At 38.2% G+C, this 288,358-nt stretch overlaps 8 protein-coding genes and 1 non-coding gene across 19 annotated transcripts in view; 4 read left to right on the forward strand and 5 right to left on the reverse strand.

Annotated features, from left to right (window-relative positions):
• Window positions 1-30,604: 30,604 nt before the first annotated feature.
• On the reverse strand, window positions 30,605-34,340 carry lrrc69 (leucine rich repeat containing 69). Its single transcript, XM_055220157.2, has 8 exons — window positions 33,984-34,340; window positions 33,673-33,799; window positions 33,526-33,598; window positions 32,523-32,718; window positions 32,355-32,426; window positions 32,075-32,176; window positions 31,489-31,665; window positions 30,605-31,272 (listed from the first exon to the last, which is right to left on the reverse strand). The coding sequence occupies exons 1-8, from the start codon at window positions 34,155-34,157 to the stop codon at window positions 31,165-31,167; spliced, it is 1,029 nt and encodes a 342-aa protein (XP_055076132.2). The 5' UTR covers window positions 34,158-34,340; the 3' UTR covers window positions 30,605-31,164.
• A 453-nt stretch (window positions 34,341-34,793) lies between these two features.
• otud6b (OTU deubiquitinase 6B) lies at window positions 34,794-37,805 on the reverse strand. Its single transcript, XM_073858226.1, has 7 exons — window positions 37,528-37,805; window positions 37,250-37,392; window positions 35,968-36,069; window positions 35,462-35,778; window positions 35,184-35,241; window positions 34,987-35,093; window positions 34,794-34,902 (listed from the first exon to the last, which is right to left on the reverse strand). Exons 1-7 carry the CDS (start codon window positions 37,595-37,597, stop codon window positions 34,818-34,820), a joined length of 882 nt encoding a protein of 293 aa, XP_073714327.1. The 5' UTR covers window positions 37,598-37,805; the 3' UTR covers window positions 34,794-34,817.
• A 251-nt stretch (window positions 37,806-38,056) lies between these two features.
• Window positions 38,057-56,706, forward strand: pex1 (peroxisomal biogenesis factor 1). 3 transcript variants are annotated; one of them, XM_055220155.2, is made up of 24 exons: window positions 38,057-38,292; window positions 38,403-38,546; window positions 38,626-38,709; window positions 38,958-39,072; window positions 39,152-39,846; window positions 43,529-43,648; window positions 46,277-46,400; window positions 46,491-46,591; window positions 46,680-46,774; window positions 46,893-47,025; window positions 49,929-50,025; window positions 50,119-50,289; window positions 50,367-50,521; window positions 50,598-51,017; window positions 51,224-51,358; window positions 51,436-51,500; window positions 54,139-54,281; window positions 54,363-54,466; window positions 54,559-54,735; window positions 54,831-55,037; window positions 55,155-55,349; window positions 56,021-56,151; window positions 56,308-56,409; window positions 56,475-56,706. In XM_055220155.2, exons 1-23 carry the CDS (start codon window positions 38,185-38,187, stop codon window positions 56,390-56,392), a joined length of 3,804 nt encoding a protein of 1,267 aa, XP_055076130.2. In that variant the 5' UTR covers window positions 38,057-38,184; the 3' UTR covers window positions 56,393-56,409; window positions 56,475-56,706. The 3 variants fall into 3 exon arrangements, with proteins under 3 accessions (XP_055076130.2, XP_055076131.2, XP_055076129.2); XM_055220156.2 differs by having other exon boundaries at window positions 50,598-50,784; window positions 50,857-51,017; window positions 56,308-56,706; XM_055220154.2 differs by having other exon boundaries at window positions 56,308-56,706.
• Window positions 56,707-61,031: 4,325 nt separating this feature from the next.
• Window positions 61,032-61,105, forward strand: trnai-aau (transfer RNA isoleucine (anticodon AAU)). Its single transcript has one exon. It is a non-coding gene; the product is annotated as a tRNA-Ile (tRNA).
• A 3,055-nt stretch (window positions 61,106-64,160) lies between these two features.
• On the reverse strand, window positions 64,161-187,293 carry elmo1 (engulfment and cell motility 1 (ced-12 homolog, C. elegans)). 6 transcript variants are annotated; one of them, XM_055219512.2, is made up of 23 exons: window positions 187,137-187,293; window positions 140,467-140,598; window positions 135,445-135,485; window positions 135,251-135,323; window positions 135,084-135,134; window positions 133,703-133,872; window positions 128,536-128,571; window positions 123,737-123,836; window positions 123,514-123,665; window positions 123,155-123,233; window positions 120,092-120,133; window positions 119,866-119,916; window positions 119,422-119,544; window positions 119,212-119,340; window positions 113,273-113,377; window positions 109,081-109,189; window positions 95,611-95,747; window positions 76,858-77,021; window positions 76,250-76,362; window positions 68,997-69,104; window positions 68,829-68,911; window positions 65,461-65,538; window positions 64,161-65,376 (listed from the first exon to the last, which is right to left on the reverse strand). In XM_055219512.2, exons 2-23 carry the CDS (start codon window positions 140,542-140,544, stop codon window positions 65,176-65,178), a joined length of 2,223 nt encoding a protein of 740 aa, XP_055075487.2. In that variant the 5' UTR covers window positions 140,545-140,598; window positions 187,137-187,293; the 3' UTR covers window positions 64,161-65,175. The 6 variants fall into 6 exon arrangements, with proteins under 6 accessions (XP_055075487.2, XP_055075488.2, XP_055075489.2 ...); XM_055219513.2 differs by lacking the exon at window positions 187,137-187,293 and adding an exon at window positions 153,112-153,313; XM_055219514.2 differs by lacking the exon at window positions 128,536-128,571.
• A 4,223-nt stretch (window positions 187,294-191,516) lies between these two features.
• Window positions 191,517-200,591, reverse strand: rp9 (RP9 pre-mRNA splicing factor). Its single transcript, XM_055220533.2, has 6 exons — window positions 200,303-200,591; window positions 200,145-200,175; window positions 199,866-199,995; window positions 199,355-199,446; window positions 194,669-194,730; window positions 191,517-192,589 (listed from the first exon to the last, which is right to left on the reverse strand). The coding sequence occupies exons 1-6, from the start codon at window positions 200,449-200,451 to the stop codon at window positions 192,403-192,405; spliced, it is 651 nt and encodes a 216-aa protein (XP_055076508.1). The 5' UTR covers window positions 200,452-200,591; the 3' UTR covers window positions 191,517-192,402.
• Window positions 200,592-201,547: 956 nt separating this feature from the next.
• rmp24 (ribonuclease MRP subunit p24) lies at window positions 201,548-223,607 on the reverse strand. 3 transcript variants are annotated; one of them, XM_055220349.2, is made up of 6 exons: window positions 223,487-223,607; window positions 223,298-223,394; window positions 219,207-219,226; window positions 218,634-218,827; window positions 202,427-202,611; window positions 201,548-202,343 (listed from the first exon to the last, which is right to left on the reverse strand). In XM_055220349.2, the coding sequence occupies exons 1-6, from the start codon at window positions 223,590-223,592 to the stop codon at window positions 202,196-202,198; spliced, it is 750 nt and encodes a 249-aa protein (XP_055076324.2). In that variant the 5' UTR covers window positions 223,593-223,607; the 3' UTR covers window positions 201,548-202,195. The 3 variants fall into 3 exon arrangements, with proteins under 3 accessions (XP_055076324.2, XP_073714328.1, XP_073714329.1); XM_073858227.1 differs by having other exon boundaries at window positions 202,427-202,608; window positions 218,625-218,827; XM_073858228.1 differs by having other exon boundaries at window positions 202,427-202,608; window positions 218,625-218,827; window positions 223,530-223,548.
• Window positions 223,608-251,189: 27,582 nt separating this feature from the next.
• poc1bl (POC1 centriolar protein homolog B (Chlamydomonas), like) lies at window positions 251,190-284,636 on the forward strand. Of its 2 annotated transcripts, none has more exons than XM_055219857.2 (11): window positions 251,190-251,525; window positions 261,123-261,556; window positions 266,835-267,004; window positions 269,300-269,489; window positions 270,358-270,543; window positions 270,894-271,011; window positions 271,624-271,800; window positions 273,270-273,401; window positions 273,517-273,627; window positions 282,921-283,073; window positions 283,162-284,636. In XM_055219857.2, the coding sequence occupies exons 2-11, from the start codon at window positions 261,180-261,182 to the stop codon at window positions 283,288-283,290; spliced, it is 1,743 nt and encodes a 580-aa protein (XP_055075832.2). In that variant the 5' UTR covers window positions 251,190-251,525; window positions 261,123-261,179; the 3' UTR covers window positions 283,291-284,636. The 2 variants fall into 2 exon arrangements, with proteins under 2 accessions (XP_055075832.2, XP_055075831.2); XM_055219856.2 differs by having other exon boundaries at window positions 251,191-251,525; window positions 261,120-261,556.
• A 3,184-nt stretch (window positions 284,637-287,820) lies between these two features.
• Window positions 287,821-288,358, forward strand: part of galnt12 (UDP-N-acetyl-alpha-D-galactosamine:polypeptide N-acetylgalactosaminyltransferase 12) — a 19,524-nt gene continuing 18,986 nt past the window's right edge. The window contains exon 1 of the mRNA XM_055220250.2: window positions 287,821-288,358. This exon is cut by the window's right edge and continues 502 nt beyond it. The gene's annotated coding sequence lies outside the window, so the exon portion shown is untranslated.

A 288,358-nucleotide genomic window follows, 5' to 3' on the forward strand; every position in this document is an offset into this window, starting at 1 on the left:
AAAAATATGCTCTTTTAAACCACAACTTTTTGTCTGGGTCCGGTCCAGCGCGACCTAACGTAAATGTGTGGTGACGTAGGGAGGTCACGTGTTACATATATAAAACCCACATTTGCGGACCATTTTAAACAATAAACTGACACAAAGACATTCATTAATATCATTCGATAACCAACAACGTGGGAACGGTCCTCTTTCTCAACACTTGTAAACACTGGGGCGGAGTTTCGCGTTCGTCCTCTGTGACCTCTTGACGTCATGACGTATTGCGTGGGGTCGCGCTATCGCATCACGACCGGATTTAGACGAGAAGTTGTGGTGTAAAAGAGCATATTTTTTTATTTTTCTTGTCAAAAATGACAATCGTTTCGCTAGATAAGACCCTTATGCCTCGTTTGGGATCGTTTATAGTCCTTTGAAACTCAGTTGAAAAAAACTGTTAAGTGTTGAGTTAAGTATTAAATGTTGGGGTCTATTAAAGTCCATTAAAATTAGAAAAATCCTGAAATGTTTTCCTCAAAAAAATTTCTTCTCGACTGAACAAAGAAAGACATCAACATTTTGGATGACATGGTGGTGAGTAAATTATCTGGATTTTTCTTTTAAGAAAATGGAATATTCCTTTAATTTAAAAACATTTTGTACTGACACATCTTAACATAAATCAGCCCCATTGTTTTTTCTCAAGATGCATACCTGTATCGTTTTTTGTAAGGTATGTTTGTAACAACTACTTAAATCTCTTAACATAACTAAGGCTTATTCCTGAATTAATCTAAACCCTGTCCGGGAAAACTGGTCCCTAAGAATGAAATCTCGGTGCTTGTAAACATTGCAGACTTATTTCTTATATGAATACTTGAGTCAACAAAAGAAATGTGTCCAGAACCTGAACTATACTCTTGTTACACAGACACGTTATTAAAGGCTGAGTAAATCATGATGTGGTATGTATGTATACCCGAAAAAGCTTTAAGAGAAATTAAGTTTTAAAAAGCCATTTGTAAGGCCTTGTACACCCAACATAAGTGGCCTTGAATATTGAGAAGTAAATGCTCTCTCTGAAGGGAAGCTATTAGCGCTCAAGGTCTATATTTAAAGTGTCACTTAATTCCTGTGTCCCCCATTTTACATTTGACCTAATGTTGAAATGTTAATACGTCCAATATTAAGCCCACTTTCTCCCGTAACGTGTCGGCAGCATTGACAAGGAAACACATTCAGCGCCGCAATTACCTCCGTCCTAGCCGAAAGCCTTTATAAATGCGCCGTTTAGATGCCGTCCCCCATGCATGCCACCAAAATTAACCCTTTGATCCGGTAATCGCTCAGCTGTGAAAAGCCTTGTGTGAGAACGACGAAACTCTTCGGACCAAAAGACGTTTTCCTCCTTATCTCCGTTTATTACCATTTAAGAGATCATAAAGCTAAGGATGAGTTGAAACACTGTGATGTTCCCACCGTCATCCGGCTTCCTTTCTTCTGGAACGTTCTTTATCAAGTGGCAAGAATTGACAGACCCTCAATTAAGCAAGGTCTGGAGAACTGTTCCTCGCCGATAACAATACAAATGGATTCTCTCAAACAGAGAAAAACAGCTGTCTCTATTATTTGAATGCTTCACCTTTCCCCGCTCCATTAATTGGGTCTTTGATCACAGGCAGAGGTGCGGAGTGCCTGATAAGGAAAAGGTTATTAGTAAAGTAGCCCGGAGGACCGAGTCTCGTTCTAGCGCGGGCTGTGGGAGATGAGATAAACCCGTAATGCCCGTGTGTGCATGTGCTCGCGAGCGATAGGGACGCCGTCTGCCCCGGAACGTTCGGCAAGGAGAAGAGCAATGAGACGATAGCTAATGCAGGATATAAATTCGGCTTCCAGGGATGGAAAGTAGGATTAAAGTCCATAAAGAGTTTGCCTTTAAATGGTTTACATTTTTTGCCTCTAAATCAAACTGTGTCAGAGAATTTCACCGTGCTTTTTTCAACCCGACACGAGGCGAGGAATATTACTGCGGGCTTACAGTGGCAGAGGAGAAAATAACATTTTGCCTTTGAGAGTTAAGCGAGAGCGTCTCTTTAATACCCGGCGAGCTAAATTCAAGGATTTACGTCTGATTCAATCTGAGCCTGTTTATATTCCCACATCCGTGGAGCGATTCGAAACACCTCGTTGAGGAATCTTCAGGAAAAACTCGCTTCTTTTTTTACTCCAGCCACAGAGGAATACAACTGGGGGGTACGAGAATATATTAGGGCTGTTATGGTGGGACTAAAGTGACTCCACGGTGAAAACATTTTTGATTAAATTACAGAACACAAGGTTATCTTTCTCCAGCACATGCTTCACTGCCCCGGGCCTGGATAATCTGTTAATACCATTCAAGCAAAATGACATTATTAAGCAAGTGGAGTAGTGCGTCTCCGCCCGGTCCTGAATGATGCATGCAGACGACCCTCCATCACCCTTGACAGTGTGGGCAGTGATGTGAAGAGAGTAATATATATCGTGCACGAGAGAGAGAGAGAGGCTCGCAGTGACAAAAATATTACTTAAATGTCAGATAATGGTTCAATGCCATCCATTATATCTAAGTAAGAATATTTCAAATATAGAGGAAATGGTACATACATTGTATGAATGTATCATCCAGATTTCTTGTGTTCTTATAGATGTTTTTCCACCGTCAGAGCATCGCTGTGCATGCTGATAATACTTTAGGTGGAGCCACGCTGATGAAAACCACTCTCATGCCCCTTGAACACTGAAGTGATGCCGGTTTGTGTCAGAAAAGTGCCGACTTGCGCACCTCCATCAGCCCAGAGCTGCAGGTCTTCCCCAGCTGAGATGAGTGATGGCTAATGAAAGTAGAGACCGAACCGGAGCGACTGCTACCCACTGTGTGTTTAAAGCCTGATTGATGCTTTTCGTGATTCTCCAGCCTCATCTTCACATGAACAGCTTGCTCTAAACACACAGGGCAGCGCTTGCTGACTTCAATGCAAACTTTGTGTTTACGAGAACCTGCTCAGGGCACCGTAAAACTTTAGGAGGCATATGGAGCTCGCACCTTTCAAGCCACTACAGGATGTGCTCTGCATATTTTCAGTTGATTTTGCTTGATACTCACATAGATCGTCTTATGAACTTCATGTAATTTAATTTAAAGGGGACATTTCACAAGACTTTAAGATGTCAAATAAACCTTTGGTGTCCCCAGAGTACGTATGTGAAGTTTTAGTTAAAAATATCATATAGATAATATATTATAACATGTTAAAATTGCCACTTTGTAGGTGTGAGCAAAAATGTGCTGTTTTTGGGTGTGTCCTTTTAAATGCAAATGAGCTGATCTCCGCACAAAATTGCAGTTTTGTGGTTGGATAGTGCAGATTAAGGGGCGGTATTATACCCTTCTGACATCACAAGGGGTGCTAAATTTCAATGACCTATTTTTCACATGCTTGCAGAGAATGATTTACTAAAACTAAGTTACTGGGTTGATCTTTTTTTACATTTTCTATGTTGATACAAGCACTGGGGACCCATTTATAGCAATTAAACATGAAAAAGTCAGATTTTCATCATATGTCCCTTTTAATGGGTAGTCTGGGCTAGGCTAGTTTTCACATCAGTTGGCACTCCAGAGATTATTTCATAGGGTGGCTCTGTTTATAAAAGTTAGTTTCTGCATTGGGGCATGCACTGAAGATATTTGTTATTGCTCAAAAATATAAAAAAATGTATCTGTTTGTGACAACATGCCCCAATAGTAAGGCATGTTATTACACTATGCTGCCACATTTGGGTTTTATTCAGGTCCAAGTACTCACAAGGGACACAAGTTTAAATGTAAAAAACAATGTTTTATTTAGACAACAGAAATGGTAATGTATGCTAATGTAAAGTAGCTTTAAAAAAAGTGTTTGAAACCCACATATAGTACTAGAGTTGGGTCCAAGTCCACCTTTGTCGAGTACAAGTCAAGACCAAGTCCCTAAACTCCAAGTCCAAGTCCGAGTCCAAAAGCGTCCGAGTTGGACTCAAGTCCGAGTTCTTAAAGGCCGAGTCCAAGTCGAGTCCGCCCGAGTCCAGAAAGTAATTAAATTGAAAAAAAGATAAAAAATTTGTATTGTAAATTGTTACTTTCTATCAATACTTTAACTTTTCAATCCATTAAACCAATGGCAATATAAAAATGTAATAAAAATACCTCTATTGCATCTTGTCATTGAACATTTTTATTTTATGTCAACTAGTTTATCAAAAATTATTTTAAAGAAAAGAAAGGGATATAGAGGTATCTTTATTTTACCAGATGTCTTGCAAATAAATTCTCTATGATTTTTGTAAGCAAAACAAATTATTGCTGACTTTGAGGACATTGTATGCGTATGATGCGACTAGCTGCTGCCTGCAAGTGTGTTGCAGTAAAATAACAGGAGGGGAGACAGTGAGACATTAATTAATTTCTCATCTCAAGTTTATGCTGATTTTATTGTTACACGTGACACGGACTCGACTGTACTCGGGATATTTTCCGAGTCCAAAATGTCCAAGTCCGTGTCAAGTCCGAGTACAAATTCACCCGAGTGCGTGACAAGTCCGAGTTCATTCAAAATTGGACTTGAGTCCGAGTCCAAGTTCGAGTACCCCAACCCTATATAGTACAACACTTAAACCCCATTCACACAGCATTTTGGTCACAGAAAACTTCCATAAAATTGGCAGAGAGGCTTCTGTGTGAACACAAGCATGTCCCTTAAATGTTCTGGGATCGCTCCCATAGGGAGGACCTAATAACATAAAATTCACGTAAAGCATTCTGTGTGAACAAGATGCAGGAACACCGTGTCATCGCAACTGAAGTTATGGTTCCACTTTTTGACACAGGGATTTAAACGCAGATCAACATTCACGGCGAGAAATGTCAACAAACTGGACTGAAGGAGAGATCAGGGAGCTTGTCACTATCTGCGCTGAAGCTGGGATCATTCACCAGCATGACAGAACAGCACATCACATGCTCCTTATGATCTTGTCATAAACTAAAGCACGGGTTTCTCGAAAAAGAAATCACGGAAAATTAGCAAACTTTGGATGCTGTGGAAAAAACCTACCAAGTGCAGGGGTATTTTACGAGCCTTTACCGTATGTGTGTAAATGCACGCAGACTTCCGAAAATTTCTGGCAGTTTGAATAACCCAAAAATCGAACGATCCCAGACACATCCCGGACGCGTTTTCAGTTTATTTTCCGTAATTTCTGTGTGAAAAGGGCTTTGGAGAAAACACACATTTGTGTTAATGAGCTTTAATTCAAAATTGTATCACTCTAAAAACAAACGGTGCTAAATAGCACTAAAATTGGTTCTTGGCTCGTAATCATAGAGGAACCATTTTAAGTGCCATATAGCACCAAGTACCTGTGTAGCACCGGTGTAGAACCATATTCAGTGTTCCCACACCTTAGTTAACTTAAAATGTAAGGACCTTTCAAGGACTTTCCAGGTTCAATACCCTGAAATTCAAGGACTTAATGTGGGGACACATTTCAAGTTAGAGCAAGGTTACATCGTGTTAGCTTTTAAGATACATTGTTACAGTTCCCTTTTGAGGGAACTCGCGCTGCGTCCCTGCGGTGACACTTTGGGGACACCTCCAGGGGTAAGTGCATCTGAATGTGTATATCAAATTCAACCAATGGTGAGGCTTAACGACAAAGACAGGGTGACACAGGAGCCAGGAAGTATATTGCTATCTGAAATATTGCAAAAGAAAGCATTACAAGGACGCAGGAAGTATGGCAAGGGAGACGCAGCGTCTCGTTCCCTTCTCAGGGAACAACAGTTACACACGTAACCAGAGACGTTTTCATGTGTCAAACACAACTATGCAAAAAATCATTTTGGTATGAATCAACATTCGCATACAGAAGATATAAGCATTTAAAGCGAACAGTTCAGCACGTGTGCTTAAAAAGTTTAGAATTTTTTATGATATTATCCTACACTACACAAGGAATAATATGGATTTTATTGGAACTTCTTGCATAAAATAGATTCAAGCATTTTCAATAGGTGCTATAGCACTAAAACTAGTTCCTCTATGATTACAAGCCAAGAACCACTTTTATAAAACTAGCCCTGTTTCAACCTACCAGGATTGCTTGGTATCAATCAGTTTAAATCATCACAGGTCCAATAAGATCCAGGGAATGTTTAGTAAATCCACCAGGGTTTTGGCACCGGAGGCACGTGTGTGAATATACTGAGTGGGACTGTGTGCCATCCATCATTCTGTTAATATAGTCACCAAAGAGGATTTCTCATGTGAGATATCACACCAACACAAACCAGGCTGCTTTCATCAAAATATTGCAGGCAGCTGATACATTTTTGTAATCTGTTTTGTAAACTGTTTTGCGAAATACTGCTAAACAGATCTCAGCGGTGCGGTTTCAGAATAAACAGAGATGCCAACCACTGTTTACTCCAGCCACTTATTATGTTGATAAACGGTTTCAAATAAATGAGACTTTCTGTATTCCAAGAAGAGACAGCATGGTGAAGCAGCTGGGTCAGGTGTTCCCTGACATGTGTCCTCTTGTTAGACTCAGATTTGTATTTTGTGATGGCTGATGAAAGTATTTATTATTCCTATGATTTAGTTTGATTATGATTTGATGTTTTTTCTTCAATAAAATGAATAGGCGACATGACACAAAAAATTATGTCAATCAACATATATTTTATGTTACTTTAACTTAAAGGATTAGTCAATTTTCTTTAAAAAAATCCAGATAATTTTCTCACCACCATGTCATCCAAAATGTTGATGTCTTTCTTTGTTCAGTCGAGAAGAAATTATGTTTTTTGAGGAAAACATTCCAGGATTTTTCTCATTGTAATGGACTTTAATAGACCCCAACAAGTAACAGTTTTATTGCAGTTTAATATTGCAGTTTCAAAGAACTCTAAATGATCCCAAACGAGGCATAAGGGTTTAATCTAGCGAAACGATTGTCATTTTTGACAAGAAAAATAAAAATATGCACTTAAAAATCACAACTTCTTGTCTATCTCAGATCCTGTGACGCGCCAGCGCTACCTCACGTGATTGCGTAATGCCGTGAAAAGGTCACATGTTACATATATGAAACGCACATTTGCTGACCATTTTAAACAATAAACTGACACAAAGACATTAAGTAGTATCATTCCACATAAAACAACGTCGGAACGGTCCTCTTTCTCCACACTTGTAAACACTGGGGCGTAGTTTCGATACGTCATCCATGACCTCTTGACATGATGACGTATTGCGTGAGGTCGCACTGGCGAGAAGACATAGACGAGAAGTTGTGGTTTAAAAGTGCATATTTTTTATTTTTCTTGTCAAAAATGACAATCGTTTCACTAGATGGGACCCTTGTGCCTCGTTTGAGATCGTTTGGAGTCCTTTGAAACTGCAATTTTGAACTGCATTGGGGCTGTTGAGTGTTGGGGTCCATTGGAGTCCATTGGGATGGGAAAAATCCTGGAATGTTTTCCTCAAAAAACATGGTTTCTTCTCGACTGAACAAAAAAAAAGACATCAACGTTTTGGACGAGATGATGGTGAGTAAATTATCTGGATTTTTTTTAAGAAAATGGACTAATCCTTTAACTTGTTTTTAAACAACTTATTGTTAACAAATTTAAAATAGTAGGTTGAAATGACTTGCAAAACATTTTTTTGCAGTGTGTTTAAAATAGAGTTGGTTATGAATTTAAAAAATATAGTATTAAGGTTAATGTTTTTATTTATGTTTTTTTTATATTGAAACAGCTGTATCCAGTAGCCTTTACTTAAAATTACTTTCCTTTACAATCAGTTTGCCTATATGGGATCAATGAATGAAATCCATGTTGGATTTTTGGAAATGTGCTGGAGATGACCTGCAGTACAGCAATTTATTGCTTACACCATATGTGTAGTATATTTATCAAGCACAGATATACATACAGTGAATCTGTTGCTCTTATATCTTGGATCCTAATTAAAGCTTTCTGCAGTTGTTTCTCTCTCTTTCTCTCTCTCTCTCTCTCTCTCTCTCTCTCTCTCTCTTCAGAAATTCAGTGTGGTGAAGCTGGTGATGTGCCTTTCATTCTACCAAATAAACAACCAGACAGAGGTCATAAATCAATAAGGCTACGTCTGGTTTCCCCACCGCTGCCGTCTCTCCACCAAACATTAATGAAGGAAGGGGGCTGTATAAAAAACAGAGCAAAAGCGAGCTAAAAGAGAAATGGAGAAAAAGAAAGAGAAGGATTGGAGGTGAATAAGTGCAGCTGACGACCAGAGAAGTGACGGGACACACCTGAGCTCCTGCCTATGATTTATAGTGCTGGAGAGACAAGCCGGTGTTAAGTACCTGAGTTCCTGCGCAATTTATAGCTCCTGCCGCTCTCTCCCCCCATCCCCGTATCTGTTGTCCCCCCACCGCGGTCTTCCCCAGCTGTTCCACACCTGGACGTGGGCCCGGGAGAGAAACGAGCCATCCATCTCTCACAGGCCACAGAGGGAGAAGTGGGTGAGCGAGAGTGCCCAGCAGGTGCTCTGTGGAGCTCGGATGGAGGGAAGGTTTTGAAAACACGCAGCATTAAATGTTGCTCGGGTCTCTGTACGAAATGTGGCACATCTCTTTATCAGCCCCCAAAATCATATTTCATCATCGCCATAGCCGAAATTCCAATGCGGTCTCTAAAACGAATAAAGCGCCTCTTTTTGATGAGGTGTGATAAAAGTGGCCCCTACTGGAATGGCAATTCGTGTGGATGGCCGATGTCACCGAATGTAAGATTGATTTTTCAGTAAATTAAATTTTTTATAGCATTGAGACTTAAAGAGGCACCTTATGTTCGTGTGGGGATACCACCCAAGCCTCTTGGATGATTTGGAATCATGCGTCTGAAAAACATTAATTCCAGCTACGGGGATGAGAGCAGAGGAGCAAGACATGTCGAGATTGGCATAGCATCGGTCCTTTCACACCCTCCCTGATCAATCTCACATCAGAGATGACATCTGTAACCCCTAGTGAGACAGATCCTTTCTAACATGATATGCTTCATTCCTCACCTGCTCACAGAGAGAGATGGATGATCTCATTTAATAAAAACTCAGAGGATTCGTTAGATTTTTATATTCTCTTCAGGAGATGTGAGTGGTGCTTGACTGTGTGGTTGCCAGTGAGTGGATTTAAGTGTATTGCTGTTTGGTAGCTAAAGTCTTCTGAGAAGTTGGGTTGGTGGTTGCTAGGTGTTATCTTAATTTTGGTACCTAGATATGACTCGGGTAAGTTTACACAACAACAATTGTAGTAAAATTGGAAAATGTTTTGAGAATTTCAACGTATTGGCTAAGGGTGTCACGATTTCGATTTTAAATCGAAATCGGTCGAAATTAAGTCACTACCGCGAACTTCGAATTAAAAAATGGAATCGCTGATGCTGCCACACCCCCATATCACACCCGGTTGCCTTGCCAGTCGAATAGAGGATTTGAAGAATCGTGACACCCCTAGTATTGGCTAATTCGTATTAATTCATACGAAGTGAATCGTACAAAAACATACGATTGTCATAAAAAGCAATAATGAAACCTCACCCCTAATTCCAACGTCACAGGGACAAAAGCAAATCGTATAAAAATGTACAAATGTGGTTGTATGATAAATATGATTTATCCACCTCATAAAATATGTAAAAAACAATTGCCATAAGATAGCGTTCTGTCAACGCTTTAAAGTTGCAATGAAATTGAAATGAAAAACTATATATATATTTTTTAATTTTGTGGTATTATTAACAAATGACTTATCTGTGAGCTTCATTATTTTTAAAAAAACTTAGTGTGTGCTCATAATCTTTAATCAAAAATGCAAATCTCCTCCTCTCCTCAAAACGATAGGTGTGTTCGACATCGGCTGTGGCTGGATGTAACCGATCGGCGAGATTAGCCGCGTGCAGGCGGGGAGGAGCTGAAAACGGAGACGTGAGGTCGGACGCGCTGTGGTTCCCGTAGTTTGCTGCATTTACGTCAGGCATGGCTGACCACGTGCCGTTTGCTTGCTTTGTCGCATTAAACATGATTTGTAAGATGTAAACTACATAAAAAGTGAATTATGCTGTTTTGAATGTCCGTGTATGAGCATGAGTGGAACTGAAGAGGCTTACAGCATCTGTTTTTACAAGAATAAAGTTCAACATAAGCATATATTATTTAAATACCAATGTTGTGGGGTCTACATTTTTTTATCCATTTTATTTTGATGAAGATGACACAATATAACATCGCGACTACATGAAAAGAGCTTTAACTGTTATAAAAATACAGATTTGTGAGCATTTGTGGAACTGAGGGCGTGAAAATACACACGAAACACACGTGATTGTTGTCATGTGGTGAATCCGACCAATGGTGAAACAGCTGTGTCGTCATTACAGCCCGTGCAGCTCCTCTTCGGGAACTGCGCTGGCTAACTCAGGTGGCTGATCTCGAACCGCTCTCGCGGTACTTAAAAACCATATGACACAATCACGTGCCTGCAGCGCCAGCTTAAGTCGGACAGAAATACTAACCGGAATGCACTGCTTCAAGTCAGCCGCCGATCGGTCTGCGCAGCGCCGCATGAAGTCGAACACACCTGATCTCTCTTCACTTCCGGTCATATGGTATGGCAGGTGGGCGGGGTCCGGGAGAAGATCACAGCAATTAGCAATTAGCAACACAACCCAACTTCAAACGATCCAATCAGATCTCGATGGACAAATTCAAATCCAGCCCTGCCTTATTTCATTTCAGAAGCCATTTCTTTCGGATATACGTCACCACGGGGAAAATAAGGCAATCGCTACTTCCATTTCATGGCGACTTTAACAAATTTCTGTTTTTGTGATTGACACTGAAACGATAATGGTGTTGTTTTCAAAAACGTGCACTTTGAAACTCAATTTCAACTGTTTGCATTTTCAGTACCGCTAAACGCCATTGTCATGTAAACAGGAAAAATGTATTAAAGGTTTACTGTTTTGGTTGAAATCGTTGTTGAGTAAACGTAGCCTCAGTGTAGCCCATCACCCCTTTATTGTCCACTATGTGTTGTAATTTCACTAATTCAATGTAATCACTTCATAAATATCAACCTCATGATTTAAAGGAAAACCCCACCATTTTTCAATATTTCACTATGTTCTTACCTCAACTTAAGACGAATAAATACATACCCATCTTTTTTCAATGCGTGCACTTCATTTTTAAAAGAATCCACCAAACACTTTCATGTTTTCCTTATTTAAAGACTGTTACAAGAGTAGTTACATGAGTAAGTGGGTCATTCTATGAAAATGGTGGGTTTCCTGTCCCAGCCCCAACCACCAGGAAAAACACTTAAAATTGTCAGATAATGACACAAAATATGTTTTTTGTTTTGATTGAAGTGTTTTATTATTAATAAAACATATGTAAGACAGTTATATTGCAAACCATTTTTTATATATATTGTAGAACACAGTCAGTACCATGAAATTGGCTTGTCCCTCAGGTCAGGAGTCGTGGTTTAGTGACATATTTTGAGTTAAAAAATATATTATTCTCCTCCTTTAAATGTCAAAATACAAAGGTAAGTAGTACAGTTATTTAGTAGACTACTTAAAAAAACTAAAATATCAACTAAATATTATAAATAATTTACAGGGAATACCTGTCCCCCAATTTCATGTCACTGGTGTTACAATTTATAAAAAACACCACTTTGACCACTTTGAAAAAAATCAACATCCTTGCCAACTTCTTCCTGGGTCAAACATTCATTGTAGGCATGGTTGTTTTGAAAAGCACATAGTGAGTGTGCACTCTCTCCTCATCTTTTAGCAATTTGATAAATAATTTGAATGATAATTTCATGCGAGGACTTAAGATGTGTCAGTTTATAGTAAGGGGAAAGGAAATTTTATTAATATAATTTTTCAAATTGCATGATTAAGTGATTTATTTACAATTTAAGAAGTGTGGTTTGAGCTACTGTGGCCACAATCTTAGATATGCCATTGTGTCTGCAGATTTGTCACTGGTGTTATCGTCACTGGTGTTACTGTTGCTGCTTTCATAAGCAAGCATTTTAAGGATATCATCATTCAATTTTGATCACTCAACCTCAATTATTTCTAATGTTACAACAACAAACACAATGGTAGAAATAGAAAAAGGTCACACAATAGAACTTTACACATGCCTGTTTAAAGTAAATTATTACTAATCAAGACAATTTCTTAATATTACATTTACTTTTTCTGTCATTGATTATGTATGCAAATAAAATAGTCAAAAGTGTCAGGGTCCCGAATGTTATTAAGTGTATTTTGTCTTGTTTCTGGTGCCGGGATCCTGACACCCCCGTATCCGTGTTCTGCGTCTGTGTGGAGAGTCATGTGGTCTGTGTTTATGTTTTGTGTACCGCATGCTCTCCTGTCTTTAGTCTTGACCCTGCCCCCTTGTTTCCTTGTTAACTCTTGATTAGTTAATTCCCTCCACCTGTTTGTCATTGTTCCCTAGTTTAGTTTTCCCTATTTAAAGCCCTTGTGTTTGCTGTCCTGTGCCGGTTCATTGTGTATCGTATGATACCGTCTCATGTGTGCTTTGTCTGTCTTGTCATGATTATTTTCTAGTTATTGTCATTGTTTGCCCCCTCGAGGGTATTTATGGTTTAATAAACGTCTTTAAGTTATGAGCTGTCTGCGATTGGGTTCTATCCACCTCCACACCCTGACAAAAATACATTCTGGGAAGCCTGAATTGTCATCTAAAATATAGGTAACATCAGGGACAAAAAAGCAACACAAGCTTTTTTAATGTAATGTAGCCCATTTTTTATGTAATGTAGTAAAAATATAAAAATACATTAAGCTGTCATTTAAGTTGATTTATAATGTTAAGAGGTTAAATGCAGAGTCCACGATGTTTGAAAGCCAATGTTGATATTTGAAATCACCCAAACAAACACGCCTCTACCCCAATAGAATCTGGACCTTCTGTTGATAGACCCGCCCCACACATATGCAACCCGGCATTTGATTGGCTATAAGTGTGTTTTGGTAGTCGGCCCGTCTCCTTTTCCAACGCGTTTTTCAAACATCGTGGACTCCGCCTTTAACTATTATCTGACTGTAAGTTTTGGTATAAAAAGAATTCCATTTTTAAAAAGTTGTCTGTTCAAAAAGCCACCATTTTCATAGAATGACCCAAGTATGGTGGCACAAAATAAAATGTGGCGATTTTTTTTAAGCGGATAAAAAATGAGAACTATATTGTATGGCGAAAGAGCACTTAGTTGGCAGCACTTTGACCTTGGCACGCAGTCTCAAACTTCCGTCAATATTCAAACTTCCATCAATATTACTGCGCCCGAGGTCGAAGTGCTGCAAACTAAGTGCTCTTCCACCACACAATATAGTTCTCATTTTTTATCCACTTAAAAAATCACATTTTATTTTGTGCCACCATATTTACTTGTGTAACTACTCATCATGTAACAGTCTTTAAATAGGGAAAACATGGAAGTGTTTGATCCTAAGGAATAAATAGGGCTAGGCTAAATGCTAACACATTCACAACACGCTGTACAAAGATTAAGTGAATGCATTGAAGATAGGTATGTATTAATTAGTCTAAGTTGAGGTAAGAACATGCTGAAAAACTGGTGTTTTCCTTTAAGTTTTCATTAATGTATATAACTTTATAAGATTAGCTCTCAATATATCATCTTTACTACCTTATCAATACGAGCCAAATCTAATCCAGAAAATGCAGATGGCCAAGCGAATCAATCAACTTTGCCAGCGCGGCTTGAGCAGAGCATAACAGATCGGTAAGGTAAAGATGCTAAAACATTAAAATCATGTCTGCATTTGTGATCGTAGAAACGACAAACAATAAGTGTTACTCTGCACTGCACAAAATGGTTTATTCAGTAGTAAATTCTTTAAATATGAAACATAGACTACTACAGGCCCAGGAAGTAAACTGCCTGTTTGTTGTTGTCCTAGAAAAGAGATTTAAGTTGGAAACGATAACTCGCCTCATTAGCTACGTTTACATGGACACATTTTGCCTCCATCGGATTAAAATCCTTCTGATTAATAAATCTTATCATAGCGTTTACATGAACACTTAATAATGTGATCGGATTGATGTGCGTGTTTATATGACACAAGATTTACATCAGATTTGATCATTTGACATGCGCACATTGCACAAATATAGTTTCACGCTGTTTCAAGATTTGCTTTGTGCCTCACTGATTATAAAGCAGCAGCAAAAACACCCACTCACGTGTGCCCAAAAAGCGTATTTTACCTCACGCGGTGCTGCAGGGACCGTTCGCGAGAGCGAGTCCAAACACACGCGTTTGTGGATCAGAGAATAAATCATGGACTGACCGGACAACGCTGTCTTGTATCACTTTATGGGAATTGGAAGGATAATAGGAACAAGATTAACAAGACAATCACTTCTTTTGACTTCCTTCAACAAAACAAACTCAAGTTATTTGCGTCACATGTCATTATGGCAATTCTACGTCATTGCACGTGTGCATATGCTCCACACTCCCGTCCTGTAGGTGGCGGAAATGCGCCTTTCAGTGGGTTTGCCAACCGGCATTAAAAAAAAAGAAAAGATGGCACATGCGCAGAGCATCCCAGTTTCAGTTATCCATCCGATCAAGTGTATACATGTCATTTTGAGCGGATTACAAACGGTATAAACCTCCCCTAACAAGCGGATTAGATTTTTAATCAGATTGGCACTTTTTAGTCCGATTGAGGTGTTTACATGGAGCATTTTTATTCAGATTGATCATTTAAACGGATTACAAATGTCCATGTAAACGCAGCTATTGTTTGCTTTGGGATTTATACTTTTTGCATATCGTTAACGTGTACTAATACACACTTACACACCAAAGGAAATGTAAAATGGTGAATCGGAAAATTGGTGCTCTTTAAAGTTCCACTGTGTAGGTTTTTAGCAGCATTTAGCGGTTAGGTTCTAAATTGCAACAAACGGCTCAGTCCATTCGAAATGGATAGAGAAGCTACTGTAGCCCCCACAGGACAAACACATCATCGTCTGGGAGAATGTAGTGAAAAACAAGCTCTATAGAGCAGTTTGTCGGTTTAGGGCTACTGTAGAAACATGACGGCAACTTTCACGTATGGAGACCCGATGTGTATGTATGATAAAAACAGCTCATTCTAAGGTAATAAAAACAATACAGTTCATTATATAAGGTCTTTATACACCACTGATAATATAGTTATGTACATTATATTGCATTTCTGTCAAGAGATTCTTCTAAAAGTTACACATTGTATGTATTGAAAAACGAAATCATCAAATTTGATGAGCATGTAACGTAAGATATAACGTTGCGGCAAATACATATGTACATGTAAACAGTGTTGCTTACTAATGCAGCTTTATTCAACATTTACCTAATGAATATAAGATAAATGTCTGACACAACAGTCCATGTAAATAAGACTATACGCCAACTAAACTTATCACCCCTAGGGCCGGTTGTAACTGCACCCTCAATGACATGCTTGCCTTTATCATGCAGATTTACTTCCCTTCTATAATATCTTCAATATATTTTGTTTTTCATTCCCTGAGCTTCCTCCAGCAGCCGGCACTATAGCTGGATTCAGCCAGAGGAGCACAACTCATCCCCACACTACATCCCAACCATTCATCTGTAATGAGTGATCTAAAACAAATGTTTGATCAAGCTGTTCCACTGTATTATTCAGCTCTGCAAAAGACCTGACACGTTTGACATAACGCATTTGCCTCTTTAATTATATAGATCCAGAAAAATATTTACAGATGGTCTTTCTCTGAATCAGAGAGAGTGATTTATACGGATTATGATGAGGAGGTTCATGTCTCCTTGACTGGATTTGTCTGTTACACTAATCGTTTGGATGACAGATCTTTTATGTATCAACTCAGACGTTTCTATACTAGAACTGCTTAGGAACTCATTGATGTCAAGGAGAAATAACTTAGATATTAAAGAGATTTTTCTTTCTTTTGGACCAAACAAGAATGTTGGTGAGCAGACCCAGTAAATAGCAGAATAAAGACTCATTTACACACATTTTACATTATGATCTTCACCAGATGCTTTTATCCAAAGCGACTTACAAATATTAGGAAAACAATAAAGCGAGGTTTTTTAGATAGAACAGCAACATCTGGGATTTAACAGTGTTGAAAAATCTGGTATTTTCGTTACGCTGCCAGTTCTTAACCAGACAGGCTAAATGGCCCGTCCCATGGGTCAACCTGCTGTTTCACAGTCTTCATTGTCTCATTGTAGAAGTGTTCCTTGCATTAACAGAGCAGAAGCATTAATGGTTGGGTTGAGAGGGTTGACTTAAGCCAGGTGCTTCAATTAGGCTGGCTGGGTTCCAGCTCATGCGGCTGCAGCGCCGCCCGTCACCAGCCATCCCAGTGCTTTACCCATTCACACACAGCTGCTGGAACGGACTCAACCTCCCCATATGCTGCATTAGAAGAACTGCGTAAGGTTTAATGGTACCGAATAAGATTTAGTAATGCATATTCCCTTATCACTTTAAATTTCATATAGCACGTGGTGTGAAAAAAAATGATAGTATGATAGATAGTGTGTGACCTTACAGTTTTGTAGTAATGATAGAGAATATGCATTCCTGTGTGATATTGGACTGTGTGTAAGCTTGTTTTTTACAGTATGTGCACACATACTGCATGAGCCAGACATCTGGCTATGTGATAGGGCAAGTGTAACATATGACAGGGCTGTGACTGATGCTGTGGTAGAGAGAGAGAGAGAGATTAATGAATACATCGGACAAATTCCTCAAGGACGTTGCTCCTGTCCCTTCATATGAAACAGATGTTGAGCCAGTGGAGGTAGAGCGCCGCAGGCACGGCATGTTCCAGAAAAATCCCATGTACAGATGCCTCCACCTGGGTCGGGCTGGTGTCAGCTGCCTCTCATACTGAGCATGTTCCCAAGGCCATGTGAGCCACTATAGAGTAATGGAAAAAGCAGCACCAAATCTGCCAATGGTTACTTAAAATCGCTGTAGAGTCAGATATTAAATGTGTTTGTGCAGTTTGTGACACCACCGAAAAAATTTGATATTAAACACCCAGACAATTTTGAAAGATAAAAACACCAAATAGGTAAAGTTGGCAAAATCTTGGGAAAACATTCACATTCCAAGCGACTTGTGTTGCTTGTCTCTTTTAAAGAGGTCGTTAAGGTACATTCACATTATAAGCGACAGCAGTAGTAGCAGAGTGACGCGATCTCATTGATTTCAATGGAAGTTCAGTGGCATCCAGCGACTAGTGACCGCTGACAGCTGGATGGGCGTGTCCAGATGCGCAACAAAGTTAAGAAATGTTTAACTTTATGCAAATTGTGAGCGACATTCGGGAGAGACTACCAATGAGAATGAAAGCAGGGGAGTTCACGTCATCCGTCTCTCGCCAGTTACTCGACTGGACGGTACTTATTTGTCTATGACAACCAGATTTAGAAACACCTCTTTTGAAAGAGACGAGCGAAACACAGTGACAAAGTCGCTTATAATGTGAATGTACCTTTAGGAGGCGTTTCTAAATCTTGTTGTCGTAAACAAATGAGTAACGTCCACTCCAGTAACTGACGTGAGACGGATGACGTGAACTTCACTGCTTCGATCTCATTGGTAGTTGCTCATCATTTGCATAAAGTTAAACTTTTCTCAACTTTTTTTAGCGCGACTGGACCAACCCCATCCAGTCGCCAACCGTCACTGTCGCTCGTGTTGCTGGAAGTCGCCAAGCTTTTATTGAAATCAATAAGATTGGGTCGCTCTGCTACTGCTAGTCGCTGCTAATGTGAATGAGTCTTAAATCTGCTCTCAAACGCTGGGGGAATGCCTGCTGTCGGTGCTGAAACCACGCCCACTCGTGGGAAAGCTGCAATCTCTCTCAACTTTCTCTACAACTTGAATATACCTTAAGGTACATTCACAATATAAGCAACTTTATCGCTGTGTGTCGCTCGTCTCTTTCAAAAGAAGCGTTTCTATATCTGGTTGTCATAAACAAATGAGTAACGTCCACTCCAGTAACTGACAAGAGGCGAATGACGTGAACTCCACTGCTTCGTTTTCATTGGTAGTCGCTCATAATTTGCATAAAGTTAAACACTTCTCAACTTTATCACACGACTGGACACACCCCATTGTCCAGTCGCCAACGGTCACTGTTGCTCGTGTCGCCGGAAGTCGCCAAGCTATCATTAAAGGGGACATATCATGAAAATCAGACTTTTTCCATGTTTAAGTGCTATAATTGCGTCCCCAGCGCTTCTATCAACCTAGAAAATCTGAAAATGATAAATAAACCCAGTAACTTAGTTTTGGTAAACCACTCTCTGCAAGCATGTGAAAAAATAGGTCACAGAAATTTGGCTCCTATTGTGATGTCAGAATAGGATAATACTGCCCCCTTTATCTGCACTATCCAACCACAGCACAACCATTTAGTGCAGAGAGAAAATGAGAGAGAGAAAATAATTCACATCACAATTGAGTTTTAATTGCAACAAACCACCATCATTGTGATCAGTGTTTGCACTTCATCCTATCATTTGCATTTTAAAGGACACACCCAAAACGGCACACTTTTGCTCAGGCCTAGAAAGTAGCAATTTTAACATGCTATAATAAATTATCTGTGTGGTATTTTGAGCTAGAACTTCAATTATGCACTCTGAGGACACCAAAGATTTAGTTTACATCTTAAAAAAATCTCATAATATGTCCCCTTTAAAATCAATGAGATCGCGTCGCTCTGCTAATGCTAGTCGCTGCTAGTCTAAATGCAGCTTTATTCAGTCCACCAGCATGCTGATTTCAAAACGAGGCTGTGAGGGATGGACTTCCAAAGCGTGCGCTTTAAACATGTTTTTTGTATCAGGATGCTGTTCATCCAGCCATCAAAACATAGAAAAGACATCATTTTACAAATTTCCACAGGACAAAGAACCTCAGAAAATATGAATTGTTAAAATGAGAAGAGACATGACCTACTTTTGAAATAAGAGCAGTGCAATGTGTACATAATATCTGTTTTGTTATAAGCCTGTTGGCTAATCGCTAAATTCTTATGTTGTTTTTTGGCACATTCATTGGGTTTCCATCACCCTTATTTTATGCACATTTAAAAGTATTGCATGAAAAAACTAGTGATGGAAACGCCAAATTTCGATTAAAAATCCCTTAACCTCCTTGTTGTTTGCACCATTGAAACATGGACAAATACACTGCTTCATGTTCAAAGAAAAATATTTGGTTATTATATTTATTGGTTCTTCCAAACCCCAAATAGCTGGAAGAAACAATTTGTAACTAAATGCAGTCCTGTCTCCATTTTCTAAGGGTGCCAATTCCTCCATCATTCGCTGGAACAACTTGATAGAAACGCACCTAACTCGCATATTTGTTTTTCTTTTTTGGCGAATTTCAAAAAGATTCGCTTCACATTTGGATGGAAACCCAGCTATTGATCAACAAAGCAGGATTCATTTCTAAGTAAATAACATTTGTACACAATTAATTTTGGAGGTTCATATGGTGTTTTACCTCTAACAATACTTGCACAATGAACTATCACATAAATAGCTTTTAATCAAGTCAATCACGCGTTATTAAGTTAATTAAAAACATAACGTAGAAAATACATGGGACACACTCCAACTAGAGATGCAAACTTAGTTGTTGTCATAAAATCTTGTATTGTTGCACTATACTGTTTTAAACGAAAGTAAACATGCTTACAATATAAGAAATTAGCGATTAGCTAACAGGCTAATATTCGCAACAGATATTATGTGCACAATTCGCTATTCTCATCTCAAATTAGTTCATATGTCCCTTCTTATTTTAACAATCCATGTTTTCTGAGGTTCTTTGTCCTGTGAAAAATTGTTTAACAATGTATTTACTGTGTTTTGATGGCTGTGTACCACATGTGCGTACAGAAATCAGCTTACTTTAGCACCTTTTTGCGGTTAAATTGTTTTAAATCACTTGAATGTTACCATTTGCAAGCCTTAGTACATGACTGTGTCATGATACAAAAAAATAGAATAGACCATAGCCTGTAAAAAATATGGACGTAGTGTCCGTGACGTCACCCATTCGTTTGTGAAGAGCATATTTGAAGCGTAAAGTAGGCGGGGCCTGCCTTTGTCATCTTGGCCGCGCATCACCGCGCATCACTCACGCATAACCGAAAATGGGTAAAGAGGTGGGACATGGGTGAAGCTGAGGTGGCTGGTTGCTGAAACCACACCCGCTTAGCTCGACTCTTAGTGACAGCAGTGACAGTTCATGTGTCACTCAAGTGGCCACGCCCTTAATTATGCAGAACTTTAAGGCTTAATATAATTTAAACGGATGAGTTAATAAAAAATTCACCCCCTCATAGTTGTCATGAAGGGTAAAATTAGCTATATAGACCAAAAACACGTTTTGTTCCATGCTGTAAACATATTATTTTCTACTGTAAAGTTGGACATTTTAACATTGAGGTCTATGGGATTGACTCCCTTTTGGAGCCTGCCTCTAGTGGCCAGACAATGAATTGCAGTTTAAATTACTTCCGTGTTGGCTTCATCAGAGAGATCGGAAGGTTGCCCCACGGTTTAGACCCTCTGGACGTCCATCCCTCGTCTTGATTTGAAATCAACATGGCGGGGGACTGAATAAGGTGTATAGATGCTCGTGATTGTGTCAGGGGCGGGGCCATGCATGGTGGCTCAAGTGCGTCATCGAGCCACTGTTTTAGGTCCGTATACTGTGATTATTGAAAAAACTGAACATTTCATATTTATATGAGTAAGATGGATCGTAAGTACACAGTTGATAACAAACAACCTCATACCTTGTACATAATTGAATGACCTTTTTCTTTTCATCCAAAGGTGCATCACAAGATTCAGCAAGATTGTTTGCTTCAGTGCATCCACTAAAGTTCATCTCAAACTACGAAACTTGTAAGCCAACTTTGAGGAAAACAAAGCCTGCGGAAAAGTACGAAAAGCCCAGGTAATTCCCAGTGGTCATTATTGTGACAACAGAAACTCAAAGAACATGAAACAAGATTAAAGCTTTTTTGTTCTTTGAAGTTTTTCCATCTTTGTTTTCTTGCTCTTAACAACATGAGGTGTTTTCACACTTGAAAAACCGAATGACCCAAAACTGCCACAGAGAAAAGCCCTTTCTGTGCCGCTGTTTGCACTTCGGTAATAAGCAGAGGACCAATGATATACAGAGCCATCTTCACCTCAAAGCCTCCATCCAACACTTATTCTCATTTGTTTTGAGCTGAGAGACAGAAAAACAAAGGCTTACATGTCATCAACATTCTCTGCAGGGCTTGGATGCCTTTGAATGCCCTGTGCTTATTTTCTTTGCTTTCTTTTGATTTTTAATGGAAGAAAATATACCAAATATACCAGAAAGTGATGCTGAATAACATGAAAAATCGATAGCTATGGGTTTTGAGCATTAACGTTTGGCTGGGATCCAGTTATTGAAAAAAACAAATTAAATTAAATGCTGCAACGCCTGATACTCTGACCATCAATTAAAATCATTTTGCTTAAAATAAAAATCTTACAGTGCTCCAGATTAATCATATTTTTCTGGTTACATTCGGGAACATCTCTAGACTTTCTTAGGGATTTTGTTTAATGTATGGTATTCTCATATGCCAAGATGCTTTTTAAAGGCTCCACTTCAATGCTTTTAAATTCTGTGCACTATAATGTCATAGCCGTGGTACTGGGCCGTTTTTACCAGAGAGACACAGTGCCCCCTACTGGCATGCAGTCTGACGGTGACGGATTGATTGTGCAACCATCATGTTGACAATGTGCTGGTGCCATGCCAGCAGCTCAATAGGAGATCCCTCATTCAGCAGAAGATGCGAGACAATAGATTTTCCTGATTGGAGAGAGCTCTTCTTTGCCTGACAGTTGTTCACTGCGTGGTATTGAGTAGCTGTTTTTCTCCTCACAAGCAGGCCAATACACCAATCAATGATGCTAATTTTAATACTTGAACTCAGAAGACAGCAGGTCTGGGTGGATTGCTGAAATCGACCCACACACCAGTCACATTTAGAGATGGGGGCTAGAAATTCGACTAATCAGAGGAATGAAAGGCAACTTGATTCGAATACTAAAGATAAGGTTGACGTAAAAACATTGTGATAACGGTGGAAATGTCGATTTGGATTAAAGCATATGCCAAATACATAAAAATGTTAAACATTGATGAGCACTTATGCAAACGCCATGCCAAAATTAGATAATGATATTAACTTTATTCCTTGATACTTCATATTAACCCGATAATGATAATTAAATTATATTAACGTTCTCACATGTATTATATTTTCAAGAAATACCTTGTCTTAAAATCTGCCAAATCCTTGCCCCAGGCAGAATCTAACAGTCCTCTATAAGTGCACAGAGGATGAATTGGATGAACGATGTTGCGTGAATTACATTCAAACTTGTGTCCCTTCTGAGAACGTGGACCTGAATACAACCCAAATGTTGCAGTCACATGGATCACAGCGCCCCCTAATATGTGGTTCAGTTTATTCATTTTTACATTCTAACATTAAACGCCATGTTGAAAACTATAATAGGGCATTAAAAAGCACTAGCCTACCGCAAAACGTTTCCACAACGAGTTTTCATTTTGAACATGTGAACCAGCTGAAATGGACAAGGAGATCAGTGAGTACATAACGGCTATCGTAGTTGCAACACGCATTTGGAAAAGCGAGGCGCTAGAGAGGACTATTCGTTTGAATGCAAAATACAATTTCACCACCAGAAAATCCTACTTACTGTCCCTTTAAAGGGGACATTTCACAACTTTCGCAACTTTTTTAAGATGTCAAATAAATCATTGGTGTCCTCAGGGTACGTATGTAAAGTTTTAAATCAAAATATCATATAGATAATTTATTATAGCAAGTTTAAATTGCCACTCTTTATAGGCCGTGGTTGGACAGTGCAGTTTAAGGGGCGGTATTATTATAATAAGATCCCCTTCTGACATCACAGGGGGAGCCAAATTTCAATGACCTATTTTTGCACATGATTGCAGAGAATGGTTTACTTAAAGTTACTGGGTTGATCTTTTTCACACTTTATAGGTTGATACAAGCACTGGGGACCCAATTATTGCACTTAAACATGGAAAAAGTCAGATATTCATGATATGTCCCCTTTAAAGGTGTGGTAAATCGGGCATTTTATTGTTTTATACTCTTGTCTGAGGTCTACTTATGAAGTTCGCATGGCGTTTACACGTCACATACACATAAGATTGCTGCACAATTCTGTCCAGATCCAATATTACAGCATTGCCTTTTAATTGCAGTCTCTCTGCAAATCCAGCGTCGACCTGCAGTGACTATGTTCATCCATAACCAGGCACTGCACAATATTTTGCAGTCTTCAACTGCATGTTTGTTGATTAGACGCTATTCGGTTTGCTCGAACTAGCAGGCAGGGCTACCGAAGTAGAACTTATGTCGCTATTCGGCGCAGTAATATTGATGGAAGTTTGAGCGAGAGGGGGAATAGTCAGGAGTGATGATGTTACTGCGCGCCGAGGTGAAAGTGCTGCAAACTAAGTGCTCTTCTGCAATACAATATAGTTCTGTTTTTATCCACTTAAAAAATCGCCACACTTTATTTTGTGCCACCATACTTACTCGTGTAACTACTCATGTAACAGTCTTTAAATAGAGAAAACATGGAAGTGTTTGGTGGCTTCTAAATGTATCCCTGTTTGGATCCTAAGGAATGAATTGGGCTAGGCTAAATGCTAACACATTCACGACACGCTGTACAAAGATTAAGTGCACGCATTGAAAAAAGAACGGTAAGTATTAATTTGTATAAGTTGAGGTAAGAACATAGTAAAATATTGAAAAACTGTGGCGTTTTCCTTTAATTCACAGCTACTTTAATCATATGCAATAGTTCGAGTTGCATCTATAGTTATTTTGCAACTGGTTGATTTTTTTTTTGCTAGAAAAGCTTGTATGCACTTTGATACTGTAGTTTCGCAGCAAAACAATGAATTTTTTTAAATACCAAAAAAAAAGACTAAAGTAACATTTGTGTAAATAAGGCATTTCAATTACTAACCTTTTTATTGCAATTAAAGTGAAATTACTGAACTTAAACATACTGTAAGAGCCTGATAAAATGCTTATGTATACATGTCAGACGCACTTCAAGGGTTTTGCATCTAAACTCCTCAATTATGCCTACAACTTGTACATTTTTACAACAGCCAAATGCTTTAAACGAGTACAGACAAAGCCATGTCTACTTAGACACAGAGAGATATTAACTGTTTAATACATTAATGTAATTATATCAAGTTCCATATGATCTGACATGTATATAATATATAAAATATTAATTGCATAACCCTGCAATTAAGAAAGACCCTCGGCAACACTAAAGAACGTTCAGCATAAACATAGACCCGTGAGAGATGAACAGGGTTGCCTCGGGCAAAAGCACAATCAAAGCAATCTCATTTCATCTACACAAGTGTTGGAGATTATAAAAGCAATATGGTGCGATGAAACCTTGTTTAGCTGATCTCAAAGTCCAGGGTGACAATAAATCCCTCCGAGTGGTGTCTTATAAACAATTCATGCGAGTGAGAAATAATGATAGAATTAGGAAATACCAGCTGCTTATAAACATGCTGTAAATAAGGAATGCATTGTGCAACCTAGTATTGCAAAAAAATTTAAGTGGGTAAAACAGTGCATTGTTTATAAGAAGCATAATTTGACAGTAACGTCAAACTAAACTGCATCAAACAGATCCCGTAAGTGACTGTACTATATGATCAAAGGAGAACGTAATAAACTCTGGCTTTCCAATTGATCATCCTGAGTGAATTTGCCAACATTACTCTTTGCATTTCAAGCCTAGTAAATTACAATTTATGCACACCTACTTTATCTTCCTTAACGTTTCCCATGAGGCAGCCAAGAGATACTTTCACTATATTCCATTTCTGTAATTATATCAATGTAGACTTCCTAATTAACATATGGCATACATGTTGAAATTGTACAGCTCTCAATACTCCTTAATGTCTCCCACTGTGTGATATTTTCCTCAAAGACAGATATTCCTCATTGCTATTAATGTCAATCAAACGCACAATCACTATTCAGGCGGCACAAATGGACGCCAATAGCAGATCGGGCGGGCGCAGCAGACGTACTTTGACATTCTCATGCCGTTGATCTATGAAAACAACATCTAGTGTTTGTGTGCCTGTTTGTGTGAAATGAGGTTAGCAAAACAACAGCAAGGCTGGACTCTATTTTAACAAAGTGATCTGACAGAGGAAAGACACTTACATCTACACATCCACAAACGTGTGCACGCTAACACCAGACAGGGCCCGAGGCGGTCCTGCTGCTCCAGGACCCCAACATCTGCTCGCTGGAATAATGCATGTTTCATCTGATGTTTAAAACGGAGTAGTGATCGGCCTGTAACGAAAAGGCCACAGATCATGTGGTGAACTCTGGTCTGCTGGCCTCGAGCATTCACAAAGATGCTGAAGACTGGTGCACCATTTGTTTCCAGTACACTGAATAATGGCTGCCAATGGGCTCTGCCACTGTTAAGACGCACAAAGAAATACAGCTGACAATGCACATACAATAAAATGAACATGATAATGCTTTAAAGGCACAATATGGAGTATATTAACAATAACAAAGGTGAAGCTTAATGACGCTACGAAAGAGAGTCGAAATGATGGGTGGTTTTCGCCATTTAAAGACGTATGGAATTCACAAATCATGTTCATAGGTGAGGTAATAAATTGATGTTTTTTTTTACCTGAACGTTTGATGACATTATTTTATACCATGGTAATGAATTAGCTGCAAGGCAGAACAGCTGCGTGTTAGATGCTGTATGACTGCCACTTCCACATTTGTCCACTCGTGTTGCCATAGTTTCTACAACCAAAAACTGAGGATAGTGCGAATATTAAGTCACTAAAAGGGAACCAATTACAAGGGAGACAAGGGACTAAGCTAAATTTTAGCCCCATTGACGTTTTGTTTTGTGAAACCATACTTAAGGGCCGTTCACATTATAACGATAACTATAACTATAAAAAATATAGTTTTGAAAATCGTCTTATATTTTAGGCAAAAGCGGAGTTCACACCATAACTATAATGATATAGATACAACGAACGATATCATTGGCATCACTTTCTGAGCGATTTTTTTCCACACCTGATGAACGATAAACCATTGACGACCATCAAATCTATTTGAACTTCAAGTCCACGCACACTTCAAATAACAGTGGAAAAGCTCGATGCGGAGGTCTATAACATAAAATTACCTCAGGTTTCTAGCGCTGATGCAGTTTCTGTACTAAGTAATGCTTTTTTCCTACCACACCAAAAGGTATTAACTTTTTAGATTACACAAACTAGATTCGCTGTTTAGACTTACGCGGAACGGAGCGTGTTGAGGACATCTGCTGGTTAACCCACTGTGTAAGTGCAACAAGAACAGCATATTTACATATTCAGTGACATGTAAACAATTGCAAAAGTTTTTATTACAAGAAATATCCAAGAAAAGTTAATGTCATTAAAGGTAAGTATTTGCGCGAGTGCCCCGCACATGAGCGAATTAGCATAAAGTTATTGTTATAATGTGGACGCTAATATAGTTATCGTTATAGTTAACGTTACAGTTATCGCTATAATGTGAACGACCCCTAATCTCGTGTAACTACTCATGTAACAGTCTTTAAATATGGAAAACATGGAAGTGTTTGGTGGCTTCTAAATTCATCCCTGTTTGGATCCTAAGGAAAGAATGGGGCTAGGCTAAATGCTAACACATTTACAACGCGCTGTACAAAGATTAAGTGTAGGTATGATAGGTAAAAGATGGGTATGTATTAATTTGTCTAAGTTAAGGTAAGAACATTGTAAAATATAAAAAAACGGTGGTATTTTCCTTTAACAATTAAATGGTAAAAAACTTGGCTTGCTGCCCTTGTGCATCGCATCAAGACGAACGCACAAACGCTGGTTTATGGTTTGCGAACGTGCGTGAAGCGCGGGACTGTGACAAATGCTTTGCCAAAACAATCATGGAAAAGACAAACAAACCTCTCGACTTCCTTTCAAGGCACCAATACATTTTAAAGGCAGTAAATTTCATATTACAGTATTCACTTTTAATTCAGGGAGCAAATGTTGCTGTGGAGTTTATAGGCTAATCAATAGTAAATCTGCATTAAATGCTCACACTAATTGTTCTATAATTGTTGTGTGCCCTATTATCATTCATATATGCAACCAAAGAGCTTACTTATAGAGTACAACATTGTTATTATAAGAACATAAAATTACCACATTGATGTATTTACCTTTAAATGTACAAAGTGACTGAATTTGTTCAGTCTGATGGTTTACTTTTTGGCATGTAGTAAATGATGACAAAATGTTTAATTAAAATATTAGCATATTCCTAATTTTACAAATTAACAAAAAGGGTGATTCATCTGAAAAAAATATGTAAGTACAGCTTCTTAACATTTAGATACAGCAGCTGAAGCTGAATAGGCGTACTACAGTTCTAAATTTTAACGTGGTCATTATGGTGGTAACGTAACTAATATTTTCCAAGGTGGCACTTTGGTGTAAAATGTTTGAGAACCACTGCAATATAATATACATAACTATATTATCAGTGGTGTGTAAAGACCTTGCATAATGAACTGTATTACCGTTACCTTATGCTACGTACACACCAAGCGCGGGGCATCGCGTTACTCGCTCTAGATTACTCGCGCGATTTAACTTCGTGTCATAAATATTTTCAATTTGGGCGAAGACACGTTTGAGGCTAATAGCGCATGTTATCGCGGCAACGCGCCACCCATATTGTGTCATTCGCAAAGCCCCACGCGAGTCTGCGTCTGATCGCGTCTTTGCATTGACTTTGTATGTAATCTACTCGCGCAAATCGTTGAACTCGCATCTGGTGTGACCCCACAGTTAGAATGAGCCGTTTTATCTACATACGCTGGTCTCATTCGTTCCTGATGTGTTTGTCTTATGGCAGCTACCGTAGCTTCTCATAGATCTTGGTTGCATTTCGCAATCTCACAGCTAGATGCCGCTAAAACACGCTTTACACCTTTAATATACTGTACAAACTGTAGACTGTGGTACAAACTGACAAACACTTCACTGCTTTATATCATTTACTAAGATAGTAATAAAACAGTACAGTTCAAAGTGTAACACAATACAGAAGGCATAAGTATGAAAACAACATTCAATTCAAATCTATAAATACAATACAACACAATATAGAAGTATCTTTTTTTACACTGTACTATTTAAAAATGTACTCCTATGTGTCATAAAGGTTTTAAAGCCTATGTTTTTTTTACAATGCAAACCAATTTCAAATCAGGATTGTTTAAAGAAAGTCAGAGTAACAAGAGCTCTTCTTTTCATGTGATTGAGCGAGGTTAATAGGTCTTAAAGGGATAGTTCACCCAAAAAATTGAAATTGTGTTATTATTTACTTACCTTGATGATGTTATAAATCTGCATTATTTTCTCTCTTCTTTTCAACACAAAAGAAAATATTTTGATAAATGATGGTAAGCACACAGTTGATGGTACTCATTGACTTCTACAGTATATTCATATGGATGTCAATGGATGCCGTCAGGTTTATTTAACATGAGGGTGAGTAAAAGATGTATTAATGCCATTTTTTTACACTACATTATCTTTCACAATTGCTACCACAATCACTTAATATTTTTATATTTATGCTCCTGATTCTTATAGCAGCTTTATATATTTTCTTAAAATAATATTTTTATTACAAGATTTTATTGTTAAGCACCAATACACCAAGAAAAAAATTCCCTATAAATGTAGACCTATGGTACTTGTCAATAAAGTTTGATTCTGATTAGACATTGAAGCTGCATAATAACGGCTGAGCTCGACTGAGAGTTGTATAATAAATGACTGAATCTCGCTCTTTTTCACTGGACATTCACACAGTCACCATTAGTTTCCTAAGTGCACTTTTCCTCGCACTTCTAAATTGATTGAAACAAAATGTCACAATTATGCCCTGTAGCTCAAGCTTTAATTATTCACCAATTAGCGTTTTCTCTACCCCCTTCTTTTTTCTAAACTGATTTTTCATTCAGTTTGCAGAGATGTATGGTTCCCCTGCTGTTAACCAGTCCAAAGTCATTAGTTTCTGGCTTTGCAATTAAACCTGCTGCATTATTCATCAGGCCCAACTTGGTAGACTCTGCTCGGAGCTCAGGAGGACTGCATGAGAAATTAATTTGGAGAGATGAAGTTTCCTCTTAGGTTAGAACAGATGCCATTGGTCCAAACAGAGGCTGGGTATGGAATGCATTTATTGTGGTGAATTACGTTGGCAAATAAAGGCAGACTATATAGAAAGATGATTAATAGAGAGAAAAATGCAAATGAAAAGCGTATCGAAAGTGCGCGTCGCCTGTGGCAGAGTGTTGCACACTGCATTAAAATGATTTATAAAATTACCTCGCAGTGAAATGTAATGTATAACCCTAACAACTCATATTGTTCACTTTATTAAAATAAACAGTTTCATTTCATTAATGCTACAATAAGCATTTCATGTAAATTAATGGTAAAGACACAGGAGTCTGATAAATAGCGAAGCTGTAATAGCATCTCATTCAGATCTAGAAGAATATTCACATATACTATTGTGAGATTTATATGACTTATGTATAAAGAAAAGGCAGTGATCAAATATTGCCCTCTGCTGGCATATTGCAGAAACATCAAATATTAATTCTTTCTAATAAACTGAGATATAAAAGAATAATAATTAGTAGTCATTGCAAAGAACAAAAAAAAAACTATTGTGATCCTGGACGACAACACTGATCATAAGGGTCAAATTTTTGAAAATGAGCTGAATAAATAAGCTTTCCATTGATGTATAGTTGTTAGGATAGGGACACAACTATTTAAAAATATGAAATCTGGGGTGCAAAAAAAACTAAATAATGAGAAAATTGCCTTTATAGTTGTCCAAATGAAATCCTTAGCAACACATATTACTAATGAGAAATATTTATATATTTACGGTATTTGGGTCAGTGACAAAAACAAGTTTGGCAAGATGATAATTTCAAAATGCACATAGTGTATTTATGTTGATTTTATGCAATGAAAAATTACATTTGCACCATTTTTATAAAAGTTAAGGCTGAATGGACCTGAAAATGTCAAATGGTGTAACCGCCAATTGCGTCAAAGAATGAGAAATATAAAATATTTTATTCACCTTGATGGCATATAAGCGTAATCATAAAAGGAATTCATCACAGGAAAATACAATTTATAAGTTATTACTAAATGTAAATTTTGATGTGATTTTGTAATATTTGTCCTGACAGCTCTGTTTTCTAATTAATCTTTGACAAATGATGTAAAAATGTATGTAAAAAAAACATATTACACTAAACTAGATGATTATATTTTATTCCACATTTTTATGTATACATTTATATTTTCATTTAAAAAAATATTAGTTACACCAATTTACACTGCCCGGTTACACCACATTGACATTTTTGCAATTATACCCCAAATACTTTCAAAATGAAATAAAACCAGAAATTTTAGAAAGAAAATGTATGCAAATAATCTGCAAATTTATTTTGAAATTTTAACCCTTTTAAATTTAATTGAACCATATACGGACACAAAAAATTAACTCATTTAATTTTTTGACCCATTTACAAAATATCTTCATTAATAATGATATTTACTTAATATTTTTGGCATTTAAAAAATCTATCATTTTGACCCATGTGTATTTTTGGCTACTGCTGACTAGTTTTGTGGTCCAGGGTCACATTTGTTAGTTACATCTGCACAAGCCCGTAGTATCTGTGATCATTTCTGTTGAAGCAGTCATAGGAACACAGTAAAACTCTCACTGGTATAAACTCTGAGCTTTTCATGCCCATATGCTGCAAAAAAGACAAAAGAAAAGATGTCAGATTACCATAATATATTGATGTTGTTGTCCTTATTTCAACTTGAAGGTTTTTTGTAATATGACCCCATAGTGAATACCAAATAGCTATAATACAAGCATACACTATTGTACGCAATACATGTTACAGAGAACATTACATTTTGATTTGATGTGAATTTGCTGTCAGATATGCAGAATGAACGAATACCTTAAGATTTATAAACTGCACACACTCCAGCCAGGTAGTGAGGAAAGGCATGGAGCACACGGCGCATTGTCCCCAGTGAGACAGCAAGTCCTGCAGCTCTGGGTAAAATGGTAAAGCCCTAGAGAGCATTGAAAATTTGTTTGTGCTGTCCCTGAGAATCATCCTGGCGGAGAGTTCCTATGCGTTAACACAAAAGTATGGCTTCAGGTAAAACAGTTAAAAATTCCAAAATCTATCATATTGTAAGAGAAAATATTAATATTTCAGGCTCTCACTAATAACAACATCCTGTATACTCAGTGTGGTAGTGCAGGGTTTACACAGGTATACAGAGTATACCCACTTCTTTAGTAGATGGCATGGGGTACACCCACTTTTAAATTCGAAAAAATTAAATATTACTTTTATAATGTTCTGTATGCAGAGAAGTCAAGCAGCAGTATAAGTGACAATACTATCTTATTTTGGAGTGAACTAAATATGCAGGACTAGTCTTATATGTCACTGTTTATAACACAGTTTATACCTAAGATTTGTGGAGGACAGCTGCATCAAATGTACAAAAGGGGTAAAAATGTTGTGTTACCTTTAATGAAAGAATTTCTTTCTCTTGAATGGACTCCATCGGTTTAAATGAAACTAAATTGTTTCCTTCACAGAACAATTCTTCCAATGTGAGAAACTGGAACTATTACATTAACAGGAATGAAATAACGTTTGGTTTAAACTATACAAATGTAAAAAGAAAATATACAAATATATTATGAATTTATCATATAAAATATTTTGCATTACCAAAATTATTTTTACAATTTAAAGAATATTTAATTCAGCAGCTGTAATAGCTAACAATTCATCCAACTTACACCCACTGGAAACACAGATAAATGATTTCCAGCAACATCTAAGGTCTTCAGATTTCTCCAACTAAGAATCCCCTAAGTGAAAAATAAACAGATTTATTTATATGTTTACATATCTTCTGTATGTCTGTCATTACTTTTGTAAAGTTTGATGACTGTCGTCTCTCTTACCTCTGGAAGTTCAGTCAGGTTGTTTCGGGCCAAGTACAACTTCCTTAGTTGTGATAAACTGTACAACTGCTGTGGTATCCGAGTCAGTTTATTATTAGTAAAATTAACCTCTGTCAGACTTTTTATCAGACCCAATTCAGCTGGAATCTGCTCCAAATGATTGTCTGTGATACTCATGCTTTCTAGTCTACCAAGCCTGTAAAGAAATCTAACTTTTAAGTAGTGCTGGGCAAAGATTAATCACGATTAATCGCATACAAAATAAAAGTGATTTTTTTTTTTGCATAAATATGTGTGCTGTGTGTAATTATTATGTATATATAAATACAAACACATTCATATAAACAAAAAAATAATATATAAAAAATAAAAATGTACGTGTCTGTTTAAATATACATAATTATTACACACAGCACAGACACATCTATTATGCAAAAATGCACTTTTATTTTGTATGCGATTAATCGCAATTAATCTTTGCCCAGCACTACTTTTAAGTAATGATAGATAGTCTGATGTCTATGTACGACTAATCGCATACAAAATAAAAGTGATTTTTTTTGCATAATATATGAGTGTGTGCTGTGTGTAATTATTATGTATATATAAATAGACACACTTTCATGTATGTGTTTAAGAAACATTTACATGCGTATATATATATATATATATATATATATATATATATATATATATATATATATATATATATATATATATATATATTTAATTATATTTGTATTTATTCTATATTATATATAAACAAAAAATGGATATATAAATAAAAATGTTCTGAAATGTATATATGTACGTGTCTGTGTTTAAATATACATAATTATTACACACATCACAGACACATCTATTATGCAAAAACGCACTTTTATTTTGTATGCGATCAATCGCGATTAATCTTTGCACAGCACTACTTTTAAGTAATGATAGATAGTCTGATGTTGCAAATGCAATGTGTTTCTTTGACTCGTTAAAAAAAAGTAAAACTCACCTATGAATTTCTGGAGGAATGACTTTTATTCTATTGTGGTTTAGATTGAGAAGCACAAGGTTTGGGAGCCCTTCTGTAAATAAATAATACACTAACTTAGTTCAGTTGAATAAAGAAAACAGTAAACCTGAATATGAAATTTCTTACCCAGAATCTGTGGTTGCAAATGCTTAATTTTGTTCCCATATAAATAAAGTTTTTTCAGATGACAGAGATGTGCTAACACAGATGGCACCTCATCAAAAACATTATTGCCCAGATTGAGTTCTGTCAACTTAAAACACTTACACTGTAAATCCATATGAAATACATACAACAACAAATAACAATACATAAATGTTATACATTTGCAGTATTACTTTTATTTGAAATAAAAAGTTTTTTTATTAAAATTATACCTAACAATATACCTCCATATTTGAAAAGAAAAACGATACGATAGATGAAACGTTGGTTACCTGTTCTAAACACTGCAGTTCATATGGCAAATCCGACAGATAATTATTATTTAACTTCAGTGTTGTAATCCATGTTAACTTTGCATAATCCTTCGTCAGATAAGTAATTTTTCTGGAGCTCAAACTGAGCGATTTCGCCTTTGTCTTTAATGCTCGGACTAAATCGCTCGCCATTTAACTTTTGCAACTCTAGGTGTGAACGACTTCTTGCGGCGCTGCGCTGAGTGATCAGCATATGACGTGAACGTACCGCGAGAGTGATTCGAAAGCTGTCCTGTCCGATTGCTCTCGCGGTACTTGGGTGTCATAGGCCGCTCGGTCTGCGCAGCTCCGGTAAAGAACAGTTTTCTCCACGTTGCCATGGAGATTTCACACAAAGCCTCATGCTCTCGATTGAAGTCAATGGCGCCGACTGGCGGACCAACATAAATTTTACTTTATCAGCTGTAGGAAGGACACAACTCTGACACTGATCATAACACTATGTATTTATGCTTTTCTTTGATAAAAATCCACCTTTATTCAATATGCAATACAGTCGGCATTTTTAATTTTACATGATCCAGCACTTTACATAGCATATTATTTAGCTGATATCAGTTTTCCATCAATAACACGATGCACAGATAAATCATGAAGAACACTGCAAACATGGACGTTAACATAAAGCTTGTCCACTGCAACCAAAGCCACTGCCTTTGTATTTTTTTTTAAGAGTATCCCGAAAGAGCAAGCCCAATAGTTGCTCCAAGCAAAACTGAATAAAATTTTAGGTCCATTTCTACAGACTAACAACAATGCACAGATGCGTATATTAATATATGTTTTATTTGATCAGCTCTCCTCCTCGTTAGATAAATCTTTAAGGGGCTCCACAGAGTTATAGTGCTCACCGAGTCCATACGCATGCCGCATATAACTAAAAGAGACAGGGAGAAAAAAATTAGGGACAGCAATACAAAATATATTCATCTTCATTATATGAAAGACAGCAGGTATTTACATGAGTGTAATTGGTGGCCTGTCATATTCTTCACCAATAATTATAGAAAGAGACTCTGCCTGGATGACTTCAATTGGCAACTGGAGGACCTGTGAAAGGGCTTTTAACTGTAATGGAGGAAATAAAAACAGGTATTACATTTTCACCTTTAAAAATATCAATATGACATATTTGTTTTTTTAGCTATACATTCTTACCTCTAACTGTCCACCCCAAGCCGCTGTGTCTGCAACATCATTGCAGTATTTCTCAAACTCATCTAAATAAAGATATAATTAACAAATAAGTATAAATTAAATAGACCAATTAAAGTTTGGACGCACATAAATTAAGTTTCTTGTGATCTTAAAATCTTTTGGATAAAAGCTTACAGCTGTTAATAGTGGAGCGAATATCTCTTCATACTTAAATGCTTTGAATTAGTTTTAGCAAACAAATTGTGTCGACCAAAGAAATGTTAATCCAGACCGGACTTTCATCTGCAGTGTACATGTCTCCCGTATTGGGGTCAGTAAGAAAAGGTAGAAAGTCATCTGCGTGGCTCCTCATGTACTGAGCTGTTCGAGCCCGAAGCTCTTTGAGGCCAAGAGCACAGCCTCGCACCATCAGCTGGTCCTCTACAGCACGGTACATGCAGTGTCCATCAGAGGAGATCTCTTTGATCTGCAGGTGTCTCTCTGCTAGCTTGTCTTTCAGCTTTAGATTCTCCAGATGACGAGAGCCTGTGAGGTTCTCCACCTCTGCCTCAGCGATCCGAGTCTCTCGCTCCTTCTCAAGGGCAGCTCTTTTGTCCTAAAAACAAGAAATGCACTTATATGATCAAGAACCCAGTGCGTCCTATCAAAACAATGCATATTTTATACCTGATGGATATCACTGCATGTGTTTGTTTAATAACAAAATCAAATGTTTTGTCAAATATGTTCTGTGGACATTTTTTTTGACCCTACGATTCTTAGGGCAAGGGTCACTTCAACTTACCCGTCTCTTTTGCGCTTTAGATGTCCGCGTTTGCTTGCCATCTGTTTCTTCCTCATTATTTGCCAAATTTACAGAATCCAATGCATTTGAAACCTCTTCCACCTTTACAAAATAGAGGAAATCAATTACTGAGCTGCAAAACTGTTCAATACTATCGTAAATATACTTTATTGTTTAAAGTCTGTGTAAAGTTATTTCAGAGAATTGTTTTTAAACACATTATAAATGTTAAAAATGTATTGCTGAAACACCGTTTCCACATAGCTGTTTTCAAAATTTGGGCGGGGCTAAAACGGTGGCTCGATGACGCACCAGAGCCACCGAGCACAGAGACAGAGCGCAGTTATGCAAATGTTTTCTGGTGTAGGTTTGGCCAGTTTGTTATTATTGCAGTTTGTGGAGCCTGGGCTGTCTACAGAAATCGTTTTTTTTTACAGTTTGATCAGCGGACAGGAAGCAAGCAGATAGTGAGGAGATGTTTGCTGTAGGTAACAAAAAATGTTTTATGGTCTAAAATGCGCAAATTCGCTTAGAGCACCTTTAAACTTAAAAACAGAATAATACATAAAAGCTGCTGTGTGACAAGGTGTACAGCTAACAAGCCAAAAAACCCATAAATACGTTTTAATAAGCTGTCGATCTCAAAAAACGAGCGCCTAAAGACACAAAAGTGGAAGCAGGCAACTTTTCATAGTACTCATATTAGTAGAACTGCGCCCACTAGTCGGCGATCCTCTTTTTTCTCCTTAAAGGCTGGGTTTTACGGCTCGACAGCATATAAAAACGTATTTCTGGTATTTTTAGCTTGTTCGCTGTACATATTGTCACACAGCAGCTTTTAGGCATTATTCTGTTTTTTGTTATAAGCCAGAAATGACAAGGAGGCAGCCTCTCGCAATACAAAGTCAATGGCGTGGTTTTCAGGTTATGACACGCTGCGCTCTGTCTCTATGGCCCTGTCCCTAACACAATCATGAGCATCTTGTAGTGGTATTTAAAAGTTGATAGAGAGGGCAGCTTTCCCGCGAGTGGGCGTGGTTTCAGCGCCGACAGCGGACACGCCCCCGTCTGAGAGCAAAGAATTCTGCCTGTTTTTCCAAGATTTTGACAACTTATTTTATTTATTTGGATTCCAATTTGGCTTGGTCACATTTTTCTGTGTTGTCACTTGTCACAAACTGAAAACACATTTAATATCGGACTATAAATTGTAAAAAGACATTTATAGCAATTTATTATCTAACAATTCCATCAAACATAAGTTAGCTGTCATTTCACCTACCGAGGAAGAGATGTTTAGTTGTCTAAGCTCATTCTCGTGTTTTTGACTAAGCTCGGCCTCTAATTTGGCAATGTCCTCAGTCAGTTGTTTCCTTCTCTTCTTGTCATTTTTGGGGACAGCATTTTTCATACTCTGTATCTTTGCTAAGAAACAAACAAAGACAACTATATTGTAATAGGATTGTATATATTTTGTCTTACTTACTAACACATAAAATGTCATACTGTATAATGCATCCCATGTTGTTTTGAAGTTCAACAGAGTGATGTTGCCTTTACCTTGCAGGTCTTTCTTTTCCTTGCGATGCTGCTTGGCTAACAGCTCTTCTGTTGTCTCCGCTGTCTCCATGTTAAAATAAACCAAATATTTACAGCGGTAAAATGTTTGATAAATTCGACCTAAACATTACGTGCATTATTGTTTTGCCATCGGTTTCAAATGCCGAGCAAACACTGAATTGTATATTCAGTTCATTGAAATGAACAGTCATTCAGTTGAACTGATCTGAGGAGAACCGCATGCATTCCGAAAACTCTCGCGAGAAACGTAGCTTTTCAAAATAAAAGTCATAAACGCCTTTTCGATGGCTTGATTTAATTATTTGTAATTCTAGAATTTCTGTAATGAATCTGTTACAACTATGTAAACACCGAATTACCGAAATATGGTGTGTTTATGCTGTGTTTATCTGTTCTATTTAATGTTTTATTTAATCGTTGCGACCTTTATTATATATATATCATAAGACATCACTAATCGAGACTAGGTGTTTGCTCGGACAGCGCTTAGATGCTTAGAACAATATATTATCTACTTATGTCTGAGTAGCAGCTCGTATGTACAGTTTAACGTTAACTGTCTCTGTAAAACGACACATTAATTCAAATAAGAGATAATCTTTTTGAAGAAGCGAGGTTTCTGCAGCCTCGCATGCAATGTTGGGGGGTCAGGGAATACAACCTGTCACGGTGGTCTTCAACAACTCCAAAAACTGCTTTCTTCACCTGACAGCAAACTTCGCCATTCATCTCGGTCTCCATGAGGTGTGCGGCAGCTAGCAGATCTATTTTATATGCATGTCAAAACTCCACACTGTATTTTATGTTTATCTTTTGTAAGTTTTACTAATCTAACACTAATTCGCTGTTGACAGAAACAGATCTTGGAGCTGTCATGGGGCGTTTCTGCACTTGTGTTCCTTAGCTGGATCAGATCCAGACAGTCTTCAGGTCAAGAGGATAGAGTTGAGATCAGCAGACAGCTGGGAGAAAAGCTTGGACTCAAAGAGGGAGAACAGGTTAATATTATTGGTTAAGACATGTTAGTGTTACTGATAAGAGTGAACTGATGAAGAAGATGGATATGATGTATTTTAGGGCTTCTTGCGGCCATGTCATCAGGTGCAGTCAGTGCAGCAGGTGTTTGTAGAGCCTCTGTCCACAGATGACTGGGAGATACTGGTGAGCATATGACAGCAAGAAATTCATTTTTATTGTTTTGAAATGTTTAGTTTGCTGACCATGCTAAGTGCAATAATTAGGCCAAAATGTAAATTAACGGATTGATTTAAAGTTACAGAAGCATAATGCACTTGTATAGGCAATACTTGGGCTGGGCAGTATATAAAATATTAGATAATATCAAGACATTTGATAATAATTATACAGTAATAAAAGGTTTGTGCTAATACCATAAATGCTATTTTCAGGAGCTCCACAGCATGGCTCTGGAACAGCAACTCTTGGATCAAATTCGAGTGGTCTACAATGGCGGTGTGTTCCCTGTATGGGTGGATCAACACACTGTCATCTACATAAGGATAGGTGAGTGCCCCAAGTTTTATCATACAGGAGATATTGTATAAACAGCTTACTTTAATGTCAGTTTGCTTTTGTTTTTCAGCATCCCTATCTCCATCTGTTCCATATGGCCGACTGGAGCAGTTCACCGAGCTTGTTGTCTCCCCAAAACTTCGTCTAGGAGGAGAACAGCTCCTTCAAACTTATGCCATGGAAACAAACCAGCATTTACAAAGACAGCAGAATGCTGACCTCACATATACCTCCGCTTTGTCCTCCAACATCCAACATGAAACCTTCAGAGATCCACTAGAGAGTCCGAATGAGGGTCAACGGAGTGGTATAGCCGACCTGAAAAGCCTGATCGGATATTTGTTTACAGGACAACGCAAGCCTGCCACAGAGAATCTTGCAGTTCCCACCATTCCCACTTTACTGAAAGATTGTTTTCTCAGAACATGTGGAACCCCTCCTAAATCTATCAACCACCATGGTTCTTGTTATGGAGATGTACATATACTACCATGGAACCTGCAAGAGCAAGAAAACTGGAGTCCAGGGCAGTTTGCTTTAACATACGGGAAACTTTCAATCATTCTTTCTCCTAAAGAAATCAGGGAGAGAGTCAAGCAGGCCATGGAGAAGAAGAAAATCAAAGACGGACCTCACAAAGAAAAAGACTCAGAGGAGAGTAAGGAAAACAGTGTTGTGGTCAGGATGCTCTGTCACAATATAGAGAAGCTGCAGGAAGATCAGAAATTTGACAGAAGTGAAGAAATTTACTCTGGGAAAGTTTGGGTAAGTTATTCTATTGTCCATGTTGTCTGTTACTATTATTTTACTATTATATATACCACGGGGCTGAAGAATGCTTTATTCTGATTGGTTGAGAAATGGTCCACGGGCATGCATTAGTTTTCGATAAACGCACAGCTGACCTGTCACATTTCCTAAGATAACCATCAGAGGAATGTTTGTGGTAACCGTGGTATAAGATGAATAATTGACTCTGGTCCTTTAAATTATTTGACAATTACCACCTTAGGTGTGCATTATTTTCAAATAATTAAATGGCCCATCATCAATTATTCCTAACTTAAAGGGACACTCCAATTTTTTTGAAAATATTCTCATTTTCGAGCTCCTCAAGAGTTTAAATATTTGAATTTTGCCATTTTGGAATCCATTCAGCTGATCTCACCAGCAGCCGAATATAGTCCCCTTAGTAACTTTCAATAGCAGGGGACTATTTTCGGGCACTGTGTAATATCATTGCGCCTCCTGCAGCCATGTTACGGCAGCAAAGTCCTTGGTTATTAGGCCAGAATGAGAGTATAGTTCCTAGCCATATCTGCCTAGAGAATCGCAACTTTTAATTTTCCGTCGGTCTTAGTAGTAGAGCCCTGCACGGGCCAAAAACTCCAGCCCTAACCCGGCCCTGGACCGTAGTGTTCAAGCCCGACCCCAGCCCGACAATGCCTGCAATTTTTTCAGCCCGATCCTTACCTGACCCGAGATTAATATCAATCACTTTTACGCTCTTTGATGTACAGCTTTTTTATGTACTACCGCGTTTGATCAGTAGGAAATCCCTATCAGTCTGAAATAACTGTTAGTTTGAATCGTTTATAGACCGCTTCAGCAGTAACAACATAAACAAACGGCTTTCGTGGAACGAACTTAACTTCCGGTAAACTGAACTCCGCTAAGAATCAATAACAAGAAGTCCTTTTAGAGTAGTTTATTTCTAAAACAAGCAAAATAAACAATTGATTACCTTAGTTCATATTTCATATAAAAAAACCTCAGCTAACGGTGCTGTGTAAAATGTGTACTATAATGTATACAATGTTAACTAGAGCCCGACCGATATATCGGCAGGCCGATATTATCGGCCGATATTAGGCATTTTTCAAACTATCGGTATCGGCGTTCATAATGGCCGATAAACGAATATTTAAAAAAAAAATTTAAACGGGCTTACCAGCCTTCAAGCATGTCATAAGTATTGCCATTAAATAGTTTGTCCACCAGAGGGCATTACTCGTGCTCTCCCTGTTGGCAGCACTCGTGTATAACACGTCACACATTCTGAAACCCGCTGATACAGCCAGACCGGGTCAGAGAGAACAGCGGTTTGGTTCACGGTGAGTTGGTCACGAGACATACATTGCTTGAATAACAATTAAAGAACATCCTAATCAGGTATCTTAACTCAAATAAGCATGACAAAATGTGTGACTATCATGTCCAGTTTTGCTGCTGTTCAATTAGCTGAGAGTGAAGCGGAATTACCTAGTAATGTTACGTTGTTACAGTGTAGTTGAATGACTGTCCTTTTAACTTTTGACAATGTGACTGATGTATTTCTTTAATAGCGTGACAGTTAAAGCAATGAGACGTATCATCTCTCCTTAGCCTGTTATATTGAAAATGTATGTTTTACAATTTGCAGTGTGACTTTATCCTTTGCTAAATTATGTCTCGTCATAGACCTGCTAATGCCTGTATCAGTGGAAGACCGCTAACATTAGCTTGAAAACCACAACGAACTTATTCAGCCTAAATAAAGTAATGATTACTGTATTTATAACTAGCATTTCTCTTGTTACAGTCCCTGCATTGTAAAATGAAAGTTAGACTTGAGGGGAGTGAACATTTAGACATAGAGAAAAAGTATCAAACGTAGCTTGTGCATAAAAGTTCGCTTTTCTTTTACACGTGTGTGAAATCCACTGACGCCAAGTGTGCGTTGCAGACTGTCATTCAACCGCAGCATTAACGAGTCACATAATGGTTTTAGATCGCTAAATAGTAGGTTTAAGGCGGCAGACAGCAACTGATGATTGAAAATGGTTTAATGTAGATTGAAGGAACGAATTTAAAAAGTGCATGTAAAGGGATAAGCAAGCTGACATTGTAGAATATAAGACGAGTTTTTTTTTATTAACTTAAACTTGCCGAGAGAGAAAGAGAGAGGGAGGGGGAGAGTTGAGCGCGCGAGGCGCAGAGAGAGAGAGAGGTGCGCGCGTCCGAGACCCAGAGAGAGAGAGAGAGGTGCGCGCGCCCAAGACGCAGAGAGAGAGAGGTGAATGCATGAGATACAGAGAGAGAAAGAGAGAGGGATAATAAAAATTAAAATAAAAGTATTTTCTGGTAAAAATCCCAAAATACGTTTGGAAAAGTGTGGGGGGGGGTCGTCTTATATTCGGGTATATATGGTAATTATAGTGTAGCTTATAAGGCAATATAGGGACTAATTATTACACACGCACACAAACATTAAGGAGTGACCTTTATCTTGTTTAATGATAATATAAATGATGATGATAGTAATAATGTCATCATTATTTTTTGTAATTATTACTGTCAATAATAATAATAATAATAATAATGCTGGTAGAAGTAATAGTTGTGGCTGTAGCAGCAATCTGTTAGGGAAATCTGTTAATGTTTTGTTGCACGTTTCTGAAAAAAAAATTATCGGCCGATATATCGGCTTATCGGTTTTTAAAACCAACAAACATTTGTATCGGGATCGGCCTTCAAAATCCTTTATCGGTCGGGCTCTAATGTTAACTACAAACCGGCTGCCAAACCTCCCTTCACATAGCGGTGATTCATGATCGCTGTCTCCTTTTGTCTTTAGGAAACCAAAACATTTGTTATTTTTGACGAGGTATTTGTTCCAGAGTTCATTTTAGTCTAGTCAGACTATTAAACAAACAGAAATTGGACGTAGAGTTCCGACCAGACGCGTAACCGTGACAGCGCACGTGCATCCAATGAAACATGCATTTGAAAAAGTAACATTTGAAAACATAACCTTTATTATCCCCGAAGGAACTTTGAAGAACAGCTAAATAACTATATGCGTAAAGAGATATTTCACTTTAAAATGAAAATTCTGTCATCATTTACTCACCCTCATGTTGTTCTAAACCTGTATGAATTTCTTTTTTCTGATGAACACAAAAGAAGATATTTTGAGAAATGATGGTAAACGCACAGCAGTAAGTGACCATGGACTTCCATAGTAGGAATAAAAAAATATGATGGAATTTTATGGTTACCGTCAACTGTGTGCTTACCATCATTTATCAAAATATTTCCTTAGTCATTTATTATCACAATACTTCCAAAATATGTTTTTCCTACTATAGAAGTCTATGGTCACTTACTGCTGTGCGTTTACCATCATTTCTCAAAATATCTTCTTTTATGTTCATCAGAAATTCATTTTAAAGTGAACTATCCCTTTAAGCCATTTCCAGGAGATGTGTGTAAATGGTTCTTCTTCTGCGGCCCATATTGAGTTTTTGCATGAGAGAGCCCTCTGGCTTTTGGATGTAGCGGCATTTCAGTGTAATTGAGAAGCATAGCAAGCATCATCCCCTGACTTATCGGCCCATCCCTTTGCTACAGTATTTGATTTCATAAAAAAGTCACAATCAATTTATATTTCTGTTTTATCTGTTAGATCCCAGAAGTGATGCAGAAGCGATTGGGGATAGACATTCATTCTGCTGTCAGAATACAGCCCCTAAAATCAACACCCAGGGTAGCAGAGGCAGTCATGCTACAACCATTACAACAACTGGTAAGTACACTGTAAAAAAGTTGGTTCAACCTGGTTGCCTTAAACAACTTTTTTGAGCTAGCCGCTAACAAATATTTTTAAGTTGAATTAACTTAAAATTTTAGTGCAACCAGGTAACTTACTTTGTTAAGTTGAATCAAAAACTTTTAAAGTTGGGTATTAATATAAAATATGCTCAATATATATAGTTGTAAGCAGGGATGGGCAGTATTTCAAATACATGTATTTAAAATACGTATTTGAAATACAAAATAGTATTTTGTATTTTAAAGCCTTTGCAAAAAATGAAATGTAATTTGTATTTTTAAATACATTTAAGATGAGTATTTTTGTATTTTTAAAATACTCAAAATACTTTGAGCCAGTCAACCAGTCAGGGTGCTCTTTTCATGCATCAACTAGTTCAGACCAGACACCAGAGTTCAGGTAAGCAAATATATCTGTGCAGCTTTTAGTGGGCAATAATTGAAATGTTGGAGTGGGAAATAAAGCAAAGGCGATTGAATTATTGGGTGTGATGTGATTTGTGTTATAACTGTCGCAAAAGGAAATTCAAATTCACTCTTGCACGTTGGCAGGCAGTTGCACGCTACACTTGCACATTGCATGACTGAGACAGAGTGTTGAACGCTGACAAATTGGTCTACACTTTTGACTTAAAGGAAAACCACAGTTTTTTTTATATTTTACTATGTTCTTACCTCAACTTAGACAAATTAATACATAACTATCTTTTTTCAATGAATGGAGAAAGAGCACATAGTTTGCAGCATTTCGACCTCAGTGCGCAGTAACATCTTCACAGGAGTAATGATGTTACTGCGCCAGAGGTTGAAGTGCTGCAATGTGCTCTTCCGCCATACAATATAGTTCTCATTTTTATTCACTTAAAAATCACGTTTTATTTTGTGCCACCATACTTACTTGTGTAACTATGTAACAGTCTTTAAAATAGGGAAAACATGGAAGTGTTTGGTGGCTTCTAAATTCCTCCCTGTTTGGATCCTAAGGAATAAATGGGACTAGGCTAAATGCTAACACATTCATGACATGCTGTGCAAAGATTAAGTGCACATACAGTATTGAAAAAAGATAGGCATGTATTAATTCATCAGGTAAGAACATAGTAAAATATTGAAAAACTGTGTAAACCTAAAAGGCTTTTATGCTTGACGTGCTCTCCGTTGTATAATTCTGTGAAATGACAGGGGGCGACTCGTGAGTAATTGTTCTCAAAACCATCAAAAAGCAGCAATGAGAGGAATTAGTTTGCCGAATAATTTGTCTCGTGAGACGTTTGTAAATGCATGGATTTCTTAACATATAAACTGATTAGGTTGTGGGTCATTTTGACGACACATGAAAAAGTTTTTATGATGTTTTTATAAAACATCACTTTACTTGAAGGGGTGTTCACAAGGCTGACATGACACATTCATAATCATAACATGACACGTGTCATGAATATGAAGGAGATTTTATGGATGTTTATGACAACTGTCATTAATTGCAATAAAAATGACATAATTGAACAAATGACAAAGATGACATTGTTTGAGATGTCTTTGTTATGACAACTTGACATTAAAGCAACACTATGTAGTTTTTTTACCTTTAAATAATGTCTCTAAAATTATTTCAGTGATAGAACAACTTTTAACTGGACAAATTGTACTGTTGCTGCAACCTGAGCAGCCTCCTAGCTGCTACAAGCACACTCTGAAAGTGGCGGTGGAGGGTAGGAAACACAGCCCCGCCCCTCCCCCTGCCTGCAGAAGAGTGTCTGATACCAGACACTGTTGCGCTTTTCAACCACATGAGGGAGCTGTAAGTCATTTTTACATGGAAACTACATTGTGTTGCTTTAACCCATACATCATAACTTGCCATGACAACTTGACATTAACCAAGACAACATAACTGACCACTTTTTACCAGTGATACAAATATAATTTGTCATTAAAATGTCATTAAGTGTTAATACTCTGTTAAATAGTTTTTATAACAGCATCATGAATATTCTTCAGTTCATAATGTTTATTTGACCGAGTATTAATAATATTTGACATAGTATTAACACTTAATGCCATAACAAAGTTATCTCAAACAATGTCATCTTTGCATTAAAAATTACATAACTGAGTAAATGACACTTAATGGCAGTTGTCATAAATGTGCATAAAATCTTCTTCATGTTCATGACACGTCATGTTATGATTATGAATGTGTCATGTCGGCCTTATGCACACCCCTTCAAGTAAAGTGTTACCAAGTTTTTTTTCTAGTTTTCTATTTTTTACAGGGCAGGGGAAAGCAAGAGGTACGTAAAATAAAATGAAAGTTTCTAAGTAGTTGCACACATCTAAATCCTTTTTGGCATTCAGAAATAGACCCAGATAGATTTCAGCCTAATAGGGATACTTGCACAGAATCACCAATTTCACATGTATTTTGTGTATTTTCAAAATACAAAATACTGTATTTGTATTTAAATACATTTTTCCTCACAGTATTTTGTATTTGTATTTAAATACATTTTTCGACACAGTATTTTGTATTTGTATTTGAAATACATTTCCATGTATTTATGCCCATCTCTGGTTGTAAGCTATTGTTGTCTATCTACAGGCAGATAGCGAGAAAGAGGACGAGCTTCAGACTGCATTTCTTGACTGGCTGCATGCTCAGAGTCATCAGCCGCTCTCCTGTCTGACGCCACGCTCCAACATTATCCTCTTACACTGTGCTGAAGGTCTGTAGAAGAACATCTAGTGGTTTGTTTCTCTTAACTTTTTAATAGGTTTACAATTGCAATAGTCTCACAGTGTTTCTCACTTCTCAGGAAAGGCTGAATTTGCCGTAAGTGTGTTGAAACCAGAGCAACAGCAAGAAGATGAGATGTTCTTTCTATCGACTGGTTTATTAAAGAAAACAGACATACAGGTATTATTCACATATTTTATTTTTCACGTTTTTTTAGACCTTTATTTCCGTTCTCCTTCCAGCTCAATTCTTCAACATTTTCATTTAGATTGTAAAGGAGCTGCATCATTTGGACCAGAGGGGCTCTTCAGACTGTGATAATAAAGATCAATTTCTTGGTTTCCCCAGCCTCAGCTCTCTTGGGTATGCTTAAAACTGGATAAATACCTAAATATCTTTAGCAATGAACTCTTTGATGGATAAGAGTAGCTGTTCTTCATTGTGATTGTTACAATCTAATGGGTCCTCTGTGTTTGCTCAGTGGGATAGAGGATATCAGCAGATTGGCCTTTGAACACATCTCTCATGCTCTAATGAGAGGTCCTCTCTCCCGCGAGCTGGTTTCAATGGGACGTGGACTTAGGGGCGGAGCTCTGCTCATTACAGGAGCAAAGGTAACCTTCTGGGTTCCATTCAATGGATATTTGATATATTTCCACTTTAAATACAGCACCTTAATGGGTGATTCTCACGAAAACTTGGTTTTAAAAATGTCAAGCAGAAAAATGTAAAAATTGCTTAAATTAATTTTTTTCCCACCAGACATTGAAAAACAAAGTCTGGAGTAAATGGGAACATTAATTTAAAAACTTTTACTTATCATTTAACACTTTTTGTAACATAATTAAAAAAATTAGTCCTAAAAAATCTCATTACCGCAACAGTCAGAAAACATCAACCCTGACATATTTTCAAAATGAAAACCTGAAAGAACATAATTTGGAGATTCTGCACATGCATTTAAAATCAAAGTATTATGCTTCTATTAATTAAATTAACATTTAATAAGCATCTGTTGCGGTAATGATAATCAAAATGTCATGTAAGCATTCTGACAAGACAATATTTCAAATTAACTGTAAAAAAATTATCTTACCTGGTAGCCGTCTTGAAGTAACTGGTCCATGTTCTTGGTCACTCAAAATCAAACTTTATTAAAATTCTGTATGTGTGCTTAAACTGTTCTCAAAAAGTGTTGCGGAGGATGAGAACATCAGGCATGGACACATCATTTTCCTAAATTTTCTTCATCCATTTATTTTTTTTCTTCATATTTTTGTGTTAATTTGATTAAATTACAACATAACGCATGTTCAAACACAGCCGGACACATTGCGGTAATGAGAATTTCAGCAGAAAATGAGATAAAATTTCCAATTATAAATTCTTATGTTGAAATCACACATTGTGCAAGGTAGAACTAGTGCTGCCTCACGATTAGTCGTGACTAGGGCTGTCAAAATTAACGCGTTAATAACGCGTTAATGCAAATTCATTTTAACGCCACTAATTTTATTAACGGAGATTAACGCAACGCGCAATTTCTGTTTGACCCTTAGTCCAGCCCATAGTTGAATGAACAGAGACGCAGACAAATGTGCCTCTCTCTAAATGAGTAAAAGGTTTTCATAGAAATAAGAACATTAAGCAAATTGTCTACCAAATCCAATGCTCTAAATGCTCGTCTGACATCTGATATGATCTTTATTTATACGTCTGAGAGGTGTAACGTTACCGTCCTCCTAATGCTTAATCTAATACAAAGATGCGTCTCAATTCATTTTGGTTTCGCTTTTATGCATGACTTAGAAAATAGACTACAGGACTTGCTTGATGTTAAAAGAGTCATTAAGAGAGATAAAGTTCGGTACCTGATTAATGTTAAAGAGTTATTAAGAGCGACAAGACTCAAAAGCGATCCCCTCTAGTGATGGGTCGTTCGCGAACGAGCGGCTCTAAGAGCTGATTCTTTGTAGCGAACGAGCAGAGCCGAATCTTCAGACGCATGCAGGGGAGCCGGCTCTTCTAAGGGAGCCGAGCCAGAAGAGCCGAATCTATGAAAAGAGCCGGACTGCCATCACTAAAATGTAGAGCCAGCGCTTGAGCCGAAAGAGCCGAATCAATGGAAAGAGCCGGACTGCCCATCACTAATCCCCTCACGCTGACTGACTGATATCTGAAGCGCGTGCACACAGACGCGCGAGTGCGCGACCCGGATATATAGACATCTACACAAAATTACAGTTTTACAAATATCTGTTTTGATAAGAATTCACGCAGGTAGGCTCTATAATCTGTTATGTTTTAAGTAAATGTTTGGTTAACTGTTGGGTAAAACTATCTGATGTGTATTAGATCACTTAGATTTTAAGCAGTCTGTCTCAATGTCAATCAAACAAAAGGAAAAAAAGTTGAACATACATTGATGATGTTTTTGCTTTGTGTGTGCTAAATCTATTAGTTTTACCAGTGATTTTAAGGTATTGATGTGGTAATATAATGTATGGATGTGGAAATGTTTGTGGTAATTTGACTCTTTCAACTTCAAACACGTGTAGTTCTGTCATATTTTGTTATATTTCAACAAATCATGCATTGTTCTATGTTTTAATAGAGAATGTCAAAATATGAACAACTATTTTTAAAAATTTGCTAATTCCGACTCAACTTGCCAGCACAGGTCACAAATGATGCAGCAGCAAACAAAAATGGAGAAAGAAAAATCTTCTGAAAGGAAAATTCATATACAAAACAATGGCTGGTGATTCTGTTAAAATGTAAACAGGCTGTTGTTAACATACATTTGCATAAAGCATCTATATATGTATATATGATTAGAATATTAAAAACCTGAAAAGTGTTAAATTAGGGTAAATTTAGAATGGATAAAAATGTGCGATTAATTTGCGATTAATCGCAGTTAACTCATGAAATCATGCGATTAATCTAGATTAATTTTTTTAATCTATTGACAGCCCTAGTCGTGACTAATCATTTGCAGAATAAAAGTTTTTGTTTACATAATATATGTGTGTGTACTGCGTATAATAATTATGTTTATATAAATGCACACACATACATGTATAATTTTAAGAAAAAATATATTTATATAAAATATATTTATATTTATATGTAATATAGATTATATATAAATATAAACGTGTGCATACACATGCAAATGTTTCTTAATTATATACATGCATGTGTATGTGTGTATTTATACATAATTATTATACACAGTACACCCACATATATTATGTAAAGAAAAACTTTTATTCTGCAAACGATTAGTCGCGATTAATCGTGAGGCAGCACTAGGTAGAACACAGTATTGTGTTAATTCTGATGCTTTTTAATGTTACTATATTACACATTTTAAAGCTAAAATCATTAGTGTCGTGGTTTCGTGTGAATCACCCTAATATAGAATTTTGTTGAAATAAAAAGCATTATTTTATACACCTGTCTCTATTATGTGAATATCTTGCACACGGGAAACCTTTGCTGATCCTTACAGGGCAGTGGGAAGTCTTGTCTCTCTAGAGCGCTATGCCTGAAGGCGAGTAAAGAGTTGGATGCCCATGTGCAAGTGCTGGACTGTAAGAAATTGAAAGGTATATTTTCCAGCAAGTTTCACCTAAGATGCTTAATTAATGTATAATTCCATTCGTGTTTATATTTTCTGACATATATCGTAAATTTACTAGGCAAGAGAGCAGACACTATCAGACAGAGGCTGGAAGAGGTTTTTGAGCAGGCGGTTTGGAGGCAGCCCTCTGTGGTCCTGCTGGATGATTTGGATCACGTGACCGGTGCTGCATCTTCACCTGAGCATGAGCACGGGCCGGAGGCTGTACTGCGGCAGCATGTTGCACAGAGTAAGACGCCATAACAAATGTGTCCATCAGAACTGTAAGAAACTATCAGACTTTGATGGACTTGATGTGTGTTACAGGTCTGATGCATTTGGTGGGTGAGATTATGAGACGTTCCAGTCTCATTGTTTTAATGGTCACAGCACAGAGTGAACATTCACTTCATCAGAGCCTGACTAAGGTGCAGGGCTTACACTTCTTCCAGTGCTTCTGCAAGATCCCAACACCAGATCAGGTGGGTTGACTTTCTTGTTTTCTTAAAATAAATATGCCCTGCTAGTTGTATGACTAGTTTGTATGTCTCTTCAAAGGCTCAACGGGTCGAGATCTTGAGGAATTTGATACACAAGAAACACTTTCAGGACTATCAAGCAACTCTCGATCTGGAAAGTGTTGCCAAAGTGACAGAAGGATACATGGCACAAGATTTGAACCTGCTGCTGGAGCGAGCAATCCATGCCTATACACTACACAACAAAAGCAATGGCAGCACTAAAGGTGAGCTCTATTATTTTCATAATTCAGCAGTCTTTCTGAAATCTACTGCAGCTCATTTTACTCGTTCTACAGATTTGAGTTATAAAGACTTCAAACAGGCGCTTCAAGACTTTACCCCACCCTCCCTCTGGGAAGCTCAGCTGCAGGTGCCCACCGGGGCAGGCATGGAGAGTATCGGTGGACTTCACCAGGCACGTCAGCTCCTGATGGACATCGTACTTCTGCCAGCTAAGGTATAGTACAGAAATATGTCTGGAATTAAAGTTCCTAGCCAAGAAAAGTATGGAGCGGTCATCATAAATCTCCACTGAATTAAAGTGTATGCATGGGAAGGAATGAACTACAAACATCAAGAACTTGAACTTGTTTTTATATTACCAAGTGTTGGAAACTATATATCCCCATGTTTTATAATAACATGTTGTCTTGTGTCATCTAGTACCCACTGCTTTTCTCCAGTCTGCCCATCCGCCAGTGTTCTGGTGTGCTGCTTTATGGAGCTCCTGGCACAGGCAAGACCCTGCTAGCTGGAGCTGTGGCCAAGGAGAGCGGCATGAACTTCATCAGCATCAAGGTGACAATGCGTTTGTGAGTGTATGCACATCGATATCAGTGAAAAGTAAACGTTGATTATGTTGCATGTATCTCCAGGGTCCTGAACTTCTCAGCAAGTACATCGGGGCCAGTGAGCAGGCAGTTAGGCATGTGTTTCAGAGGTGTGTCCATGCACATTACTTCTTTTACAGTATTGTTCAAAATAATAGCAGCACAATGCGACCAACCAGAACAATCAAGGTTTTTAGTATATTTTTTATTGCTACGTGGCAAACAAGCCACCAGTAGGCTCAGTAGACTCCCAGAAAACAAACAAGACCCAGCACCCATGACACGCACGCTCCCAAGGCCGTGCAATTGGGCAATTAGTTGAAAGGGGTGTGTTCAAAAAAATAGCAGTGTCTACCTTTGACTGTACAAACTCAAAACTATTTTGTACAAACATTTTTCTTTTTGGGATTTAGCAATCCTGTGAATCACTAAACTAATATTTAGTTGTATGACCACAGTTTTTTAAAACTGCTTGACATCTGTGTGGCATGGAGTCAACCAACTTGTGGCACCTCTCAGCTGTTATTCCACTCCATGATTCTTTAACAACATTCCACAATTCATTCACATTTCTTGGTTTTGCTTCAGAAACAGCATCTTTGATATCACCCCACAAGTTCTCAATTGGATTAAGGTCTGGAGATTGGGCTGGCCACTCCATAACATTAATTTTGTTGGTTTGGAACCAAGACTTTGCCCGTTTACTAGTGTGTTTTGGGTCATTTTCTTGTTGAAACAACCATTTCAAGGGCATGTCCTCTTCAGCATAGGGCAACATTACCTCTTCAAGTATTTTAACATATGCAAACTGATCCATGATCCCTGGTATGCGATAAATAGGCCCAACACCATAGTAGGAGAAACATGCCCATATCATGATGCTTGCACCTCCATGCTTCACTGTCTTCACTGTGTACTGTGGCTTGAATTAAGAGTTTGGGGGTCGTCTCACAAACTGCCTGTGGCCCTTGGACCCAAAAAGAAAAATTTTACTCTCATCAGGCCACAAAATGTTCCTCCATTTCTCTTTAGGCCAGTTGATGTGTTCTTTGGCAAATTGTAACCTCTTCTGCACATGCCTTTTTTTTAACAGAGGGACTTTGCGGGGGATTCTTGAAAATAGATTAGCTTCACACAGACGTCTTCTAACTGTCACAGTACTATCAGGTAACTCCAGACTGTCTTTGATCATCCTGGAGGTGATCATTGGCTCAGCCTTTGCCAATCTGGTTATTCTTCTATCCATTTTGATGGTTGTCTTCCGTTTTCTTCTACGTCTTTCTGGTTTTGCTCTCCATTTTAAGGCATTGGAGATCATTTTAGCTGAACAGCCTATCATTTTTTGCACCTCTTTATAGGTTTTCCCCTCTCCAATCAACTTTTTAATCAAAGTATGCTGTTCTTCTGAACAATGTCTTGAACGACCCATTTTCCTCAGCTTTCAAATGCATGTTCAACAAGTGTTGGCTTCATCCTTAAATAGGGGTCACCTGATTCACACCTGTTTCTTCACAAAATTGATGACCTCAGTGATTGAATGCCACACTGCCACTTTTTTTGAACACACCCCCCTCAACTAATTCAACCAATTGCCCAATTGCACAGCCTTAAGAGCGTGCATATCATGAATGCTGGGTCTCATTTGTTTGCTAAGAATCTACTGAACCTACTGGTAACTTGTTTGCCACGTAGCAATAAAAAAATATACTAAAAACCTTGATTATTCTGGTTAGTCACATTGTACTGCTATTATTTTGAACAATACTGTATCTATCTTTAGTTAAAGGTATGGTTTGACTTAAAGGATTAGTCCATTTTCTTAAAAAAATCCAGATAATTTACTCACCACCATGTCATCCAAAATGTTGATGTCTTTCTTTGTTCAGTCGAGAAGTATTTATGTTTTTTGAGGAAAACATTCCTGGATTTTTCTTGGACTTTAATGGACCCCAACACGTAACAGTTTTAATGCAATAAAAAATTGCAGTTTCAAAGGAGTCTAAATGATCCCAAACGAGGCATTAGGAGATTATCTAGCGAAACGATTGTCAAGAAAAGATTTTTGACAAGAAAAATTAAAAATATGCACTTTTAAACCACAACTTCTCGTCTATCTCCGGTCCTGTGACGCGCCAGCGCGACCTCACGTAATACGTCATCACGTCAAGAGGTCACAGAGGACGTATGCAAAACTATGGCCCAGTGTTTACAAGTGTGGAGAAAGAGGACCGTTCCAACGTTGTTGTGTGTGGAATGATACTAATTAATGTCTTTGTGTCAGTTTATTGTTTATAATGGTCCGCAAATGTGCGTTTTATATATGTAACACTTGACCTTTCCACAGCATTACACAATTACGTGAGGTCGTGCTGGCGTGTCACAGGACCGGAGATAGACGAGAAGTTATGGTTTAAAAGTGCATATTTTTATTTTTCTTGTCAAAAATGACAATCGTTTCGCTAGATAAGACCCTTATGCCTCACTTGGGATCATTTAGAGTCCTTTAAAAGAAACTCAGTTGAAACTACAATTTTAAACTGCATTAAAACTGTTACGTGTTGAGGTCCATTAAAGTCCATAAAAATGAGAAAAATCCTGGAATGTTTTCCTCAAAAAACATAATTTCTTCTCAACTGAACAAAGAAAGACATCAACATTTTGAATGACATGGCGGTGCGTAAGTTATCTGGATTTTTTTTTAAGAAAATGAACTAATCCTTTAATGTTTTTTTGTTTTTTTTGCTGCAGGGCTCAAGCAGCTAAGCCCTGCATACTCTTCTTTGATGAGTTTGATTCGCTGGCCCCTCGAAGAGGTCACGACAACACAGGAGTCACTGACCGCGTGGTCAATCAGCTGCTCACACAGCTGGATGGAGTGGAGGGGCTGACAGGTACACCAGGGCTGAAGATCAAATGTCCGCCAATTGTTTTGTGTTATCTGTGCAGTAACTGCATTTTTTGTTATCTTCCAGGGGTGTATGTGTTGGCTGCTACCAGTCGCCCTGATCTCATTGACCCCGCCCTCCTTAGGCCCGGGCGTTTGGACAAGTCTCTCTACTGCCCTCCTCCAGATCGGGTCAGTGTTCTGTCTGGCACACACACCAGTTTCCCCTCTTCATACCAAAACCAAGTGCAATGTTGGTTAATGGAGTCATGTTTGTCATTTAGGGGGCACGGTCGGAGATTCTAAAGGCTTTGACTCGCTCTGTGCCGCTGGCTGCAGATGTGGACTTGGAGCAGATTGCTGTGGCAACAGAGCTGTTCACTGGAGCAGACCTGAAGGCTCTTCTCTATAATGCACAGCTGGAGGCAATCCATAGCAGCCTGGGACCCAACCTTCTGCATGTGTGTTAAACATATACCGTACATAGAGATATATACAGTACATATGTCAGATGTCATATCTGAAGCTTATGTTACTCTGTGTGCTTGTGTAATAGGATCTGGGCTCGGGCTCAGACAGTGACGTCAGCCTGTCTTCCTTAATTTTCCTGAACCATAGCAGTGGATCGGATGACTCAGCCGGAGAAGGGGACGTAGGGCTGGACCACTCTATGGTTTTGCTGGACCAAAGCATGCTTCCACCCGAAGACCCACGTCAGAATATCTGGCGCCTTTACTTTGGTAGCTCGTTCGAGTCTGAACTGGTAATAGAGTTAATGTACAAATTGGTATATTTTATATATAAGTTTTATAACAATGTAATTTTATAATAAATGGTGACGTTGCTTATGATGACACACTCCATCCCTCTCTGCTCTCAGAACTCTCAGTGCCTGTCTGGCCCCAATTCTTCTGCTCCTGACCTAACAGGGACATCTGTGAGGGATGCGAGCTCTTGTCATGCTCCAGTCTTCATGTCCTGTGTGAAGGAGGGCTTTCAGGAACTGACCAATGAGCAGTCAGAGCGCCTCAAAGCAGAGATCAATGCTGTAAAGAATAGTTATCGCAGAAACATGGTCAGTTATGTTTTAGTTTCTTGTCTTTCTTTGGTTTTGTCTGTCCTTGTGCTGGATGGGAATGTCAGAAGGTATTAGTACTTCAGTATTAAAGGGACATTCCACTTTTTTTGAAAATATGCTAATTTTCCAGTTCCCCTAGAGTTAAACATTTCATTCTTACAGTTTTGGAATCCATTCAGCTGATCTAAGGGTTTGGCCTTGGCACTTTTAGCATAGCTTAGCATAATCCATTGAATCTGATTAGACCATTAGCATCACGCTAAAAATAACCAAAGAGTTTCAATATTTTTTCTTTTTAAAACTTGACTCTTCTATAGTTTTCTAGGCAGATATGTCTAGGAACTATAGAGACAAAGCATATATTTTTTTAAAAAGTGTAATGTCCCTTTAAAATGTACCAAAGTGAGGTCTTGTACCATCCTGACGGATATATTTGTAATAACAACCGGCTGGCTGTATATTTTTGTTAAATAATTTAATATCATTTTTATGTTAAATAAGATATTTATATTTGCAGTAGTATTAATAAAGTAGAAGTATTAATATCAAGAATTATGCAATTTTACTGGCTTTGCTATAGACTAGTAAAGTTAAAATCATAGTGTTGAAGTATATAACACTTGACAGTACATTCACAGTTGGTATCTGCCACTTTCTTGTGTTCATAGGATGACTCATCTCTGGTGCAGACTGGTCCCAGTAAACCTGGCTGTCTCATATGCCAGACTCACCTGATCTCAGCTCTGGCTAACACTAGAGCATCTGTCAGCAGAGAAGACTGGAGGAGATACACTGAACTGTGAGCAAACACATTTTACACTCAGTACCGTAAATAAACTTGTACTGAAGTACTCATTAAAATCACCTGAAGTATATTCAATTGATGTATAGCCATACTAAGCCATTTCATTATTGTTTTATATAATTGTGTTGGTTTTCTGTTTCTCTTGTGCAGATACGAGTCTTTTGGAGCTTCAAAAGAAGGCAGGTCTCAGAGCAGTGCTTCATTTAAAGCAGGTCAGAGGGTAACGTTAGCTTAATGAGAGCTTTACAGTACATGCATTTATACAGCTCAGGGCATTAGAATGTGAATCTTTGTGGTCTTCTTTGCCTTAATTGTAAATGCAGTCTTAAAAACTCATTGCGAGTCTAAATGTGTAAATATAATTAATAGGAGTAATTGTATCAGGAATTTGACTTGAAATCAGTAGCACCTACTGAATAATAATTTCAAGATCATTTTTTAAGTGATGTGTTTTATGATTTGCTGCTGCTATATGAAATGTATGACATCACAAATGTAAAGATGGAAAATATGTAATTAACTTTTAATAAATGGTAATTGTTATAAGAATTTTGATGCTTGTGTTGCTTTTTGACAGCATAAATTTGATCTGTTATATACTTTATTTTCGTCATAATATTTCTAACTTCACAATCCAAAAACTTTCTGTTTCTTCAATTTCTGTAGTGAATTTAAATGTCTTTAAATGAAGTTTTTCAGTATGGTCTTATTAAAAATATATACAGTACAAGATATTAAAGAGCAACTATCGTCCGATTCACAATTTTAGATTTCCTTTGTTATGTAAGTGTGTATTAGTACATGTTAACGATATGCAAAAGGTACATTCCCCAAAGTAAACATGTCTGGCTGACGTCAGAGGTATTCAGGCCAATCACAATGTACAGATTAGCCGGCCAATCAGGGACACAGCTTTTTTCAGATCAATGAGTTTTGTACAAAATCCGTGCGTTTCAGGAAGACATTGTATTGTATCAAATACACAAAATAATGTTGTTTTTTATCAATGAAATGGTTGCACTCTAAAATATGTACAGAGTTATATACAGTAGTGTGAAAAAGTGTTGCCCCCCTTCCTGATTTTTTGCATGTTTGTCACACTTTAATGTTTCAGTGTTTCAGATCATGAAACAAATGTAAATATTAATCAAAGATAACAAAAGTAAACACAACATGTAGTTTTTAACCTGATAAGGAACACTGTGCCGTACACTGTATACCCCCTCCCTTGCACGTGAGGCTGCATAAATGTCATTGTAACTTTGAAGCATTAAATCTTCAAAATATACGGTCATGCGGCACATCGTTGGAAAGCTTAGACTTTTGGGATTCCATTAAGCGCACACACAAAGCATCATGATTTTTAGCAGTCATAAAACTGTAATCTAGTTGTTAGTTACCTTAACCGGGCGGTGCCGATTTAGGATATTTATTTACCTTCAAAATCTTCCCTTTATCTGTTTCGGTGAAATTGTCCAAAACAAGTTGTTCATAAATCCCCAAAAGTCCAAGGAAATGGAATATCCAAGCCTTTTAATCCAAAACGATTTGTTCATCTCACAATCTTGCTGTCTCTGACCTTGCTGTCTGGTTTTCAAGCATGAACCGCCTTTTATAAAGTCATACCATGGAATCTTAACTGGGCCACTTTAAAGTCTTCATTTAGTTTTTCTTCAGCCATTCAGAGGTGGACTTGCTGATGTGTTTTGAATTGGTGTCCTGCTGCATAACCCAAGTTTGCTTTAGCACTTTTTCACATGTGGGTTTGGATTTTGTTTTCCCTTCTTAATAAGTGTGACAAACGTGCAAAAAAATCAGGAAGGGGGCTGACACTTTTTCACACCACTGTTTCAAGAGCTCAGATGCAAAAGCTTAAAGGTGGGGTGCGGGATTTTTAAAAAGCACTTTGGAAAAGGGAGTCGGGCCAACTACCGAAACACACTTGTAGCCAATCAGCAGTAAGGGGCGTGTCTACTAACCGGCATCGTTGCCTGGGTTGCGTATGTGTGGGGCGGGTCTATCAAATGAAGGTCCAGATTCTATTGAGGTATGGGCGTGTTTGTTTAGGTGATTTCAATGTAATTTTATAAGACTAGCTGTTTCTAGGGGTCTTTTAGCGTAGCATCCCTCAGACTGTGACCAATAGGTGGCAGTGTACTCCAAGTGTTTAAAGCCTAAAGTCCCACATCAATCTGCTGAATCTGTATTCACAGAGCCACTTACCATTTTTGGTAGAAGAGAAGGATCCTCTACTTTATAAGCCTCTGAGGCTTCTGGTTTATTCTGTGTGTAATGGACACCTGTGAACCCTCCAGGATCTGAGTTCTCTTAAATTGATTTTCTCAAACCTCACATTTCTCACAGTCTCCAGTCCCCTTGGACATGCCCTGAAGCTACAGCCTCTACACCTTCGCTTCTCATTAACTTTCTCAGCACATCCACAGTTTTGACCTCCTGTAGCTGAACTTTCTTTCTCACAGATCTATGAGCTGAATTCAGAGCGACTGGAAAGCATGCCACAGCTAACACATATACACCCTGATGCTGCAGTTTCTGCTGAGTTAAATATAGCAAGCTTTTGTTTTGTCCCCTGCTGTTGGTACTGTATAGTGTTGTTTTGTTGGTCCACAGGAGCCCATGCACATTCAGCTATCTCAGCCACAACAGACTGAAAACAGGTGACATCATAGTACAAGAATAGAAGTCACCAGCACTGTGAATGTGGTGTGGTCCAGGATGAAAAACTGCACTCAATTCAGTCTCTATTTATTCACACAGCTTAGTAGCAGTATATAAATCAGTATTAATAATATGAATCTTGTGGCAGGTAGCAAAATTCAAAATCAATTTTCCAGTCAAGACAAAAGTCAGTTATAAAAAAAAAGGAAGATTGATCTAATTTGAAGCCGATCTAGTTTGTCAGATTGGTTCTTAAGTCTTAAAGAGCACCTATTTTCCGTTTCACGTTTTTACATTTTCTTTGGTGTGTAAGTGTGTATTAGAACATGTTAACAATATGCAAAAGGTACATACCCCAAAGTAAACAATGACGCGAGTTATCATCTCCAACGTAAATCTCTTTTCTTGGACTACAACAAACACATGGATTGTAGGCAATAGTTTACTTCCTGAGATTGGTGATGTAGACAAGACCGACATCATAATTTCTTCTGCTTGTCTCACAGCCTGTAAGTTAATTCCTGTTAGCATTGCATTGTGAGCGATAGTGATGGGTCGTTCGCGAACGAGCCGGCTCCAAGAGCCGATTCTTTGTAACGAGCGAGAAGAGCCGACTCCCATCAGTGAGAGCCGAATCTTCGTTCGCCGGTAGGCAGGGGCAGGACCTATTTGTATGTGGCACACGATGCGTCCAATCAAATGGGAAAACAGACTAGGATTATACCATTATGTGAAAGAAGAAAGGGGGATAGGCGCTCCAAAAACCATTGGTACAGGCCAGGTACACAAAGCGATAGAGAGAGGCGGGGAAGCAGGATTTAAATGTAAGCGCATTGGGAGAAAGTGTTAGCTTTCCCAAAAAGAAGAAGAAAGTTAAGTCATGAGTGAAAACTGAAAAATACTAACTTTGCATTTATTTATTAGGTTTGTTTGCTGTGGTTCTGTTAATTGTTAATTTTTTTTATTAAAGTTTTATTATAATGTTAAATAATAGTGACTCTGTATTTTTTCCTAACAAAAAATCATAAAAATAAGGCTTTTATAAAAACAATTGATACAAAAATTGCATACCAACACACAAACCATTCACAGTTGCTAAATTGGGCTAAAAAATAAGTCTCCCAGTGATACTAAATAAAGAGCCGGAGTCAGAGCCGTAAGAGCCGGCTTTTCTATGAGAGCCGAGCCAGTGGAGCCGAATCTTTATTATAATGTTAAATAATAGTAACTCTGTATTTTTTGCTAACAAAAAATCATAAAAATAAGGCCGAGCCAGAAGAGCCGAATCTATGAAAAGAGCCGGACTGCCCATCACTAGTGAATCTTTCAAACATGGTAAGGAGCGTCACATTTCTGGCTGATATCAGAGGTATTCAAGCCAATCACTACGTACAGATTAACTGGCCAATCAGGGACACAGTGCTTTTCAAATTTGTGCGCTTAGTTTCAGGAAGAGTGTGAAATTTGGAGCTACAAAAATGTACGGTTTGTGGGAAATAATGTGTTTTTTAAACTACACAAATACATTGTATTATACCAAATACAAAATAACATTTTTACCAATGAAATAGGTGCACTTTAACTTCGTAGCTTTGTTTATGCAACTGGCCACTGGTTTTAATACTCAAACTAAGTATTTAACATAAAACAGGAACCCTACAGGAGTGAATGGCCCTTGTTGTGAACCAGCCACAAAATTGTGAAAGTAAATTATTTCTGCCCACTAGAAGTCCATGGAGACCTTAAGACGTCTTTTGGATATTTCTTTTTTTCCACAAAGATTATTCTTCATCTTTCCTTGAGCTGTTCATCTGAGGAGGATTGAGGGCCATTGGGTCGAATTTCAGCGGATGAATGACCTCAGATTTAAGTAAGAGAAGATCACTGAAGCCCAGTACTGTGAGGGATACAGATAAAATGCCATGACAAAAAAGGCTTTCGTGGATTTTAAGATATAACTCAGTGGTTTCTTGGACAGGTATTAGACTAAATGTAAGAGGTGTCCAAACTGAAAAAAATCTATGACATTTCTTAAAATACATCAGTACCGTTACCCTTTGTTTTGCCTCAAAATGCACACATATATTTGATGACTGTGTTAATTTCACGGGAATTTCATTTCCAACCGAACCTGAATAACTGCCCGACGTAAGAGCTTTACGTCATCACGACATTAGGTTTTCCCTCGCACACGTGGCCGGTTAGCTCAGTTGGTTAGAGCGTGGTGCTAATAACGCCAAGGTCGCGGGTTCGATCCCCGTACTGGCCAGTTTCATTTTTTTGTTTTTCTAATAATTTATAAAGTATGTATGAGTGCTCTATAAAATAATAATCTTCTGATTTACAATCAATTAACAAATTGGCTTTATAAATCACTTTTAACATAGACTACTGACTAATGAAAAGGGCAAGCAAGGATTTGACGTTTTGATGATGTGGACGGTGTTGTGATGAATGTTTATAGGCCTATCCAGATATGGCATTTACTTAATTTCTATGTTTCAATGTTTGCTTTAATTTCTAATGAAAAGATGTGTTCATTAGTTTTATAACTGCTTGCAGTTTAGTAACTTGTGTATGTTGTGTAACTGTATGTCTTCCAATTAAATCACTTTTTAGATGTAGCTTAACGCACTAAAATGCTCTGCTGTCGGAACAGAATATTGTAATTTTTTGTACTTTGTCGTGTCTACAACTTGATGCGACTCAGATTCACTTTAGTGACTGCTCATGCGCAGTTATGCAGTTCTGCCTGCAGGTGGAGTCGATTTGATTATTGGCAGTGGTAAAGTTGGTTTTATGTTTGATTTTTTTTATATTCATATTCTAACTCTCTCTTCATTCCACGTTTTGAGGACAAACTAGCATAAATGTACATTAAAAAGGCCCTCTTCATAGCACAAGGCTTAAAATCAAAGAAAAAATATACAGTTTAACCAAATGATTTTATGACATCGTACCAACACATAAATGTTCCAAAAAATGCCCCCTTCATAGCACAAGAGAAATATGCATTTTATACGTTTTATAGTAATTTAATTTTTACATTTTAAATGCACGTAATTCTCTAAATCCATTAAACTCCAAGAGCTTATGTCTTAGAGATGTAAAAAACCAAATGCAAATTACTCATAATAATCCCCCCTCCATAACACATGAGCTATGTTGGGCATTTTCCAAAAGTAACATTTGATAAAGATTATTTTATCCCTTTAACTCCATTAACCTCCAATATCATATTTCCTAGTCTGTCAAACCAACTGCAAATACCTCAGAATAATCCCCCCTCCATGACTTATATGAATATATAAAATGTAAAAAATATTAAATCTGCCCCCATATTAATGTGTCTTGCTTCTATCAAACTTTTGAAATGTAAACTAATGTGTACTGTGTATCATTTTTGCAGTCATTAAAAATTTATTGGCATTTATCTGCTAAATAACTTGATGAAAATAAAGAATTTTTGGGACATCATGACATCTATTTTGGGGATGTATGCCACAATTTGTGTGAATCAGATAAATGGCATTACAAAATAAAACTGTCATAACTGCTTTTTGAAGAAAAATGAAAAACAAAACTTCTCTAAATGCAATAACGCCAGGTGAACAGATGTTACAAAAACTGCCTGTGTCTTATTTCACCTAAAAACAAAGAAATGATTTTGCATAAAGACAATGAGACCTATTTTTAAGAGCATTAAGATGTTTTTAGTAGTCTGACATTTTTAATGACACTTAAGCACCATTTCTCAAACCTTCTTTAAAAAAACAACAACATAATTATAATTAATGTAACATTTTTTGAAATACAAGTTGGGTGTGTTTTGATCTTGCTGGTGGAGTTAGCAAACAACCAATTTTTGTTGAATTTATGAGAAAATGAGAAGCCTCACCATGAATGGCTTTTTGTAGCTAGTTGTAAGGGTACATTACATGTACACTTGTTATGGCAGAGCATCATGGGATTGAATGAGCGTACTCGATAATGTCCACTATGGTTTCAGACACCACTACAATAGTGCACAATATAACTGTATATGGGGCTATTTCAGGGACAAGGTGAAAATTGCAAAGGAGAAAACAATAGTGTAATGACCCCTTATTACATATACTTGAAACCTAGAAAATAAATCAAATTCATGCCATTGGCATCAGATGCAATAACAACCGTCTGTTGAGATGAGGCAGTAAAAAGGGAAATAACATAAACTGACAAGCTGTTTACTAACAGTTTGGATCCGTTATTACCACATGGCTCTGAAAATCACTGAAGAGATGCTTTTCTTGTCCTCACCTCAGTTGTTTGAGACAGCAGTGGTCAGTGATTCTGTTTGCGGATACTAAACCAATGCCTAAAATACTCAAGTGTGTACAGTATTTCAAACAAAATGAACATTTCTTTTCTCTCATAAAGGTTCCCACCACAACATTTATACAGGAAGTATCAAAATGTAAATAATTATTATACAATGTTCATATAACGTGTAGAGCACTGTGTTAGTAGCACACAAGGTTGTGGGTTTGATTCCCAGGAAGCACACATAAAATGTATACCTTAAAGGGACACTCCACTTTCCCTGAAAATATTCTCATTTTCCAGCTCCCCTAGAGCCAAACACCCGATCTCCACCATTTTGGAATCCATTCAGCCGATCTCCAAGTCCGGCGCCACCACCTCCAGCACAGCCCAGCACAATCCACTGAATCTGATTAGACCACTAGCATCGCGCCAAAAACAACCAAAGAGTTTAGATATTTTTATACTGTCATTCTAGCATAATAATCAAGGACTTTGCTGATATTGATATCATGATATTACGCAGCACCCGAAAATAGCCCCCTTGGTAACTTTCAATAGCATGGCACTATTTTTGGGCACTGTGTAATATCATTGCGCCTCTTGCAGCCATGTTACGGCAGCAAAGTCCTTGATTATTACGCCAGAATGAGAGTATGAGAGTTTCCGTCGGTCTTAGTACACGATGTAACTACCGAAGAAAAATATTGAAACTCTTTGGTTATTTCTTAGGGCGATGCCAATGGTCCAATCAGACTCAATGGATTATGCCAAGCCACGCCAAAAGTGCCAGCGCCAGACCCGAAGATCAGCCGAATGGATCCCAAACGGCAAACATCAAATGTTCAACTCCAAGGGAGCTGGAAAATAAGCACACTTTCCAAAAAAAAGTGGAGTGTCCCTTTAAATGCACCGTTAAGTTGCTTTGAATAAAAATAATACTAAATGCATAAATGTAAACAATACAAACAATGAACAATCAACAAACTGGTACCGGTGACAGATTCAAACTGAAAACAGTGTTGAGGACTCAATCTTTAATGTAAACAGCAGGATGTTGCGTTCTTAAACCTATAACAAACATCTGAGGGGAAAAATAAATCAATTATAATAATAACAACAATACCCTTAAATTAAATTAATAAAAATTCAAATGAATTCCAAGGCCCGGAAAAATAAAAATTCCACAAAATGTATAATACTGACTACTTGGCAGCAATCACAAATATCACAAAAGTTGATACCATACCAGCTTACAAAAACAGAAGCTAAATATTGCTTTGGAATGTTACAGCAGTCTGCCAGGAGTCAAGTCAGGGAACGAGCTGTATCTACACGCCTGCGTTATAGTCGGATAATCGGATGTATGCACAAAGCAGGTTTAAGACATAAAAAGACAACCTCCTGAATGAAGTTGCCTATTTAACAGTCTACAGTATATGAGACATGAATGGGATACTTGGAGAAATCATCGAGAACAAACTTGGACTACGCTAACATTAGGTTTATCTTCTTCTTGATGTTAGTAAGCTGCCTCTTGTTGGAGTGCTAGCGATGTCCAACTTTGCTCCGGGCGATGTACCTTCCTGCAGAAAAGTGCAATTCACTTGAAATTGATAGGCAGGTGTACATCCATTCACACTGTAATAAACTCTGCAAGACGGTAGATCGCTGGCAGCAGGATTGGCTACCCTAGACTCTCAACAGGGAGCATCACATGCCGAACAGCCTGGAATGAAATGACACATTTCTTTTGACATACAGCAATTTAAGCCAGAGCAAGTGAGATGTTAGAATGCAACCCAGTTTGAAAAAATGGCTGTGACAGGACTACGTTGGTTTAAGACCTGAGGACCAGTCTGGTTAAGACCAGACCAGATGGTTCATAAAGGCCTTGCAAGCCAAGTCCATTAAGTTCAGGAAATCCGTTGCGGTGATGCGCGTTAGTGAGCCAAGTAAAAGTTGTCCTTTTTCCTAAGCGGTTCTTGTTTGTCTTCCAGTATGCATTTAAGAAAAAAGTCCGTCCAGTGAAGCGGATTAGTTACAGTCATACACAAAGTCATAATTGCTTGGCTCTTTGGGTATAGGGGGAGGAACTTCAGGGATCTGGATGTTCTCCAAGTCTAGGAGGCGGAGCTTCATCTCCATGTTGAGGAGAGTGTCCATGTCCGAGCGAGTGAACTCACTGGTCATCTCTTTCCCCAGCAGTGCGTTCAGCCCATCTGTCCACACGCAGTACTGAAAAACAGCCAGGCGACATGGCATTAAAACACAGAAAGTTTGAATCGCACTATCGAGACTATTCATTTGGCAGTTGCTCACCTCATGCTTGTCAGGGGCAATGAAGTTTAGATACTCATCAGACTCGTAGAGGACAGAGAAAGCCAGCTCCAGGACCTCCTAAAGGAGAGAGAATTGACACCGTCTGTCAAATGCTAATGGGGATGCTGTGTTTGTGTGCCACCTACTGCGTGACTTTTGGAGATCTTCTCCGAACATATTACAACAGCAGATGGTCCAATCTAGTGCATGTGTGTGTGTTGGTGTGTGTATATGTATATTGGTCTCTCCTGCTGGGCACCGAGACAGCGGTGAGATGATCTAAATGCAAAGTGCATACATACTTTACTGTAACAAGATCCTTCAATTATTTCAGAGACTCGACTCTAAACGGAATGTTTTTGGGCTACCTGTCAGGGGAAGTATCCAATTTAGTGCATTCGGTTCTAACCAATGCAAGTTCCAAAATAATGACTTCTCCTTGACTAACTGGGCACAACAGTGTTCAGGCTTTTTATAGCATATGGTCAATAACCAGATGTCACCAACACACCTTTGATACCCAGGCCTGTCTCCAATCCACAGTCCCACTGCATTTCGCCCACAGATGCTGCTAAGAATAAAGCTCCAAAACTAATATTAGCCTAACTATTACTACAAAACATGCTGTCTCAGTTGGCTGTGCCTGGCCTCATATGTTGATGTATTACCAACTTTCTCAAGAAAAAGGGAAATTGTGTGCAAGGCTATGTAAGCCTCTTAACTATTTTGACAGTCAGCTCTGGAGCTAGTAACTGCACATATAGGCACTCTGTATATACAACCGCAGAAAAAAATGAAGAGACCACTTTAAGATTATTTTCATTTACTATTTATAGGTATGCGTTTAAAGGTGGATGCATGGTTTTTTAAAGGATTAGTCCATTTTCCTAAAAAAAATCCAGACAATTTACTCACCACCATGTCATCCAAAATGTCTATGTCTTTCTTTGTTCAGTCAGGAAGAAATTATGTTTTTTGAGGAAAACATTCCAGGATTTTTCTCATTTTAATGGACTTTAATGGACCCCAACACGTAACTTGCAGTTTCAACGTAGTTTCAATGGACTCCAAACGATCCCAAACGAAGCACAAGGGTCCCACCCAGCGAAACGACCGTCATCCCTGACAAGAAAAAAATGCACTTTACGACTTCTCGTCTATCTCAGGCCCTGTGACGCGCCAGTGCGACCACACGTAATTGCGTAATGCTGTGGAAAGGTGACATGTTAGATATTTGAAACGCACATTTGCGGACCATTTTAAACAATAAACTGACACAAAGACATTAATTAGTATAATTCCACATACAACAACATCGGAACGGTCCTCTTTCTCTACACTTGTAAACACTGGGGCGTAGTTTCGCATTCGTCATCCGTGACCTCTTGACGTGATGACGTATTGCTTGAGGTCGCGCTGGCACTTCACATGACCGGAGATAGACGAGAAGTTGTGGTTTAAAAGTGCATATTTTTTATTTTTCTTGTCAAAAATGACAATCGCCTCGCTAGATAAGACCCTTATGCCTCGTTTGAGATCGTTTAGAAACTGCAAGTTTAAACTGCATTAAATCGGTTACGTGTTGGGGTCCATTAAAGTCTCAAAAAACATAATTTCTTCTCTACTGAACAAAGAAAGACATCAACATTCTGGATGACATGGTGGTGAGCAACCCATCTGGATTTTTTTTAAGAAAATGGACTAATCCTTAAAAAACGGTTTGGAAAAGGGAGTCGGGCTGAGTACCAAAATACACTTGTAGCCAATAAGCAGTAAGGAGCGTGTCTACTAACCCACATCGCTGCCTGGGTTGCGTATGTGTGGGGCGGGTCTATCGAAAGAAGGTCCAGATTCTTTTATTTCAAATGTCAACACTGGCTTTCAGAGATCATGCACCCCGCCTTTAAGTAAAATTAACATTTTGTTTTATTCTGTCAACTACTGACAACATTTCTGCCATTTTATTTGCATTAATTAAAAAAACTCAAACCAGACAAACATTGCATAAAAAAATGCAATGTTTTCAGATGTGGAATACTTGATTTTTTTTTAACAAGACACTAACACTGTAAAAAATTCAGCATAATGTTAAAACAACTTGGTTATGCAAGTCAATTATTTTTAATTAAATTTTGACTTGTGATATACTGACAAGAAGTTGAAATTGATTCAATTAATTTATAAGGTTAAAGTAAAACAATATATGTTAATTTGATATAATTTTTACGGTTTCGCTCGGACATACGTCACCACGGGAAAAATAAGCCAATCACTACTTCCGTTTCATGGAGACTTTAAATATCCAAAAAAGTGCATCCATCCATCAAAAAGTAACCATAAAGTCATTAAATGTCTTCCCAAGTAAAGTGATGGGTTTGGTAAGGAAACATATATGAAGAGTTCGTATGCAAAACCCTCTAAGTGCGTCTGACATGATGAATGTAAACTACGTGCCAAAAGCTTTCGGTTGATATTATTATGACGGCGGTGGCATTTAACAGCTTTTGAACATTGAATATTTTAAAAACTTTACAAACTACGGCCGTAGAAGTGTTCACGAGAAACTTGAGGGCAGACTGGAGGCTGTGACCCATTGCTACAAAAACCAATCGCTAATAGAAGAAAGTCATTTACATCTTGGATCTTTTTTTATGTTAAAAGGGATGAACTTGATCATCAAGAAAGCTTGAAAGAATCTTTAGTTAAAAATATTTAGCCTACCGCAGTTCTGGATTGAATTAGTATTTGCATCATTTATAAAGTGTGGTTTGGCTGCACTAAAGGATCATTAGATGAGACCTTCATCAAATGAATCTACAAAATCGCATCCAAAAGAAAGCAGACTAAATCACTGTTGATCCCTCACAACCTGCCCCCAAAGTGTCTTAAGGACTTTCCATCCGTAGAGATGCGATGAGAAAAGTGCTCAAGATTTCCCAAGTCAAATTCCTCACACTGCCACTACAACTGAAGTAATAAAAATGTGTCCTTAAAAGCATCAGTAATAGCGATGCACATTACTTTCGGTGTCAGAGTTATCTAAACGTCTGGACCAAGGGGAACGCGCCTGTGTTGGAAAGTTCCACCGACTCGATATCCCGTCCTAAAGTTTAATCAATTTTGTCAACGGGGAGTCATTTTTTACAGTTGTCGCATGAATTTGACATTGCCTTTGTTCTGTGGGTAGAAGAAAGAGTGACTTTGAAACTGAAGTGAGCTGATGTATCATTACTCACAGACCTGCGAGGCATAACTAATGCATCCTTTGTCACCAAGCCGCCCACCGACGCATCAAAGGAAAATTTGATCTTTTGATATTCAAGAGCATTTTTTGCTCTCCTTCACCAAGCACGCACGAAAGGACTCACCTTGTTCTGCTTCAGAGCTCCCTTTTCCTTCATGTGCGGACAGTCTTTACCAGTGACAACAGCTTTGATATCGGCCACAGGAACTGGCAGAGGGAACAAAGGATGATTAATGAGTGTGGGCGTGGCTGTATTAAATCCATCTTTAAAAAAAGGGAAGCTGGTACTCACGTTTGTCCTGTAGGGAATCGTGTGGTACTTCTCCCTGAGGGCTCTCCTCCAGATCACCATAGTGCAGGACTTTATGATTGGGAGACAATCGACAGTACCAGAACTTATCTGTAAAGAAGCACAAACATGGGTCACGTGTTGCAAGATGTAAGGAAATAACCTCTACAAAAAAACAGTAAAATGCTTTTTCTAAATGTAAACCGCGGGAAGATAGCAGAATTATAGCTGCTTGTATACAGCATACATGACCATGGATGGCACTCGAACCTGATGATTAAATCCAGATGGTAATTGTTAGGTATAGCAGTTTGGCAAAATGGCGACATTGTGGTACATAAGAGCGTTCTGCACTTATCCTCATCATAAGCAGACCCTAAGGGATAAGAAATGTGCGGTAAACAGCTCGATCATTGCTCGCTTTCTATACCGTCAGCTCAATAGGGTGTTTATCCAGCGCTATGAATGTGCGATGAACAACTAGCGGATATTGCAGCCAACAGCCATCTGTGAGCCCATTCTGAGATGTCAGAACAGATATGTGCTGAAGGATTTAAAACGCATACGGTGCCATGTGCGTGATGAAAAAGAGGGCTTTCATTATCGATTTGCTGAGTTTTATTGCTAGCAGATGACAGACACTATAGTCGAGAGAGACAGTGATATAGGTGAGGAAGTTATTTTGATGCAGCCTGATGAATGTGAATGATGTGTATCTTTAAGTAAGCACAAATAGAGTAACACTCGATGTGCATGTAAAAAAATGCCACAATTTAATCTTATGGATTTAGTCAACTTTATTAACCGTTTCTACATTTGTCATGACTTACACATCTAAGGAGTTGGACTTTGTGATTTATTGTTTTCTACATAAAACCATCCTACATATTTCAGTGTAAAATATAGGTTTCCCGCAGCACTTTGCAGTTTGGGCGGCCCGCCTAAGCTGGGAAACCCTACCGCAAAAAAACAAAAATTGCTGCACAAAAGGGTGCAAGTGCATCTCGGAGAATAGCGTGGACGCACTTCACACCGCGAGCAGGCACGCGCGCCACACGGCCAAATGAGAGAAAGACACGGTCCGTCACTGTCTGGAGGATAACTTGTAGCCAGTTGATAAAACATCTCAGAGAATAGCGCAGAAGCACTTCACACCGCAAGCGTGCACGTGCACCACACAGCCTAAATGGTCCGCCAACTGTCTGGAGGATAGTCAGCAGGTGTGCCTCATAAGTCTTGAAAAGTGCAGCCGCTGCCTCTTTGATCGCCCCCTGGTGGCTGTCTGCAGTACAAGTCTCAAACCCCACCCTCTCCATTCAAATGAATGGGATTTTAAATAAAAAAATTATTTACACTTCCAATAAAAGTTTCCGAAAGATGGTTTTGGTCATTGTTATCATTGGTCAAGGTCATTGTTTTCACGCTGATTTATGTTTAATTGTTCCTTTTTGTGATAAGTTTCATTTTAGCTAGTATTTTGATGCTATAGAGATGGGGCGTGTCGTTACGATTGGCGTGGTTGAATTGGTCGCGCGGGCGTTTGGGCGGAAGTTTGATATCACGGCTCCGCCTCTGGCTCCACGAACGATTCCTTCTGCGCATGCCTTGGCTCCAAACTGACGTTTTTACGTAACATGGCGGCGACCATCTTTGGCTTCAATTCATTACAATGGAGGGAGGCGACGTTGCGTCGTCCATCTTTTTTTTACAGTCTATAGAGACAGAGCGCCGTTATGCAAATTTGAAAACCACGCCCACCGGGGGGGAAATCAATCCAACCGTCTCCATTGAGTTTGTATTGCGAGAAGCCGCCTCCTTGTCATTTCTGGCTTATAACAAAAAACTGAACAATGCCTAAAAGCTGCTGTGTGACAACATGCACAGCCAACAAGCCAAAGAACCCAGAAACAAGTCTCTATAAGCTGTCGAGCCGCAAAACCCAGCCTTTAAGGGGAATAAAGTGGATCGCCGACTACGTTCCCCCCTAGTGGACGCAGTTCTACTAATAGAAGTACTATGAAAAGTTGCCTGTATCCATTTTTGTGTCTTTAAACGCTCGTTTTTTGGGGTCGACAGCCCACAAAAACCCATTTACAGATTAAACTTAAAAACAGAACAATACCTAAAAGCCGCTGTGTGACAAGGTGTACATCTAACACGCCAAAAAAATAAATAAATCATTTTTTATAAGCTGTCGACTTCAAAAAAACGAGCGTTTAGACACAGAAATGGAAACAGGCAACTTTTCATAGTACTCCTATTAGTAAAACTGCGTCCAATAGGGGGAAACGTAGTCGGCGATCCACTTTGTTCTCCTTGAAGACTGGGTTTTGCGGCTCGACAGCTTGTGGAGGCTTGTTTCTGTGTTCTTTGGCTTGTTGGCTGTGCATGTTGTCCCAAGGCAGCTTTTGGGTATTGTTTAGTTTTTTGTTATAAGCCAGAAATGACAAGGAGGCGGCCTTTTGCAATACAAAGTCAATGGAGACTGTTGGATTGCTTTCCCCCCCGGTGGGCGTGGTTTTCAGGTTGTGACGCGCTGCGCTCTGTCTCTATGAAAGCCAGTTGACAAAACGCGTGTCCGTGAGAACTGTAAGTGGACTTATGTTTTGGGTTTATTTAAGCCTGTTATTGAATAAGTCTATAGTTCTTGCAAATTTAAAGTAAGTTAGCTGATCATTTTTGTTATTTGAGTAACCTACTAGCTGGGTTGCACGTGCCTGTTGATTCGATATAATTGTTGAGCTCTCTTGCTCACGTTATTTATGTGCATTATTTATATGCTACAGTAGTTACAGAAATAATCAGTTTTTACAATATTTGCGCTATCTATCATCGTTCACCAGACGTTCTACAAATCTGCTTCAGTTTGTGTTTATTAACCCTTTAGTTTCATTTCATCACGCAGCTATTTTCGTTAGAGGTTTCCGTTAAAAACATTTAATTCATTAATAATCTAGTATGTGTTAATTTTCTGTCATAGTTTCTTCAAAATTAAGTTTTATTTAAGTGTTTTAAATAAAAATATTTTAATTTTCATTATGATGCGTCCGCCTCGCCCCTTTGATTGCCACGCCCCCGCCCAACCCTACCACCTTAACTAACAAATTTTCTGCGGGAAATGAACCTTGATATCTTTAATATTGACTGAGTAAGTTTATGTCAAAGATTAAAATTAGTTTGAAATCAATTTTACCGTCAAATGCAGATGTACAAGAAGCATGCATGAAATTCAAAGTGATTGCCTATAATAATCAGTTTATTCAAATCTCTACAGAACAAATATCGAAAATGTTTCCGAGAATCAAGGGCAAAGAAATGTCATTTGTACATTTTCTGAACGCTTTTCCTTCAGGCAACCTCTGCAGTACTTTCAGGTTAGGAATCGGACAGCTCATTTTTTAAGCCGTGAGGAGAGAGCTCTGCTATGGAGGAACAACAGGGAATACAAATGTCAATGTAACACCTGTCACAGTGAAAAGCCACAGGTGCATTTCTGCTACCATTATAGAGCGCTCCTTAAAAGCTTTTTGAGAGTAAAGGGCACAGACCAAAGCAATTATCTGACATTGGGTTATCTTGAGATTAAGATATCTGAGATTTGTCTGCTTCATCTGTTTGGGAACCTCATGTGAAAACAACATTTTGTGCTATTCCCTCATAATAATTTATGGGACTAACATGAATAAAAAAGATTGAATGATACAGATTCATGAATTACTTGGTCAAGATATACAGAATAATAAATGTGGATTTGGGCAAATCCAACAGATTAGGAGCATTAAAGTTTGATTTCAATCTTGAGTAAAAATTAAATATATCAAGGTTATTTTTCATATGTTCTTTACATTTTGTAGGATGATTTTTACAGACTGGGTCACAGTTGTGCTATTTTAAGTTCTTTGCTCAATGCAGTTCAATTGCACATTTCTTACGTCAGACAAGTTACAAGATGGTGCCATGTCAGTCGTATTTAATGCAACCAGCATTTGTCAGAAGAAATTCATGATTGTGAGCAGCAATTTTTTCATTCACGCAAATAAGAACAGAAGACGGCAAATGAAACAGACAAAGTGTGAAAATTCACAAAGGGATAAAAGTGAGATCTTTCTGGAGGAATAAAGATATAGTGGAGGGAGTGAAAATGAGAACGAGACTGGCAGACGGATGCATAGCAAGAGACAGGCAAGGTGTCTAAGTCTCAAAATGATCTAATCCTGTAAAAGTGTGAAGGGTGTTAAATTATCCAGGCTAACTGATAAAACCTCCCTCTGAGCTCAGCGGACAGCCGTCGTAATAGGCCATACAATGCACGATCCTTCAGCTCTCCGGTCTGTGCCGTAAGCTTCGTCACTCCCACCACTCAGCATTTGTTTGAAATTGGCCCCACTCTTAGCAATGGACAAGGCTGTTTTTCACACTTGCTAAATCATGCTGTCAGTATAATAATAGCAGTCATAAAAATATTCACATTTTGGAGTGCCTTTAGGCAAGGATAAAAGCAAAGACACGCAGAAATCTCAGTTTGTGATACAAATGGAGAAAACTCCATGTTGGTTTAAACATGGTCTAAGGGGCTCTTTATACCTGGTATTAAGTCTTTCCCCGCCATTGACAAGTATTTCCGGCAATCCACAATACCGCTATTATCCACCAGGTGGCACTCAGGTTCCGCAACTTATACAACCCGGAAACAACGCCTCATGTGAAAGAGTAAGAACTCTGTGTATGTTTTGAGAATCGCTCTGAATCTGATCTCAATCAAAAGTCCTTCACAAAAATGTAATTATCTCAGCTTTTTGGTTTTTGAAAAAAACTACACATATTTGAGAGGTGATAAAAAGAGAACTAATCAAGTTTTTTGTTTGAAAGCAGACGGTCTGTACTTTCATAAACATGTATATGTTTATATATTTAAAGAAGAACATTTTCTGGAAGGCATTCAACTTTTGTGAAAATCATGAAAAATGCTGGCGCTGGCTGGCAACTTTTTAAATAAAACGCTGGCGGGGAAAGAGTTAAGATGTGTTTTGGTCGATTAGATCACAAGTGCACGAGACACTTTTGACTGCTTCTGTCCTCATTACGCTGAGGGTGTGGTTTGTGGGCGAGTCCCTCTGCTTTGAATTGAACGAGCGCGGGAGAAATTACGAGTTTATATTGACACACGCCTAATATGTTAGGTCAGACTCTGCTGCTTGTGTTGTAAGTAAACATGCTGCACAGTGTTTTGTACATGTATTTGATATTTCAGCGCAATTGATGAAATGGGCGAAGAGTAGCAGCTTCCGTTTTATCAATAAAAGCCTAAAAATAGCGCTGTACACAGTGTGTTCAGGCTATAAGTCGTGTTTTATGTTAAAACATTTGTCTCGATACATTACACATTAAATCAATAAGCAGAGAGTAGGCAGTGTTTTGTGGCAGTTCAAATGTCTAACCATAGCCAAGAATAGACGATGTGTATCCTTTGAAGGCAAACATCTTAAACATCTGTTGACTTTGGTTACATGATGGAATATTGCACATCTCCAAGTTATTTTGGAAAAAACGGCACGTAAACAAAGTTAAAGGGACAGTTCACTTCACAATGAAAATTCTGTCATCATTTACTCATCCTCATGTTGTTCCAAACCTGTATGAATTTCTTTTTTCTGATGAACACACAAGAAGATATTTTAAGAAATGATGGTAAACACACAGCAGATAGTTCAAATATACCTGCCACTGACTAGAAATGATCATGCCCCTCTGACACCCCTACTCGAGTGCTTAAGTGACGTCAAGGCTTGGTTAGCTCAGAATTTTTTAATTCTAAATGAGGGGAAGACTGAAATAATGTTATTTGGTCCCATTAGGACTCTGGTCGATTTTGGCCCCCTCAATAATCATGTGCATCCCATAGCCACCAGCCTTGGCGTCACTATAGACAGTGATTTTAAACAGGATAAACAAATTAACAATGTCGTTAAATCATGTTTTTTCCATCTTCGGCTTTTATCTAAAATGAAACCTTTTTTAACATTGAAACATTTTGAGCAAGTCATGCATGCTTTTATTTCTTCACGTCTGGACTCCTGCAATTCACTTTATATTGGAATATCCCGAAATGCACTTTCGCCCTTACAATTAGTCCAGAACTCTGCAGCTAGACTTTTAACAGGATCCAAAAAGCGCGAACACATCACCCTCATCCTCGCCTCATTGCACTGGCTTCCTGTCCGATTCCGAATCGATTTTAAGATTTTATTGTTTGTTTTTAAAGCGCTGAGTGGACTGGCCCCTCAGTACATCACTGACCAAATTTATACACCGGCGCGTTCACTGAGATCAAATGGCCAGCTCCAGCTTGTGGTTCCTATGTCCACACTCAAATCCAGGGGGGACCGGCCCTTTTCTGTAGTTGGCCCAAGACTGTGGAACGCTCTGCCTCCTCTGGTCCGTGCGGCCCCCACAGTTGAATGTTTTAAGTCTCGTCTTAAGACCCACTTTTATTACTTGGCTTTTAACACTGCGTGAGTTATGTGGTCCTGTGTCTTTCATTATTTCATTTTTATTTATTTATTTTAAATGATTGTGGTTTTGTACTTGTGTGCCTTTTTACTGTCTCTTGTACAGCACTTTGGAGACTGTTCTTGTTTGCAAAATGTGCTATAGAAATAAAGTTGATTGATTGATTGAGATAGTGACCATTGACTTCCTTAGTAGGAATAAAAAAATATGATGGAATTTAATGGGTACCGTCATCTGTGTGCTTACAATCTTATTTATCAAAATATTTTCTTCATAATTTATCACAATACTTCCAAAATATTTTTTTCCCTACTACAGAAGTCAATGGTCACTATCTGCTTCGGTTTAGAACAACATGAGAATGAGTAAATGATGACACAATTTTCATTTTAAAGTAAACTATCCCTTTAAGGTTATTTAAGGTAGAAGTGGGTTACTCATAGCCAGACTATTTTGGGTGTATAGTTAGCCGTCATTTCACTGCCGCGGATTTTGCTTGCTGGGAAAGTACTAGATTCCAGTAAATATAATGCTGACAGAGCAAGTGTGTTTGAAACATTTTAGCTTGTTTAAGAGAAGAAAAGGCTTTTACCATTTCTTAAACCAACAAGACATAAAATGTCACACTTCACAACAAAATCACAGCCAAACATGAGCTGCAGCTGAAAAGCACAAAACTAAGAATGCCACAGAAATAAATATTTCATAAAAATAGTTTTTATGTTAAAAAAATGTGCGTTTTGTACCCTGTCTCCTGCGGCTGCTGATCTTCCTGAAGCAGGTGCCCTCACACAAGCGATTGAGGCGTTGTTGTTTGATCAGCTCCATGATCTCTGGCTGGATTTTCTCCCTAAGCTCCCTGAAAAAACATCACACACATTAAACGCACAACCCTCATATTTTACATACTGTACAGTTTAAAGAGCTGATGCTTCACACAATGACAAATATACAATTGTTTGTTTATTTTGTTTATTATATTTTATTTCCGTTAAGGATTACACTTCGTATTTTGTGGAAACCGCAGACGAGAACAAACGTCCTTATTTACCTCCTCAGGCACATTCACTTTTTTAAACTTTATTAATGAATTTAACTAGCTAGGACATGGGAAACAATGTAAACCCTATTGTGTGAAAATTGATTGTATATTTAGATATTCCTATTATTGTGCCACTTATCCATGTCATAGGTTTCAACTTTAAATTTTAAGAAATGTTGCTTACATTACAGTTCAAATGAGCTCTGAAAGGTCAACACAGACATTTCCTAAAACTATAATTATGTAGACAGGTCAACAGGCCGACAAATACAGATAACAAAAGATTTTTTAGTATTGTGTCAGTGTGCTTACAGGATGGGCCTGGACTGGAAGTCTTCTTGGTTCATCCTCTCCGACTGACGCAGTTTGAGGATCTCAGTGTAGCTCAGATTTTGCAGACGACTCTTGAACTGATCCAGAGAGTTAGGCTTGATCGTGAGAGCACGAGTGATCTGCTCTTTTACCACCTGCATCACCTGTAGCACACAGACGTACAAATAAAAGCACATTTTATTATGTGCCATATTGAGGTGGACAACCCATTTTCACACTGGGGTTTCTTCAAAATGGACAAACCTGGCTGTTGGGATAAATTTACCCAGAAAATGTTTATATTTGACACACCAAGGGTTAAAAAAACACAATTTTGGGTTGAAACAACCTAGCATAGGTTACATTCCAACACTTTTTGACCCAACACTGGGTTGAAAATAACCAAGGATTTTTTTACAGTGCACAGCTTGCATTTGTTACGATACTTTTTATTATAATAAAATGACTGTTCACTTAAAGGTGCAGTGTGTAATTTTTAGAAGGATCTCTTGACATAAATGCAAAATATTATACAAAACTATATTATCAGGAGTGTATATCGAAACTCTTTGGTTATTTTTTGCGCGATGCTAATGGTCTAATCAGATTCAATGGATTATGCTAAGCTATGCTAAAAGTGTTAGCGCCAGACCCGGAGATCGGCTGAATGGATTCCAAAACGGTAAAAATCAAATGTTTCACTCTAGGGGAGCTGGAAAATTTGCATATTTTCAAAAAAAGTGGAGTGTCCCTTTAAGCTTTTACATGATGCATAAGCATACTGACTTTGCTTTTAAACAATATCTGAATTATGTAAAATGCTAAACTAAAACAAAGAATGGTTTTCCAATTCCTCATCACACAGACACTTGTTGAAACTTTAAAAGCTAATATTTCCTGCTCTCATGAATACAAGCCAAAAAATGTTTTAAAGCTATTATCACATCTGACCAAAGGCACACAAACAAGGACAATTTATAGCAGTTTTTAGAGAACTTAAAAATGTGGTTGTAGTTCCATTACTCAACAGCTAAAATTTAAAATAAATGAGAGGAACCCGTCTAACCGGAGGTATGGCAGCCAAGATGGTCTGTTCTGTTTGTCAGAGTAAGTTATTGTTAAAGACATCCACCAAAGGCATAAAACAAGAATTCAACCATACTAAGTGTAAATAACAAAGCAACTAGCTTTTCTACTGAATCTTAAAGAGGCTTCCGGCTGTTGTAGAGCCAAGGCTTCTCTGTCGAGCCTGAATAATGCACAGCTCGAAATCGCAAACACACGGCTGGCATTCGTAGAAAGCCTCTAGCTACAGATCATATGCTGTGATTCGAAGGGAAACACAGAGCTAAGTTGGGAATGTTGGAGTCCACGCACCCTGTTATCCGGAGGAGCAGGTGCTGCTGGCTTGCACATACGATAACATGGAGTCTAATTAGTGATAAGTCTGGGCCAAGGTCACAACTCCCCCCCCCCCCCCAAAATGACTGGGCTGATGTGCTGGCGCTAGAACAATGAGAGGAGTGATTGGTAGATGAATAAACCAAGACAGCTCGATTCAAGCATCACAGCAGTGTTTAATGGGGATGGCTTTTGACAGCTGCAGGTGGGGTATGAAGAAGACAACATGTCCACTTGAAACGATCCCTTACGGCAGTGGAAGCAATTTTCCAAGCACATTTGCAAATTTTTCATGGTTCAAAATTCATTAATTTTATCCAAGGCTCCCTCTCTCACTTTTATTTTTTATCAGCCCCTGTACATCAAACAATGCCAGCAGACGTTTCATAACCAGAATGAGGTGCGATGTGGGAATGGTGGAGTTTCAGCTACTGAAAATGTGGTGGGTGGTGATATTTGTGAATAAAAGGGTCTTTTTTTAGAAAACCAGAGGGGATCTGGACCGAGCGTGTCACTTCCTCAGCGAGAAATAAGCGAGATTTCAACCACCCTGCCAACCTCATTGTCTTTCCTTCGCCTCTCCTCAGCCGTGCATTTAAATGCACAGAGTACATTCGCCCACTGTGTGCCAGCCTGCAGATAATACAGAGTGACATGCAGTGAGTGCGTGCTAGCCATAGACTGTACAAAAAATGGACGATGGAACGCCACTTCCTTCCATTGTAATGAACTGAACGTAAAATGTCCAATGATGGGCGCTGACATGCTACGCAAAAGCGTCAGTTTGGAGCCCATTCAACCGCGCCCCTTGAATGTATCATTTGACTGACTTGCTAAAATAAGGTAAGTTAAATACAAGTCATTTAGTCGGTGTGAAATCGAAAATTTAAATTCCGTCAAAGCTCCGAGAGTCTGCTCAGAGAAGCTGTCAATCACAAATGCCAATCGTAACCACACGCCCGTTTCTATAGCATCAAATTACTAGCTAAAATGAAACTTATCACAAAAATGAACCATTGAACATATTTCAGCGTGATAACTACCTAAAAGGACCAAAACCATCTTTCTGAAAATTTTATTGGAAGTATAACTTATTTTTTTTATTTTGACCCGAGTCGTGTTAGCTTGCACGGAGAGGAACCCACGGTTCGGCTCGCATGCGATTCGCGGATTAATACGCACATTTAAATAGGGAACATTTACCATGTGCACGTGTTTCAAAGGCTTGCAAATGTTAACATTTTAAACTATTTAACTGCAAAAAGGCACCAAAGTGAGCAGCTTTCTGTATGGAAAGACGCACATGCGGTTAAATGTGTCCGGTCCAGCTCCAGTCAGGCGTAATCATCCCTTTAAAGATCAGAACTCTTGATGTGTAAACTATAGCAAGAGTTGCGCTACTGTGTCTCATACTATAGTCCATTAACATATATTTGGCGAATACAGCACTGAAAAACAACGTAAGGTTTTTATGTGAAGCGACCGTTTATGCTGCACGGTTTGGATTTCGCCCTCTGTCTGTGTGTGCGCGCGTTTAAGTGCACTCAAAAGAGGACACACGGAGAGGCGCGTTTCAAAAAGCAAGTGAACATAAAATCTTTCTGCTCAAACAAAATGATCTCCACAGTATTCTTTTTTTAATAAAAACATTTGTTTATGTCTTAACTGTGTATGTATAGATTACAGTCAAAAACCAGTCTGTGCTTATTTGGACTTAAAGAGACAGTAACCTCAATTAACCTACTTAAGTCTGTGTCATTAATGTTAATCAAACAACCCAAGAAAAAGAGAAAATCACTTCTGTAGCTCTAAAAAACATTAATTATATTTAATTCATACAATAAAGACAGCGTTATTATTCATTTGATTCGATTTCTGTGCCTAATGCTAATTTTAGACCTTAATGTGCAACTTTGTTCTTTTTTTATAATTTTTTTGTAATTTCTTTATTTGTTCTTATTAGATTTTTCCCATGCCTTTTTTGCTGATCCGAAAAATGATCCGATCCATGCCTTCAAAACTGTAATGTGATCCGAACTGTGAGTTTTGTGATCCGTCACATGCCTACTTTTCAAGATGTATGAGTCACACCCTGTGCTAGCATGCTTGTGAGTTACAAATAGAGCAAACTGAAGACCGATGCTTTTATTCTACATTGGACCATAAATTCAGATTTATGGTGATGCATTAGATTTATTATGAAACACTCAAAGGCACCCGCACAATCAAATGCATCTAAATGTCAAAGGCAAAACACTGTTAAAAAAATCTAAATCTGCCTTTAAGCACAAAAGTAGGAGATTAATCTTAATATTATAGTGTTTCTGAAGCATTTTTGAAGAATGAATGGGCTTATGGTTTTAGGTCAGTGCCATTAAAGGCCAAAAAAAAAACGAGGGCTACAGCAAAAAGCATACTAATATAATTTTATATAAAATGGAAAACCCCACAACTCATTCCCTGCCAGCATTTCTTTTTTTGAAGTTGCCCGCCAGCATTTTTTATGATCTTTACAAAAGATTCACAAAATGCCTTACAGGAAAATTTCTTCTAAAAAAGTACTAAAATATTGTACTCAAGTAAAAGTAAAGTTACTTTAATAATATTTTACTTAAGTAAAAGTAAAGTTACTTGTCTAAAAATCTACTCAAGTAAAAGTAAAAAGTAAGACATTTTAACTTTAGTAAAAGTTACTTTTTTTACAGCGGGGAGAGGTGGAGGATTCTAGTATAGTTCAAAAACGACAAGGGAATATAAATCTCAAACTAGTTGTTTTTAATTGTAGGAACATCTTTACAATTAAAGTAAAATAACAAAAAGTTAATAAAATAAAAAGCTTTTTTAAAGTAAGAAACATTTATGGAATTGTTTAATGATTTTTACATGTAAGTTATGCACTTTTGAAAGTGGTCAGCAGCTAGTAAATACAATCACTATAGTAAGGTTGTAATTGATGTATTGCTGGTAACATACATTATTTTATTAAACTATATATCTAGTTTAAATGAGCATATAATGAGATGAGTGCCATGTCTATATACATTTGACACGTTTATTATCTTCTTACTTCCCTGACCTGGGGACCTGATGACATTTATCTTCTCTCTCTCTCTCTCTCTCTCTCTCTCTCTCTCTCTCTCTCTCTCTCTCTCTCTCTCTCTCTCTCTCTCGGGAGCTCTCTCTCTCTTGCTCTCTCTCTCTCTCGCGCTCTCTCTCTCTCTCTCTCTCTCTCTCTGCAATGTCTAATGACCTGCGCATTCTCGAGGATGTTTTGAAGTTCTGTTTGACTTGAAGCGAAGCTGCTAGACCTCGGAAGATAATGCGCATGGTATTAAAAACGCGTCGTGCAATTTCGTACTTAAGAGCATGAATCCTACCTTTCATAGAAATGAAACACTCGCTTCGCGTCAGTGGAAAGGGGTTGCTTAAATATGACCAGGGGTTTCTTTCATAAGATTTGAACTGAGGCGGGTCTGCATTAGCGCGCGCCTGTCTCGTCCGTCTCCATGGTTCTTTTTGCGCGTTCCCCCGCCCATTTACATCCGTTTCGCGTCTTTATCACTTTGCTTTTTAAAATATTTTTTTACTCAGTAACGGATATGATTTAAAATGTAGCGAAGTACAATACTTTAAATAAAAAATACTTAAGTAAAAGTACAGATTTTAAAAACTACTCAAAAAAGTAAAAATACACAAAAAAACTACTCAATTACAGTAACGTGAGTAAATGTAATTCGTTACTTTCCACCTCTGATAAACATACAAATATATCAAATGAAAGAACAGATCCTCTGCTTTCAAACAAACCAGGAAAAAAAACGTTTCATACTATCTTCACTTGTTCTCTTTTTATCACCTCTTAAAAAACAACGTTATTTTGTGTATTTGGTATAGTACAATGCATTTGCGTGGTTTATGGTTCAAAAAACACATTATTTTCCACATACCGTACATTTTTGTTACTCCAGATTTCACTCTCTTCCTGAAAAGCTCTGTCTTTGATTGGCCAGCTAAATGTGTGTGCTGTGATTGGCCTGAATACCTCTGACGTCAGCCGGAAACGTGACGCTCCTTACCATGTTTGAAAGATTCGGTTGCTAACAGGAGTTAACTTACAGGCTGTTAGTGAGAAGTGGGAGGAATTATGATAATGTCAGTCTTGTCTACATTTTCTTTGGGGGGCCGCAAAGGAATGCACCGTACACAAGGGGGGCCGCATGCTGAAAAAGTTTGGGAACCACTACACTAGAGGACACTAATCCCTGTAATTGTATGTCGTAATAGGCTGCTTGTACAGTACTATGAGGTTGTTATTTTTGGAGAAAAGTCTCCTAGATAGACATTCTGTGAATTATGTTGTTTCCTTAAAGGAACAATATGTAAGAAATGTATATCAATTAATCATAAAATGGCCCTGATATGTCTCTAGACATTAAGAAATAATTTTCATTTCAAATACTTATATCACTGACAACAGTGGTCCGGCCAGGATATTGTCATTTGAAAAGTGGAATTGCAGCCCTCAACTGATGTTTATGTTGTCATGTTGTGTATTGGCCACCAGTTGTGTGATTGCAGTACCAGTTTTAGCCACAAGTTTTGTGATTGCAGTACCAGCTTTGGCCACAATCCTACATACTGTTCCTTTAATTCACATATATGATACTTTATAATACCTTATACATTGATTAAATGTGATTAATTTTTGCTCTATTTAATTAAATAATCCATTTAAACGTCTCTCTATGACTACGGTTGTTTTTCGAGATGGTTCCCTGGCACCGTTTTTCAGAATCATCAGTTTGTTCACCTCTTTGGTCCACACAGCCAATCAAAAACAATGTTGTGTCCAATTAGGGCATGCACGATTTATCACTCCTGTCTAACTTTAATTGCAACTTTGCACAGCTATCCATCATAAATTCATATGAATGCCTTTGTTTTATTCAGCAGTATGTAATTAATGCTTGTATTTATTTCCTGTCTGTAATTATGCAAAGGCCCTTATTCTGTTAGACCGGAAGAACTTCTTATTGACTTAAGATGATAAATCACATTGGTCAAGTTTATAAGAGCAAAGCTAAAGCCTTGAAGAAGATGATGATATTTATTAATGATTTGTTCGCAAAGAAGAGCTTCCGTATTAACACATTGTGCACCAGTATACACAACAGCAGGCACAAGATTGTCAATGAACTTGCAAACGGCCAATTCTGGGGATCAAACCCTAAAAGTTCCTATTGGTAAAGCTCAAAGACAGGATCAATGATCAAGCTGTAATCCTGTTCAGTCATTTAAAATTAAAATGTACATTAAATAATGCAACATGAAAGAATATTCATTACACTTCTGTTCCTGCTGCCATGACAAACTGTAACCTCCATCAATGCACAAGCCTTTGGCACAACTGCATCACTTGGACTATCAAATACTGTAATAATCATTTACAACCTATCAATCATCCAAACAGTGTTTAGATAATAAACCCCATTCTCTATAGATCAATGAAAGCAAAGAAATCAAATTTGCAATGCATGCTGGGAAACATGTAGCACACCTCTCAGTCTTTCCTCTACATGATTATTTTGCTTGTTATGGTCCATGAGAACAGTGCTGTAATCAGGCAGGAAAAAGAAATGAGACATTTATCCATTTCACAACTGACATGCTAATTATATTGTTTCCTCCCCCAAACAATTTTTAACAGTTAATAATAATTCACATCAAAGAAATGGGCATTACTTTAGAGAAAACAAACAGACATCATTAGCCGGAGAACATCGCTGCTGGGAAAATTGATCGCAAAAATCGTGTGACGCATTTAGATGAGATACAATCAGGCGTTGTTTCTTCATAGAAGTTGGGGCAAATGCAAATAACAAGCTAGGTAGAGTGAAAAACACCTGTCCATGCATATGCATGCCAAACTGCATGTTTGCTTTCAATGGGATGCCATCGCTTGGCACAGCACAGAAAGAAACAGGTGAAGCAAACAACAAAACTAATATCAAACGAAAGTCACTCTTCCACTTTCTATTTAGGCCAAGGTTACAATAGAGATATTGGTTTATTAGTTTTAGAGCAGATTGCTGGATGCTTGCTGAGTGTTGGGAGACATGGCACGGCATCCCTCACCCTGCATTAATGCATAAGCCATTTATGAACTGATACCATCTGTTAAAGTTTCTCTTTGAATAGTGCATTATATAAGATCAAATAGTGGTCACCGAACAGATGTACAGATAAAGGCGCTTGTCTATATTTTTACAAGGTAAATTTCACAAGGTGAACTTCAATAATTTTGTTGGCCCTGTTCAGTACACAGCAGGTGATACTCCAGTGGTGTGGTAGTGCAAGTGTGTGAGAATGAAGACTGCATGATAGAAAGAAAGAAAGAAAGAAAGAAGAAAGAAAGAAAGAAAGAAGAGAAAGAAAGAAGAACGAAAGAAATTTAAAAACATACTAACAAACAAACGAAACAGCTTAAAAAGGAGAAACATTAACTCTTTCGCTGCCATTGACGAGTTATCTCGTCAATTAAGAGAAAACAAGTCCCTGCCATTGACGAGTATTTCCGGCTTTCCGGAATACCGCTATTATCCACCAGGTGGCACACTTCCGCAACTTATAAAACCCGGAACTATTGCCCTAGGCCAAGCAGCTGCATGTCCGTGTATGTTTTAAAGATCGCTCTGTATCTGAACTCTATCAAAAGTCCTTCAAGTCCTATTTGAGAGGTTATAAGAAGAGAACTAATGAAGGTAGGATGATACATTTTTGTTTTGTTTGAAAGCTGGGGGTCTGTTCTTTCGTTTGATATATTGTATGTTTATATATTTAAAAAAAAAAAGATTTTCTGGAAGGCATTAAACTTTTGTGAAAATCATGAAAAATGCTGGCGCTGGCCGGCAACTTAAAAAAAAACGCTGGCGGGGAAAGAGTTAACGCCAAGTAAATACAAGCTATGGATCAACAAAAAAGAAAGAAAGAAAGAATTAATGAAAGAAAGAAAGAAAAAAGAAAAGAACGAAAGATGAAAGAAATGAATAAACATACTAACAAACTAAAAAAAAAGTGTAAAAAAGAAACATTAAAGGAATAGTCTACTCATTTTCAATATTAAAATATGTTATTACCTTAACTAAGAATTGTTGATACATCCCTCTATCATCTGTGTGCAGTGTTGGGGCTAGTTACTCAAAAAAGTGATATATTACGTATTACGTATTACTCTCAAAAATAGTAATGCCTTACTTTACTTTATTACTCCCTGGAGAAAGTAACTAGTTATATTACTAGTTATATTACTAGTTACATTTTTTTTCTGGACAATAATGTTTATTTGGGCAAGCCACGGCCAAGAAAATGCTGGCTTCCTTACCATCTACCGGACGCGGGGCACAGCGTTCAGAAAAACATTAAAGAGTGTGCACTTCACCGTCAAGTTATTTTCCTTCCGTTGAACATAATAAAATATGACTGAATCTCCACCCGTCGAAAATAGCTTTCTGTTGCTGGGAACCTTCCTCTGAAAAAGAGCTTGCCATTGTTGACGCTTCCATTTTCCCAATCTTTTTTTGAGTGTGCTGCTGCCGCTCTGTGCTGCTGGCTTCCGGGTGTCGACCAATCGGTGATGGTAAATGATACCTCGTGCCAAACTTAGACCAATCACTGTTCCATTCACGCCCTCCTCCCCTTCCCTTTTGTTCTCTGTGTTTTTGTGCCTTGTGTGATGAAGGTGCTACTGGCGAATGTAACTCAAGTAACTAGCTCGGGAAAACTGTAATAATATTACCATTTTCAGACGGGTAATGCCTTACACTACTAGTTACTGAAAAAAGTAATATTATTACAGTAACTAGTTACTTTGTAACTAGTTACACCCAACACTGTCTGTGTGTACTTCGACTCGCCTGAAAAGTCCGCTCCCCTTCTCACTCTCATAATGGGAGAGGGAGGGTGTTACTGCGCCGAGTCGAAGTACTCCCAAAAGTGCTATTACGCCATAAAATATAGTTCCTCTTTTAAATCCGCTTAGAAAAGCGTTACGTTTTATTTTGTACCACCAAACTTGCTCGTATAACTACTCGTCTTAAATAGGAAAAACGTTGATGTGTTTGGTCACTTCTAACTTTATCTCTAAATGGTACCATTGAATGAATGGGGCTAAGCTAAATGCTATCGAAGCGTCGCAGCGCGCTCCAGCGCTTACGTGCACGCACACAGATGATAGAGGGATGTATCAACAATTCTTAGTTAAGGTAATAACATTTTAATATTGAAAATGAGTACTATTCAAGTAAATACAATATGGATCAACAATAAAAAAGAAAGAAAGAAAAAAGAATAAAAGAATAAAAGAACAAAAGACGAAAGAAATGCAAAAACATCCCAACGAAAAAGTGTAAAAAGAAGAAACGTTAACGACAAGTAAATACAAGCTATGGATCACCAAAAAAGAAAGAAAGAAAAGAATAAAAGAACAAAAGATGAAAGAAATGCAAAAACATCCCAACAAAGTAACGAAAAAGTGTAAAAAGGAGAAATGTTAACAACAAGTAAATACAAGCTATAGATCAACAAGAAAGAAAGAAAGAAAGAAAGAATAAAAAACAAAAGACGATAGAAACGCAAAAATATCCCAGGAAACTAACGAAAAAGTGTAAAAAGGGGAAAATGTAAAAAAAATTTTTTTCAACAATAGGAAAAAAATATCAAAAGTAAACAAGTAATAAAAACTATAGGAAAATTCAAACAAAATGGAAATAAAACAGTAAAAAAATTAGCAAAAAAACTGACTAACAAACTAATGAAAAAGTGTGAAAAGGAGAAGTAAACACAAATAAAGTAAATACAAGCTATGGATCAACAAAGAAAGAAAGAAAGAAAGAAAGAAAGAAAGAAAGAAAGAAAGAAAGAAAGAAACAAAGAAAGAAAGAAAGAAAGAAAGAAAGAAAGAAAGAAAGAAAGAAAAAAGAAAGAAAGACAGAAAGAAAGAAGAAAATGTAAAAAGATCAACTAGCCAACAAGATTTTTAAGTAACAAAAAAACAATATGGAAATGAAAAAAGTGAAGAAATGAAAAAACAGACTAACAAACTAATGAAAAAGTGTAAAAATAAGAAACTACATGGATCACCAAAAATAAATAAATAAATAAATAAAATTGAACAAACAAAAATAGAGAAAGAAAGAATGCAAAAAACAAACAAACAAACAAACAATAAAAAATTGAACACAAGAAAAAATAACAAAAAATAACAAACATAAGAAACAAAAAATAAAACTAACAAAATTTAAACCGAAAGAAAGAAAGAAGGAAAGAAAAAGAGATGCAAAACAGACAAACAAACAATGACAAATAACACACGAAAGAAAATATAGAAAATTATAAGAATTATACAACCAGTAAAAATGAAAAAAAAAAATAAAGAATGAATTGTAAAACTCTTGCTATGCAAAGCGAAATAAACTGAGTGTGGCATCGTGGACCGGAGGGCTTGGTTGCTGATGCTGAGCACGACCATACAAAACCTCTACATGCGATTCAGTTTATGAGATCTTGCAGATTTGTGCTGTAAAATATACAGCCAGCGATATTACCCTAATCAATCTACATTAGGACCTATCTGACAGCCCATCACTGACATCAGACGTGTCGTCAATTCGTTGTCTTTTTTAATCTACTAAAGGTCATCACTTCCAACAATGAATACAGAAAAGACATAACAATATACACAAGAGATTAACCCTGACTTAAGCTTTCCCCCCAAAAAAACATCAGAACGGACTTGGTTTATTTCTCCAACCACGGCTCCCACGTGGGAAGCGTTTATGAAAAATACAAAGTTGATGAACAGCCGCACAGCATGCAGAGAGACTAGAGGTCAAGGTATAACAGGGAATGAGGGAAACCTATGATGAGGCGGTCACGGCGAACCATTCATTCACAGCAAGCATCCAAGGAGGGGCAGGGCTATGGAAGAGAGTGGGTTACGGCGAGCGCTCGCTCTGGACCTCTGCCTCTTTAATCGCGAGCTCAAATCTGTCTCTAACCTGATTACTACACAAAGCCTGCCCCATCTGTGCTCCTGTGTTTCGCCTCTCGATCCCTCTGTGAAGCCGAGCAAAACTGCAAACAACGACCCTCCATCCTCTCTATCCCCATTCTCTTCATCTACCACGAGCATTCGACTGGGAACGGGCGGCGCTGTACTCACGTGCAATTGTCACCTCCATGTTTGGGAGCTGAGCTCCACGCTTGCCGAACCCAGTGTAGCTGATCTGAACCCTGTGCAGGGATGCTCAGACCCGACGGTAGCAAAAACAAAAAGTGGGGGGAGATGATCCTCGGGTTGTTTATGATGAAAACCGTCCGCGTAAAGTGTGGGTCTGGATCTTCATGCTCCTCTGCATAATCAGCGCTGTGAAGTCTGAAAGCATCTCCAAGCAGCTCAGTTTATGTCCATTTCAATGCTTAAGCCTGATTGGGCAGACGCCACGGCGGCTTACGCCAATGACGCTCCGACAAGACAGATCACATGGTGAGGGCGTCTGGAAAGAGAGATTGAAGGGGGAGGGGAGGACGCTAGCTTAAGTCACTACATCACTACTACTGTGCGCTTTGGATACCATTTTTAGTCAGGTGTCGTAGCCGTCTTTCGTCAGAAGCGATTGGGTGGGGAAGACAGCTGTTTATGAACCAAAACACACACGGCACACAATAGACGCTCCAAGCTGGAGCTGGAGTAATTATAATGTGGTTGCCATGGAAACAGGCAAACCGTTGCCCGTCAGATTTTTGCCCCGAGAGCATCAGCGAGTGCAGAGCCACCTCTGCACACTTCACACACGCAGACAATATTTACAGGATGTGACAGGCTTGCCGTAAAGCGAGCGAGTGGGGGGAGGAGGAAATAATATGTGCATATAAAAATTGAGGCGAAGGGTGAGGTGCAGTCATCTGTTAACAGGCAGTCAAGAGGCAGATTAATGCTGTATGAAAATGTAATGTATGGTTAAAGAAGAGCCACGTAATTATTTTTGTGTTTCTGAACAAAGCCTTTAAAGCCGGAGAATAAAATGGAGCACCGGCTAAAAGACAATAGCTTAAAGACATGACACATGCAGTTTAGCCATATACCTGTACAAAAATGAACCTGGACGGCGTGTTAAAACAAGTTAAAAATCTCCATGACTTGATCCTTTTATAAAGAAATTCATCTTCTGAGCCTAAAATTTATGTATACAACTCGTCCTAGAGATTTTAAGCTATCCATCAATTTCGGCATAGACCTTCAGTCTGGTCTGAATCAATGTTTTGTCTCTTTTAGCTAATTCCAACGTATCCCTTGTGTCAGTACATATACTGATTTAGATGAAGTACCTACCCATCGCGCGTTAAAACAGTACGACATCCGCCATGCTGATACATCACGTGACACGTCATCATAACAACAGGTGAGCTGTTAACTTGGATGCTGTTAAACAAGCGCAATTTAACCACAATGAACAGCTTTCCTTATGTATTTACATTTGAATTGAGACGCGTTACAGATATCCAATGTTTTTGAATATGACGATGCCTTTCCTTCTTTTTTCTTCGTTGGTGAAGATTGAATGCACACTTCAAAATCTTGACGGAAGTAGTAGGTCATCCAGGTACTTTCGCATAATGTTTTTCGAATTCTATGAATTTGGACATGCTACTCTTGCCTCATAGTGTAGGTGCTTTTCGTCTGCTATATAGTAGGAACGGTTTCGGATCCAGCGTCAATTTCGATGAAACGGACGAACAAAACACAGAAAAATCTCTCTCTGTCACAGTCTATCCATAAAAACTCACATTTGGGGTGGCTTCATTCTTATGCAATCTATGTACTGTAGTAAGTCATGCATTTTTATATTTGTACTTTTAATAAAGATGTTGTTAAAATATACTTATCTCAGTTACTACAGTTTTTACCTCGTCTTAGTTGAATAACGGTAGTCTACCCGCATTCACGAACATAAGAAAAGTGCTAGACATTCTCAACATCTCCGTTTCATAGAAATCCCTCCTTTAGAAATGTCTGCCAGAAAATGGCCCAATCTGAACAACGGATACATATTACGTAAAATGCATCTCACCCCCCCACTCTCACTCTTCAATATCATTTGCATACATCCGCCTCTCGCCTCCAACGGGAAGTAAATTGCAGCAGTGTTCGCGAAGTTCAAGGCGAAATGGCAAGTCGCGTTCCAGGATGTGCTCTTCTATCTGTAAAATTTTGGGCTGTCCGTGTTCTGCAGTCGGCAAAGTTTACATTATTTTGACCCAACCAAAATATTTTGTCTACATGTCACATCACAGAATACGGATAAATACACTGTTCAATCATTCTGTGTCACCTTTAAAGGCAGAATGCACAAATTCTGAAATATTCTTTGGAAAAGGGAGTCGGGCCGACTACCAAAACACACTTGTAGCCAATCAGCAGTAAGGAGTGTTTCTTCTAATCGACATAGTTGCCTGGGTTGCGTATGTCTATCAAAAGAAGGTCCAAGATTCTACTGGGGTAGGGGCGTGATTGTTTTGGTGATTTCAAATATCAACACTGGCTTTCAAACATTGTGCACTCCACCTTTAAGGGATGTTTACATGACGTGCCTTAAACCGAATAGAAAACGTGCTTGTGCTATGGTAGCATCTTCTGTTGCTAAGTAACCATTTGCTGCATTTGAACATAGATTTAGAAATGCATTGCCATACATTGTTGTTTCTTTTTGTATCAAAATAATAGCGGCTTGACAGATCGTACAGCTCTTGTTGTTCTTGTACTGCTATGATCTGCTGTTCCTCCATCTTACGTTGATACAGAATGATACAAAGCTTAAATAATACATTATTAATAGGCTACGGTGAAAACGCGGCTTTTTGAAAAGTTAGAATATTTTTAACTCGCTATGATGCCGTCAAGCCTGGAAAAAGAGCGCACCGCATCATCTACAGTTAAAATATCAAACTTATATGTTATATTTGTTGATATGTTTTGTTTATGAGTTATGTGTTATGCATTAAGTTTATGTTAATGCGTAATGTTTATGCGTTGTGCGTTGTGCGTGTGCGTTGTGCGTGTGCGTTGTGCTTGTGCGTTGTGCTTGTGCGTTGTGCTTGTGCGTAGTGCTTGTGCGTTGTGCTTGTGCGTTGTGCTTGTGCGTTGTGCTTGTGCGTTGTGCGTTGTGCTTGTGCGTTGTGCTTGTGCGTTGTGCTTGTGCGTTGTGCTTGTGCGTGTGCTTGTGCGTTGTGCGTTGTGCTTGTGCGTTGTGCGTTGTGCTTGTGCGTTGTGCTTGTGCGTTGTGCTTGTGCGTGTGCGTTGTGCGTGTGCGTTGTGCTTGTGCGTTGTGCTTGTGCGTTGTGCTTGTGCGTTGTGCTTGTGCGTTGTGCTTGTGCGTTGTGCGTTGTGCTTGTGCGTTGTGCTTGTGCGTTGTGCTTGTGCGTTGTGCTTGTGCGTTGTGCTTGTGCGTTGTGCTTGTGCGTTGTGCTTGTGCGTTGTGCTTGTGCGTGTGCGTGTGCGTTGTGCTTGTGCGTTGTGCTTGTGCGTTGTGCTTGTGCGTTGTGCTTGTGCGTTGTGCTTGTGCGTTGTGCTTGTGCGTTGTGCTTGTGCGTTGTGCTTGTGCGTTGTGCTTGTGCGTTGTGCTTATGCGTTGTGTTGATTATGTGTTGTGTTGATTATGCGTTATGATTATGCGTTATGAATACCTTGTTTATGTTTATGCGTTATGTTTATGTTTATATGTTGTTTATGTTTATACGTTGTTTATGTTTATGCATTATGTTTATGGTTATATGTTGTTTGTGTTTATACGCTGTTTATGCGTTATGTTTATGCGTTGCTTATTTTTATGCGTTATGTTTATGTTTATATGTTGTTTATGTTTATGCATTATGTTTATGCGTTGTTTATGCATTATGTTTATGCGTTGTTTATGCATTATGTTTATGTTTATACATTGTTTGTGTTTATACGCCGTTTATGTGTATGCGTTATGTTTATATGTTATGTTTATGCATTATGTTTATACATTGTTTATGTTTATGCATTGTTTATGCGTTATGTTTATACGTTATGCTTATGTGTATATGTTGATTATGTCTATTTGTTGTTTATGTTTATACGTTATGTTTATACGTTATGTTTATACATTATGTTTACACGTTGTGTTGTATGTTATATGTTTTGTTATTTTTACAGTAGAAGTGAATATTTCACATTATTACAAAGTTATTTATTTATTCAGGACAGTATAAATAGAAGAGGACCAACATGTAATTACGAACTGAGGAGTTGACAACCAAACAATGAAACTCTGAGCTATTCCTCTGTAAGTCTGTATTAAACTCCCACACAAGGCTGGATGAAGAGGAGGGTCTAATCTTCCTCATTTCAATCAAGACTGCGTCCACAAACCCAGAGATATTGAAACTTTTGGCCTTAAGGTGTTAGACTAACCGTTTTTCTAATGAGAGAGAGAGGATTGCGCAAACACCCCCACCACCATGACTAAACATTTAGTGGCAGTCACACACTTCATCGCTGAGAAATTTTACTGATGTTATCCAGGTGATATGATTGTTATTACTATTCCAAACATGTAGGAGTAAACGGTTATATTACTGGGAATGTTGTTGCATTTTAGGAGACATTCTTTGCTTTGTACATCCTTTTCAGGGAGGAGAGACAACAAGTGTGCAATATACATTTACCATAACCCTAATGTCTATATCCTTAACCATAACTAATGAACTGTAATGAGTTCAATAACTACACTTTTAAAGCCGCAGTATACTGAGATGCACTTAAACCTCATTACTTGAACTAAGACATACATGACTGGATGGTTCACTAAAAAAGACAAATTACCATCTACTATGTGACGTGTGTTAATTAGACACACATTTTACTAACAAGAAAGTCTATGTAAGTAAGTGCAAACTGTAAAAACTCTTTTTAAAACCCTACATACATTAGTCTGAATGTTGATATTTTGTAAAAGTCGTCCTTATGCATTCAAGAGCTGGCACTGAGATTAAAGCACAAACAGATTTACAATTATGTCTTATCATCTTCAAACAATACAACTGCATATCACAAAATACACACATTTTCAATAATAATTAATGCATAATTACCTCTCATAATACCTATTTCAATATTAGTTTATGTAAGTGTTAAAGTCAACCTGAATTTTTTTTTTCTTTCAGTTCAACCTCTGCAAGACCAACTGTTTAGACATAAAGAAATGTGAGTTCTGATCAGCAGATCAAACAGTTTTATCTCTATATTAAGAAAGCCTATTTATAATGAGGCAGGAGTATTGAGAGGAGGTTTTCTCAGATGTGCTGCTCATGTAAAAAAAACAAAGGATGATAAATTTAATCACGGTGTCCAGAGAGACATGCTCCAGGGAGATATTTTAGAAATGAGTTTTCATGTCTATGAATCTTAATTAAGCTCAAATAGTATACACAAGCTGTCTTTTATCCTATGCTACAACTCGGGGACAAGTTTGTAGTGTGATTATCATAATTACACAAACAACAGCAGAGCAAAACTCAGCCGCCTTTTACACCAGGCAAAAATTTGACAAACTGGTCATCATCCCCATAAAAAGACTAACGCTGGGTACACAAGTGTAGCCTGATTTTGGGCATCAGAAGAAAAAATTGATTGTTTCTCATATAGCATGGGATAGCATACGACAACAAACTCTGTGTCCTGACATCTGTGACATAGACCAATAAGAACACAGGGCTTTTAAAAGGGTTTTACTGCTTTTCATTTGTTTATTAAAGGGGACATATCATGACAATCTGACTTTTCCATGTTTAAGTGCTATAATTGGGTCCCCAGTGCTTCTATTAATGTAGAAAATGTGATAAAGACCAACCCAGTAACTTAATTTTGATAAACCATTCTCTGCAAGCATGTGAAAAAATAGCTCAATGAAATTTGTCTCCCCTTGTGATGTCAGAAGCGGATAATACCGCCCCTTAATCTGCACTATCCAATCACAGCAATGCCATTTAGTGCAGTGATCAGCTCATTTGCATTTTAAAGGACACACACAAAACGGCACATTTTTGCACACACCTACAAAGTGGCAATTTTAACACGTTATAATAAATTATCTATCTGGTATTTTAAGCTAAAACTTATGTAACACATATGTGCTCTGGGTACACCAAAGATTTATTTCACATCTTAAAAAAGTCTTGTGAAATGTCCCCTTTAAAGGTGTGAAGTTGCAAAAAAATACAATATTAATTAGGCCAATTAACTTACCACCCTACTGAAAAGACAAGCTTAAACCAGCCTAAGCCGGTTGGCTGATTTTTGATGATTCCGTTCTGGTTTTAACTGGTTAAGACAGTGTAGCAGGGTGGATTTAGAGGGATTTGGGTCACTTTTTAGCTGGTCTTTGCTGTTCATGTTGGGAGACCAGTTGACCCACCAGCTAAAACCAGCTGACCCACCATCTTGACTGGTTTTGGACACTTTTTAGCTGGTCAGGCTAAAAGACCAGCTGACCCACCATCTTAAACCAGCTTGACCAGGCAGAAAGCTCGGCCAGCTTGGCTAAGCTGGTCTTAGCTGGTTTAAGATGGAAGTAGCTGATTTGAGCTGTTCCTCCCAGCCTGGCAAAACTGGTCTTTCAGGCTGACCAGCTAAAAGTGTCCAAAACCCCTCAAAAACCAGCCTGCTCCATCAGCTTAAAGGTCACGTTCTTTCTGATCCCATTTTTTAAACTCTAGTTAACTCTAGTTTAAACTCTAGTTTAAACTCCCGTTTTAGGACAATGGAAACAGCGGTATACAGATAAGTAAATTGTGTTAAAAAATAATGCGTTTGTTTACACGTGAAACATGAACACATGTTATATTGTACACTGTAAACACAATCAAAGCTTCAAAAACACAGAAAGAACGGGACCTTTAACCAGCTAAACCCAGCCAACCATTGTAATTATAAACATTAGCCAGCTGGGCAAGATGACAGACGTTGTCTTTGCACCTAATGTCACCTCCAAAAACAACCATAAGAGCATTGTCAATAACCAGTGCCCATTTCCTGCTTTGATTTTAAGAAAATATTAAAAAGGTTTTCATTTAGGCATTGTATCAACATCAATTTATCAGCCATCTGCCACCCTTGTCTTCTAGATAGTGTACTGGCCTCATCCAATCAACAAACCATAAGGTTTGACCACAGATGTGACAGTATGAAGAGAGGAGGAGACAGAAATAGACAGTGTGTAAATGAAAGACTGAAGAGGAGACAGACAGGTGCATGGTCTCAGATGCTGTTCTCACCTTATTGAAGTCCTCAGAAGTGGCTCTCATCTCCTTCCAGGTTTTGTTGAGTAGCTGGATACAGATGCAGAAAAACTCCTCGAACGAGCGGTCGTGGGTGAAGAACATGGGGTGGAAGTCATGGCAGTTCTCGCTGGCTGTGGAAAGAAAAGACCGGGTGAGCTTTTATTCGTTTAAATGTCACACCTGAAGGATAAATGAGCAATATCTGTATCTCAAAGCTACGCCCTGTATTCATATTGCTCAGCAGTGCAGCCTCAGGAGACCTTCTGACACTCACAAAGGGTTTGGAGCGTGAACCTTTAATGGCTCACGTGTCTCCGTTCTTGGCCGTCTTTAGCCCTCACGTGGGCTTCTTAAGCACTGACACATCAGGAATGGTGCTACCTCACGATGCTTTTCTCTCATAAAAGCTCTTGGCAGAGCGGACGTTTATTCTCATCCCAGAAAAGCATGCACTGTGCTCTCAGGACACCTACACATTTGAAGCGAATGTGAACGGTTTGTTCAAAATGGGATTTTTATAGACATGATTTCTTTCAGTGCGTTCCCCTGCCAGCCAGGCAGTCACTGTTCTTTAATCAGGCACGTGTAAAAGTGGATGCTTTCAAAAAGTCTGCGAGTTTACTTTAAGAGTGACTTCTGCAATGTACAAAGTGACTCAAATGAATGTTGCAAAAATTTGGGTTATTTATTATAGGTCATTAACTTGGGCCTTGGATTAAGCGGGTCTCAGTCTGGACCTCTGAATCTGACCCTTTCACACGAATCAATTGCTCTGAATTAGTGCATTAGACAGTCCCTCCAGAAAAACACGATTATGTGATCGCATGATTCAACGCATAATCAGCCAAAGTCCGCTATTTATGCGGGGGCCGCATTTATTCAAATACGCCACACTTTTGAAGCATAAATTGCAGATTTCTGTGCGCAAAATATGTGGGGCTTGCATGATTTCATAATCCCCACATTTTCATAGCAAAAATCAGATTTATCTTAGCAGAAAGTTGAAAAATTTTGTATTTACTTCACACAAGCGCAGCCATATCCCCTGTTGTCATGGGAACGTTATGAAGTGACGTGATTATGTGACGTGCACATCAATGAAAAGCTTCAAAAGCTGCAAACAGTTTTTGCAAGTTTCTGCAGTTTTTGCAAGTTCCCGCAGTTTTTGCAAGTTCCCGCAGTTTTTGCAAGTTCCCGCAGTTTTTGCAAGTTCCCGCAAGTTTACGCAGTTTTTGCAAGTTCCCGCAGTTTTTACAAGTTCCCGCAGTTTTTGCAAGTTCCTGCAAGTTCCCGCAGTTTTTGCATGTTCCCGCAGTTTTTGCATGTTCCCGCAGTTTTTGCAAGTTCCTGCAAGTTCCCGCAGTTTTTGCAAGTTCCCGCAGTTTTTGCAAGTTCCCGCAAGTTCCAACAGTTTTTGCAAGTTCCCGCAGTTTTTACAAGTTCCCGCAGTTTTTGCAAGTTCCCGCAGTTTTTACAAGTTCCCGCAGTTTTTGCAAGTTCCTGCAAGTTCCCGCAGTTTTTGCAAGTTCCCGCAGTTTTTACAAGTTCCCGCAAGTTCCAACAGTTTTTGCAAGTTCCCGCAGTTTTTGCAAGTTCCCGCAGTTTTTACAAGTTCCCGCAAGTTCCAACAGTTTTTGCAAGTTCCCGCAGTTTTTACAAGTTTCCGCAGTTTTGCAAGTTCCCGCAGTTTTTGCAAGTTCCCGCAGTTTTTGCAAGTTCCTGCAAGTTCCCGCAGTTTTTGCAAGTTCCCGCAGTTGTTGCAAGTTCCCGCAGCTTTTGCAAGTTCCCGCAAGTTCCAGCAGTTTTTGCAAGTTCCAGCAGTTTTTGCAAGTTCCAGCAGTTTTTGCAAGTTCCAGCAGTTTTTGCAAGTTCCCGCAGTTTTTGCAAGTTCCCGCAGTTTTTGCAAAGTTCCCGCAGTTTTTGCAAGTTCCCGCAGTTTTTGCAAGTTCCCGCAGTTGTTGCAAGTTCCCGCAGTTGTTGCAAGTTCCCGCAGTTTTTGCAAGTTCCCGCAAGTTCCAACAGTTTTGCAAGTTCCCGCAGTTTTTGCAAGTTCCCGCAGTTTTTGCAAGTTCCCGCAAGTTCCAGCAGTTTTTGCAAGTTCCCGCAGTTTTTACAAGTTCCCGCAGTTCTTGCAAGTTCCCGCAAGTTCCCGCAGTTTTTGCAAGTTCCCGCAGTTTTTACAAGTTCCCGCAGTTTTTGCAAGTTCCTGCAAGTTCCCGCAGTTTTTGCAAGTTCCCGCAAGTTCCAACAGTTTTTGCAAGTTCCCGCAGTTTTTGCAAGTTCCCGCAGTTTTTACAAGTTCCCGCAAGTTCCAACAGTTTTTGCAAGTTCCCGCAGTTTTTACAAGTTTCCGCAGTTTTGCAAGTTCCCGCAGTTTTTGCAAGTTCCCGCAGTTTTTGCAAGTTCCTGCAAGTTCCCGCAGTTTTTGCAAGTTCCCGCAGTTGTTGCAAGTTCCCGCAGCTTTTGCAAGTTCCCGCAAGTTCCAGCAGTTTTTGCAAGTTCCAGCAGTTTTTGCAAGTTCCAGCAGTTTTTGCAAGTTCCAGCAGTTTTTGCAAGTTCCCGCAGTTTTTGCAAGTTCCCGCAGTTTTTGCAAAGTTCCCGCAGTTTTTGCAAGTTCCCGCAGTTTTTGCAAGTTCCCGCAGTTGTTGCAAGTTCCCGCAGTTGTTGCAAGTTCCCGCAGTTTTTGCAAGTTCCCGCAAGTTCCAACAGTTTTGCAAGTTCCCGCAGTTTTTGCAAGTTCCCGCAGTTTTTGCAAGTTCCCGCAAGTTCCAGCAGTTTTTGCAAGTTCCCGCAGTTTTTACAAGTTCCCGCAGTTCTTGCAAGTTCCCGCAAGTTCCCGCAGTTTTTGCAAGTTCCCGCAGTTTTTGCAAGTTCCCGCAGTTTTTACAAGTTCCCGCAGTTTTTGCAAGTTCCCGCAAGTTCCCGCAGTTTTTGCAAGTTCCCGCAGTTTTTGCAAGTTCCCGCAAGTTCCAGCAGTTTTTGCAAGTTCCCGCAGTTTTTGCAAGTTCCCGCAGTTTTTGCAAGTTCCCGCAGTTTTTACAAGTTCCCGCAGTTTTTGCAAGTTCCCGCAGTTTTTGCAAGTTCCCGCAGTTTTTACAAGTTTCTGCAGTTTTGCAAGTTTCCGCAGTTTTTGCAAGTCTCCGCAGTTTTTGCAAGTTCCCGCAATTTTATTGCATAAATATCCCGCATATTCCATCGCATTTTTTAAGAAAACGCCCCACAAGATCAAGAATTTTTGCCTGCAATAATCACAAAAAGCTCAGCATTTTTCTGGAAGGACTGATTAGAAATTCCAAGGTCAAGCATGACCCCCTGACAACTTTAGGCACCATTCAAGCATCATAACACAGTGCATCATTCGTCTTTAGCAGGTCTGGGTTTGAGTCTTAAGGATTCTGGTATTAGTCTGGATCTTGGGCACACAAATCTATCATACCATTTCAAGGCTGTGCATTGATGACTGTATTCTGCGCATGCAATGTTAGTCTATTAACTTTATAAGCAGGATAAGATAGAGCTTCGCTCTTCGTAAATGATTTTTAAAGACAGCCCCCCGGGACATGGCAGGATTATGGAATGAGAGCTCAGTGATGATCTATCATGTGAGATTAGCGCTTTTAAAAAATAAAACGACCTCAAATCAAATCAGAACGACTGTGTGGAAAATTAAAGTCGGGTTGAGCGCTATAAAACTAAAGATGCAATTACTGTATTCATAAACAGCACCAGTGAAGGTGAAAATGAAACACCAAAGCCCTGCAGGGCCCGAATCCGCACGTGTCAGTAACGGCACTTTGAAACAAACACGGGTCGAGTGAATGGTGCTTTGAATGAGAGCCACAATGTTTGTGCTTCTCATTTAGTAGAACCGAAAGCTTCAGAGTACACGCAAAGCCCCTGCAGAGGGCCAGTAATTGCATTGGCTTGGTAGAAATTGAAACTTTACAGCATAATGAATGATGCCTGAAGGGGAATTGGAACCTGCATTGGAAGCGCTGTCAGTGGACCAGTCAATACCAGAACCAACAACATCAGTCTGCTGACCATAATGAGACTCAATCCACCAGAGACCGGCCGAGCCACAGGTCTTGGATCTTTAGGATGGCTGAAAGTGATTCAATGTATTAGTTTCCTTCTCTTTCAGAAGTCAGAGAAGTTCAAGGGTGTGCTTAAGGGCATCCTTCCCGCCTGCTGAGGAATGAAATGTCACTTTGGTTTAGCCCCAAGTTCACGGTTTTGGACAGTATTAACAGTCTGAAGCAACTTTTTCAGTCTCGGCAGCAGTCACACAGAATGCAGGAATCTTACTTAACCAGGACATAGTTATATAGTAACTAAAAATGTTTTATTCAAAGCCAAACTAACACCCTTGTATACACCTGCCTGTAATTTTCAAGTAATATTAAAGACTTTGATTAGCTGACTCAAAATATGGATTGGAGAAAGTATAGTAACAAAATCTTAACATCAATCTCCCATTACATGACAAGTAACCAGGGCTTTGAACCAGATTTTTCCCCCAATTGGTTCGTTCCGAACAGAAACAGTATTTTATCGTTTCCGGTTTTTGGGTCAACCCTAAAATTGACGTTCCTGAACCGGTTAGAACAAAAAATAAAGTTCCCGAACCGGTTAATAGCGTTTCATGTCAGCTGTGGGACATACAAATAAGTCGGCTGATCCTTAGGACATTAAACTTAAATTATTAGTCTAAATAATAATAAAGTCTCTATCTTGTTATCAAACATTAAAAAAGGCTGCATTATGTAAGCGGCATAACTGTAATTCTGACATGCCTACATTTGTTTCAGCATTATAAATGAATTAAGACGAGGACAATTTCTGTCATGTTATTTATTGGCAAACAACTTAAATGTTTTTATTAGAAAAAGAATATTGTGGTATTTTTCGAGATCATTTTGTTTATATGTGTCCTGTAAAGAACAGAAAGATTGTTTGCTTGCTTTTTGAAATGCGTCTCTCCGTATATGCACTTTTGAGTGCACTTAAACTCAAGTGTTAACATTGCTTCTCAGTTTTCAGATGAGTCAACGACGACCAGAAGTGAACTTCACAGGGTCATATTGCACAGAAATCTTGTCAAAGAAAGAAAAAAATAACGGTATTAACTGGTTACCATTATTTTAAATAAAAGATTCTGTTCCGGAACATATATTTTTTGAAAGTTTCTGGTTTTCGTTTTTGTTCTGTGAACCAGTTCAAAGCCTTGCAAGTAACTTGAAGTCCCTGTTAAGTCAATCTTCTAAACACATTATAAATGTTAAAAATGTAGTGCAGAAACACACAACAAATACTGTAAATGATGTAGTACTGAATGAAACAGTTTTTCAACATTTCTTAGTTCTTACTGCGCGTGGCCCCGCCCCTAACACGATCGTGAGCATCCATTCAGGTTGCAGCTGTGGGTGCATCCCAATTCAGGGTATGGATCCTTTTAAGGCCAGGACTTTGAAGGCACGGCAATGAGACAGTCTAGCCTTGCTGTTCCCGCCCACTACGCTTGTCAGCGGGACACCGTAAATAAATAGGGAGGCAGATTTTTTTATTTTATTTTACAAAATATGGCACATTGACGCAGATTAAACTATCCAACAGTATGTAAAATTCACCAACCTTAGAAATATACAAAAGCAAAATGCAACACACACAATATTGCAGCAATAATATTAATTCACATCACTAAAACATCATTTATAATAGTAAAACAGTCACAAGGACCTTTAATTTGCAAAATATACACTTTTCTTTAACTACAGTTTTAAATGTTTATGTTAAAATACCCAGAAGTCACAGGTTCGCGTTGAATCTTGGGATAGCCAAGGCTGTAAAGGATACATCTATGGATCCTTGGTTTCAGGGGAAAAAGGCCACATTTGGAGGCTTGTATGTTAAGGAGCCTTCAAATTGGGCCGGGTGATGTCATTTGCTTTCAAATATGGCCTCGGAAGGCCACAGCCCCTGAATTGGGATGCACCTTGTATTTGAAAGTTCAGAGAAATGACAGCTTTCCCGCGAGTGGGCATGGCTTCAGTGCAGACACGCCCCCACCATCCGAACAGATATTTAATATTATACTTTACAGGGACTTTAAGGATGCATGAACATTTGTTTGTTGTGCCCTCCGGCTTACAAACATAACCGTAGTGTGAACCGTCTACGATTTAACATCTTAGCATCATAAATTTAACATCATCTGTCTAGTTGGATGAGTAGAGGGGCTCTAAGACATTAGGCTAAATTATTGCGGCATTAAAAATCTGAGATCAGACAGTGCATGACCTTAATCTTTCTGTATAGTAGCATCTGCCCTCCTGTAATTCCAATGAAGCCGGAATTAAGATGAAGATCAGAACACATTTTATGACCAATTTATGAAGAAATCCAAGTAAGCCCAAAGGGTTCACATACTTTTTCTTTCAACTGTACATGCAAGGAGCATTCAATTAATATTATCATTTCATTTGATGGAGGTGGTGTTTAGCGGCTTTTGCATCTCAGCTCTACGTATTTTGATAAATGACCGCACACAGTTGAGTTGACAGTTCCCATTGACTTCCACAATAGGAAAAACAAATTCCATGGAAGTCAACAGGCACTGTGATCTGTGTGGTTACCATCATTTATCAAAATACCTTTTTTTGTGTTCAACAAAATAAAGAAACTCAAACAGGTTTAGAACAACATGAGAGTGAGAGAATTTTCATTTTTGGTGCACTATCCCTTTAATAGTTTGAGTGCACGAGAAGCCCTTCAGCTGATTTCAGTGAATGTAAGTGTTACTGCTCCAAACTCTCAATGATACTGACATCATCAAACTTTGGTTTAGGTGATGTCATAGTGTGGCATCTGCTGAGCTCAATGTAAAAGAAAGGCATGGCAGGGCAATAAATAAGCCCTATAATCATAACTTTACACAAAGCCCTGCTATGGAGGGCATTACTCTATTAGATAAAGGTGCTAAAAGGAATTCTTTGCAATGTTATAGAAGAACCATATTTGATTACCCAAAGAACCTTTCAGTCAAAGGGTCTTGAAAAACCATTTCTTTGAGACCTTTTATAGTCTAAAATACATTTTCCACTACAAATAACTTTTTGTGCAACATAACGTTTTTAATATTGACTCCGGGATGATGGAACCGGAAGTGCTAAACTCGCTTCTGGGATTGCATACAAAAAATGTCAGCCCTGCTGACGAGTACAAGTTGATAAGGATTACGTAAAGCTGATACTGTATGGAAAGTTATGACTCAATAAGGGATTGGTATGTGATGCAGAAGAGACCAAAAGCAGTTTCCAATCTGTTTAAACTTTTCTCCTCTATCAAACGTCAAACTTTTTCTGCTACATATTCATTCTGTCTCTGACCTATCAATTTCATCTCACAGCATACAACACAGGATCTATTCAACTGTGTAATGTACGAACAGATGTTCTGATAGAGTTGCACCTCTGTGTTTTTTAATGCATGTAAGAATGTGGGTGAGATGCTGACAGTAGCTGCATCTGTTCTCATTTATTTTGCATGTGAAACTTGACTCGTCACCACACTAATGTCACAGCTGCCTCATCTTCTCTCGATTTATTCATATCTATGCTAATAAGACCTCCTATCTGACAAATATAAACTGGGTGGTTGTCCTCAACATCACTAAACATGTACATTCAGTCGTCATTTACTCCCGCCATGTGACTTTATTTGTTTCATAGAAAACTAAAGGTACTAAGCAGAACGTCTCCAGTGTTCTCTTGCATACAACGAAAAATAATGGTGACTCAGAAACAAAAAACACCCACCAAAGTAGTCCACAATTATATGCCTGCTACAGCGAAAGTCTTTGGAATCCATTTAATAGCTTTAAGCGAGAAGGACTTAAAATTTAATCATTCTTGCCTTGAGAATCTTGCTTGACAGCTGTGGTTACCATTCACTAGTAGTTCACAAGTAGCTTGTACATTCGGCAATAAACAGCTAGGAATAAATAATATCATGCAGACCTGAAAAGACTATGTAAGAGTATGTGGCTTTATATTTTTGTATGAACTACTCTTTTAACTTTCATTCTGCCAGGCTAACAATGCCCTAAACCCCTTTAAACCTCTTCCCTGTCATTTGCAAGACTTTAAGTAGATAAAATAATGCATGCAAGTGGTCCTTTAGCTCTTATTATTAGGGATGGGTTTTTAAATATATATATATATATTATTTGTTTATATAAAAGACATTTGTGACCCTGGACTGTCACAGATATATTTTTAGCAATAGCCAAAAATTAATTGTATGGGTCAATATTATAGATATTTTATGCCAAAAATCATTATGACATTAAAGGGACACTCCACTTTTTTTGAAAATATGCTCATTTTCCAGATCCCCTAGAGTTAAACAAATGATTTTTCCCGTTTTGGAATCCATTCAGCGGATCTCCGGGTCTGGCGGTACCACTTTTAGCATAGCTTAGCATAATCCATTGAATCGGATTAGACCATTAGCATCGCGCTAAAAAAATAACAAAAGAGTTTTAATATTTTTCCTATTAAATCTTGACTCTTCTGTAGTCACATCGTGTACTAAGACCGACGAAAAATTCAAAGTTGTGATTTTCTAGGTAGATATGGTTAGGAACTATACTCTCATTCTGGCGTAATAATCAAGGACTTTGCTGATGTAACATGGCTGGAGCAGGCGTAGTGATATTACCACTCCCTGAAAATAGTCCCCTTGCTAACTTTCAATAGCAGGGGACTATTTTCGGGCACTGTGTAATATCATTATGGGTAAATGGGTAACGTTTTAAATTGTTATTTTTTACTGTATTAACAGTATGTATTTATATTTAATTTAATTTGATTCATTAAATTAATTTAAATTTAAATCCGGTTTATTTTTTAGTGCTTCTCACAACACATTTTAAATCAAAACAACTTTACAGCAAATACATGTTTCATGTTATAATCAGCAAGTTTATCAGTCAGGGTTTCAAAGTAATGTGCATATGGGAATAATATACAGCTGTAAGATAATACACTATGTAGTTAGTTAACAACTAACTAACAGCAATATTGAATGGGTTTTATGAATCCACTGACAGAGGGCCCCTCACAAAGGTTTGCTTAGGGCCCCCCAGCATCTAGGACCGGCACTGCAAGTACTTAAGTTGGAGATGTTCCTGCAAGAACATTTTCCACACACACACACACACACACAAAACGACACTTCAGTGGTTAACAAGACATGCTGGGCTCCATGTCAAGATGGAAAGCGGGGCACTTTTAAAAAAACCACATTAATTTTTTACTGGATCTTGGTAGCAACTGCAGCCAAGCAGTACAGCTTCATCCACAGACTCAAATTCGATCCCTCAGCCATTACACAGGCCTGCCCAGGCATGAAGCCATGTGCTGATCTCAGAAAAGTGCCATGTCTCAGTAGGGAACTTACCCTATAGCAGCAGGAAAGTCGAGGATGTCACGCAAGAGGTGCTAGATAAAGACAAGCCCTAACACACCGCGGCATCCACGGGGGAAGAGTGACATCCGCACACTTGCGTCACTGAGAGGGTCTACACAAAGTAGGGGCTTTGAATTCGATGATGTAATTAATGTCTTTAGACAACCACTACTTTTATTGCTCATGCATAGTTGTGCATGCGGCACAAACCACACAGTATGTGCCAGAATAATCCGTTACTTATACCTTTAATTCAATGATCTGACTTTTACACTTAACATTAGCTAGCAAAAGGTCATGGGTTCGAACCCAGTGAACACACATACTGATAAAAATGTCACGCACTGTAAGTCGCTTTAGATAAAAGCGTCTGCCTGATGCATAAATGTAAATCACGTAAAAATATCATATGGAGCTTGGCCAAATGTAGAGACATGAATATAATGAATAAGAAGCAGACAAAGCTGACCTATTTTAAATGACATGCAAGCAATAATCAGATTTGTGGAAAATACAGATTATGTCGCTACCTTTCAAATAGAAGGCAATGATATCTGCATCTGCATGACATTCCTTCAGTCTCTGATACTCGCATGTGCCTACTGTGTTATTTACAGATCACAGTTCAGTACGTGAATATTCATCCCCATTAATACGCTAGTTTGATCATAGGGTTGAAACCTTCTGTAAAAGTGAAATAACACCATAAATCCATAAGCAAAGGCATTTCTGCTCGTAGCCATTTTAAATCTCCTCATACATATTAGATACACCTTTTTAAAGCCTAAAATGGAAAGCCATTGTATGGCGTCAGACCACCACCGATTCCATTAAAGCTTTTGGTGAAAAAACACGACTAGCTATAAAACTTTAAGTAGTTCTGCTGAGTGGAGGTGAAGCTGGGCCGCACGGACGCCTAATAAATAATTCATGACTGCCGACGATAGCGTGGCTCAAATAGAAACTCACACATGATGTAGAAAATGACATTAGAAAAGTTTATCACTTGTACAGTCTAATTAACAGGGTATTGAGAGACACTTAAAATGCTGTGTCAACAGAAAAGGGTAAATGTTAAAAGCATAAATTAACATAAAATTAGGAGTCATAAGCATAATTTCTGTCATTTTTAAAGCTTTCACAGGTATGACGAGGCATTCAGGCTTATCAAAGCTTTATGTAAACACATATATCATTTAAAGTGGACCTATTTCATTGCTAAAAAACAACATGTGTATTTGTGTTTGCCTACAATCCGTGTGTTTATTGTAGTCCAAGAAAAGAGATTTACGTTGGAGATGAAAACTCGCGTCATCGTTTACTTTGGGGTATGTACATTTTGCATATCGGTAAAACGTGTAAAAACATGTAAAAACGTGAATCGGACAATAGGTGCTCTTTAAACCCCTTTCACACAGCACCAGAAAATGCCAGATTGCCTTTTGTTTGAGAAAGCAAACACATCCCATATTTGATTCTGGGATCGTTCCCGTAATGAGGATCTAGTAACATTGCCGTAACGCGTCCGGTGTCAACATAATTTACATTTTTGGGTGAACTATCCCGTTAAGACGTCGCAGGAAAAATCCACCATGTGCAAAATTACAAATACATTACACGTCACGGCTCTTTACAGGATGAGTATGAACACTCCAGAAAATGATTCCAAAAATGTATTGGCAATGTGGATGAAAAATAAATCAAACGATGCCAGAAACAAATTCTGGACACATTTTTTGTATATTTTCCGTGATCTGTGCGAAAAAGGCTTTATATACATGGTTCCAATCAAAGGGTCACTTACTCATTCTTTATTATTTTTTCATGTTTTATAAAAATAGTGAACTCCTCAAAACTATGGAATAACATGGAGTAAATGTGATGTAAAAAAAATGGGAATTATGTTGTGACTAAAAACATAAAAAATAAATGTGACCATGCCTGTGAAAACACTTTTTTTATTTACTCATCCTACAAACCGTATTTTTCGGTCTATAAGCCACGTTTTTTTCATATCTTGGCTGGTGCTGCGTCTTATAGTCAGGTGCGCCTTGTAAGTCAGAATGAATTAATTTTGACATTTACGAGGCAAGAGACAACATTACCGTCTACAGCCGCGAGAGTCCGCCATATGCTGCTTCTGTATTTATGTAATTTAATGGATTCAGTGATATGGAATGACAAGTATGCGAACTTCACGCTAGTTGGCTTGTTCAGTTAATTTAGCCTATTCAACCTTCCAGGTAAGTTCTGTATGCTTTGGTTTATCGTTTTAATAACTGATAATATTACTTTAACGTACAGACATCTATTCAGCCTGCTGTTCTGTCTGCTATTGTTTAGTTGAATAACTTGCCTTTCCAGATTAAATGTCTGTTCTTAAATAAACGCGCCGTATAGACCACTGTGACAATATAACCTTGATATTGTTAATATTGACCAAGTAAGATGATGTCAAAGATTAAATATATATATAAATAAATATAACCATCTGCAACCATCACTGTATGTGAGAGTTCTTAAAAGGAAACCTATTTTAATAGCAATGTCAGCTCTCAGCCTAAGCTTTTAAAGGCACACATTACTTTTAAATGAGGAATTGCATTAAGCTTTCACAGTGATTTCATTGAATTAAGTTTTCCACTGACAGGGTGGCAGAACGATTGAGACCTTCATTCCATTCAACCATACACCGGCACTCAAGTTGTTAATAACCTTCCTCTGCAAACTTGTTTATCCAAATTATGTTTTTAAAAAACAACATGTATTTCTGGCTGCTGCTATTTTTCTATATTCTTAATAAATCACTTTATAAAAAGTCAATGGAAAATGATTTGGGGTGGATTTAATTACAAACTGCAATGAATCAATGTTATTTGAGAAAATAAAGCCAAAGACCTACAGTTCTATTTTACAGTAATTCTCAGACAAGAATGAAACGCACCTCGTTGTCTCCTTGTTATCTTCGTTCTGCCCACAATGAGTTAACTAAGTTTAGGCAAACCAGTCGAGGCAAAACTTACTTGTCGCTAATGTAGGCAGAAGCATTAGTTCAGTTTCTCAGTGCATGCCAGCCCCCCACCCAAAAATGACTCAAGAGGCATAACCTGACTTAAAAATTAAAAACATTAATAAAATATTTATGGTACATTTCTCACCAAACCATGCCAAAATCTTATAGAAAAGGAAAACTCGAGCAATATCTAGGGATTGGCATATAAAAGTAACTTGGGTGGGCTGTTCTGACTAGATAGTAACCACATACAGTAGAAAACCCTAGCAACCACTTAGTAACATCCTGGCAACCACCCAGAACCACTCCTATGTCCAAGTTTACATGCAAGCATCACATTTTCACTACACAAATATTCAAATTTAGTCTATAAATATATTTCTATTGTAATTGTTAAGTACTTGGAGGACATTGGTCACCCATGAGTCACTGTGATTTCAGAGCCAAGCATGCAACACCTCACAGTGCTGCCCAATGAGATCAATCCCACACCTTCGCTCAGCTCCATATATCACTGCCACTTTCCATTACGCATCTCCCCATGTGCAAGGTCAAAAGAACCGCCTAACCATCATGTAGCCTGGAGCTTCAGAAGTCAGAGGCGTTCAATTTAAACGCATTAGCTCGGGTCTAAACCATCACCCATATCTGCACCTTCAGCTCAGGAAAGTCATTACAGCCCAGGCAGTGCAGAGGTGAAGAAAGGCAAACATTACACTCTTTATTTTATTAATTTATGAACTCCTGTACAATTAATAAGTCGAATGTTGGCTTTTATTGTCACTGTTGGCAAGTGAGAAAGACAGAGAGACTGTGGACAATGAGTAAGCTGACTTGAGTATGTTATTTCACTGTGGATCTCTCTTACTGTACTTTAATCAGTAATCCATTCTTCTTTCTTTTATTTGTACACTTTTGCATTCAATATAAGTACACAAGTGTTCATCATGGTAATGAAGCACTTTACAGATAACACTTACGAAGTTCTCCCACTTTGAGAATCTCACACAGCATCTTTGTCAGTTCGATGCTACTGCGGCCAAACGGACACTCATGCTTGTCTTCACGACTGCTGTTCTCCAGAACAATCTGTAACACACATAAATATACAAAAGTAAAGCACACTTTATTAATAGGGTACAGTCTGGTATCCCAACATGCGAGAGCCTGAACACAATAAACAAAAACCCTGTGAAAAAATGTGACCCTGTCTGTGAAATCAAGGCTAAAGATGCAAATAAATTATAAGATTAGGAGCATCAATGTTGTCATGGCAATTAAATTGATAAAAACAGATGTGTTTGTTGCTTTAAATGTTTTTGAGATATAACACTCAAAGTTTTATTATAAATAATGAAATTAATGATTTCAAATACTGAAATCAATTGTTGTATTGACACAACCACTCTAAAAATGTTGTTTCAATTTAAAAAAGTAAGTTATCTGATTGCCTTAAAATTTTGAGTTAATTTAACTTACACACAAAAACTTTTTTTAAGTTAAAGGAATAGTCTACTCATTTTCAATATTAAAATATGTTATTACCTTAACTAAGAATTGTTGATACATCCCTCTATCATCTGTGTGCGTGCACGTAAGCGCTAGAGCGCGCTGCGACACTTCGATAGCATTTAGCTTAGCCCCATTCATTCAACGGCACCATCCAGAGACAAAGCCAGAAGTGACCAAACACATCAACGTTTTTCCTATTTAAGACGAGTAGTTATACGAGCAAGTTTGGTGGTACAAAATAAAACGTAGCGCTTTTCTAAGCGGATTTAAAAGAGGAACTATATTTTATGGCGTAATAGCACTTTTGGGAGTACTTCGACTCGCCTGAAAAGTCTGCTCCCCTTCTCACTCTCATAATGGGAGAGGGAGGGTGTTCTGTTACTGTGCAGAGTCGAAGTACTCCCAAAAGTGCTATTACGCCATACAATATAGTTCCTCTTTTAAATCCGCTTAGAAAAGCGCTACGTTTTATTTTGTACCACCAAACTTGCTCGTATAACTACTCGTCTTAAATAGGAAAAACGTTGATGTGTTTGGTCACTTCTAACTTTATCTCTGATTGGTACCATTGAATGAATGGGGCTAAGCTAAATGCTATCGAAGTGTCGCAGCGCGCTCCAGCGCTTACGTGCACGCACACAGATGATAGAGGGATGTATCAACAATTCTTAGTTAAGGTAATAACATATTTTAATATTGAAAATGAGTAGACTATTCCTTTAACTAATTTTTTTTATTAACTTAAAAAAGTTACCTGATTGCATAAAAAATTAAGTTGAACCAACAAATCATTTTTACAGTGCATTTTATTATTTTGCATAAACAAATAATGGAAGTTGGGTTCCTAAACATTGATTTTAATATCTGACACACTGTGTTAACCCAGATATTGTCTTTACTTAAACAATGATGTAAACATCACTTAATATTTTGAGTTTTGGTCATATACTTAAAATAATAATCGTTAAAGGTATAGCGGAAGATTTTCGTTTTCCGGGTGGATCACCTCTGTTATTGGTCATCCCAGATGTCAATCATTCTGATTATATGTTGACTTATAACCGTCGTACGTGCTCGCCTCTCGGTTCGCTTTCTGCACATGCGCACTTTCACGTGTATGTGTGTTGTGCTACGGTTTCAACCATTCATTGAAGCTCGCAATCTCGCTGTGTTTTTTTTTCAAAATGTCTGAGGGTCGCAAGAGAAAAAGTGTCTACGAATTGTATGACAAGAAGAGAAAGGACTATAAAGAAAGAAACAAGACCAGACTGTTTATGGGAGACTATTTCACACGCTGGCTGCTGGTGTGAGCTAAAAGGACAGGTTGGGCTTCCACCGCGAAGTTTCTACAGGAAAGGTACATTTTGTTATGCTATTTGGAGAAATCCATTTAAAATCACTGCTAGTAAAGTTGATGTAAGTTATGATTAGCGATGCTAGTCCTGGCACAAGTCACGAACCGCACAGACACGGTAAACATGCCGACAGCAACTTGTAAACAGAGCGAATAGAAGAACTGAGCTCCTGCATGCTCTCTCTCTCTCTCTCTCTCTCTCTGTCTCGTGCACGCGTTTAACAGGCGTTCCCTCTCGGGAGGAGGTAGAGAGTTTCGTGTGCATTTTTTAAAAATTACGGAGGGGCGGTTCTTTTAAATAATTCGGGAAAATCTTCCGCTATACCTTTAATTTAACTTTTAAGCATATCAAATTAATTAAACTAAAACATTCAAGTGAAATGAACTTAAAATTATTAGTACATGTAGTAAAGAATACCCATAATCCTTTGTGCCAGAATATTTTGATTTATTCTTTTTCACAGAATAAGACTTTTAACTATTCAACTATTAAACTATTTGTTAATAAAATGTTTTGTCGTAAATGATAATTTTTTTGAAGTCACCGTTCAGGTGAAAAGTTTTACTTGATGAATCCTGTTCAGCACATTTTATTGTAGTTCTCTTTACAGTACTGACAATGCATGTCAAAAATGCAGTTTGTGTGTTTCTGTAGAGAATCAACTTATAGTCATGAATTTTGTGTTATAATACAATTTATAACACTAAAAGTATTATAATTATAAATTGATAAAACATCTTTGAAGTTAGTTAAGTGGACATGTTAGACAGGGTGAGTTTCCCGAAAAACGACGTAACTCGCTGCTGAACCACCATAGTACAATGCATAGTTAGAGAAACTAACTACCTTGTCAAGACTGTTTTCCAAAAGCGTATTATTATCAGATTATTGCTGTTAATAACATACATTGCATCGAAAGACTTATTTTGTTACCGTGATTTAGTTGCTTTATTTCAAAATATTTAATTTATGTGCAAGTTTCCTCTTACGTTACTTCTCCCAGGGATTCCCCAGGGTCTTAAAGCTCGTAGATCTGTGCACATGAGCAGTTTTCAAATAAAGCGCTTTAATTCTGTTTACAAACTTAAACACTTAAAATAAAATTATTTATATTTAAAATGATGGATAGTATAGAATGCACTACATGTTTTTGCTTATTTTGTTATTATTTATTGATCAACGTAAATCTAAATATCATAATAATAAGGATCTACGCTTCTAACCACAGGTGAAGAGCTGACGTTCAAACCACACAACATGCAGCTTGCGAATGTTCGTCTGAACTTAGTTTTCGGGAAACGCCAAATCATTGAACTTTGTCAGTAACGTCCAAACTTATGACAGTAGTTGGCTAACAATGCTTTTGGGAAACGCATCCCAGAGCAATTGAAATAACAAATTATTTCAAGTTAAATCAACTTAAAATTAAGTTTAATGAACTTGCTGATTTATATTGGAATTACTAGAATTTTTATGTTAAATGTACTCTTGTTTTAGCTTAAAACTATTATTTTTTGGGCAACAACTTTCCAACAACATATTTTTTAAGTAAATTCAACTTGTCAAGGTTTACAGTAAATGGCTTTACCCCGTCAATATTACAAATATCAAGGTTATATTTTCACAGAATGTTCTTTATATAATATAATGGATGATTTCATGCAGAAAACAGTAATTCACAAAAATGAATTTAGCTCGGTTTTCACAAACTGGGTCACATATATTTCACAGGGCCACTGCATGTTATTGGCATCATCATTCATGGTCACCTGAGACAGCAGCATTATTATTATTTTGATGCAGATGTCATAGCATACATTTTTGTTTCAGATGCGATACTGTACGAGGGGACTCATTTGGTGTTGGATACAATTCCAAAGATGCTTGATCCTGATCTGGCTTTTTTGACACAAATGAAGCTCTGAGTTTGAGGTATTGTGTACGCTTGAGGGTGGCATGCAACAAGCTGCTGAATTCATTTCAGTTTACCTTTAGCCTGTGTGTTTGTGGGTAAAGAGTTGACTGGCGCAAGAATATACTGAGAGTGAATTGTGAAACCAAACAGAAATTGGATCTGGAGAGCAACTCCACAAATTGTATAATATGAAATTAAAAGTGGAGAAATAAACCAAGTTGCATGGTAATGAATTGAATACAGCCCATCCTTATGTATGACTCATGTCTGCACTGATGAAGTCATTCCTGTCTTCAAGAGGTGTTAATTGAGAACTATTCAGATTATAAATAAATAAAAGTGTTTATCATTTCCGCACCTCCTTTCCGTAGGTGTGTGAGCGAGTCTTACCCTGATATAGGCATCCTGATGGTGCCTGGCAAAATACAGCATGTTATCAAGAGCCAACATCCCGGGAGGAATCTGAGTAAAATCCACCGCAGGGTTCACATGATTCTGCAAAAACACACACGTGAAAACACAAACTGAGAACGATACAGAAAACCACACACGCTCCAGTTAAGACTTCATGACTTACATCATAATGCCGCTTGGAGTGATGTATTGCATTTTAAGCAAGCGAACAGAGATACAACAGGCATCAAATTGTTTCCCCTGGTAAACTTCAGAGGCACCATGATTCAGAACCAGGCTTACGTATCCCTGGTGGATGACAGGAGGCTTTCTGCAAATATAAGGTTGACGGTAGCTGCTGCCTCAACTCGCCTGTCTACCACAAACTAATCTACACTTCTCAAACGATGACAGACGGTTGCCTCTGAGGATGAGCGCTGTACCGCTGTCTGATGGAGTTTAGGGTTGCCAATTACTTTGTCTTTGAAAGTTCTGGCCTTCATTTGGACACTGGGGTGTCTGGGTTGCTGAACAACGGAGCAGAGACAGGACTGATTACAAAAGAATAGGGAGACGCTGCTGTCTGATTCAACTTATTAAACAGACAGAGTTACAAACATAGAATATTATATCATAGAAATATATCGGTAAATACAGCGGGGGAAAGTATTTGACACAAAATCAGCGTTTTTATCAGTAAGGGGATTTCTAAGTGGGCTATTGACACGGTGTCATTTCACTTTATTTATTATGAATCAAGTTGTATACTTAAATGTTCTGATTTCTTTGTATGAATATTTGGCTTGATGGCTACATCTGGTGGAAATTTGTGTCAATAGCCCACTTAGAAATCCCCTTACAGATAAAAATGCTGATGTGTCAAATACTTATTTCCCCCGTTGTATATTATCCATCATCATAGCAATGTACTCATTATTGCCATTACAATTATTAAAAGGTTAGTTCACTCCAGAATGAAAATTTTGTCATCGCTCTTCTTTAGGTCTCATTTAAGAAATAAATCATACGAGTTCGTAATGAAACAAGGGCATGAAAAAGATGAAGAATATTTGTGTGAACATTTAAAGGGCACCTACTGTGGCCATTTTGACAAGATGTAATACAAGTCTCAGGTAAAGTGTCTGTGAAGTTGCATCTTCAAAATGCATGTCCAAAATGCTTCTATTTTGGTTTGAGTGTCTGTACCTTTAAATGCAAATGAGCTACTGCTCCTCACTTCCTTACTGAAAGAGAAAGTGAGCGCTATCGGTTAAAATGTTCCTGTGAATACAGTCTGAAACAATAGTATCTCACTGTTAAGATATGGCAGACAGCACACAACTGGCTTAGCAGAAACTATGATAATGTATGACTGTCAGTCAGTAGCCATGGGTGGGGATTTATCAGTGTGACATCACATTAACAAGAGAATCAAAATGGCATGTCTACACTCAAAAAAAAATGATTAATTGGATTAACTCATTAAAATTGTGGGCAGGATTTCCATCCAATATGAAGGTGTACCCCTTACTCATAAAAAACTGCTTTACCCAATAAAAATATATTGAGTTAGTCAAACTCAATTTAAAGTAAATGGCAATACTCAATTAGTTGCCTCAACTCAATGTAGTGTAGTCTGAATAACTCAATTCTGTTATTTTATATAAAACCTTTTTATATCATACTAATTAGCATAAGCACATGCTAGCATGCTAATAATAATAACATATAATACTTTGGATGAGCATGTGAGAAGAGACTGATCTCCAAACAGGCATTAACACAGTTAGTGCTCATTTAGAAAAATACGTCACATCCACAACCTAACCACAAGCGCCACTCTTCTGCACGATGGTAACCAAACAATTTGAAAAAATATAACACAAACGCTTCTAAATCAATAAGATAAACGGACATGAAACACTATTAAGTCTTTCTGTTTACCTAAAAATGCATAAAATAACACTTAATTAAAAAAAATTAATCTCCAAAAGCAGTTGCATGCTTTTTCCAGAACCCAAAGTCAAACTAATTGTGTTAACGCAATTAAAAAGAAATCAATAAATTATAGTACATATTCATTTTGTGTTAGACTAATTAAATATATATACTTATTTCTCTTAATGAGGTATTTTAAATTAATTGAACACAATTTTAATGTGTCATTTCTAAGAAGGGCTTAAATTATTTTTTGAGACTGCTTTGGTTTAATGGGGATTAAAAAAGATGGAGTGGGTGGAATTTTTCATTGTAGGATGGTTGTGTTCACACACTGCCAACACACATTTATGTCCAAACACCGTGTAGTAGTGGATTTTGCATAATAGGTGCCCTTTAAATCAATTTTGAATAGCTAACTGTATATCACGAGTAGGCAACGTCAGTCCTGGAGTGGCAATGTCCTGCAAATTTTAGCCTAATAAAACCTTGCCTACCTGTAGTTTAGATGACTCTTTAGACCTTGATTATATAAAGGTGTGCTTGATTAGAGCTTGAGCTAAACTCTGCAGGAGATCGCCACTTGAGGACCGACGTTGCCTACCCCTGTTGTATATATTAAAAAATTATACATGATACATGCCACTTGCTGAATTAAACATGCACATGGTCAGGTTTAGGGACTTTTCTTTGAAACATTTATCTTAGCATACTGCAAATTGTTTTCAAATTGTATGTGGTAAGCCGTTTGCTAGAATAACATTCCATAACCAATAACATAACCAGAGACAAAGTCCACTGCCAGCACACAGTACTTAAAAATGCATCTGCGGTGAAGGCAGTGGGGACCAATTTCCCATCCGTCAATGTGACAATGTCCTGAAACAGTTGACTTACAGCTCTCATTTGCACACACGGCTGTTTTAACATTCTGTGCAGCTCCCTAACAGTCACAGAGTAAAAGAAATAAACACACTTCTCTTAAATCGCTGCAGAAATGGCATCTGAAAAAACGTGTGTAGTAATGTGAAAAGGTGTTAAAAACTTTAAGTAAGGTCTTATCTATAGGCGACACACGGCACTTTGAAAAGTTTCTTAGAACCTCAGAAGCCCGAAATGGTTTTAGGAACACACGACAACGACACATTTACCTGTTGACCGCAACACTGTCCTCCTTTACTCTTGATTTGGCCTTATTTTACTTCTTTCTTGTTTTACCATTTTCTCAAGCTCTTAACCTGTACAAAGCATTTGATTGTACTTGATTCTCTTTTATAAAACGGCCCGTCCTTCATTCTGATTGGTTGAAACGTGTTCTAAGCTGTGATAAAATACCCCGGTAACCCCGTGGTTCAGACCGCATTATATAAGTAGCACTGTGCCACTGTTGCTACATACCGATTTATGAAAATAAACACCACAGTCTTTATTCATATTTTTCATTTTTCTACAATTGCACAATTAATGGCGATATCCAGATAAATACTTGCTTATCAAGTGTGTATATACTAAAGCAATAAGCCCCGCAAAGCAGTGGTGTTACAGTGCATTTTATAACAGCTAAGAGGGTTTTTCAAACAACGCCCCTTAGCTTTTAAAAAATGCACTGGTAACCAACTGCTTTGCGGGGCTTATTGCTCTAGTATATACACACTGCAAAAAAAGACTTTCATAACTAGGTATTTTTGTCTTGTTTTCAGTACAAATATTTAAAAATTCTTAAAGCAAAATGTATTTTCTTGATAAGCAAGTCGTTTTTAAACAAAAAATATACAATTAAGTGAATTTGTACTTTAAGCAAAAGACAAGCAAAATCCGCCAATGGGGTAAGTGAATTGTTCCTGAATTTTTTTTAATTTAGTGTTTAAGCAAAAGTTCGATATTTTTTATTACCCCAATTTGCAGATTTTGCTCTTTTAAGCACAAATTAAATTACATTTTTTGTTTTTTGTCTAAAAACTAGACTTATTTTCTTAGGTAATTTTGCTCATCAGGAAAATACATCCTAATTTTTTAGATGTTTGTCCTAAGACAACAATACTAAGAAAGAAAGCCATTTTTGCAGTGCAAGTGTGGCTATGGCTTGATCATATAGCTAATACTGTAATTCTCAATAGTGCTTGGTGATAAAAACTTTTTTTGACAATTCAACAATTGCATTTTAACAATTCAATTCAAAAGTTATCCCTTTAAAGTCCCCCTGTTGTCAAAATTAAGTTTTTATTGTTGTTTATATGTCTATGTGGTGTTTTAATAAGACAAACCATGTGCAAATTAATCCAGCAGCAGCTATGTGTCTGGAACTCCTGAATGTGGCAACTATTTACAGATCATTTTCCTACCTAGCCCCTAAGCTCTGAAATGATTTACCAAAAAATTTTCGAGAATCAAACAGTCAATAAATTTACATTTTTCTCAAACAAAGCATTCACATAATTTTTTTCTAGTAAATGTACTTATCCCTCAATAGTTAGCTTGTCCAGAACAAAGCATTCACATAACTCGTCTGGGTAATATACTTATGCCGCAATAGTTAGCCTATCTGGAACCGAGCAGATATTAAACCACAAATATATCTAAGATATTAGATATATCTTATATATCTCTGGCTCTCTCTCAAGGTTTTTTTCCCTACTAGGACTTTTCCCTTCTGACTAAAAAAAGCCAGGAGTTTTTTTCTCCTAGGGTTTTTTCCAACCCCTGGGGAGTCAGCTGACATTGGCTTAACTAGGCACCCTCTTCTATACGTTACATTATTACTACGCTCGCTAGTACGGTTTAATCTTAGCCGCTGTATTTTGCGGCTTCTGTTGTCCATCGATTTTTCTGTGTTTTCTCCTACACTCTAAAAAACAAACGGTGCTATATAGCACCAAAACAGCTGCCCTGGATCGCAACGACAGAAGAACCATTTTTAGTGCCATATAGCACCGGTGAAGCACCAGTGAAGCACCAGTGAAGCACCTGTGTAGAACCATATAGGGGCTATATAGCACCACATATGGTTCTACATAGCACTATATGGTTCTACACAGGTGCTTCACAGGTGCTTCACTGGTGCTTCACCGGTGCTATATGGCACTAAAAATGGTTCTTCTATCGTTACGATCCAAAGCAACTGTTTTGGTGCTATATAGCACCGTTTGTTTTTTTAGAGTGTACATCTATTAATGTAAAGCTTCTTTAAAACAATTAAACAATTGTGAAAAGCGCTATATAAATAAAACTGTATATCTATGGTCCGAGGTTGTGCGATTGACTAGAGGGGACAAATTTGCATATTCATAGACACGTAAATACTAAATTGGGCAAGAATGTAGATTTACATAGGACAAAAACTTTCACATATGCTGTTTTAATGCTTCAAAATGGGTTTTAAGGGATACAATTATCGACTACAGGGGGACTTTAAAAATCACTTAGAGTTGGATTTATGATTATTTTATGTTTTTAAAATTCTACTTTTAAAGATTTTAAGTATTTGATATGACACTATTGTTTTATTGACAACATAGCTTAACATGGCAAGGACTATACATTGTATGCCGCACTAAAATAAATCACTGCTAGATTTACAACATCTACATCAACAACACAATAATAATGAATATATCATAAATATTTGATGCATCGCCCGGATGTGACAGCCTGAAACCTGGTTGACAAGCCCACAAAAGGAAACACGTTACGGTGTCAAAATATGACAGATTGATTGGCAGCACCTTCGCCGGAGCGCGTCTGATGAGGTGAAGGTTTTGCTTCGGAACGGAGAGATTTCTAGATATTATTAACACGAAGGGTGTCAAAACAAATCTTACGAAAGAGCTTCGACTGCTCTGAGGTTATTAATGTGCCATGTAACCCAAATATTTGAATATGACACCCCAGACAGACAGCCACATGAGACATCATGTTTTAAAAAAACAGCAACTACTTCCAATTACTGTCAATTATAAGCTGACAAAATGTGTAATGGTGTAATTTTTCGGGAGACTTACAATGAAGCCCAGCTTTTTATAGTCTCGGGTGTACATAGACTTGCGCTTCTCGATGCTGCCGCTGTTGTTGGACTCGCATTCGACATCAAAAGCGATCCTGCGCAGCTCGAAGATGATGTCCCTCTGAGCCTACGCACACATACACAAATTAAGTCTTTTAATGTATCTGATCAGATCAGTTTTTACATCTATAGCTAGAGGCACACAAACCTGGTCTTGTGGGTCCATCTTTGTCATCATTCGGTCCTCAAGCAGGTTAAAAGTCAAGACTTGATGCACGTAGAGCTGGTGGGCCATCTCATCATTTATGGGTTTGTTGCTTCTGATCACATTACTGAAATGGAGGTAATATGACTGTTATGGAGATCATACAGCATCAAACCTACTTTGAATTTCGACAGCTTTTCCGTGTGATTTTCAGGTCATTCATCATTTAAGATTTTTATGCATTTGGTAGACATTATAATCCAACGCAACTTGTAGGCACACTTCATCAGCTAATGCATGGCATTTAAACCTTAGACTTTCCCTTAGACTGCAACACCCTGCAAAATGTATATTTACTACAGGAACATGATGTTTCTTTCAGACAAAGAGTTACAATTAATTTGCAGAAGGAGGGGAAGTATACTGTAGTATATAGTGAGCACTTACACTGAGGATGATGGAGCGCAGCTGTTTCTGTGCTAGAATATGAGCCATCTCCTACGATCAAAAAACGAAACAGATTCACTTACATTACAAACACATACATCACATAGCCACTTCAAAAGGTGTAGCTTTACAAGCACTATGAATCAGCGAGTAAAAATGAATCAAATATCAGTTAAAACGACACTCATCACCTACAGAGGGTTCAACCCAACAAGAGAGCACTTACTGTTAGAGGACAATCAAAGATGTTCACATTGTCCTCATCAAACTACCATTACGAGCACAGCGAGGGGAAGAAATAATGAGAGAAACAGAGAGAACGAAACAAAAGGAGGACAAGAGAAGAAATAAGAGAGAAAGCAGAGGCATTTCGTTAGTAGCTCAGAAATGAAAAGTCGGCAGATATGCAAACACTGTAAACTGACATGTAGGATATGAGACAGTTACACAATCTCGCTGGGACTCCTTAAACAGATGAGTTAAGTCTGCTCTGGACTACAATGCCACATGAAAGCCAGACTAACAGTACATTCACACGGTGCGACTTAACGCTTGTCTGAAGCATGGCCAACAGCCAATCACAGTGGCCGCTACACATGCTCCAGTCTTCCATAAACGTAATTGCATAAGGCGATCTGATTGGCTGACGCACGCGTTGATGCTTGAAAAGTTGAGAAATGTTGAGCAATGGTACTGACGTGGCGCCAGCGGATCCACAATTCAATTCGGCAAGGCATGACATCACCCATTAAAAGTGAATGGGAAGTGTTAACGCTTACGCAACGTGTGAATGCACCGTAAATGATGCATGTGCAATTACTTAAGCAACTATGTAATTACTAGGAACCACCCTGAACCTATACTTAAGTCCATATAGTTACCTTAGTTTTTTATAAATAATTTTTTAAGTTAACAGTTACAATGGGATGTGTATAGCTTGTGTTCTCTGAAATCATTAAGTTCGAAAAGTAAACCTGACACTTTGTCTTTCATTCTCCAAATGTAGCGTGTTATTTTGCCCATGAATGAAAATTTTGTCATTCTTTACTCACCGTCATGTTGAAAACCAAGAGCTTTCTGAGCCCCCATAGAGAGCAACTTACAACTTTCAAAGCCCAGAAAAGGCAGTAAAGACATAGTTCAAGTAATCGATGGGACTACAGTGACTCAATTTTTTATTTCATAAAGTGACATGTAGGGATGCACCAAAATGATTTTTTCTTGGCCGAAGCGGAATAAAATGAACAACTTGAAAAAACGAACAATTTGTTTTTATTTTCTAATAATTTTGCTAATTTCCTTACCATTGCACAAGTTGGCTTTTCAGAATGTCCCTTTTTACTATTTTTATTTCACATTATTTAACAATGACATTTTTAACATTCCAGTCATTATATAGGGCCTTCTCTGATCAGATAGCTATAGAAAGACTTGTTAAAACTGTTCCATTTACATTCAACCACATAAATGAGTCTTGGCTAAACGGATATTAATCCGATCTTCTATTTCTGCGCAAAAAGCAAATGAACTTCGTGCACGGTCAAGCGCAAGCAAAAGGAGAGAGTTAGAGACGGCGCCAAGATTGCCATAGATGACAGAGGAAAAAGCGCTCAACAAAGTGGTTTAACAAAAAGCTTATTGTTAACAAACGTTTTATTTCTTGTTTAATATAAGCGTGTTTGTCATTGTAGGACTTTACTGGTTTTAGGAAGTATTTATAACATACTGCTGATGCTCTTCCAGGGCTCCAGACTAACTTTTTTCACTAGGAGCACAGTGGCCCCCAACTGAAAATTTGAGGGGCGCAACCAGAAAATTTAGGGGCACACACTGTAAATCAACATGCTATCCAAATACTCACATTTCTATTTATTTCCACTGTATTACTAATAAATACTTTAATGATAGATGTAGAAAGTACAATGTGCCATTTTCAAATTCAGTGTCACATCACAAAAAAAAATCAAAATTTACTGGTTGCATATGTACAACTGGAGGTAAAATTCAGTGGCACACTCTCAAATTTTGGTGGCAGTCTGGAGCCCTGTCTTCGTCGTTCTATGACATGAGATGAAGAGCTAAAGTCTCTCGTTCTCCGTACTTCTGCTTTAAGCAGATACCCAGGATTGCCGCTGCCTTGTCTTTCTCATACGCTGCATGATGTTCAGGATGTCTTGATTTTAAATTAAACTTGTAGTGCTGTATTTTTTCGCATCTTTCTCGGACACTTTAAAATGCTTTTACCAACATGTTTGCTGCATTTGCGCGTCTCTCACTCTGTGCTGGTTACTGTTTGATCGCGTCATCAAAGAACTCATTGTTCGGTAAAATTAATTTGGCTTTTTCACTTGTTTGGCCGAACACCGAAAAAGATTTTTTGCTATTTTCGGCTGAATAATTTCGGGTGCCGAACATTCGGTGCATCCCTTGTGACAAGAATACTTTTTGTGCTCATAAAGTCCGTTTTTGATGCGTATTCATGAAAGCAAAACATGCATGCATTAAACGGCGTCAGCCATAGACATAGAAATATACATAGATGCCCCATTAATGCCTCGCATCTATGGAGTAGTCAAATTAGACATCTATGTAAATATATTTTTAACGATGCACATATATATTATTTAAATGTTTTTTACTGCTTTTTAGGGCATTGAAAGCTGTCTATGGGGGCCTTATTAAGCTCTAGGATTTGGTTTGGTGAATAATTAATGCCAAAATGTTAATACCTGGGTGAACTAATTCTTTAACCCATTTACGGCCGTATAGTTACTGTATATTGCTCTGTACTTTGCTGGGGAAGTGGACATAATGTACTGTAAGTGGACATAATGTAAAATGAAGTGCAACCTGAGATCAGCCAAAGAGACACTCACACACCCACAGACACAAAATAACAAAATTATGGCCATTTATGTGATGTACTTGCATGGTCATTACAACGTTCATTCAGTTCTTACACCGCGTCGAAACCACATGCAACTAAATTGTTTTAGTCATTAATAATTCTAATAACCGTGACAATTTTGATAAAATATGGGTCACAGTTAAGCGTAACATTTACAGTATGATTGTTCGGTATGCAGCTGTGCGGAGCAGGACGAATACTGTGCAAAGATGAAAATCAAGGTATTGTCAAAACGTCTTGACGTGCAGTACTGACAGTGGTGACTAGTTTGAACATGGAAAAGATGCATTTTACATTCTCCTTTAGCACACAGTGTAGCTTAGGCAACAACAAACAAATGGGAAAAGCAAGAAACTATGTTTTGAGTTGCATGTGCTGTACCTGTCTCTTCTCCTCAGGGGCTTTGAGGAACAATGCATTAATCACTGCAACGGTGTACGTCTGAATGTCCTGATCCGTCCTGTTCTCAGAAAAATAAATGAAGAGAAAAGAAACATACAAAGCTGCACCTCACCCAAAAATATACATTTTTGGGATACAGTACAGTATCCAAGTGTAGTCAAACTCCAAAAGTGCACATAATTCAGACAAACGTTAAATATATAAGCTTGGAACAACATGGTGGTAAAAAATACTTGCGTTTTATTTAAATTATTTTATTTTTAATAATACACTGTATCAGTCTAAAACGTATGATTCTACAGTAAACACTATGAAAACAAATCCACTGTGCTTCATACCCTTGCAGATGTGGAATAAGTTGACCAATAGTGATTTCCTGAGCCACCTTCTGGTAGAGATCTTGACTGTTAAGCACCATAGACTCCAGGATGGCCAGAGACCTCTGGAGCACAGCAGTGTCCATAGCAGATTTGCAGACGTAACTGGCGATCTAAAGATGGAGCGAGAATGCATTGAAACATTTGTAAACGAGTTCTTTCCTAAACCCAGTGTGCAACCCACCTTCTTGATGAAAGCCACAGAAAAGGTGTCCCAGGAGACAATGCCATGGTCCATGAGCTCCACAAAGGCCGTCAATGTGAAGGAGAGCAGGTCACCAAAGCTATAAAACACAAGACAACAGCCACTAGCCACGTCTCTACCGCTCACCTGCGCCCAAAAGAAGAGCTAAAGCTTCAGGCTTACAAAGCAACAGGAAGCAAGAAATCAGGTGTAATAACACAGCTGGCGAACATAGAGGACGTCCTTCAGAAGGACAGCGGATGGCAGAGAGTTAACAGCAGGGCGGTTACACTGGCAAAAATGTTTAAAGGTGTCATGCAACTGTTTGCTTGGGATACTGTAGTTATGGTGACTTACTCTTCACAAGGTATTTCCTAATAGTTCACACAAAAAATGATGCAAAAAACTCCTCTTTTTCAACAGGTATCTTCAATTATAATACATTTTTGGTACAGTTATGTGGTTACTCCCTACACTGTAAATAAATGCTGCAGTGCTGCGTGCAAGTTTAATCAAATTGGATATGCAAGTCAATTTAACTTAATATTTTATGTTTTTGACTAGTATATAGTTAAAAACTAGGGATGTAACGGTATTATAAATTTCGTGGTATTGCGGTAGAAGATTTTCTCGGTACCACCGTGGTCACATGATCGGTAAAACGTTATGTCTTCCGGGCAAAACGTGTAGTTTTTTTCCGGTCAAGTAAAGCGAGTGGAGGGACGCGGGAACTACAATTCCCATAATCCCATGCGTGCTACTCTGACGCCTCTCTAGAAGTGGAGCGGCAATGGCGGAAGCAAAAGAAACACGGATTTTAAATCTGATGTGTCGAAAAAGTTCGCGTTCGCTGTGACAAGAAACGAGGAAGGACAAAATGTGATGGACATTCAAAAAACGAGTGAGTAAATCCGTGAATGAGCAGAGTGTGTATGCCGTTTCTGAATAAGAAGGTTGCAGCCTCCTTAGGTCGCATATGCAGGCTGCATCCGTCATTAAACGCCTGGTGTATTTAAGTTAACTGAGTATTACATTCGCAAGTCATAAGCTTGTTACAATAATATACGATTAAATAAGAATAATAGTCAACTTGAAAAATGTTAATATTTTGAAATAAGACGGTCTTCATTACGTATGCAGCCTACAAATGTGACCCATAGAGGCTGCAGACTTCCGATTGGGAAACGCGCCCCTGTATTAAGTGAGCTGACCTCAGCTCTAAGTCCAGCTACAATAAGTAAGCAATTTTCATCTTTTGCTGGGTTGTTTTTGTTTTCAGGAATTGACCCATCTTAAAACCCATCATCTTTTCTTGATTCTACAATCACAACCGTTGCTTTCATAAGAGTACCAAGCATTAGCATTAATATTAATAATAATAAAAACTAGGTCAATTGAGGGAGTCACTCAATTCTTAAAACCTGACTGATTGGGAGTTGTTTAAAGTCGACAAACTAAAATGAAACTTAATTTTTTTGTCCTTTTTATGAAAATTGTAAACACTTCACTACACTTTGTACATTGTAATGTTCAGTCTTGTTTAATAAACACTTATGGGAGTTTTTCCAAGTCTTCATTTGTTTTTTTTTTCTTCCTGCAAATGTTTCAATAATTACCGTACCGTGGGCATCATACCGAAATACTACCGTACCGTGAATTTTTGATACCGTTACATCCCTATTAAAAACAGGTTGAAATTCTTTAATTTAATTTGTTAAGTTGAATAAAAAACAAAACGTATGTTGATATATATATATTTTTTACAGTGTACTGAAAACAAAACAGTTAAAACCAGCCTAAGATCATTACCTGCTTTTAGCTGGTCCCCAGCCGGGTTATAGCTGGTGTAGGGGGTTTAGAGGGGTTTTGGCCACTTTTTAGTTGGCGAGGCTGGTCTTAGCTGGTCAAGCTGACCCACCAGCTTAACCAGACTTGAAGACTATATTGACCAGCTTTGCCAGGCGGGGTGGACCAGTCTAAACTACACTGCAAAACATGATTTAAGAAAAAAAATTCTTAGTAATCTTGTCCTATCCTCAGCAAAAACATCCAAAAATTCTTAAAGGTGCAGTGTGTAAATTCCAGTAGCATCTAGTGGTGCAAACAATGGTTTAGTCCACTGCTCACCCCTCGCTTTTGAAACACATAGAGAAGCTATGGTAGCCGGCACCGGAAAAACATGTCATCGTCGGAGACAACTTAGTAAAAAAATGTGTCCGTAAAAGGCCTTCTGTAGAAAAATGGCGGCACAAAATGGCGACTTCCATGTAAGGGGACCCTCTGTGTATGTAGATAAAAAGGTCTTGTTCTAAAGTAATAAACATATAACGGTTTATTATGAAAGGTCTTTATACACCCCTGATAATATAGTTTTGTATATTATTTTGCATTTCTGTCAAGAGATCCTTCAAAAATTACACACTGCAACTTTAAATCAAGATGCTTTTTCTTGATGAACAAAACGACCCAAGAAAATTTGTGTAGTTTTTAGACCAAACATATCAAATTTGATTTTTAGCATAAAACATGCAAAAAAATCTGCCAATGGGGTAAGCAAATTTTTATTGAATTTTTTTTTATTTAGTGTTTAAGAAAAATTTTCAAGATTTTCTTGCTTACCCTATTGGCTGATTTTTTTTGCTTGTTTTATGCACAAAATCACCCAAATTTGATATTCTTGATCCAAAAACTAGACTTATACCATTAGGTCGCTTTGCTCATCAAGAAAAAGCATCCCAATTTAAGAACTTCCAGATACCTCCACTGAAAACAAGACAAAAACACTAAGGCATCTGTCTCTTGAAAATCATTTTTTGCAGTGTTGCTACTTCCATTATAAACCAGTTTCCAAGCTTTTAGCCGGGTCAAGCTGGTTTTAGCTGGTCTTGCAGCCCTTCCTAGAGTTTCTTGTATAAAAAGAGCTGTCAAGTTTCAATTTTGCAAAATATAAAACAATACTAGTTCAAATAAAATGACACAATTTTCTTTTTTTTTTTTTGGATTTCATTATTTCTTTTAACAAACAGCAACTGTGGCATACCATCAATTACTGATATCTTGCAATATCTATGGTGCGAATATACAATGATGCAACAGATGCTTGTATTTAACCCCAAATATATATTTAGAAGTAATAAAACTAATATTTTAAGTAAAACAACCCTTTAACCCCTTAAATCACTCTACAAACTAATATTGAGAATCCTTATTATGTGACAGCTATGTACAGTATTTCAATGTTTTCCAGAGACGCATTCAGTTGCTTTATATACTGTAAATAATACTGCCCCCTATTGTTACAAATTACTCAGTTCATGCCTTTTCATGGTTTCACAACATAACAAAATAACTGGAACAAAAATGTAACAAAACTAACAACATGAGAATAAAATGCCAGATTTGATTAAGAGAAATAGTAGCAGGCTAATAAGCCAATTAGGAAAACATAAAACAGAAACAAACAGAATAATCAAATATGATTGGCTTAATATGAAAGATGCCTGTACATGACATGTGTTGAGGGCTTATTTGAGTGCAAAAGGAAGTTAATACAGCACAAGTTAGACCTTAGAAAGACATTAGCTTACAACAGCAATCCATAAATGTATCATTGGGGACAGAAAGCTTTTGCAGCTGGAATTGGGCAGAGTCCTATGAAAAACATTACTACTGAGATATCTCTTACCCTAGGCTTATTTGGTGTTTAATAAATATAATGCAAATCAGCATTACAAAATCACAACAATATAATCAGTTTTGAAGTAGAAAATTAACTTTGAGTTGAAAATTTGAACTCATGTGTAAGTGGTTTCTACACACTGCAAAAATGACTTTTTTTAGTATTTTCGTCTTGTTTTCAGTAAAAATATTTAAAAATTCTCAAATCAAGCTGAATCTTCTTGATGAGCAAAACGACAGAAAAATAAGTCTAGTCTCTAGACCAAAAACATCAAACTTAAGTGATTTTGTGCATACAAATCTGCCAATGGGTAAGCAAAAAAAATCCTGAAAATTTTCTTAAACTCTAAATTCAAGAAAATTTCAAGAAAAATTTGCTTACCCCATTGGCAGATTTTTTTTGCTTGTTTTATGCACAAAATCACTTAAATTTGATATTTTTGGTCCAAAATTTTTACTTTCTTGGGTCGTTCTGCTCATCAAGAAAAAGCATCTTAATTTAAGAATATTTAGATATTTTTACTGAAAACAAGACAAAAATACCAAGATTTTTTTCTTGAAATTTTTTTTTTGCAGTGTAAAGAAGATTGTGTGAAAATATAACCTTAATGTGTGAAAATATAACCTTAATATCTTTAATATTGCCTGAGTAAGGTCATGTCAAAGATTGAAATCCATGCGAAATCAAACTTTGATGCTCCTAATCTCATTACTAGAGACGTTTTATCCTGGATTTCACAGACAGCGTTACTTATTGTAAATGTGATTCATTTGTGTTCAGCAATTGTCGTGGGGTACTTGCAACAAGTTATTTTTAGCAAAAAAATTACAAAAAGTGAAACAAAAAAGATTCCCGAAAAGGTCCCAAGTTGGTTAATACAAAGCTACCCCCATAAAGCACCAAAGTTGCCCAATACCACATGCAAAAGAAAGAAAGCTCATGGAAAAATCCAAAATAAAAAAAAAACATTAGAAAATGGTGACTGCAGCAGTTTCCAAGTGTTCCCATCAGTTTGATTGGTTTTGAGCACTGAGGCCAGAGCCCGATCATGCAGAGACTCGGCCCGGAGATTAGTGGGTAAGAGACAGGGGGGTTATCCAGCTCAGGGGGAAGGGCTTACCAGGGCTTCATTATCTTCTGTAGTTTCTGATACCGTCTGAAAAGATTTAAAAACTTTAACGTCAGGGAAACAGAAACACTTACATGGTCAGGGTCCGACTATTCCTTATTATCAGACCCCTATTATGTCAATTTTTTAAAAAAACTGTGGAAAACACATTGTTATGGTTAAAACAATGTACATTTTGTATCACACACAGTGAGGCACGAGCTGAGAGGAAACACATCTTTATGAAACAAGACATTTAAAACCCATTGAGAGAGACAAAGCATGCAAAGCAAAACATTGGGAAAAGCATACTGCAATGCATTTAATACATGTGCCTAACTCGCTGAGGTGGCAACAAGAAAGTATAAAGGATTACTTGGAGCATCTATTATAAATCACCATGTTGCATTCATTTATAATATACAGTATGATTAAAACACAACTCCTGTCAGCAGGGCTATGATCTACAGTGACGCATTGCAAAACCCATAGGCACATTATGACCCAATGACTTGCACTGTATTAAATATAACAGCCTGGTCAGTGTCGCACCGCACAAAAGTAATGCCACTGTAACCAATAGTGTTCATGTAGTTATGTGTCCTTAAAGGGATAGTTCGCCCAAAAATGAAAATTCGGTCACTCTCATGTTGTTACAAACCTGTACACATTTTTTTGTTCTGATGAACACGAAAGATTTTGAGGATGATTTGTAACCAAACCAATCATGAGCCCCATTCACTTCCATAGTAGGAAAAAGGAATACTGTGGAATACCCAATCGGTTTGGTTACACACATTCTTTAAAATATCTTCCTTCCAGAACAAAGAAATGTAAACAGGTTTGTAACAACATGAGAGTAAGAAAATGAATAAGAATCTTAATTTTTTGTGAACTTTCCCTTTAACATTGTGAGACCCTTAAAGAATGAAGATTTGCTGGTTAAGTTTAACTTGTTCTCTTATCAAGCAAAATATCAATCTGCAATATCAATAGATACATCACACGTGGTATTATATTATAGCAAAGCGGATTTTGCTGGGTTTTTCATAACCTTGAAAAAGCCCAAAACGTTGCTTTTGTAGTGCGTGACCAGTAGAGGGAGCTATATCATAAACCATTGAATCCTCCAGCCGGCTACATTTGTGCCTTATGATGTAATCGAGACCAGACCTCGAGTACTCGCCGAGCAGCCTCAAGAGTGCCGTCATGCTCAAGTCTTCTGAATAATCATCACCGGTCAGTGGCTCACAGGAATCCAATGGCGAGAATTTGAGACAGTGTGTGTCTGTGTGCAAACGCGTGTCCGCTTGGATTCTCGATGGTATGAAAAGACTGCGCAGAAAGCCACATATGGGCTCTTTGAGGTCAGGAGCTGTTGACACAGAGCTGCTTTATATAAAACATAACCATGGGATAGATTTCCATGGTCAGATCTCTAGCATACCGAGATGTTGAATCTGCTCGGTTGCCGGCCCTGAGCTGTGCTAAGTAAAAACGCAGCTATTGATTCAGAGAGTTAAAACCAGCATCCCCACGGCAACTTAAATTTACCCAGCCAGCACAGCACCGTGGGGAAAAGAGCGCCGCTGCTTGCGTAAGAAAAGTAATGAGGCAATTCAGATTCATCTGCATGGAGTTTGAAAAGAGCTGTCGGACTTTGACAACCTTCCTCAATTAAGCAAGGGTAGACATAATTGGGTTAACTTAATGTAACAGGAAACAAAAGCATGAGGGCCTGAGCGTGTGCAAATTGTCTCTGAGCTCATCTGAGGTCCAACAGCTGAAAGTGGAGGGTGCTGAGGCAAAATGACGTAAAGCATTTTTCTTTTGTGATTCGAAATGGGAAACAGGATCTGCAACATGAAGAAATGTAGGGCAGTTATGCTACGTTCCAGACAACTCAGATTAAGGATCCAGAAAAATAAATCATCCAGGGTCGCATCTGGTGCTCACAACCAAAACTATGGGTGCTCCAGAAGGAAAACAAAATATGAAAAAATGCTAAGTGGATCCTGGTGTTAGGCAAGAAAATCCACATCCTTGTCTTATAATAAAGGCTTTTTTACCCTTTGAACTAAGTGCCTGGATGTGGATGTTTTTGCCCCACATCAGGATTCACTTTCCATTTCAGATACATCCACCTAAACTTAAAAACTATCTCTGAAACAACACTCTTTGTTATAACTAAACATAAAATGTTTTGATGTTAATTAATAATTTGTAACATTAATGTTTTAATGCTACTAAATACTTTTAATGTAACTTCATTGAGACGTTTTGAGGTGGGAAACATCATAAATCCTAATGATCTGGAACTGGAACACAGCATTATTTGATCTATTGGAAATTGAATGGATCAGATTGGAGCAATATGTTTGGAGAGAAGGGATTTAAAAATAATGATGTAAGCCATATTTTGTTTGCTAGTTAAACTAGTAGTAGATTCATAAGATAAGACAAACATTTTTTTTCCTCATGTACTCCCTTAATTCTTATTCCTTGTCTCTAAATATGTTTCTCTTTCCCCATTCTCCCTACAGGTTCCTCCCTACATGTTTCCTTCCTACATGTTTCTCTTATCCCCATTTCTCCCTACATGTTTTTCACAGTCCCGTGTCTCTCATTCGGGTTTCTCCCTACATGTTTTTCTCATTCCTGTTCCTCCCTACATGGTTTTCCCATCCCCGTTTCTCCCTACATGTTTCTCTCATCCCCGTTTTTTCCTTCATGTTTCTCCCATCCCCGTTTCTCCCTACATGTTTCTCCCATCCCAGTTCTCCCTAGATGTTTTTCCCATTCCCGTTTCTCCCATTCGGGTTTTTCCAATTCCTGTTCTTCCCTACATGGTTTTTCCCATGCCCGTCTCTCCCTACATGTTTCTCACATCCTGTTCCTCCCTACATGGTTTTTCCCATGCCCGTCTCTCCCTACATGTCTCTCCCATCCCATTTCTCCCTACATGTTTCTACCATCTCGTTTCTCCTTACATGTTTCTCCCATCCCAGTTTCTCCCTACATGTTTTACCCATTCCTGGTTCTCTCATTCGGGTTTCTCCTACATGTTTTCCCACTCCCGTTTCTTTCTACATGTTTTTCCCAATCCTGTTTCTCCTTACATGTTTCTCCCATCCCAGTTCTCCCTACATGTTTTTACCATCCCCGTTTCTCCCTAAATGTTTTTCCCATTCCTGTTCATCCATTCATGGTTTTTCCCATCCCCATTTCCCCGACATGTTTCTCCCTACATGTTTCTACCATCCCGCTTCTCCTTACATGTTTCTCCCATCCCGCTTCTCCCTACATGTTTTTCCCAATCCTGTTTCTCCTTACATGTTTCTCCCATCCCAGTTCTCCCTACATGTTTTTCCCATCCCCGTTTCTCCCTACATGTTTTTCCCATTCCTGTTCATCCATTCATGGTTTTTCCCATCCCCATTTCCCTGACATGTTTCTCCCTACATGTTTCTACCATCCCGTTTCTCCTTACATGTTTCTCCCATCCCGCTTCTCCCTACATGTTTTTCCCATCCCTGTTTCTTCCTACATGTTTCTCCCATCCCGTTTCTTCTTACACGTTTCTCTCATCCCCAGTTCCCCCCTACACGTTTCTCCCTTCCCAGTTCCCCCTACATGTTTCTCTCATCCTGTTTCTCTTATCCCGTTTCTCCCTACATGTTTTTCCCAATCCTGTTTCCCTTACATGTTTCTCCCATCCCCGTTTCTCCTTATATGTTTCTCCCATCCCAGTTCTCCCTACATGTTTTTCCCATCCCTGTTTCTCCCTACATGTTTTTCACTTTCCTGTTCATCTATTCATGGTTTTTCCCATCCCCGTTTCTCCCGACATGTTTTTCCCTACATGTTTCTACCATCCCGTTTCTCCCTACATGTTTCTCCCATCCCGCTTCTCCCTACATGTTTTTCCCATACCCGTTTCTTCCTACATGTTTCTCCCATCCCGTTTCTTCCTACACGTTTCTCTTATCCCCAGTTCCCCCTACACCTTTCTCCCATCCCAGTTCCCCCTACATGTTTCTCTCATCCTGTTTCTCCCTACATGTTTCTCTCATCCCGTTTCTCCCTACATGTTTCTCCCATCCCATTTCTCCCTACATGTTGTTCCCATCCCCGTTTCTCCCTACATGTTTTACCCTTTAATGTTTCTCCAATTCAGGTTTCTCCTACATGTTTTTCCCATTACCCCTTCTCCCATTCGGGTTTCTCATACATGTTTTACCCATTTCTGTTTCTCCCTACATGCTTTTTCCATTACTGTTTATACCATTCGGGTTTCTCTTACATGTTTTTCCCATTCCTGTTTCTCCCATTCGGGTTTCTCATACATGTTTTACACATTCCTGTTCATCCATACATGGTTTTTCCCATCCCCGTTTCTGCCTACATGTTTCTCCCATCCCATTTCTCCCTACATGTTGTTCCCATCCCCGTTTCTCCCTACATGTTTTACACATTCCTGTTCATCCATACATGGTTTTTCCCATCCCCGTTTCTGCCTACATGTTTCTCTCATACCCGTTTCTCCCTACATGTTTCTATCTTTCTCTCTATCTCTCTCTCTCTGCACAACTCTCTGATTCAGCACGATTCAGCATATCGTCTTTCGCCAGTTTAACCTTCACCTAAGACCACACGGCTAAGAAGGGAATGATATCTATTCTGGTCATTTATTATTTATAAGATATCAATAATAAATATGAATACAAAATATATGGCCATTTTATCTTTATTTGACACTCCAGTGCAAACATACAGGGAGACGTGAGTTTGGGAAAAAAGTAAAGACCTTGAAACCAGGCCTCTTACTTGGGTCAACTGTAAAGCTAAAATGACCAAAATACTGTCCACAGGGCCATGGCTCCAACGCTGCTGTGTGGTGTTGTGCCTGAGCCGGGCAGACTGCTGTGTGTTATCTTTTACTCTATTTCTGTATTGTTTTGTCAATTTAAAGTTCGCTTGCATGTCCAATTAAGTTATTTTACATCTTATGACTTATAAACAACATCTCAGAATCTCACAGGACATCTACAGGATTCACGGCAAGTACAGTGCAAGTCACTGGGTCTTGATTTTAATCGTCTCAGCCCTGCTAAGAGGACAAACCTATGTAAAACAGACAGAAAGAAATGCAAACAGAAAAAGAAAAACAGTTACTTACTCAGTACCGCTCTCCACCATCTGCGTGAGAAGTGAGATGCCATCTAGGTTGATGAACTCCTGAGCGAAGGTGATGTCCCGTGAAGAATTGGCCAGTTCCTTCAGACCGTCCAGCTTTATGTCCATGCTGGACGACTGGATGCGTTCGTGCAGCTGCAGGGCCATCTGGGCCTGTTACCATGACCACAGAAGAGGCGTGTTAATGAAAGTGTGAGAGATCGTCATTTAGGAGGTCAGGCCTTTAGGCACACGACATGGAGAAGTAGGCAAGACAGGACTCACTAGATCACTAATCTGAAATTATTCCCTCACCACTGCAAACGTATGAAGCATGTGTATGGTTTTAATGTTACAGTATGTATCTATTAGGGTCCACTTGGTTTTGGAGTCTTGATATATGATTTTGGTAGATTAATCCAATAGGTCATTATGTAAATTATGTTTTAGTAAAAAGAGAGAATGAGAGAATGTGAGAGAACGTTGTTGAGTTTAGGCAAGATGGAGGTGAAATTAATGTTACTGTTACTTTAATCTTGTATATAATTCATCTCTGTGCACACAGAAAGGATGAAATAAATAAATGATATACAGTTATAAAAACTGTCAGCATTCAGAGAGTTTGATTCATGCATTATTCATTGTTTGTCTTGTCCAATATATGATGTACAATGCATTGCTGCAATTTATATACACACACTTCCTCTCCAGACTGTTAAATATTGAAATATGTTTCACAGCTACATTAAAGACAAAGAGAGAAGTAAATAGAAATAAACTAATTTTGCAATCTTTGATGGAAATCAACACTGCATTATACACATGCAAATTATATACAAAGAAGCAAGTGCTGTTTCCAAACCTGTTCAAACCATACAAAGCATTGATAGCTGTTAAATATCAGTGGAGCCTGGTGCTAAACATCACAGGAAGACACACAGTCATTGTTGCCATTATGCCAGAGGGGACGGTTTCAAATGTCACAGACATCAGCTTTAAATATCACCATCCCCAAACCACATATTCAGACGGGTCATCTGAAGATCAGCTACGGAAATTATCATTCTGATGTAATGTATATAAAACCCCACCATGGTTTATAACCAAGAGCCAAATCTGACCCAGAAGACGCATACGAACATTCTCTGTAACCAGCAAAAGAAAAAAGGAGTGACAATATCGATGAGATTTCCGTCTCGACCGGTCACGCAAGACGCTTGACACCTCAGGAAGCTTTTTTAACTGTGAACTTTGACCCCTCACATCTGAAGGATTACAGGACCCAGCTGGACTGAGAGGGGCTTCAAGGGATCAATGCAGGTCTCTCCTGCCGATAAAGCCCTCACAGATGTGACCAAGAAAGAATATGCTAATTTGTTACTTACAGCAGATGTAATAAGCCGTAGAATGGATCCGTTTTTGATGTTGTTGCGATTCTGGGTTAAAAAGATAAAAGGGAACAAGGTTTTCTTACAGATCAATATGAGGTACCTTCTGAAATGACTGAGTTTAGTAATAAGCATCCTCTTGAGATCTGATGTTTGTTTCAAACCTTTTCGGTGATGTAGAAGTTAGTAGCGTCTGCATTCTGTAAAGCATAGTTTTCAGGACCAGGCAAGTTCCACCTAGAGAGGAAAGATTCAGGAAAACATGAGACATTTGATATTCTGTGATGCCTGTTGCCATAAAACAAAAATTAGGATTTTGCATGAAACTAAAAGAATCGTGAACATTAATGTTACTTACCCCTCACAGACTTCTTTAATGATGGCTGAGAGAGGCTTTTTCTGCGGAAAATCATTAAAAGAAATAAATGAAACAAAAATACTGTTACCCTTCCAGTACTGAATATTATATTTGATTTTCTTACAGATACTAAGCAGGACTAATTTAATCTTTTTAGTGACAACTAATCTGTTCCAAAGTTGAGTTTAATCAAGTGTTTCTGGAGGGCACCTGTTCTTCATATTTTAGTTCCCTACTCCAAACAAATGCTGACCCTAATATTTAAATAACCCTGAACAACTTGATTAGCAGGTTCAGGTGTGTTTAATAGGTGTTGGAGCTGAAATCTGGAGGATAAAACGATAATGTCCGTTCGGTAAGTGATCGATAACGTTTACGTACTGTGCATAACACTGCGCAAGCACTTTTGGATGCCGCACGCGCTCTTGGTTTACAATCACAATGTAGGTTAGACTTGAAAAAGTGAAGTAAGTTTAGGCATGTTATTAATTTATTAGTAGGGCCCTATGATTTGATATGATAACGCGGACAGAATCACGGAATCCAAATGCATGGAAACATTTTCCTTTTGTTTAATGTTGGACGTGCAAGCAGGTTCGGAACACAGCAGACAAAATGGGTACAGAATACTGCACTTTCTTTCAGCGTCCGCCCAGTGGCGCGCGCACACGTCTGCACAGATATAAAAGTATTAGAGATGCTCCGATCAGCATTTTTGGGGCCGATCACCAAGATCATGATCTGCCGATCAGTGCCGATCACGAATGGCAGTAGAATGGGAATCTTTTATCTATAATCTAGCAGAGTTTGCCTCATTTGTAGAAATGAAACTAACTATAAATTAGGTATATTATTGTTTTAATAGAGAATCAAATAAATAAGCACAACAAATATTTCTTCTTGCAAATAGAAATGTAATATGCCTTTAAAAAGGTTTATGTCGGTTAAAAGTAATTAAAATAAAACACTTCACAGTCTTTACTGTATGAATTAAATATACACGCATTCGTATGAAGTACAAAAGTTCATCACTGATGAGCAGAGAGTAATTTTATTGAGAGATAAATTAGGATACTGTAGCTTTAAGACGTGGGAGAGATCGTTCTCTTCACGTGCACTGATGACCGGCTGCTGTGCGTGTATGCGTGCAAGAGCAGCTGTGAGAAAAATGGAAGATTAAATCTTCAAAACTTTAAAACGAATGCAAGTAATAAACTTTCAGCATGAGGATGCAATTGTCTGCGATAGATACGTGTTGTATACGATGTTTGATAGGGATGTGAAGACGCATCGCGCTGAGGACCGGAGCGCGTCCTCATAGAAAATATGCACGCAGATAGAGAAATCCAAATCTGCACGTCACACATGAGCAATGGGTTACAAAATGCTCGCACTGTGTAAAATGGCCTCTAATCGCAGCCGCATCAGGAACGCTATGATGACAGAAGTAAACAGAAAGATCGGCTCATGAAATCGGCAAATTTAGCGAGTGCCGATTGCGTCATTTAATGCCGTTATCGGCCGATTGCGATCGGCGGCCGATCGATCGGAGCATCCCTAAAAAGTATACTTACAGGACATTCACAAATTTAGGAAAGCTGAGAAAAAACAGTGTATTAGTGTGCGACTGTGCGTTCCCACAGCAACGCAACACTCTGGAAATCTAAATTCAGCGTGTATAGCTTGTATATGTATAACACACGCGTATTCAGTAAACTACGTTTTATTTCTTGTTTAAGTAAACAGAAACAGCTGGATGTTTATTGCTATATTGAAACTTAAAACAGTCTGTCTTGGATCTTAAAGTGACGGTAGCCTGTTGCTTTCTGTGTCAAAAATGTTAATTTCATAACAAATATATTTACATTTAATACAGATGCCTGAAAAGTAAAACAAGATTTTAGTATTTTTGTTTGTCATGTTCTGAATAAAAAGTAGTTTAAAACCATAATGAACTTTCTGGTTTTTACAACTTTCATTCAGGAGCAAAAAGCTGCTAAAGATTTGTCATTTATCATGATAATTATCGATACGACTGATATGGAAAACATTTTTGTGATAATTTTTTGGCCATATCGCCCAGCCCTACATCCGATGAAACTATCTATAGTCCAATGAACTAGTCTAAACAAAAATATTTTTGTGTCTGTTTGTCCTTGTCTTTTAGCTCTATGTCCCATGCTAGTGTGCCTCTTAAAGTAGATCTTAGGGTGTTTTTACATTTAGATCAATTGAGCCCTCCAAACGCTCTCGGAGCAGTTCAGTGTGTATATGTGAACAAACCAAGTGATCTCAGATGCCCTAATGCTACGTACACACCAAACGCGGGGCATCGCATTACTTGCTCTAGATTTTCAACATGGGCAAAGACACGTTTGAGGCAAATAGTGCGTGTTTTCGCGGCAAAAGCTTTGCATGTTTGTAAACAGCGGTGTGAAGTGTTGTAGTTTTAAACTGTGATTTTCATGGATCCGGTGTTCTGTCAAAGTCTGTTTCCCTTTAGTGTAATGTTTCTTATAGCGTTTTCATCACGTTACGTTTATTTTTTAGATAAATAAAAAATTTAAATGGCTTGGCAACTGATGTGTGTGCATGTGCATGTATGTAATGTATATGTGTTGTTCTTTATTGAGAAATCAATTATTTTTCCATTATAAATCACTAAAGTGCATATAAAAAGCAATACCATCATGTATTCTATATAAAAATATTTATTTAATATTTCATCATTGTTTCGGTTTTTCTTCCTTATATTTATAGCCTATGTGTTTGTTCTAAAACTATTATAAAACTATTATGTTTACATACAAATTAATAAGCAAAGGCCTGTTTATATATTAATAACACTTTACATCGTGTGTGTGTGTGCTATATTTATTAAGTATGTAAACATAATTTTAGAACAAACAGGAAGAACACAAGCTGAGATATTACGTAAAAAGAAATAATAGGAAACAGAAAAATTATGAAATATTTAAAGCTCACGTAACACACGCTGTTTCTGCATTTCTGATATCAATCTGGAGTACCTATAGAGTAGTATGACATCCTTTATATCTCTGAAGAGTCTTTAGTTTAATCAGATTTATAAAAGAGATATTAGCTTTAACGAATCTTTCCGATAACGTACGAAAAAATGAAGAAGGAGGAGTTATAACACGGGAGGAGCGAGTACGAGTCATGCAACACTATACAACACTTATAACGTATGATTCACTACATGTTCGTGTCATTTATATAATATACACGCGCCTATTTCCAACATAAGACAGAAGTCTTACTTACCACGTGTAACTCGTCATGACCCGGTTCTGAAAATCCACCGCATCAAACACACACGCAAAACTCCGCTGCTAATCCGGATAATAAACTATATCCATTGTTTCCATAAGGCTGGATGTCTTCTCCTTACATCCAAAAACACACTTCTTGTTGTGCCATTGTTGACTTTTGAAATTAAACAAAGCTGAGTGGCGTGATAAGCTGTTAGCAAGCTCTAGCGTCTCCCGCTGACTGACGGCAGGGCGGGGTTTTCCGGGGGAAGTTTTCCGGCGGAAGCCCATATAAAGAAGTGATACGTATCGAAAACCCCTGAAACGTCAGTTAGAACCGTAATCGAAAAAAATTAGCCGAAACTTGTACGAACCCTGGCGAAGTGCATTCGGCACAGAAATACTCTGTAACACGCCCAACTGCATTTTTGACACTTTGCCTACGTTTAGCATGAGGAAACAACTCTATAACTGTGTTAATAAGTCAGAATGCTTGAAATACCATTAAACCCCCCCTTTAATAAATGATGATATTATTGCTTTTTCAGTATAAAAAAATTCAAATCTTTAATCTTTCTAAATAAATTATAAACGTAATGTGTTGAAATTGCTATAAGAAACACATAGAGGGATCAGACTTCGACAGAACACCGGACATCTTCTCTACTTACTTTCTATTCTAATTATTAATAGATTTCCAGATAATTTCATCACCCCAATCTGTCCATTTAATGGCTTATTGCAACCATAAACACCTACGTTTATCTTCAAATGGTGTCTTCGACAACGGTATACTATAAAAAGGAAGCCCATCCTTTTTTGGCATTCCTATTCTGACCCTCAACAGCACAACAAGACATTTTCTAGTGAGTTATATTGCTCGTTTCACTTGTGTGTAATTAATTTCCACTGTTTTTCTGCCACCACACTCCGCGCGCAGCCTGCAGTGACCTAACTGTGACGTCTACTCGCAAAAGGTCTATAGTTTATTTTAAAAGAACCAAACCCAGTTCACTTAAAAGTGAACCAGAAACAGAACTAGCCACATGTGACCTGCTCAGTCTGTCTGGTGTTTACAATATAGTGGACTCAAAAAAGGACCCAGTCCTTTTTTGTTCCTTTTCAGAACTGAAGTGATCTCGGACCCTTTCTTGTTCACATCACAAAAGAACTCAGAACCCAGCTTTCCGTGCAGCAGTTGATTTTGATACATGTCAAAACGACACACGAAGCGGACCGGTACCTCATTGCTTTCACATGTCAATAAGAAATCGAACCCTACTCAGATTGGCGGTTGTTCGGTTGGCTTTTGGGTCCTTGGGATCGGAGATCACTTGGTTTGTTCACATATACACACTGAACTGCTCCGAGAGTGTTTGGAGGGCTCACACGAACTAGGTGTGAAAACACCCTTAAACACATGTTTGAGCTGTCTCAACTGAAAATAACTTGTACTGCCAGATCTTAAAATAAGCCATTGCCACTGATTTGTCTCAAGATACACACCAGTATTGTCTTTTAAGGTATGTTTATAAAAGATGCCTAAACATCTTAAATCATAATCCTGAGTTTTTGGATGCAGGATTCAAGGATTTAAAATGAAATAAAATGCTCTTTCAGTTCTTAAAACGTGAGACTTCACACATCACCCCAGTGCACACTGCACAGCACAGAGAAACTAGAGAGGTACTGTAGCAGGTGCATTGCTGCAGACATAAATCTCATTGTCTGTTCTGTTAAAAGCACTGACCTGGTCAATCTCCATTAGTTTGGGAAAAGATCCCGGCCACTCGATGGCCACCTTCAAGATATCTGCAGGAGGCGGCATGGCTGCGCAGACAGAGGGTGTGGCCTTTTAATGCTGCCTGGCTTTCATCCAAGCCTATATGGTAAAGACAGAGGAAAAGAGATGAACTCATTATACACACTGATTAAAAAACACACTATATGAGAACATTTTGTATTAAAGGATTAGTCAATTTTCTTAAAAAAAAATTCCTGATAATTTACTCACCACCATGTCATCCAAAACATTCCAGGATTTTTCTAATTTTAATGGATTTTAATGGACCCCAACACTTAACAGTTTTAATGCGGTTTGAAGTTTTAAAGGACTCTAAACAATCCCAAACGAGACATAAGAGTCTTATATAGTGAAAGATTTGTAATTTTTGGCAAGAAAAATAAAAAATATGCACTTTTAAACCACAACTTCTCTTCTTCCCCTGGCTGTGTGACGCACCAGCGTGACCTCATGTAATTGCGTAATGACGTCGAAAGGTCACATGTTACATATATGAAACGAACATTTGCGGACCATTTTAAACAATAAACTGACACAAAGACATTAATTAGTATCATTCGACATACAACAACGATGCAACGGTCCTCTTTCTCCACACTTGTAAACACTGGGGCGTAGTTTCCATACGTCACCCGTGACCTCTTGACGTGATGTCGTTTTGCGTGGGGTCGCGCTGGCGCGTCACAGGACCAGAGGAAGAAGAGAAGTTGTGGTTTAAAAGTGCATATTTTTTATTTTTCTTGCCAAAAATGACAATCGTTTTGCTAAATAAGACCCCTATGCCTCGTTTGAGATAGTTTAGAGTCCTTTGAAACTGCAATTTTAAACTGCATTAAAACTGTTACGTGTTGGTGTCCATTAAAATAAGAAAAATCCTGGAATGTTTTCCTCAAAAAACATAATTACTCCTCGACTGAACGGATGACATGAGGGTGAGTAAATTATCAGGATTTTTTTTAAGAAAATGGACTCATCATTTAAGTCGCACAGATATTTGCAGCAATAGCCAACAATACATTGTATGGGTCAAATTTATCGATTTTTTCTTTTATGCCAAAAATTATTAGGATATTAGGTAAAAGTCATGTTCCATGAAGATATTTTGTACATTTTCTACAGAAAAAAAAAAAATACATACACACACACACACACACACACACACACACACACACACACACACACACACACACACACACACACACACACACACACACAAATATGATATATATAAATATTTTATGCCTCGTTTGAAATCATCAGATTTTTGGCACCCTCAGATTCCAGATTTTCAAATAGTTGTATCTCGACTACTGCTGGGCAAAGATTAATCCCGATTAATCGCATACAAAATAAAAGTGATTTTTTTACATAATATATGTGCTTGTACTGTGTCTAATTATTGTGTATATTTAACCACACACACATTCATATATTCATTTCAGAATTGTTATACTAATATATAATTTTTTTACATTTATTTTTAATATAAAATATATAAAAATATAAATAAATATATATAAACATGTAAATGTTTTTAAAATACATACATGAATGTGTGTGTATTTATTTATACATAATAATTACACACAGCACATACTCATATATTATGCCAAAAATCACTTTTATTTTGTATGCGATTAATCGCGATTAATCTTTGCCCAGCACTAATCTCGACCAAATACTGTCCTATCCTATCAAACCATACAGCAATGGAAAGCTTATTGATTCAGAAAATTGCCTCTTATGACTGGTTTGGTGGTCCAGGATCACATATGATACAGTAAATAAGATGCATTCAGAATATTTATGTTGCAGCGTTTTAATCTGGTGTGGTAGTTCTGCTATGTAACTGATTTATGATATTGTCCTTTCTAACCATTTTATGTTGATCTATGCGTTTCTCCCGCCATCCATCTTTTTGTTAGCTCTGTTACAACTGAACAAGCTGCAATATTTGGTAATAAAACACATTTGACCTTGGGATCAGAACAGAGAGCTGTTATAATTAAATACATTTCTTCTAGAAAACCTAAAAATTTATGTCTGAAATTAAAACCAAACAGTTCTGGCTGGTCCAAAGTGTCCACTGCAAGTACATTTTATTCTTTGTGATAACGTAACATTTTTATTTCACGTTGAATTTGAACTCTTCGTAATATTTTTGAAACTTCTCAAAGGAGCCTCAATGAATCTTCGTTTGATACCAAGTTGAGACATAATGGTAAACTAAAATGATTCATATTAGCTGCAATCACATGATAAAAAAAATCTAGCACATATTTGGGCCACTTAATGCACCCTTGTGCTTTCAAGGTTTTACAGTTTTATCTATTTGTAATAGCTGACAGCTAAAAAGTGTTAAACTTCTGCATCATCAAACAGAAAAGACGACCGATCGCCAGGGGCGGATCTACCGGGGTGGCACGGGGTGGCAGTTGCCACCCTAAATAAAAGCATTGCCACCCCATATGCCACCCCAGCGCTGGTATCCTAATATATATAATATATACCCGAGTAGGCTCTTTTAACCAGAAAGGCAATGTAGTTTTTCTCTGCGTGTGTTTAGGGGTGGGAGACACATATCTGACGATGATTGGTGTGTGTGTCTTAGAGGGGGTGGGACAACCACATAGCTGATTGTGATTGGCTTAATTTCCATCGTTAGCCAACCAGAGGCAGCAGAGTTCATATACAAGCACGAACAGTCAGTCAGAGCAGAAAGTCTTTTACAGTGTAAAAAAAGTCCGTGCAGTCTTGTCAACTTGGTCGCTATATTAAGAAACTTTTAGACCCCTTTAGCGACTTTATTTAAAACGACTAGGACAAATCTAGCGATCTTTTCTGGCGTGGTTGGAAACTTTTGGAAACTGCCGTGAAAGCATGCATCACCCCATCCAAGGCATTCACATGCAGCCCGGTTTCGCGCTGCAGTCCATCCGTGATCCGAGTCGCACAAACCCGCGACAACAGAGCGATGGAAAGTACAACAAGCTCAAAACAAAGGTAGCGGACGCAAGCACAAAGTATAAAAAGCACAAACGTTACTTTTCCATCGTTGAAGTGAAAGGCAAGAATGTTTATGAATGTGCAACTTATGCCCATGAAGAGAGAGTCTCTTCACGTCTGTAGCAAGTAATTCTGATCTAATAAAGCACCTCACATTATCACATGCTGGCAAAACATTAGTGGTTTCTCTTTAGTGTCTTTAAGTGATTAAGTTGAGCATCACATCAGCAAATCAGAGTACTGAATACGGTCATATTTTACAGATAAATGTTGCATCAGGATAAAAATACAAAAGTTAAACTGTTGATTGTTTAATATTAATATATAAAAACAACTGAACTGCACGTTTGTGTAAGCAGTAAATATCTTTTAAGCAGTTCTTTCTAGTTAGCCCGTCATGTCTTGTTAGCTAGTGCAGCAATCAAAATATTCCATACGTGCATATATGAAATCACTCGTTATGATATAGTCTTCATTAAGGAGACAAAACTATTCAGTGTTGTGTATGTTTAGAAAGCTTGAAAGACAAAACTTAATGATACTATGAAAAGAAGGCTGATATCCATTTTCATTTTTTTAACCAAAAATAATAGAAAAATCAAATACTATGGGAGTGGAAGGTACAAATAAAACAGAAAAATATGTTGTGGGGAAAGGAGTAGATGAAGTCATGAAAGAATGAAACATATGGATGGCAAATAGCTAAAAGAAGTGAAAAGACAGAAATCCATCATGAAGTGAGTGAAAGGATTAAAGAAGAGGGTTATGAGAGAAAGAGATGTGTGCCTTTTAAATATGTTTTACATTAATATAAACTAGGCAAACCTATTTTATTTATATAACAGTCTTTATACCATTATGTTCAACCTTGCTCATCATGGTTACAGTCAGTGTTTTTAGATATTGGTAAGATGTGTGTATTAAGACAAATGGTGCTACAGTAGAGATGCTAAAGGTAGCTGCTTGGGTACTTATAGGAACATTTGTTGTTGCCTGTTTTTATGTTATAAAAATTTGAGGTCCAGTGTATACACCGCATATAGTATATACAGTATATAATTTTTTGTATCCACGACAACCATGCAAGGATGCTTACTTCATTGCCACCCCTCGTAGTTCTCATGCCACCCCCTTGCCACCCCATAAATAATTTTCTAGATCCGCCCCTGCCGATCGCCAATGCCACATTCCAGTGCCCATCCCTAGATTATTGTTTTAAGCAATACTGGAGGCTTTATAACTTTGTCTACAATACAGTAAAATTTAAGTATAATAAAAATTCCAAGAATAGGGTAGATAAGCTGATAAAGAGAATGTGAAATCCTCTAATGTCCTGTGTAAATGCTTTTCTGGTACTCAGGACAGTGCGATCATCTTAGATCCTTCTGTTTCATTTTTAATATCTCAAACAACAACACATAGAAATGATTCTTGGAGAGAAAATGATTACACACACAGCCTGTGAAACAGGCATTCATTCAACCCATTTAAGCAAGCTGCCATGTCACTTGTAAGCCATGACTCATCCCATAATAATCTCCACCGACACTACCCAAGACCGTTGCTATGGCATCTGTTCCATAAGTCATTGTGTCTTTCCAGGGTGGCTTGTTTGGAAATGTTTATTTCATATCTTATAGAAATTTTCCAAGGATGACATGATTTCTGGTGACAGAAGTTGATAAATCTTAGTTCTCAGTTTAATATAAAACTCACAGTTGTTTCTCAAAAAGACAGAAGTGGGAAACGTCGAAGAATGAATTATGACTGCCGACAGCATCCTTTTGGAAACATGGCCCAAAATTAGACACCGAATGCAATTTGCACATCCTAAAACTCATCCTGAAGTTTTGACTGCAGTTACCGAATAAGACGCAGGGTAAACTGAAAGTAAATTGATGAAACTAACACGTTTTTAAGTAGTTAGATATAAGCAACCCTAGCTCACAGAAAAACAAGTTACCCTTTACCCCATCTGGCAGATGATTTTGTGTCCCCAATGTGGACACTTCACAGTGCATACTAAAGAAGATCTAGAATAACATTACTGCCTCTCGTGAATCTGACCTTCACATGCAGATGTATAAAGAGGCCTTGTGTGCAAACGCAGGAATAAATGAAACTGTAAATTACAGGAGCACAAATGTATAACCAACAGCAATAAACCTCCACGAGGAGTAATTCAGTTTCTACATCTGACATTATCCCTCAACACCACGGTAATAAATCACATATATCCCATTCACAGGGCACTTAAGTCCCAGAAAATATCCGTAAAATTGGCAGAGAGGCTTCTGTGTGAACACAATCATGTCCTGGGATCGCTCCCGTAAGGAGGACCTTTTACAGAATACATCCTGTGTGAACAAGAGGCAGAAACGATGCCGTAAGGGGCGTGCCGTAGTGAGAACGTGTAGGTCATCGCAAACAAACACGCATTAACATTCACAACCAAAAATGTCAGAAAACTGGACTGAAGCAGAGATCAGGGAGCTTGTCACGATCCGTGCTAAAGCTGAGATCATTCACCAGCATGACAGAACAGCGCATCACACGTTTCTTATTATCTTGTCATATAAACTAAAATTCATTTGCGTGGTTCCTCGAGAGAAAAATCACAGATATTAAGCAAACTTAAGATGCTGTGGAAAAACCTACCAAGTGCAGGACTTTAAATACGTCACGAGTCTTTACGGTATTTGTGTGAATGCATGCACAGTAGAGTTCTCAACGGGTCGGGCCGGCCCGACAAAACCGACGGGACCCGCGGATTCGGGTCAAAAATATAAGCAAATGAGTCGGGACGGGTCAGACCTCGGGCTTAATCTTTTACGCTCTGTGAAAAAATTTATTAATCATCACTGCTGTTCAACATAAAGAAAGTCTGGTCTGGCTGCTGCGTGCAACGTGCATCACAGAGAGGGGCGGGGGATATCAATAAGCTCCAGGGCGGATCAGCAACTGATCCTGACCGGAGCTGCACGGAGCTTATTGCTATGACTGCGTGCACGCCTGTTGCCTGGAAAAGAAGAGATGGAGAAAAGTAAACTTGCCGCAGGTGAATTCACAGTTGCTTGCTACTACAGGAGGAGACGTCGCTGGCTGTGTACATGTTTGAGCTCTTTTTATTTATTATTGTGTGATTTTTATTTAAGGCATATTTATATAGCCTATATTTAAAGTTTATTGTTTCAGTTGTTTGTATTGTTAAAAGGCGTGAACATTAAAGGTTGATTTGAATTCCCGTCTGCTGGTCATGATAATGGCCTACGTGTATGAGAAAAAAAGGCAGGGGGGGGTCGGCAGGGTCAGGCCGCGGGTTGGACAGATAATTCACGTTGATGTGTCGGGTTACATCGGGTCCGGGCTTTAAAAGCCACGGGCCGGGTCGGTTCGTAATTTTCAGGCCCGTTGAGAACTCTAATGCACAGATTCCAGAAAATCATGAGCGGTGTGAATGAACCAAAAATCTAACAATCCCGGACACATTTTCCGTGTATTTTCCGTAATCTCTTTGTAAAAGAGGGCTATACAGTGTCACTGAGAAGAAATGGTTACAGACCTAAAGAGGCTGTCACCGTCATTTCAGGGTATTTACATCTATATCCTAGCCAAACCAACAACAGGGTTCCCACACCTTAGTTACCTTCAAATTCAAGGACCTTTCAAGGACTTTCCAGGTCCAATACCCTCAAATTCAAGGACTAAATGTGGGGACAAATTTCAAGTGAGAGCAAGGTTACATTGTGTTACCTTTAAAAATACATTGTTACAGTTCCCTTTCGAGGGAACTCGAGCTGCGTCACTGCGGTGACACTTTGGGGACCCCTTAAAGGGGTAAGTGCGTCTGAATGTGTATATCAAATTCAACCAATGGTGAGGCTTAACGACAAAGACAGGGTGAAGCGGAGGCCAGGAAGTATATCGCTATCTGAAATATTGCCAAAAACGACTTTACAGGGACGCAGGAAGTATGGCAAGGGAGACGCAGCGTCTCGTTCCCTTCTCAGGGAACAACAGTTACATACGTAACCCGAGACGTTTTCATGCGTCAAACACAACTATGCAAAAAAGCATTTTGGTATAAATCAACATTCGCATTCAGAAGATACTGTATAAGCATTTAAAGCGAACAGTTTAGCAGGTGTGTAGAATTTTTATGATATTATCCTACACTACAAAGGGAATAATATGGATTTTTTTCCAGAAAACTTCTTGAATAAAATACTGTAGATAGATTCAAGCACTTTCAATGACCTGTATCTATGTACGTATATTTTCAAAAACTTCCCAGGGCCTTGAATTTTCTTCCCCAGATTCACAGACTTTCAAGGATTTCTAGGAACCGTGGGAACTCTGCGACACAAGTAGCCTACTAAAAAAAGCAGGTGTTTATTGGTAACTAATCAGAGACGGGTTAGATTTTGAGCCTGTGCCATGAAAACCGTTGGGAGACATAAAACTGTTCTATTGATTTGACCAACAGCCATGTATGGTCCACTAAAAACAGCTAGAAGATAAAGTATTCAGTGGTATTTACAAATGTCAAAGTCACTTCCTATCAAAAGGCTGCCATAAAAAGTTTCTGCATTTACAGTGCTTTTGATTCTCATGTGAATTTGCCAGCACAACAATGGCATGTCCTGTTGACAGGAAGTAAAAAAAGGATTATCTGACAAGAGGGGTTTGATTTCTGTAGAGGTGTTTAAAGTGTAATAAGTTAGGCAGGCAGAGAAAGAGAAGTCTATCTCTCTTTCTGATAGGGGGCACACACAGAATCGCCATCTCTTCACAGATCCCTCCAGCACTAGAAAAAACTTGCTGAATATTACATTTGCATTTATGCATTTGGCAGATGCTTTTATTCAAAGCGACTCGCAGGGCATTCAGGATTTACATGTTATTAGTATGTGCGTTCCCTGGAAATCCATGACCTTGGCACAGCTAGAGAAACGCTTTATCAGTCGAGCAACAGGAATAACTAATAAATCACTCTGAGCGAACTACCACAAGCTTCCTCTACACATGTAACCTGTCAGAAAACATGAAACATGATGATACACACATAACATTGCAAGGTCCTTGATAAGCACAGTTCACATTATTATAAGTAGCCCTTGTATAATTTTTGAAGAAAATGTTAGTATTTGCCCATGTAAACTGGGTGGTTACTACTTTGTGCTTATTAAGCTGTTTGGTACTTGTTTGTAAAACAACTCAGATTTACAGGTATGTGCTTATTTGAAAACTTGAGTTGACACTTAAATGTAAATTGTGACAATGCACTTGGACTAAAATAAAAGGTAAATTTACACTGAAGAGTTAAAGAGCCATCTCCGTAAAAATTAGATAATGATATGGACCGAATGCTCTCAGCCCATATTAAATGTTCATCAAATACTTTTACTTCAAACTAGGGATGCTCAAATTGACCGTTTAACCGTTAACCGAAGGTAAGAATTTATGACCGATTAACATTATCAGTTAAAATAAAAAAATATTTGTTAATACATGGTGCGTGTCGTCATGAGCAGACAGAAATTTGGCCACTTTTTCTATCTTATTTTGTGAATGTCCTGTAAATGACACAAATTATTGCTGCCCTGACGGTCTGATAAAGTAATCATTTGTATGAGAAATCATTTGTATGCGTGTTTGGAAGCTGAACATAGACGCGCGCGTGTCCGTGCAAGATGACGCGGTCCGTCTCGCGCACATCTGGACAGACGTTCGCTGATGGCCTCTGACCCTGACCATAAACATCTCTCTTTTTGCACAAACGGAGAAAGACGACGCAAAAGCAAAACTTTCTGAAAAGCATTCTGCTTTAGAAATGACCACTGTGGTAGATGAAACGGAGACAATCTGCTCTTTTTGGATATTAATCCTCTGGACTGATCGCGTGCTTTTTAATAAGGTAATGTTGCGTGAATATCTGATAATGTATGAATCCTGGTTCTGTTGTTGGTCTGTGGCTGCTGTTTGCACTTTCAAATTAAATCTTTGGTTTTTACTAGTTCACAGACAACCGTCAACTGTATTTTTACTCAATGACAATTTCATATTAAAATCTTTAAGTTAACGGTTAATGTTCGGTTTAGAAGCTACGGTTGTCGGTCGGGAAAATTAACTGATATGAGCATCCCTACTTCAAATCCGCTTAATCCCGGGCCATTCAGAAATTTTGGTTTATTTGCAGAATCCATTAAACGCCACAACTATTTTTCAGCAAAGTCCTCTAAGTGCACGGAAAAAGGGATGTCAATTTTTGCAATTCCCCATATTCAATTATCGTCTACATCAATCAATTGAATAATCTTTAACTGTAATACTGCAATAAGCCTTTACTGCAGTGTCATATAGCCAATGATGTTTTTTTAACGTTTATTCAGAAAAGACAGTTAAAGGACAAGTTCGGTATTTTACACTTAAAGCCCTGTTTTCAGATTGTTTATGATGAAATAGAAGTTTTGATTGAAATTTGGACATATGATGCTGGCCCGAGAATTTTCGGGTGTTTGTTCTATTACCTCCCACCTCTATAATGGCTGTATAGGTGCACTGGAAAAATCCTTCCTAAAATGCATTAAACTTTCGTTTACAAAGACGTGAAACTCACCGAGTGGTCAGGGGTGTTCATTGATATGCTCACACAAAAATCGCTGCAAAAGATGCTTTCCAACAGGTGTTTTAGCATTCATTGTAAACTTGTGGACCTATTTCTCCAAACGCCTCACACTCGTACATTCTTCTGTTGAGAGCTTGAATAATAGACACTCCAGCCCAGTTGGTGGCGATAATCCGCCTTTGCCAATTGCAAGAATACAAACAAAGTTCCCGGTGCGGAGTAATACCGTACCTCACAGCACATCTAATACAAGTCATTGGAGTTGGACAAAAACTACGATAAAACCTGTTGGAAAGCATCTTTTGCAGCGATTTTTGAGTGAGCATATCAGTGAACACCCCTGACCACTCGGTGAGTTTCACGTCTTTGTAAACACCCGAAAATTCTTGGGCCAGCATCATATGTCCAAATTTCAGTCAAAACCATTCTATTTCATCATAAACAATCTGAAAACAGGGCTTTAAGTGTAAAATACCGAGCTAGTCCTTTAAGAGTGACTGGACATTTTTTAGAAAAATTTTGATTTTATTAATTAGAGGGTTTTGCCACAAAATACTTTTTTTTAAACAGCCACAAAATTACTAAAAAGTGACATTTGTGAAAATAAAGGAATTTCAATTACTGACTAATAACCTTTTCAATGCTGTCAAAGTGAAATGACTGAACCTAAACATAAGAAGAGCATGATAAAATGGTCATTTACAAGAGGGCTTTGCATCTGAGCTCTTCAAATGATCTATACTCAATGTGAGCGGATGATGCAGCATATAGTTGTGACAGCCGCAGTGCAGTTTAAATACTTCACTCTTGGAGAGCACACAATAGCACCACACCAAGCAGCTGCAGATCTCAACCGGGAGAAGAAACTGAGAGAAATTCACACTCATGCCCTGTATACGTTTCAAAAATGCCCTACAGTGATTCATCTGACACCTGTACAAGAGCCTCAGATCTGTGAGGGCCTGCAAAGAAACAGGAAGCTTTATCTGTGCTGAGATTACTGACACAGCTACTCTAATTTAAAAATAACAAATTAATAAAAAAGAAATGTGCAAGCTTTGGATTTTTTAATTTCCACAAACGTATAGATTCACTAACCATGTCAAGCGCAAGCAAAAGAGAGGCTTAAAAATTTGGTCTTAAGACTTTTGGATCTCTTTAAACATACAGGGAGCATCATGGTACAGTAGTATAAAGTGAAGGTAAAAGGAGGAGCAAAAGATTGAGTAGATACATTTTTCAGAAAGTTCAGATAAATGTGTAAAATGTAAGAAAAATAGTAGAAATAACAAAGTACCAATACAACAAAAATGCAGGTTTATTTTAAACCCAGTGTTGGGTCAAAAAGGGATTAACCCAGTCAATGGGGTAAATTAACCCAGAAAATGTATGTATGTAAGCATAGGTTAAATATCTTCGAATACACTGACAGATGAACATCAGCCATGAATGATGAGATATAAATATTGTGTAGAAATGATTAAAAAAAAACAACAACCTCACATTAAATCTTTAAAAAAAAGAAATTGAGGGAAATATATACATTTTAACCCTCAGGTATTTCTCCAAAATGTATCCAACAGTTTTTTATAGCTTGCCAAACAGTTCAGGCCTCAACATAAAGGACTGCCCGTTGGCACGGGGCAAGCGTGAGAGACATTCGGGCCAGTAAAAAGAATTGTCACTTGCCCGATCGGACCAGTGCTTTACCCTTAGTCACTAAAATATATTTTCATCAATGTATATTATTTAACATCTTGGAAGCAGACATTTACAGGAAAGCAAAAAAGTTGGGAGCCTTTTTCGTTGGAACATGTCTGTTGTATATGTATACAATTATATTTGACTTTTAAATTATTATTTTTAAATATTTTACACTGAATTTTTTTATTGGGGCCAGTGAAAGCCAGTATAGAAAATGATTTGCGTTGAGCCCTGCTGTTTAATCTAAACAAACTATTTTACGTTAAACAAGGGTCTGAAAGTTCGCAGCAAGCAATGTCGCATACTATTAAAAATGAATTGGCTACTGTTAAAAATGTTTGCTTACTATATGTATGCTGTTATTATGGTTATTTATTGTTGTTTTCAAGGCTCTTGTCTATTAAATATGGTTTGATGATTGTAAACATGACTGAGGTTTTGGTGTTTAGTATTGAGGTTTAAGTGCACAACACAATGCTACTGCTACTACTACTGCAAATGCATTCAACAATGAACAGTTTGTGTTAAACCAGTAACTTTACTAATATTTTGGCTGTTTAAATTAATATAGTAATATAACAAAGTTAAAGAAAAACAATATTTATAGTTGGATCTGTCCACATTATTAGCAAAATAAGAAAATCAGCACAGCACGAACGAATACATTTAAGTCATCTACACAACAAAACAAATACTTAAACTTTCTCATTTAGTTCCCCATTTAATATAAAACCTTTATAGTATCAGTAGTAGATAGTGTTTTTGTCTTTTTCGGGTTTAGGCCACAACCACAGCAGGCATCTTTGTTTCAAAAGCAAGCCCTTCATATCTCAGGCAGTAACCAGGATATCCTGTCAAATTACTTGCACAGCAAAGCAGCAATTAACACATATACGATATACGCACAGCTCTTTGCATTTACATCTTGCTTGTTTTACACCTTTCAGTAACAGTTAGCTTACTGTAAGGGTAAAGTTGTAAACTTTAATGTCAACTTTCAGAAGACTCGAACCAAATAATAATAAAAATAAATTTGACCCATAAAAGATAGTAGGTCAATCCTGCATGCACAATAAAAAAACAGACAAAAAGTTTCAACAATATGTACCCTTTGTGTGATAAAAGCAGCCTGGTTCACATGTAGACCTCTAGTAACACATTAGGGTCCAAAAGCTGAGCTATTTCCAGCACCCAAAGCCACACCCTGAAGCCCTGCATGGACCAGGTTCATCCGCAAGAATAAAGAACCTTACCCGGAAACCTCCACAACCAGCAGCTGGTCGAACAAGTTGGCGTTCCCACCCTTGTAAGCGGATTACTCTTCAGCAGTATGGCAGACGGGGTCTTCGCAGACACACATCATAAACAATCAGGATCCAAGCAGTATTTCGTACACAGCTTTGCTAAACCTTGTGTTAACCAGCGAGAAAGAGAGGTAGAGAGAAAGAGCAGTGAGAGAGGAAGTAGGCGTTCATCATGAGATGAGGAAACAGGTCGGCCACAGTTAAACGAAAAGGCGGCAAATTTCAAAGATGAAGGGCAACCGAAGTCGCAAGGAGGAAATGGGCACGCCGACTTCTGGCTCGACTTATCTAAGTGTGTCGAACAATAACAGGAAGAGAGGAGACGTTTCAATTGTTTGTGATCAAGTGCTGTTTTGTCCCTTTAATTTATAAGACAACTATTTTCAGAAGCTGCAAACAAGCCACGGAGTAGATGTCCATGTTGTGTCTTAACATAAGGAGACATCATCTGTTGTAATCTTTTGGGAAATTCTGTCAGATAAAAGGCTGCTGTAGGGAAAAAAATGAATTTTTAACTGGTAGAGTGCCAGTGGATATATTCTACATGCAATCTTATATTAAAGGAATAGTGCACCCAAAAATTAAAACTTTACTCAACCACGTGTCATCCCAGCTGTATATGACTTCCTTTCTTCAGTTGATCATAAACAAAACGGAAATATATGGGTGATTCTCACGAAACCATTGAAACACCACGGCACTAATGATTTTAGCTATAAAATGTGTAATATAGTAATATTAAAAAGCATCAGAATTAACACAATACTGTGTTCTACCTTGCACAATGTGTGATTTCAACATAAGAATTTATAATTTGTCAATTTTATCTCATTTTCTGCTGAAATTCTCATTACCGCAATGCGTCCGGCTGTGTTTGAACATGCGTTATGCTGTAATTTAAACATATTAAAACAAAAATATTTAGAAAAAAAATAAATTGATGTTTTGCTAGACTACTTTAGATGACAGAAAAATAATTTACTGAATATTCATGTATAATAATAATGAAGAAAAATTAGGAAATTGATGTGTCCATGCCTGATGTTCTCATCCTCCGCAACACTTTTTGAGAACAGTTTAAGCACACATACAGAATTTTAATAAAGTTTGATTTTGAGTGACCAAGCAGATGGACCAGTTACTTCAAGATGGCTACCAGGTAAGATCATCTCTTTATATCTTTCCAGTTACATTTGAAATATTCTCTTGTCAGAATGCTTACACGACATTTTGATTATCATTACCGAAACAGGTAGTTTTCTACATTTCGAAAATTGTTTGATTTACAATTTTTTATGAAAATGTTCTTTATTAAAGTCTAATTATATGCACTGAATAAAAAATGAGCAAAGCCTACGTGGCTTCTCTATTTTTAGCAAAACATACTGGGGTACCTCATCCTCCGCAACACCATTCTCATATACCGCAACCATTTAATAGCAGTTGCGGTAAAGAGAACTTCTGTTTCGGAAATGAGAATTTAAGCATATTGTTTATTACATTTAAATATCTCTTATGAATTTAATATAAATTTAAAATGTAATAACTGTTGATATTTTGCTTTATGATGCTTCATTGTAGACAATCAGCAAGTGAGAAAAAAGCTTTAGCAAAGGCCAGGTTGACAAAGTTCAGGGAGAAACTTAACAGCAACCCAGAATGGCTAGAGGAGTACAGAAGGAAGGAGAGAGAGAGGTTAGGTTTGGAGATGTTACTAGCAGGTGTAATTAGCAAAAAACACACTACAGTGTTAGGAAATGTACATGACAAACACACAACACAACGCAACAAGTCTATACTTTATGATGATGTGTACATTCATTTTTTTCTCCCATGTTGTGAGACATGCTAATTTAATGTTATGCTTTCTTTCCACTTTCAGGTATCAAAAACAACCTAGCGATGGCACGCCACATCACAAGATCCACAAAGTTGGATCCCATGCGTGCCAGCATTTCAGCTACCTGCGACCGCACAACGCGCGCTGTTTGCAGCGTCAGATTGCTGCCTGGGGGCGAGGGACAAAGGGAGACTAAAGGCGGCACCTCCTTTCTGCGCAGTGCGTGAGTCACAGACACCAGAGAGGATGGCCTAAAAGCGCCCGGCGCTGTGACAGAAAGCGGGTTGCTGCGCAATTCATTAGGACTGTGCGTTAACCCTTTCCGCCTCTGCTGTCTTCGCAGCATGTGGGTCATGTTCGAGAGTGGGGGGGGGGCGTGTTGTAGACGCTTATGTGAGGATGGGCCCTGGGGCGAGCAACACAAAACCAACTGAGGAGAAAAATGCTCTGTTTATGAGCGGCTTCGTTCCGGATGGCAGTCCCCCAGGACCCAGTTTCTTGCATCATATACTGGAGGATTTGTGCCAGGGACTCTTGTGATGCACCACCGGTTCTGGTCCATGAGACACAGGGTGGTGAGGTAGGAAGTGGCTCATAGCCTTAGAGCTCTTCACCGCTTCCGAGAAATGCTCCATGATTGTGCCCACCGTGTCACCAAACAGGCCGGATGGAGAAACAGGCGTCACTGTGCATGGCCACCATGAGTGGTCTTCGTGGCCCTTAGCGTGAAATCCGTAACCATTCTCAGATCCCTGAAGGTATTTAGATCCGTGCTGCCCTCATCCAGAGCCTTAAGCACCTGTGCCTAAAAGATCTGTAGGACCGCCATAGTGTGCAATGCAGACAGAGCCTCTCTCGGCGCGGGTATGCTTTTTCGGACAGATGTGCTGTCAAAGAGGCTTGACTTCCCTCAAAGCTGCGCCACACCATCCAAGGAAGTGGACAAGGGGCAGAGGTGAGCAGCCCCAGCGTCCTTGATGGGGGAATACACAGGTAGCCTACCTAAGAAAAAAAATGGGGGGAGGGGTAGCCCACGCTTTGGTGACTTTCCTCCGAGCATCAGCGGGGCGGCCTGAGTGAAGAAAACAAAAGTCAAGCTTGCTTCTCTGGGGTTCTTGTGGGGTGCTCCACTCAATCTCCAAGTCCTGCACGGCTTTGAAAAGAATGCGCACCAGTTCCTTGTAGAAGGATGGCTGTGTGTCTGATGCACCACGTGGAGCCTGGTCCCAGTCTCCATCCAACGCTGTCAGAGACATCTCATCTTCCTCCGCCAGAAACCCAAAGGAAACAGACCTGGCGGCTCCCGGTTCAGGACACAGGCTCTCGGTGACAAACTGAACCGGTTGAGCGAGGGGAGGACGACCACCAGCGGCTCTTTGCCGGCAGTGGGACACTGCAGTAAGAAACCTCCAAGGGCGATGTTGAGCCGGGTCCTGAGCACCTTCATCGGGAGATCCTCACAATAAGGGACACCCTGAGCCAACAATTGCCACCTTTGGGTGGAGAAGCCCCAAGCAGAGCACACAGAGCTCGTGTGAATTGGGTGGGTCGATCAGACCTCCGCACCACAAGCAGATTTGCGACATCCCGGAACACAGAGAGGGCTGCTTACATTTCAACCTGAATTCAATTTTGCTGCCTATGAAGTCTGTCCTAAAGCATTTCTCGGAGCTGCCATTATGCAGCCAAAGTCATTGTCTCATAAGGCAGCGAGGGAACAAGTCAGCTGTCTAAACTTTCGGATACAGCCTCTCTCTCTCTCTCTCTCTCCCTCTCTCTCTCTAATCAAAACAGATACAGAATGGTAAAAGGTCAGAAGACCAAATCATATCCAGCAAGGAAATATTTTTCATCTTATTTACACAAATGTTTTGTGATATCCATTAGCTGGCCATTTCTCAATCCGATGGCTGCAGCCTTCAGAGCTCGCATTTGTAGGCAGCATATGTCATCAAGACCATCTTATTTCAGTATGTTAAATGCATAAATGGGGACTTAAATATGACACAAAGGAATATTAATATAAGCCTTCCTGTTCTCATGTTTTTTCTTTAATATTTTTTTCAAAGACTACACAATAAAACAGTTTTGAACTTGAACGCATGATAGATGATAAATATTATCAGACTTTTAACTTTAAAATTAGTTTTTAACAAAATCTCAGGCTAGTATACGTATTCTCATTACCGAAATAATTAACCTAATTTCCGAAACCTATGTATCATTACCGCAACAGATGCTTATTAAATGTTAATTTCATTAATAGAAGCATAATACTTTGATTTTAAATGCATGTGCAGAATCTCCAAATTATGTTCTTTCAGGTTTGTCATGTCATTTTGAAAATGTGTCAGGTTTCTTCGAAATATATTAAAAAAATAGTTGTAAATTGTGGAAGGTGTTGCGGTATATGAGCTAAATAAAACAAAATAAAAAAAACGTTAAATTTAAAATAAATATTATTTCAGAATTTCAATTTACTGTGCATGACTATTAATAATACATTTTTAAAAATGTGAAAATATATTAGCTTTTCTAACAGTGTTGATGTTTTCTGACTGTTGCGGTGATGAGATTTTTTAGGACTTATTTTTGAAATTATGTTACAAAAAGTGTTAAATGATAAGTAAAAGTTTTTAAATTAATGTTCCCATATACTTCAGACTTTGTTTCTAATGTCTGGTGGAAAAAAAAGTAAATTTAAGCAATTTTTAAATTTTCATGCTTGACATTTTTACAACCAAGTTTTCGTGAGAATCACCCATATATCAGATAAAATAAAGCAGTGGTTCACAAACTAAGGGGTGCCCCCCACACCCAGTTTTATGACAATTTATAAAATGCTAGAGATGCACTGATATATCAGCCAATAATCAGTATCGGTCGATAAAAGCAATTTTTCACACTATCTGCTATCGGTTGATAGTTTAAAAACAGTTGATAGTGATGGCCGATATATCCAGTCCATCAAAAGAGAACAGGAATTAATTTGAGCTTTTTGTATAGAAAATGTAAATAAACTTCACTAGTTTAGATTAAAAGTCATCATATGTATGAATAACATTCAGAAAACTTTATCTTTAGAATTGAGTTAGTAATTTAGTTTGCAAGTTAATAACCACCAAACTGTATTAGTCGGCTATTGGTATCGGACTATCAGTGGAAAACCTTAATATCTGTGCGTCTCTGGGGGGCGCCAAGGGATGCACCCAAAAGGTTGTTCCACACCAAAAGGTTTGATAACCACTGAATTAAAGAAACACTCCACTTTTTTTGAAAATAGGCTAATTTTCCAGCTCCGCTAGAGTTAAACATTTTATTTTTACCATTTTGGAATCCATTCAGCCGATCTCCGGGTCTGGCGGTACCACTTTTAGCATAGCTTAGCATAATCCATTGAATCGGATTAGACCATTAGCATCGCACTCAAAAATAACCAAAGAGTTTCAATACTTTTCCTATTTAAAACTTGACTCTTCTGTAGTTACATCGTATACCAAGACTAATTCATACACAAGTTTTATTCAAATAAGTTAATCCAGACACAGGTTGGGGGAGGGACAATTTTAGCATGGCAATATTACGCAGTGCTGAAAATAGTCCCCTTGACAACTTTCAGTAGCAGGGGACTTTTTTCGGACACTGCGTAATATCATTGCGCCTCCTGCAGCTATGTTACAACAGCAAAGTCCTTGATTATTACACCAGAATGAGAGAATAGTCCTAGCCATATCGGCCTAAAAAACGTACAGTATGTGAATCAGAAGCACCAAAATGTCCTAGTAAAGTTGAAAATGATTAAATCCTTCAGATTGATGTGTTTTAGGCAGGCCTGGATCAGCGATCTCTTTAGAATTGAGACCAAACTTTGTAACTATGCCGATCTTATACAAACAGCTAAGTAACCGACTATATAACATAAAATCGTATTATTTGACCCTCTTAAACATGTACTGAATGTGCTGGGGATCTGTGATTGGATAAAAGGAGTCGTGATCAGCACTGCTCCTGCTTGTGGCACCGCAAGGACTGACAGTAGATGACATAAAGTACCGCAAGAGCATTTCAATAGTGGCTTTGGTAGGATTTCTCGAATCCCTCTCGCGGGATTTTGATGTTATCTGTCGTTGTGGCGCCACATGAAATCGAAGCCTGTTGAATCAGTCACTGGTTAGATCAAGCGTAGCAGTCAAAAAACGGGACCTAGGACGTCCTGTGCGGGAAAAATAAATTATGCTTAAAATACGGGACGTCCCGGATGGCAACCCTAGTCTTAGTACAACAATGTAACTACAGAAGAGCTGAGCTTCAGGTATGAAAAATATGGAAACTCTCTGGTCATTTCTGAGCGCAATGCCAATGGTCCAATCAGATTCAATGAACCGTGCCAAGCCATGCCAAAAGTGGTACCTCCAGACCCGAAAATCAGCTGAATGGATTCCAAAACTGTAAGATTCAAATATTTCATATTTTTTTGCATATTTTCAAAAAAGTGGAGTGTCCCTTTAAAGTGTTACATTTGTCATTAATGTTTGTTTTGGTTTTAATTTAGTTAAATAAACTCAAAATATTAACGGAGGAAAAACTAGCAAAAGCATACAAACAACTTGAAAGGCAGCCATTTGCGGCACCATTAAACTGAATTCTGCTTAGGTGGCTTCACAAACATACTGTTAAACCAAATCTTCATTGTTAGTTTCAGAATTGAGGGGGGGGGATAATTAACACATTGAAGAGTCCAAATAATGTGATAACCCATGAAATATGTGTGACTTAAACACTTTCCCAATGTAATGACATGTTCTTTCAAAAAAAAGCTGCTATTGATTTTTTGAAAGAAATCACCCAACACTCCCCAGCCCACATAAACAAATTTGACACGAGACTGACATTGCTTCGCAGCGCCATGGTAACAAAATTCATAAACAACCCATCAAGTGGAAAAATAACATGCTCAGATTAGGGCTAGCTGGAAACTGATGCCTGGTACAACAAACAAATTTAATGATCAGCATGCTAATTGTCGCAACCCAAGGGCACATTTTAAAGAATGGAAAAAAGGGAACAAGCACAAGAGCCGCTGATTACACCATGAGCCGGCCACTCTCGTTTCCTATATCTGCTTATCCTCTCACAATAGTATCCTCTCACAAGAGCATGCATGCAATAGCAGCAGCTGGGTTTTTGCACTGGGAGGTTACCACAAGACGCTCCAAAATCTCATTGCCCATTAAAGGTTCAAGAAGATGATGGGTATATTGGCTCATGCCAGTGAATGAAAGGAAGCATATGTTGGTTCCACCCACAGTGGGCTCCTAAGGGCCGACCGATCCCAGTGTCACAGCTGTTGAGGTGGCTCTGGGTTGCTGCCTCCCTCAAGCTATGAACAGAGATCAGCGGAAAGCTGGTCGGTGTATAATGATGGGTCTGGCCTAGATTCATGTATGGTTGGTTCAAGTGGTCAAGGCCTTTGAAACAAGCTAAAGAGACATGACACATTTTTACAGACGAGCATGTCTAAAATGAAAATGTGACGTTATTGGTGTCTTAACATTCAACAAAGTATAGCATGTTTGAAGAAATGGTATTTCCGCATGTCATTCCAAAATAAATTTGTTTTTTAAAGGGACACTCCACTTTTTTTAATATGCTACTTTTCCAGCACCCTTAGAGTTAAACATTTGATTTTTACCGTTTTTAAATTCGTTTAGCTGATCTCCGGGTCTGGCGTTACAACTTTTAGTAAAGCTTAGCACAATCCATTGAATCTGATCAGGCCATTAACATGGCGTTCAAAATAACCGAAGAGTTTCGATATTTATCCTATTTAAAACTAGAGGCCGACCGATTTATCGTTTTGCCGATTTTATCGGCCGATATGAGCATGTCGCAGATATATCTGTATCGGCGTATAAGCCGCAGATATGCGCCGATATGAACGTTTGTTACAGAACACATTAAATGCATTTTATGTAAGTACTTGTTTGTCCAGCAGAGTGCGCCATACTGGTTGCTAATGGCGACCCAGATCACTCACTGTAGTGACACCAGCCAATCCCCCACCCCCTTCAATGACACGTTTAAACTACGCGCAGCCGTGCACTTATATATCACTATATGAGATTACTGCTGCTTGTGTTGTTAGTTAACATGCTAATTTCAGAGCAATTGATTCAATAAGCTCGCGCAACTCTACACCCTTGCTAAATAAAAGAGGCGGAGCGAAGACGCTTTAGTTTTATAAAAGTCTGAAGTTTGCACGAAACCCTGGGTTTGTGTTATAAAAACGTTGTGCACAACATTAAACATAGTGTACATTATTAGTATGTGCTCCGTCAAGCATTGTCTTCGTAACTGTGAGTGGCTAACTAATTTGTGAAGTACACAACTTACTGAAAAGCCAAAATTAATCAATGACTTCATAAGTTTCTCTTTATAACGTTATTCTCGTCAAAACTGCAAATGATGCAAGTTTTATGTGTTTTGTTCTCTTTGTGTTTTAAAGTTATTTATAATAAGTCAAGTTTACTGTTTAGTGCACTGATATCCAACTAATTTTGGATAATAAAGTTTATTGTTAACTTCTTGCCTATAGTACATATCTTTGTCACATGAATATAAGTGTTGGATCACCACATTTGTGAGTGATCACCACATTTGTGAGTGATCATTGCATTGCATTGTATTTATTCATATACAGTATCATTGCGCTTCCTGCAGCCATGTTACGACAGCAAAGTCACTGATTATTACGCCAGAATGAGAGTATAGTTCCTAGCCATATCTGCCTAGAAAATCGCGACTTTTAATTTTCTGTCGGTCTTAGTACACGATGTAACTACAGAAGAGTCAAGTTTTAAATAGGAAAAATAACCAAAATCTTTGGTTATTTTTGAGCATGATGCTAATGGTCTAATCAGAATCAATGGATGGTGCTAAGCTATGCTAAAAGTGGTAGTGCCAGATCCGGAGATCAGCTGAATGGATTCCAAAATGGTAAAAAAAAGTCATGATTTAGAATAACATGAGAATGAGTAAATAATTATATTTTTTCTGGATGTAATAGTGTTAAAAATGACAAAACTTCATCCAGACCAATTGGTCTGACGCGATACACAGCTATTTCGTAACAGTGCCAAATGTGACGTGTGTCCTCTCCGTAGGGCTAAGAAAACAAAATTCTCATTTCACAACCCAAAGATCTCCCAACTAGGGAAATATACACAGCTGACCAATCTCACTCCTCAATAAACCATCTGTCTCTTTGGAGATGTGTTTGTGTTGTACTATGTTGCAATTAGCCTTTTTAGTGGTCACTACCTACCCCTATACACACCTCACCGCCTCTGACAAGCTCGATTAAGTCACCAGTTCCAGCTTTGGGAATCATTTTGCCAAAAGAGGTTACAAGTTGGTGATAATCATGATTACCAGCTATTGTGATATGCAGAGAGAGCTACGGAATTTAACTGCTTTGAGAAACAGCCAATGAGAGCAGAGCTCAACATTATTATTCATGACCTTTTTTTAAATTTCAATTAAATGAATAAACAATTTAAATAGCACTCAATAGATTTCACTTTGTGTCAGATTCACTTGGTGAACAGATGGGAAGAGAGTGCAAGTATGCATCTGAGCACTACCACCACACCAATTCTAATCATCTTTATTCTAGATGGAATAAACAAAGCTCTTAAAAGGGGACAATATGAGATGTATGCTGCTACGAGATTATAAAACATTTAGTTTTCCTCTACCTAAACCAGGAAAACCAATTTGTAGGTTTTCCATGGTTTTGCATTTATATAACAATGTGAAATGAACACGAGCACATTATTCTGTAAAGAGGGGAAAATAACTTATTTTAACTTCAGTATTCCAGGAATGATTTACAGCTATCATTGAGAGAATGAGTAATGTGAACATTTAATGCAACGTGTCGTGAGGTGACCGCTTGGTCACAGTGACATTTCTACAGCAGGGAAAAGTGGGTTGTTTTCAGGTTTCAGACTGACAAGAGATGGAGGTGTTAGTCACTGGCTGCATGTTCACATGGCTCCTGAGCCCAGCAGGCAACACTGTAAACAGGTCAGATTCAGACAACTACACCTTCTGCGTACAGACGACAAAAATGGGCTTTTCACAAGTGTTAACCCAACCAAATAAGTTAAACATGATCCTGGGTTATGGAAGGAATAATTGACGACGGGCGTTGAATTATAAGAAAATAATGCACACCCAAGGTGGTAATGCGGCACGACGCGAAGCAGATCATTTGAATTATTTTTAAATAATTCAAAGGACCGGAGTCAATTATTCTGCTTATACCACGGTTAACACAAACGGACAGACCCGTGGTATAACTTGCTTTATGATTCACACCGTTCACACTTTACACTGGGTAAGAAGAAAATAGAGAAAACGCTTTAAAAAATTCTACAATGCACTTGTTTGAATAATCAAATTATGAGATTAGCATCAAAGTTTGATTTTAACCATTAAATCACCTTCATCTGCCTCCGTAAAAACCTTTTGATGCACGCAGCAGCGTTACGTGAATGTCTGAGCTGCACACATGCCAGATAAACTATATGATGGCATGTGAGAGGGCTGTGTGTAATCGCGCAACAAACGACTTCAAATAAAAAACACAGACTTAACATTACGATGGGTTCCAGTGTTAAGAGAGCGCTTTACTTCCTGCTTTTTTCAAAACAATGACGAAAGCGCACCCGGCTCGGATCGATAAAAGTACAGTGTGAGTGTATGCATCTGGGGAAGTATGGGAGGGGGACAATTGCGCTGGGGCATGGTTTGGTTTGGATAATATGGGTGCGCCCTTAGTCAATTTTGAAGATATCAAGGGGGGACGCAGTGGCTCAGTGGGTAGCAAAAAGGTCCCCAGTTCGAGCCCCGGCAATGTCAGGTGGCCTTTCTGTGTGGAGTTTGCATGTTCTCCCTGTGTCAGCTTGGGTTTACTCCGGGGTACTCCGGTTTCCTCCCACAGGCCAAAAACAGGCAAGTTAGACAAATTGGAGATGCCAAATTGTCCCTCCCCCAAACTGTGTCTGGTTTAACTTGTCTGAATAAAACTTGTGAATTAACCAGTTCTCGCCATGAATATAGCCATAGATGCTGGAAAGGTGTTAAGAATAAAGAAAGAAAGAAAGAAAGATATCAATGTTATATTTTCACAAAATGTTTTGTACATTATGTTAGAATTGTAAAGTATACCGTTTAATGGCTAACCGTGATAAAAGTGTCCAACGGTTAGCATTACCGCGTAATTTTTTAACCGTGTAACTGTGCCAGTGTCATGCACTGCAAAAAATGACTTTCTTGGTGTTTTTGTCTTGTTTTCAGTAAAAATATCAAAAAATTCTTAAATTAAGATGTATTTTCTTGATGAGCAAAATAGGAAAAAAATCTAGTGGGTAAACAAAACATAAAATTTAAGCAAATTTGTGCTTAAAACAAGCAAAAAAATCTGTCAATGGATTTAGAAAAAATTCTTGAATTAAGTGTTTATGAAGTGCTTATTCCATTGGCAGATTTTTTTGCTTGTTTTACGCACAAATTCGCTTAAAGTTTATATGTTTTGTCTAAAAACTAGACTTATTTTCCTAGGTCATTTTGCTCATCAAGAAAATAAATTTTTTACTGTAAACAAGACAAAAAACACTAAGTAATAAAGTAATTTTTTGCAGCGTGGCTCGAAAACCCCTGGCCAGCATCAACCAATTTAAGCAATAACTTGAGACAAACACATTTATTCACGTCTGCTCCCATGTGTTTGTGATGACAGAAACAGTGCTTCACTGACTGAATTAAAAATGTTTTGACGCATGTTTACTTAATATTTCTTTAGACAGATCCATCTTTTTATCCAATATCCATTAAATGATGTGATCTGATAAGTTTAAAGCTCCTTTTTACTCTGTTTGTTTCTTCCATGATTGTTGTGAGTGCAGGTCATGCACGTCATGCAGCTCTCTACTGGGTCATAAAGTACACACAATTTCTTAAAACAGATGATTTGCTAATTTGTCCTGCGTTTACATGTAGAATGATTTTATGTAGAAAAAATGACATTAGCTAGGTCTTCACAGACAGGTTAACATTTATAATGTAACACGCAAAAGCCAAAACAAGTTAACATATTTTACTTAATATGACAGTTTTAGTTCTGCTCAAAAGCTACAGAAGAACATGAAATGACCTCCAAATGTGCAAAGCACATGAAAATATAATAAGGTTATGTCAATGTGAAAAGTCCTTTAGATGAGAAACAGCTTCCACATTTACTTACAAAAACGAGCCACAAATACGAACTTCCCATCCGCAACCCACCTGCACTCCAGAAAAACAAATACAACTGCCAAAAACCAATCTTCATTAGACAGATGTAGAAAAAAGATGATTTTGTGGAATAAAGTTACTTCATGGTTTGGCTGAACACTAGAAATCTACCATCACTCTTCACGGACGTGCCAATGCACACAAGGTCTAAAAATGTTGACAAGGCCCCAAAGCCCACCAAACCACATCCCAAAACTAAACTAGAACATTTGAGGGCTTTAAAATCATCCCTCGCCTCATTGCGCTGGTTTTTATGGCTAAATTAAACTAATTAGTAATGATGAGACAGGATGAGGGAACTTCATGCCATCTTCCAGCCATCCCCTGCTAGACCACTGGAAACTGACATATGTGTAATGGACATAGCTAAGAGAAAGAGAGAAACTGTGTGCGAGAGAGAGAGAGAGAGAGAGAGAGAGAGAGAGAGAGAGAGAGAGAGAGAGAGAGAGAGAGAGCATGAAACGAAAGTAAGTGTGTGAGAGTACCACCTCATTGTTTATTGTTATTGTGCATCTCATGTCATTACTGTTTTATGCTTTGGTTATATTTTAACTAAACACATGTCAATAAGGTAGTTTAAGTTAAAAATTTAAAGTGAGTTACTATAATCGCCACTTAATCTAAATTTTTTTTACTGAATTTTGCCCCAATTATTGCTTTTTCACATTTATGCACATGTTTTACACAGATTAAATATTTATAATCTGAGAAACCCTGTAAACTAAGCCCACTGACCACCCACATGCACACGGTCTCCTCATCTTATACTCGCGCAAACTGACATCAAACAAAACAGATTTCCCATTGAAGAGGATTAAATGATGGACTGCAATCATTGAACATGTTTCATGAATGACTTCTCAGAAAAAGGAAAAGCCCGCCAGTCAAGCCATCCTGAAAATGCGCATCTGACCTCCGACCTCCAGGCATGACATAATGGACCGTTTGACACCGATTCTGACGGATAGGTCTTGTTTAGGAAACCATGGGAACCATCTTCAATTGTATAGACTTTCACAAAGACGACCGTAGCCTGAGGAGAGGAGAGATGTATGGATCTCTCCAGGGACGGATGGGCACAGAACCTTTATTTAGCAGCAGCAGATTTTGACTATTGCAACCAGAGGCTGTAAATGTTAAACACAGGGGCTACGCTGCCCTCAGGAGCACTTACCATTGAGTGGGATGGAGTGGGCGCATTGTTCAGGACAAAAACACATAAACTCTGCCTTCAGGAATAGTAAGCGCTATAAAAAGTACAGAATTATACAAATACGTGTTATGAAACACACGTTTCAATGAAAAACAACTGAGCATTAGGTAACCAGAGTGGGATAGAGCCTTTAACAACAAGTTTCGTGTTTCACAAACAAAAAGTACTACCATATTTTTGGATGCGTTCTTTAACGGACCCCAGAGCAATTCTCATCTGGAGGTTTGACTATGTGCAACCGACCTTGTAATTGTTAAGGCAGCAAAATAAACTTGTGAAAGAGAGAAGAAAACGATTCTTATATGCGTTTTGTTGATGTCCAGTCAGTATTTTATCCATCACTGGTTTCCAGTTAAAGGGATAGTCCACCCAAAAATGAAAATTCTGCCATTATTTCCTCACCCTCATGTTGTTAAAGATATTTTTATAAGTGAAAGTCTGCACACAGTTTACGGTACCCTTTGACTTCCATAGTATTTCCTAAAATGGAAGTCAATGTGTACTGTCAAGTGTATGGTTACCATCATCATTTAACAAAATATATTTTTTGGGTTCAACAGAATAATAAAATACATACAGGTTTACAACAACATGGGAGTGAGTAAATTATGAATAATTTTTCAATTATTTCACTTGAGTTGTTTTTTTTATTTTAAAGGAAAACACCACAGTTTTTCAATATTTTACTATGTTTGACCTCAACTTAGATGAATTAATACATACCTATCTTTTTTCAATGCGTGCACTTTTAATCTTTGTACAGCGCTTCTTGAATGTGTTAGCATTTAGCTTAGCGCCATTCATTCCTATGGCTCCAAACAAACGTTTTATTTTGTGCCACCATACTTACTTGTGTAACTACTCATGTAACAGTCTTTAAATAGGGAAAACATGGTAAGAACATAGTAAAATATAGAAAAATGATGGTGTTTTCCTTGAAGACATCTGACTATTGTGAGTAGAATTTTAAAGCTACAGTGTTTATTTACTGTATTTATTTTCTTCTCTTTTTAATTATTTTAATAAATTATTTGCAACCACACATACATTTATATTGATTGACAAGTCTGTCTCAACAAAAATTAACCTACTGCCAGCCACACGACTCGATGCACACACGCGAGATAGTTCAGGTCTTCTCGGGTTCATCGGCAAAAACACATTCATTTTATATTACCCGAGACCCGATGTATCAATATTATACCCAACCCGTGTCCGAGGCACACGTGAAACTTTTTGACCGAACCCACTCGGGTTCGAAAACCTGAGGTCTAACACAAGTGGACTCATGAAGACCTCTACCTTGTGGTATAAAAAGCCGTAGGGATGACATATTCTTGTAGGCTAACCGCGAAGTTAGCGGGACATGGGTTTCTCCGCAAATAAAGCCCATTCATTTTTCCATAGACTTTTGGATTATCGCAAAAAATAAGCTCTGTGTTTAACAACAGTTTGACATTTAAACGTTTTGTCACCCTTTTATGAATTTTGAAGTCAAAATTTAGCTCTGTATATTTCTAGTAAACGCATTTAGACTTTAAGTCATAAAATTTGTGTTTATCTGCGAAGATTAACTTGTAACAAAACTTGTAAGTGCATGTATAGGGCTGTTTAATTAATGCTTTATTCTGATTTGTTGAGGAATGTTCGATGGGTATGCATTATTTTTCAATAACCACACAGCTGACCTGTCAAATGTCTTAAAATAACCACCAGAGCAATGTCTTAGCAATTTCGGTGGTAACCGTGGTACAGGGCTCGAAATTGCGACCATTTTGGTCGCATATGCGACCGAAATTTAATCTGTGCGACCTTAAAATATATTTGGGAGCATTTGTGCGACTGCCCATTTTGTTGTGCCGCGAGTTGATTGTGATTCTGCGTGCTGGCGCTGTCCCAGGTTCAGTGTTCTCTCCAACGATACATAACCAATCAAATTTCACCATTAAGTTCTTGCGTTTAATGAAGACCGTAGATTGGCTAATATGAGCGTCGGTCATTCCTTGTTGCCGTGAAGCGCGGAAATGTGAAAAGACGAACGCGTCGCGAGCATGAAGAGAGCGAGCCGATTACAGCCAAGGTTATTACTGTATTTTTGGACGACGATCCGGATTCAAATGTAACTCCACTACTGGAAAATACGAGTTGACGTTAAACCTTTCAGAGAGAGTGGCTTAAAGATTTTGAGTGTCTCCGCTATGCAAATGTAACTTACTGTGTTTACTGTAAATCCTGTAAAACGGCGTTAATGGCGGAATCAAAACATTTTAAGCGCCAGACGTACCTTGCTTAAACATGGCGAAAGTGCCAAAAAGACGTGTCATGACAAATGTGTTTATTATTGATGGAGACACCGACCTGTCTGTCAAAGTGTGTTTGATGGTGTATGTGCGCATGCGCTGGTGAATGGTCATTCGACAAACATCCTTGTTGTGGTCCATGTTGCTGTGGAATACGACAATGCTGATGGTATGTATTTTTTTTTTAAAAAATGCCTATTTAGTAGTAAAAGCATCCTGTTAATGCAGTTATCAATAACAATATATATTAGCCTTCTATATTAGGGTAAATTTTTTAATTTCAAAATTAATCAGTGTTTTACGTGTTAGATTTTCTATGTAATCTTAATCATGTTAACTTTAATTGTTAATTTATTATTGCTTCTATACTATTTCAACAGCATTTTGTTATTAATTTAGTAATTTATGCAGCAAAAAATAAAATAGAAGACCAACTTTTAAATGCTGGCCATAGGACGACGTGTAAAGCCCGGTGGTGGTGTTTTATTTTTAATAAAATAAATCTGGTAACATTTACAATGTAGTTGTGGTGCTTTTTAATTTTTGGATGGATGCGCCTAAATTTTTACTGGTGCTCCTAACTCTTTAAAGTTGGGAGCACCAGTGCTACCAAATAAAAAAGTTAATTTTGAGCCCTGGTGGTATAAGCAGAATAGTTGACTCCGGTCCTCTCAAATATAAAAAAAAACTTTAAACCAAAGGACGTTTCGCATCATGCCGCATAACCACATTGGGTGTACATTATTTTCAAAGAATTCAATAGCCCATCGTCAATTATTCCTTAGATGAAGTTCATGGCCATTTCTGGTTCATTTAATTTTAATATTGAGGAGTTGCTTCATACTGTCCATTGTAAAATCAGGGAGGAGCAAAATCAGCTGCCTTGGAGTACCGTGTTAAAAAGCCTGTTACATAAATATGGTAATCTTTCAATACCACATTATACAACAAAACACTATGGTATTACCATCTGCCACCATCACTCCATCTGCACAGTATTGTTCCCAAAAACAATGAAATAAATAAATAAATAAATAAATAAATAATACAATCCAGCAGTAATTATCACTCGCACAAAAGCACATCTCTGCATCTGCAGTGCATTTGGCCTACTGCCAAAACAGACACCTCATGCCATGCAACGCGCTTGTTTAATCGCGACGGAATTGTGGAAGTAAAACAAAAGACTTGGTAGCAGACTGATGTTACGTTACACGTTAAAACAAAAAGGAAGTGAAAGAATGCGTTTCATAAATAGAAACAGACAGATTCACTATCATCAAGTTTCCATCTGTCTGTCGGGGTGGGTCATACAAAGACTCACTATTTTCGTCTGCTGAAGTTCTCCATCATACGTTTCTCTTCCCAAGTTCACATTCATAAAGTTAGAAATATGCTTGACGAAACTTGCATCTCAACGGTAAACAAACACACGGTCGTTCTGCTGTCTGCTTATGAATAAAACTCTAGGAAAAGTTCAGTCTTCATCAAACACTTCTTTGATCATTCTTAGCTCATAAGAGCAGTGACAGCTGAGGACAAAGCCAACTCATGGAGAAATGATGGATAAATAATAGTGCACTTTTCAAAAGGACTTCATTCATACATGAAACTCAACTATACAACAAATTGTAAAGACTCTTTGTGTTTGTGTGGAGCAGTGCGGAGCTGTACTTGATACTACAGTGAAACAATATACCAACAAGACTAAACAACCTAAAATGAGGCAGATGTGTAAGAGCAAGTGCTTACAGTAAACTGTAAAAGTTCAGTAGCATGAGTTTCACAAATCTGCCATTGGTCAAACAAAAGATAATCCCAATCCAGACACAAGCTTTTGGTTGAAGATGTGTGATATGCCCAGTGTCAAGCTAGTCAGAAGGTTTAAGTGTTTGTGTTTAAAGAGCATGTGTATTTTTGTGTATTTGGTATAATACAATGTGTTTGTGTGGTTTATGATTAAAAAACACATTATAAAACGGCCCGTTCTGGTTCTTTTTTCTGATTGGTTGAAACGCGTTCTGGGCCGTGATAAAATTAAATTACATATAAAAATGATGCGTTACATAAGTATAACTGCCACTGTTGCTACGTAATGATTTATGAAAATAAACACCAAAGTCTTTAATCATATTTTCATTGTGTCTTGGCTGCGTCTCTGTAGCAGACTGATTCTGAGGAACTACTTTTTTTGGCGGAAGAGTAATATTTGTACTAATATAATTACAACTTATTTGTGTTTTATTTTATGAAATTCTGCTATGCATATGAAGTAACCGTTTTATAAAAGCAATAAGCCCCGCGAAGCAGTGGTGTTACAGTGCATTTTATGTGACGCTCCTTACCATGTTTGAAAGATTCAGCTAACAGGAGTTAACTTACAGGCTGCGAGTCCGTAGCGGGAGGAATTATGATTATGTCGGTCTTGTCTACATCACCAATCCCAGGAAGTAAACTGTTGCCTACAATCCGTGTGTTTGTTGTAGTCCAAGAAAAGAGATTGACGTTGGGGACGATAACTCGCGTCATTGTTTACTTTGGGGTTTGTATCTTTTGCATATCGTTAACATTTACTATTACATACTTACACACCAAAGGAAATTTAAAACCGTGAATCAGACAATAGGTGCTCTTTAAATTATGATGCTTTCGTATGCCGTAAATCTCCATGTAAATCTGTGTGGCAGGATCGCAGATGAGCTGTGCTTTCAGTACTTAGATATCAACGGGAGCCACGGAAAACAAACAGAGCGTTCAGACCAGCTCCAAATCACACGGGATCATAATTGACCTAATCACTCATTCGACCTAAAGATTAATGACATTCGTCGAATTTCTAATGGTGATTTGGCCGATCCCAGCCTGGGAGACATAAGGGAAGGGGCTCAATGATGGAGGGGTTAGCAAGTATGTATACTAGACAGCTCGGGGCAGATTCAGTGACAGACTGTGAACATGAATCATGAATGGGGCCACTTCTCCCATTATCATTCTGTATTTGTGTAAGCTTGAAGATCCAGTTTTTTAGACCTTTGAAGGGCCATGGGAAAATCTTTTACAAACAATGCCAGACAAATCAAGTGACAAAGTTAGATACAACGGATTAGAGGTCTCTGTTGTAAGTATGATCAACAGTATGATTTTTGCTTTGGCATGCACACTAATAACACCCAGATCTAACACACAGAGCAAATCATACTGTCAGAGGTTACAAGACTGCCTCTTTAAGACACCGGTTCTAGTTCTTCAGCCCTTCATATATAGAGCAACATGTCACTACGATCCCTGATGGGTTAATTTATCCTGAACTGAGCCTGGAACATTCTGTGATTGATTCGTTACTATTTTTACGCGCCCCACTTCGAGGAACTGGTTCAAATACGTGGTCCATTTAAGTAAAGTACGAGTGAGAGACAGCCAGTAATCCCTAAAACAAAACTGCAAGCTTTATTCGACAATATCAAGACGTTAACAAATCGAGAGCAATCAAAATAAACTTTCCAAGTATTTCAGGGTCAAAGCAATGCCACCTGTGCCCTACCAGGTCTTCCAGATCAGTCCAGATCTTCAACCAAGCTGAAGAGCTATTATTCAAAAGTAACGTTTTAGCATCCATAACAAGAATTACAATACATAACTGTAATTATCCCAAGCACTGTAATTTGACCAATAGTAGTGTGCTACGGAAACACTGAGCTCTGTGGGTGAGCTGGCATAGATTACTGTCTGCTACGGCCTTCTAACCTTCAAAGCATCTTCCCCGTAGCCAATCCGCAGAGTAGCCAGACTGCTCCCAACGCCTATGTGCCAATGAACTGCTGAAGTCTTAAATGATCCGACCGGTGCCAGGCACAGGGCAGGGGAACAAAGAGTCACTGTGGTCCACATACATACACAAAGCCAGCTGTCCATGCTCCTCCCTAACCCCCAGCTGTATCTGGTCTATCATCAACCATCCCCCATCATCATGGGCTGAACCAAACACAGTTCTTTCCACTGTCCGTTTTCAGGATCTTCTCCTCGGTCAAACCGCCTTTACTGGGAACACCCATCGCAATGCCAGCCTTCATTATGTGTGCGCGCGTGTGTGCCCACACGTGCTTTCATCTCTGGGACTCAACTCTACCCATTCATTGGGGTTTGCTTCGGGCTGTTATTCTTCATGGTGGTAAACGCTTAGCTCACTTAGGGACGTCCTGAAATTGTGGACAGGACTTTGATGCTATTGATGTGGGTCTACTGTATGTATTTTATTCAGCATGCAGGACTTATTGAGTTATAGATACAGATGAGGATGCCTTTGAATCAATATAAAAATATATTAGTCAAAAATTACTGTAATAGGTAAGGTTGAGGCCTGGAGATGAAAGTGTGTAGGCACGTAGACACAACAATATTCTTCCAAATGTGGTCCCAGTCAAACAGAGTTAACTGGGCAAGTTTTTATATTGGAAAATAGCTGCAGATGTAATTATAATTTGCAAGCTCCCAGCATGCACTGCAGCATGCAACCACATATGTGGTTATCATAGAATGCATTAAACAATGGAAGTAGTGTCTGTGATGTCGCCGGTAAGTTTCTGAAGAGCATTTTTGAACTTCAAATTGAGCTGAGCAGGCCGTCGCCATTTTGGGAGCGTGTCACTCCCAGGTAATCGTAAATGGGCAAAGAGGCGGATAGTGGGTTTGCTGAAACCACTCCCACATAGCTCGATGGTAATGACCGCAGCAGCTATCTACCTGTCACTCAAGTGGCCACAGCCTTAATTATATAAAGGCATATATTTATAATAATTATAATAAAGTTGGGCATTTAACTCTTTCCCCGCCATTGACGAGATATCTCGTCAATCAAGAGAAAACGCTTCCCCGCCAATGACGAGAATTTCTGTCTTTCCGCAATACAGCTATTATCCGCTAGGTGGCGCCCTTCTGCAACTTTTCAAAACCGGAAGTATTGCCCTATGGCAAGCTGCTGCATGTCCGTGTCCGTTTTAAAGATCGCTCTGAATGGGATCTCTATATGAAAAGTCCGTCACAAAAATTGAATTATCTCTGCTTTTTGCTTAAAATGTGGTGTTTTTGCAGAAACCTACCCATATTCAAAAGCTGATTACAAAAGAACTACTGAAGGTAGGATGACGTTTTTTTTTTTGAAAGTAGAGGGTCTGTTCTTTCATTTGGTATATTGTATGTTTATATATTTGAAGAAGAACATTTTTTTGAAGGCATTAAACTTTTGTGAAAATTATGAAAAACGCTGGCTGGCAACTTTTTTTAAAAACGCTGGCGGTGAAAGAGTTAACATGGGGGTCCATAGGATTCACTTCATTTTGGAGCCTGTCTCTAGGGACTGATAGTAGTCGATGAATTGCAGTTTAAAGTCCGGGGTATAGACAGTTTCAGCAGTAACAACATAAACAGGCGTCTGTCGTGGTCCGCATGTAACTTCCGGTAAACTCCGCTAAGAATAAATAACAACAAAGTTCTTTAAATGTAGTTTATTTATAAAACAAGCAAAAAACAACACATAGATTACCTAAGAAACCAAAACATTTGCTATTTGATCGCATCATCAAAAACGTTATTGTTCGGTAAAATTTATTCTTTCACACGGCCGAACACCAAAAATGCGGTTGCCAAACATTCGGTGCATCCCTATTGACTAAACAAAGTGACACTAATTTACTTGAAAAATTCACACTTTTCAACCCATGGTTGAGCAAAAATATGTACAAATTCAACAGTTAGGTTTTAAAGAGCAACTATTGACCGATTCACAATTTTACACTTCCTTTGGTGTGTAGGTGTGTACATGTTAACAATATGCAAAATGTACAAACCCCAAAGTAAACGATGACGCAAGATATCGTCTCCAACCTAAATCTCTTTTTTTGGACTATAACAAACATACGGATTGTAGGCAACAGTTTACTTCCTGGGATTGGACTAACAGCCTGTAAGTTAACTCCTGTTAGCATTGCAATGTGAGTGAATCTTTCAAACATGGTAAGGAGCGTTACATTTCCAGCTGACGTCAGAGGTATTCAGGCCAATCACAATGTACAGATTAGCTGGCCAATCAGGGACACAGCGATTTCAAATCAATGAGTTTTGAACAAAATCAATGCGTTTGAGGAAGTCGTGGATAACTGGAGCTACAAAAATGTACGGTATGTGGAAAATGTGTTTTTTAACCATAAACCACGGCAACACATTGTATTATACCAAATACACAAAATAGCGTGTTTTTAGCAATGAAATAGGTGCACTTTAAGTTTCAAACTGAAATGTTGGTTTGTTTCAACCCATGGTTGGGTAAATATGGACATTTTCTGGTTTAGAGTTTATCTGTATTTTAAGTTTCATCCATGTTCCTGTATAGCCTAGTGGTAGAGCATTACGTTTGCAATGCAAAAGGTCATGGGTTCGAACCCAGGGAACACAAATACTGATAACAATAGCTTGTAATACACTGTAAGTTGCTTTGGATAAAAGCATCTGCCAAATGCATAGAAATATTTAAAAATATATATTTTACCAAACAATGGGTAAAAACAAAACAGCATTTTTAAATATTACAGACAATTATATTAGTAAAAGTGTCAACTTTTCATCTTTTATGTTTAAATAATGTCTGCAAACAGGCTTTTTTGGAAGACAGAATGATACACGAAACGAGTCAAATATAATAAATGACCTTTTACTATGTGCTGCTTGCAATATGCTCTCATAAAACTGAAGATCCATTTATTACTCAATAGCACATGATAAATCCATCACATCAGCGATAAAAAGCATTCAGCGTACACCCGTGTCCTGTTCTGGGTTTGGAGAGAGAGTAATAAACCTCTCGAATGTCATTATGATCCGATCAGAAATCAAACAGGAAAGAACAGAATACTCATCTCTGGAAAAACATTCGATGTGTCTGTTACAGCAGGAAATAGAGATGAGACATGAGAGCGCACTGTAGGCGGCACAGGATGCAGCTCACCTGACTCTTTTCTCAGATTATTTCCTCTCCGCAGAGGACGGATGTGCGTTTTTTCTATGCATGACACCAGCATAATATTTAAAAGCAATGTTCTCAGATCAGTCTAACTCCTACTTAAGACAAAAAACACCACATTAAATAAATGCGAAGGAAAGTACTAAAGGAAGAGGAGTTCACCCAAAAATGAAGCACACCAATGCATCAGAAAATTTTGTACATTGATTATATGCTATAATTTAAAGGGTTAATCTAGTGAAAAATGAAAATTCTGTCATCATTTACTCACCCTGAAGTTGATCCAAACTTTAAATTTCTTATAAATTTCTTTGTTCCGCTAAACACAAATGAAGACACCTTGAGAAATGTCAACAACCAAGCAGATCTGAGGCACCACTGACATCCATAGTAGTATTTTCTTCTACTATGGAAGTCAATAATGCCCCAGATCTGCTTGCTTACAACCATTCTTCAAAATATACTTACTGGTGTTCATTAGAACAAAGAAATGTATACAAGTTTGGATCAACTTGAGGGTGAGTAAATAATGACAGAAATACGATTTTTCGCAAGATTAACCCTTTAAATCTTAATTTTTCTGTGAACTATCCCTTTAAGTATTCTGATGCCATATGGTAGCTGTGTACGAGAAACACACAGAAACTTAAGTTATTAAATAATATCTTATATAAAATCTTGATATTCGTCCCAGTTACAATAAGTTGGATAATTTCAATTTTTCATCTGAACTAGTTCACAAAACTAGTATGAATGTTCAAATTCATACTTACAAACTAAAACAGCTCACTGGAGAAAAGCTTAATAGAGAATAAGAAATTTTGGTCAGTTTCTCACACAAGCTCATACGAGTTTATATACTGTACTGTAAAATATAAAACACAAGACATATGAACCGCAATTATATTTTTATGCGCGTTCACTGCCCTTTTACAGCAACCGGCACAATTCCTCAAATCTTTTTGTTCCATAAAAGTCAATCATATAGGCTTATGCAGGGACATACAATAGTTTCCAGCGGATGATCAAAACTGGCGATTACAAGCCATTCAATATTTATACAATGGTTAATGAAAACACATGTACAGTTGACACTTCAACCACCCCAATGGTGAAATCAAATCTACATCCTTCGGGTCACTGACAAAAGAAGATGAGTCAATGAAGACAGAATTTTCAATTCTGGATGAACTATTCTTTTAATCTCAAGTAATTAAATATGAATAAGCCATTCAAGTGTTGGCCCATTGTTGCACACTGCTGCTTCAGCATGGCAGAAACAGGCCAGGGGGGTGGATGCTGTGACAATGTATACAGCAGGTGGTCCGCAGACAGATGCACTGCCGGCTGGAGTTCAGAGCAGCCTGACAGAGAGACATAGACAGATAGGTAGAGAATAGAAAGTGAAAATGGAGAGAAAGAAAGACAGAGAGAAAGAGAGAATGCAGGTCAATAGTAAGGAAAACCACCTGCAAAAAATTTCAAGCAGACCGGCGCAGGTCAACCATGATTTCACAGGAGACATTCTAAGACTTCAAAAGAAGTAGATCTTCACAGTCTGCCACACAGAACAGCCATTTGTCTCTCCAGATTTAGGCCACGCAGAAGCGCTCCCATGGCCAACTCGAGCAAATGTTCTTATCTTCTATTCAGGTCCCAGATTTCGATCAGCATGGTCCTCTGAATCAACCCTGCACTTCTTTACAAGCTCTAGTACATTTAGACAACATTTGAGGCGCCTTTCGATTGGATGGAGCGACCCGGTACCACACGGCTGGGCTCAGCTCCCTTTATTTTGGCTCGGTTTGCTTTTCCAATGGAGTTTACTGCCCTTCAGAGTGGGATTATAGACTTACTGCCGTGACATCATCATAAAAACACGATACAAACAAGCACAGGAGCATATAGCTGGAATGGTGTTCTTGATTCTCAGCATGTGGATGTTTTTCACTGCTAAAAGGGGGTTTAGGATCTTGTACAAAAAGCACAGATGACAACATAGCTTATGCCGCTTTTCCATTGCATAGTACCCCACGGTTTGGGTCGGGTCAGCTTACTTTTGGGGGCTTTTCCACTGGGTGCAGTACCCTATGCTTTTTCTAGTACCACCTCGGTTGGGGTTCCAGGCGACCCGAGCTGATACCAAAACGTGACGCGAAAACACTGTAGATCACTGATTGGTCTGAGAGAATCGTCACTACCAGCGTCATCGCTATAATGTAAAAATTAGCTTTATCTTCGTGCTAGCTTGCGCCGTCTTGAGTAAACCTGTTGTCATCTGTGCTTTGCTGTAAGTACCCAAACTCCCTTTTAGCGATGAAAAACATCCACAGGTTTAGAATCAGGAACACCATAACAGTTTTTTCCAGACTTGCAGTTTGTGGCGGCACTTTGCGACGCGCACGTCCGCATATATACTTAAATGCAACTTAAGTGAGGCTCAGCGGGGTGTGTCGACTGACGCCACGGGTGTTTGAACAGAAACTGTCATGTGAGACAGAGGTAGTGATAAACGAGATGTGCAAACATCTATTTGTGCTGGTCAATTTTAATTTTGTGGCAGACTGAGAAATAAGTGAATGTACGGGAATGTACAACAATGCTCTCACATGTATGATGCCACAGCAGTAGGCAGCGCAAATATAACGGCTAACTAAGCCAAAGTGAGATGAGCTGACCCGACCTAAACCGTGGTATACTATGCAATGGAAAAGCGCCATTAGTTTGTTTGGCGGCTGATGAGGTTAGGTAAATCTTGCATTTAGCAATGATGCTGGTACTGACGATTTTCTCCGACCAAACGTTTAGTATCAGTACAGCTCCCTTGGAACCTCAAACAAGTGGTACTAAAAAAAGTATTGGGTATAAGGTACTGTAATTGTACACAGTGGAACCCCCCCCAAAAGTGAGCTGTACTGAACTGTACCGACCTGTGCTATCCATCATATGTCTGAGCTGAAACTCTCGACCAAAAATATTTAATATTAACAAGATGGGTCACTTGTATTGATTTGAATGGGGGAGATCGAAACAGTCAGAATGGCCGCTCTAGTCCAGCCTCCCTTTAAAAAACGCCCACCTGCCCAACCCTACCAACTTAACTAACACATTTTTTTTACGGGAAACCTCTGAGAGAGGGATTTTTCGGATGCGCAGAATAGACAGGTCTTGTTTCTGGAGCATTGTAAATATGGCGGCGCAGTGACGAGACTTCCTTATGCTTAAAAGGAGCTTGCCTAGACAAGCCAGCATACTGAATTAGACTGTATTGTGTATTATTGAGGTAAGTGGTCTTGTTTTCCATACCTGCATTTCCTCAGATAAGGGTGATTCATCAAAAGGAATGCAGGTTAAGTAAAAGTCAAAAATATGTTTATACCTAATACAACAACAGAAAATATATAAGCAGGTTCACCAATTATATAGGGGTGTGGTAAAACCTTTTGGTTTGTAGGTGATGGGTGTTTACCTCTTCACTGCAAAAACAAACACTGCGCCTTCACAGTAAGTGTAACCATTTGCACTACTGATTTTTTTGCTGTTGATTTGTTTTGTTATGTTGGTGTGAATAGTAAAAAATATTGGCTTGGGTTGGACTGAACCAAATTGTTAAGCAGTTTTTTCTCCACTGTCCTCTTACTGTGCACCGGATTCAGATGCAAAAGAGCCTGAACATCATTGATCAACTAAGGCTCCAAAACATCAAACCGGGTCAATCCAAAAAAAAAATCACATTTACTGAGTTTTATCAACAGAGCATGTCGAACAGTGATGCTAGCTAAACATTAATTACAGGCTTTACCAAAATACACAGCGATCGAAATATTTCAAAAATGCCTATTTGTATTCTGTAGTTTAAATTCACCACATTCTGTGTAAAAAAAACAGCTCAAATTCTCCAAACCCCATCCATGCCGTTCAACGCTGCATTTTTACACGTAAGCAGTGATTAAAAACTCTTGCTAGAGATACACATTACAAACTCCTAGATCTTTATCCACAAAGCTTTCCAAGTCAAGGCCAGTCTGCGATGACAGATTCGCTCTCATTGTCAGTCTATTCTGGCAAAACTGTAACCAAATGCATGAATCTGTCACAAAAGCCAAATGTGTCTCAGTGAAGCTCAGATCTTTACGATGAATCATTCCGCTTTAAACAAACCCTTATCTAAGGACTTTGGATAAGAGAGCAACATACATTTTAGGCTCATAAAGCGCATGTCTGGCACGCCCAACATAAACATTTGTACTGGGGTTAGATGTAATTGGTCCTAACGGCACTCATCAACAAGACGCCAGCCAAACTGGGGGTGCAGCATTTTACTCCCCATGCAAACAAACATTCTTGGAATTGCATCAGACAGCCTTATTAAACCTGAGAGAACTAGACAGACAAAGAGGAAAAAACTGAAGAAGAAATCCAACACTTTCATGACAAACTCGCGATGAGGGATCAATTCAGCAATGCATCCCGATTTTCTCAAATAATTCAATAACATGATGCATAGGAATTTATAAATCACAATATGAAACTATTATTTATCTTTATTGATAACGCATACAAACTAGGGCTACAAAATGATTAATCGCGACTAAGGGGCTGTTTACACTTGGTATTAAGATGTGTTTTCATCGATCGGATCACAAGTGGACGAGAGAGACACATTACGTTTACACCTGGTATTTAAATCCATCTCTTTTGTCCACTTTCGACCGCTTCTGTGCTGAATACTATGAGGGGGTGGTCTGTGAGACGGTGGGCGAGTCTCTCTGCTGTCATTCAAACCCGAGCGGGAGTAATTATGAGTTTATATGGACGCAAACTAATATTATGTCGGAGTGCACTGCTTGTTTAGCAAGTAAACATGCTGCACAGTGTTTTGTACATGAGTATGTAAGAACTTTCTTTGAATTTTCAGCGCAATTGATGAAATAGGATCGCGCAACTTTCACACGCTTTCAAAACGAAACTACGGAGATCAGCCGCTTAGTTTTATCAATGAAAGGCTAAAAATAGCGCTGTTCACCGAATGTTCGCGCCAGAAGTCAAAAAAGGCGTAAAACTTGTGTTTAATACCTCAGATTAGATAAATGGGCGGAGAGAAGGCGGTCGCGTGTGGCTGTTCGAACGCATTCAACCACATGTGCGTTCCGCAACTCCAAAGCGATCCGATCGAAAGTGGTTTCGACCACCTCTGGATGTGGCCGAAAGTGGTCGAAAGCGGACGAGCTTAAAGCGTTTTGAACACCATTTACACCTGGCATTAACGTCGTCCACTTGTGATCCGATCGACGAAAACACATGTTAATGCCAAGTGTAAACAGCCTCTAATAGTTTGCAAAATAAATGTTTTTGTTTAAATCATACGTGTGTGTACTGTGTATAATAATTATGTATATAAATACACAAAGATGCAATATATTTAAGAAATATTTTTATGTGTATGTATATACATTTGTATATTTATATTTATATTTATTTTATATAATTATATATAATTATAAATACTTAAAAAGCACCTATTTCATTTCTAAAAAAACAACGTTATTTTGTGTATTTGGTATAATACAATGTGTTGCCGTGGTTTATGGTTAAAAAACACATTATTGCTCACATACCGTACATTTTTGTAGCTCCATATATCCCTGTCTTCCTGTAACACACTGTTTTTGTACAAAATTCATTGATTTGAAAATCTCTGTGTCCCTGATTGGCCCGCTAATCTGTACTTTGTGAATGGCCTGAATACCTCTGAAGTCAGCTAGAAATGTGATGCTCCTTACCATGTTTGAAAGATTTGCTCACAATGCAATGCTGACAGGTGTTAACTTACAGACTGTGAGTCAAAGCGGGAGGAATTATGATAATGTCGGTCTTGTCTACATCATCAATACCAGGAAGTAAACTGTTACCTACAATCTGTGTGTTTGTTGTAGTCCAAGAAAAGAGATTTTTATGTTGAAGACGATAACTCACATCATCGTTTACTTTGGTGTATGTACCTTCTGCATAGTGCTAACATGTACTAATACACACTTACACACCAAAGGAAATGTAAAATCATAAAACTGACCATAGGTGCTCTTTACTATGTACTGCATCATGCCACAAAAACCCAGAGCATTTTTACGTAAAGAAAACCAATGTTCAGGGCTATAAACGCTGCATTTATGACGTTGATCACTTTCTTTTAAATAAAAAAAAAAACCACGTTAATTACTCTTTGCATTCAAGCTGCATTGATTCACAAGCAGCTTATGGACTCCAACCCTTATTCATGACAACAGCTAAGTGTTATTAACGTCACACTAGAATCACACTTTCAGTTCCTCTTCCTGTTCATCCATATGTTCTGTACACTCCAATTGGACCAGATTTGATTCGAGAGGTCCTGCTCTCTCTCCCTCCCTCTCTCTCCCTTTCTTTCTCTCTATCTGACTCACATCAAAGCTCACAAGCTCCGATGAATCACATCCCAGAAGAAGATCATGCAGATCTGCATGTGTTTGCAGACAGCCAGTGAATCACTGCTACAGTAAACACAGTAAATCCAAAGCCAACGGCGGCAAACAACAAGAACAAGAAAATTCTTGGCAAAGTCCTGGCAAACCATAAGTGCTAAACTATAAAACCGCAAGGATCAAAGCCGGATTTGTGTTGATCCATACACTTGCTTTAACAAGGTTAATATTGTCATTCCAGACCTCTTGCTCTTTTGATAGGATAAGCCTTGGCTAAGTGATGACATGAAGTGATAACAATAGGATGTTGCTTGATTAAGTTGCCAAAAGGGATAGAGAGGAAGCCACATCTGAAATCTTTCCAAGAGAGAAACGTTTTGGCTGCAGCCGTAGGGGCAGGTGCACAGCTGGGGCACACAGCTGGACCGATAACAGATGCACAGCTGCGCTGACCTGAGGCTTATACATGTGCAGCCGTCTGTGCCTGCTCTGAGACAGTGGGACGGGCCAAATCACTACCAGCAGGGTCGGTTCGACCAAATGTTGATAGCACAAACACAGGCAACGCCACAGGATTACTGGTTTATTGAAAGCACAGGTGTCAAGCTTCAAACACGGACACAGGCTGCTGTATCAGTTACAGAGTCCAGACAAAAGTAACGCCATATTTATCATAAACACATTCAGGCAGAGATGGAGGGTTTTTGATCAATCTTTTATCAATATAATACATTATTACAAGGCTCAAATGCTCAATTCTGATTGGCCAGTCGCAACATTTGATTGTATGTTTTTATTCCCAGATAACAACCGCCTAAAACTAATAACACACGGTAACCTGGATGCTGCAAATCATTTTGACAGGTACAGTTTAATATAGCACAAAGATTAAATATAAATATGTATTTTAATAATATATATGATATTATATTTACAAATGATTAAACCAAATAGTGTGTGACATTTAAACATCTTATCTTAAAACCGAAAGTAAACGGGTTTTCCTCGCGGAAGGTCTGCATTCATTAAAAATAAGCAAATAAAATATTTAATGTTCCTTACCTTACATTTCATTTAAATAGATGTGTAATAAGCAGGATAATGTACAGGCAGCAGGTTGTTATCACGAATAAGACCCTTTTTATCACACTGTCAGGACTTATATAACCTGCTGCCTATACACTCACCTAAAGGATTATTAGGAACACCATACTAATACTGTGATTGACCCCCTTTCTCCTTCAGAACTGCCTTAATTCTATGTGGCATTGAAATGATTCGAGCTTTGTGACATGGTGCATTATCCTGCTGGAAGTAGCCATCAGAGGATGGGTACATGGTGTTCATAAAGGGATGGACATGTTCAGAAAAAAAATGCTCAGGTAGGCCGTGGCATTTAAACGATGCCAAATTGGCACTAAGGGGCCTAAAGTGTGCAGAGAAAACATCCCCCACACCATTACACCACCACCACCAGCCTGCACAGTGATAACAAGGCATGATGGATCCATGTTTTCATTCTGTTTACGTCAAATTCTGACTACCATCTGAATGTCTCAACTGAAATCGAGACTCATCAGACCAGGCAACATTTTTCCAGTCTTCAACTGTCCAATTTTGGTGAGCTTGTGCAAATTGTAGCTTCTTTTTCCTATTTGTAGTGGAGATGAGTGGTACCCGGTGAGGTCTTCTGCTGTTGTAGCCCATCCACCTCAAGGTTGTGCATGTTGTGGCTTCACAAATGCTTTGCTGCATACCTCGGTTGTAACGATTGGATATTTCAGTCAAAGTTGCTCTTCTATCAGCTTGAATCAGTCGGCCAATTCTCCTCTGACCTCTAGCATCAACAAGGCATTTTCACCCACATGACTGCCGCATACTGGATGTTTTTCCCTTTTCACACCATTCTTTGTAAACCTTAGAAATGGTTGTGCGTGAAAATCCCAGTAACTGAGCAGATTGTGAAATGCTCAGACAGGCCAGTCTGGCACCAACAACCATGCCACACTCAAAATTGCTTAAATCACCTTTCTTTCCCATTCTGACATTCAGTATGGAGTTCAGGAGATTGTCTTGACCAGGACCACACAGGGCTCCAGACTAACTTTTTTCACTAGGAGCACAGTGGCCCCCAACTGAAAATTTTAGGGGCGCAACCAAAAATTTAGGGGCACACACCATAAATCAACATGCTAACCAAATAATCACATTTCCATAAATTTCCACTGTATTACTAATACTTTGTTGATAGATGCAGAAAGTACAACGTGCTGTTTCAAATTCAGTGTCACATCACAAAAAAAGGTCAAATTTACTGGTTGCACATGTGCGACTGGATGTAAAATTCAGTGGCACACTCACAAATTTTTGTGGCAGTCTGGAGCCCTGCCACAACCCTAAATGCATTGAATCAACTGCCATGTGATGGGTTGATTTGATAATTGCATTATTGAGAAATTGAACAGGTGTTCCTAATAATCCTTTAGGTGAGTGTATATTATTCCTACAATACATTATTATACAGACTTTATTTTACATTAATTATATGGCATTTCTAGTCAGAAATACATAGCATTGGAAAGATAAGCAATCCTATAGCATACATAACTGTACATGCCCAATAAGTGCAGGATATGTTATCAATATTTATTTAGTTTTGCCAAAAGCCTGTCCAATTTAAATGCGTATCTACTTAAAAATTGATTCACCGACTTCTAAAAGTACACGAGCATATAGATGGCCCCAAAACAGACATGGCTAAAAGCCACAAAACATCAATTTTGATTTAATGGGCAATTTAAGCTAAACTTACAGAACAGTTTGAGAGGCGAGGGATGCGAGGGAAGAGAAGATCAGCGGAGAAACGGTTTACAATTCGACAACTCTCGGTGAGGGAGTTTAGATGTGAGAGATGGGGGCTGGGTGGTGAGAATGATATAAAGGGAGGAAGAAGGTGTGAAACGTAAAAAAGGGAGTGAGAAAGAAGAGAGATATCAGTTGCAGTCAAGAACTCATCATAAATTGGCAAGGTTGCAAGGTGAGAAACCGAGGAACCGCAGAAGGTAATTTATATGTACATGCCGCACGCACATGGAATTTCAATGAGTCGCAGCGCTCCTGTAAACTTCTGACTTTTGGTAGAAACCTCAAATGATTTCAGTTACTGCCTGCACTACACAAAGACAGCGATAAACCCCTGACACCAATCCAGAGATGAGAAAAATAAAAACCGTGGAGGGAAGTGCATTTTTCTGAAAACAAAAATACACAATACTAGAGATATTTTACCAGGATGCTAAACAAATAAATTGGATGCAAAGTGCCACCCAGCAAATATGCAATTAATTACAATACAGACGGAGACTTGGGATGCTCAGATGCATGAAGCCTTCATGCTCAAGTGGGCATTGCAGGTTTAAGTCCAGGTTAAGTACTGCATTATGTAAACCTGGTCCTATTCACTAACTTTATAAATAAATCTTGATAATGCAACCAAAATTAATGTTGTGAGTTAATTATATGCGACCAAGAAAACACTATACTATGCTCTGAACATACTCACAAGCCAACTTGATGCATGTGATCTCACAAACAGATGACAGGGGTAAAACACTGAGCTCACACTCGCCCCCAGCCAAAGATCTGAGTCAACTACATGAAAAAACAGACTGTCACTGGTATAAAGCAAATTCCCATCTGCACCCCACTAGTCCTTATCTCATGCATCTGAAATGCCCCGACTACAAAGACAAAGAAATATGCATGCAAAATATGAAGAACAAAAACAAGGAACTATGCTCTTCCTGGAGGACATCACTCTATTATAAATCATTCGTTCAATTGTATTACCCTTTAAAGTTCGTCCAGGAATAAAAACATCTATAAGATTGTATCGTTAAACGAGTAATTTAGATAATAATCAATAATAGTAAGAACTGATAATAATGTCAGTGATTGGTTGGGCGTGTCAGTGACGTAACTTTAAAGTAGCTTACGCACAAATATCAACTTTCGTCTGACTGTTTAACAATTATATTTTACATTTACATGTTATATTCCATTGAATTGTCTTTTATTTGCACATTGTCTGAAGCAGACAAGGCACAACGTACAATAACATGCTTGTCAATACGGAGGATTAAAAATAAAATAATAATAAAATACTTATTAATCGAAAAGGGTAGTCGACAGATTAATCCAATATCACTAATCTTATAATTTAACTCGTGCACGCTTAAACAAACGAGTTTCAATTAAACACATAACAGTTATTGAATAAGTTAAATGCTTTTTGGCTTTTCTAAAATAACTCTATTATGCTTTCGTTTAAATGCTCTAATACATACGTTTTAATTTAAAAGTAATATTTTGCCCCAGACATTGTGTCGCAAAGTGAAAGCACAGCATGGTTGTCACTGTTGTGATATCGCTGTATTCTTTGACAAGTTTGACACGAAGTAAATCCACTGCATCTATCAAATAAAATAAAATAAAATAAAATATGCGCACGCTGAATGCAAACACATTTATCTTGACAATGTGCGAACGTTTTAAAAGACAGTCAGTCAGTCAGTCAGTCATTATTGCACATGCACCGAGACCAAACCCTCCACCCGTCGCGAACTGTCGCGCCAATAGAGACACTATTCATTACCGACTCACAACTGCACAGCACGGCGCTTAAACTTCATTCACCACACATTAAACCAGCACGGAGTGGCCTGATATCGCGACCCGACAGAGGACCATCATCAGTGGGACAGACGATGTGGAAAAAAAACACACAAACCTGAAGCGGCGAGGCGACTTTTCCTCCTTTCAGGGGTTTATATTTGAGAGTTTGTTGCAGTCGCGCTCTCTCCCTTCCTCTAGCGCACTAGATAGATAGTGCTGATGTTGTGTTCACTTCCTCTTTCCTCCTCCTCCCGGCCGCTGATTGGCTCTTCGGCTCTGACCTCCACCAATCACAACACAGCATATGATGATAGTTTAATAGACCGTGAGAGAAAAGCGCATCAGTAGATTACTGTTTTGTCATTCACATAACCAATAAGAAATATTTTATTAGTTCCTAAAATTGCAGACAGCCTTCACTGGTTTATGAAAATTTTGTTTTGTTTTTAGCATATTTTAAAATATTGTAAAAAGCTAATGTTCATCATATTTATTCAATTTGCCTGTCTTTTGTGATATCATTAAAACATGTGGGTTCCTTGAATTTGCCTAAAATAAGTAAATTAGACTAATTTATATTTAGATTAAAACAAGCTTTTTTGTCTATTTGTTTTAATGATATGTGTAACATTTTGTCAACCAAGCTGTCTTTATATCTTTATAATGTCTATACTCTTACTATATACAACAGTGAACAAAATATTAGTCCCCTTGATAAATATGAGCATAAAAGTTGTATAAAATCCACAATGTTTTTCATTTTGAGCTTTAATTTAAAAATAAAAACATATGATGTTTCATTAAAGTTAAACAATTGAAGAAAGTGTGGGGGAAATTAAATAAATGTTTTTCTCTAATATACACTGGAAACCTTTATGAGTAAAATATCAATGTACAGAGGTGATGTCATACGTAAGGAATAATTGACGACGGGCCATTGAATTATAAGAAAATAATGCACACCCAAGGTGCAATGAGGCACGACGCGACACGGAGTGCCGTTACACCGCGAGTGTGCATTATTTTCGAATAATTCAAAGGACCGGAGTCAATTATTCCTTTTATACCACGGTTACTACAAACATTGCTCTGGTGCCTACTTTTAAGGCATTTGAAAAGATAGGTGTGCGGTTATCAGAAATTAATGCATACCCACGGGAAAATTTTTCAGCCAATCAGAATACAGCATTCAACATACCCGTGGTATAATTTTATAAAAACATGCTAATTTAATCAGATAAGAAGCGTTATATAACCTGCTTTGGTTGTTTCTCGGACCACTTGAAATTATGAACAGCCTAGTACATGAAAAATAAAAATCACAAAAAACAATGTTAATTCAGTTTAATGTCATTTTTATGGATCATCCTGGTAAATTTAAACTCAGAAACTCTATAAGCTAAAATTGTAATGCTATATGGGCATATTCTATACAATAAATATACTAGTCAACATTTAAAGTAGATCAAAAACGTTCATCAGAGTTGTCCCAAGACAAGAACAGGTATGGGTATTGGTTTTAAGAAAGGTTTTGATTCACTTTAAATGTTGACTAGTGTACATTAAATGGCACATACTAAGTCTGTCCAGTCTGTGAAAAGACAGTAAGCACTTTCGGTTCAAATAGATCTGATTTTGCAGAGAGGCACAGAGAAAATATCGGACAGCGTTCAACTCAGTGGCCGTGGGCGGGGCTTTTGCAGTGTGACATCAAATTGTAAATAGATTTAAAACAGCATGTCTAATAAGATAATAATAATAAGCTATCCGTTCATCTATAATTTATTCTTTACTCATTTTGAATTGACTAATGGGCTGGAATTTTATGCTGATAGATTCCAATACATTTACCTCATTAGACTTAATTTAATCATCATTCAAAATCTGATCTGGCATTGGACAGATCAGTGGGTATAGCATCTAAAACTCATTTGTAAGACTCACGTCTACTCGGATAAAAAGGGAAACGTGACACAATAACACGCGTTTCAAATGCCCCAGGCAAAATCGGCACAAAGGAAGTTACAATAGAACAGAAGAACTGAAGAGGAAACATGAGAATCCAGCTTTTATTACAGACACACACGCACGCACGCACGCACACACACACTCACACACACACACACACACACACACACACGGACACACACACACGGACACATGGCACAACACACACACACACACACACACACACACACACACACACACACACACACACACACACACACACACACACACACACACACACACACACACACACACACACACACACACACACAGACACACACACAGACACACACACACACACACACACACACACAGACACACACAGACACACACACACACAGACACACACACACACACAGACACACACACACACACACAGACACAGACACACACACACACACACACACACACACACACACACACACACACACACACACACACACAGACACACAGACACACAGACACACAGACACACAGACACACAGACACACAGACACACAGACACACACACACAGACACACACACAGACACACACACACACACACACACACACACACACACACACACACACACACACACACACACACACACACACACACACACACACACACACACACACACACACACACACACACACACACACACACACACACACACAGACACACAGACACAGACACAGACACACAGACACAGACACACAGACACACAGACACACACACACAGACACACACACACAGACACACACACACAGACACACACACACACACACACACACACACACACACACACAGAGACACACACACACACACACACACACACAGACACACACACACAGACACACACACACAGACACACAGACACACAGACACACACACACACACACACACACAACTAAAGATTTGGGTTAACTAACAAGTTGTTCAAAAACCATGAAAACTAAATGTGCAAATCATAGCCTGTGTTTATCAGATTTTTTTCTGATTTTAATTGAATTAATAATTAATTCGATCTCCTTTGATGTTTTTATGCACTGTTTATCTTTGTACAAAACGGTGACCATACAAAATGGTGACAAGTGACAACATCAAAGGAAGAGCTTATCTCCCTTTCTCTAATGATGTGAATAATGTCAATCAATGCAACCTCTTTAAAAGGTGCTAATTGGCTGTGCTTATATGGAATTAATTTAAATAAATTAATAATATAAATGAAATTAAAACCAGATTTAGCAATTATTACAGAAAACTGTAGGCAAAATATGTACTGTAAATCAACATATGTAACAAATTAGGTTTTAACAATTTCAATTTGTTTTTATATAACTTATCACAAGTCAAAACTTGAAAAAGTAGGTTGAATTGACTTGCAAAACCATTTTAACTTCATGCTGCATTTCTTTTCAGTGAGTGCAAAAATTTAAAGAAATTATTTCCTTTTCAAGATGCAGTTGATTTAACATTTTATTTTCATTACAATCTCGAGGCAAGACTGACAATTTTAAAATGAAAAGAGAAAGGCGTTTTATTAATGCTTACGCAACAAGTGACAAAAATCTAATTAAAATGTAAATTTATTATTTTATGGCCCCCTTTATTTAATGATTTCATTTTCAAAGTCAACTTGTATGCCAAGCCTATGTTAAACAGTGGGTGGGGTTTACTTGCTAAACAGAAAATTCTGAGGAAGTGTTGCCAATTAAGCGACTTTTTTTTTTACAATAAAGCAACTAACGACAAATCTAGCAACTGTTTGGATGCACCCCAGCTTTACTGTATACTTTCTGTGTCACCTGTAGTGCTCCAAATGATGTAAATAATGTAAATTTCACACTCATAATTTCAAAAAATGTCAGTGAAATCCAGGCTAAAGTCTCATAATCTAATGATGAGATTAGGAGCATCAAAGTTTAATTTAAGTTGTCTTTGATATGACGTCACTCAGACAATATTAATGATATCAAGGTTGTATTTCACAGAATGTTCTTTACATTATTTAGGATGACTTATAGCATTTAACACACTGGGTCAAATATACAAACACTTAAAGGAGCATTTCACCCGTGGAAACATTAATCTTTATTAAAAGTGAATCCTATTTGAAGTCGAAATGTAACATAAATTTCGAATTTGGTGCCTATTTGACCGAGAAAAGGAGTGTTTGTAGTCTCACCCCCTCCACAAAGATACAGGACTTCCTGCTTTCAATAATGCAAAATGATGATTTTTACATCATTGAAAGAAGGAAGTGCAACACTGAAATCCACATTTCTCCTGTCTCAGGGGAAACAGAGGGAATGATGCACGACCATTCAAAAACATGACTGGGGTTCTAACTATACATAGCTTAATCCAAATGGGTGAAGTGTCCCTTTAAAGAGCAACTAGCCTCTGAAGTGTGTATTAGTACATGTTAACCCCAAAGTAAATGATGACTTGAGTTATCGTTTCCAATGTAAATCTTTTTTCTTGGACTACAACAAACACACAGATTGTAGGCAACAGTTTACTTCCTGGGCTTGTTGATGTGGACACGACGGTCATTATCACAATTCCTCACACATCGGACTTACAGCCTGTAAATTTACTCCGCATTGGATTGTGAGCGAATCTTTCAAACATGGTAAGGAGCGTCACATTTTCGGTTGACATCACAGGTATTCAGGCCAATCACAACATACATTTTAGCTGGCCAATCAGGGACACAGAGCTTTTCAAATCAATGAGTTTTGTACATAATCAGAGCGTTTGAGGAAGGCAGGATATCTGTAGCTACAAAAATGTACAATATGTGGGAAATATTGTGTTTTTTAAGCATAAACCATGCAAACATATTGCATTATACCAAATACACAAAATAATGTGTACTATTACTATTATATATAGAGAGATCATTATATAACCATATTATAAATTAAAAGCTTTATCTGTCAACAAACTCACAGATTTATTTACATGACAGTACAGCACTTAAGCGTTTACATGTAAAAACACATGTAACATTCAAGATAAAACGCTTAAGTAGATGACATCACAATGCCTGCCATTTTCACAGTGAAACAATCCCAAATGTAAATCAACATACATTCCAGAAATTAAATATATCTGATATTTACTTAAAGACATTCAAGGTCATTAAGTCTAAGAAATAAGCTATTAAACTATTTATTTATGAAAGCTTCCGGAAATATGACAGAGATGCCCATATCCTAAGCATTCCATGCAAGAGAGGATTAAATGCTCCCATGCATTATTAAGCAGATCTGAAGATGGCTTGGGGAGTTGGGAAGAGGCTTCATCCGATAAGGCAGCCATCTGAAACGCTGCTTCACCAAAGGCCTTATAAGCTTCTATTAATAAGCAAATGACTTTACTGTTTCAGTCTGAGTCCGAATCATCACTACCCTTAGACTTATGCTTCTTCTTTTTCTTCTTCTTCTCTTTCTTCTTTTCCTTCTTCTTCTTCTCCTTTTTTTTCTTTTTCTTCTTGCGACTGTGATCGGATGAGGATGTGGAGTCAGAGTCTGAGGTGGAGTCCTGCAGGAGCTGTTTCAGCTGTTGGATCCTGCGGTGAAGGGAAGAGAGTCTTCATTAGCAGTTCATGCACTATATTTTTAAAACATTGACATATGTAAACAATGAACCACAGATTTAAAATAGGAAGGACATTTAAATGTTACCCAGGGTGCATTTTCTTTGTTACAATGAATTGTCATATATGGGTGATTCTCACGAAACCATTGAAACACCACGGCACTAATGATTTTAGCTTTAAAATGTGTAATATAGTAACATTAAAAAGCATCAGAATTAACACAATACTGTGTTCTACCTTGCACAATGTGTGATTTCAACATAAGAATTTATAATTGGAAATTTTATCTCATTTTCTGCTGAAATTCTCATTACTGCAATGTTTCCGGCTGTGTTTGAACATGCGTTATGTTGTAATTTAATCAAATTAACACAAAAATATTAAGAAAAAAAATAAATGGATGTTTTGCTAGACTACTTTAGATGACAGAAAAAACATTTACTGAATATTCATGTATAATAATAATGAAGAAAAATTAGGAAAATGATGTGTCCATGCCTGATGTTCTCATCCTCCGCAACACTTTTTGAGAACAGTTTAAGCACACATACAGAATTTTAATAAAGTTTGATTTTGAGTGACCAAGCACATGGACCAGTTACTTCAAGATGGCTACCAGGTTAGATCATTTTTTTTCAGTTAATTTGAAATATTGTCTTGTCAGAATGCTTACACGACATTTTGATTATCATTACCGCAACAGATGCTTATAAAATGTTAATTTAATTAATAGAAGCATAATACTTTGATTTTAAATGCATGTGCAGAATCTCCAAATTATGTTCTTTCAGGTTTGTCATGTCATTTTGAAAATATGTCAGTGTTGATGTTTTCTGACTGTTGCGGTAATGAGATTTTTTAGGACTAATTTTTTAAATTATGTTACAAAAAGTGTTAAATGATAAGTAAAAGTTTTTAATTTAATGTTCCCATTTACTCCAGACTTTGTTTTTCAATGTCTGGTGGGAAAAAAAGTAAATTTAAGCAATTTTTACATTTTCATGCTTGACATTTTTAAAACCAAGTTTTCGTGAGAATCACCCATATGATCATCCTACATATTGTAAAGAACATTCTGTGAAAATATAACTTTGATATCTTTAACACTGACTGAGTTAAAGTCATGTCAAAGATTAAAATAATGACTGAAATTAATAACTCAGATCAAAATCAAATTGTGAGACTTTAATCTGGATTTCACAGACAGGGACACATATCCCAAACCAATATGATGAGACAAAACATAAAACATTGAAGTTCTATCAAAACATTGGTGCAGGGACGTCAAAAAAAAATTCAATATTTTCGCCTAAATTCTATTTGATCATGCAAGTGACACAAAAAATGTAACCATATTTCAACATGAAACAGGAATTATTTATTTATTCAAAAAATAATCCTATTATCCTGAATTGCATGATTACAATTGTATTGCTTTAGATCAGCAATAAAGAAAGAAAATGATTTCGAAAGACACAGTGACCTGAAACTATTAACAATTCATGAGAGCACCGCTGTTCAGAGGGTTCTAGGATCCACGTATCCTTGGGAACCACACAGCACACCATGCATCCAGCGCAGCTCAATTTTAGATTTGCTTTCATTCACCGCACGCTGCGAAGACTGCATCAATTTTAAAGCAGCCAGATTTTCAACTTCTTTTCAAAAGCTACTCTTTGCTTTTCGACATTTCGCAGAGAAATTTAAATTGGCAGTCCCCAGGGAATGTTTAGTAATGCTTCTCGGCCATAAATGTGCATCTCGGCAATGTACGAACAAAGAATTAAATCATTCAAATGGCCCACGATGGGTTTACAACCCACATAATGGTTTCTAATTACTCCCATGTAGCCAAAGCCTCAAATCAACATAATTACAACGGAGTAAGAAGTTATGTAATCGTCTGCAACATTGTAGCACTGACACAATTCCTCAGGAATGACCTATAACAGACCTTTACAGTAAAACGACTGACTCTTAATATAGTAAATCATAAGTGTGCCAAATACACAACTTTAAAATCAGTGAGGGGTGCTCTTATCATTGTACCTGGTCTCTTTTTCATTGCGCTTGTTCTCTCTGATGATATCGTACATTGGATCCTCATGTGCCTGTGAGAAACAATAAAATTTGAGATTTTTGATCACAAAACATTAAAGCACAGACATGTTCAAAAAGAGTGTATAATATGTCCTCACAAAAGAAATGATAATGTTTTATAACTACAGCTACAGGCTGATGTAACATATATTGGTTGAAATGAAACATACAGTCATTTGAAAGTACATTGAACTGCATTACTATGCCTCACTAGCTTATATCTGGGTAATTTGACAACAGTCAGTTAGTAGGTTGCTAGTCACAGCTTCGAACCAAATGCATACAGAAAGTACATTGTCTAATATTGCAGACAAAATGGGCAAGAGATGGTTAAAGCAGCAAGCTTGGATCTGATTGGCAGGCTATGTGGTTTTACTCTGACAAGAAGCTAAATTAGGTTTATAAGGAACTGAGATGACACAATGAGAGCATTTGAGTAAAAAATCATGATTGTGAGTTTCATACATAATATTGTGGTTTCCGGACGGAGCTTATCCTAGTCCCAGATTAAAATGTATGTTTAAGCTGCAATAATTTAATAACACCTTGCACTGACATATCTTAACATATCAGTGCCATTGTTTTGTCTCAAGATTCACACCTGTAATGATTTTGTAAGGTTTCGTTGTAAAAACGATTTACATTTCCTAATATCCTTCCTAAGGCCTAGTCCTGGATCTAAACCCTGTCCGGAAAACTGCCCCTATATCATTTAAAGATATTCAGGCATTTTGTTTGAGACACTGGATGAAAGAAAATGCATTACAGTCAGTCAGGTTTTGGTCAGAATTTTGTCAGATGTTAAAAGTCAGCTAGCAAGTAGCAAATGATGGTTAATGTGACAATACCTAGCTTAAAATGTCCTGTCCAAAAATCTAAACTGTAATCTTCAGTGTTTATTCCAATGTTAACTTGAAAATGTCATTTTTCACTGGTTTTACCACTATTTATATTTCAATCATGTTGCACAAGAAACAGGGTTCCCACACCTTAGTTAACAGTTCGAATTCAAGGACCTTTCAAAGGACTTTCCAGGTCCAATACCCTCAAATTCAAGGACTAAATGTGGGGACACATTTTTAGTGAGAGCAAGGTTACATCGTGTTACCTTTTATGATACATTGTTACTGTTCCATTTCGAGGGAACTCGCGCTGCGTCACTGCGGTGACACTTTGAGACCCCTCCAGGGGTAAGTGGGTCTGAATGTGTATATCAAATACAACCAATGATGGGGCTTAACAACAAAGACAGGGTGAAGCGGGAGCCAGGAAGTATATCGCTATCTGAAATATTGCCAAAGACGGCGTAACAGGGACGCAGGAAGTATGGCAAGGGAGACGCAGTGTCTCGTTCCTTTCTCAGGAAACAACAGTTACATACGTAACCCGAGACGTTTTCATGTGTCAAACACAACTATGCAATTTAAGCATTTTAAGCGAACATTTTAGTATGTGTGCTTAAAAGGCTAGAATTTTTATGATATTATCCGACACTACACAGGGAATAACATGGTTTTTTTCCAGAAAACTTCTTGCATAAAATAGATTCAAGCACATCCAATGACCTGTATCTATGTATGTATATTTTCAAAAACTTCACAGGGCCTTGAATTATTTCCCCCAGATTCACAAACTTTCAAGGATTTCAAGAACCCGTGGGAACCCTGAAGAAACGTTTTTATTACTTTTTATTGCTATTTGATATGTTAGAACTAGGGTTGCAAACTGTCCCGGATTAGCTGGGACGCCCCATATTTTAAGCCTAATTTATTTGTCCCGTACGGGACGTCATGCGTCCCGTTTTTTGACTGCTACGCTTGATTTAACCAGTGACTGATACAACAGGCTTCGACTTCATGTGGCGCCACAACGACAGTCAGATAACATCAAATAATATGATTTTATGTTTGCTTTTTATGTAGTCCGTTACTTAGCTGTTTGTATACAATCGGCATAGTTGCAAAGTTTGGTCTCAATTCTGAATAGATCGCTGATCCAGACCTGCATAAAACGCATCAATCTGAAGGATTTAATCATTTTCAACTTTACTAGGACATTTTGGTGCTTCTGATTCACATACTGTAAGTGTGTTTTAATTTATGTTTTTGATGTTGACCCTGTAAGACGACCACATTTTATAGAATCTATGTTTAAAAAGTTTAGTTTGTCACAAGATTAAAATGATGGGGATAACGTTTTAGGGAGTCACAAGTGTTTTGTTTTAGACAGGTAAAGTTAACTTAATGGTTCAAAAGTAGCCTTACTGTGTTAAAAGTAGGCTACCTGCTGTAAATTAACAAACTATTAATAAACATACCATGTATGTTCCCAGGGCATAAGAGTTATAAATTAATATTTAATTAGGAGATTAGCTATCATTTTGACAAATGGCTTAAATACACTGTATACAAAACCATATACGCACTGCTGCGACAGGCCACATTTGTCCCGTATTTCAGAGTAAGAAAGTTGGCAACACTAGTTAGAACACACTTAAAAGCATATGAAGAGCTCAGATGCAAAACCCTCCAAGTGCGTCTGAAATGTTTCCTTGTAATTTTTAATCTGACTCTTAATGGATTCTGCATTTGTGCATTTCTGAATGGCTTTAGGGCCGGGATTAAGTAAATTTGAAGTGAAAGTATGTTATTACCATATAATAATTAAGTTAATATCATTATCTGATTTTATCTCATTAACTCATCTTTGGTGGAGGTGGCATTTAGCAGCATTTGCATCAGAGCACTTTATATCTGCTTGTTAAGTCATGACGTAAGGAATACTGTTTCCGGGTCCAAGCCTCAACTCGTTAGTAGAAGATATTATTTAAACAGCCGTTTATGAGCAACATTCATTTCTATTACACATTTAAGTGAAAATTTTATAAACTCACAGTGTACACAGCAAGCTCACAGAATCACAGACAACAATATATTAATAATTCATAAAAAATCCTTGTCCATGCTTTGTCATCTCAGATTTTTTTTATGCAGATAAAATTAGGATCGGGTGTTTTTAGTAGTTTTGCATTATGATACGCATATTAGCGTGATTTTTTGTTATTTCCCTATGGTATTTGAGATTGGTTCGACCCAGAAACGGTGCATGACACAGGCTTAAAGGGGTGGTTCAATGGTATTTCATGCATTCTGACTTATTAACACAGTTATTTAGCATATAAGTTAGTTGACTTATTTAGCACAGAGTTGTTTCCTCATGCTAAACGTAGTGCCAAAAAAGCAGTTGGGTGTGTTACAGAGTATTTCTGTGCCGAATGCACTTCTCCAGGGTCGTACAAGTTTCGGCAAGTTTTTTTCGATTACAGGTCCAGCTGACGTTTCTGGGGTTTCTATACGTATCACTTCTTTATATGGGCACTTCCCCCGGAAAACCCCGCCCACTCGTCAATCAGCGGGAGATGCTAGAACGTGCAAACATCACATCACGCGACAGCTTTGTTTAATTTCAAAACTTAACAATAGTAGGAAAGAGGTGTGTGTTTTTGAATGTAAGAAGAAGAAAGCCAGCATTATGGAAACAATGGATATAGTTTATTATCCGGGGTAGCAGTGGAGTTTTGCGTGTGTGTTTGATGCACTGGATTTCATTGAAAAGTCCCAACCGGGTCATGAGTTGCATGCGGTGCGTAAGACTTCTGTCTTATGTTGGAAAAAGGCACATGGATATTATATAAATGACACGAACATGTAGTAAATCATAAGTTAAACAGTGTTGTATAGTGTTGCATGACTCGTACTCGCTCCTCCCGCGGTAGTAACTCCTCCTTCTTTATTTTTTTGTACGTTATCGGAAACAATCGGTAAAGCAAATCTTTCCCTTATAAATCTGATTAAACTACTCTTCGGAGATATAAAGGATGCAATACTACTCTATAGACTGTTTCATCGGGCGCACGTGCGGTGACGCGATAAGCGTCTGGTTCGAGCTTTACTTCCGGTTTCTGTTTGTTTAATGGTCTGACTAGTTGCTGAAACTCAACTAATAATAACAAATGTTTTGCGTTCCTATGTAATCTACGTGTTGTTTATTTTGCTTGTTATATAAATAAACTACTTTAAAAGGACTTTGTTGTTATTTGTTCTTCGCAGAGTTTACCAAAAGTTACTTGATGACCACAAAAGCCGCTTGTTTATGTTGTCACTGCTGAAATGGTCTATAGGTACTCCAGATTAACATCAGAAATGCAGAAACAGCTTGTGTTATGTGAGCTTTAAAGAGACAGCTCATCCAAAAATAAAAATTCTGTCATCATTTACTCGCTCCCATGTTGTTACAAACCTGTATACATTTTTGTACAAACAAAGAAAGATATTTTGAGGAATGTTTGTAACCAAACTGACCATGAGCCCCATTCATTTCCAAAGTAAGTGAATGGGGGTTCACGTGGTTTGGTTGCAAACATTCCTCAAAATATTTTCCTTGGTGTTCATCAGAACAAAGAAATGTATAGATGTCTGTGTACAACATGAGAGTTAGTAAACAATAAAAGAATTTTCATCTTTGGGTGAACTATCTCTTTAACAAGCGGATAGGCTAATCTGCTACTTTGTGACTTAAATTCTCAATTTAAAATCTATTTAAAATGAATCACTTATATAGCAGCAGTGGACTCACCACTCTGAACTGCTCCAGTTTCTGGTTGCCTTTGATGAAGAAAGGACATTCACGATCTCCTGTTCTGTGCCCATATCGTTTACATCTCCAACCTATGTACACAGAAATATAAATATATGACACTACTATTCACTTCGTCTCTTTATTGTCTAGCACTTATTACTTATTTTTAGTCATTTCTGCATATTATTATACATGCATAAATACATACATATATATATATTTTATGTCACTAGCAGTACAGAGTACTGTATTCTACTCTGTATAGTCTGTTAAGAAGCATTCAAGAAAGGTTTCAGTGTACACAGTATTTATAAACCTGGCAATAAGTTGCTAATACAAGTTACAGACTATTGGAAACTCCCATAATAAGCAAGTTTGCGAGTAAATATGCGAATTTTTATACAAAAATCTTGGACTGTCATTAAAAGTGACTTTTTTACCTTAAGTTTGTGCAATCACAGTTATTCAAGGGTAACGTTAGAGTAAATATATCTGGCAACTTTCTTACACTGCATGACCTTCACCTCTTTTCCCAGAGGCATCCACAGTCCTCTAGTGGGGGCATGAGCCAGAAAGTTTCTGGCATCTTCATTGCCTGGTGTATCAGGAATACAATCCTCTGGTTTGTCATCATGTTCCTGCAAAAGCAGAGTCCTGCATGTGTTGCAAAATCCTCATCCCAAACGTTTTATTAAAGCATTTAACAACCATCTCTGATTAAATCCAAGATGCAGTGCTTTCCAAAACAACTGGCATTGAATCTGAAACAACTTTAACCATGACAAACCTTTATGAGTCCGGGTGGAGGATTTTCATAGCTGAAAAGAAAAATCAGAAAGAAAATTCAATATGTTTCATTTAGAAATCAATCAGAAAAAGAGTATTTTAACTCTTTCCAAAGACATTACAGATATTAAGATTATGAATATTAACTGTGATACTCACAAAGTCTCTACATGCTTGATTTTCTGCACTTCATGCACGAGTTTCTTGGTTTGATGCGTGTATTTGTCCTCCTCCTGTTTTGACTCTCTGTGTCTTTTTCGTTCATGTCTGTCCTCGCGCTTTTCACGGCTTCGTTTGCGATCTGACATTTTATATTTATTAGTGGAAATATTCTGCTAATATTACCAATTTGTGTGTCCAAAAATGTAAGAAGTTTGGTTTAGTTATGTTTGCAGAAACACAGGAGCTTAGTTTGATTGCTTCCGGGGTACAGCCTTAGTGAGCGGATTTATGTCAAAATAAAAGTCTCATAACATTGGAGACGAAATCTAAATTGATTAAAGATTAACCTAAATGAATCACTATGATATACTTCAATAAGAAATTTAATGTTAATATAATGTACTACATTAGAAATATACTGTATAAAAACAAAACAACTCATTTTTTTTAGAATATATTTTTAAAAGATTAACCTAAATGAATCACTATGATATACTTCAATAAGAAATTTAATGTTAATATAATGTACTACATTAGAAATATACTGTATAAAAACAAAACAACTCATTTTTTTAGAATATATTTTAAAAAGATTAACCTAAATGAATCACTATGATATACTTCAATAAGAAATTTAATGTTAATATAATGTACTACATTAGAAATATACTGTATAAAAACAAAACAACTCATTTTTTTAGAATATATTTTAAAAAGATTAACCTAAATGAATCACTATGATATACTTCAATAAGAAATTTAATGTTAATATAATGTACTACATTAGAAATATACTGTATAAAAACAAAACAACTCATTTTTTTAAAAAATATATTTTAAAAAGACCCTGGAATTATGTGGCCGCAAATAAGTTATGTACTATTCTTCATGCCCATATAAAATAAGGCATATTTGTGAGTGACCCTGGACAATTTTTTTATTTATTTTTTAAATTAAGATTTATACATAAACAAGCTTTCCATTGATGCATGGTTTGTTAGGATAGGACCATATTTGGCCAAGATACAATAATAAACTTAATATCCTAGTGATTTTGGGAAATTTGGACACACACTGTATTTTTGGCTATTGCTACAAAAATACCCATTGTACTTACTACTGTTTTTGTGACTCAGGGTCACATTTATATATTAAATTAAAATATTTAATCATCTTCTACAATACTGTATAGTGTTTTACTAAAATGCAAAATGCCTGTTGAGACAAAATAAAGAGACAGAGTTGAAAATACTTATTTAATGAAAATATTTCATGACAAATACTGTTATTTTAATTGCACTGTGAATGAAAAATATTATGAAAAAAGTATAACCAATAAGAAAAATATCTTTGGTCTTTGTTTTATAGCTTGAAGGCATATAGGCCATCAAAATGTAAACATCCAGAAAACCCAGCCGCATTCTTATTTTAAGGATGTAAGCCAGGACTATACCAATACAAAATTGTAGCATTGATGCAAAAGTATGGCTACAAATACATCTGCATGGAAAAAATAACATTAACCACACAACAGATATAAAAGTGTGCTTTAAAGAAAAAACCAAAATGGGCAAAATGGAAGTAATGCAAACATTAAAAGTCACAGCATAGGTCTTAATAACACTTAAATATACAACACACTCCTACACAAGACAAATGTTATATCACTTGTCCACAAAGATCCAGAGACAGACACCTGGCAGAAGAAAGACAGACTTTCTGTTTATTATAACCCTAAGGTATTGGTGTCTGAGTGAGTTTGATAAACCAGGCTATAGTGACTGCTCCACTAGATGGCGTAGTAACACATGAAGAATCACTGTGATCACCAAATCAAACTTGATGCACTCAAAGTAGGCCAGAGCCTCTTCTCGAACAGCTTTGAGATCTTCAGAGAGAGGAGAGAAAGTCTTTCAGACCACCTTTCTTGCTCTCCTGCTTGTCCTCCAACATAAGGAGTTTCTTGAGTCGGGCGAACGGTGACGACTTCGCACTGCCCGACTTTGACGACGAAGAGCTGGCATTTGAGGACACTGACCTGTGAAAAGAAAAGTGATAGTTGTAATAGATAATACGAAATAACCTTGGTGTGATGTCAGATTTTGTCTAAGTGTAGCTTACTTTGGTGTTCCACTTGGTGTTTTGTTTGAAAACACAGACTTTGGAGTCGCCTTGTTAGCCGACTGTGGAGTCCTGCGTTTGCTCGCACTCCACGGTGTGCCGCGGTTCTTTGACAGAGAAGCCAAAAATTCCCTGTTTGCTCCCGGTTGTCTGGACATCCTATTACAGGTGTAACAAGTGGCCATCTATGAAAAGACATTACACAAGAGAAATCAAATTTTTTTTCTTCATAAATGCTTTGCATGTGCAGCTTTATTGGTCAGTTATGGACTGTCTGTCAGAGTAAATTAATAGAGAATCTAAAAAATGATCACATTTAAAATTTGAAAAGATAAAAGTTAATGTTTTCATAAACCTTAAACCAAGAGTTACAGCCATAAACACATTCAGAACACAAAAAGCTATTTATTGTTTTTATCTGGATATATTCCTGTGCTAACTATAGCATTCATACAATGATCAAGAGTTGATGACAATACAGATCACATGTAAACGTGAGCTCTATTTACAGGCCATAGACATACACAGATGACCGGAGGCCACTCCAGAGAGCCAGAAACCGCCAGAGACAAGCGCTAATTTAAGCCCACCAACCACTGGGGCTTATAAACATAAACTCTGATACTTGACTACTACACTGTATGCTCTTCTATACACAGACACACTCCGATACTCAAATTATTGCATTTATTGTCATAAAAACCTGCCAATATCATTACAACCTTATTAATATTAATAAACTATACATAAGGATGTGCACAAACTGAAACTGGTTTAATTCTGGTTTATACAGAAAGTAAACTCACCGACACAAAGGTAGTCATTCTTTAGGTTAACTGGTGGCTATTCAGATGATGCAGGCATACAGTTGAAAGTTACAATGTTTACTACAGCACCCTTCATGTCTGGAGATATAAAGAGCGAGCGTAGCCAATCGGATGCTGCGGGGGTGGAGTCTGAGTGAGTCATTCCTGATTCCCATTGGTTGCCAAAGGTACACTCTGTCATTTCCTGGCTGAGTAAATACTTGGTGTTTCGAGACGGTCAGTACGATTTTAGTACTGTTTGATCTTACAGAAATTATATTATACTAAATATTAGACACAAACTCCAAAGTTTGAGGACTTGACATAAAGTACACTATAGTTATGTAGACAGACACGAAACACCAAGTATTTAGTGCGAGCTGTGATTTCCTAGCAATCCCTTATAAAATTCCACAGAAACTCGCACACGGGAACATGAAATTCGACAGAAACTGGGACATAAACACAAGATTTATATCAACACAGTAATAGCAGTTTATCTTCAAGTAGTGCCAAGACATAAAATATGGACTTGAAGTTATCTACAATACATGAGAGGAAATTTATCTAAAGAAAACAATTTGATAAGATTAGATAAACACACAGCCCTGCTGAAAAAAACAATAAAACCTTTACAGAAAATTCTAATGGTTTCCATTAAAATACCAATAGGAACCATTAGCTTTTACCATTAAAACCACTACACTGTAGTGTAGGTGTGGGCGATATGACCAAAATCTTCTATCACGATAGGATTAATCTTATATCATGATAACGATATGTATCACGGTAGAGTATTAACTTCAAGTCCATATTTTATGTCTTGGCACTACTTGAAGATAAACTGCTATTACTGTGTTGATATAAATCTTGTGTTTATGTCCCAGTTTCTGTCGAATTTCATGTTCCCGTGTTCGAGTTTCTGTGGAATTGCATATTCCCGTGTGCGAGTTTCTGTGGAATTTTATAAGGGATTGCTAGGAAATCACAGCTCGCACTAAATACTTGGTGTTTCGTGTCTGTCTACATAACTATAGTGTACTTTATGTCAAGTCCTACACCTTTTAATAAGGTTTAAATCTTTAATACCATAGAAATGTCCATAATTTTCACAAAAAACATATACACGCATAGAAAGAAAATAAAAACAAACAAAACACAAGCTCTCTGAATATAAACAGTCAATGATATAAGAATGATAATAAATAATTATGCATGTATGTATAGGCCTATATATGTTTTTATTTAAGGTAGAAACGTGATTTAATCAGGAGCAGTGAGAGATTTTCTCTCAATGCTGTTTGATTAACACGAGTGACAGACAGGAGCAAAATTAGGTAACTTCCCCTTTAAGACCAAAGTCCCGATCCAATACACTGTTGCACATACGCTTTCTCTTTTAGCTGTTTACTTTCTCTTAAGACCTAACTGGTCGTGTTTATGAGGATGCTTGCAAAGACGGGAATTTTGACGCATATGTGTATTTAAGGCCAATAAAGCGGAAAAATGCTCACAAGCTTAAAGGATTAGAACATTTTCTTAAAAAAAATCCAGATAATTTACTCACCACCATGTCATCCAAAATGTTGATGTCTTTCTTTGTTCAGTCGAGAAGAAATTATGTTTTTTGAGGAAAACAAGACAGGATTTTTCTCATTTTAATGGACTTTAATAGAGCCCAACATTTAAAGGCAGGGTAGGCAGGAATTATCTAAAAAACTCTTTTACAAGTTTGTCTAAACTGTCTTTATATACAAATGCATAATCAAAATGCAAGCACTCTAAAAAAGAGAGTATAAAACTCGAGTGTCTGTAGACCTCTCACGACTGTGTTAAACACAGCTAATTATTTCCATCCGGGACGAAACATATGATTAGCTTGCTCAAATATCACTCTCTCTCGCGACCATGGCTCCACCCGTTGCTATGGGATCTGCCCAGACATGCGCACACCCGATTGATTTGAACGTGCACAAGGCAATAGGAAGAGCAATAGTACAGCAGAGAGAGAAATAGCACTCACAACTCACAGAAACTGCATTCACATCTTACAGTACCTGTATATCCAGTCAGCGAAGGCAAAAAAGGAATAAACGAAGCAATCAAACGAGAGTAAATATCGCGTGGCTTTTCCTCGAGTCGATGATGCAGTAGCGGTATTGTCTGAGGAGTGTAGTCCTCGTCAGAGTCAACAATGCTTTCATCACAGAAACTCTTCCATGCAAAACACTGGCTGAGTGAGTACTAAAAGCCATCCGTTTATAAAAGCCATCTGTTTATATTCCTAGTGATAAAGTTAGGTGTTTTATTACATGTGATTGTGACTTGATGTTATTACATGCACCGCGCTCCTTCCTCTCCGTTTGTCTGAGGTAATTCGCGCGTTCATGTGTTTTGGGGGCGTGGCTTAAGAAGAAACCCAGAAGGGAGGGGGTGGAGTGAATGGAAAAGTTAGCTGTGTTAAAAACAGTGCTGAGGGGTCTGCGGACACTCGATTTTTGTGCTCGCTTTTTCAGAGTACTTACATTTTACTTGTGTATTGATATATAAAGTCAGTTTAAACAAATTTGTAAAAAAAGTTTTTTTAGATAATTCCTGCCTATCCTGCCTTTAATACTTAACTCAACACTTAACAGTTTTTTTCAACGGAGTTTCAAAGGTCTATAAACAATCCCAAACGAGGCAAAAGGTTCTTATCTAGTAAAACGATTGTCATTTTTGACAATAAAAATAACAAATGTACACTTTGAAAGCACAACTTCTCGTAATGTAGATCCGGTCGTGATGCGCCAGCTGACCCCACGCAATACGTCATGACGTCAAGAGGTCACAGAGGACGAACGCAAACGCCCCAGTGTTTACAAGTGTCTTGGAAAAGGACCGTTCCTACGTTGTTGTATGTCAACTGATACTTATTAATGTCTTTGTGTCAGTTTATTGTTTAAAATTGTCCGCAAATGTGCGTTTTATATATGTAACACGTGACCTCCCTACGTCACCACGCATTTACGTTAGGTCGCGCTGGACCGGACCTAGACGAAAAGTTGTGATTTAAAAGTACATATTTTTTATTTTTCTTGTCAAAAATGACAATCGTTTCTCTAGATAAGACCCTTATGCCTCGTTTGGGATTGTTTATAGTCCTTTGAAACTCCGTTGAAAAAAACTGTTAAGTGTTAAGTATTAAATGTTGGGCTCTATTAAAGTCCATTAAAAGGAGAAAAATCCTGCAATGTTTCCCTCAAAAAACATAATTTCTTCTTGACTGAACAAAGAAAGACATCAACATTTTGGATGACATGGTGGTGAGTAAATTATCTGGATTTTTCTTTTAAGAAAATGGACTAATCCTTTAATGAGCAGCGGTCGCGCGACTTGCGCGCTCCTCACAGACACAAAAAACAGCAGTTGCGCAACTTGTCCGCTACTGACACACAGAAAGAACCCACGCATACAGATCTGTTGTCTGTTTTTCTGGCTTAAAATAACTTGTTTTAAAACTACAGTGCTTCAATACGTGTACAAACGTTACGTTTTCGCGACCACGCGCACAGGAGCGTGACGTGGGCGCGTAACCTCGATAGAAACGATAGTCCAAATTCTCTACCGGTTGACAAATTTCTACCGGTTAATTATGTCTACCGGTTTATCGCCCACCCCTACGTGTGTTTTGGGCCATATTCCATTAGAACCAATACAATTCCCAATAAATCCAATAGAATTTTCTGTAATGGTTTTATTGTTTTTTTTCAGCAGGGTGTGATAAGATCAAATTCCCAATGTACTTCTAATAAACGTCCCAAAACACTTTTGTTTTAACTACAGTCCTATAGTAGTTAGTTACTATACCATCCAAACAGCTTCCGTGGAAAACATGATATCAAGATAATAGCAGAAATATAAAAATACCACCAACTACTTAAGCACGTCTTGAAAAGTCAAGTGCTTATTAAGACAACAGACTGTTATGTCCCTTAATATCCATCATAGTCTTAATATAGCATATTCTCTACTATAAACATCCGGCCATTAAACAGTCATAAACATGAGGCTTAAACTAATATGCCCCGTCACCGCTTAACTGGTAATGTATCTTTGGGATAAACATAATGTGAAACATAAGAGTGCACTGACGGGCGGATGAGAGAGATGGACAATAAAGAGCAGCATTCCTGACCGGGGGTAAATATACTCCAGGGTGTACTTGGAATAACTGATTAAGCTCTGTTTGTTTTGACTTAAAATAAAACTATTTAAATTAATAATTAATTTCAGGTTTTTATAGCTATGTTATGGTTGTAATGTAATGTAGGTTGGTTCTTTAAAATTAATGAAAACAAAACATTACTATATAGTTATTGGGTTCAACAGTTTGTGTGGATGACAAGTTAAAATGCTGTTAAAATGGGGCAGTACCTTTTATAAAATGTCCTAATATGAACAGATTTAGGTACAGATATTTATACGTTTGGTACCTTTGAGGTACTAATATGAACTCTTTAGGTACAAAGGTTTGTACCTATATTTCCGACAGTGCAGTACTGTGTCTTTATGCAAATAATTTGTGATAATAGTAACCCTACATTTAAAAAGCAAAAGATATCTATAGTAGGAGTCTAAGTAACAAATGGTTTTGGTTGTGATGATGATGATGAAGTACTTGAGCATTACTGACATTCTAAGGGGCCAGTCACACCAAAAGCGTTTATGGCAGTTGCAGGCACCTTTTTTGAATGATATTCTATGGGCAGGGCGCGTTTGCGCGTGGTTTATGCAAACGGCGTTTTTTTGCCGCCTGCCGCGCACACGTTTTTTTGAAGGAGCGCTGAGAGCGGAGAAGCGCCCGACGTCATTCGCGTCTTTCCATTGTCCAATCGAATGAGGGGAGAGGCGGGCCTTACGTTGTGGTGAGGGAAGTTTACAGTTGCTTTGAAGAACCGGACACCACTCGCTCACTCTCTCCTGTGTGTTTGTGTACCTCTCACCCTCAAACAAGGTCAGAGCAAGCGTCATCTTTTTAAAGTTTCAGCTAATATGACAGTTAGCAGCAAAAGAGTGCTCATGCTTCAATGTTTGATTGACAAGACAGCTGACTCGGTGGTTGCTTTGCAATATGAAAAGCCGCATCGCACTGCTCTTTTTTTAAAAAAGGCAGTGCGTCGCGCCTTGCATTTGCAAGCGTTTAAAGCGCTTTTGGTGTGACTGGCAGCTAAGTGGGTACACAAAAACGTTTGTGACCGTTGAATAAATCGTTTTTCTTAAAGTAATGCTCAGAGTTTAAACTTACATTTAAAGGGACACTCCACTCTTCCTGAAAATAGGCTCATTTTCCAGCTCCCCCAGAGTCAAGTTGATTTTTACCGTTTTGGAATCCATTCAGCTGATCTCCGGGTCTGGCGGTACCACTTTTAGCATAGCTTAGCATAATCCATTGAATCTGATTATACCATTAGCATCACACTCAAAAATAACTAAAGAGTTTCAATATTTTTCCTATTTAAAACTTGACTCTTCGGTAGTTACGCAGCAGATGAAAATAGTCCCCTTATTAACTTTCAATAGCAGGGGACTATTTCAGGCGCTGCGTAATATCAGTGCGCCTCCTGCAGTAATGTTACATACAAGTAACAAGTCCTTGATTATTACACCAGAATGAGAGTATAGTTCTTAGCCATATCAGTCTAGAAAATCACAACTTTTAAATTTTCTATCGGTCTTAGTACACAATGTAACTACAGAAGAGTCAAGTTTTAAATAGGAAAAAGATTGAAACTCTTTTGTTATTTTTGAGCACAATGCTAATGGCTTAATCAGATTCTATGGATTGTGCTAAGCTATGCTAAAAGCTCTAACGCCAGAACCGGAGATCAGCTGAATGGATTCTAAAACTGTCAAATCAAATCAGGACTTTGCAGTTCGGGCGGCCCGCCTTAGCTGGGAAACCCTACCGCCTTAGCTAGGTCATCAAAAAAAAAATTAGCTGCACAAAAGGCCGTCAAGTGCATCTCGGAGAATAGTGCGGACGCGCTTCAACACCGCGAGTGTATACACGCGCCACACAGACGAAATGAGAGAAAGACGTGGACTGTCACTGTCTGGAGGATAGCCAGTTGATAAAACGTGTGTCCGTGAGAACTGTATGTGGACTTATGTTTTGGGTTTATTTAAGCCTGTTATTGTATTAGTATATAGTTCTTGCAAATTTATTAAATTATATAACTTTATTTAAGATAATGTAATTAATAGTGAGAAATAATCAGTTTTTACAATCTCCGTGCTATCTATAATCGTTCGCCAGAGGTTCTACAACATCTGCTTTAGTTTGCGTTTATTAACCCTTTAGTTTCACTTCATCAAGCAGCTATTCCCATTAGATGTATCTGTTAAAGACATTTAATTCATTAATAATCTCGTATGTGTTCATTTCTGTCATAGTTTCTTCAAAATTAAGTTATTTGAGTGTTTTTAATAAAAATATTTTCATTTTCATTATGACGCGTACACCCCGCCCCTTTGATTGCCACACCCCCGGCCCCGCCCAACCCTACCACCGTAACTATCAAATTTTCTGCGGGAAACCCTGCAAATGTTTAACTCTAGGGGGGCTGGAAAATGAGCCTATTTTCAAAAAAAGTGCAGTGTCCCTTTAACAACAAAGCAGCTGAAGATGATTTCTCCGGTAACCATCACCATCCCACAGATGGTGACTTAACTTGAGCTTAATCCAAAACACTCCCTTAACTATCTGAAGCATGTGTTAAATTGGAGGTCAGGTGCACAGACTGCTGACTGGTGACTAACACAAGTCAATGTGTGTTGAGTGATGACTGAGGCAGAGCTTTGATGATCCTCTTCCTTCCCCTTTCCAAAAATCCACGTAAACACAATTACACACCAGCCCCTCTTGAGAGTATCAATAACACAAAGTCAAACAGCCACAGGACAACCTGATCTCAAGACATTCATCAGGAGCAATTCAACAGCCGCATGTGATCTCAGCTCTGCCAATTCGTGCCTATGAGAATTCATGAGGTTATTTTGAACATTCTTACACTAGTGAAAAACTCTCCCAAGAGATTGATGCAATCATTTAAGAGCAGCTGTTGATGTAGAGATGGTAAACAAATAGGAAAAGCAAAACAGAGAAATAATGGCAGCATATAGATGAATGGTATGCAGGTTGAGCGGTCACACACAGATTGTCAATATCGCTAGAGATTTCCAATTTCATTTTAGACTTCACTTCAAAAGCATGTGACCACTAGAGTGAAAATGCATATGAATAATATGAATAAAAAATTTCCCCTAAATGGCAGCATGATACGCCATGCCATCACAACATCATTACACAAACACACAGGGTTATTTTCAACCCAGCATTGCGTCAAAAATGGATGAAGATAAATATGTGTGGGTTGTAATTTAAAAAGTTTCAACAAAAGGCTGGGTTGATTTCAACCAATTATTGGGTCAAATATAAACAAATTCTGAGTTAATTTAATCCAACAACTAAGTTTGTCCCTTTTTGATCCAGCGCTGGGTTAAAAAATAACCCAGCATTTTTTAATGCGCATAGAAGCTTTGTAAATGCTACAGATAAGAGTGCTTTAAACAGGCTTTCACTGAGCCATCACTCACTTCCTAAACATTTACTAACAATTTCTAGTCTAGCAGATAGGCTCTTTGTTTTCTATTAATATGTCATCAGACTCCTGAAATACCCTCAGCCAGCAGCCAGAAACCGGACTAGACTGCTCTGACCTTGCTGTTGAGACTCGAGCCCTTCATACACAAACCAGACCAAGTAATGTGTGTGTTAGCTATTGATATGTGGAGAGATCAATCTACCATCTGGGCAATCGATCTGCGGTGCACCCATCCCCTCTCACCAACATGGAAAAGCTATAAAAGGCATTGTTCCCTAAGGGGAAAAGAATGTCACACAAACCGACCATCATATGCAGACTGGGTAAAGTCAAAACAGAACTTCAAAACAGCACAGACGCTTCCTGAAAGGATAAAAGATGCACCTACAGAAAGTATCTGCATATTATGAATGCATTTCAAATCCTACACTGCAAAAAAATTACTTTCTTACTTATTATTTTTGTCTTGTTTTCAGTAAAAATATCTAAAAATTCTTAAATTAAGATGCTTTTTCTTGATGACCAAAACGACCCAAGAAAATAAGTCTAGTTTTTAGACCAAAAATTTGTGTATAAAACAAGCAATCTGCCAATGTGGTAAGCAAAAAAAATCTTGAACATTTTTCTTAAACACTAAATTCAAGAAAAATTTGCATACCCCATTGGCAGATTTTTTGCCTGTTTTAGAATTTTTAGATATTTTTACTGAAAACAAGACAAAAATACAAAGAAAGTTTATTATTGAAAATAATTTTTTGCAGTGTATCAATGTATTTTCTTGACGTGCAAAATGACCTAGGAAAATAAGTCTAGTTTTTGGACAAACAATATAAAATTAAAGAGAATTTGTTCCCAAAACAAGCAAAAAATCTGCCAATGGAACAAGGAACATTTTCTTGAATGAACTGTTTATGAAAAAAGTTAACTTATTTCAAGAAAAATTTTCTTATTTTATTGGCAGATCCTCTGGCTTGTTTTAAGCACAAATTCTCTTTAATTTGATTTAATTTTTTTCTAAAAACTAGACTTATTTTCATAAGTAATTTCGCTCACCAAGAAAATACATCTTAATTTAAGAATTTTTAGATATTTTTACCAAAAACAAGCCAAAAAAACTAAGTAAGAAAGTCATTTTTTTGCAGTGTATAATGTATTTACACTGCAAAAAATGATTTTTCAAAAAATGTATTTGTATTTTTGTCTTTTTTTCAGTAAAAATATCAAAAAAATCTTAAATTAAGATGCTTTTTCTTGATGAGCAAAACGACCGAAGAAAATAAGTCTAGTTTTTAGACCAAAAACATCAAATGTAAGTCATTTTGTGCATAAAACAAGCAAAAAATCTGCCAATGGGGTAAGCAAAAAAATCTTTAACATTTTTCTTAAACACTAAATTCAAGAAAAATTCAAGAAAAATTTGCTTACCCCATTGGCAGTAGAGCCCTGTATTTCAGCCCGAGCCCGACGGGGCCCGACCTGTTTACGCCCTTCGGGTCGGGTTTCGGGTTTCACAGCCAAGGCCGCCTTAATGCACGGGCTTACCTGGGCTGACCCAAGTTCAAGGGCCTCCCAAGTTTGCGTTCATGACGAGCTGAAAATGTCATATTGTTTTGTAACTTGTCGGGTTTTCTGTCAATCACTCTAATTGCACGTTACATGGCTGCTGATTGGTCTGTTGTAACTTAACGTGAAATAAAATGTCAGCGGGACGCACCTATAGCCGACAGCTTAGGGCTGGCGGCAAAAAGAAGTCCTGCGGATATTTTTTGCTATCTGGGACGTAACATATTTTTTATTCCGCGTAATGTAATTAAGTGCGCGTTGTCAACTTGACATTCCTGCACGTTAGACTGAGTGTGACAGAGAAACGGGAAATAATCCACAAACAAATGAAAGAGTAATATCTGAAATTTCATAATAAGCACTAGAAATGCTTCTTTGCTATCAGTGTGATAACTTTTTCTTTCAAATAGTTTTATTTCTCTCAGATCATTTAATTTATCGCATGTAATAAAGACGCATATCTCGCTCCATACAGCTCTCTCTCTCTTTCGTGCGCGCGCTCGCTCGTTCGCTCTCTGTGCTGGTGCAGCTGAGTCTCTGGCATGCAGAAGTCTCTGACCCGTGCACAAGAAACTGTGCAGCTAAATTAAGAAAGGAGTTCCCGCATATAATGATGTTAGTTGTTATAAAGTTTAAGTTTACTCGCGTTTATATCAGTGACGCGTGCGCAGCTGGAGCGATGTAGTTTGACGCAACGTCAGCTCACAGTACACACATCTGTTGGTAGAAAGACGAGAAAGAGACGCAACGGTAAAGGTGCAAGTCTAAGAAAGTAAAGAGCGACAAAACCATCTCAAATGATCATCCCCTGATAGCACCATTATAATCTCAGTATCTAAAGATCTTATATACAGGTATGTTTCCTGTCTGTCTTGTGCATATTCATACTTGGTCGTTTTACATGCTTATGTATCAACACGTATGCATAAATACTAAATACAATGCATACTATATCTTCAATAGCCTACAAAATAAATCACTGATTAAAAAACAAGATTCTGTCTATAAAGACTTAGGTTTTGTTATCATTAATGCATTTAACAAGATTATGTCTATAAAGACTTATCTTTTGTTATCATTAATGCATTTTCACTTAACTTATTATATTTTTAAAACTGTGGTGAGCAGCATTTAGTTAGTGAGTGGCAATTTTCTGCAAATTATATTCCAAAAACTATATAAACATAAAGCTTATAAACATATAAACTTTTACACATTTTGGTTTTATTTTCACCACAAGTTGCTGTGTGTGGTTGTTAAATGAATCTAATGTCTTGTGTTTATGCTCAAGTGGACTCAGTGATATGTTAATAACAATATTATGGTGTTTTCTGGCTCAGAGAGGGAAAACTCACTGTTGTATGTCTCGAAAGAAACTAATGCATTTTGTGATGTAGATTACCTAGATATTACACTTAAAAAAGAGACTATAAATCGAGGGGAAGGGGGGCCTACAAAACCTCTTAGCCCCGGGGCCTCACATTAGGTTAAGGCGGCCCTGCTCACAGCAGATACGCGGGCCGGACCTCGGGCTTATTTAGGCTTCTCCATCTTTTTATATTTTTCAATTTAATTAAAAGAACCTTTTGACAGACATTGATGATTGCAAAACAAACATAGGACGACGTTTAACCTACCGCATGAGTCCGCTACGCACAGCCACACATTTACAATGCAGCTTTTGCGTATAACAGCAGGACCTTCAGCGCACCCTTCAGCGCACCAGGAAAAATTATAAATGGAGTACTAGATTAAAACCTTGGATACTGTACATAATCTATGCAGACAGCATCCAAGACATAATCTATTAAAGGCTTCTCCCTGTATTAATTTCGTGTAAGAAGGCTGTGTCTTTATTTCTTGTTTGTGTATGGATAGACTTTTTTTCTTAGTTTAACTGTTGGATGGATACATATAGCCATGTTCTGTGGTAAGTCCTTACATTTAAAAAAATGTATATGCATTGCGAAGTTGTTAGATAAGGCAACATTCATGTTTATTCTGTTTCATGTTTATTTCGTTTCGTTTTATATAGCCCTTTTTATTTTTTTATTTCTGCGCCCGTTGCAACTGCGAGCAGCAGAGCAACCTGCCTTCGCTTTTTAAAAATATAGTGTGTTTATAATAAACGTTTAAACTAACATTGTGATATGCTGAAAATCTATATTTTATATAGTTGTGATTATAGGCAAGTGAAGTGTTGATTTGAGAGGCTCAATTCATCAAACATGTCGTCAACTTGCTGTCGGCTGCTAACCGCTTATAATAAAAAACTTTAACAAACAAAAAATGCTCTAAAATGTTAATAAAAAAAGAAATATAACTATTTTGCCATTTAAAACAAAACTGAACTGCTTTAATTGCTGCAAGAGTACAGCTGTACAAGCTGTGTAAGGAGTTATGTTTTGCTATTTCTGCGGATTTCTTTTGCAAAATCTATGCGGAATTTTGCAGAATGATTTAAAATGTTTTAAAACGATCCGAGAGAATGTGCGCTGTGAATATTACAAAACAATAAAATATTTTATAACTATATTATACATTTTATTAAAGGATTACCCTGAATTAAACTGGACCAACATGAACCAACAGATAATGGATAATGTGCTGTCACGACCAAAGAGTTTTATATAAATTACATATATTACTGTCTACAGTGTAAGAGTAAAAAGAAAAAGCTTCTCATAATGAATGTAGTGTATAGCAAGATAATTTCATCAGTTTAACAACACAATGTTTATATATTTATCTTGTAAACGGATTTGAAATAATAAATAATTGTCACGTCACGTAGCAAGAGAGACGATAGAGATCTCATTAACTTCTCCGCAGTAAGTTTTATTTCAAATTCAAGTTTACATATTAAATAGGCTATTAAAAAGTTTGTGTTTCTCTCATAAAAACCTCACAGCAGACAGCACAGACGTCTACTCACAAACACACGCAATGCAGTGATGCGGACACAGATTCCTAATGGGGAGAATTAAAAAGTTCGGACTCGGGTCGGACTCGGGCTGAGAATTCTGATAAGCTGTCGGACAAGGGCCGGGCTAGGGCCTAAGCGTATCGGGCCAGGGCCGGGTCAGGGCCTAGATTTCCGGCCGTGCAGGGCTCTAATTGGCAGATTTTTGTTTTATGCACAAAATCACTTAAATTTGATATTTTTGGTCTAAAAACTAGACTTATTTTCTTGGGTCGTTTTGCTCATCAAGAAAATGCATCTTAATTTAAGAATTTTTAGATATTTTTACAGGAAACAAGACAAAAATACTAAGATTTTTTTTCTTAAAAATCATTTTTTGCAGTGTAAACAACTTAGTCAATTACTGGCCACGATCTACTGCAATAACGGATATGCATTATTTGATGTGTCTCTGACTTTTTTTTTAAGTACAAAAACAGAAAATGCAATTACATCAAAGCTGCAACAGCATTTTAAATGTCTAAATCTTTAAAGAAAGCAATAACACATTGTAAAGTAATGACTTAAGGTTTATTGTTAACTTCTTGCCTATAGTACATATCTTTGTCACATCAATATAAGTGTTGTACGACGTTAATTGATTCAGCAGCTGCTTTTTCCTTAAAATCAGCAAAGGAAATGCAAATAAGTCTGGGTTAGTTTATCACCAACATGGTGAGGTATATTATTTGTGTTTTTAACTCTTTTGTGCAGCATATACTGTATATGCAAATTGTAAAATACAGTATAGCCTACATATATAATGTGTAAGGGTACAATGCCACCTAAAATTCTATTGTAAACTAAGACTCTGGAAATATAAAAAAGCCATGGTGAAATGCAACAATATTTTTAAAAGAACAGGTTCACCTATTCATTTCAAAAATGAACCTAGAAAATACACTGGTGGATACACTCAGGTCTTAATCAAATGCAAGTAAACGGCATAATGTGGGTTAATGTATGTCTATTTATAACAGGGAAGATGAAACTGACATTAATCCAGTATGGCAAGCCAGTACAGAAGATGATGTTTCAGATGCCTACTAAAGACCCAGTGAAGCTGTCACAGGCCACCAGCATGCCAAGCATTTCCACACCAATAGTCTGGGTCACGGTTCCTAATTCAAAAAGCTTATAACCTGTGAGCAACCCCAAAGCCCTCATTCAACTTGAATCTGTCTACTGGATGGGAATAAAAAATATGAATTACTAACTTACCACTGAAAAATTATGATGATTTGTGAATCAATCAGAGATTAATTGTAAAGAACTGACTTATTTATTACCATCTCTATGAGTTGAGGGGAAGCTTTAATACAATTTGTATTAAATGTAAATGTAATCCAAACACGTCCTGCCCTCTCATGCAGCTAACACTGTCTCCAGCACAATGGGAAAATAAGCAATAGAAAAAACCCTTTTGAACCCTTGCTCTCTATCAAGTTCATTCAGTATGCCAAACCCTTTCCTTCCCGTAGAGAAACGGATGCTAGCAATGCGTGCACAATCTACCAAACTTACACATACTACATACCCCCCACCACCCAAAAACACAGGCCTTGCTATATCACAAACCCACAGCTATGCATCGGTGTAAAACAGCACGTAGACCAACATAAAGGTGCTTTTGAGGGTTAAAGGCGCTCTAAGCGAATTGACGCGTTTTAGACCATAAAACATTTTTTGTTACATACAGCAAACATCTCCTCACTATCTGCTTGCTGCCTGTCCGCTGATCAAACTGTAAAAAAACGCAATCTCTGTAGACAGCTCAGGCTCGACAAACGGCAATATCAACATAGTGGCCAAACCTAGCACAACAAAACATAACAAAGTGTTCCAGACAATAAACAACAAGAAGGATTTGGGGGTGGGGGTTGGGCGTGTTCATGAAAGCACGGACGGGAGAGGGAGGGGGAGGCGTTAGCTACGCTCCGTTTGTTTGAAAACAGTTCAAACATCAACAGGAAGTGACGTCGCACATTATTCGCTTAGAGAGCCTTTAAACACTACAAATAAACCCATCCTCTCTAACCCATACAATCGTTTAGGTCATTTGTCAATTCCACCAAAATACAACCCACAGAAGCATTTGAAGAGTTTTTTTAATTGTTCAGAAATCTAGTTTTTTGGTTGTGCATTCCAATTAATTTCAATGCAACTGCAGTTGGTTTGTTTTGATTTAAACCTTCATAACTTAAAAAATACAGCTAAGTAGCATCATAAAACAAAATAATAGCATGATAACATAATAATAAACATGTTTTGACAAAAATGTTAAAAAATTGATTTATCTCGTTTTGCAACGAAAATCTTCATTTACTAAATTAGTGTCTATACGGGCAGCAGGTGAAACTTAATATATTAAGGTATAATTTTGCAAAAGATGACATGTATTAGGATAGGATTGGTAAATATATTACACATTACCCTATTCAGGCATTTACACAGGTCGTAATTAGCTGCTGGCCACTAGGGGGTGCTTATCCATAAAACATAACTGTACGTCGTAATAAGCTGCTCGCACAAACAACCTATGGGGTCGTTATTTTTGGAGGACATCATATTTTGCGTCAAATTTCGGAAGTTGGGTCTGAAAATTTTACTTCTACACTTGAATAGATGGATCCAGATAAACGGTGTCCAGATGAAAGTCATTTGTGGCTAAACAAAAAGCATTTCTATGTCTTATAAATGAAATTCTGACCAATAAAAAGATAATAAAAGTGTGTGATAATCTATAACCATAACTTCAAAAAGGAAATGTGTGCCCTGGTGAAATTGTTAGTGTTTCACAGCCTACCCTGCAGTTCTCTAGATTATTCCTATGTACACTTCACATTGGCCACATACCGATCTAAGTGGAAAACTGCCTGCAGGGCCACATCAGTGATTCTGTTTGCTGTCTACCAAAGACAGACGAGCAGCCATAATGCAAATAATACACAAATAAATATAGCAGGATACGAATCTACATGTGTATAATCTGTAGATATAATCTGTAGGTTTCGTCACAATAGACTTTTCATTCCATTGACGCTCATTCATATGTATGCATGCAAATGCAGCTGACCGGAAATGTGGTTCGATGTATATACAGTACTGTGCAAAAGTCTTAGGCCACCATGGCAGAATTAGATTAGTTGTTTTTGCAATGTTATAGTGATCATATATAATCAATATGTATATGTATATATATATGTATGTTGAATGGACCTCATCAATACATTAGAGGCTCTCTTAAACTTCTGGAGCACTATGGTCTGTTCACTGCTCAGTCTCTTTCCCATCAGTTCCTGCTTCAAAAGTCTTCTGATCCTTGCCGTGGGCGGCCGCTTGGGTCGCAGACGCACCCGATGGTTGTCGGGCTGTCGCCATTGGTAACAGTATGGACAAAGCACAGAATCTGACAGGGCGGGACCTGGAAGAGTAAAAACATAGTGGCCATTGGTTTTAGGCATGGCAACTAGTTTAAATAAAACAGCTGATGTTATGCTCTATTCTGAGGACGGTTTGGTATTTCTTTTATGTCTTGGACTGAACAACTTTTGCAATATGTGGTCACCCTACCCTGCCATTGGGCCGCCTTTGAGCTTTGGGGAGGGCTGAGTAATGGATTCTAGTTTCACATTAATAAGTGTGGTTAGCATTATTGGCTTTAGCTTTGGTTACTGTTCTTTTCAAAAACTAATCTGTCGTCGGGATGGTCTTATTAAAGACTAGGGAATAACAGATTGGGCCTACTAAAACAAGCAATTTAATAATAATGTGTATTAATATAAATAAAAACCATAACTTACCTTTCTTCTGATGTTGTCTCCTGTAATACAACAAGTAGTATAAGAGTTAGTCTTTAAACTTAAGACATTAAAAAAGTTACACTTTCAGATGTTCACATACTGCAGCTTCTGAATAATTTATAAGGTGGAGGTCTTGCTCTCAGCTGATAAAGTTTGTTTATGCCTTGTGGGTTCCTCCATAGGAACAGTATTTAAATAAATTCAATATTCATCTGGTTTCTGGAACACTAAATGTCCTGTGAAATACTAAAAACTGCAATTCATCACAACACTTTAAAGCAGGGGTACACTACACACTGGACATCAGCATCCTCAGAGCTTATGATCAGGATTTACCCTAAAGGGCTTTAATTTCCCCTGAGACATTGTGTGTATGCACTCTATTTTGGTACATGATGCTATTTTGACTACCTTTATTGCTTAAGCTTTGTAATCCATGCCAAAATTGCTTTGCATGGGCTGCTGTTGCCGTGTGGCACGTGCGTGTTAATAGGGACAGGTTGGTATTTGGCAGATTGTGATGTCACAGCGGATGACTCACAACATGCCATAGAGCCTGGGACAGACACTTTGGCCCCAGAGCCGTCAAATGGGTAGTGATAAAGTACAGAGAGATATCTGCCAGCCAACAGCCAGATTTATGTCCCATTAAACATTACAATGGGGGAAGAAATCAATTAGTTCCATAAATATTCTAACAATTCTGTTGAAAGATAGACAAAATGCGATATTCACAAAAACATTTTATTTCTGTCTTGATCAGTTTATTGTTTCATTTAATTTTTTTTTTTATTAAATTTATTTTTTATACTATAACACATAAAAATTTAAGTAGGAATCAAAAACGTGTTATAATATTGTTATTATTGATTTAATAGTTATTTATTTATTCTTTTATTATTTATTTATTATTCACACATAAAATCATTATATTTTAGCAAAAAATGTAAAATTACCGTACTTTCCAGACTATAAGCCGCACCAGAGTATAACGGCGCAGTCACACGGGGCAAAAGCGTTAACACTTGATGGAAGGCTTGTCTGAAGCGTGGCCAACAGCCGGTCTTCCATAAACGTAATTGGCTGGCTCTGCCTAGGTTATTTGCATAAGGCAATCTGATTGGCTGACGCTCAAGTTGCCGCTTGAAAAGTTGAGAAATGTTTAACTTCTGCCGCGAGCAACGGCAGTGACTGGGATCCACAATTCACTTCGCCAAAGCTTGATGTCATCCAATAAAAGTGAATGGGAAGCGTCAACGCTTACGCCCCGTGTGAATGCGCCGTAAGCCTTCATTCAAAAATGCATCATTAAGACGAAATAACATATAAGTCACAGTGGACTATACGTAGCGTTTATTAAGAAAATAATATCACAAAATCCAAGCCGAAGAACAGACAGGCAAGTTATTCAACTAAACAATAGCAGACAGAACAGCAGGCTGAATAGATGTCTGTACGTTAAAGTAATATGATCAGTAATCAGTTATTTAAATGATAAACAACAGCATACAGAACTTACCTGGAAGGTTGAATAGGCTAAATTATCCCAACAAGCCAACTAGCGTGAAGTTCCCATACTCGTCATTCCACAATACTAAATCCATTAAATTACATAAATACAGAAACAGCATATAGCGAACTCTTGCGGCTGTAGACGGTAATGTTGTATCTTGCCTCATAAATGTCAAAATTAATTCATACTGACTTGCAAGGCCCACTTGACTATAAGACGCATGCAGCACCAGCCAAGTTATAAAAAAAACGCGGCTTATAGACCGAAAAATACGGTAATCACAACATAAACCCAGACAAGGTGCCTTATTTTGCAATGACTAGTTCGGGGGTTTTCAAACTGGGGTCCTTTGAATGTCCTTTGATTTGTCCCCCAGAATGTTTAAGGGGTCCCCAGAAAATTGCAAAGAAAAGATTAGACAAATATTGTAAAGATCTACTATATAGCCAATCATTTGGAAACAACATGCTGTCTTTATAATATAAAATTACTTTAGTTTAGTATTTATCAATTTTAATTTTTTTTAAATAAAAATATAGATAATACTTTAGGATCGGCAATCCTCATTACATCATATTTTGAGGTCCTTCCCATTATAAAGTTTGAAAACCCCTGGATTAGTTTACTGTCCAAACATATAAAATAAACAAGTTAACAATCACTTAGTATTTTTAATTTGTAAATAATTCAATTGTTTTTTTGTTTTCCATTTCCTATTTTTATTTTGACTGAAAAGGTTTGTGTTGAAGGCTCTTTTATGTAATATAACCACCACATGCCTTATTCAGTGAGGAACCTGATTAAAATAATTTCCCTGTTTAGTGCGTATCCTTTGAAGTGCTCTATAAACAAAGACTAACCACTTTTAATTTACAAAGCGCTGTCTCAAGAAGATTATATAAACAATGACTTTTAGTAATGCCACAACAAGAAAGTAAATAATGCCCATCATCACCATTCAAATCCACCTATCTCTAGCGTACAGTGAGTATACTGTAGTAAAACACAACAGAGTCTCGACACCTGTGGCAGCTGTTGTGAATGATTAATTCAACAGGGCTTAACATGGATGGTTTTAAATAAGTACAAAACCCTTACACACTTTATCAAAGGCTTGACATGGCACGCATACTTTCAGTTAACTGATTCCAGTAAATTACACACATGTACATGGTGAGTCAGTACAGTGATGCCCTATAGCAGAGCAAAACAAGTGGACTAACACTTGAAACATGCAGCTTGTCGACCATCTAGTTTACAACACACTTAATCTAGGATGCCGATCATGCCAAAGCCCAAGGCTGAACTAAATCTGAAGACAAAAACATTGAGTACACTCCAATAAACCACAGCCAGATGATTTGCAGTAAGGGTTAACAAGGGTCTGAAGTGTTAGATGTTTAAAAAAGCAAGATGAAATTCTTCATTGACCTTTGTGTGTGTGTGTGTGTGTGTGTGTGTGTGTGTGTGTGTGTGTGTGTGTGTGTGTGTGTGTGTGTAAGATGCTGAAAAATTGAGTTGGTTTAGTTGCTCTGGAAGTAAACATCCAAATCTATTTAATTGTCTGCATGTATAGCTAACAAAGCTAAAGCATCAAAAATAACATCATATATGTGTGTGAACTGTGAATAATAATTATGTATGTGTGTATATATATATATATATATATATGTGTGTGTGTACACATGCATGTATAATTTTAAGAAAAAAAATATATTAAGTATTTTTATTTTTATATAATATAAATTATACATAAATATACAAATGTATATGTACACACATGTAAACATTTCTTAAATACACATGCATGCATATATTCATTTATACAAAGTTATTATACACACATATATATGATGTAAACAGAAACTTTTATTCTGCAATTGATTAATCGTGATTAATCGTTATGCAACCCTAATATTTACACAATAACACAACAGACAATAACAACATAGGAAGATTGAGACTGCAGGTTTCCTTGAGCTCTGGAAAAATTTCACTTTTGCATTTAGGAATATAAAGGAGATTACATAAAACTAAATATAATTTACATTGTAAGGAAATGTATTTGTAGCTATTACTATGTAATATGGATGATATGATAGGTTTACTATAATGTTATTTATGTTATGAAGTGGTGTAATATATTAATTCTCATCCCTTTTTACTTCAAGGCCCCCATATTGCCCAAAACAATATTTGAAGCCCCCTCAGTCTATTTTCTACCCAATAAAATATTATAGAGCTTGGCATGACTATGTTTAGTATATTTTCATTAATAAATTAACCAAACAATAAGAAATATATAGATTTTTGGTTATTTTATACTATTTTAATGCTTTTTTGTCTTATTTTGAACAAATTTAAGTCATCTTAAGGCCCCTTGGAGATCTGTTGATAAACACGTTTGTAACAGAATATTGTAAATTGGTAGTGGCCTGTCATCTACTGGTGACTAAAAGCACTACAACTGAAGTTATGCTAGCTGAAGAATGAACAAGAGTAGATAGTAAAGCATGTAAATAAACACAAATGATGAGACGTGTTAATACATACAGTAAGAAAATACAAACGTACTTACATAAGAAAGCGTGATTGTTCAGGACAAATGTCTTTGTATATCAGCGAGGCTTTTTTTAAAAAGTTGTAGGTTAGCGACTCCGGGTTTACATCCATGACTGCTTGTAAAACAAAACGAGACGTCTAAAACATACAAAGTATAGAATATGATACTTTTATATTGCAAAATTTTGTCAATTTATGTGACTACAGGAAAATAGTGCCACTCCATCCGCAACATGCTTCACTATTACCCAGGATACCCCGCGCCGAGAGCAAGGAATTATGGGAGTATGAGTTTTAATGATAAGCGCCATACTGTGCACTAAGACAGCCGTGAATGCTGCAATAAATCATCTTAATAATATAAAATGTCGTTTACTCAGACGGTGGCTGAATTATATATTATCTATACCAACTTCCATAACAGTGTTCATCACAAATTTTGTTTGTCTCTTACAGATCGTGAGTTCAAAAAAGTCTACTGTGCTGAATTAGATAAAAGAAAGGTGGTTATAAGTGCCAATTATCTATTGCATTTTTATTGGAAACAAATAGAAAATACTAAAATGCATTATTATAATTATATATTATAATTAATTATTTAAATAATTATCAAAATAAAAAAAGAATACAAATTATTCAAATAAAAATAAAATAATTAAAATTTTATTAAAATTATTAAAAAATAGTTTTATTAAAAATAATAAAATATTATTAATATTATTATTAAATGTCATAAATGGAATAATTCAACAACCAGACCCGAACTTTTAATAAAGAGGGAAAACTGAGGGAAAATTGTGCAAATTATTAGGCTACTGTAGCTGGGGGACTTAAATAACCCATTTAATATGCCATGAGGACAAACCCCTCCTGGGCCGTTTGAGGCGTCGTTTCTCATAGATCACAGAGAGGAAATAATAATCATCACACAGACGCAAATGCCCAGAGGCGCTGCGTCTATGAAACTAGAGAAAGCTGTTCACGTTCACTCTCACCGGGCGCGCGCTGGCAGAAGGGGATAGAGACGTCTCCTGTAACTGACTACAGTAATCTGAGTAATCTGTGCTGTGTACGACGCGTTTTTATAACGTGACCGGTATGAGAACAGGGATTGAACAGTAAACGAGGAGCCTTTTTTTGAGAAGGATGCTGGATGTCCGCGAGCGCGCAACGAGCGCGTCACCTTTCAGAAAAGCGAGCGCTCCGTCACTAAACTCCAGCTGCAGCAGGTAAGCGCAATTTAAACCATCAGCAATGTAAGACATTTTTATGATTAAATATTATGATTGAAAAATGACGTTATGGTTTATTTGTCTATATAAGATGTCATTGTTGTCATTGTTTCTGACCACCGATTATTCTTTACGCATGCTTGTGAGAGACAATGGATAGCATATGTTAATGGTGAAGTATTTTATTAAACAGAAATGATTTTCCATGCACTTAAATGTAAAATATTAGCTGTTTTAGATACATTTCTAAAAATATAGAAATTTAGGATTGTGGTATAACTCTACATTGATAAATGTGAGTACATCTTAAGCTTTAAATCTATCAGATTTGTTTATTTGTGATTTTATAAAGGAGCACTCCTCCTTTCATTGAGTATGTTAATTATATGAAATGCAAAATTTACCACATAATAAAGATGTATGTGTTTCTTGACTTCAATGTTTTATACATTTGGCAGATGCTTTTATCCAGTGCATTCAAGCTTATGTGTGTTGGTTAAGAATCAAAACCACAACCTTTGCGCTGCTGGTGCAATGCTCTACCAATTGAGCTATATGACTGTCAATATAAATATGCAGAACAGCTCTAATATTACTTTATCTCAACCATGCCTTTTAAAATAACGAAAAACCCTTTCCTGTTCATAGGTCCAGAATCATGAGGGGGATGAAGTGTGCTGTCAGCATACTGGAAACGCTAAACTGGCTTGTAGGAGGCAGAAAGCTGAGTGAGTCTCTCAACCGATATGTAATGCAACACCAGCTCTGATTCTGCTGAGACCTGCGAATGAAAGTTCAAGAGGTGCGGGGTCCTCTGTGAAACTTGCAATCCAGTTATAGTTCTGTCTTTGCACATAAATTCGGCTTAGACTGTTACTGCAAAGCACAAACACAGAGACATTTGAATACAAGAGCAGGGAGTTAATGCAGTTATTTAAAATGCCTTAGGGTAGTTGCATGTTACATTGTAATATGCATAACCAATTATTATAAGCTCACACCTCTGTGATGTGGTTAACCAAGACGATGTTAACATTTAAAATTCATTTATGCATTTGACAAACAGGATATCTAAAAGTCTTAGTTATGATAATGAATTGCCATTTAATAAATGCAACAAGACACTCGAGTCTGATTTGCATGGATAATGATTTTAATAACACATTTCATTGAAACCCTAGCTTTTCATGCATATTTAAAAACATGTTTTTTTTTGCTCTATTTAATCTTTCTATCTGTACTACTAACAGGTTGGATGTTTTGCATGCTTGTGTTAAACAATTTCTTTCTTTGAATATTAAGAACGCACTGCGAAAAATGTTTTCTGAAGAGCTTACAATATAACACCTCCTCTTTAAATCCCTGTCTTGTTTTTCAAATGAGATGGCTTATTTCATAGTTTTACTTTGTGAAAAAGAGATCTCATTCTGCATTCTTATAGTCTTCCGTCTTGAAATAAGTGCCCTTGCTAAATTATTCACCAAAATGTTATTATCGCCTTGGCCATTGAACTTAATTGTTTGTCAAGAGAAAAAGAAGTTTCTCTTCATGCCGTCTAGTTTGAATCTCAATGAAAAGATCTGTGAGCAGTTAAAAGAAAGCTGCAAAGAAGACGGCAATTCTCTCTCTCCCTTTCTTATCAACGCTATGGGTTTTTAAAAAAGAAAGTATCAGTCGTAATCTTGTTATTTTTCTCTTATCCAAACAGTTTCTTGAAAACGGCTGAAACATTGCTGAGATAGATCATTAATTGTATGTGCCGCAGCAAGCGAGCCTATTAAACCGCATCAAAGTCCTGCTTCTGGCATTCTCGCCCCTAATGTTGAGATGCAGTGTTGTGGATCGCCCTGCAATGCTATGCGTAATCAGTTTTTAGAGGATAAAGATGTCGGCTTATTTAAAGGCATGTTGGCTATGCTCTGTATAGATGCATTATAGAAATACTTAAAGTAGTGAAAGTCTTCCCATCAGTCATTCACCTTCTTATCATTCCAAACCTGCATAACTTTCTTGTGTGAAACATAAGAGGAGAGGGGTTAAAGACTTTTTAAAGTTTATGTCATTTTTCTTTCATGCAGTAAAAGTGAATGCTGACAATCTCTAAAATTTTGCCTAACATCTTTTGTTTTATGGGTTGATACATGATGTGCAAGGGGATGATGACAGAAAAGTGAGGAATGGTGCACTATGCTTATTCAAATACACTCACCTTAAGGATTATTAGGAACACCATACTAATACTGTGTTTGACCCCCTTTCACCTTCAGAACTGCCTTAATTCTACATGGCATTGATTCAACAAGGTGCTGAAAGCATTCTTTAGAAATGTTGGGCCATATTGATAGCATCTTGCAGTTGGAGATTTGTGGGATGCACATCCAGGGCACGAAGTTCCCGTTCCACCACATCCCAAAATGCTCTATTGGGTTGAGATCTGGTGACTGTGGGGCCATTTTAGTACAGTGAACTCATTGTCATGTTCATTTGAAATGATTTGAGCTTTGTGACATGGTGCATTATCACCCTGGAAGTAGCCATCAGAGGATGGGTACATGGTGGTCATAAAGGGATGGACATGGTCAGAAACAATGCTTAGGTAGGCCGTGGCATTTAAACGATGTCCAATTGGCACTAAGGGGCCTAAAGTGTGCCAAGAAAACATCCCCCACACCATTACACCAGCAGCCTGCACAGTGGTAACAAGGCATGATGGATCCATGTTCTCATTCTGTTTACACCAAATTCTGACTTTACCATCTGAATGTCTCAACAAAAATCGAGACTCATCAGACCAGGCAACATTTTTCCAGTCTTCAACTGTCCAATTTTGGTGTGGCTCGTGCAAATTGTAGCCTCTTTTTCCTATTTTCCTAATGGAGATGAGTGGTACCTGGTGGGGTCTTCTGCTGTTGTAGCCCATCAGTCTCAAGGTTGTGCATGTTGTGGCTTCACAAATGCTTTGCTGCATACCTCGGTTGTAACGAGTGGTTATTTCAGTCAAAGTTGCTCTTCTATCAGCTTGAATCAGTCGGCTCATTCTCCTCTGACCTTTAGGTACAAAGGTGTACTTTTTAAAAAAATAATCACCCCAATGACAGCTTTTGTTTCGATTTCTGGGAGTGTAAAGGCAAGTTTTTTTACATAGTGTCCTGGCACGTTGCCTTGCAGTGTGGTGTTTCACTGAGCTTCTGTTATTAAATTGTTTTAATAAGGCCCAGTTAACTACAATTAGATTTAATGACATGATGAAACAGAACATGTCCAATTTGGCTGCTGGTTAAGCCCTTTGAATTTGTCCTCAAATGAAGAACAAGCAGCCCTCGCACTTCCCCAGGCCAGTTGTTTTGTAGATCTGATAATCGTCCAGTTCCTGTCACTACATATGGCAGAATGGCTGAGCCTGGTACAGAAAAAGGATGTTTGTTGGGCTGTGGATTGCAGTGGGCTTGTAGAAAACTGGACAACCATTGTTTTGCTTACAGACAGAACTGTAGGACCATTTGTATTGGGCCCTACAGAGAACCAAACACAATGGGCCCTCACACTGACCTCTAATGTCGCTGCCCACACTCTCGGTCAAAGCTTTGTGTTGGCTTACATTGCAGAAAAGTGTCTTCAAAGTTCTTCTCTGAGTAAGAATGCATAGTCATTCACATTGCTATTGGTCCCAGTTGGTTCTTTGTGGTGCTCAGCTGTTCTGTATACAGTACGGCATTGTTGCTGCTACACATGGTGTAATAATAATTAAAAAAAAACAAGGCAAGAGGCATTTACAAGGCAAACATGTATGTGTCATTCTGTGCTGTCATTACTCATTATTAGCTTACATCAATTATTAATGTTTTTATTAATCACCCATGACTGCTTTAGCAAATCATGCAACACTTTTTTAAAATCTAGTTCATTGTTGCAGTGATAAAAGCAATCCAAGTAAGTTGAATAAATGAAGAGCTCAGATGCAAAAGTTGCTTAATGCCACCTTTGTTAAAAATTAGGTAATGCTCTCTGTCTGCACATATAATGCGCTCATCAAATACTTTTGCTTCAAATCTGCTTAATCCCAAGCTGTAAGAGTTTTTACGTTTGCCAAATATATTTGGATAGTCACTGATTTTTTTTAGCCTTTTACCCTAGAAATTACCTCAGAAGTGGATATTTTTGCATGCACTTAGAGGGATTTGCAGCGAAAGACAGAAAACATGTCAGGCGCACTTAGAGGGTTTTGCATCTAAGCTTTTTAAATGTTTAAAAATGCCTACTTTTTATAAAAATAACTCGCTTTACTGTCATAAAAGTAGTTGGTCCAATTCACTATGGATCTCTTTAAAAATGAGATTTGTTGTTGTGGGTAAGATCAGTTGAAAGTTTTGAGTGTTTGTGCTGTACTTTGCCAGACCTCTAACAACACATCCGGACTCTCTTCCTTATTATCTGATCGAGTCCTGACTGGATTTCACCATTTTGTCAGCACGCAAGTTTTTTCGGCCAGCTATTCTTTCCGTTCACCTTGCTGGGTCGTCCTTGGACTGCAAAGGCGTCATGTGGTGTGGGCATCCCTGCAGTTTCAGAAGTAGGTTAGACTTATTTTCACACCAGGAGCTGCGAGGTTTCACTGATTGCTGTCTTTCACCTTTACAAAAGGTAGATATAGGTCTTGTGCTGTGAGAAAATATTTAGGCTAAAATGGAAAGATTATTAAAAAAAACCCTGAATGGCACAGCTAGAGTCATACACTTTAAAACGTAGAGCTAAATAGCACTAAAAATTGTTAACTGGCTTGTAATCATAGAGGAACCATTTTGAGTGCTATATAGCACCTATGCTCAATTATTTCACAACGTTTGGTGACATACATAGGTGCTTTAAAGTGGTCCCCTTATGATTGCCAGTGAATCGCTTTTGGTGCTATTTAGCACCATTATTTTGAAAAGTGTATCATGGTATTTTGTTATATAATAAGTATTGAACACCTCAGAGAAAACTTGTAAAAGATCAAGGCTGCTGTTTTAAAGCTCAAGTAACATGAGTTATTTCTTTAAGGTGTTAACTCAAACTCTAAATGAGATATAATAATCTTAAAAGCAGGAGACATAAACACATAGGGGTGGTTTCCTGGATAGGGTTTATCCTAGTCCCAGACTGAAATGCGTGTTTGAGCTTCCTTAATTTAAAAACATTTTGCCCTGACATATCTTAATACATATCAGTGCCATTCACCATTTGTCTCAAGATGCACACCAGCAGTGTTGTGCCTGTTCATGAACTCGTTCATATTTTGGGCGAATGTGAACTGAACGTACTGTATTACTGCCTGATGAACGTTACTGTGAACTCGTTCATTCTGGTGCTTGTGAACGGCACGCTCTCTCAGTTTAACGTCGTTCAATAGGGTGCCAGATTTCTATAGAGTCTTCCAGGCGAAAACACCCCAAAAAAACACCCAATCTGGCAACACCAGCGTTTCACGGCTGCATGCGTCATAAAAACATAAAGAAGCATGTAGATGATACACTGACTCTGGACGGTGCTGAAATCTCTGCTGTGCTACTCACATAGTTTTTTAACTTTTTAAACGTACACGTGCGATACCTGCGAGTTGTCCTACACGCAACGCCGTGCAGCGCTTTTCGCCCGATGTGCGACCCCTTGAAGCACCCGGCTAGCTTTTCAAGGTATATGCAAGCAAAAATAAAAATTAAAAGACAGTCAATGCTAATGTAAACCCTGGTTGGATAAGGATTTAAAGTTGGATATGAAGATAAAATCTGACGCATTTAGCTGCAGTGTTAAAACTGATAAAATAATTGCTGTCTGTGGTTCTATATGGGCTATAATGGCAATCATTTTTAAAAATAATATGAGAAAAAAAGAACTATAAATTAGTTCATTTTTGGAACTGTAAACTAGTTCAAAATTTTGAATTATGGACTTTGAACTGAACTAGTTCATTTTAAAATTTGTGAAATTAACTTTGAACTAGTTCATTTAGAATGTAAACTTTCCCAACACTGCACACCAGGATTGTTTTTGTAAGGTATGTTTGTAAAAACTACTTAAATGTTCTAATATAATTAAGGCAGTCCTGGATTAATCTGAAGCCTGTTCGGGAAACCATCCCATAAAGAATCTAAAGATAAAGTGGCAAGAAAAAATATGTGAACCGCTATGAATAAACTGGTTTTCTACAGTGATTTGCCATAAAATGTGATCTGATCCTCATCTAGGTCACAACAATAGACAAACACAATGTGCATAAGCTGACAATATTCATTAAAGAGTAACTAAACCCTAAACCAACTTTTTTTAGTTAATGATCTGTAAGAATGATGCTTTATTAGTGCTGTTCATTGATTTTAGTAAGTTTTTTGACATGTGGATATAAAGTGTTTCAATACAATATATGGTGTAAAAACGTCTGAGTGCTGCCCTCTTCAGGTTGAACGGTGGCTACTGCAGTTGAATTTTCCTATTGGATGTTGGGTCCAAAAAATAACTCGTGACGTAAGCAGGTTCAAGCTCACCACGCCCTTGTTACAATCTCACCACACACTTGGTACGAGCTTAGTTCGTCCCCTCTATCTCCGTTGGGATCTGCCCACTTTTCTTGCATTTTTCAAATATTGCCAGTGGGTGGAGTCAGGCTCTGACCAGGGGTTTAGTTACGCTTTAAACATTCACAGTGCTGGAGAAAAATGTAAGTGAACCCTTGGATGTAATAGCTTGTTGCCTGTTACTTCAAGCAATTGCCCATTCCCCTTTACAAAGCTGCTTCAACTCAGACACATTTTTAGGATTTCTGGTGTTAATCGCTCTTTTGAGGTCATTTCACGGGTTAAGGTCTGGGCTTTGACTTGGCCACTCCAAATGGCACATTTAGTTTTTCTTAAGCCAGTCTGTGGTGCAATGTTTTTCGTGAGAGCAGCGTTTTCCTCCGTGGTGTTTTGCCATAGGCACCGTGCCTGTTCAAAGACTAACGTATGGTAGACACATGAACAGAGATGTGTGCCATTTCCAATTATGTCTTCAGGCCTTTAGCTGTTCCTTGGGGGTTCCTTTTTACTTCATTGAGTATTCTGCATTGTGCCTTAAGAGTCATCTTGGCTGTGCGCCCACTTCTAGGAAGGGTATCTACAGTATTAAACTATCTCCATTTATAGACAATTTGTCTAACTGTAGACTGATGGATGTATAAACATTTTGAGATTGTTTTGTATCCCTTTTCAGCCTTATGGAGTGCCACATCTCTTGATCGGATTTCTTTAGTAAGGCATGGTAAGAGCTGATGCTTCTTAAGGACAGCAATCTCATATGTTTAAGTGTCTTTTTATCAATCAAAGTATCACTAAACCACACTTTTGAAGTCATTTTATTTCTGACACAAATTAGCTTTCATTAAAGTGATTAGTCTATGGCTTCACTTATATTTTTCTCCAACACTGTGAATGTTTAAGACACAAGACACTAGAATTATTTGTGTGTTGTCAGCTTATGCACATTGTGTTTTTCTATTATTGTGATCTAGATGAGGATCAGATCACATTTTATAGCAAATCACTGTAGAAAACTAGTTCATTCCTAGGGGTTCACACACTTTTTCTTGCCACTGTATGAAAGTGAATTTCATTTTTATAATATATATTTATAGTATAACTCAAAGTGTAACAACAAAAGCCATGGTATTAGCATGCTTGGTGGATTTGGTATTATACCAGAAGCAAAGCGGTATCACTCAAAGCATTTGAATAGTCTGAATGTTCTGAATTACAAATTTGCCACAGTGATAACCCTCCTTTTCTTCTGCCTCCGGGATTTGCATACCTGTGATAAAAATGGAAATGCTACACTCCAACTTTGGTCGATATCTGAGGAAGGCTCTCGAGAGAATCTTTGTCTTTGCTGGAAGGTGCCTTACCATGTCATTAACCTCACTTTATGCAATTTGGGCCATAGTGGCTGCGTTCCCCTGGCATGGTCATGTCTGATAGGTAGGGCTACTCTTCATCCAAGATGAAACAGGAAAGCTATTTTCAGCGTTTGTGATGAATGTGGTGTTTAAAGCATGAAAACGTACTCTCTCTCTCTCTCATTCCTAATCTCTCCTTTCTTTCTCCGGCACTCATTAGATTGTCTTTATCTGTTTGGCAGCGGAGCAGCTGAAGTGGAGGAGATCAAGGTGACCTGTGGCTGGGCCAGGGGCTGCAACACAGGACATGGGAGCCGCCTCACACTCCCGCTCGTGTCTTGTGTTGCAGCCAGTGGAACACCTGCACTGTCCGCATCCAAGAGGGAACCATCGTTCTTCTGAACGTTTAGCGAGAGCCACTGTCTCTGCAGATGCCCGGTCGCTGCTCTTCTCATCTGTGTTTTACAGAACAACACATTGATAATCAGTAAGATCCTACATTAAGATGTTAAAGCTTTTGAAATGTTTTAATAAGTGCAAATAAATGTCAGTAAGAATTCTGAGATACTGTATAATTTGACTATAAATGACTATACTGCATACATGATGACTATAAATGACTATATTGTATGTTGACTATAGGCTAAATCACTATAAAGGACTATACTGTATATTTGTTGACTATACATGACTAAATTGTATACATGATGACTATACTGTATGTTGACTATAGGCTAAATTATTATACATGACTACTGTATATATGTTGACTATAAATCAGGTTACAATGATTGTAATGAACTTATTGCAGTACTCGAACGGTATTGAGTAATTTGGAATAATTATTAATTTTGTATTTTTACTTTATAAACAAAAATAAATCAAGTAGTAAAGCAATTTAAATGTTAGTAATATTTAAGTACATTTTTTTTAAATAACCTAATATCCAGTGGCGACCGGTGACTTCTCTTCCAAAGGACTTAAATTCAAAATATGTGTTCGGAGTGTCATGTGTGTGGCTTGTCATGCCAAAATATGTGTTCATGTGAACCATGTGCATCATGTCAAGGTGTGTGCCTGCTGCGGATGCGTCCAAGGGGATTTATGATAAAAGAGACGTTCACGTTCACAAAATACTCGCAACACTAACTTAACACTAAACTCTGATTACACATGAGATTAAGCGAGTATCTGGCAAACGCCAGCGTCTCTTTTATCATGGGGCCCCTTCGAGGTGTCTGCAGCTGGCACGTATTTTGACATGACACGCCGAACACATATTTTGTCATGATGAGCCACACACATGACGGCCTAAATACATGTTTTGACCATAGACTGTAAAAAAAGATGGACGTAGTGTCCGTGACATCATCATAGGTTTAAAGATCGTTTTTGAAGCCAATAGTAGGCGGTGCCTGCCGTCGCCATCTTGTCTGTGCGTAACCGCACATCACTCGCGGATATCTGAAAGGGATTACAGAGGCGGGACATGGGTGAAGCTGAGGTGGCTGGTTGCTGAAACCACATCCGCCTAGCTCGACTCTATTGACAGCAGTGGGTGTTCAATCGTCACTCAAGTGGCCACGCCCTTAATTATGCCGAATTTTAAGGCTTTAGGAAAAAATTCACCCCGCTCACAGTTGTCATGAAGTGCAAAATTAGCTATACAGACCAAATACACTTTTTGTACCAGGCTGTAAACATATTATTTTCTGCTCTAAAATTGGGCATTTTAACATGGAGGTCTATGGGAATTGACTCCCTTTTGGAGCCTGCCTCTAGTGGCCAGTCGATGAATTGCAGTTTAAATCACTTTCGTATTGGCTTCATCAGAGAGATCGGAAGGTGTCCCCTTGGTTTTGACGAGCTTTGCATCATGCGCCCTCGAAAAAGAAGTCACTGGCTGCCACTGCTAATATTAAAGTTTCTGTAAAAGACAATAAAAAAGGAAATGATGTCACAATAAGGACCCCTGTAGAAAATCATGACTGTGTCAAGGTGTCAATTTGATTAATTTATGGACCTTGGACTTTTTCGTCAATGACCCAATAATAAAATCTATAATATTTTAATGCTAAATTGAAATGATATCAACACTGAAACACTTAACATATGCACACTTGTTTGATTCCATTCATTCACTTTTTTCAAAGCAGCTTTACAGATAATCGAAAAGTTTCTGGTGCTGTGTACTGTATTTCAATCAAGGTTATGTTTGAATAACACAGATGAAATACAAGCTTGCTTTCACACACAAGTATATATTCACTTTCACACAGCCTTAGATGAGCCAATCACTGCCAGGTGTAAATATTCAGATCATGTTGCTGCTCTGCCAACTGAGACCCGCCTGAGCTGAAGAAAGGCAAGCGGTGCTGGCTATTTAAACTCATGAAATGAAGTTGCTTTCTGTCAGGGATGTCACCTGATTGGAATTTAAATCCAAGAATAGCTTGGAGACGCAGATTGTTTGTGGCAAAAGCATTGTGAAGGTCTAAATTGGGAAAGAAACTTGGATTATTTAGAATTCCCTTTTCTAATTATAATGCAATCTAATTGTAAATGCAACATCCTTGAATCACATACGTATGCTAGATTTTTTGCAATAATGGCCATCTAATTGTACATTAACATGGCTCTTTACCAAATAAAAACATGACTTGACACTCGTGAGACACATAAGAGACATGACATGACTAGGTCATTATACACAATACACACATGCAAGTTTAAACCACACAATGCAGTGATTGAATCCCAGTGTTTCAAAGTATACATCAGGTAAAAAGCTCAAACGACAACTCATCCGCCTCAAGCAGTCGTGTGACAAGCAGCCATCTGCATATCAAAGACTTCTCTCCTCAGTGTGAACCATAACTGTTAGTTTCCACACCTCGCAGTTGACAGCACATTGAGTCAAAAGGATTTATTGTGACAGACCATGTAACTAATGGGTACATAGGTTGGTTTTGTCATCCCTGGTTTCATAATTACCTTTCAGCATGGATGAGAAAACTTAAGTGCTTTCCCTGATAGACAGGCAAATGGGTAGCTGGATTTTAGCCATGCCCTTTAGATTAACCTTTATGGAGTCTGCAGATGCATTACATCAGACTGTGTTCACGTGCTGGCGTAACTGCAGACATGCTGGTTTCTTTCCAACATATCTTCATCAGCAATATTCATTTGTATTCATTTACACATTCAAGGTCAATATTAAGGTTTGGACTTCGGAAGGTCTGTGCTTTCTCAGTATTGCAGATTTTAATGTTTAAGACCCTTCAGGAAAGTCGCGCCACTAGTTCAGCCAAGTAGTTATTTCAGTCATAGGACCTGTCCCAAATGGCACACTCCGGACTTGTGGACTTCCTCAGAGTCCACACTTTAATGACATCATGTAGTGCAGACCTTAGGGACCCTTAATACGAGTCCTCGAGGGTGCACTGGAGTTGTATTTTGGGACAGACTTGAGCGTCACACCGGAAATAGGAAGAGAAGTTGCCCATCAGTGTGAACTCCTCCCATCCGTCTTTGATTGCTCTTTCACAAAGACTTCTGGGTTGGTAAAGTGCGTGAAGCCTGCAGCAGTGCGAGGACCGCATCAGGGGTGCGGGGGGGGCGCTGATGGGCACACTTCGTAGCGTGGGGATGGCAGATGGGGCACCCTACGGATTCATGGACTGGGCGAGCATGTGCAATTTAAGGCCATGAAACCCAAAAGTCCACATGAGGTGCGCCATTTGGGACAGGGCCATTCAAGACTATCTTAATTGGTCAAAGACCAATTTTTCTAAAATTGTGCACTAAAATCACAATTAAACAACATATTTCTGATCAACAATTAAATCACATTAACTGTACCATAACTTTTGTTTCTTAAGCTCAAATTGCACTAAAAAAATAAATTTTTTGAAGTCGCTTCAGCTACTGTAGCGCACATGATAACTTAAAAATTATGTTACCTGGTTGAATTAAAATCTTGAGTTGATTTGACATAAAAATATAAGTTGTCTCAAAAAAAATTTGAAAAATATTCTGTCAACTAATATTTTTAGTTAAATTAACTCAGGATGTTAAGGCAACCAGGTAACTTACTTTTTGATGTTGAACCAACTTTTTTACAGTGCAGGTTGGCAAGCACCTCAAAATTCTTGCCTGGCAGCCAAACCTCTCTGCATGGCTGTTTAACCACGCTTGTTGTCTCTTCTTGTCTTTAGCAAACCAAACATTTTATTTTCGATTAGGTATTTGTTTCCGAGATCAGTTTAGCACTAGCCAGATCGACAAATAAATGCTCTGGCCCTGTCCCAAATTGTTCATTTCATGTGGACTTTCGGTCTTTTGGCCTTAAAGGTGCTCTAAGTGAATTCACGTGTTTTAGGCAATAAAACGTTTTTTGTTTCATACAGTAAACATCTCCTCACTATCTGCTAGCTGCCTGTCCCCTGAACACGCTGTAAAAAAACGCGGTCTCTGTAGACAGCCTAGGCTCCACAAACTGCAACAAAAACAAAGTGGTCAAACCTACCACCACAAAACATAACAAAGTGTTCCAGCCAATAAACGACAAGAAGGATTTGGGAGTGGGGGTTGGGCGCGTTTATGATTCTTTCAGAAAGCACGGAAGGGAGGGGAGGATTTAGCGACGCTCCGTTTCGTTTGACAATACTTCGAACGTCAACAAGAAGTGACGTTACACAGATTCGCTTAGAGTGCTTTTAAACTGCATGTGTTTGCTTAGTCTATGAGTTCGTAGGGTTTCCCATCTGTCATTTTTATGCTCCGAAGTGTGCTCATCAGTGCCCCCTTTGCATCCTTGATGCGGTCTTCGGCGAAGCACGAAGCAATCAGACCAATCAGATGATGGATGGGAGGAGTTCACACTGATGGGCAACTTCTCTTCCTATTTTCAGCGTGACACTCAAGTCTGTCCCAAAATACGACTGCGGTGCACCCTAGTGGACTCGCGTCTGCACTGCATGGTGTCATTGGAGGGGTGGGCTCTGAGGAGGTCCACGGCTCCGGGGTCTGCCATATGGGACAGGGCCGGACTCAAGCGTCACACCAGAAATATGAAGAGAAGTTGCCCATCAGTGTGAACTCCTCCCATCCATTGTCCAATTGGTCTGATTGCTCTTTCGAAAGGACATCTGTGGCCCTGTCCCAAATGGCGCACTTCATGAGGACTTTCGGTCTCATGGACTTAAATTGCGCATGCTCACTTAGTCTACGAGTCCGTAGGGTGTCACATCTGTCATTTTTACGCTTTAAAGTGTGCTCATCAGCACCCCCTTTGCCCCCTTGATGCAGTCTGCAGCAGGCTTTGTACACTTTACCAACCCAGAGGTCCTTGCGAGGGAGCAATCAGGCCAGTCCGACGGCGGAGGGGAGGAGTTCACATTGGCGGGAGACTTCCCTTGCTATTTCTGGCGTGACGCTCGAGTCTGTCCAAAAAAACGACTCCGGTGCACCCACGTGGACTCGCATCAAGGGTCCCTAAAGTCTGCACTCTATGATGTCATCAAAGTGTGGACTCTGAGGAGGACCACAAGTCCGGAGTGTGCCATTTGGGACAGGGCCAACGTTGGTAAAGTTTGCGTAGCCTGCAGCAGTGTATCAAGGGTGCAAAGGGGGCGCTGATGAGCACACTTGGGAGCGTAAAAATGACAATGGGACACCCTACGGACTCGTAGATTTATTCTTTTATCTGGAAGGTTGGACTTTATAAGCGGCTATATTTAGCGTTGCATTGTCCCATATTCATAGTAATATGTTTGGTACAGTGTTTAGAAGATGTACTTTATCTGATGTGTCTGGTTTAGGCACACATTTAATTACAATAATTTCACCAAATATTCAAACATAAAGGGTTAAGACACTGGAAGAGCTGCCTTGGGTTACAAAAACTAAAGTAACATTTCAAAACTATTTTTAAGAAGCTTGAATGTAGACAGCTGTCTCTTGTGTTAAAAACCTTCTAGTAAAAAGACTAAAATATAAGAGAAAAGGGTTCAAATGCCCTTGAGAAAGTGCTGAGCGTTTCAGTTGTGTGGGTGATTTTGTTACTGAGCCCCTGTTAAAGCATTCAGCTGTGACAGAGCGCACAGACTGAGAGTTTTATTGCTGCCTCTGCAATAGCAGTGCTTTAGTCTGGCTTTGATAACACAAACGTCGCCCTGCGGTCACCTGGGGGGTTTATGCATAATGATAGGAGAATGTTTTAAAAAAATAAAAACAGTATTGTACCATACCGCATAAAATTCCCCAACACACATTCTGCAATAAAAGATGCTGTGGGTTTATAAAAGAACAGATTGTCTCACAAAACACAACAAGGCTGTTAACATAGTCACCAATATAAAAATATTGGCAGTAAAACGATGGTGCTGTGAATGTGCTGTTGGCACGACTGAGTGAAAATTGTTATCATTTACGATTTTTGTATTGTTCATCCTACTTTAGTACTACCCAAATATTTCACAATAAAAGCTAATAAAATATTTCAGGTCAATATTTGTGTCTAATTTTTCACAAAATGAGCTGGATAACAAAGGCTAGTCTTTATCACAGAACAAAATCTATCTTTTAACTTTTACAATAAAAATATTTCAAAATTAACTAATTAAATATTTTCCATTTTCCATTGGCAGATTTCTTCTACTATAAAATGTATTCATGTATTGTTGTATTTTCTAAAATTTTTTTGGCAGTGACTGAATGGGTTATATTTACTATAGTAAATGTAGCAAACTAATATCAGATATTGACTCATCATCCCATCTATCATCTTAGATTACAGATGTGGATAGTGGATAGACTTCAGCATGTAGATGAAACTCAGAGAGGTCAAATGGAGGACAGGGACAAGGTGACCCGATCAGTGCCCGTCTAGTTGAAGATGGTTGACAAGCTCTCTCTTCAATCTCATGGTTTATTCATTCTTCACCTCCGGCCAGGAAACACTACTGCTAAGAGCCATGCCAAGAAATAATAAATATGCTTAGTGGCAAAAGATACATTTATATTTGCCAAAGGTGGAAGAAGATTGATGTCGTACTGATAGATCAGTGGATTGTGAAATTAACACGCTTCTCCTGTCACTGAAAAACAGCAGGCGGAAACATGACAGTGAGATCTTAATTATTGAGGTTTTCTAAAGCGATGACAGAAATGTGTATAATATCTAAATGATCTAGTTTTAATCCTCTAAAACATTTTTATTATGACAAAATAATTAATTATGTTTTCATGATTACTTTTTAAATAAGCAAATATGTACAGTACTGAGGCAATTGAATTATATATATATATATATATATATATATATATATATATATATATATATATATATATATATATATATATATATATATTTTTTTTTTTTTTGATAAGCATATGTCAGATGGACATGCAGGTCAGGATGCTATTTTATTGCCATGTCACATAAAAATACAATAAAACAAGAAATTATGTCATTCCTGCAGGCAATCATGATGACTGTGTGAGAGTTAGACATGCTTTTATCCAGTGGGGGAGAGCGTGTCACAACCTAACAATTTTTGGTTTTGGCTCAATAATGAAAAAATATTTGACTTTGATTAATTATAGCAACACACACACAGACATCTCTGCTACAAATGAACATTTGAAGTTTGTTTCTATTGCTTACCATTCTTGGACAATTACACCAAACGTGACAGAAGTGCAAACATTGCAACTTACCCCATAGGTGGGGTTCATTGTAACAGCAGGGGGTTAGTTGTAACACTTGCTAAAAATTTCAATACTTTTTTGTCTAGGTATATACTTGAAGTGGATATTGTTTATATATCTGTCTATAATCCTTCATCTAACCATAGTTCAATTATAAATGGATACAAATGTCTAAATATGTGAGAAAAAGCAGCACAATTATGACAAAAAAAATGTTATACTGTATGTGACCTGTCTGTAAAAACAATACTAAAGTCTCAAAATCAAATTCAGAGATAATGAACCAAAGTCTGATTTTAGCCATTCCGTTCCAGTGGCGGATTTAGCAAATTGGGGGCCCAAGGCGAAGGTATGTATGGGGCCCCCCATCCAATCTATAAAAATATTTTTTTACTCCAAAATGAAGATGGAAAGCAGAGAACACACAAAGTGTAGCACTACACAAACCAATAGAGAATAAGTCAAGGGGCAAAAACAACCACAAACAGTAAATGAGGGAGAAAAAAAATTCAATTTGATGCTGCACAAAAATGCATCAAAGCCAATGTTGTTACAAATCTTTCACATGCCCAAGACTGTGATAAAAGTGATAAAAGACTGTGATAAAAGTGTAGGGCTAAGGCTATTACTACCAGAACTAGGCGGTTGACTCACCAAAGCCAAATTTTGTGTTTATATTTGTCTTGATTCTCTGAGTTTATCTTTCGCGCCGTGCAGCGGCCATTTCATTTTCATTTTTTTGCAGTCCATTTTTATTGTGAAAGAAGGGGGTGTATGTGTGTAGTGACAGATAAACATGAACTGGACATTTTAACTACTATTTCAAAGTTTCAACGTTTTTCTTAAGAATATTAATACAATTTACAATGCTTTTGAAGTGTACATCATGATAAGGGTTTTATTTATTTATTAGGTTGGTTGGGGGGGGCCTAATATGACCCCAAGCAGCCGCCTACCTATGCCTCTATGTTAAGACCACCTCTGTTCATTTCATTATGATTTCAATCTTTGACATGACCTTATTCCATCAATATTAAAGATATGAACAAAATTTTGATAAGACAGGCACATTTATTTTGTTGCCAGCCAGCAATCATTAGTGTGTAGCCTATTTAAAACAATGGCAAGAATTACGCTAACATTAGCTGTTTTCATAGTTATTGCTGAGGGGTTAGTTGTGACACAGCATTACATTAATACTCTTTCATTAATAAATCTATGGAAAAACATTACATTTGCGAGAGATCATCTTTTGGCAGCGTGAAAACAATTGTAAACAGTCCGTGTTACAATTAATCCCTTCGGCACTATTTCTTGTGTGATCTTGCTTAAAAGGAAAATTCACCTAAAAATGAAAATTCGGTCATCATTTACTCATCTTCATGTTGTTCTAAATCTGTATGAATTTCTTTTTTCTGATTAACACAAAAGAAGATATTTTGATTGTAACCATTGACTTCCATAGGAAAAACAAATATGATGGAATTCAATGGGTACAGTCAACTGTGTGCTTACCATCATTTATCAAAATATCTTCTTCATCATTTATCACAATACTGCCATCATGTTTGTTTTTTACTATGGAAGTCAATGGTTAATTCATACAGGTTTGGAACAACATGGGGATGGGGGAATGATGGCAGAGTTTTCATTTTTGGGTGAACTATCCTTTTAAACTAACAATAAAAATGTGCAACATCAGCTGGAAATATTCTGTCGGCAGAATTCCAATCATTCTGCTGGAGAAGATGAAGGAAACAAATGATGATCTTTTTTTGTCAAACGTTGCCGCTTCATGTAAACGCATAAAATTTGCCCAACTGATATTTGTTTGGGGGTTTGGGATGTTTGTTTGATGGCCAACAGCCAACGGCACCTCAGCGTATAGCCGCACTGAAGGGTGTCATTGTACTTGCTGTTGATAAATGTGAGGGGGAGTGAAGCAAGGAACAATTCCAGCAGTGTTATCAGGAGCGAGCATGCAGAGTCTTTGGTCCCATCTGTAGGGACGAGATCACAGCTCGCCTTCCCTCACTACTGCAGACAGACTATTACTCATGCAGCCCGCTAAAGAAGATTCATTATCTCTGATCTCTGTCATCTTTTTTATTAATAAAGTATGCTCCTTTTTAATCACACAGATGACGCTATTTTTATTCACTATTTTATTTTAAGAAACATTTACATTAACAGATTTGGCAGATGCTTTTTGCGCATTCAAGCTATACACTGAACACTAAACTAAACAAAAATATACACTCTAAATGCTGGGTTGAAATTTAACCTTAAACTCATTGGTCAAATACCTACCCAGTCTCCTGAGGATGCGTATAAATAGCACGAAGTGTAAAACTCGTGCAATACATACGCCAAATTCCACTTTGGCGTGCATATGATACGCAAGTCCTTCTCATTCACTTAAACGGTGCATCTTTTTTTGTCATTTTATTTATTGGTTTCTCAATTTTTTTCTGTTTTTTAAACCATTTTCGCTTGGGTTTAGGGTTCGATTTTAGATTTGCTTAATGAGGTTATTTAATATACAGGTTTTGTTCTTTTTTGTCCATATTTAAGCCATGGTCGCTTGGAGTTGGGGTTAGAGTTGGGGTTTGGGTTCGGATGTCATTTTTATATAACAAAAAGTTGTTCTAACCCTAAACCCAAGCGAAAATGGTAAAAAAATGGCAAAAAATTGAGAAACCAATAAATAATGAATGGGAAGTGCACGCCAAAGTGGAATTTGGTGTATGTATTGCACGAGTTTTACACTTCGTGCTATTTATACGCATCTTCAGGAGACTGGGCTCCAAATACAAACATTTTTTGGGTTAATTTAACCCAATGACCCAGCATTTTGTTTTAGAGTGTAGGTTAAACTGTAGCCTATGTATTCGTAAATGGAAAGTGTACAGTTTTCGATACTGCAGCTAGACACGCTTTGGTCCTGTGTTGAGTCATCATAACACTTATGCAAAAAAGCTGTTAGAAATAGTTTTAGATGAAGCGTAGGATGTCAAAACTGTCAATGCTGGAAATTTCTTGTCAGTGCTTATATCATGTTGTTGGCTCTTCAACCAAAGACAAGCTTATTTGAAATCTATTTCTGGCTTCATGCTCATTATTAAACTTAAAAGAATGACAGATTTTTATAATAGATTTTTATGATGAAACGCAGCAGCAAAAGCTTTAAAGAAAAAGCAACGGAAAAAGAATGTGACCATATTGGGTTGATCAAAACAGCCAATGATTAAGATAAAAACTTTGAAGTGTCTTACATCTCAGACTACATATCTCTTGATGAGAGTTTCAGAAGAGATCTCAACAATGTTACAAACTAAGCTCAGATTTGCCAAGTCTGCAATAAAAATAATGTTATTAAAGATTTCAATATGAACTCAAACATGTCTCATCAAATTTACCCAAATTCAGATGATTTTACCTAAGCATTAAATGTGCAAATGTGTACATTTTGGGAGGATCTCTTGACAGAAATCCAATATAATAATACATAACTATGTTTTCAGTGAACACCTTTGAACTCATGTGTTTTTATTACCTTACCATAGCTTCTCTATAGCTGTGTCCCAATTGCTGGATCCTCATCCTTCAAAGCAAGGATTAGGTCTTTGAAGGAGGCAGCCTACGAATTCATCCACAAAGAGATCTGAATGACAGTCTACGGAGTTGCATCACCTGCTGTTTCCACCCACTGTGCCTATAATAAATATGGAACCAGAAAAATGTTATTTTTATTTGAGAAAATATGACATGTTGATGTAGATTAAACGAACCAACAGTAGGCTATATCAAGTTAATCAACCTTAGAAATTATACAAAAGTAAAATGCAACACACACAATAATATTAATACAAAACATAATACTAAAACAGTGACAAGAACCTTTATCTGCAAAATACATGCTTTCATTTATCAAAGGTTTTAAATGTTTATTTTAAAATATCCAGCGTTACAGGTGCCCAATAAATCTTGGGATAACCAAGGCTGTAAAGCATCCATTCGTTCAGCCCTGATTGCTCTTTCGCAAGGATATCTGGGTTGGTAAAGTGCATAAAGCCTGCAGCAGTGCGGGTGTGCTGAAGGCCGAATCAAGGGTGCAAAGGAGCACTGATAAGCAGACTTCGGAGCGCGGAAATCACATATGGGACGCCCTGCGGACTTGTGGACTAAGCAGGCAAACGCAATATTTGAGGCTACGAGACCGAAAGTCCACATGAAGTGTGGCATTTGGGACAGGGCCCAACTAGCCTTCGGTCTTGGAATGCAGCCTTCAAACTGGGACACAGCTTATGTACAACAAAAAGGAGGGGTGAGCGGTGGACTGAGCTGTTGGTTGCTCCCCTAGAGTTAAACATTATTTTTACCATTTTGGAATCCATTCAGGTGATCTCCGGGTCTGGTGCTACCACTTTTAGCATAGCTTAGCATAATTCATTGAATCTGATTGGACCATTAGCATTGCGCTCAAAAATAACTAAATAGATATTTTTCTTATTTAAAACTTGACTCTTCTGTAGTTACATCGTGTACTAAGACCGACGGAAAATTAAAAGTTTCAATTTTCTAGGAAGATATGGCTAGGAACTATACTCTCATTCTGGCGTAATAATCAAGGACTTTGCTGCCGTACCATGGGTGCCGCAGGTGCAATGATATTACACAGCGCCCGAAATAGTCTCCCTGGTAACTTTCAATAGCTGGGGACTATTCTCGGACACAAAGTCCTTGATTGTATTATGCCGGAGTGAGAGTTATTTTTTGGTTATTTTTTGCTAATGGTCTAATCAGATTCAATGGATTATGCTAAGCTATGCTAAAAGTGGTACCTCCAGACCCTGAGATCAGCTGAATGGATTTCAAAACGGTAAAACTCAATTGTTTAACTCTAGGGGAGCTGGAAAATGAGCATATTTTCAAAAAAAGAAGAGTGTCCCTTTAACAATTTCAAAACAATTCACAGTTTCTATTCTCCTAAGCAGTTTTAGAGACTGAGAGAGTGAGAACTCCATCATAATTTCTGAGTGATGAAAGCAACGTCTGAGCAATAGGTTTCCTCTGGGAGGCTCTCAGTAAAACCTCTTTCAAACATCACATCTATGAACACTTACGAAAATTAACCATGGTTTTACTACAGTTAAAACCAAAAAAGCCATGGTAACTGTAGTAAAACCACGGTAACCATAAAAACCAAGGCAAAGTTTTCTCTCACACTCCATCTGCATTCCCAATTTTTGACTATAACAGCACAAATAAACACTACTGACTGTTGCCAGGAGGCAGAGTTCCGTTTTCTGGAGTATTTGATATTTAGGGGGTAAATAGTTGAGATAAACACAATAAGAGTACCGCCTTTAGCTCTCACTCTTTGTTGCAATAATTAGAAGTTTCTTTTACAAAGATAAAAGTATATATTAAGGCAAAGAATCCAAATACAAGTTTCTAAACAAAGCTGAACTGTTTCTGAAATGGGACATTAATCGATGGGACACAAGTAACTGCATCACTTAAGATGTTTTGCATTACAGCTATTCTGGCTGCTGAATGACTGCATGGCACGCTGCCTTCTGTAACCTTGGCGCTGCTGTGCATGTTTGAGATTAAGGACACCATGGTGATCTCAGCGACCCTTTCTACAAAAGCAGTATGGCAAAATGAAAGCAGTGACTAGTGTAGAAATGCTATTGGGAATGACAGTTGCTCCGTGATAAATTAGAGCGTGTGAATGTGTGGTCTCCTGGGAAATTTAGCAAAATCCTTCAATTCATGGGTGAGGTTCACCCTGATAGTGTCCTTAAATGACTATCTGCTATCTGCAGCAATCCAAATTGCCTTAAGTTGCCTAAATCTCTTCGGCTCTGCAAGGTCGCACTTATTATTTTTAATCTTTGGGGAAGAGAAATGCTGGTGGGCCGAACTCCATTTACGAACTCGCCATTCGACCGTGAAGCACAGTGTTTACAAATTACTTCATAGCTGCATGGTTTAAATGAACAGAGTACATCTCGGATAAGTTCATCAACTGCTGGAGTTGTTTTGAAGCAGGCAATGATTTATTGGACTGCTTCTCTCTATGGACCCGATGTGTTCGCAGTTTTCCCATGCCAGTTTATCTGACTGCATTGTTAATGCTGTGACTTTGAATGCAGAAAAGTCTTCTTAATATTCCCAAAAGGGACACCATTAAGCTCGATCACAGTTTCATATTATTTTGCAGATCCATACAGTAAATGGACCATGGCGTGAATTTGGAGCATTGCATTTATCTCTGTTTTATTACAGAGCTGGTAAATTCTCAAAGATTAAACTGTCTAAAAGATAAAGTCCGTTAATAGCATGCATGGTTAAAATTGATCTAGCATATACTTTTGGACCTGTTAAATGTGCTGAGTTTCATGGGATAACCACTAGGTGACAGTCTTCACTTCATTAATAGATTTTGGGGAAGTGAAGAGATTCTTGCAGACAGCCTGCATGACAATATGTACGTTTTTGTATTATTTTTTTTAAGTGGCAAAGATTAAACAATAGAGAGAATTGAATAGTAGTACGTGTTTTGGGCTTAGCTTAAAGGAAAACATCACTGTTTTTCGGTATTTTGCTATGTTCTTGCCTCGGCTTGGACGAATTGATACCTTCCTGTCTTTGTTCAGTGTGTGCACTTAGTCGTTATACAGTGTGTCGTAAATGTGTTAGCATTTAGCCTGGCCCCATTCATTTCTTTTGATCCAAACAGGGATGAATTTAGAAGCCACAAAACACTTCCATGTTTTCCCTATTTAAGACTGTTACATGAATAGTTACACGAGTAATATGGTGGCACAGGGCAAAACGTGGCGATTTTTAAGCAGATGAAAAATGAGAACTATATTGTATGGCGGAAGAGCACTTAGTTTGCAGCACTTCGACCTCGGGCGCAGTAATATTGATGAAAGATTGAGCGAGAGGGGGAGTAGTCAGGAGGGATTATGTTACTTCGATGATGTCGAAGTGCTGGAAACTAAGTCCTATTCCACCATACAATACAGTTCTCATTTTTTATCTGCTTAAAAATCACCACATTTTATTTTGTGCCACCATACTTACTCTAGGGTGACCATATGTGCCATTCTTCCCGGATGTGTCCTGTCCAGGATTTTGGTGCGTTTTCCGGAAGTCGTATTTGTTGACCGCATACGCCATTCAGTTAAAAACATAAGACATACAATCGTAGTTTCATTCTTACTTTAAAATGTAATGGTTGTTTTTCTGTAATAATAATAATCATCCTCTATGACGTATACGGTTGAAAAATACGACTTCCGGAAGACGACCCCGAAATCCTGGCTAGGACGCGTCCTGGAAGAATGGCACGTATGGACACCCTAACTTACTCGTGTAACTACTCATGTAACAGTCTTGGGATCCTGTTTGGATCCTAAGGAATGAATGGGGCTAGGCTAAATGCTAACACATTCATGACGCGCTGTACAAAGATTAAGTGCACGTGCTGAAAAAAGATAGGTATGTGTTAAAATGTCTAAGTTGAGGTAAGAACATAGTAAAATATTGAAAAACGGTGGTGTTTTCCTTTAACACAACAATTCAAACACAGCATTTGGATCATTATGAGTTTTAGCATTATGGATGCTTTATTTAGAAAGAAACTAATATCAAGGGATCTAGGAGTGTAAACTCTGCACAGGCCTGTTAAGTTTGTGCACTGATGAAACATAAGAAACATATAATGTGAGCACCTATCTAGTAAAGATTGCTGAAGATCTTATCATGGAAATAGTGCTCTGCCTATCCCCCTGAGAAAAAAAAGAGGAAAATCTATTGGATTTGGCATGAAAAGGAACTGGGAGGGGTAAGACTGCTATAACATTGGCAAGATATCAAGAGCCACAAGTTCTTGGCAAACATTAAACCTTAAGGTGCGATCCAAAATGAAAACAGAAACAGAGACGTTTCACGCCATGCTGAAACATAATTGTGGTACTTTGATGCATGCAAATACATACACGGATGTTATAAAACTATATTAAAGGAATAGTTCAGCTAAACTGACAATTCTGTCATCATTCTTGTTCCAAACCATTCATTTCTTTGTATTTGTACAGGTTTGTGTAAGATATTTTGAGAAATGGTTGTAATCAAGCATTTATATAGCACCATTGACTTCTAGGAAATATTACAAAAAAGTGTGTTGAACCCACAACACCAGATGTCTTGCAGCAGCACATAATGGTAAGGACACTTTCTAAATAAACAAAGTGTGTAAGCACTGTGTTAATTCAATACCACAGTTTTTTACATATGTTGACAACTGTTATTTGTTACGGTAAATGCAGAACTATAGTGAGTCAAGAAAACTCCCAATAGCTCTTATTCATGATAATGTGAAACACATTGTCAGTAGTTGCTTACTTTGTTTGCTGCAATAAATTGGCTATAAATGCAAATGAAAAGTCAAAGTCAAATTTAAATTTCAGTGTCCATGTGAATTATTTAAACCACACAACTGTTTAATAATAAATAATAGCACTTTGATTGATGGCTAAAGACGGATATAAATGTTTTAAGCGAGAGTCGGCGCATTGGCTGGACAGCAGAGGTCAGTGTCATGTTCCGCCCTCGTCAATAATTACTTTTGATCTATGTGATACGATAACAGTAGTGATCATGTGCAAAGAAAAACTTCTTACAGACGTTGTGGTTATTTCACAACATGCATACAAGAATGCCTTGTCATGGAAAAAAAGAAACAGACATTTACTGTGTGGTCTTAAGGTGGTCAATATACTGCATGTATGTTACATTTATAAACAACAGCATTAGGGATCTGACTGATGTACATACAGGAGATGAAAGTGAATCACACTGGTTGCCAGTTATACCTGTTTCACCCACGTATTGAAAGGTACATACAGTACAGTCACACCTATAATGTATAATGTTAACCTTGAATATAAAAGTCTTGCCACGTTGCAGAATGGGAAGTCCTCTCTACACGTGGAGGGCGTTGTTGAGCCAATATTTCAGGAATTACAACATACTTTACATTCTGATGATCCTGGACAAGCCTTTGTCATTATTGTAGGCTTTGTTTTATAACCAAATGCAGTTCAGACCAACCAGCCTTACTTATGCCCTACCTCAGGTTATGTGCACACTGTCAGTAAAAATTTTCTTTTTAAAAGGTCCTAATGTATCTTTTAGGTACAGATATGTACATTTGGTACCAGTATGTGCCTCTGAGATAGTATTAATATTAGGTGCAAAAGTGTAGGCTTATTTTTATAAAGGGTACAGCAAGGGACTATTTAATTTATTTATTTATTTTGACAGTGCATTCAGTGCTATCTGTCAAGCAGATCTCTCTTACCTATTTTACAGTAAGTCTTAAAATAGGTTGATTCATTTACACACAGTTTTTGTCTCTGTAGGACAGGAAGGAAGTAAACTGAATAGGCTACTGAATACTACTCATACAAATGAACACCTTGTACAGCTTCCTAGCTTTATTACTTGTCATACTTTTAAACATTAAGCCTATTTTTGTACTATGCTATAATTGTTGGCTCTTAAGATAAACCTCGTGCCTGAAACCGCATATTGACAGTACACTGTAGGGTGAAATACTGTACTCAAATAAATGAATGAATGAAATAGTCACTGTGGGTGCAGTCTTTCCAGACAAACTACATGTTTTTATTGTCATCTTGTTGGCCTATGATAGGCTACTAACAACAATGAACACAAAAATACTTTACTCATAGATTTTTACTGGTCCCTTCTGTTGTTAAACAAGTACAACTTAACCATGAGGAATAGATTTGCCTATATCAATTAAACTTGAAAAGTATTTTGGATAATAAAAGGGTCCATATGATGCATACTGAGAAATTACACTGCAAGTAGTGTAGATCACTGAGCAGGGCTCCAGACTGCCACCAAAATTTGAGAGTGTGCCACTGAATTTTCCAGTCGCACATGTGCGACCAGTAAATTTGACCTTTTTTGTGATGTGGCACATTGTACTTTCTACCTCTATCAATAAAGTATGTATTAGTAAAACAGTGGGAATTAGTAGAAATGTGAATATTTGGATAGCATGTTGATTTACAGTGTGTGCCCCTAAATTTTCTGGTTGAGCCCCTAAAATTTTCTGTTGGGGGTCACTGTGCTCGTAGTGAAAAAAGTTAGTCTGGAGCCCTGCTGAGGTATTTGTCGTACTGTTTTCATTTTCCTTATTTTGCATACTAGTGTAAAAGTATACAATTAATTGGGTCGCAGAGAAAATAAATTCTCCTGTTTGGTTAAATATTGTTTTAAATAAAAGCAAACCATCAACTGGGTAAACTATCCCTTACTAAAATTAACCATGATTTTTTTGTGATTTAAGTGTAGTAACCATTTTTTTGGGTGCCCTACTGAAAAATCCAGCTAAGACCAGCATAAGCTGGTGAGCTGGTTTTAGATGGTCTTCCAACTTGGTTTTAGCTGGTATTGCTGGTGTAGCAAGCTGGTCTAGCTGTGTTTTGGTAATTTTTAAGTCGGTCTAGCTGGACTTAGCTGGTCAGGCTGGAAGACCAGCTGCCCCACCAGCTTGACCAGCTTTGTCAGGCTGGCAGGACCAGCCTAGACCAGCTAAAACCAGCTACCAGCTTATGCTGGTCTTTGCTAGATTTTTCAGTAGGGTGTAGCAGCCTATTGATTAATATAAACAAAACCACGGTTTCAGCCTACTACAGTGACCATGATTTAACTATGCTATGGTTATTTTGTGGTAAGTATGGTTTTACTTCAGTAATCATGTTTTTTGTTTTAACTGTAGTTAAAATTAAACATGGGTAAATTAATTTTATAACCTGGGAAAGTAGTCATATCTTTATTTATTTTAAACTGACTTTCTGCAGCAACAACTCTTTTATCTTCTGTAAAATAAAAAAAGTTGATTCAAAATACTTACATTTTAATATCTTGCCACAACCGTAATTATTTTTGCATTCTAGTGGTCACGCGCATTCTGAAGAGCGGCAACGCGTCCGCGTTCCCACAATGCTCCAGTCACGTGACTCACTCTTATGAAGGCAGCCTGTCAAATCTGAAACTTCCTGAGGTTCGCTCGCTGTAAGACAGCTCAAAGATCGCGACATTTACTTTTCCTATGTAACCCGACGTGTAGTCGCACGGTTATAACGACTTAATCCAGAAAACTGATCAGAGCAAGCGATTGTGTGTGGGAGAGAGAAGAGGGGTTTTGCCGGGGGTCTGCTCTGCTGTTGTTTGACGACTCGTTTGGGTGTCTCGAGGATGTGCTCGTGCTGACAGCAGCTCACGATCTCTGTCCTTACTGCTCTTTATATCTCTATAGAGACACGGCATGTAGAGTTCAGGTAAGATCATGGGCTATTTTCACACAGTGTTCAGTTGCACGAGTTTGGGAAGTTTATTTGCATATCCTCCCCAGCCCTTTGTGTATTGATACGTTATCGAATAGTTACTTGGTTGTTTAAGTTAAGTTAGCTCTTAATTATGGCGATACTGTACGTCACATTAACCATCGCACATGTCACTTAAATTGATCATTTTAATTTGGAACGTTGCTTCGCCTGTTGCATGAATTGTTGTACGTTTTAGTTACATTTGATAAAGGGAACTAGATTTTAAACAAAGTTGATCCTGGTACAAAAATTTAAATTTGCTATTTCAAAAGACACTGAACCAGATGATATCAATAACTATCCTAAGACAACATGTGAAACATCTGATAAGGCTGTAATCCAAGTGTTGTACTTTATTCAGAAAGACAGGGTTCTCAATTCTTCTGGAAAATGTTCACAGTGTCAACTTCAGTCTGTAACACAGATGTGCTGTTCCCTGATCTATATGTAACAACATCTATCTTACTTGTGAAAAGCATAATGACAATGTGTTGTCTGCAGATGTATGCTTATCTTTATTTTTCTGGCTCTCCTATTAATACAAAACAGACACCTTTCATCTGTTGAAATGAATGGTCAATAACAAGTGAGAAGGAAAATAGTAAATATTATTAGTGTCTACCAAACCTTCAATATTTATATAAATATCATGCATTATAATTTAATAATGTTTTATGCTGTCATTATACAACTGAGTAGTTTTGAATGTCAGACATCACGGACTTTGGTAAGAATTTGGCAAATGAAGGACTTTTAATTATAAGTGTTTGTAACAAAACTGCGTTGTGACTTTCCATTCTTTTAATATTTAATGATATATAGGCTATATCAAATGACTTAAAGTTTCTTCAAGATTTTTAGCTTTCTGTCATGATTTATTATTTATCTTTGTTATCTCCAGACACCAAGTGTGACCCAGTCTGTGAAAACCAGGCTAAAGTCTCACTTTAAACGTTCATGTGCATCTTGAGACAAAACAATGGCACTGATATATGTTAAAGTGCACCTATTTTATTGCTAAAAAACAACGTTATTTTGTGTATTTGGTATAATAAAATGTGTTTATGGTTAAAAAAAACTTTGGTTGAAGAATTTTCCACATAGGGTACTTTTTGTAGCTCCTGCAGGGTTCAATGCAAATAATTTTTTATACCGGCCCAGTCGGTCCAGTGGTTTAGGTTTTTACGTGCCCTGCCCAAATTTTCACTGGCCCCACCAAAAAAAGATTTCAGTGTCACATAGTTAAAATAATATTTCAAAAGACAAATATTATTGTATACACATGCTTTTTTTAATCATTTGTTAACCCTAATAAGACCCTTAGGGTCAATCCTACCCCCAAGCCACTTTTCTTTAGTTTATAATCATGGTTCCCTTCATCTCAGTGGAATAAGGTTTTGTGACTTTTCCAGATTATCTGTCAAGATTCATATAAAAAACTGTGCTTGATTCGGTCGTTCTAAAGAGGTGTAAAAAGTTTTTACCAAAAAAGCCCTTTCGGGTAAAAATGACCCCAATTGAAATAAATGGGAATGGCAAAAATATATATATATTTTTATTCGTCAAAAAAAATTAAAATCAATGCATCCAGAATAAATCTGAAAATTTTAACACCGAAAGGTAGACCTGGTGATAGAGCACAAATGCAATATAGAAAACACATGCTCAATCACACACACACTGACACACGCGCACACACACACACACACACACACACACACACACACACATTTTACTATTTGAAATAATTTTTAATGAACTTTCTAATGTTTATATAAACATAAATTCACAAAATGTTTCACTAAAGTATTGATGTTGAGCAGTTGGCCACATCCAGTATATTGAATGGGTCTCTATGGGCATCTGCTGGTCAAAATGATTTAATTCCTAAACTGTAATTCTTTTTTTCTAAACACCAAATTGCCGAATTCAACACATAACATCTAGATCAATTTCTAAAAACAATTTAAATCAAGTTTAGATCATAATTTATGTGTAATTTTCATAAAAAATTTGATATTTTACAGGCAAGCTAATGGTGTAGTTGAGGAATTTAGTGGTAAACAGGTACAAAAGTACTTGATATCTCCCAAGACACAGCATTAATGTATAGATGGGAAGTAAACAAAAAAATGGATATATTGTTTGTATTATTAAAAATGTATATATTTTTGTAATCACTCTTTTAATTTCTGGGGTCATTTTTACCTCCGAGGAACTCTAACGTATACAGGAAAATAGGGGCTTATGTGGGTTAAGACAATTGTCAATTTTAAATTTAACTCTTATCAGGGTCAGTAGTTGCAGGTATATCAGGATTGTTACGTCAACTGGTAGAGCAAAAAGACGTTAAGAAAACCTGTCTGCTTGGAACTGATGGCAAACGACAAAACATTGCATCATTTCTTTCGTGTTTTACCCTAGTAAATGTCTGCTTCCAAGATGTTAAAAAATATATATTTTTGCTTGGCCTTATAATTTGAGGGCGCTGTCATCTTAACGTCATTTTGCTCTACTAGTTGATAGCGTCCAAAACAACCAATAAAGTAGGACAAACCTCATGACATTGCTGAGAAATTAACGGTTGCAATGCTTAAAATGTGTCTAGATTGTATCACTGTATAAGAATACATATAGACAAACGGCCACAGGCAAAAAATATATTCGGACAAGTGACAATACTGTTTACTGGTCTGAGCGTCTCTCACACTGGCCTCCTTTATGTTGAGCCCTGTTCCGATATCTTGCATTCCTCAAACGTGTTGATTTTGTACAAAGCTCATCGATCTGAATAGTGCTGTGTTCAACCTGATTGGCCAGCGAATCTGTATGTTGGGGTTGGTACCTTTTGCATATTGTTAACATGTAATACACTACAAAGGAAATGTAAAATCGTTAGTTGCTCTTTAGGATTTGTCAGTGCAATTTGTTTTTAAATTAAGGCAGCTTAAACATGCCTTTTAGTCTGGGATTAGTATAAACCCTGTCTTGGAAACCGCCTCTAAAAGTTGAAATACCACAGATGTGATATTTAAGCCTCTGTCTTCTGTAGAAGTGAAGTTCCTGAGCTCTTTCACAGTCATCCAGCCTATCAGATTCAGTCTAGGAGATTTTATGGATACCCAGTCAAGGGCTGCTTTCAGAGAGCTCTCTATTTTGTAATTCCCAGAAAGCTTTTGTCTCTTGGCTTGTGACTAGTCTTGTGGAAAGGGTCAGCAACATCTTCAAAGCCTGAACAACATAGCCATGAGCAACAGAAGAAAAGACTCTTTAATAAAGTTCTGGTCACAGTTTTGCAGCTGGCAGTTCAGGATGGTTAAGTAGAAACATTATTGTAAAGAGGAGGTGACATTAGGAATCAAATTTTTTTCTTGATCTTTTGACGCATAGCAGGTCATGGTATCATACATCCTGAAAGTTTCAAAGCTTAAGTCTGTGTAAAGAGATATTAAATATGTGTTTTGACTTTGTCACACCAAAGAAAAATGTGTAACTAACCACGAGCCAAATTTGAAGGATTAAAAAAGCCAAGTGAATCAAATAAGTTATCAAAGTCTGGGAAAAATAAGCAGCATTCTCTGCTCTCAAGCGCTGGGGGCGTGTCCGCTGTTGCCGCTGAAACCACGGCTGTCTCTCTTAACTTTTAAATACAGTCTAAGAAAAGATGTGCTAATTTTTTACACATTTTTTGTGTTATGCTTTTAACACATGATGTGTCATTTTAACATGCTTTATATCTGCCAAATATATAGACTTTTTAAATGCATCTTGATCTGCATTGCAGACTTGTGGTACAGCTGTCCAGCTGTTATTAGAAGCACTATTGCAGTGCCCGTGGGTAATCTGTTTTTGTGTGTGTTTTTAGTAATTGTTTAGTAATTGGTTTGGTGTGTGTGAGTGCTCACTGTTACAATTGCCGATCTTGTCTTGTGGTACAGAAACCGCAATGGTGTGGCATGATCATGAGAGAGAGAGTTTTTAAGTGATTGTTATGAATACATGTAGACTGGCATTGAGCATGCTTTTAAACAAAATAAGGAAGCAACATGCAATGCATTCTATGTCCGTCATCCTAATCATATACAAGTCAATTTTACGTCTTTTAGTTGTAAACCGAATTAAAGCGCTGTTTTAAAAAAGTGCGCATGCAAAAGCTTTACGGGCTTTAAGACCATGGGGAATCCCTGACAGCGGTGGACTTGCGCTTGAATGACATATCTGGAAACACAGTGTGCGAGAGAGATCAAGTGTGTTCGCTCCGCGTTAAACGAAACTTTTTTAATACTAAACATCTCTGCATCATGCAACACAGGAATCGATTATGAAATTCGTTGCTAATCGATTTTTATTGATTTCAAGCAACACTAAAGAGTTTTTGCTCCCCCTACAGGTTGGAAGCGGAATTGTCCATTACCACTGTCGTAAATAATTTAGCCTACTGCAGCAAAGCTGGCTCTGATTGGATAGTAGGTCTGCCGTAAAGCAAGTTTTTGGACCGCGACCCGACGTTTGGAAACTTCTTTAGTGCGGTTTTGGCCGATAGAGGGCTGCAAAGTGAATGTGAAAGTGCCGTTTAGCCTGTTTCGAGTAGATGAACGACTGAAACTTTTTTGGAAACATTATTTTAAGGTAAAAAACTCTTTAGTGTTGCTTTAATCAATTAGTTGTTGCAGCCCTAAAACATACGTACTTCGTTGACACCAAAAACTTATTTGGCATCTTTAAAAAAGTCTTGTGAAATGTTCCCTTTAAAGGCGGAGTCCACGATGTTTGAAAGCCAATGTTGATATTTGAAATCACCTAAACAAACACGCCCCTACCGCAATAGAATCTGGACCTTCTGTTGATAGACCCGCCCCACACATACGCAACCCGGCAAGGATGTCGGTTAGTAGACACATGCTCCTTACTGCTGATTGGCTATAAGTGTGTTTTGGTACTTGGCCCGTCTCCTTTTCCAAAGCGTTTTTCAAACATCGTGGACTCCGCCTTTAACAGATGTACTCTCATAGCTCACCTATGTGCTGTTTTGGACTTAATAAGAATCCAGCAAATTGTAAGTAACACAGGTGTAATGGTGCGTTCACACCAGCCGCGGTAGAGGCGTCAAGCGTGAGTGATTTCAATGTAAAGTCAATGTGAAGACGCGTTGACGTGCGTCTGGAAGTCTCGTGGCGCGAATGAGGCATTTAGCGCAGCGCGCTAGACGTGATTCTGCCTCATTATCTCTCTCTTTGAGCAGTTGCTGCGGCAAACGCGCGAGTTGAAAAATTTTTACTTTGGCGAAAAATGCGCCACGTTAATCAATCAGGAGCTTGCTGTAGTAGTGACATGATTACAGAAAGCGAGCGGAGTCGCAGAAGCCCCTTCCATGATGCTAATTTTCGTGTGAATGTCTTGATGACTAGAATTTTACACACGGATTTCACACGCAAATGAACTCAAACTGTTCAAGTGGCAAACTAAGCGTGGTAGACGCAATTTTGACGCCTCAAACGCGGCTGGTGTGAACTCACGGTTAGAAACATGCTGTTATTGTATTTATATTCTGTGCTCATAGTTTGTGGCACTATTTATTAAGGGTGCAATTGCCTGTTTACAGGAGTAAAAAAATGTGTGTGTTTGTACACACTAGCTGAGACTATGGTGGCCATTCGTGTCAGTTCCGCCGGACACGTCCCGAATGCATGTTTTCGGGTTCGTTCTCCGGAAGTCGCGTTGGTCGACCGCATACGTTATCAAGGTTTAATATTTCGGGTTTAATTTCAGAAAAGCAACCATTACATTTCAAGGTAAGAATGAGACTACAATGATTGTATGTCTTAAAAGAAATAAATCTTAATTTTCTAATGTATTTTAACTGAAATGTGAGAACCTCGATGACGTATGCGGTCGAGTCACGCGACTTCCGGGGAACGAACCCGAAAACATGTTCGGGACGTGTCCGGCGGAACTGGCACGAATGGCTACCCTAGCTGAGAACAATGTGTCTGTGTTTGCAAGTGATTCATTTATATGCTTCCTTTAGTGTTAAAAACTTTGAATTGTTGTGCCTGTGAGATTGTTTGGGTGTCTGCGACATATATAAACACACAATTGGCTTAAAAAGACAGAAAGTTTAGGTATTTGTGCCAAAAATGCTGTAGTTGCAGTACTAGCAGGCTAGCAGCAGCATGTTAGCGCTCAGCCATAGAAGTGGGCGGGACACCAACGTTCTTAAAGGGGAAGCACACAAATCCGACAGTTTCAAGAATGGAAAAACAGGGTGGAAAATGGTCATAAATTACCTAAATTAGTATGTTTTTGGCAAAAAAACTTTTAGTAATATTATAAGTACACATCAGAGAACATAATAAAATAATAATAAAAAACCTCATGACCCCTTTAATATATTTTCGACTTTTGCTGACACCATTTAAGCCATTTATGACTTATTTGTGCACCTGTGGGCCACCAGACAAATGTTATATAACATTGAATAAACCTATTTTATATTAAAAAAACGTTTAATCCCTAACAAGCATAATCAAAACAAAATTGCAGATGTACAGTACTGTCAAACATGTACTTTATTATTGTTATTATTTTAAGAAGTGCAATTAGACGTGACAGAAATCTTAAATATGCCTATTTAGAGGTCTAGTTGGATATTCCCAAAGCACGTTCTGTGTTTGCTTTACTTTTATTTTTAGGATAATCCAGGCACATGCCGTTATTTATGCTTAATCTCTTCCCTTCTTTTCACCCTATTGTACATTTTCATAGAGCAGGTAATCCTTTATGGTTCGGTGCCACCTTATAACACCATGTCATTTTGCTTCACTTTCTATAATTGCTGTATGAAATAAACTGGTGTTTAATGTACATTCCTGTAGCATATCTGTGTCATTATTAAATGAGGTTAAAAGGTTGATTGCTGGGATTATTGGCTCAGACTGATTGTCTGTCAAGACTACTGTTCAGCTAAATCCCAGCCTGCTGAAATATTAATGCAGCTCAATTATGTGATTACTCTGTTACCCTCAGATGATTGTGGATGACTGAGACTCAGGCGTGTCTGTATTTGACCCTTCAGATTCAGCTTCAGTGATTGGAGCATGAAATACTCTCAAAACAGAAAATACAAACACTGTCATCATTTTTCTTTTATTATTATTGTAAAGTTTCACTCATCACTTTTATTTTCATTAAAAGTTTCATTACTTTTTTGAAAGCTTTTTATGATGAATTTTTATGAGTAAATTGGCCTGTATACACAATGTTAACATTTTTACTGAAACACACATATTTAAAACAATTCAGTAGGGTCATTCTGTGTACAATCAACCAAATTGTGGCAAATTTCTTGGCTAAACACTTGGCAGACGCTTTTATACAAAGCGACTTACAGTGCATTACGATGTATTCATATCAGCATAGAGTTTGAACCCATGACCCTTTGAGCTGCTAACGCAATGCTCTACCACTGAGCTATACAGGAACATTGTGATAATTCTTTAAAATATTTTTTATATTTTGTAGTCCTAGTTTTTTGGCAAATCATAATTAAACCAGTGCTGAAAAAATATTTGGACATTGAAGTTGCTTCTTTATGCTACAATACAATACACAACTATTGCTGTCATGATTATGAAATTTGGCTGATGGTTAATTATCTAATAAATTGTGACGGTTATGACGATTAATTAAGTTTTATTGCTTTGACATTTAATTCTCATACATATTTTTATTTGTTCCCGAAAAAATTTTCACACATTGTTGTGGTTTTTAAATTAAATATTTTGTCTTATATCTGTAGTGGCTGCAAAAAATGTATTCCTTGCAGATCATTAAGAATAGCATCCTTCACTTCCCTAAATTTGAAAATGCTGTTTTGGAAATGCTGTTTTTTCTACTGTATTGAATTGTTTTGCAATGTATTGCGTAACACTGTCAGTTAAGGAGCGCCATTTGATACAGTCTCGTTTATACAAGCTCTGCAGCTCCCCCTTGTGTTTTTTAAAGAGATGTGCAATCATTGCGGTGATCTGAAATCATCCCGATGAGGTCAAACAATTGCGATGAGACAATTATTTAATCATTGTGTGACAGCCCTATACACAACATCAACGCAACACATTTGAGGGTATTTATTTACCACAGATTTAACATTCAGTTATGATAAGTTACTTAAAGGGATAGTTCACCAAAAAATGAAAATTCTGTCATTATTTACTCACACTTAAGTTATTTTAAACTTTTATGCATTTCAAATTTCTATTCCATGTTTTGCTAAATAAAAAAAAAATATTTTTTTATTTTGAAGAATATTTGTAACCAAGAAGATCTGGGGCACCATTGACTTTCATAGTAAGAGAAAATAATACTATAGAAGTGAATAGTGCCCCAATCTGTTTGATTAGTAAAATTTCTGCATTTGTGTTCAGCAGATCAAAGAAATTTATACCCACTTCAGCTACTTTAATTTCTGATGCTTTCTTCTTGTAGACCAGTGATATCAATAACCATCAAAAAGATTCAATTTTTAATGTTCTTATTCTTAATAAATGTGTCTTATATCTACATTAACAAGGCCCTATATGGTACAATCCTAGAGATCTCAATCCTGAGGATTGCAAAGTGGCTTCATGTGCAAATTGTTTACATTTGGTGTTTGTTACCTTTTCAAATGTTGAAAAAACAAATACCACTTGCATATGACTCACGCTTTTTCATTTAAAGGGGACATAATGAAAATCTGACTTTTTACATGTCTATGTGCTATAATCGGGTCCCCGGTGCTTGTATCAACCTAGAAAATGTGAAAAAGATCAACCCAGTAACTTAGGTTTGGTAAACCATTCTCTGCAAGCATGTAAAAAATTTTCTCATTGAAATTTGGCTCCCCTTGTGATGTCAGAAGGGGATAATACCACCCCTTAATCTGTACTATCCAACCACAGCACTGCCATTAGGGCAGAGATCAGCTCATTTGCATGTTAAAGGACACACCCAAAAACGGCACATTTTTTGCTCACACCTACAAAGTGTCAATTTTAACATGTTTATAATAAATGATCTATATAATATTTTATCTAGAACTTCACATACGTACTGTGGGGACACCAAACATTTATTTTACATCTTAAAAAAGTGTCGTGAAATGTCCCCTTAAAGGAGCATTTCACCCGTAGAAACATTCATCTTTATTGAAAGTTCGTCATATTTGTAGTCGAAATGTTACATACATTTAGAATTTGGTGCCTATTTGACCAAGAAAAGGGGTCACCCCCTCAAGAAAGATATTGGACTTCCTGCTTTCAATGATGCAAAATTATGATTTTTACATCATTGAAAGAAGGAAGTGCAACACTGAAATCTGTATTTCTCCTGTCTCAGCGGCAACTGAGCAACTAATGCACGACCATTCAAAAACATGACTGGGGTTCAAACTATACAAAGCTTGATGCAAATGGGTGAAGTGTCCCTTTAAATGTGTGAAGGATAAATTATTTTGAAACCTGAAATCTGCTGTATATTTATTTGTTTATCTCTCTTGTTCCCCAGTAGGGTGGGAGGCCAGGGGTCTTTGACGGCTGCCGTAAACGGTTCAGGCTGCTGTAGGTCATGAAGATCCGCTGGTCAAGGAAGGTGGCTCTACTGGCCAAGGTCTGCTTCCTCTTCACTCTGCTGTGGCTCTTTTACCTTCTTATAGTCGGAAACCCCACCTCGTCTTTGAATGATAACAAAGGTGTACGTGACATACTGGTCCGTGACCTTCCGTCCCTCACGGTGGAAGATTACAACAGCCTGCTGCGACCCGTCTACGTGAAGCAAGCGCCAGACCCCAACGCTCCCGGAGAATACGGAAGAGCCGCTAGATTGACCCTCAGCACTGAGGAGAAGAAAGAGGAGGAGGCAAGCATCGAACGCTATGCCATCAACATCGTCATCAGCGACAAGATCTCACTCCATCGCCACATTCAAGACAACAGGATGCATGAGTATGTCTCTCACACTTTAGGACATTTAAGGGATATTTCACCCAAAAATGAATGTGTTCATTAGAACAAAGAAATTTATACAGATTTGTAACAACATAAGGATGAGTAAATGATGACAGAATTTTCATTTTTGGGTGAAATATCCCTTTAACTCTTTAAAGGCCCTCGGAGACCCCTAAATTTAAAAATGCCTTAATTTAGATTAGATTTAATTTTATTGGGGCATGTTTACACAACAACAATTGCACTAAAACTGATAAGTTTTTTCTTTGATCATGATCAGGACCCCAAAATACAAAGTTTCCCATTTTTAGTTGAAACAATGTTGTGTAAACAGCCCCTTGGTGCTACAATGCTTGCTCAGGTAAGCATTAATACCACTATTGCTTATGGTTAGTTTTTAACAATCCCCTGACTATTAAGTGTTCAATTTGAACTATAGGGTATGTATATAAATGATACATTTAATTTAGCTGCTTGTAAAGGAGAGGTGTAATATTTCTGCTCAAAGCGATTTGACTTTTTCTAATTTTAATGGACTTTAATAGAGCCCAACATTTAATACTTAACTCAACACTTAACAGTTTTTTTTAACAGAGTTTCAAAGGACTATAAACAATCCCAAATGAGGCATTAGGGTCTTATCTAGCGAAACGATTGTCATTTTTGACAAGAAGAAAAAAAAATGTACTTTTAAATCACAACTTTTCGTCTGGGTCCGGTCCAGTCCGACCTAACTTAAATGCGTAGTGACGTAGGGAGGTCACGTGTTACATATATAAAATGCACATTTGCGGACCATTGTAAACAATAAACTGACACAAAGACATTAATTAGTATCAGTTGACATACAACAACGTCGGAACGGTCCTCTTTCAACACACTTGTAAACACTGGGGCGAAGTTTCGTATTCGTCTTCTGTGACCTCTTGACGTCATGACGTATTGCGTCGGGTCACTCTAGCGCATCACGACCAGATCTAGACAAGAAGTTGTGGTTTAAATTGTATATTTGTCATTTTATTGTCAAAAATGACAATCGTTTTGCGAGATAAGACCCTTATGCCTCGTTTGGGATTGTTTATAGTCCTTTGAAACTCCGTTGAAAAAAACTGTTAAGTGTTGAGTTAAGTATTAAATGTTGGGCTCTATCAAAGTCCATCAAAATGAGAAAAATCCTCAAAAAACACAATTTCTTCTCGACTGAACAAAGAAACACATCAACATCTTGGATGACATGGTGGCGAGTAAATTATCAGGACCTTTCTTTTAAGAAAATGGACTAATCCTTTAAAGCGATAGTTCAATTTAAAATTAAAATTCTGTCATCATTTACTCATCCTCATGTTGTTCTAAACCTGTATGAATTTCTTTTTTCTGATGAACAGAAAAGAAGATATTTTGAAAAATGATGGTAAACACACAGCAGTAAGTTACCAAAGACTTCCATAGTAGGAATACAAAAATATGATGGAATTTAATGGGTACTGTCAACTGTGTGTTTACCATCATTTATCAAAATATTTTCTTAGTCATTTATCACGATACTGCCAAAATATATTTTTTTCTACTATGGAAGTCTATGGTCACTTACTGCTGTGTGTTTACTATCATTTCTAAAAATATCTTTTTTTGTGTTCATCAGAAAAAAGAAATTCATGCAGGTTTACAACAACGTGAGGATGAGTGAATGATGACAGAGTTTTCATTTTAAAGTGAACTATCCCTTTAAACGTAGGCAGGAGAAATCAAAAACTGAATTTTTTTTATATTTTGTGGAATTGAGAGCAAGACCCACATTTCTGTGGTTCCTCAGGTTATGTATATACTTTTGTTCACTTCACCTGTTCCAAGCATTCTTCTTGGGAATTGAACCCCTGCCTGCATCCAGGCAACAAATAATAGAAACATGACACAACAGCAACTCTTTTGTATGAGAGCAGTTGTTTGGTGGTCGTTGTCACAGTTTCGAGCTGCATTTCTGAAAGGACCCACAACGCTGAATTGTCCCATTGGAAGAAGAGAAGTGAGACAAATCAGATCGGTTTTCCCCACCCGCAGCGTTTAAACTGCGCTTTGCTCTGCACATCACAGACTCTTTCAAAGATCACACACACGGCAGCAGAGGTTTGCTTGGCATCAGCAGAGATTGTTATCTGTTGATGTGAAGTTCTTTAGTTCGCTTTCTGAAATAACTTTTTATACAAGTCAGGTCTTGTCCAAGAGTTAAGCATAACTGCTGGCAATGTTATACATTTTACTTTAACATCTGTCTGTGTTGGGATTGTTTTTTTTTTTAAAATCAGGTCAAATCGGGTTGCTATTAGGCAATGCAAAGTATGTAATGGGGCTTTTCCATTGCATAGTACCCCACAGTTTGGGTCAGCTTACTTTTGGGGGCTTTTCCACTGGGTGCAGTACGTAGTACCCAATACTTTTTTAGGACCACCTCGATTAAGCGACCCTAGCTGATACCAAAATGTGACTTGAAAACACTAGATCACTGATTGATCTGAGAGAATCGTCACTACCAGCGTCATCGCTATAATGTAAAAGATTAGCTTTACCTTCATGCTAGCTTGCGCTGTCTCGAGTAAACCTGTTGTCATCTGTGCTGTAAGTTCCCAAACTTCCTTTGAGCGATGAAAACCATCCACAGGTTGAGTATCAGGAACACCATAACAGTTTTTTCCAGACTTGCAGTTTGTGGCGACACATTCGCAACACGCACCTCCGCATATATGCTTAAATGCAACTTAAATGAGGCTCGAGTCAGCGGAGCGCGTCGACTGATGCCACGGGTGTTTGTACAGAAACTGTCATGTGAGACAGAGGTAGTGATAAACTCGATGTGCAAACATCTATTTGTGGTGGTCAATTTAAAATTTGTGGCGGATTGAGAAATATATGAATGTATGGGAATGTACAATGACACTTTCACTTGTATGATGTCACAGCAGTAGGCAGCGCAAATATAACTACATGCCTATAATCCCTCCCACTCTGAAGTGTTACTGAACTCGATGGAAAAGCTAACCAAGCCAAAGTGAGGTGAGCTGACCCTAATGAGGGATTTTGGCCCACTTCTCCACACAGATCTTCTCTAGATCAGTCAGGTTTCTGGCCTGTCACTGAGAAACACAGAGTTTGAGCTGCCTCCAAAGATTCTCTATTGGGGTTAGGTCTGGAGACTGGCTAGGCCACGCCAGAACCTTGATATGCTTCTTACAGAGCCACTCCATGGTTATCCTGGCTGTGGGCTTCGGGTCATTGTCATGTTGGAAAACCCAGCCTCGACCAATCTATAATGCTCTATCTGAGGGAAGGGGGTTGTTCCCCAAAATCTCGCAATACATGGTCATCCTCTCCCTAATACAGTGCAGTCGCCCTGTCCCATGTGCAGAAAAACACCCACAAATCATGATGCTACCACCCCCATGCTTCACAGTAGGGATGGTGTTCTTGGGATGGTACTCATCATTCTTCTTCCTCCAAACATGTTTAGTGGAATTCTGACAAAAATTATGAATGGAATTATGAAAAAGTTCAATTTTGGTCTCATCTGACCACATGACTTTTTCCCATGACCCCTCTGGATCATCCAAATGGTCATTGGCAAACTTAAGACGGGCCTGGACATGTGCTGTTTTAAGCAGGGAAACCTTACGTGCGATGAATGATTTCAAACCATGACAACAGTATTCCCAAAAGTAACCTTGGAATCGATGGTCCCAGCTCTTATCAGGTCATTGACCAGCTCCTCCCGTGTAGTTCTGGGCTGATTTCTCACCTTGACAGATTGACAGTCATGTTTAGCTTCTTCCATTTTCTAACGATTGACCTTTTTTCACCAAGCTGCATGGCAATTTCCCCGTAGCCCTTTCCAGCCTTGTGGAGGTTTACAATTTTGTCTCTAGTGTCTTTGGACAGCTTTTTGGTCTTGGCCATGTTAGTAGTTGGATTCTTACTGATTGTATGGCATAGACAGGTGTCTTTATGCAGCTAACGACCTCAAACATGTGCATCTTATTTAGGATAATAAATGGAGTCGAGATGGACATTTTAAAGGCAGACTAACAGGTCAGAATATTGAGGGTCAGAATTCTAGCTGATACTTATCTATAAGCTCTACTTATTTGCAGCTCTATCATAGAAATAAAAAAATCATATATTGTGATTTCTGGATTCTTTTTTTTAGATTATGTCTCTCACAGTGGACATGCACCTAAGATGACAATTTCAGACCCCTCCATGGGAGAACTTGCAAAATAGGAGGGTGTTCAAATACTTTTTTCCTCACTGTATTTGTTTATTTTTACTCATTTATTACAAGCCACTGGATTGGCGGACATAAAAGAGAAGCTGATTTACTCTATTGCAACCACAACCTTCTTAAAGAGCACATATTTTGTTTTTAGAAAAGTTAATATGTGCTTTGGGAGTCCCCAACAACAGGTTTACATGCATGCTAGGTTAAAAAACACTTTAGTTTTTATAATATGCATTTAATTTTTCTTTATTTTCCAACGACTCTTTAATGAATTATTTGAAGATTAATCTTGCCAAACCTCTCCTTTGCGTGACGCTACTCTGCTTCTGATCGGGCGCATTAGTCTGTGCATCTTTCTCATTCTTTTTAAACCTGGCAGTCGCTCATGAAAGTCGCTCATGATTTGAAGTAACTTTTTTTTTCTTTTGTCTTGTCGCTGGACACACCCACTTCCTGTCGCCAGTGGTCACTTTCACTCGTGTCGCCAGAAGTCGCCAAGCTTCCATTGAAATGAATGAGCTCATGTCGCTTAGCCACTGCTAGTCGCTGCTGGTGTGAAAGTCGCTTTAGAGTCCCAGCATCTTTTTTGTGGTAGTAAATTATTTAGTTAAATACTACATGATTAATTTTTTATATACTGTACTTATTTTTATTTTATTGGTTGTAAATCTACCTTTTGAAACACTGTCACACTAAATTAAATCCTTACTGATTTTATGCCAGAAATCCTGGCTTGTTTCATATATTAAAAGTGAAGTTGATTGATGGGCATGTCTTGACTCCACATGCACCCTTCATGAGTCAAATTCCTTCTCCACATTATTATTGAGGCATGACAGCATACAAAACATAAATTAAGTCGTATTCAGAATATTTAAAAGGCTTTTTTTCACCTTTTTTATGATGTGTACTCCCACGAATTTCAAGAGAACTATTTTTACCAACTAAAGGTTTGCAATGAACGAAGACTTGCCTAACTGTCTACTTTCCTTTTTTCATTTCTGGCAGATGCAAAGAAAAGAAGTATAAAATTCATCAACTACCCACTACATCTGTGGTCATTGCATTTTACAATGAGGCCTGGTCCACATTACTAAGAACCATCCATAGTGTGCTGGAGAGCACGCCAGCCATCCTGCTGAAAGAGATCATACTTGTGGATGACTTCAGCGACAGAGGTGAGGTGACAGAATGACAGTATGATGCATTTATGTGTTAATTCTCACTAAACCTATTTAAGGTTTGTTTCAGCACAGAATTTCTTATCTAGCTGTAGAAACTGTTTTTACTGCCACAAGTAATACAATTCCTTTTTAAAGACAAAAATGTAGAGCCTGTTTTGTGTTAAACCAGTTTGGGCCAGCAAACCTGCTTGCGCCAAGTAATTTTTTTCTGCAGGACAGGTAGTTAAAGTTTTTTACTGGCATGAAGCTTTGATAAATGTATCTAGTAGATTCATTTGTTTCTTTATTGACTGTGCCTTGTTGACCAGTGAATCTGTTCTTGGTTTATGAAAAGGTTCTGTGTCAAACAAGAATTCAAATTTTTGGAAACACTTTACAATAAGGTTGTAGGGGAGAGCAGGGACGTAAGTAACATTTTTCAGAAAAACTTTAGACAGAGATTAATTTTTGCTGTGGTCAATAACTCACAAGTGTGGTCTATCAATACCAGGTGGAATTTTGAACAAATGTAAAATGACTTCAGTATAATTTCACTTTGAACATAAGTAGCGCATTGTTACTTTCGACCCTGTCAGCTGGGATGAAAGTAACACACAGGTGCGTCAAAAGTAACACAACAAAACAAGATAGACTTTTGTGCTACACTTATTTTTAGTAAATATACACGACTATGACCTTGTTAATATGTAGCTGCAAACATATTTTGTCCTTTATCTTTGCAAAAAGAAATTTAATTACATTTTTATTTTAAATTTCAGTTTCATCAAATGTTTAAAAAGCAACCAGACAGAACAAACTTAAATTGTTGAGTTAAAAAAAATTAACAGTAGGAACACTATGAAAATAAATTAAATTGGCACAATATAAATTCTCAACATAATGCAACAGTATTAGCAACGGGACAAAAGTAACAAGTGAAGAGTTTGGTTCCAAAACACGCTAAACGCCATAAAAAAAATTGTTACTGCCAAAATCCGTATTTTATCAGGTCAGTATTAAAATTAAATTCTTAATTCGATATCCGCCGTGTTATTCCGTCATCTTTTTTCCCAAAATGCAATAAACGCTAGTCCTTCTCTGCAGAATGCAATAAATCCGCTTGACCAATCACAGCGCACCATTCCAAGCATTGGAAACAGCAATGGCGGCACTCTGAATACACACGGAATCAAATTTTCCTCATATACTTTGTACTTTGTGATCAACAAACAAACTAAAACAAAATAATACTTTGATGGCATTAATAAACCTCTGGTGGTTTTCTGTGGCGGGGAAGAAACATAAGCCATCAAAATCAAATCTTTGTTAATGTTAGTTAATGCTAATACAGTTATTCATGTTAGTTCATTGTGACTTACCTAATGTTTATAGTAAACCTTTTCTTTTTTTATAAATAAATTAAGATTTATGTTAAAACGATACTCATAATGAGAGGGAGAGTTTTACTGTGCAGAGTCAAAGTACTCCCAAAAGTGCTATTCCGCCATACATTATAGTTACCCTTTTTAACCCGCTTAGAAAAGTGCCACATTTTATTTTGTGCCACCATACTTGGTCGTATAACTGCTTGTTTTAAATAGGGAAAATGTTGATGTGTTTGGTGATTTCTTACTTCATCTCTGTTTGGTACCATTGAATAAACTGGGCTAAGCTAGGTGCTATTAAAGTGTCGCTGCGCACCAAAGTGCATGGACTAAGATGATAGAGGTATGTATCGACTCTTCTTAGTTAAGGTAATAACAAAACGATGGAGTATCCCTTTAACCAATGCATTATAGTCCCCCTGTGGTGAAAATCAAGTTATTAATGTTGTTTGTACAGTATGCTCCTGAAAAGCTTGATTAGCAGGTTCAGGTGTGTTTGATGGAGGTGAACTCTGCAGGAAAGTAGATCTTGAGGAACAGGGTTGGTGACCACTGCACTAAACTGTTAACATTAGTGCTAAAAAAATTAGTCCTGCAAACATGCAGTTCAAACACGTATGCATTGTGCGAAACCAAACTAAGCACTTGTGTGTCTAAAACTGTCGAATGTAGCATATGTTTACACATTTATCTAAGGTCCAAGGATGTGCGAAATAGTGGAGGTGGGGACTAATTTGCATATTCATAGATCCTCAATGAGGCAAGGGTGTAGAGTTACATTTCAAGCATTTATAAAGCAGAAATTACTTTCACAGAAAAACTTTTATGATGCTCAAAGATAAAATTATAGATTACAGTGGGGCATTAACTAATGTTAACAAATACAACCTTAATGTAAAGTGTTTGTTTTCTTCATTAATTGCAGGCTATCTGAAGTCACAGCTCGCTCAGTATATCAGTAATCTGGAGCGCGTTCGTCTCATCCGCACCAAGAAGAGAGAAGGTCTGGTACGAGCGCGACTCATTGGTGCCACCTATGCCACAGGACATGTGCTCACCTTCCTTGACTGTCACTGTGAATGTGTGCCGGGCTGGATTGAGCCGCTGCTGGAAAGGTGTGACTTTATTTATGAAGTTATTATAATCAAACATTATCAATGTCAATAATTATCTCTTTCATGAATGTTTACCCAAATATAAACTCTCATCATAACAGCAACGGGTATATACAAAGGAAGATATTTTAAAGGAAAACACCACCGTTTTTCAATATTGTACTATGTTCTTCCCACAACTTGGACGAATTAATACATACATATTTTTTTCAATGCATGCACTTAATCTTTGTACAGCTTGTCGTGAATGTGTTCGCATTTAGCCTAGCAGCATTCATTCCTTAGGATCCAAACAATGATGAATTTAGAAGCCACCAAACACTTCCGTGTTTTACCTATTTAAAGGCTGTTAAATGAGTAGATACACAAGTAAATATGGTGGCACAAAATAAAACGTGGCGATTTTTTAAGCAGATAAAAAATGAGAACTATATTGTATGGCGGAAGAGCACTTAGTTTGCAGCACTTCGACCTCGACACGCATAGTACATAGTAAAACATAGTAAAATATTAAAAAACTGTGGTGTTTTCCTCATGGTGTCATCATTTACTCACTCTCATGTTGTTGTAAACCTGTTTAAATGTCTTTGTTCTGATGACCACAAAGGAAAATATTTTGAGGAATGTTTGAAACCAAACCGATCACGATGCCCATTCACTTCCATAGTATTATTTTTTCTACTATGGAAGTCAATGGGATTCATGAATTTTTTTTTAAATATCTTCCTCTGTGCTCATCAGAACAAAGACATTTATACAGGTTTGTAACAACATCAGAGTGAGTAAATGATGACAGACTTTTCATTTTTGGGTGAACTATCCCTTTAATGAACGAAACCTTTGTAACATGTTACTATTTTTCCTTCAGAATTGCAGAAAATGAAACCACCATCATATGTCCAGTGATTGACACCATTGACTGGAATACATTCGAGTTCTACATGCAGACGGATGAGCCCATGGTGGGAGGCTTTGACTGGAGACTGACGTTTCAGTGGCACGCTGTGCCCGAGATCGATCGCAAGCGGCGCAAGTCAAGAATTGATCCTATCAGGTATGGTTTTCTAGGCAATTTAACAAATTCAAAATAATTGATGGAATAGTTCACCTATTGTAAAAGATGGTAGAATTTGTATTAACCATTCGCAGATCATTAAGGTACCTGTCACCCTGAGAGAAAGTTGTTTCAAGATAATTTAATTAAATTTACTGGTATTGTGTTGATATATCTCAGATAGCATGATAAATAGGTTATATTTAATGCCCATAGCTGTATGATTCTGTGCTAGATTTCTCTCTAAGCTCTCCTGAGGGCAGACCCAAGGGGAAGGAACCCAATGAAATTTTTTTGCCAGGAAAAATCTCTGATTCATTGCCAAAGCATTACTATTCCTCTTTCCACAGGTCTCCCACTATGGCTGGTGGCCTGTTTGCCGTCAGCAAGGCCTACTTCGAGTATCTGGGCACTTATGACATGGGCATGGAGGTTTGGGGAGGAGAGAATCTGGAACTTTCTTTTCGGGTAAGACACCGGCAGGTGTTGTGTATTCATGTTACCTATTGTGATGCTGCTTTGGATAGGATTCCCATCGGAGCGTGTCGAGGGCGCATGATATCATAAAAGACATGTCGGCTGTTTATAATCAGGCACATCTCTCATATTGGATGTCTTTTTTATTTTAGACTTTACCTAGTAATGAAGATTGATAGCGTATACCGTGGAGTAATCTTTCATGCACATGGAAACATAATACAATGCCGTGTCTTCCAGGGTTGTACGTTCATGTATAATTGATGTGATGTGAATTGGTTTACAGAAGCACGTGGGAATTAACGATGAAAAATGCCTAAATAAAGACTTTGTTTGCGTCACAGACCTGAAGCTTCTTCATTGCTTGCATTTTTTCAATGAAAATGAAGATCAATGGAAGATTCAGAAACTTGTTTTTTTATTAATGACACATTTACATTTGCAGCTCAGAGCATTTTAAAAGAAATTATTTTTAAGAATGTATTAGCAATTGTGAAATTCAGTTTGATTTTATTTTAGTATTGAATAATCTATTTATTTGATGATTAACGTAAGTATTTAAAGCTGATTGGATAATTTGTGCCTTCGTTCTGTCAATCACAGGTGTGGCAATGTGGCGGATCTTTAGAAATTCACCCGTGCTCCCATGTGGGCCACGTTTTTCCAAAGAAAGCCCCTTACGCCCGATCCAACTTTCTTCAGAACACGGTGCGCGCTGCAGAGGTTTGGATGGACTCCTACAAGAAGCACTTCTATAACCGAAACCCCCCGGCACGCAAGGTACACTTACATCCACTATGATGCATTGGCCAGTGAATTGCAGACACTTTTATTGTCAGAATCATCCTGTGCTGTTGCAAAATCTGACTGGCAGTTGTGTGTGTCATTTCTGCTTTCAACCGTTTGAACTTTCGTCTAGTAAAGTGCAGTTTTTAAAATTGCTCACTCACATTTAGAGAGCAAAACTTGTGACTCTGAGTTTCGCTCGAATGCCTCCATTCTGTCTTGCTTGTTCTTTGTTTGAAAGAGCTAAATAGCTGACAGATATAATAAACTAGGGCAAACATACGTTATATACACTAGGCTTTTGTCTTGTGTTGACTGATATCAACGTGGCATGTAACTCCATATTACGTGGAGCTTACATTTATAAATGACCAGGAACTGGGATCAAACAACAAATCACTTCCTGGTTGCCACGTAGAGATTGACACTTTCTGATTGGCTACATTCAGTCTATTTGGGGTTTCTCCAGAATTGATTGTGTACCTTGGGTTTGTCTTGTTGACATGCAGCATGGGTGTCTTTACTTTAAAGAAGTCGTGTGGCATTCAAACCTTAAAGGGGACTTTTTCCATGTTTAAGTGCTATAATTGGGTCCCTAGTGCTTGTGTCAATGTAGAAAATATGAAAAAGATCAACCCAGTAACTTAGTTTTGGTAAACCATTCTTTGCAAGCGTGTGAAAAAATAGGTCATTGATATTTGGCTCTTCTTGTGATGTCAGAAGGGGATAATACTGCCCCTTAGTCTGCACTATCCAACTAAGGCACAGCCATTTAGTGCAGAGATCAGCTCATTTGTATTTTAAAGGACACACACAAAACAGCACATTTGGCTTACACCTACATGCTTTATATATTTTAACATGCTATAATAAATTATCTATATAATATTTTGAGCTAGAACATCACATACGCGCTCTGGGGACACCAAATTTTTATTTAACATCTTAAAAAAGTCTTGTAAAATGTCCCCTTTAAGGTGTTTGGGCATAAATTTGCGTTGGCAGTGTGTGAACACAACAACCCCACAATGAAAAAATCCACCTTCTACTTCTTTTTTAATCCACATTAAACCAAAGCAGAGAGATATGCTGTATGGATTATCTTGTTAATGTGATGTCACACAAACAAAGCCCTGCTCACTGCCTGACTGAGTGGTTAATTTTTACCCCAAAAGCTTTTCTGAATGTGTCTGTTAGCACATTGTAGTGCTAATGCGGTACAAAAGGTATAATATTAAATTATAATTAGACATACACATGTGCTTAAATAAACTTGTGACACATTTATTTAACTTCTGCAGAACATCTTTACTTCCACTACTCATTAAAACACGTAAACATAATGAGAATTATGAATGGAGGTCCTCCTTTAGTATTAGATGTACATACTTACTTTCATACTTGTATTATATGTACAAAACAATACTTTTTTGCTGTTTGCTGATGGTTATTTCCTCCCATAGGAATCGTATGGGGATATATCTGAAAGGATTGTTTTGCGAGAGCGGCTGAAGTGTAATAGCTTTGAATGGTATCTGCAGAACGTCTACCCTGATCTGCATGTGCCAGAAGACAGACCTGGTTGGCACGGGGCGGTAATGACTCACTTTTGCTAACAGATTATGAATATTATATTGCTTATAAGCTTGCCTTTAAGTGACTTATTATCTGTTTTTTACTTAATTTAGCTTTTCTTGGTTTCTGGTGTAGGTGCGTAGTGCTGGAATCCCCTCTGAATGTCTGGACTACAACGCCCCGGACCATAACCCAACGGGAGCTCACCTGTCTATGTTCGGATGCCACGGTCAGGGCGGTAATCAGGTAACTAACATTAACATGAACTTCTTTCACTTCCCCTTACTCCACAGCCTGATATCTCCTAAAGGGATTAAAAGATTTTTTTAATAATGCCAGAGCTATCGAGTGACTTTAAAAATGTGCATTAGGTACATTACGGTTCCAGTTATGTAATGCCTGTGGTAGGGAGTGCAGATGATCTATTAGATCCTGTTTGTTGCATTTGCTGCAAAACAAAGCGAGCTTTATTTGTGCTGAAACAGGATTCCCGCTGTCCCTTTAAGGTTTTAGATCGTGGAGTTTAGACAGTGAATGTGATGATCAGATGTATATTTAATGGAAAGGGAAGCCTGCATGTGTGTCCGGTGGCTTATGTCATCATCTCCATCATCAAGGGAAGTGGCACCATGTGTGAGTGAAAATCAATGTTTCCACAGTTGAAAGGGAAACTCTAGCCACATCTTCTCTGTATGAAATATACATGAGACTTAGAAGCAGATGGATTAAAAGTGACTAAGTGAGATTTTTTCTTTGTAGGGGTGCCATATTTGATAAATACTGGAGTAAGTTTTTTTGTCTGTAAGCATCACTGTTACTATTGCTCATTTTTAAGATTTAAGGACTCATTTTAGTTGTGCGTAGGTCCTAAGGCGTAGCGGCGTCGGCGAGATTTATACTTTTGCGTCGACGTGCAAACACACATGCAGACCACTGGTAGGCATCTACGCGTATTACTACAGTAGCAGTGGGACCATCAATGAAGAAGCAGCTTGGCAAGTTTAACCCACAAGCGAAGAAGAAACAGCAACTTGTTGTGTATGTTTTGAGATTACCAGCAGTGATGGAAGTACATAAACAGCGACTTATGTTGCAGTTTGAGTTAAATCACTCCTCAACTCGGTCCATCTTTGTTCTCACTGTTGCAAACGAAAAATACCCATTTCGCTGTTTTTTACCTGACGGGAGTGGTTCTAGTAGACCAATCACAACATTTGCGGTCCGCGTAGACCTGATGCGCTATAAAAAAAATTTTTGTGAGGTGCACGTCAGGCTACGTAGAGGCTATAGATAACGTACAGCGTAGACCTTACGAATGACTATAAATTGGACATAAGGATTTAAATAGAGCATTTGGCTTTATGTTTCCTTACCTTACCTATCTTTTAGGTTTTGCGCACGTCGCGCTGGTAAAATTGATCGATCAGCTTAGTCATCTGCGTTTTCTGAGTCAGATTCAGGTTCGTATTGATAAGGTAGTAAGTACTATTGTATCTCCTGGCTTTCACTATTGCTCATCTTTCAAACATGGTAAGGAGTGCCACAGTCCCGTTTACGTAATTGAGGTATTCGATCAATCACAACGCACTGGATAATTGGCCAATCGGATCACACCGCGCTTTCTCAGAACAATGAGCTTTGTACAAATGCACGCGTTACAGAAGGGCAGGACTAAAGGGGATCGCACACCGTTCTAAAAAAAACGAACACATTGTTTTCTATGAGTATATGCACACCGGCGCCGCCAGGTAGCACCTGTCCGCGCCGCCCAGCTTTGACTCAGGAAGTTGCTCAAATCCCTGTCGTGCCACACAGCGCCACTCACATAGTTTAACATTAAATAACATCATATTTGTCCCAAATCATTAACAATTAACATTGGCTGGTAACGTGTAATTTGCATTTTTAGTAGAGGCTATCTGACGAAGCTCGCGCTTTTTAATGTGCACTTCCGGTTTACAATACCTCCGAGTTGTCCTAGACGCGACGTGGCGCAATGCTGAGCGGCCAGTGTGCGACCCCCTTTAGAGGAGCTATATAATATATGGAATATGGAAAATAATGTGTTTTTTGAACAATAAACCACGTAAACACATTGTATTACACCAAATACACAAAGTAATGTGCTTTTTAGGCCCAAAATATGAACCCTTTAAAAATGATGTAGTAAAAACGGAAAGTTTCCTTAGCATTTTTGAAAAATTTCTCATACACGCGACAACATTGTCAAAACGATCTGCGTTTACCACTGATCTATATAAATGACTGGATTGCGCATGACGTCACACTTGTGAAGCCAACGCGCTGCCATATTGGTATACCCAAACATTCTATTAAATCAATGGACGTTATCAGATTTTAATGATAAAACATCACTTTACTAGTCTCTGTTTATATATCTGAAGTCTCCCTGTACAATATTACAACGCAAACGTCCTAAGCATGTATATAGTAATTTACTGAATGATGTACATTTTGCATTTTAAACAGTTATTATACATTCATCTTCATTACAATATCAGATCTGCAGACAGACCGCAGCATATTTAGTATCAATGACCAACATGCTCATTCTGAAATCTAAATAAATAATAATCATGCTTTGTACCGTATGTGCAGACAATAATTTGCTGGTTTTGTAAACTTTATTTATACCCGTGTCATTAACAGAATGCAGCAGACACACTCACCTTAACGTTTTTTTATAAATCCATTTTCCTGCTCGATTGAAACATAAACATTGCAAATAACACCAGAGTTAACAATTAATTTACGTACACATATCATAAAAATTAACCTTGTGTGACTGATACGCTGTAAAGCATGTGAAATTAGATCGTGTTTTTGAATAGAAGTCAATGACGCCCTCTGCCGGTTGGGTATACCAAGATGGCCACTCGAACTCTGCGCTGGCTTCACCTCACGCTGTTACGTTAAGCGTTCTATGTCCAATCCAGTCATTTATACAGATCAGTGGCGTTTACACAGATCCACAAATTGACTAAAAACGCTGTATTATTTTGTCAGGCCAGTAGTTGGCGATGTTACTTTGTAAAGAAATGTTGCTGTGTCCGAAATCGGCGACTTCCATACTATATAGTAGACGAAATGCAGATTTTAAAGTGTGCATTGCGAAGGAGAGGCTGAAATTGGAAAAGCGGTTTTATATATATATATATATATATATAAGAAAACAGCTGTTACTTGTGGTTAAATTGTGCTTGTTTAACATCATTCAAGTTAACGTGTTATGACAACGACATGTCACGCAATGTATTGTGGCGGGGTGAAGAAGCACACGACACGAGAATGCAGGTAAAAACCCCGGAGGGTGGATTTTATTAGTGGTTTAGTGGGGAAAAGAAAGATAACGTGAGGTGGTTTGGTGCTCGGTGCTTTGTTTCCTCTTCTATGTAAGGCGTTGTGCTGTGTGGGTCCGTGCTCTCCCTTGGTGCTGGGACTGGCGGTCACACACTGCTCTCTGCAGGGGTAAGAGAAACAAAGGTTAGCCGAGTTTTGTGGAGACATCTCTCACCTCTGTGTTTGTTTGCCAGGTTTATAAAGCTGATGCTTGATGGGGTGCAGGTGTGGCCGCTCAGCCCATAACGAGCAGGTACAGGTGTGACTGCTTGGTTTCCAGGGCGACGCTGATGAGAGCTCGGGACACGTGTCACACTCCCCCCCCCCTAAGCGTCGTCCTGTTCCTATGGAGAAGTGGGGAGATTGGGGGAGGGCGGGGAGTGGACCCTGACAGACCTGCGAAAGCTGCCCATATCCTGGAGAGACCATCAGCATTTGCGTTGGCCGTCCCTGCCCGGTGTTGCACGGTAAAGTTGAAGTCCTGGAGCGCAAGGAACCACCGAGTCACCCTGGCATTCGTGTCCTTTGCTCTGGCCATCCACTGCAGAGGAGCGTGATCGGTGACAAGGGTGAAGTGGCGACCGAGGAGGTAGTACCGCAGCTCCAGAACTGCCCACTTGACTGCCAAAGCCTCCCTCTCAACGGTCGCATACCTTTTCTCTGCTGGGGTCAGCTTTCGGCTGATGTAAATCACCGGGTGCTCCTCGCTGGCCTGGCCCTGGGACAGGACGGCTCCTAAACCAGTGTCGGATGCGTCTGTCTGTAGCAGGAAGGGGCGGTTAAAGTCGGGGGCTTGGAGCACTGGTTCTGAAGTAAGAGCCGTCTTTATCCGCTGGAACGCTGCTTCCGTTTCTGCTGTCCAAAGGACCTTCTCCGGCTGCCCCTTCCTGGTCAGGTCTGTCAGGGGAGATGCTAAGGAGGAGAAGTCAGGGATGAAGCAGCGATAGTAACCCGCCAACCCCAAAAAGGCCCGTACCTGAGTCTTGGAGGTAGGCCGTGGCGCGGAGAGGATAGCGGCCACCTTCTTCTCTTGTGGTCTGATAAGGCCCCGACCCACCTGGTAGCCCAGGTACTTCGCTTCGGCGAGGGCCAGGTGACATTTCCGAGGGTTGGCGGTCAGGCCGGCTTGGCGTAACTCCAACAGCACCTTCCGCAGCCTCTCCAGATGGTCGTCCCAAGTCTCAGAGTGGATGACGACGTCATCGATGTAGGCGGCTGCATAGAGCTGGTGTGGTCGCAGGAGGACATCCATCAGCCGCTGGAAGGTGGCCGGGGCCCCGTGAAGGCCGAAGGGAAGGACCCGGTACTGCCCATGGCCATTTGGGGTTGAGAAGGCCGTCTTCGGTTTGGCCTGTTCTGTTAAGGGGACCTGCCAGTAACCCTTGGTGAGGTCAAGGGTCGAGATAAACCAGGCCCTCCCTAGGCGGTCCAGCAGCTCGTCGACCCGGGGCATCAGGTAACTGTCAAACTCTGAGACTTCATTTAGACGCCGGAAGTCGTTACAGAAGCGGAAGGTGCCGTCGGGTTTTGGAACCATGACGATGGGGCTGGGCGATGGTTCGATGACCCCCATTTTCACCATCTCCTGAACTTCTTCCTCTATGGCGTGTTGCCGAGCCTCTGGGACACGATAAGGCCGCTGCCGGATGATAACTCCAGGTGGTGTGCGGACGTCATGTTCCAAGACGTGGGTGCGCACAGGCTGGGGGGAGAACACATCAGAAAACTGGCTGACCAGGTGTTGCAGCTCCGACTTCTGAGCGGCCGAGAGTTGAGGGTCCATGTCAACAACCACGGGGGGTGAGTTGGCCAAGGCAGAAAGCTGGGGTCCGGTCCCGACCCAACGCTTCAGGAGATTAATATGGTAGAGCTGGTCCTCTTTCCTTTTACCTGGTTGCCGGACACGGTAGGTGACAGGGCCGACCTTCTCTGTTATGGTGTTCGGACCCTGCCAAGTGGCCAGGAACTTGCAGGCAGCCGTGGGGACCAGGACCAGAACGTGGTCGCCTCGCTGGAACTCCCGTGGTTGGGCTGCCCGGTTGTAGTGTCGTTGCTGAGCCTGTTGTGCCTTGGCGAGGTGTTCCCGGACAATAGGCATGACTCGGTCGATCCGCTCTCGCATCTCCCGCACATGTTCCACCATGGTTCGGTGCACCGCTGGTTGTTGCTCCCAGGCCTCTCGGGCAACGTCCAACAGGCCGCGGGGCTGCCGACCAAAGAGTAGCTCAATCGGTGTGAAGCCAGTGGAGGCTTGTGGGACCTCCCGGACACCGAAGAGCACATATGGCAACATCTTGTCCCAGTCTCGCTTGTCTTCGGCAGCCACTCGCCGCAACATCTGCTTTAGTGTTTGATTGAAGCGTTCAACGAGCCCGTCGGTCTGGGGGTGGTACACCGTGGTGCGGAGCTGTTGGACCTTGAGGAGCTTGCAGAGGCCAGCCATCATCCGGGACATAAATGGGGTGCCCTGGTCAGTCAGTATTTGGGAGGGGATGCCGACCCGGCTACACAGAAGGAACAGTTCCTGGGCGATCGCTTTTGTGGTGGCCTTACGGAGGGGAATGGCCTCAGGGTAGCGGGTGGCATAATCCACGATGACAAGAATGTGTTCATGGCCCCGGGCGGACTTCGGCAACGGCCCTACCAGATCCATCCCAATCCGCTCGAAGGGCACCTCAATAATGGGCAACTGGTATAAGCGGGCTGGGGGGAGGGGAGCGTGGTGATGTCTTTTGGCAGGTTGGGCAGGCGTGACAGAAACGCTTAACTTCAGCCTCCAGGCCCGGCCAGTGAAATCGGTCGCGGAGGCGCTGTATTGTGTTCTGGGCTCCTAAGTGGCCTGCCATAGGGTGTGCATGGGCTATCTCCATCAATGCTTCCGTCTTGGTGCGTGGGACGACCAGCAAGAGTTTTTCCTCCTCCCTACGCTGTGCGACACAGTAAAGCAGGCCATTTTTCACCACAAAGTGGGGAATGGGATGGGGTGCAGGTTGAAGCTCCTTCCCTTCTGCGATTCTCACTTGGGCCCAGCAGTGTTTCAATCTGTCATCCTCGTGTTGCTCCTTGGCGAAGGCCCCAGCTCCAGTCACCTGCTGGTACAAATCAAAGTAACGGTTAGAACTTTGAGGGAGTTACTCACCATCCTTGGGGCTGTCCGAGGCCAGCAACACGGGACGCCGTCGTGGCCTCTTTGTGGTCCTCCGGACTGGGCGGTTCCCGGCAGAGCTGACAGGCTGGGTGATGGCGGCGAGCAGGCGGTCGAATCCTGGCCAGTCTCTACCAAGCAGGACCGGCACTGGCAGGTCCTTGACGAGTCCGACGTCTACTGGCCAGGCGCCGGGTGGTGCAGCGATGGTAACGCGCCGCGCTGGGACGTCTCGGGTGTCGCCGTGCACACAGGTGATGGGCAGCATTGCCTTGGTTTCAGCTCGCGGGGGCAGGACAGACGTCTTGATCAGGCTGACGGCACTGCCGGAGTCAAGAAGGGCGAGGAACGGGCGGCCATTTATTTTCACTTCCGCCCGCGGTGCGTTTTCTGTATGCACGGCGCAGCCTGCCAGCCAGGGTCGTCCAGGAGAGCGGGGTGCTTCAGTGGGCATGGGCTCATCTTGCAGCCCGGGAACCGCCGGCCTGTTCACTGGTCGCTGGGTGCCCTCCGGCGTGCGTCGCTCCTGGACCACCCTCCGGGGAAAAGGTGACGCTCGCTCCCCAACCTCCCGGTGTTGGCTGGCCTCCGCCAGCTCGATGGCCTCAACCAGCTCGTCGATGTTGGATGGGTTCCGCATGCCAGCTGCTTGACGAAGTGGGCGGGGCAGGGCTCGAAGGAGGCGGTCAACCACTACACGCTCCGCTACCTGATGCGCGCTGGGATCCCCGGCCAGTAGCCAGTGTTGGGCAAGGCGAGAGAGATTGGCGGCTTGAGTTCGGGCCGGCTGCCGTGAGTCAAAGGCTCACTCGTGGAAAAGTTGGGCAGCGCTGATCGGTGACAATCCAACCCGGCCGAGGATCTCCTTCCTCAACTCTTCATAGGAAGCACTTCGTTCCGGCGTCAGCGCAAAATAAGCCCGTTGCGCTTCCCCAGTTAAGAGCGGGGCCACGATCGGTGCCCACTCAACCTTGGGCTACGCCTCCCGCACAGCAACAGTTTCGAACATCTGGAGATACATCGCTACATCATCATGCGCTGTCATTTTCGGCAGCAACTGTGTCGCCTGGACACGTGAGTCAGGTAGCGGAGTTCGCTGGGCAGCAGCGATGCGGAGCGCGGAAAGCTCACGCTCCGTTTCCTCTTGCCGGGAGGCCATATGCTCCATGATTTGCTGCTGGCGAATGCTCACCTCTGTGAGGTGCTTCAGCAGTTCTTCCATCTTCGGGGGAGGAGCGTCACCTGGGGAAACAAAGAGGGAATGTGAGCCAAAAGAGAAACAAAAAAATCTGTCCAAACTAATCCAAGAGGGGAAAACTGAGTGTGAAGGGGTCGTTGTCTGTGTCTTCTTCACTGAGTTGCCCGCATTCTCCACCAGTGTGGCGGGGTGAAGAAGCACATGAAACGAGAATGCAGGTAAAAACCCCGGAGGGTGGATGTTATTAGTGGTTTAGTGGGGAAAAGAAAGATAACGTGAGGTGGTTTGGTGCTCGGTGCTTTGTTTCCTCTTCTATGTAAGGCGTTGTGCTGTGTGGGTCCGTGCTCTCCCTTGGTGCTGGGACTGGCGGTCACACACTGCTCTCTGCAGGGGTAAGAGAAACAAAGGTTAGCCGAGTTTTGTGGAGACATCTCTCACCTCTGTGTTTGTTTGCCAGGTTTATAAAGCTGATGCTTGATGGGGTGCAGGTGTGGCCGCTCAGCCCATAACGAGCAGGTACAGGTGTGACTGCTTGGTTTCCAGGGCGACGCTGATGAGAGCTCGGGACACGTGTCACAGTATCAATATGGCGGAGGCAGTACATCAAAATTTTATTCACACTACCCATATTTATTTTTAACAGTCAATGAGTAGGTACTTCATCTTATTCAGTATGTATCGAGCTGTTTTCTTTGGCCAAACAATGAGGTTGGTTTATTACTGCAAGTGACCCTGGATTATAAAGCGGCAACATTTTGTAAAATTTGTTATAAACTGAGTATATTGAGTAGCACAAACACAGTCATGTAGGCCGGTATTATTGTTAGGCTCTCACGTATGCCTGTAGACTGAACACGTTATAAACATGCACCTGACTTCACCGTTTTCACAGATTTGCGTTTTGACTTTTACACGGAATCAATTACGTCATAGTATTGAAACACATTTTTAAAAGTTAGTTTTTCAGGACCCTACAAATTCCTGTTTTTGGTTGAAAATTTAGTCATGTGTAAATGGCCCCTAAGTGGTTGGATAATGTTTACCTCATGGGTTTTTAAATCTTTGAATTTCAGCTTTTGTATCCTTATCTTCATATGCTACTGAAATTTGTGGAAAAGTATTTATTTAGAGATTTATCTTGATATAATGCGGAAGTAAACGCTACACCCTACAATTCTTTATTGTTCTGCTGTTGTCACCCTGACCTTCAAATAATCTAATCCTTTCAACAAAAATGATTTGCTTATAAATGATTAACCCGACTTTATACTGTATGTGCAAACTTCCGTATTTGCTTGGTGATTTACAGAGCATGAGCTTTATTATAGTGACGTTAATTCGTTTCACGTGCAGCATTTGTAGGGTCTGTGAAATCAGTTAAATCCTATATATTATACGTTTTATACAAATTTTTATATTACATATAATCATATTTGCTGTGACTGAACCAGAGGGACCACTAGCTGAGTAGATTCAAGACTTTTAATTCAAGAAGTTAAATACATCTGTCTTGATGATAACAATCTACTCATGCTTTGTTCTCAGTTCAAAAGAAGCCACCCGTACTGTATGTCTCAATGACAGTCTGGTGCTCAGATAAAACTGTGGCATGTTTTTGTACAGTTGCTAGGATGTTGTGGCTGTGTGCTTAGGCGTGGCTAGGAAATTGCTACAGTATGATGTTATTAAATGGCTATATGACTCTAAGATATGATTCCTTTTACCCTTTACTTAAAGGGACAGTTCGGCCAAAAATGACATTAAACTCATGATTTACTCACCATCATGGATGTGTGACGCATTATAACTTGCAATTTCGTTCTCTCTGTCTATCAGTACTTTGAATACACGTCGCAGAAGGAGATCCGTTTTAACTCCGTGACTGAGATTTGTGCCGAGGTTCAGGATGGAATGACACATATAGGTATGAAGCACTGTCCGCGGGATGGTGCTCCCAGATCTCCCGGCAGCCTGTGGGAGTTCAGAGATGTAAGTCTGCTCAGATTATATTATAAGTTATTGTATATTTGTTTTCGTGCCTAAAATGATAATCATCTGATAAATTGTCTCCTCTCAGGATGGGAGCATATATCATCCTCAATCGAACATGTGTATCACATCCTACCGCACATCAGACGGCCGTGCGGATATCCAGATGAGAAGCTGCTCCCCTGGAGACAAACACCAACGCTGGAAATTTGAGTGACCTTAAACTTCATGTGAACTTGGACAACGGTGCAATTACGTCACTTCGGACACACGGCTTGTTATACATCAAGGAACAAACAGGCGGCATATCCATATAGTGCCTTTGCGAACCAAAGTGGATGTCGACTTATACTGCCAATGTTTTTTCTTTATTGTAAGACAAAGTCTGAAGTGCAGATTATTAACACATTGTAGCAAATTCAACCATTCAACGAAAAACTGTTAGGTTGGACCAGCGTTTCTGTTTACATTCATGCACTATATGTTATTAGTAAATCATGTTTAGACTCTGCAGTAGCAACTTTGTTAACTGTGCTGCACAGCCGTTTTATTTAATTGTACCAGAAGTGGCAGATATCATGATGTTTCGAGCGGGTTTGTCTTGATTGATTCATTAGCATATTTTTGTATTAATAGGATCTTTTCACCTTTACCAGTGCAAGGATTCATTTGGCACACTGGTGTTAATGGGACTATACCAGCGTCTTTTAATTGCCGTCTTTCCCCAAGGGCGCAGTCACATCTGCACAACTAACAACAGCATTCCTATGGTTTGCTGATATGTACACTTCAGTTTGAAGTAGATTACAGATTCTGCACTTCAAAGATGGTGCAAAGTAGTGTTAAGCTATGTGCTAAAGTCTTTGCACCCCTTTGGGGTTGCATTTTACAACCACATTTGGGGTTACTCAGTGTAACAATGGTTAGCAGGAAGTGCCTGATTCTTTTCACATAAGTGCCCATATTCATTTGTTAAAGGTACCACAGTATTTAAAAGCATTTAAGTGCTTGTACCACAAAGGTCTTCCAGCCTTAAAAAAAATTTAAATCGTGGGGGGGATTATTAATGTGTTTATTTGATCTGTAATGGGTAAAACAAATAGGTTACAGAATAATGACTCTTTAATGACTTTGTATGGTTAACTTGGCCCTTTATGGTCTTTATTTCTTGCACTAAAATGTATTTAAAGTGGTAACATGATTTTTTTCATTCTCTGAATTGGTTAATGAATTAAAAGGGATTGTGGGAAGGTGAATATGACATTTTTAAATACTACTGATAAAGCACAGATCTTAGTGATCATCTTTTTTGTCGAATGAAGTATTTTTGGAACATGGAAAGTAATCTGTCCTGATGAATTAAATTAATTATAAAACATTTTGTGGGGCTTTATTTCTTGATCAAGTGGCTGTTTTTCTCGGCCTCTCTGCTGCTGTGCCATCTAGTGGTGTAGAGAGAAATGCTATTGGACTTTAATGGTATTATTACTTTACCATGCATGGATCTGAGACGCTCCCAACTTTACATTCAATTATAATAAAGGTGTGCACCACATATGGTTATTTAATATTGTGGCTTATTATTTTATGTAAACCTGATTAAAATTAACCACATAAGGAGTTCTGCCAAGTCAGTTTGAAGAATTTAATGGCATTTTCCAGGTGTGCCATGCAAGTACATAAGCTTGAAATCACTAATCAGTTTTTATCTTGCAGCAAATGTAATTCAAGCATTATGTTCTCCTCTGACTTGTATCTGAGGATGATTGGATTGTAGGCAAACCCGGATTGGTTATTCTAAACACAATCCAAACCCTTCGCATTTTAATGTGTGGTCCGCAGGCTTTTGTCTATCAAAATATTTTGTAAAATCTTCCTGAGCATTCCTTGACAAAATGTTAAGAGCAGTGCCATCCATAGGCTCTTGTATGTAGGCTTAAGCCCCCCCCCAATTTGATTTATTCCGCAATCTGTACACAAGTTTGTGATTGCTTTAGTTTGTGAATCTGGGGGAAAAATTCAAGGCCCTGGGAAGTTTTTGAAAACATACACACATAGATATAGGTCATTGAAAGTGCTGAAAGTTTTCTGGAAAAAAATCATTATTATTCCCTGTGTAGTGTAGGATAATATCATAAAAATTCTAGACTTTTAAGCACACGTGCTAAACTGTTCGCTTTTAATGCTTATATCAGGGTTCCCACACCTTAGTTATCTTAAAATTCAAGGAGCTTTCAAGGACTTTCAAGGTTCAATACCCTCAAATTCAAGGACTAAATTTGGGGACACATTTCAAGTGAGAGCAAGGTTACATTGTGTTACCTTTTAAAGGTGCAGTGTGTAAATTTTAGTGGCATCTAGTGGTGAGGTTGCGAACTGCAACCAATGGCTAAGTCCACACCTATCGCTTTTGAAACACATAGAAAAGCTACGGTAGCTGCCACAGGACAAACATGTCATCGTTGAAGACAACTAGAAAAAAAGTTTGTCCATTAAGGGCTTTTGTACAAACATGCGGCACAAAATGGTGGCTTCCATGTAAGGGGACCCTTGGTGTATGGAGGTGAAAACGCCTCATTCTAAGGTAATAAACATAACGGTTCATTATGAAAGATCTTTATACACCCCTGATAATATAGTTTTATATATTATTTTGCATTTCTGTCAAGAGATCCTTCTAAAAATTACACACTGCACCTTTAAGATACATTGTTACAGTTTCCTTTCGAGGGAACTCGTGCTGCGTCACTGCAGTGACACTTTGGGGACGCCTCCAGGGATAAGTGTGTATGAATGTGTCTATAAAATTCAACCAATGGTGAGGCTTAACGACAAAGACTAGGTGACGCAGGAGCCAGGAAGTATATTGCTATCTGAAATATTGCCAAAGACGGCGTTACAAGGATGTAGGAAGTATGGCAAGGGAGACGCAGCGTCTCCATCCCTTCTCAGGGAACAACAGTTACATACGTAACCCGAGACAGTTTTGTTTGTCAAACACAACTATGCAAAAAAGCATTTTGGTTTGAATCCACATTTGCATACAGAAGATATAACAGGGTTCCCACGGGTGCTTGAAATCCTTGAAAGTTTGTGAATCTGGGGGAAAAAATTCAAGGACCTGGGAAGTTTTTGAAAACATACATACATAGATACAGGTCATTGAAAGTGCTTAAAGTTTTCTGGAAAAAAAATATTCCCTGTGTAGTGTAGGATAATATCATAAAAAAATTCTAGACTTTTTAAGCACACGTGCTAAACTGTTCGCTTATATCTTCAGTTCATTTGTGAACAGCATCAAAATGAATAAAACTGTGTTAATATTTTGATGTTATTTTAATAATTGTTTCATTTCCTCATATAATTGCATTTGCATGCAGGACCAGTTGTTCAGCAAACTAAGATGCGACACATGCAGAGACAATGCAAACACACTAAAAAGCAGACACTGAAAGAGGGTGCAGATCCGGATCCGGAGTCTTCTGTTCTAAACTAAAGCCAATTAGTATAGTTTCATGTCAGGAACAGTCACTGAGGAAATATCAGCAACATGCCAATAATAGAAGGATCCACACAATTCCTATGAGGTTAGTGGAGGTCCAAACAAGTTGATTTTGAAGCTTGAATTTAAACAAATAATTCCTGTATTAGCGTATATATGGAGCCTGTGGTCTCAGACAACATAAACAAAGCATGCACAGCTCCTCAATAATCTTATTAATATTAATGGTTCTCAAACTTTTTCCGCGTGCGGCCCCCCTGTGTACGGTGCATCCATTCGTGTCCCCCCCCAAAGAAAATGTATGACACAGAACATTACAAAACTTAAAATTTGAATTAAACAAAACATTTTGATTTATACAATGTAGTGGTGTTGGTTAGTAGCCTTATTTTTGGGGTCCCCACTTTGAGAACCACTGGTTTACATTGTGTACTATGAAGTGTATCAACATTTCACAACATTGTATTCTTATGTTTTACATGACTACACACATCATTGCTTGGATTATTAAAACACTCTTTTGAATTTACACAATACAAACCTTCAATTAAAGGTGTGGTACTCAAATTACCACCTCACCCATGAGGCGTCTTATTAATAATTAAATGGTAATTTGGACAAACATACATCTTGTTTCTTTTGGCTTTATTTAATGTCATTTAAGCTTGCAAGCAAGAATATTTGGCCTAAATTGTGAACCATTTTGTGGACTGTGAAATGGGAACTGAATAAAACCTGACAATTTAAAAAGTTCATTTAAAATTTAGTTTGACCTCAGAGAGTGGTGAACATTTTATTTTTAGTTTAAACCCCTCCTTTCACTGATCATTTGTTAAAAAGTCATATTAATGTTACAGTCAGTTTGAAAAAAAAATGTAAGGTAGTCACTAAAGAAAGAAAGTTTACAATATTAAAGAGACATGACATCCACTGTGTGTTGTGTTTAGGTTTAGTAACTTGATCACGTGACAGTAAACTTTAACTGTGCCACCCGGAAGCAGTGTAAAAGAAGAACCACCCTGGCCAAGTTAATGGAAACATGGGATTTGGGGAGTTTAGAGTTAAAATGAAAATTTACGCTACCTTAAATTGTCAAAGAAGACGAGTTTGGTTACCCAGTGGTCTTATATTACAAACGTACAGCTCGTGCGCTAAAAGCATAACGTTTAACTTAAGTTATATTAAGGAACAAACTTAGCGCACTTTCATGCATGGTCATAGTAATGATTTTATTTATACACTGTAACGGACGCGCACTAAATGGATTTGGATTAGCGCTGCTGTCACGGTACGTAACCCCTGATAAGTCTGTGATTTGACCTGAATTTCTTTATGTAACGGTAACTGTTATACCTACTCCAATTCTCACCCATCCAACAAACGTGACTGTTAATCTGATCGGACAAATCCTTCATCGATCTACATACTGTGGGATGTGCTACTGTATGGGCGTGTCTTAAATCCTAGTAAGAACCCTAGAAAGTATTATCACCCTCTTAAATTCGTTTTGAGTCAGCTGATTTTAGTATTTACGAGCGTCAAAGACGCGCATGTTTTGCGCAGTCTGATTATAACATCGCAACGCCCCAATATGCGTAAAAAGTACGCATCGATGAAGCGTAAACATGCGGTCGAGATGACTCGCTAAGTTTTGAGACACAGCCAATATTTCAACAGTTGTTTCTTGCCAGGCTAAATCGCGTGCAACTACCGCTTTGCTTATATCGCATTCAGTGTCTGTCATAGGACCGTTAATGAGTTTTTCACCACTCTGATTTAGTTT

Source organism: Misgurnus anguillicaudatus, chromosome 20 (genome assembly GCF_027580225.2).
Source record: "Misgurnus anguillicaudatus chromosome 20, ASM2758022v2, whole genome shotgun sequence".
Classification (NCBI taxonomy): Eukaryota; Metazoa; Chordata; class Actinopteri; order Cypriniformes; family Cobitidae; genus Misgurnus; species Misgurnus anguillicaudatus.

Coding starts and splice junctions, on each gene's coding strand:
- poc1bl (XM_055219857.2), top strand. CDS start 261,180: ATGAAGATCCGCTGGTCAAGGAAGGTGGCTCTACTGGCCAAGGTCTGC. Junction 269,490..270,357: donor ATTGAGCCGCTGCTGGAAAG/GTGTGACTTTAT, acceptor TTTTTCCTTCAG/AATTGCAGAAAATGAAACCA. Junction 283,074..283,161: donor GCCTGTGGGAGTTCAGAGAT/GTAAGTCTGCTC, acceptor GTCTCCTCTCAG/GATGGGAGCATATATCATCC.
- pex1 (XM_055220154.2), top strand. CDS start 38,185: ATGTTGGGGGGTCAGGGAATACAACCTGTCACGGTGGTCTTCAACAAC. Junction 51,018..51,223: donor TCGTACTTCTGCCAGCTAAG/GTATAGTACAGA, acceptor TGTGTCATCTAG/TACCCACTGCTTTTCTCCAG. Junction 56,152..56,307: donor TGGAGGAGATACACTGAACT/GTGAGCAAACAC, acceptor TCTCTTGTGCAG/ATACGAGTCTTTTGGAGCTT.
- elmo1 (XM_055219512.2), bottom strand. CDS start 140,544: ATGCCGCCTCCTGCAGATATCTTGAAGGTGGCCATCGAGTGGCCGGGA. Junction 135,486..140,466: donor AACTAATGGAGATTGACCAG/GTCAGTGCTTTT, acceptor GATTTTCCGCAG/AAAAAGCCTCTCTCAGCCAT. Junction 123,666..123,736: donor CTGTGGCTTTCATCAAGAAG/GTGGGTTGCACA, acceptor CTCCATCTTTAG/ATCGCCAGTTACGTCTGCAA.
- otud6b (XM_073858226.1), bottom strand. CDS start 37,597: ATGGAGACAGCGGAGACAACAGAAGAGCTGTTAGCCAAGCAGCATCGC. Junction 35,094..35,183: donor CTTGGGGTGGACAGTTAGAG/GTAAGAATGTAT, acceptor CCTCCATTACAG/TTAAAAGCCCTTTCACAGGT. Junction 34,903..34,986: donor AGGCCACCAATTACACTCAT/GTAAATACCTGC, acceptor TGTCTCTTTTAG/TTATATGCGGCATGCGTATG.
- rp9 (XM_055220533.2), bottom strand. CDS start 200,451: ATGTCAGATCGCAAACGAAGCCGTGAAAAGCGCGAGGACAGACATGAA. Junction 199,996..200,144: donor CTCCACCCGGACTCATAAAG/GTTTGTCATGGT, acceptor CTGCTTTTGCAG/GAACATGATGACAAACCAGA. Junction 199,447..199,865: donor AGAGGTGAAGGTCATGCAGT/GTAAGAAAGTTG, acceptor CTGTGTACATAG/GTTGGAGATGTAAACGATAT.
- lrrc69 (XM_055220157.2), bottom strand. CDS start 34,157: ATGGCGAGCGATTTAGTCCGAGCATTAAAGACAAAGGCGAAATCGCTC. Junction 33,599..33,672: donor TTTGCAACCACAGATTCTGG/GTAAGAAATTTC, acceptor ATTTATTTACAG/AAGGGCTCCCAAACCTTGTG. Junction 32,719..33,525: donor ATTCCTCCAGAAATTCATAG/GTGAGTTTTACT, acceptor ATTTCTTTACAG/GCTTGGTAGACTAGAAAGCA.
- rmp24 (XM_073858227.1), bottom strand. CDS start 223,592: ATGGCGCTTATCATTAAAACTCATACTCCCATAATTCCTTGCTCTCGG. Junction 223,395..223,486: donor TGGAGTGGCACTATTTTCCT/GTAGTCACATAA, acceptor TTTTACAAGCAG/TCATGGATGTAAACCCGGAG. Junction 219,227..223,297: donor GAACAATCACGCTTTCTTAT/GTAAGTACGTTT, acceptor GTTGTATTACAG/GAGACAACATCAGAAGAAAG.